At 42.7% G+C, this 288,358-nt stretch overlaps 1 long non-coding RNA gene across 3 annotated transcripts; it reads right to left on the minus strand.

Moving 5' to 3' along the window:
* Positions 1-19,354: 19,354 nt before the first annotated feature.
* On the minus strand, positions 19,355-224,826 carry LOC142827298 (uncharacterized). 3 transcript variants are annotated; one of them, XR_012901952.1, is made up of 3 exons: positions 224,627-224,826; positions 107,039-107,164; positions 19,355-21,447 (listed from the first exon to the last, which is right to left on the minus strand). It is a non-coding gene; the product is annotated as an uncharacterized LOC142827298 (long non-coding RNA). The 3 variants fall into 3 exon arrangements; XR_012901953.1 differs by lacking the exon at positions 224,627-224,826 and adding an exon at positions 152,370-152,843; XR_012901954.1 differs by lacking the exon at positions 224,627-224,826 and adding an exon at positions 148,879-149,269.
* Between the last annotated feature and the right edge of the window lie 63,532 nt (positions 224,827-288,358).

Here is a 288,358-nt window from a genome sequence, read left to right on the forward strand (position 1 = left end):
GCTCCTATCTCGCCCTCCCCTTTCAGCTCTTCCTCCCCGCCCCAGGGACCGAGGTCTTCTCCTTCGGATGGCGTGGCGATCATCAGGGCCTCGCGGGGGACCCACTTTTTCAACAGGTTCACGTGGAAGACCTGGGTGCCCCGCCGGCTCCCCGCCAGCCTGATCTCGTAGTCCACTTCTCCCACTCTCCTAACCACCTCAAAGGGTCCCTGCCACTGGGCCAGCAGTTTGGACTCCTTTGTCGGGAGTAGGAGCATCACCCGATCCCCTGGTTGGAACTCCCTTAGACGAGCCTTGGCATCATAATACCAGGCCTGACGCCTCTGGGTGTCCTCCAGGTTTAATCGGGCGTATTCTCCGAGTCGGCTTAGTCTTTCACGCAGCTCTGCGATGTATTGGACGGTCCCCCTTCCCGAGGTGGCCTGGCTCTCCCATCCCTCACGCAGCAAGTCTAGAATCCCCCTGGGGTGGCGCCCGTAGAGGAGCTCGAAGGGCGAAAAGCCCGTTGATGACTGGGGGACTTCCCGGACCGCGAATAGGAGGCCGGGGAGCAGCTGGTCCCATCCCCAGGGTTCGTCCTGCACGAATCGTCTCAGTATGCCTTTTAACGTCTAATTAAATCTTTCGACCAGCCCGTGCGTCTGGGGGTGATAGACGGAAGTCTGGAGCCGCCGAATCTTCAACAGGCGGCACAGTTCCCGGATGACCCGGGAAGTGACGTTCGGGCCTTGGTCCGTGAGGATCGCCTGGGGGAGGCCCACCCTCGAGAAAATCTTCAGCAATTCTCGGGCCAGGGTAAGGGCCTTGGTGTTCCTGAGCGGGACTGCCTCAGGGTAGCGGGTCGCGTAGTCTATTACGACCATAATATACCGGTGTCCCCTCCCTGAAGGTTCGAGGGGCCCCACCAAATCCATCGCTATGCGTTCAAACGGCACCGTAACTATGGGGAGGGGTACCAATGGCGCCTTCGGCACCCGGGCCGGGGCCGTGCGCTGGCACTCGGGGCAGGACTCGCAGAAGTCGCTTACGGCTCGGAATACCCCGGGCCAATAAAACCTCTGGAGTACCCGCACGAGGGTCTTTTCCCGCCCGAGATGGCCCGACCACGGATTGGCGTGCCCTAATTCTAGGACCTCCCATCAGAACCGCGCCGGGACTACCAGCTGTTTGAGTTCCCTCCCCTCTCTCTTTGGTCACCCGATAAAGGCGGTCGTTCAGTACCTGGAAGTTCAGTCCCTGGGCTGGGGGGTCCGGGTCCCCGTCCATCTCCCTTGGGCCGTCGGCCTGCTCCCAGGCATGCTGGAGCAACGGGTCTTGTCTTTGTTCTACTACAAAATCGGGGGCCTCCTCCACCTGCAGGCACGCGTCTCTGCCGGTGTTTTCCCGGGGTTGTTGTTCGTCGCTCCGAGCCCCTTGGTCCTGCAGCAATCGCCCAAATTCGGGCCAGTCTCGTCCGATTAGTACGGGGTAGGGTAGGTGCGGGGCCTTCCCCACTCTCCAGGTCCGTTCTTGTCCGCCCCCGGCTAGGTGTACCCAGACAGTGGGGTACGCCTTCACGTCACCGTGGACACATTTCATCCATACGGGCTCCCCGACGGGCCGTCCCGGGGGGATCAGGTCCGCCCGCACCAGGGTTATCGTCGTGCCTGAGTCCACCAGGGCCTTCACGCACCGGCCTCCAACCCTCACGTCCGCGAGGACTCTCTGCTGCCCGCGTTCCCCCCCTCCGGTGGCTTCTGCTCGCTCTTCTTGGGCCAGGGTACAGTCCATGAGCGGGCAGTCACATTTAAAGTGCCCCTCTTGCCCGCACTGGAAGCAGGGCCCCCTCGGGCCGGGCCGGGGGTCTTTGGGGGGCCTCTCGGGGTTGTCTTCCCCCTCTGGTCTCTCCGGGGCTTTGGTTGGCCACACGGGGGCCAGCCGGGGGATATTGTCCCTCCCTCGCCGGTTCCCCGGGGCCTGGGCCCTCTCGGAGGGCTTACCTTGAGGTCGCGCGCCCCCAGTCCTCGGGCCCAGCAGCGTCTCCCGACGGTTGCTACCTTCTTCCGTCTCCGCCAAGAGGTGGGCCTCCATCAGGCCCACCGCCTCGTTCACGGTCGTGGGTCGGTTCCGCCGCACCCACCGTTGTCCGTCCCGGGGCAAGATGTGGACGAATTGCTCCAGGACAATCAGCTCCAGGACCTGAGTATCCGTTTTGTGTTCTGGCTCCAACCACTGGGTCGCCCACTCTCGGAGGCGCTGGGCCACCGCCCTCGGTCGATCCCCCGCCTTAAAGGACTCCTATCGGAACTTCTGGCGACAAGTTTCGGGAGAGTGTCCTATTTGGTCCAAGATTGCCTCTTGGACCTTGTGATAATTTAGGGCGTCGTTGACGGATAGGCTCCGGTAGGCCAGTTGGGCGGGCCCTGTAAGGTACGGGGCCAGCAGGGCCGCGGTAGCCACCCGCTCAAAGGTTGTCAGGAAAGCCTCAGGGTCGTCCTGAGGCCCCAACTTCGTGAGCCGGAGGGGCAACCCGGGTCCCTCCATGGGTCCCGTAGAGTTTGTTGCTGGCGCGCCGACTCTTTTTTCTACGGTCTGGCGCCATTGCTCCTGCTGCGCCGACAGTTCCCGTACCAGCTGTCGCTGGTGCTCCTGGAACTGAGTGGTGAGTTGCTGGATTAACTGTGTCTGTTGCTCCTGCTGGGCCTGTTGCTGTCTCTGCTGTGTCTCCCTGAGCCAATCCAATAGCTGGCGTGGCTCCATCGTGAGGGCTGCATCGTCGTCGTCGTTGGTGGCCCTCCGTGGGCGCCAACTGCCCGGGCGTCTAGAGTCTGTGTGACAAGGGGGGCACAACCGCTAGCACCCACATTCTCCACCACTGTGACGGCCTGCGTGGGTGCGAACGCCCCCTCCCGGCGGGGCAAGGGGGTTCAGCGGACCCGCCGTCTAGCCGTTCGAGTGCGATCACCCGGCCGCGAGTCCGGGCCGGGGATCAGCGAACTCGTAGTTCCGTTTCCTCGGGGCGATCCCGGGTTACCAGTCTGCCCGGGTGCCAGGGTGAGGAGACAGGGTCGCCCTCGTTGGCTTGTCTGTAAGTCAGGCTCCCGTCGGGGCAGCCGAAGTGTAAGGGTCTTCGCCCCCTTGGTTAGTCACCCCCTGCGGGGTTTCGGGATTTGGGGTTTCGAGCTAGGGAGGGGGCTGTGGGGGACCCGGGCCCGCCCTCTCCACCGGGTCCCAGCCCGGGGCCCTAAGTGGGGGGAGAACGCAGTAGACGCTCCTCCCACGACAGGTGGGGTTTATTCCCGTAACGCACCTGTCCACGGGCGCCAAAAGGCCCCCGCCCCGGGCTGCTTCCACTCTCCGCTACCCTTCGCCCTGCCGGAGGGGATCCCGCAGTCACTTACCCCGCCCGAGGCGTTGGTCTCGTCCCGCGGCCGTCGTGGGGGCTTGGGGTCGTTCCCTCGTCTCCTCCACTGTGGGGGGCGGTTCCCCTTGGCAGCTGGGGTGGCGGTCGTGGCGGCAGCTCCCCTGGGTGCCGCCTAGTCTTGCTCCCCCGGGCCGCTTTTCAAACGGCCCAGGTGATGACGTCGGGGATGCCCGTTCCGCCCCCCCGGGCGTCCCGACCTGACGTTAGCTCCGCGCAGCCCTGGCCAAGCGGTGCGCCGTCCGGGCTCCTCACCCCTCGGATGGGGCCGTTCCCGGCCCCTCCTGCCCCGCCGGGAAGTTAGCCGCCCCTCCCCCGGCAGGGCTTCCCCCCTGGCCCGTTCTCCCCTGCTCCTGGGGCTGTCTGCCGGCCCGTCCGGCGGCCTCCAGGGTGCGCCGGCGGCCCCCGTTCTAGTGCGGACCTGCGGGGGTCCGTCACACACCCTATTGTGGGACTCTTGTTATTGTTAATTGTGTTCTTTATTGTATTTTTATGTCTATGTTGTTATACTCGTAGATTGGTAAATAGAGTAGTACGCCTTCAACAGGTAACCTTTGCCCTCCAACGACATCACCTAATGGGATGATCAATAGATCAAGGGGCGGGGTGTTGGAGGCAAAGGAGAAGTAAGGGAACAGTTAAAATGGTGGTTGTTCTTTCTCACCTGTTAATGTTATTTGGTTCCTTAAACTGTTGGAGTGTTGTCTGTTAACCCCCTACCCCTTCCCTGAGTGAGTGCAGAAGAATGTCTGAGGTAAACAGCAGGAGTAAACAACAATACACACAGCCCCCAGCAGGGTGTGCACACGGCCCCAAGAGGCCTAGACTCAGAGGCTGCATGTGGCTGATCCTGGAAGGAGAGAGGGACAGAGAGGGACAGAGACACAGTGGGTTGACCATCAAGTGGAGCCTCCCAGAACGCCCTCTGCTCGGATCGCCTGGTCAGCGGACCAGCTTAGGAGTCAACTTGGGAAGATCAAAGAATATGAACTGCCTTCTGCTCACCTTATCATCCTGCCTGGGACTGTAAGTGTGATTGAGTGTATGAATGAGATTCCCCTCCCTTCCCAGTTTTAGTTGAATAAAAAATCCTTTACACTCCCATGTGGTGATCCCCTCTCCTTAGTGTTTAAAGCAGTTGCAATCCACATCCCCTTGCAACACTAACATGCCCTTGTCCTCTTGTTAAAAACAGGCCTGGGCCAATGGGACCCTGCCTCACCACCCCTAGCAGAACCTGCTTTACTTGGAGGAGGAGTTTTAAAGGGAGCCTGTAATGGGATGTACATGCCCACTCACTAGCTCAGAAACCAAAGGGTTCTTCCAGGTTAGCAGCAGCTGGGAAGCAGAGTGGCAGGGCTGCTAAAGAGGAGTGAGCAGACAGGAGTAAGGTACTCCTGTCAGCAGACTGCTAGAGAGCCATCCCAAGACAGTTCCTCAGCAAGGGGCAAAGAGGCCAACACACCAAACCCCTGATGGGCCTGAGGACAGAGTGAATTTCCAGATTCCTGGACTTGAAGCGTGGAGTAACAACTACTCTGAGCTGAGTGAGCCAGAACCACATCCTCCCCATTTGGCCAGGGGATGCACCTTTGCACTGACGCATCACCTCCCAGAGCCAGACAGCTCTGAACGGGGAGAGACAACAGAGAACAATCAAAATGTATGGAGACCCTACTAGTGATCCTCCTGCACTTGCCTGGCCACTCCCTTTTCAGGTGGGACACCCAGTGTGAGAAATGCTGCATTAGGGGATTCCGCTACAATTCTGAAATCCAATATGGCCAGTAGTTCTAGGCAGGCCCTTTCCCACAATTTCCATGGAAGTGCTTGAATATTCGCAGGAAAGTTTTTTATATTTCAAATAACTGGATGGAGACTGGAGAACCAGTGCTCAGGCTTGGGGCGAGACTGCTCTAATTGTGAACGTAGGAGCTGAGTCACACCAGGGGTTTCTGTTCAGTGTATAGAATGCTCTACAATATGCTGTGCGAGATACAATTTTATATAGTAGTAATTTAATTTCTATGCCCTAAAACACTGTATTCACTGACAACTGGTATAACTTATGAAAAAGTCATAAAGGCAAAAAGTTGATCTTGAGAGCTGAACTCTTGCACAGGAGGTACTTGTCGATGTGACAGCAATTAAGTTTCCACTGGCTGTATCTTTGTAAATGGAGGGAAAGAGGCTCTTGTGGTTAAGGCATTGGACTGTGACTTAGGAAACCTGCTTTCAGTTTTCAAGTCTGGTCACAGACTTACTGTGTATCCAAACACAACTCACTTAGGGTCTGACTACAGTGCAGTGAGCCTCTCAGTCCCAGGTCTCCTGACTCGGTGAGTCTCAAAGCCCCAGGTCTCCTGACCCAGGCTCACACTACAGGGCTAAAAATAACAACGTGGATATTCCCACTAGAGCTAAAGCCTGGGTTTCGAGACCAACCCCCCCTTATTGGGTTTTAATTAATGACGGCAATTAATGGAAGAAAATCCTTTCATCTGCTTGAATTTTAAAAATGCTTTTATAATGTCAAAGGTTTGTGAGCCTTTAGAGCCATCTGATTGTTTCATCTGCAAACACCTGGAAGATAATAAGGTAATAGGTAACAGTCAGCATGGATTTGTAAAGAACAAATCATGTCAAACCAATCTGATAGCTTTCTTTGATAGGATAATGAGTCTTGTAGATAAGGGAGAAGTGGTGGACACGGTATACCTAGACTTTAATAAGGCATTTGATACAGTCTCGCATGACCTTCTTATCAATAAACTAGGCAAATACAACTTGGATGGGGTTACTATGAGATGGGTACACAACTGGCTGGATAACCATTCTCAGGGTATGTCTACACTACAAAGTTAATTCGAACTAACGGATGTTAGTTCGAATTAACTTTGATAGGCGCTACACTAGCGCTCCTCTAGTTCGAACTTAATTCGAACTAGCGGAGTGCTTAGTTCGAACTAGGTAAACCTCATTGTACGAGGACTAAGCCTAGTTTGAATTTACTAGTTCAAATTAAGGGGTGTGTAGCCCCTTAATTCAAACTAGTGGGAGGCTAGCCCTCCCCAGCTTTCCCTGGTGGCCACTCTAGCCAGTACCAGGGAAACTCTATTGCCCCCCTCCTGGCCCTGGAGCCCTTAAAGGGGCACGGGCTGGCTACGATGCCCGTGCCAGGTGCAAGCCTGCCAGCACCCAGCTAGCAGACCCTGCACCTGGCACAGCTCGAGCCAGCCACCCGATGCCCCCCAGCCCGCCCCCTCTTCCCGGGACCAGGCTGGCGGCTTCCGGGAGCTTGCCAGGGACCGCAAGAGGCGGGCACCCGCCTGGGCTAGTGCGGACATCGTGGACCTCGTCCACGACCTCCGCACTAGACACAGGAAAGTGGCTGTCTAGGGCAGGAGAGCTGCCAGCCTGGCTACCCAGGAGCAGGTGTGCATGAAAATCAAGGTGGTCCACTGAGACCCCCGACCCTGAGGCCTGAGCTTACAATGGCCGTACTGGGTCAGACCAAAGGTCCATCTAGCCCAGTAGCCTGTCTGCCGACAGCAGCCAACCCTAGGGACCCTGGAGGGGATGGACCGAAGACAGTGACCAAGCCATTTGTCTCGTGCCATCCCTCTCCAGCCTTCCACAAACTTTGGGCGGGGACACCACTCCTACCCCCTGGCTAATACCACTCCATGGACCCAACCTCCATGACTTTATCTAAGTTCTCTTTAAACTCTGTTCTACTTCTAGCCTTCACAGCCTCCTGCAGCAAGGAGTTCCACAGGTTGACTCTTTGCTTTGTGAAGAACAACTTTCTGTTACTAGTTTGAAGCCTGCTACCCATTCCTTTCCTTTGGTGTCTTCTAGTCCTCCGATTATGGGAACTAATGAAGAACTTTTCTTGATGCACCCTCTCCACCCCACTCATGCTTTTATAGACCTCTATCCTATCCCCCCTCAGTCTCCTCTTTTCTAAACTGAAAAGTCCCAGTCTCTTTAGCCTCTCTTCATTTTCCAAACCTCTGATCATTGTAGTTGCCCTCCCCTCTCCCAGCCTCTCTCTTCCCCTCTCCCACCTCCTTTTCCCAGTCTCCCCAAGTTTTGGTCAATAAAGAGAGATTCTATTTTTGACCACATGTTTTCTTTATTTTGTACATCAGGAAGGGGGGCTAGGGAAGGGTAAGTGGAAGGAGGTGAGGGAGGAATGGGGTACGAGCCCCCGATGGGGAGGACTGGGCTGGCTCTGCGGGCTTCTGGGGGTGGAAGTTCTCCTGCAGTCCCCCAATTACCCCCTCTCCCCAGATGGCAGCCTGCGGCAAGTGCAGCCGGTCTGATGGCCGAGTGCTGTGATGTGCCCAGTGTGGGCACTCAGGGCACTCCAAGCCAGGACTGCTTTGCAAGCGGGGCACCCCTGAGAACTGTCTGTCCGGGGTGGGGGTCGGGTCCCTTTAAGCACAGCCCTCGGCTAGCCTGAGGCAGCAGCTCCATGCTCTAAGTCCTCATCTGATGCCCTGCTGGCACTGCTTCCGGCCATCCTTAACCCCGGTTCATGGTCCACTTAATGTGGACATGCTAGTTCGAATTAGCAAAACGCTAATTCGAACTAGTTTTTTAGTCTGGATCCATTAGTTTGAATTAGCTTAGTTCGAATTAACTAATTCGAACTAAGTTAGTTCGAATTAGCGCTGTAGTGTAGGCATACCCTCAGGGAGTTGTTATTAATGGTTCACAAACATGCTGGAAGGACATAAGAAGTGAGGTTCCGCAGGGGTCTGTTTTGGGACCGGTTCTGTTCAATATGTTCATCAATGATTTAGATATTGGTATAGAGAGTATGCTTATTACGTTTGCAGATGATATGAAGCTAGGAAGGGTTGCAAGTTCTTTGGAGGATAGGGTCAAAATTCAAAATGATCTGGACAAACTGGAGAAATGGCCTGAAGTAAATAGGATGAAGTTTAATAAAGACAAATGCAAAGTACTCCACTTAGGAAGGAACAATCAGTTTCACACATACAGAATGGGAAGTGACTGTCTAGGAAGCAGTATGGCAGAGAGGGATCTAGGGGTCATAGAGGACCACAAACTAAATATGAACCAACAGTGTGATGCTGTTGCAAAAAAAGCAGATGTGATTCTGGGATGCATTAACAGGAGTGTTGTGAGCAAGACACGAGAAGTCATTCTTCTGCTCTACTTTGCACTGATTAGGCCTCAGTTGGAGTATTGTGTCTAGTTCTGGGCATCACATTTCAAGAAAGCTGTGGAGAAATTGGAGAAGGTCCAGAGAAGAGCAACAAGAATGATTAACGATCTAGAGAACATGACCTATGAAGAAAGACTGAAAGAATTGGAAAGGAGAAGACTGAAAGGGGACATGGTAGTGGTCTTCAGGTATTTAAAATGGTGTTACAAAGAGGAGGGAGAAAATTTCTTCTCTTTGGACTCTGAGGATAGGGCAAGAAGCAATGGGCTTAAATTGCAGCAAGGGAGGTTTAGGTTGGACATTAGGAAAAACTTCCTGTCAGGGTAGTTAAACACTGGGGGTATGTCTACACTACCCCGCTAGTTCAAACTAGCGGGGTAATGTAGGCATACCGCACTTGCAAATGAAGCCCGGGATTTGAATTTCCCGGGCTTCATTTGCATAAGCCGGGCGCCGCCATTTTTAAATCCCGGCTGGTTCGAACCCCGTGCCGCACGGCTACACGTGGCACGAAGTAGGTAGTTCGGACTAGGCTTCCTAGTTCGAACTACCGTTACTCCTCATTCCATGAGGAGTAACGGTAGTTCGAACTAGGAAGCCTAGTCCGAACTACCTAGTTCGTGCCGCGTGTAGCCGCGCGGCACGGGGTTCGAACCAGCCGGGATTTAAAAATGGCGGCGCCCGGCTTATGCAAATGAAGCCCGGGAAATTCAAATCCCGGGCTTCATTTGCAAGTGCGGTATGCCTACATTACCCCGCTAGTTCGAACTAGCGGGGTAGTGTAGACATACCCTGGGATAAATTTCCCAGGGAGGTTGTGGAATCCCCATCTCTGGAGTTATTTAAGAGCAGGTTAGATAGACATCTATCAGGGATGGTATAGATGGTGCTTGGTCCTGCCGTGAGGCCAGGGGACTGGACATGATGACCTCTTGAGGTCCCTTCTAGTTCTAGTGTTCTATGATTCTATGATATTTGGAGATTGTTTTCCTCTCACCAATCACTTTGTTGCATTTCACATTTAACTTATTCTCTTTCCATTGTCAAAATGTTCTTTGAAACTCTTGCTACATATTTTTTTTACTTGAGACAGTGACTGAGAGAAAACAATATACAAAAGAAATTGTTTTCAGAAGTAAGGAGATTGGTGAAGAGACCTCCAAAAAACTGGAAAAAATCATCTTTCAACATGCAATGATGTTTTATAGAGTTACATAATGATATTTCATAGTGTATTGTTTTGTCACCATTTAATATTTTGTTTAATTGCAGGAGAGGGGCAAAACCCCGAAGACATACCTAAATATGCTGCTTAGCAAGTTTAAAGCAGGGAGAATAATTTTACTAGTGATAAACTAAAAAGAAATGCCCTACAGCTTGTCTTTAAGCATGAACAACATACTTCTGATCAGTAGAACTAGTTAACAAGTCGATAATTGCACCATCTGGTAAATCCCAATATTATGACACAACCCTTCTTACCAGAGTTTAGTGTAACCATAAACTCAAGATTTGCTCAAAGCAACATTTCAGAAATCCATTGATTAAATTTATGAATATTTATTGTGAAATTTGTATTTAAACTCTCGGGATTTTATAGTATGACTAGCAGATATAAATATTACATTCCTTGGTTTCTCTGTCAACTCTGCCAATAAATGTATAAGTACGTTCAAAAATATTTTAGTTCTCGTGTTGAACAAAACTTGGTATGTGGCCAGAAATGGAATTTTTTGTCACAATCAAGAGCAACTCGCTTAATTTTGTGTGACTTAAACCCCCTAGTTTATGTCCCAATTGTCTTGCACTCACTGATTACAAGAAATAGGAACACTTGGGCTACATCTACACTGGCAGCTTCTTGCGCAAGAACTGTTTTGTGGAAGAGTTCTTGCACAAAAAGTCTTCCACAAGAGCGCGTCTAAACTGGCATGTGCTTGTGAAGAGTGGCATGTGAAATGAGGAGTAACGGTAGTTCGAACTAGGAAGCCTAGTTCGAACTACCTAGTTCGTTCCCCGTGTAGCCGCGCTGCACAGGGTTCGAACGAGCGGGGTTTTAAAAATGGCGGCGCCCCGCTTATGCAAATGAAGCCCGGGAAATTCAAATCCCGGGCTTCATTTACAAGTGCGGTATGCCTACATTACCCTCCTAGTTCGAACTAGCGGGGTAGTGTAGACATACTCTTTGACTCTCTATATATTTTAGAGTGCATCTGTCTGTCTATGCATGTGTGAGTCCATTTGGCCAAGACTTCCTTTTAAACTGTTAGAGGTAGGACCACCAAATTTGGCATGCAGCTTCCTCTTACCATGACTTAAAATAAGGACAGGGTTCGGTTGTGCCTAGAAAATGGAAAGTGCCAGGAATGGGACTATTTTTCATAACATGGAAAGGGAGGGGGCAGAAAGGGGAAAGATATGAAAGGGAGGGGACAGAGAGGAGGGATGCAACACCAAGGGAGTGGCCAACAGGGCTGGGGGTCCACCATGTTTCCTGCCACCAGACTGGGTAAGGAGCCTCCCTTCCCCAAACCCAGAGCCTGGCCCTCCATGTGGGGAGCCTTCAAGCCACATAGGGGGTATCGGAGGGGCAGCTGGAGGGGGGAAGACCCTGGAGCATGTCCTCCCCAGATAGCCTGGAGGCTGTGGGAAGCCACTGGAGGGCAGCAGCTGGAGGGGGAGTTGCCCCCTGAAGCCTGACCCCTCCCTGTAGTCCCCTGCAGGCTGTGGAGGGCCCCTGTAGGTGGCAGCCCCCAGAGCCTCCCTCCTCCCCTCCCCCACAGCCTGCAGGGGACTACTGGAGCTCAGGGGCAGCCCACAGATCCTAGCCCCCTCCAGACAGCTTTCCAGCTGCAGGAGGACGCTGAAGGCCACAGGCATCCCACGGATCCTGGCCAGCCTCCAAACTGACTGCAGGATGGAGGAGGCCACTGGAGGCTGGGGGTAGCCCCCAAAGTGCTGCCCCTGCTGGAGGCCAGAGCCAGCCCACAGAGTGCAGCACCCCACAACAGGTTCAGGATGGGGGGGGGGCTCTGCCCCAAGCAAGGCCCCCCTTGGAGCAACTGCAGGCTTGGGGGCAGCCGCAGGCCGGGGGCTGCTCCCCCAACAGGCTGCAGGCTGGGGGATGGGAGCAACTGGAGGCTTAGGCCATTCTGTAGAGCTTTAACCCCTACCTGACAAGCACACAGACCCGGATCCCCACCCTCCAGGGAGAACAGCCCTGGTTCCACTGGCCGTGGAACACTGCCACAGCCCTCTGGGAGGAGCCTCTATCAGAGCAGCACCACCCTCACCTCTTTCCCCACCTCCCAGCCCCTGGGCCTGAGCCCCCTGCCCTAAATCCTGCATCTCCCATCTTCCTTGACTTCTACACCCCCACCCCGTCCCTCTGAGTCCCCCCCACCTCCTTCCCTCTGCCCTGAGGCCCCCACACCTCACCTTGAGCCTCCCCAAACTTCCCCATCCTCTTCCTTAAGCCATCCACCACCTACCTCTCCTCACCTCCAAACCCTCACTCCAGCCTTCATTTTAAAAAAACAGTCGTTGAACTAAATCATGTGCATTTTTCATTTATTTTTAAAAAATACTTCAGTTAAAGACCTGAGCAAGGCTGGGTACATCTGCTAGTATGGCATAATACATGCCTCTTATTTTGGAACACAATGGTCACAGACCATAATGTTGGAACTGAAAGTTTTATTCTTTTTATATTTGTATTTTATGTTTAGTAATGTAGTAATGTAAGGTAATATGTATAATTATATTTAACATTATAGTAAGTTAAATTCTTTAGTTAAGTATATATCTCCTATATTTCCTTGTTCTAAAGTTTAGTAAGCTTAGTAAGTAAAGAGACAGGATCTCATATTGTGTCTATGTTAATGAGATTAGAAATATTAAAGATCCGGGCCTTCTATGTGAATTGTTTTGATTTTGATTTTGATTAAAATAAAACACTGCTGTTTACTTTTGAAGGATTCTGTGAGAAAGACTGTATGAATGAGATACGGTGTGAAGGTCATCGTTAGAGCCAGATGGTCAAGAGAGAAGGAGGAGAATGTGGGGTGAAGACAAACTGTAAAAGACAGACTGCGAAGAAATATATCGGCGTCAGAAAAACTGTAAGTGCATACCCACGGTCGAGAATTGATCAGATTGGCAGAATTGACGGCTCTAAAGGTGAAAGGCAGGCACCCCTGAAAACAACTGATTAAATCCAGGACAGGATGAGCCTTTCGAGATGTTTTGGGAATGAATGTCAACATCAAAAGATAACTAACCGGTCACAGGCTGACAGAGCAGAATCCATTGATTTCAACAAAGAAAAGGATTATAAAAGCAGGGTGCTTTGTTATGGAACTTTGAGTTCTTCTTGCCACCAACTCCAGAAGAACATCAGATCAATCAACCGACAGAGCCCAGCTCCCCCTCTGTGATCAATCTGGCTGGCCACTAGACTGATACAGAATCTGGACTGGTAACTATAACATCATCTGGCGGGATTGTATATACATGGTGTTTGTGTGTGTGAGTGATTGAAAAGCATATGCAACTGTTGTATTCTCAATAAATGCAGCGTACTGCCTTTTCCCCTATACAAAATCTCTTGTGCTTCATTTAAGCACAACAATAATGGTGATGCCACGAGTCTATTCCTTATTTCACTTCAGAATAACTCAGCTTTCCCAAAGGAACCCTATCCTACACTTGTTTTCAATGGAGCTTACTCAAAATTAAGTGCACTTTAAGCACAATCAGTCTTAGTTTTTTTGGTTACTTGGAATCAGATCTGCATCAAAATGACAGTGGAAGTGGGGAAGATGAGAGCTGAGGGTGTGTCTAGACTACATGCCTCCGTCGATAGAGGCATGTAGATTAGCCAGATCGGCAGAGGGAAATGAAGCCGCGATTAAAATAATCGTGGCTTCATTTAAATTTAAATGGCTGCCCCGCTCTGCCGATCAGCTGTTTGTCGGCAGATCGGGGCAGTCTGGACGCGACACGCCGACAAAGAAGCCTTTCTTGATCGGCACAGGTAAACCTGGTTTCACGAGGCATACCTGTGCTGATCAAGAAAGGCTTCTTTGTCGGCGCGTCGCGTCCAGACTGCCCTGATCTGCCGACAAACAGCTGATCGGCAGAGCGGGGCAGCCATTTAAATTTAAATGAAGCCGCGATTATTTTAATCGCGGCTTCATTTCCCTCTGCCGATCTGGCTAAGCTACATGCCTCCGTCGACGGAGGCATGTAGTCTAGACACACCCTAGTTGTAGAAGTTTTAAGGGCATATTTAGTGGTCTGAGGACTTGTCAATTAGAGTTAATAAAATTTGAAAATAAAAACAAAACAGATTTTAAGGACAGCCATAAGCCAGCAACTCAGGGGACTGCTAAAATCGCAAATGTGAAACATATTTCATTAAACTAAATCTTAATTGTTACATAAATAAGTGCTATCATGTTTGTGTGCATGATTTAGTTCCAATTTCTTACCAATTTCTAATGTACTGCTGCTACATCTGCACTTGACACAGGTAATGAGTATTTAGGGTTGCCAGACGGTTTAACAAAAAATACCAAAGGCCCCCCTTGCTCCCTCAAAAAAAACACAGTGAAAAAATTCTGTTGAGAAAAAAGGGGGAGGGGCAAAGTTGTTAAGCAAAAAATAAAAGGGGCGGGGGGCGCTGTGTCTTTAAATGGCCCTGCGCGCCTCACTCCCCTGCCAGGTGTGGCAAGGAAAAATTGTTCCAGCCGGGCTTCCATCTGAGGGAAACACTGGACATTTCACATGTCCTGTATTTTCTGGGTTTTTTACTGGACGGGGGACCCAAATAACAGGCAGTCCGGGTAAAAACTGGACACCTGGCAACCCTATGAGTATTATGTACCATTTCATAAATTTATAAAAATCAAGTTATCTAAAAAAGTCACACAAAGTATACTCTTTTAGATGTTGCAAAATGCTGAACTGAGCTGTAAATTAACGTGTTTTAGTGTTCAGATTTGCACCATTGGTTGAAGAAATATGTGAAGAAGTATCAGTGAGAAGCTTCATTTAAATTCATGATTTTTTGGGGGTGATTTCAATCATGATTTAAATCACCTTGATTTAAATAAATCCACCCTGATTGCTTTAAGAACACAACCTGCCCACGGTTCAATGATTCTACATGATGGTAGATCTTCCATTAACATAGCTGTGTCTACATCAGATGTTAGCATAGCTATGGATTTTTTACACCCTGGAGCACTGTACCTATGTCAACCTAAATTTTAAGTATAGATTAGGCCTTAGTAGTACTTGCAGTATATGGAATTTTAAGAACTAGAGTGACTTTATGTGATTTACTGTACCTCTATAAAGCGTTTTGTATGGTAGAGTTCAAAAGACTTGTCAATTAGTAGTTGTAAGTGGAATTAAGGTTGGAGACATAATTAGAGAATGAAGTGAGGCTACATAAAGTTGTAAATAATAGACCCTCTTGCCAGGCTAACTTTATTGCTTTGCTATCCATTTACTTTTCTGGTTGATGTTGTTCAGATCCAATTAAAGTAACTATATTCTATTTTAAAGGGCATGGTTAGCGGATTGGATTCAGGGAAACAAACACAGCACTGGAACTGGGATGTTTCCCATTGTCATTAGCAATGTGATCCATTTAAGATTCATGCTCTGAGAGCAAACACTAGATTCTTTGCTTATAATGTAGACTTTTTTTTAAACAATTGTTATTACTTATCTTATAGTAGAATACAGGCAGCCAAACTGAGCTCAGGCCCATTGTGCTAGGTACTGTACAGACACAAACAGGCAATTCCTGCACTGAAAAAGATTACAAGCTAAAAGACTGGATAAAGGGTGAGGGGGAAACAGAGGCAAGGAGAGGTGGAGTGATTCCCCTGTGCTGACACATCAGGTATTATTATTAGTTGTTATTTATGCTTCAGTCAAACACAAGGGATTGGGCTCAGATCAGTGCAATGGTAACTGGGTGAAATTCCTGGCACGAAAAAGACAAGAAATCAGACTAGATCAGTGGTTCTCAGCCGGGGGGTGGCGGTCCAAAGCTCCCTGGGAGCTGCAAACAGGTTTCTGAGGGGTTGCCAAGCAGAGAGGACCATAGTCGTGCACAGTACATTTCATGAGGGTGTGCATTCAAATAATGTTTTTTAAATGTGCTTTGACCCCCCCATTGGCCACACCCCCTGACTCCCATTGGCCACACCTCTGGAGGTAACACTCTGGGGCAAGATGGGCACATAACCAGAAGTAAAAGGTGTCATGTGACCCCCCTCTAAGGACTTTTCCCACCATCCTCCTACCAACAGGGATTAATTTGGCCCCCCACCAAACCCCCCTCATGCAACTATCCTGTAATTGCATTAACCCAATGTGTATGACATTAACTTGGGGGCAGAGAGGCTGGGGGGAGTGTTCCCTCAGTTTCCTCCCATGAGCAGAATGAATTTTGTGTTGTGCACCAGTACTGAGTTCATGCTTGTTTGGATGTGCCACTGTGGCACCCAAGTTATTAATAAATATCTCATAAACCTTTACCTTTTCCCTCTGCTGCCATGTCTCCTCGCCTTGCTCCATCAGCTCCCCTGGTGCCTGCTGCCCCCCCCAACCCCTCACCCATCTCTGCTGTCCTGACTCCTGCCCTTCTCACTGCCCTCAGCCCTCCTGAGACCTGCCCCCCTCCGCCAGCCCTTCTCTCCCCCCTGTGCCCATTCCTCCAGTAGCCCCACTCTGATCATGTGAGCTACCCCTCCTCATCCCTTCATCTAACACCTCCCTCTACACACCTGCTCTGCCTCTCTCCTCTGGTGCTGGTCCCTCCCCTGCAGGTGTCTGCCCTTCTGCTTCACCCTCAGAATCCCCTGGCACCTGCACCTTCCCTTATCCCTGCACCCCCTTGGTGCTTCCCCCTTCCCTCACTGCCCCTGCCCTTTTTTTCCCTCACCACCCTCTGCTCCCATTCCCCTCATGCCTGTGCCCTCACACATGCTTTGCTCCATCCCTGCCTTCCTCATGCCCACCCCTTCTTTCAAGCCTTCTCCCAGCACCTCTCCCTTCCCCCTCTAATCCCCAATGCCTTTATCCTCTCCTCTCCCAGCATCACCCTGTCCCCCCTCCCACTGACACCTCCCCTCCTGCCCTTTTCCTCATTGTCTGCACTTGGCCCCCCGGCATTTGTCTCTCCAGCACCCTGTCCCTTGGTGTTTTCCCCTTTCTTCTCCTGACTTGCCCCCTCCCCTCAGCATAAGCCCTTTCCTCTCCCACCCCTTCCTCTTTTTTTTCTCCTTCCCCTGCTATCCCCTCCCTTACCTTACCTTCGGCTTCTGCCTTCCTATTTGCGGGGCTGGAGTCAGAGCCGGCCCAAGCTACAGGCTGGCTGGGCCTTAGCCCGGTGTGCCTCAGGGGCACTGCGCCGTGCTGCCAGGCTGGGAGGGGGCGCTCCCGGGCGCCTCAGGGGCGCCATGCTGTGCTGCCGTGCCAGGCGGGGATGCTCCCAGGCACCTCGGGGGAGCTCCCAGGCACCTCAGGGGTGCTGCGCAGTACTGCCGTGCTGGGCAGGGGCACTCCTGGGTGCCTCAGGGCTGCCACGCCGTGCTGCTGGGCTGTGCGGTGCTGCCGGGCCGGGTGGGGCCCAGCACACAAAAATGGCTCGGGCTAGCCAGCCCGAGACATTAGGGCACACCCTGTGCACACGCCAATGGAAAGGACATTAGACTTGCTGGGGCTCAGAGCGGAAAGCTAAACCCCTACCATGTGAGGCTGACTCCTGGGGCCCCGAGCCCTGTCACGAGGGATTGAATCAAATCCTGAGCAACTTAGCTTGGTGCACTGCTCCCTCCCTACCGCCGTGACCTGGGGCACTGAGCAATTGCCGTGCTTGCTGGCCCAGGCTTTTGTATGCAGAAAAACAGTTGTTGTGGCACAGTGGGGCCTTGGAGTTTTCATAGCGTGCTGGCTGGGAAAGAGGTTGAGAATCCCTGAACTAGATGATCTTCTGTTCTTAAACTTTGTGACCCTATTAAAGTAGGTGAGAGGAGCAGCAGAGTTAAACTAACAGTTATGGTCATAAATAATAGTTGAAATGTCAGGCTTTTGTTATTTCTTTTATTATTATTATGTAGTTGTATTACTGTAATACCCAGGAGCCCTGGCCATGGGCCAGGGCCACATTGTGCTGGATGCTAGATAAGCAAGTATCCTTCATTTACTGGATTTTTCGTGGTGGAATATTCTTTCCTCATTTGATCATGTCTGCTGGAAATGAGAGGTTCCTTTGGCCATTCCTCTTGGCTTATTTCCCCCCTTTTCTTAGCCAGACCCCTTCACTGTCTTCCTAAGCTCTCTCATTTACACACATTTTGCCCTTTCACTCCAGCTGAAGCCAAGAAAAATTGACAGGGTTACAACTTAGTAGAATTAAGCTCCGTTAGGTGAGGACGGTCTTATTGTTCTCTGCTTGCATACTGCCTACACCAGTAGGGTCCTGGTGCATACTGAAGATTCCTATGTGCCATGGAAATACACATCTACTATATGTTTGAGAGAGTCTTCCTGTCTTTCTGTCTGTTCAAGAACTCCTCCGACATGGTAAGAGCTAGGACCACCAAATTGGGCATACTGCTTCCTCTTATCCTAACTTGAAGCAAAGTAAGGGTTTGGTTGTGCCAGGAAAATGGGATGTGTCTGGAATGGGATTGCTTGTCATAAAACCATATGGAAAAGAGAGACACTCACCAGGCAGGTGAAAGGAGCTGGCTGGGGGTGCTCCCTCACCACCCTACCCAGGACTGCTGCTGCCCCAAACCTCTCACCCCTCAGGTGCCCTTTAGAGAGTGCAGGGTGTGGGGAGGGCTGATGCTTCCACCCCACCCCATCCCAATTTGTATAGGGATATTGCTGGCTGTCCCTCTTCATCAGGAGTAAGGGAAAAGAGTACAGTTTGCTGCATTCCTCATTCTAGCTGAGGAGCGCAGGGGGCAGATGAGCTGTGCACTTTGCTCTCACTCCCTGATAGGGACAGGAGGGGGAAGAACAAGCAGCCTTGGTCTGAATCTTGCCCCTGCCCTCCCCACTATCTGCGCACACACATGTACACACACACCTTGGCTACGTCTAGACTGGCATGATTTTCCACAAATGCTTTTAACTGAAAAGTTTTCCGTTAAAAGCATTTGCAGAAAAGAGCACCTAGATTGGCACGGATGCTTTTCCGCAAAAGCACTTTTTGCGGAAAAGCATTCGTGCAAATCTAGACATGGTGTTGCGCAAGAAAGCCCCGATCGCCATTTTCGCGATCGGGGCTTTTTTTGCGCAAAACAATACTGCGTTGTCTACACTGGCCCTCTTGCACAAAAGCATTTGCGCAAGAGGGCTTTTGCCCAAACGGGAGCAGCATAGCATTTCCACAAGAAGCACTGATTTCAGACAGTAGGAAGTCAGTGTTCTTGCGGAAATTCAAGCGGCCAGTGTAGACAGCTGGCAAGTTTTTCCGCAAAAGCAGCTGCTTTTTTGGAAAAACTTGCCAGTCTAGACGCAGCCATAAAGTCCCCAGGCTAGAGCTCCCCTCTTTCCCCCAATCTTGACTTCTACACCCCACACATCTCCTGTCCTGAGCCTCTCCTTAAGGATCTGAGCAATGCTAGGTAAATGTGCTATTAGTAAATAATACTAATACTTACTCAGGAGGTGCATGGACTGGGTAGAATCCCGTGGCTTACTGTCATTTCTGTGTGGTGAGTATGAAGAATTTTGAAGTTATACAATTTTATAAACCAGTAATTTACATTGACTAGAATCCCACTCCCCTAAATGACCATTCCCTTCAACTGTAACTCCTGTGAACAGCTGGTCATATTGCTGAACTCTAAACTGTTCTCCCCATGTGTTACTTCATACAGGATATAGAGGTAAGGCCCAATGCAATGAGAATATGAATACCTTCCATTCCCATTGGCCTCCTTGGAGTCTACTGGACACACATTATGTTGTTTTTCCAAAACGAAGGTGCACTTTTGAAGTTATATCCCTGTATTTCAAGGTTTTTAAAACGTATTATTTGCTACCCCCATATGAACACCCCTTTTCTACAGTGGTTTGATCAATGCTCTTTTGGATTTAGTTCCTTGTAAAAATAACTTAGTAAACTTCCAACATTTTAATATGCAAGATGAAAGGAAAGGGAGACATGAGAGATGCAGAATAAGGACAATGGACTTCCAAACAGCAAACTTTGACAAACTCATTGAAGTGGTAGGTAAGATCCCACAGAAAGAAAATCAAGTGATAAAGGAAATCAGGAGAGAATTTCTCAAGGAGAAAGTATTCCAAGCACAACTGTAAATTATCCAAGTGTAAAGGAGAGAAAGTGAGACAAGTAGGAGGCCAATATGGCTCCTTAAAGAGCTCTTTAATGATATGAACATTAAAAGTGAATCCTACAGTAATTGAAAACGTACTCATCCTTGTCAAATTGTCCACAAAAGGCTAGGATGTAGGAACAAAATCAGAAAGACTAAGGCACAAAATAAGTTACAATTGGCAAGGGACATGAAGCAAGAGAAAGATGAAGGAATGTGTAGTTCCTTTCTTGTCAGGAAAGTAGAACTAATAAGTATGACATCAAATAGACTGAGATATTTAATAACTATTTTGCATCAGTGTTGGCTAAAATGGTTAACGGTGACTCCACACAACATAATTAATATTAACATCAAGAGAGAAGAGACACAAGGTAAAACAAGGAAAGAAGAGGTTAAAGAATATATAGATAAGTTAGATAGATCCAGTTGGCAGTGCCTGATAATATTCATCCTACGTTACTTGCAGAACCAGCTGAACCAATCTTGGAATCATTAGCATTATCTTCCAGAAGTCATGGAGGACAGGTGAAGTCCCAGAAGACTGAAGGGTGAACAGAGTACCTATTTTTAAATGGGGGAACAAAGAGGACCTGGGGAATTATAGGTCAAATTTCCTTCTTTGATAAGGTTGCTGGTGCAGTGGATATGCGTCAACAGCAGACATGATGCATCTTGATTTTAATAAGGCTTCTCATGCAGTTTCACATGGCATTCTCATAACCGCAATAGGGAAACCAGAGTCTAGCCGAAATTATGATCAGGTGGGTGCACAAAGACCATACTCAAAGAGTAGTTATTAATGGATCTCTGTCAAATTGGGAGGGCATATCTAGTGTTGAAAAAGCATGATAAAGAAGGAGAATCAAATGCAATATATTTCATCTTATTCTTGGTGTCCTGGTTAGTGCACATGCCTAATTTCAATCTTGCTGCCCACTGAGACAAAGGAGGACCACGTATACAACCCACTCACTAGCCATGGTTGCCCACCAATGCCCTGAAGTCATTTGTGTTCTTAATGGGCAATTTAGCTCCTAAACCAGAGCTGGAAAATATAAACATGAAAAAACCCTTCAGTCTTCTAAATGTTGGGAAACTTATACTGGACACTAGAGATACGTAGTCTCTATACATTTTTAATATTTCAAATTACTCAGGCAGGAGAGACAGAAAGGACAGAGGAAGGAGAACTGAAAATACTTTTATTACATTTCCAAAATTCCTTTCTCAGTAATTCTTTGAAATTGCCCAGCTGTTACCCTTTCTGTTTTAGGACTCCTTCTCCAGTTGTGTGAAATGCTGCAAACCACATTGTGACCTGACGTTTAAACCGTTTTCAATCAATGGTCAGCATGGCCTGGATTTTATTTTACCGCGGGATATTACCAGATTTTTAGCTGGTACAGATGAAGAGACGTTGTTGATTCTTAATCATTGTCAGTGGAACAGAGGTACATGGGATACCAGTTCTAAAAAAAAAAAAGAGAGAGAGAGAGAGAAAATTGTCTTATAGTTTATCTCATAAAGGAATTTTGGCAGTTCAGAAGCTAGTTTAAAAACTTTCTATAGCAATCAAAGCAATAGTGAGAATTTTCTCTCCTATGGTCGTTTCAGAATTTTCAATACAATATTGCTTTCTTGTCTCAACAGTCTTTTTATGATCCATAGTGATTTGTTGTAGGAGGTTCAAAGAAAATTCTTTCAACCTCTTCATATTTGCCTTTAACTAGAAGACAACATACCAAGGAATAAGGAGTCTAGCACCCAGCTTGAACCAAATATAGATTACTGGCCTTTAAAATGCCTGAAGAATGATAAGATGCTTTCCTCAACAAATCCCTCCCTCCCCAGAAAGAAGCCGTATTTCATGTCCTGGTGGGAGAGCTTTTGCTTTTTAATCTCTCATAACACCCCAACAAGAGGTCAAACGATGAAACAAAGAACATAAAATGCTTCTTTACGGCGGCCATGTTCTCAGACTGTTAAATTCATTCATTTCTACAGGAGGCCTTTGCATTAAATACTGTGGCTAGATTTTTCAATAGAGCTGGATAATTTAATTACCTAAAATAACGTTAGTTATGCATGCTAAAATATCAAATCATATGCTTCAGTGTGAAAGACGATCTCTGTGGGGATCAGGAAGGAATTCTCTCTCCCACAGAACACATGCTCATTTGGCTAAGTGCATTCTGAAGGATTTTGCCTTCATTTACAGGGAGCATCAACAATTGGCCAAGGTAGAATGCTAGGCTAAAATGGGTAGATACCCGTTAAAAATTTGGCAATACTGCTGTTGCTGCTAGCAAACACCCACAGATTTCCAGGCTGACTGTAAAACAATGTTGAAAAAGGGCAGAAAACTTGGCAAGACAAACTATTGCTTAATAAATTCCTTTCCATTTTAATTGTCTCTTTCTTTAAACAGCACTGTTCACCACATTTACAGAAATTGTTATGCATGTCAGAGTTTTACTTCCCATAAGGAAAGGTCACCAAGCATCTGTTATTTTAAGGGGAAAACTTATTATTCCCAGACATACTCTCCATTTCAAAAAAACTCAGTACTCCATTAAAACTCTGAAAGGCATGGCCTTTAGAGATATTTAATTCACATTCCAATATTTGACACTGTATTATAAATTACAATAGGATTCCGTGAATGAACAGTCACAGTACAGCAATCCTGTGACAGAAATAACAGAATATTACTGGTACACTATATCCTTGTTATCCCTCACAAGCATCTCCACTTGGCACACTTGGTTACTAACACAGGCGTGACTGGAGCTTTAAAAAACAAGCCCCATTTATTCTCATTAATACCAGAGGCTACTCAAGGCAATCTGCTGCTGAAGGTAACACTTCAGTAGGCGTCCTCTCATCTCACTTCAGTTTGGCCCAGCCTCCCCTCTGTTGTGATGGATGGACAGTGAAGCCAAACTCCAGTGCCATGGCACAAGGCTTCACAATGCCACTCAGGTTTAGCCCAGTCTACAGGCTAATTTGCCATTCTAGCAGCTGCCTAGCTTGCCTATAGGTGGATTAACACTCTTGTTTCTTCTGTTCCACTTACTCTGTCAGCTTTTCTAGCCAACTACTGCAGATTGTTCATGGCAAAATTCTTCTAGAAAATCAGACCTGGAAATAAAGCCAGGTAGTCTGCGAAATAAAACAGGCTTCAGCTGCTCAACTGCCCCCCAACACAGCACAGTCAGAGAGGCATAATGAAACAGGGACTGTAGCAACCCACATGGGGAACTGTGAACTTTCTCAAACCTGCCAGATTTGAAAACCCTCGACTGACTGGATTTGAAATCCCTACTTATAACTGAGTAATAAGTATAGTGACGAGGATGGATATACAATGGAATCTTCTTATGCCTTTCCCCCTTGCCTTCTCACAAAAGTTGTCACTGGAGATAAAATGAGCTGCTGTGCAGAGAGCCAGAACAAGTCTTACGCATTACATCAGGCCTCAGGGATAAGCTTTATCACAGGCCTGAATTTCACCCAGAGGTGACAAAGTAACAGCAGAGGGCCTGTGTAGCAAAGGAACGCCATCACTCACCTCAGCAGTTGGCATCTCCAGTACAGCCTCTGGGAAGCCCAGCTTCCACCTCTGAGGTAAAATGGGAGTAGCAAGATTGGCTGGACACCTCTATTATCTTTGCTGGGATCATCTACCACAAAAATCACAATACAAGGACTGCTCCTTGATCTTCTTCTCCAAGGACAGAATTTTCTTCTCCAGGAAATTCAAATCCCGGGCTTCATTTGCAAGTGCGGTATGCCTACATTACCCCACTAGTTCGAACTAGCGGGGTAGTGTAGACATACCCTGACAGACTAGGAGTATCCATGAATTTGAGATAGGCATTGTAAGGGTCTTGATTAGAGTTAATTTGATTTCTCTCTGATACAGGGAGAGAGGTCTGGAAAACTTTTAACCCTTACAGCAGTTTTCTTTTAGACAGTTTTGATTTCCTGCACAGTCTCCCCTTTAGACATAATTGGAGTTATTTGGTTTTTCTCCCACATAACATAGTCCTCCATTTTAAAAATTGTCAAGAGACTTGAGAAGCCATGGACTTCTTCATAACCTCCACACCATAGTTATTCCTGGAGAACAAAATGAAAATGACACAGGACAGTGTAGACATGTCCTTTATGAGAAAGGAAGAAACACAAAGATAGAGTCACACCCCTGAATTTCTGCATTTTTTTCTCCAAACAGATCAATACGCCAAACTGTGACATGAGAAACCTCCATGAAAAGACTACTGTTACAATGGGTTCAATGCAGGACACCCTGGGGCCTGTTGTCTCTAATCTCTTGTTGGCTTCTACTATTTATAAGCCTTTTTTGCAGTGTTTTGTTATTGTATCGATTCCAGAGTATGAAACCAGGTGGATAGACCATCTTCCACTTGCACACAGAGCTTCACAGAGCTGACAGACTTGCACAAGAACTCTGTGAAGCCTTAATGCTTCTACTTGCTATCAACGGAAGCTGGTCCCATAAAGTTATTACCTCACCTACCTTGTCTCTCTCATTTATAAACCTTTTTATTCTTGTTTTAAAGCTTACCGGAACAAGCCTACTCAGCTGTGAGGCTGTCTTGGTGATGTGTACAAGGAAATACCAACATTTGAACTGGTTCAAGCCAAGAATGTCATTTGTCTTTATCTCATTGATATGTAAGGGTACGTCTAGACTACATGCCTCCGTCGACAGAGGCATGTAGATTAGACAGATCGGCAGAGGGAAATGAAGCCGCGATTAAATTTAAATGGCTGCCCCACTCTGCCGATCAGCTGTTTGTTGGCAGATCGGGGCAGTCTGGACGCGCTGTGTCGACAAAGAAGCCTTTCTTGATCGGCACAGGTAAACCTGGTTTCACGAGGCATACCTGTGCCGATCAAGAAAGGCTTTTTGTCAACGCGGCGCGTCCAGACTGCCCCGATCTGCCGACAAACAGCTGATCGGCAGAACGGGGCAGCCATTTAAATTTAAATGAAGCCACGATTATTTTAATCGCGGCTTCATTTCCCTCTGCCGATCTGTCTAATCTACATGCCTCCGTCGACGGAGGCATGTAGTCTAGACGTACCCTAAGTGTGTATGCAGGATAAACAAAAAATGCAAACAAACAATCCGTTCCCCCCCAACATATATCACACACTTTAAGGAGACTAACACTTGATAACTACAGACATCACTCATAATCAGGGGTTAATTCTCATATAGCACAATATATATGGGTTTTTATAGACTGAATAAAAGTAGGATTAAGATTTCAACCCTATATTAAGGAAGTTGGCATATTTCCAGCATGGAAGAGTGAAAAAAACAGGGCCTAATGGGAAAATGAAATTTATGATGCAAGATAATTATATCTGGACAGTGGATCCAGCATGGCATTTTGCCAAGAACCATATAGAACTGTAACTCCAATATTCCTGGTGGTACTATTATTCAGACAAAATTTTTAATATGTATTACATGTTTCTTATGTGCAGGCTAGAAAAAGACAGGCAGCCAATCTACTCTTTACTTATCTCTTATGTTGTCTTTTCTGTTGTTTATACGCTGATCGGGTATTTAAAATCTTCATTAAAGGCAAATCTTTTTGCTTCCTGGGCTGGAAGTTATACAAAAAAGGCTGTATTTGTTAAAAAATATTTTTAAAAGGAACTGACCAAGCAAATATGTCTGGACAAATGTATGCCAGCATACACACCTGTGAAATGCATGGAAAGGATGCAAGTCTCATTTCATAATGCCAGCCTAGTCTGTGGGCCTGCCTCTGTGCTCTCTTTCTCTTTACTTGGACGTGTCCACTGTCATAGCATCTAGACACCTTACTACAGTACTCTCAAAACCACCAGACATTTCTGAGTCTGCCCAGTGGTTAACTTAATAACATTGTTGCCCGCAGCTAGTACAGGCCACTAGTGTATATGTGCTTGTCATACTTCAGTTAATCACATTGGTTCAATCAGGGTTTCCTTCATCATTCCCCTACATAAATCCATGCTAGGCCCACCCCTTGAAGACTGAGTGCAGTTCAGGTTACCCCATCTCAAAAAAGATATATTACAGCTGGGAAAAGTACAGAGAAGGGCAGCAAAAAGAATGACAGGTAAGCAATAGCTTTCGCATGAGGAAAGATTAAGACTAGGACTGTTCAGTTTAGAGAAGAGTAAGGAGGAATATGACAGATGTCTATAAAATCGTGAATGATGTGGAGAAAAAAGTTATATACCCTAATAATTCTAGAACCAGAGATCATCCAATGAAATTAATAGGCAGTAGGTTTAAAACAAACATAAGGAAGTACTTCTTCACACAATACGCACTGTGGAACTCCTGGCCAGGGCATGTTGTGAAGACTGACTGGGTTCAAAACAGAATTAAATCATTTCATGGATGATAGGTACATCATCAGCTATTAGCCAATAAAACTTAAAACTTGTCCTTAAAACTCTGACTGCCAGAAGCTGGGCCTGGATGACAGGGGATGAATCACTTGATAAACTGTGCTATTCTGCTAATTCCTTCTGAAGCATCTGGCACTGGCCACTGTCTAAAGAATGGACATTGGGCTAGAGGGATCACTGCTCTGACACAGCATGGCCGTCCTTATGTTAGTTTTCATAAAAGCAAGGTGGCTTGTGCCTGTTGTGAGACCGTAATATTATTGGCTCACCTATTCGGTTGACTCAGCTGCTGCTTCTGGGTCATAAGGCACCCTTAGCAACCCAACCCCCATGCCCCATGTGCAGGGCCTGGGGTAATCCCCCCCACCACTGCAGCCTTGGTTCCTGCTTTACCCCTTACCCAAATCCCATCCCTGCTCTGTCCCCTTCCCTGAGCAATGTGGCCCAGGAAATGATGGAGGTTCTGGCGAGGCGGCAGTCATGCTCCCCAACTCATCACATAGGTGGCAGGATCGGGAGCAGCCCAGCAGCCTGCGCCACTCCACTTTGCCCTGCTGTGCTACCCTTCCAGCCAGCTCCACCCCACTCCTCCATGGTGGTAGGAAGCAAAGTGTCTGGGGCCGGGGCACTTCATTTCCCGCCACCATTGAGAAGCTGAATGTAGCCAACTGGAAGAGGGCAGCAGGGTGGAACAGAACAGGCTGTCAGACCACTCTGGATCCCACCACCATGGTGAGTTTGGGGTGGGAGGACGGCTGACCCTTGTTGCCATGCCAGACCCCCTAACCCCTCCAGGTCCCTCATATCCTGTCCATAGGATGGTTGGAGTGGCCGCTGTAGGGCCCCCAAAGTGCAGCACCGGGAGTGGCTTCCCTGAACCATCAGATGACTCTGGTACCAGGCACAAAGGGTGTAGAAAGATAGAGTACTCCTCAAATAGATGGCTAGAGCCACTTCTAGTCTGCTTTGTATTATTCAGGGCCAGGGAAAAGGCTACAATGTCCTACCACTGTACTTTGGTCTCTAAATTTGTGCATACAATTACATGTGTGTACAAATTGGGTTCTAGAGTCTTATCTACTTACATGTTCATTTCTAGGCATGGGAGAGTTATAACTGTGGCCTACATTTTGGAATTTATTTTTATGCTAGCTAGTCATGAAAGCCCACAGGGAGCAAAAGAACACCAAGAGAGTAACTGTTTTGTTTCTCAGTCACATAAAAAACCCATATCAGACACACATTTCTGCCCCTAACAGCAAAAAGGTTGCGAATGTGTGAGAGCAAAAATGGAGCAACAGAATTCAGAACAGGGATGTTTACAGAAAATGTTATGGCTTTTTTCATGGCACTATGGCTTTTGTTTCCCTGGCCAACTTGTGGTCCTTTTGTTCCAACAACCACGTGCAACCAAAATAATCTAATATATAGCTAGCGGGTTAGGTGAGTGGCCAAAGATGTGGAATGTGGGTGGCCATGCAATAGCTTCTTCAACTTCCAGATCCTGGCATCATTTCAAAAGTGTAATTAGGACCAGCTGCTGCTGCTCCCAGTTCTATAGCACCTTTAAGCCTGGACAATTTGGCCCAAAGTAATTTAGAGGTAGCTTGAAAAGAGAAGTGAGTGAGGACAAATTGCAAGGGATACTATACCGAGTAAGCAAGCCGCATCTGCCCTTGGTGCATAGGTGGAGATAAAAATAAAGAAAATAATGGATTTTAAGTATTGGGTAGTGTGGCATTGTGGGGCTTGTGACTTTAAGGGCTGTGCTTCCCAGAGAGAGAATCTGATTGGGGTGCTGTGCAGTTCTTATTGTTATGCACAGGCAGGAATAGGACTCAGAGTAAAGCAGGACTCCTTCAAACACTTTAAGCTCTGTGGGAGCAATGAATGTCACAGGGAATCTTGCAGCCAAACCCACATAAGTGAATCCTAGGGAATCATTCAGTGGGGTTTCACATGCAGTGGGGCTTCACTTTAATGGAACCTTTTGCAGGTTCATGGCCTGAGTCATGTCCTCTTCCACATCCAGAATGCAGCTATGCTTTATGTATCTGTGGCTGTGTCTAGGCTACATCCCTCTTTCAACAGAGGGATATAAATTAGACACTTTGAAATTGCAAATGAAACAGGGATTTAAATATCCCATGCTTCATTTGCATAATCATGTCATGGCACTCTTTTGAAAAAGCCTGCCATTTTTGACAGAACCACGTCTAGTTAAGATACACAACTTCAGCTACGTTAATTGCATTGAAATCGCTTAATTTGACTTTTGGCATGGTCTACACAAAAGGAAGACGAAGGAAGAACACTCTTCCTTCGACTTCCTTTACTCCTTGTGAAATGAGGGTTACAGAAATCAGAATAAAAAGCTGGGTAGCCCACACTCTGTTATTTCGAAATAACATGAGTTATTTCAAAATAAGCGTGCAGTGTAGACATAGCCTGAGATAGCTACACTATGGGAAACCAATACTACTTGTTTTTTTTATTTGAGATACCCTATACGCATGCCTCATCCATTAGAAAGGCAGCGTCACAGATGTACCCAAAAAATATGCTTGATGCAGCAGAAGAAATCTGCCATTCACATGAAGTCATTTGTTCAGTGTTTTGCATGGTATTTTCTGCATGTTTTCTCTATGAGATCAGCAGTCATGCCCTCCTGTTCCACATTATCATTCCTTTTTCAACCCGTGTTCCATATTAATAACTCAGCCAGCTCAGAGATCTTTATGTTACAGTTTTGTACTTTTATTTTTTAAATTAATAGGAAGTGGCTCTCCCATATGCATTGTTGCTGATAAACAGTTTCCTTTCTGCCTTTGTACACCACCTAGCAATAAGCCCATTGTTTCTTCAGTTGCTATATTCAAAACCTGTTGGGAGGAAGGCAGCTGTGATTAACAGAGGATGAACACTACCTTGATGGAACAACCATTCTGGTTTTGCCAGCTAGGGAGGTTTAGCACTGTCCTTATGATGAGCTTTTTGCTGTAACTTTCTCTATGTTTAAAGCTATTTCATTCTGTGGCCTCATTTGAATCTTGTTCTTTGCATGCAATTTTCCTTTGCATTTAAGCATACAACTGACATCAAGTCCCTCATACTTCTCCATTTTGCTGTTACAACGAGCATCCTTTTCCTGCCTCCCTATAAAGAGTAGCGCTGGGTAAATCCTTTGCGGCAAATCATTTATTCGATTAAGTGTGCTTTTTATCTTTCTATTCATGAATTATCTATGAAAAGATTTTCTCTAATTTAAACATTTTTCAAAATTATTAGGCACCGTGTGAACAATGAATGTCACAGGTAAGTCTAAATCTTGCAGTCCAACTCCTGAATAAACAGAAAATAATTCTCAGTGTATAGATCAGTTTCAGGCAGCTGGGTGAGAACATTCAATATTCATAATTCAGGAAGTGTGGGTTGGCTTTGACTGGACTCATATTGGACATATGGTACTGTCCCCCCTGTTCCTTAACTGTATAAGTACATTTTTATAACACGTTACCATGAGTTCACAATTTGCTTTCTGCAGATATTCACTTAAAATTCACCAGTTCTGAGAACATCCTTGATAGTGAATGTAATTGCTAAGATATGTTTGCAATAGAAACCTGAACAAGGCCACAAACACAGTAGAAGCACATTCAAAATTTGGGAGAGGAGAGCAGAGAGATTTGTTCAGCTCTAATAACACATTTTACAAAAACACTTGCAAGATTTGCCTCTTCCTTGCTTTAAAGTGTCTAATTTCTCATCAGGAAAAATACAGAAAATGACTTGGCTCCCATTGGTATCTCAGAGTGTACATGACCTTGGACATTTAACCTGATTCTTGTTCACACATACAAGGCTGAACAGAGCTCCAGATTTGGGCACAGAGAAGCAAATTCCTCACAATGACATGTTGTCAAGAACCTTTTGGCAGCAGCTTTAAGACCTAGCCTTAGGGGTCTGGCATTCAAGCCCCTGGCTTAAAGAGGTCCTTCCAGTTGAGGCTGATCCTCTCATTTGGAAAGGTTAGGCACAGTTCTGCTCTCTTTTATTCATACGATAAAGGCAACCATGTCGATGACATTTCACTACCCCTGCATTCAGAACTAAAGTGATTTGAAACCCAACAGCAGCTAAAGTCACTTTGAGCAACACCGCTGTGTCTGCTGGATATCTAGGTAGGGTAGGTGTGTCCAGGTAATGCAGTTTACTCCTGAAGTCTTTCCCCCACCCTGCTAGCTGTCCAGGGTGAACTCATTCAAACCTTGTTTATATGTGCTTACCCCACTTTTTACTTGCTTACCGGGTGACTTGTATCCCTGTGCAGAGAACCAGCACAACAACAAATTTCACCTTCTGTAAGTATAGGCATGAAATTTTGATGAGAAGGATGATCTAGTAGTTAAAACACTGGACCAGGAGTTTCCATAGACCATAGATTCGATTTCTATTCTGGAATCAGCCACTGACTTCCTCTGTGACCTTGGGCATGTCCCTTAATCTCATTGTGTTCCCCATATTACAAGTGGGGATAATAATGTTAAACTCTATGTTGGGAGTTACATTTTTCAGTTACACTGAACATGTATTAAGACCACACCTATAAGCAAGGTAACTGGCCAAACTGAGTCTCTTAACTATGAAGAGTCCTGCAGAGTTGGGATTGTTGCCCAAGGACAATCACAAAGCTGCTTCCATAGCATACTTTACCGCAATGCCTCCAAAATGTTTGGCAAGATTTAGGCTATGGGTGTGCTGAAATCACTGTCTATCATGCTGACCAATATTGTCTCATTATTTTACTTGCACAACCGTTTCTTTCTATACATATCTATTGTCTCTGATCTTATATTTAGGTTGTAAGTTTTTGGGGGCAAGTACCATATTTCCCCCTTTTTCTTTACTGCACTGTTAAACAAGCACTGGATAGTTTAATACCAGGAGCCCTCATAATATCAATTCTACAGGCTTGTTGACACAGAATATGCTCCTTGCTACAGGACTGCACTGCAGAATCTAAGCTTTCATTGAAAAATTATGTGTCTAAGACCTGGTTATGAAGAAAAACATTTAAAGCTAGTGTAGATCAATGCTGTTTTATTGACTCAGTTTTATTAGCAGACTAGCTGATATACAATAACTCTCAGAGAAGGGAACAGCTCCATTTGACTGAGTGAAATCCCCCTCGACTTTCCCTTACACATCAACTAGAGTCAGGTTGTTGTGCAAGCAGCTGCTATCTTTATCAGTCGGAGGCAGCCCTAAGACCCACCTGCTGCCTATCTTGTTGGGTGCACTCCAGCTAACAGTGTTGACATTTAATTTTCACAGAAATGAAATTACTGTGTCTGTTGCCCACTCCCAGACTATGTTCCTCACCTTCTCAGTCTTGATCTACGCCAGAAAGTTTTCACAGCCCCAACTGGCATAGCTAGGCTGGCAAAAACTGTTGTAGACAAAATTATACTGGCAGAAAAATTCCTTGAGACAGGATAGCTTGTTCCATTCTGGTAACTGGTTTTAAACTGCATGGTGTGTGCCCACTGAGGGGTTTGCTGCTATAGATCTACTTTTGTGTCTGCACTGGTAAACCTTTTCAAGCATGAACATGTGCTGCCACTCTGGTCTCAAAATATCCTGCAATACAATGAAATATTTAATATTTAAATGCTAAAATTGCATATCCTTCAGTTATCATTTCCCTCCACCTTTGATCTTTGTTTATTGTTCCAGGTATCGTTTCTATTTTGGGGTCAGAGAGCGAGCCTGAATGCATCTAACAGTTCCTGATAATGCAGAAAGAATTGCGGTGCTAGAGCATACCATCCAGCAATGAAAAGCAGGGGACGGAATGCCAGAAGGGTTATAAAACTGGTCATGTGTTTTGTTTTGTTTTGTTTTTTTAAATCTGCAGGACAGGTTTCAATTAAGGCAAACTGAGTTCAACAATAACAGAAATCAAAGTCAGGAAGTCAGGGCCTCCCAGCCCACCTCCCCCTGTCTGTTTTATGTTTTGGCCAGATATAAAAACAGTATTTAATAATGAATTTTGGAAAACTTTACGGCCCAGGTAAAGAAGAACTACCCTTAAAAGAATTAAAACTCACACATGGCCACCTATGAACATGAACATACTGCTGGCTCATTGTCAAGAGAATCTACTCATATTCTGAAACTCACCAGTGGTATATAGACAGAAACTGTTACCCTACAATGGTAAAATAGAGCATCTTCCTAAGTAAAAATGAGCTTCTGAAATGAATACACAGTTTAGCATCTAAAACACTGCACTGTCCCAACTGTGGTAAAGGAAAACACTTTTTTCCTGTTGCTATGTACATTGGCACATATCCTATCCAAAGAATTGTGCTCAAAGTTCTCTGGAAACACCTGCCAACAGACTACTTGGGAACGTTATTTAAACAAGCATACCTGCCAACTTTCCAGCACTGTTGACTTTGCAGTACTAAAAACCATGTACTATTTTAAAATATACTTGATGGATGACAGGAATTGGGCCATAGGAATGAGGCACAGAATGTGCTCAAACTGCTGTTAATAATTTTCAGAGATGCTCGAAGTATGTCAGGGTATGTCTCCACTACCAAGTTTTGTCGACAAAAACTGCTTTTTTAGAGATACAGTGCAAGCCTACACACTGTAATGCCACTTCTGTTGGGGGAAATGCCCTGTTTCGGCAACAAAAAACTTCCATCCTTAGAGTTTTTTCCATCCAAGAGAGTTTTTTCCTCTCTCCTCCCTTTATTGTTGACAAAGAGCCAGCGTAGACTCTGCTGTTTGTTTTATCGACAGAACTGGCTTCTGCTAGCATCCCACATTGCCTGTTCTGTTGGCTCTGCCCAGTGTTTGATCTTTGTTGCCCTGCAGTCATAGGCCCCTTCCCTTTCAAAGCTCCAGGAAGTATCTGACACCTGAATGAGCTGCTTCATTTGGGGAACAAACCAAGAGCAAAATCATTGGACTGCTCTTGTTCTGCCCTGCATTAGGAACACAAAGGCAGGCAGGCAGACTGCTATTACCTGGAAAGGGGACAGGCTGCTTTGCTGCTTGGACATTCCTTAGCATGAAGACCTTACAAAGCTACTCATGGTGCTGCTCCCAGGCTGTGGGAGAACTAAGACCAGAACTAAGGCTGTGGGAGAACTAGTGGCCAGAGTTAATATGACCATCCTCCATTGCAGGGCTGTGTGGCCTAATAGCCCAAGTCAATATGCCTCCCCTCTCCTGCAGGGCTATGAAGTCAAGCAGCTGGAGTCAATATAGATGCCCTTTCCCTCAGGAATGTGTGACCTAATGGCCAGAGCCAGTATAGGTGTGGCTTAATTACTGTAAGCTGCATGGGCTACCATCTGGAAGGGTGTTGGTGATGGACAGGATTTGGGCAGGAGTCCTAGCCTAGAGCCCTGTCAGTAGCAAGTATACTTGTGTCTGAGTCAGTGAAGATCTTACCAAATCATGCTGGCTTATTGCTCGGTTCTACAACAGGATCAATGTACATTCCTCTGGGCTACTTCCTATCCTGTCACTTGATGATGCAGCAGTCCAGGCATCTCTGGGGTCTATATAGCTCTCTATGACTCCACTCTGCTTTGGGCATCCTCAGGTAGCTGGGTTTCAGCCTGGGTCTCATGGGTCTGGCCGCCATAGTCTTGGGCTTGGAGCCAACAACAGGAATCCTGCCTCTTTGAAGGTCAGCCCTGACTGTGTTGAGCTGCTCCCGTCTATGTTGGTGCTTCAATTGAGCATGCCTATCATGGGCAAGAAAAGGCATGGCTTCCTTCCCTGTGTGTCACTTCACTATATTTTCTTTATAGTTTTTCCCATTATAATGTAATTGCAACATGATTATGATGCATTTTGTATAAGATGGATCACGTGAGGTTGAATATGATTATCCTGTTTGTATGCATGTATCACTTGTATATCTGAAGTTATGAATATTGACTGGGTATATGTATTTCAAATAGGCTTGCTCTGCGCCATGCCCACAGCTAGCCTTTCAGGTCAACAATGAAGAAGTTAGACAGTGTTGATGGCTCATCAGCAAAAACAATGGCCTATGGATGAATTTAGTCTTCCTGTAAATGTTCAGCCAGCTTATAAGTCATGGCTGTTATGACCTAGCAAGGGCATGTGACCAGACCACATGACACTGAACTTCATTCTTGAATACCTGCATTTTCCACAAACTGGGCTGGGAACTGTTTTTGGAACAAAAGGTTCCCTTCATACATTAATGCTATATAAAGCTGTATCGATAGATAGATCGATAAGGACATCATCTAGTTTCCTCACTCTGCACATAAGGACACTCTCGGAAACACCTGAAGAACAAAGATTGAACTGGGAAAAGTGCTGGTCCGAGGCTAAAAGCCTGTGTATGGAAACCTGGTGGATTGCTTGTATCATCAGTCAGAATGAAAACTTGCTAATTGTTATCCAATCTATGTAGTAGGAAAGGCCTAGTTTGCATTTTTGTTTATTTACTAGGTAACCTGCTTTGATCTGTTTGCTATTACTAATAAATCACTATCGCTATCATTTAAAATCTATCTTTCTATATCCATAAACTGGGAGGGGGTGGGGAGAGGTTGCTTTAACTAAATCAGTGTGTCTTTGAATGAAGTGACTAGGGACAAATCGCAGTGTTGTGAGCAAAGGCTGTTGTATATGTTTCTCCACATTGACAGAGGATGAACTGAGTAATAAATTCATACTGGTCAGGGTTTTGATCAGGGCAGGATGGTGCATCTCTGAGGTCTTAAGATGGAGAGATGCGGGTTGTTTTAGCTGTAGCCTCTCTATTGTTGATTCCTGCAATGACTGGTCAGAGCCTGTATGCAACTGCAGCTGTGTGTGTCCCTGCCTGTGTGAATGCTGGTGGGAGTGTAGGAATGGGAGTTGTCTTGCAACACAGTGTGAATCAGAGGGCTGGTGAGTCAGAGGGCTGAGTGATACCCCAGTTCCAGGTCGCACCATGGGGGAACCAGTTACACCCTGTTCAGTGTGCGATGAGTACACCCAATCACATATACATCTAGGCTGTGTCTAGACTGGCAAGTATTTCTGCAAAATCATCTGATTTTGCGGAAAAACTTGCCAGCTGTCTACACTGGCCGCTTGAATTTCTGCAAGAACACTGACGATCTCATGTAAGATCGTCAGTGTTCTTGCGGAAATACTGTGCTGCTCCTGTTCGGGCAAAAGCCCTCTTGTGCAAATGATTTGCGCAAGAGGGCCAGTGTAAACAGCATAGTACTGTTTTCCGCAAAAAAGCCCCGATCGCGAAAATGGCGATCGGGGCTTTTTTTGCGGAAAACCGCATCTAGATTGGCCACGGACGCTTTTCCGCAAAAAGTGCTTTTGCGGAAAAGCATTCTGCCAATCTAGACGTGCTTTTCCGAAAATGCTTTTAACGGAAAACTTGGATTGAGGAGTACAGCTAGTTCGGATTAGGAAGCCTAATCCGAACTAGCTACTCCGTGCCACGTGTAGCCGCGCGGCACGGGGTTCGAACTGCCGGCATTTAAAAATGGCGCCGGCCGGCTTTATGCAAATGAAGCCTGGGAAATTCAAATCCCGGGCTTCATTTGCAATTGCGGTATGCCTACATTACCCTCCTATTTCGAATTAGGAGGGTAGTGTAGACATACCCTTAATGGGCTGCAGGAAGAATACTAAGATTTCCATCATGCTGAGAAAAACTCAACAAATCCAGATGCAAGCAGGGGTTGAACTGCTGCTTGCTATCAGCCAGCTAAAAGGAGGGGTGGGTGTGCCCACTACAATTGTTTAGCTCTGCAAACAATTGCAAACTGTTAGCTGTTGATATGTAAATACAACTCAGGAGAGAATCCAAAGTGAGGCTATGTAAATGCCATTCAGCCAAGGGCTGATGGAGGGTCAGTGTTGGAATGGAATGTGGAGAATTGTAAATAATTTGGGACTGTTGTGGGGGTCACTAATCATGTTACCCCTAAATGTGGGAACTGTTAAACATGCCACCAGTGCTTGCAAGAGAGACACCACCATCATGGTAAGAGGTCTTGGAGGAACAAGCCTCCCCCCTTCCAGATTTGAGTGAACTGAGCTGGGGGGAAGGGTTAAAGGGCTTGGGTCTGCCTGCTTCACACCTGCCAGGTGTGAGCTGGCAGAGTGGCCCAACCTGCCCCTTTCCCCCTTTGTTTTAAGGACAGACCTAAAGCAGACTACCTGAGGAGTCTTCTTTTGTTAGTCTAGTGGAAGCTGGATTCCTTTGCCAGTCCAGCTGGTGGCTAAAGAGTTGAAATCACTGAGAGCTGAAATCACTGGTTTGGCGGAGAGCCAGACCCATTGCAGCCAGTATAGTGGCTGATGGTGTAATGTGGCTGTTAGGAGTGGCGGCAGCTGAGGAGCGGCGACCAGCAGCGTGGCATGGAGCGGCGGCAGGCGAGGAGCGGCGACCAGCAGCGTGGCATGGAGCGGCGGCAGGCGAGGAGCGGCGACCAGCAGCGTGGCATGGAGCGGCGGCAGGCGAGGAGCGGCGACCAGCAGCGTGGCATGGAGCGGCGGCAGGCGAGGAGCGGCGACCAGCAGAGCGTCTGGTGGCGTGGGATGAGACAGCTGGTGGAGCGTGGAAGAGTGTCGTAAGGTGCCCCCTATCTATCTCCCCACCCCCATTTCTACCCAGGTTGGGAGGTGAAACCCTGCGGGTGAACTTTGGGACTCTGGGTGGCACGGACCAGGGACAGAGACTTTTGGGGTGTTGGACTCTTTGGACTTCAGGTGATTCTTGGCTGGGGGTGGGCTTAGCTCATGTTTGGGTTATGAGCTCTGTTTGTGGTGTTTTCCCCCAAGTTAATGCCGTATGACTTCTCTCTGTTTCATTAAATGTTTCTTTCCTACACTCAGACTCAGTGCTTGCAAGTGGGGAAGCATTGCCTCTCAGAGGCACCTAGGGCTGTGTGAATTTCCCAGATTACTGGGTGGAGGCTCGAGCTGGTTCTGTGTAAGATGGATCCCAAGATATTGAACCCAGCCCTGGTTCTGCCAGGCCTACCTGGCAGAAGGGTTTCACAGCTTTAAAACTGAAAAGGTACCAGGAAAAGTGGGACTGACCTTTTTGCTGACAAATAGATGGAGCCAAAATATTGACATCCAATGACATGTTTTCATGGAGCATTCACCAAGCTTAGAATTGGGCACAATTTGAGGGGTTTTAATTTTCCGATGAATGTTTCACATTATCTCACAGTAGTTGTGAATCCATCTTCTACCTGTAATTTGGTATTTCGTGAGTTTTAAAAATGTGTCCCCTCCCCGCCTCCAGTACAGAACTAGGCTCAGCTCTGCTCTATAAACAAATTCTGTGGGTTATCACAAGAACATAATTTCATCTTGAAATATTTACAACTCTGCAGGCCTTTTTCTGTCCAAAGAAAGTCAATGGAACTTTGCCCAATGACAGCGATGGGAGCAAGGATGGGCTCTTAGGGCTTCATCCAATGTCTGGTGAAGTTAATGGAAATACTTCCATGGAATTCAGTGGGAGCTGGATCAGTCACAAATCATGAGGCAAAAGGCTCAGATGATTTAGCCACAGCAATTCCATGTCTCAACTCTAATATTTAATACTATTTTAATATAATCCATCTTGCACCTAAAAAAATACATAATAATAGTGTCTTTAACATTTTTAAACTCTTTTAAAAAGACTTAGAGCTGGTATTTAGTGATTTTGAAAAGACTGCCTAAAAGAACACGGACCTAACACCCCCCCGTATGGGTGCATACATACATTATACAGTACTGGATTTACAACAGTACCAAGGGTGCCATAGCACTGAGGCTACATCTACACAGCTTCCCTCTTCCTCAAAAGCATACGCAAATGAAGTGCAGATTAGCATATCAACATGCTTCATTTGCATAATTAATTAGGAGCTGTATTTGCACAAGAGGGTTTTGCGCAAAAAGGCACCGTCTACACAGTGCCTTTTTGTGCAAAACCCCCCTCTTGTGCAAGAGTCGTTCTTCCTCATTTTTTCCGTGAGCGTGGTGCCTTGGGGCAGAGCCCTGGCTGGTGGCATGATCCAAGCGTGAGAGCCGCAAAGGAATCATCCTGCCCTGACATTATACACATGCAATGGGTATGGGACAACATCGTGAGCTCCGTGGCATACTATGGGTGGCATGAGGGCAGTCTGTGGCTGTTCGCTTAAATGTGGCCAAATTCACATCAATCGCTCATACACTGTACATTTTCAAGGGAGGAGGCTTTGCATCCGTAAAGACTCTCCTTGAATGCCACGTGTCCAATACCATGTATTCAATACTATGTATTCAAAATGGATGCAAGAGGCCTTGGGAAGCTGTTTGTAATAGGAAATGGAATTTTAAATGGCAAAAATGTGTCCTTCTTACTCTCATTCACATTGTACCCATTCAGAGTACTCTCTGTCGGATAGAAAGCTGGTGCACCAAAGGCTGCTCAGCCTCCACTCTGTACTTTCTGGGCGCTGTTTGGTGGGAAGTGAGCCAGCTTTAAGCTGATCTTCTCTGTTTTCAAATAATATACATGATTCCCCTCTGTTTGTTATGATAGCCCTATGCAGTGTAGCTTAGTAATGTCCTGCCCTTGGCTTTCATTCTCTTTGCATGACATCTACAGAGAAATGTGCTGTCAAGTTTTTGGAGTTTTGGCTTCTACTTCATCTGATTGTTCAAAAGGAGAAAAACAACACAGAAACCAATCACATCATTTTGTTGCACAAAAATATTGTTGGACGAACTATGGCTTTAACAAGACATTTTAAAAAAGCCTCCATGGTATTTTAGAGTAGTTAGTTGACTGTACAGAATACGTATGCAGCACTGTGAGATTCTACAACCTTCATCTCTCTGATTCCATGGGATGAAATCTTGTTTATATGCTATAAGCTCTTCAGTTCATTACCTAGAACTTGTTTTCTGTATTTTTATATAGGAGATTCAATAATAGAATGAAGTAAAGTGGGAAGTGTATTTTGATAAAATCATGTTTTCACTATGTAATTTTTGTGAATTATTCAGTATTTGACATTTGCAGTCTGTGGTTTTTGAGGCTAAAATGGTTGATATTGGAGAATATAATTGTTTTGTTGAAACCATAGTTTCTAAATCTAAGTTGAGATGTTTGTCTAGGATGCTGTGAGGGGGTCACTCACCACCGTAGCGGGGGTCCATCGTCTGTCCCCAGAATCAGTCCATTCCGCCCGCACGGGCCTCCTCTCACGTGGGGTTCCGCCTCTGGAATCCTCTGGTCACGTCGTTCTCTTCACCACACTGCCCTCCGGCAGTGCCCAAGTCACTCGCTCTGAGCCCCCCTTCCAGGGGATTGGTGTCTCTCCGGCAGGCCTTACTTCAGGCCTAGCAGGTTGGCCATTTGTCTGTCTGAGCGCCCCTGGCCCAGCCTTGACTCTCTAGCCCTGCCCTAACTCCAGGGAGCGTCCTGCTCCCCCGGCAGCCAGGCTCACACTCCCTTCTCTGAAGCAGCCCTTCCCTTTTATGGCTCCCAGCTGGGCCTTAATTGGCCAACGCCGCCCAGCTGGGCTGAACTCCCCGGCCCTGCTCCAGGCTGGGGTTTGACTCTTAAAGGGCCAGTACAGGGCAGCTGCCCTGTTACAGATGCATTATTGGTATCTTTTGTGTATGGAAAAGTGAGGGGGCAACTGCCCCTGTCAGAAAAAGGATTAAAACAGCCATAGGCAACCAATCAGAAAAGGGCTGAAAAGAGTAGTCAATCAAAGCCAGGCAGGCCCATATAAAAAGGGATCTGTAAGGCAGAAGGAGGCAGTTCTTTGCTGGAAGCCCAGGAAGGAAGGACTTTCTGTGGAGGGCTGAGAGAACTGCTAGCACCCTAGACTGAACAGTGCTGCAAGCAGCAACTGAGGGAATCAGATAGTTCCTGGTTGGCTATGGGGGTTTGCAGATTGAGGCATTGGCAGAAAGGCAAAGAGGGTGCGGAAGCCATGTGGGAGGTGATTGTGAAACAATAGACTATAGTTGGCCACTGAAGAAAATGTCTAGACAGTGGACTGCAGGCCCTCTAGAAGAGGGGAGCACAGCATGTAGCATGGCCAAAGAGCTGTTCTGCTGATGACAATTCCGTGGTTCTTGGAAGAAATGTGAGTCCAAAGCAGCAGTGGTAGTGGTGAGGCATGACTTGAGGAGGGCACACTACCACGCTGTGCTTATTCCCAAGACAACCAGCAAGCGGTGCCAGAGTGGTGAGCAAACCCCTTTATAGCAAATCATCAGGGAAACCACCCAACAGATTTTATCTGAACAAATGCTCTTGAGTTCTGCATGCCGTATTTAGTGCTGTGAAGTTAGTCAATCAAATTGTATCAGTTAGAAACTCTAATAGATATTACAATTTGAGTGCGCATTTACCAATAAAATTCTCTAGCTGGAACTTCAGAGGTACCATGTTGGGCTCTATAAGATAGAACCTCACAGCAACACCAGCTCCACAGTTGTAGAAGTTCATTCAAGATTATTCTTGGTCTCACACTATCACTTCAGTCTGTCTATTGTGTTAGTATGTACCCAGTTTTTTCTCTTCATATCCTCTCCTGTCCCAATGGTTCAGGCAGAGCTACAAGAGATGAAAAGCTCTTGCTGGGCTCTTCTTATTGCTCAAAATTAGCTGCCAGCCTATTCATTTCCATGCCCCACCCAAATGGAAACTTTTCACCCTTTGTCTCACAGATATTTTGGAGCACCCAGTAGGCAGCAATAACAATGATTTTGCTTTCACTGAGGTCTAACCTCGTAAGCAAACTGTGCCAATACCCCTTTAAACATCCAAAGGCACATTCTGCACTTGCTTAGCCTATTGTTGAAGTGCTTCTTCCTGATGTCAGGGAACCAGTGTATGATTTCATGAGCCATGGGAGCAAGAGGTATGCTGGGTCTCTGGTATTTCAATATCATCAGTAGTTATTCTATGTTCTGGAAAGAAGATCCATGATTGCAGCTTTCTGAACATACCTATCTTCTGAAGATGCATGTGTCATGTACCTTTTCTGGGCATCCCACAGTAATGTAAATGAAATGCCCCCTGTGATCCACCAGCATTTGCCACACCATTGAAAAGTATTGCTAGAAATTTATTGTGGCAAAACCATGTACTAAGTCTTGCACATTTCCCAGAGTCACTGCCCTTCTTATCAGAAGTTGATTAATGACTCTGAAAATTTGGATTATAAAAGTTCCTATAGTGGATCTACCAGTTTCAAATTGATTCCCCACTGACCGGTAGCAGTGTAGTGTTTCCAAGCTTCCACAGAGCGATTGCCACTTTCTTCTTCCTTGTTGCAGCAAGTTTTATTTTAGTGTTGTTGTACTTCAGGGCGGGGGGAAGCTCTGCACAAAGTTCCTGGAAAGTGGCCTTCTACATTTGAAAGTTCTGCCCCTGCTGTCCGTCATCTTATAACTCTAAAACAACTTGCTCCTACCAGTTAGTGCTAGTTTTCCAAGACCAGAAATAGCAATACACCATGTTTAGTTGCTACACGACTCTCATCAGTAACTGGCAATTGTTACATTATATGGCTTGTAGCAGGCCTACTTGAAGGACATCACAATATTCCATGTAATGGCTCCTGACTTGTCTCTGGAAATGCTGCAGGATAAGGCGTAAGGTATTTGTTTTGTTTACACAAGAGTGCACAGCTGAGTGGAGTCCATAATTTTTGGGCTATGGTACACACGTGATTAAGCCAAGCCTTTTTAAAAAGGCATGAAAAAGTATGGGTTGTTTGACTTTGATATCTGCAGAAGTAAGGAGAGAGGAAACTTCATCATGGTAGGTGGAAGTCATGTTCCCACTTCCCTGGACAACAATGTTTTCATCTAGGAGGCATTGCAAGCCCTTCCCAACTCCCCTGTGGCTAAGTTGCACTGTGGGATAGCTACACATAGTGCATTGCTCTCTGCATCAATGCAAGCTCTGCTCTACTGAGACACAGCATGGTGTGGACATGGTCAACCGACTTAATTACTGTGGCGGCTAGATGTTGTCTTTAAGTTGACTTAATTGTTGTGTAAATGTGCTCTTAAGTCAATTCATTGAAACCAAATCTCCTATTCAAGCATCTCACTTAGGACAAATGTGTGAATGGAAGCCCCTGAAAGTCAGGCATACACATATTAGCTAGAGACCTTGGTTCATAAAAATCTGGCCTAGTTTGACAGCCTCATTGGTGCAGATGGAATCAGTCTGAAATAACACCAGCTGCTAGGAAATATGAAGCAGATTGCTGAAACTTAACCAGTAAAATAGTGGATTTGTTTGGGCATGATTGCATTTACTTCCAATATAGCAGTACATAAAGTTGAACATGTACAAGGCAACTAGTAGTGGAAAAAAACTACAACCAAAAAACATGACAGTAAAGAACCCTTCAGGGCAGTTAGGTCAGATCAGAGGAAGCTGATATCAATTGCTTGATTATTTGCTTAGCATGGTTGTGGTGGGATGGGTGATGTAAGGAAGTGTAAAGTGACTGATTCTCCATCTTTTCCAGTACTGGCATAAGTTAAAATAGTGTAGGAAATGCTCTAACTTTACCCACTTGACTATAGTTATCAATGGCCTTGATGTCTTAAGGAACTATGAAAAAATGTAATGCAATTCTTAAAGAGCTTTAGGCAATGTAATCAGACAGAATTTTTGGGGGGGATTAAAGACTCTGGTTCATAAGATCATAAGAACGGCCATACTGGGTCAGACCAAAGGTCCACCTTCCCAGTATCCTGTCTGCCAACAGTGACCAATGCCAGCTGCTTCGGGCTATGTCTAGACTACGAGGTTATCCAGGGTTAGCTGGAAAAACTCTGCCACGTCCAGGGAACACGTTTGCTCTTCCACTTTTTTTTTTATGGAGGAGCAGACGTGCTCTTTTGGAAGCTCTGTCTTCTTCTTCCCACAAGGAAGAAGGACTCTTCCCGAAAGAGGGGATTGCAGAGCTCAATTGCATACCTTTTTCCGATAAAGCCCTAGGCTATGTCTACACTGGCATGAATTTCTGGAACTGCTTAAAACGGAATACTATTCCGTTTTCAGTTTTTCCGGAAAAGGAGCGTCTACATTGGCAGGCTGCTTTTCCGAAAAAGCCCTTTTTCCGGAAAAGCGTCTGTGGCCAATGTAGACGCGCTTTTCCGGAAAAGAGCCCCGAGCGACATTTTCGCGATTGGGGCTTTTTACCGGAAAAGACTACTGGGCTGTCTACACTGGCCCTTTTCCGGAACAGTGTTCTGGAATAAGGACTTATGCCCGAGCGGGAGCAGAATAGTTTTTCCAGAATAGCGGCTGATTTTGTACAGTAGAGCGTCGTTGCTTTTCCAGAAATTCAAGGGCCAGTGTAGACAGCTCGCAGCTTATTCCGGAAAAGCGGCTGATTTTCCGGAATAAGTGGCCCAGTGTAGACACAGCCCTATAGTGTAGTCATAGCCTTAGAGCGAATGATCAGAGCAGGTAATCATCAGGTGATCCACTCCCCATTGCACATTTCCAACTTCTGGCAAAACCAAGGCTAAGGACACCATCTGTGCTCTCTTGGCTAGTAGCCATTGATAGACCTGTCCTCCATGAATGTATCTTGTTCTTTTTGAACCCTGTTATAGTCTTGGCCTTCACAGCATCCTCTTGCAAGGAGTTCCAAAGTTGACTGTCAGGTTTGTTTGTTTTTTTGACAGTGCATACTTCTTTTTTTGTTTTAAACCTGCTTCCTATTGATTTCATTTGGTGACCCCTAGTTATTGTGTTATGAGAGCAAAGAATTTGAACACACTTGACTACATTTTAGCATATGAGTTACTTCCACTGACTTCACTGTCACTATTTACATGTTTAATGTTAAGCATGTGCCTGAGTGCCCAGTTTGTTCAAACTTTATAAGTTATTTTGACTAATTAAACAGTGGTAACCTAGTCCTTTTTAGCAACCAACACAAGGAATATTAGTAATCACAACTTCAGTCATTGCAATTGATCCTCCCTCTCAAAGAAGATACCAGCTAGCAATTTCATGCTTCTGAAATAGTCTCCATTCTTTGAAAAATATAGATATATCTCTTGTGCAGGCAGGAGATGTAATCCTTTGTTTATTTGTAAGATTCATAGCTTTAGCACTTCCACTATTTACTGTGTATTCTGACAGGCAGCATATGAACATAATTTACAAGGCATACAATACCAGGGCCTTTAAAATTATCATGTTTTTTAAGGAGATATTAATCAATGTGAAAATTGGCTCAAGGTAATTGATTCTTTTGACAAGGATTGAAATGGTAATAGGAAATGACAGAGGAAATAGGTATAAAAATAAACCATTCTTGTGCTCTTGAATTCCCAATCTCTTGGACCTTTTCTGAAGTGAAGGAAAAACCTCGCAGCTGCTTCATGCACATTTATGCATGTTAGATGAATAGGAATATTTATGTTTTCAGAAACAGACATTATTTCTTACCACTATTTTCTAATCTCAGCCAATATACACTTTATGTATTTCTTGGCTTCTTTATTTGGGCGAGATACAGGGATCTAAGAGAGCTAAGGACTGCATTTTTAAAAAGCATGTACTGCTATATATTGAGGGGTTACCAAACCCAGGAGAAATCAGGGAAATAGGTAGGCCAGCTCTCCTGTGTATCACCTCCATAAAATCAGAAACATTTGTCTAAGATAGGACCACTTTATTAAGGAAAGCCTTGTGTGTCTAGGTAGCAAAGAACATTATGTGCTTAAGCACAGCCAATACCCCAAACTCATTTTTCCATAAACAAGACTCAGCTATGGAGACATAACTCTGTTTAATGCTGTCTGGATGACTTCATTTGCAAAGTATTTCAAAGCTTACCATAGATCATGTGATTTGCCCAACTTCATTCACTAGGGAAACTGATCTGTCCCTTTGCTTTTGTAGCAGCAGAGAGGTCATTTATCAAAGCCTTAAGGGGGGTTGTGTCTATTGGATTTCTTAGGTCCCAGAAGGTGTATTTCTTCTTCCTAAGAATTCCTTCTAAACCATTTACTTTTACTCTTTTTTTTTTAACAGCCTCAAGCATTTGCCACAAAAGTTAGCAGACGTCTAATAGCTACAGCTATTGGATAGAGTATTGGAGAGTTTGACTCTGGGAACCCAGTATTAGAAACATTTTTTATTTCTTCCACCTACTAGGTTATAGGTACATGCTAATTACCTGCTTCAGATAATTTTCATTAATCTCATAGGGTATGTCTACACTACCCCGCTAGTTCGAACTAGCGGGGTAATGTAGGCATACCGCAATTGCAAATGAAGCCCGGGATTTGAATTTCCTGGGCTTCATTTGCATAAGCGGGGCACCGCCATTTTTAAATCCCCGCTTTTTTGAACCCGATGCCGCGTGGTGCTTATAAATAGCGCTGGATTGAGATGAGCTATAGATGGAGGTCCTTTCCTAAAGACCAGGTAGAATTCTAGAAGCAGTCATGCAAGCTTTTTCACCATTGCCTCTCATGCTTGATCTGGATTGAAGGGATCAGAACGTAGTTTCAGAGGACTATGCAGATTTCCTGGGTAAGTGTATGCTGCAGCTGGGGATTCCCATCCAGGGTAGATAAACTCATGATACAGGTTGAACTTCTCTAGTCTGACACTTTCTGATCCAACAACATCTGTGATCCAGCATGATTTTAGTTAGCTGGATGTCCACTTATCATGGGTATGGCCAAGTTTTCCGCAGTCCCATAAAGTTTGTTTACAGCCACCAGTCCTGGCTCTCAATGTTCTGTGTTGTTATTTAGCTCTAATTTGCCCCTAAATGTTTTCTAAGAGCCCAGTAAGCGGTGGAAGTGTTGGTAATGCTGCTTGACAATATTGACCTCCCAAGGTCTGGCAAATTCTCTGGTTTGGCACCAGTCAGGTCCCAAGGGTGCTGGATTAGAGAGATTCAACCTCTAGCACCATTTGAGCTAGGAGATTAAAAATTGCAGTGTAGATCTTGCAGCACAGATTCTGGCTTAGGCTAGCCACTCAAGTCCAAGACTGCCTGACCCTTTAGGAAAAAGTTGTCTCTCCCCAGAATGACAAGGGCAAATTTGCTTGTTCAGCATCTCTAAGGGCAGAAGCCATGTCTTATGAAAATCTGGGGAAAAGACAAATGCATGGTTTACTGACTAGAAAAAAAAGAAGGCTGGGAAGAGCGTAACACTCCAACTTGCACTGAATTTCAATGGGCAGGTGGACTGTTAGAAAAGAAACAGGTGACCCAGGAGTTCTTAAAAAGTCTTTGAAATTCCCAGCTAAAATACATAAAAAGCTTATTGCATAACCAAATGTACTCATACACATGCCATTAAAAAGGAGGGCAAAATTATTTTCCTTCACTACTGCAATTGAATTATTGTAGCCATATTAGACATCACTTCTCTTTGGGTATTCAGAGAGCACTCTCTCTAGATTGAAGCATCGTTGAGTGTGAGATAAGCTGGGTGTCAGCTTATCCCACCAATTTAAATTGGCAGAGTTACTGGATTTGAACTGGAAGAAATTTCAAGTGAAATAACTCTACAAGATGTTCAGTTTACCCTCTTTCAAAATTTTGGTTAGAGCACAGTTTTAGGACTTTGACCTCAAGGGAGCCATTTATTGGGGGAGGGGTTGGGGAGAGTAGCCCCCCTCCTGAGGTTGGAACCCCTAGATTTCATACTTGACGTCTGCTTAAAGCTACATACTCTGACTCCAGAGGCAGGTCTTCAATGCAACAGAGTTTGAGCTGCTTGCCTGTGGGGCAGGGAGTTTGTTATAAAATGAGGAAGGCAGGGTGATTCAGAATAACAAAAGGCTGGACATTGCAGTAACTGAAGGATCATCAGATCATCATGGCTATGTCTACACTGGCATGATTTTCTGGAAATGCTTTTAATGGAAAAGTTTTCCGTTAAAAGCATTTTCGGAAAAGCGCGTCTAGATTGGCAGGACGCTTTTCCACAAAAGCACTTTTTGCGGAAAAGCGTCCGTGGCCAATCTAGATGCGCTTTTCCGCAAAAAAGCCCCAATCGCCATTTTCGCGATCGGGGCTTTTTTGCAGAAAAGAAATCTCTGATGTCTACACTGGCCCTTTTGCGCAAAAGTTTTTCAGAAAAATACTTTTGCCTGAACAGGAGCAGCATAGTATTTTGGCAAAAGCACTGACAATCTTACATGAGTTCGTCAGTGCTTTTGCAGAAATTCAAGCGGCCAGTGTAGAGAGCTGGCAAGTTTTTCAGCAAAAGCAGATGATTTTGCGGAAAAACTTGCCAGTCTAGACACAGCCCATGAGAACATTGCCGGGTATTCCACTTAAAAGATAGGAGGAAAAAGGAGTCAGAATGAGTGTTGTGCTGAAGAGATCTGCATTTGGATTACTGTGTTAAACTTATAAATGCTCTTGAAAAAGAGGTGAACCGGCACTAATCCAAAGCTGATTGCAAAGAGTTATAAAGGGATTTTGCAAAATTGGGGGATTCAGCAACACAAAGGCAGATGAAATTTAGGGTTGATAAGTGCAAAGTAATGCCCGTGGAAAAATACAGTCATAACTATAGATATAAAATATCTTGGAATCATTGTGATAGTTCCTTGAAAACATTTGTTTAATGTGCTGTGGCAGTCTAAAAAGTAAAAAGATAACAGAATATTAGGAATCATTAGGAAAGGAATAGATAATGAGACAAAATACCATATTGCCTCTAAATAGTCATTGTATGCCCACATTTTGAGTACTGAATGCAGATCTGGTCGTCCCATCTAAAAAAGATATATTGTATTTGGAAAAAGTACAGAAAGGGCAACAGAAATTATTAGGGGGTAAGGAACAGCTTCCATATGAGGAGAGATTAATGAGACTGGGACTTTTCAACTTGGAAAAGAAATGACAAAAGGGTGGGAGGATATGTTAGATGTCTAGAAAATCATGAATGGTGTGGGAAAATAAAATAAGAAAATGTTATTTATTCCTTCTCTAACGTAACATAAGAAGCTGACCAAATTATATTTATAAGCAGCAGATATAAAACAAACAAAAATATATTTTTTCACAATAAACTTGTGGAACTCTTTGCGAGGAGATGGTGGAACAGCCTAATCTATATCAGGGTTCCAATAAGAACAAAATAAGTTTAAGGAGGATAGATCCATCAATGGGTACTAGCTAGAATGGGTAAGGATGGTGTCCCTAGCTTCTGTTTGCTAGAAGCCAGGAATGGGCAACGGTATTGATAATGATGATTACCTCTTCTGTTTATTCCTTCTGAAGCACGTGGTATTGGCCACTGTTGGAAAACAGGATACTGGGATAGAAGGACCTTTGGTCTGACCCAGTATGACTGTTCTGATGTTCTTATATAGGGTTGAAATGTATTTGCCCCCTTACTGTAACCCACTAGATCCCACTCCCCTTCCAAAGCTGAGATAGAGCCCATGAGTCCTGATGGGATCTATCTCTCCACAGAGCTAGTAACAAAGTAAGAACATATATTAAAATTTAATGCTAAATTAAGTGACTTTGACACAAGATGTCAGAATATATTAGTGTTAGAGCTGAGTGGATCTAATATTTAATTGTCTTTCTTTTATATAGGAATTAGATACAGTGCTCCCGTCAGCTAACTGCTAAGTTGTCTGCTAAAAAAGTGGAGTTTTCCAGTGCCTTCATAGCCGTTGGATAGAGATGATGCATGTGTGAAGGAGGGAGGTACGGCAGATGGGGTTGGTTCCACCTGCCCCATTTGGTGCTTGGCTTATACTGAGCATGCTCAGTAACACTGCTGCAGCTTCTGTCCTCAGTTAGCCCCTCCATGTTTTCACTCTCTCCCCCACCACAGGATGCACAGGTCATATCCTCCCCCCACCAAAATCTTAAATGGCTCCCCTGTTGGGCTTACTTTCCAGTTTGACCCTTTATCTCTGCCCACCTTCTCATGCTCTCAAAATGTAAACATAATGGCTGTGTCTAGCCTGGCCAGTTTTTCCGGAAAATCAGCCGCTTTTCCGGAAAAATTTGCCAGCTGTCTACACTGGCCACTTGAATTGCCGCAAAATCACTGACTTCCTACTGTAAGAAATCAGTGCTTCTTGCGGAAATACTATTCTGCTCCCGTTCAGGCAAAAGTCCCTTTTGCTCAAAGCTTTTGCGCAAAAGGGCCAGTGTAGACAGCAGAGATTTGTTTTCCGCATAAAAGCCCCGATCGCGAAAATGGCGATCGGGCTTTTTTGCGGAAAAGAGTGTCTAGATTGGCACGCAAAGTGCTTTTGCGGAAAAGCGTCCGTGCCAATCTAGACACTCTGTTCCGAAAATGCTTTTAACGGAAAACTTTTCTGTTAAAAGCATTTCCAGAAAATCATGCCAATCTAGACGCATCTCATGTCTTTAAGCTAGAGAGAGAGAGAGAGAGATCTGTGTTGGGTAGGGCTTATTTTCCATGTGGCCTGTCCCTGTATGTTCTGAGCCTATTGACAGCAGGCTAGTAGAAGTACCATGCCATCCATCTCACTCTGCCTGCTGTCATTTTGTTCTGATCTTAGCAAGGGATGGCAATGCCAAACTGAGGCTGCAGGTTTTGATCAATAACTTCTTTATTTTATGTCTTCCCCAGTGTCTGAGCTGTGTCTTGCTGCTGGAAACCATTACATTTTGACCTTTTCCCTAATGAATTTTCATTTCCTGTGGGTTTTTTTTATTAACCCTACCCCCAACATTTATCCCTCTATATTATACAAGACAAGGACAGACAGTAAATACAACATTTAAGTTAAAATGTTGATGTCCCTGGGAAGAGCTGAAATAAGATGGTGAAAGCAAAGTGAAACCCACCCAGTTCCACAGCTGAGATGAATGATGATGAGACACAAAATTGCTAGCAGCTGCTGGGGTACCATGGGGCAGCAGTGCAATCACTTGAACATTTCCTCGGAGGACTGTGCATTGCAGTTCAGTTAGTTAAACAAAACTGTCTCCTCAAATAAACCCTTGAAACTAAATTGTAGTGCCTCCTATGTTTTAATTTTTATATAAAATATTGATCAAAATTATCCCTACTGAAGGAGGGCATGGTTTAAAAGCAGAGATGGGTTTATACTATGGAAGGTTGAAGGAGGTTTTGTCTCGCTGAAGAGAGTCATCCCCACATCATACTGATGGGAAAAGAACATTAATCTTTGGAGCATGTTCTCTTCCCAGCCCAAACACTGTACATCCAGATAAGGATAAGTGTCATCATTCGTAGTCTCTAAAATATGATTTCAAGTAAATGTTACCAGTGAAATGAATAATTCCTTCATCTACTCCCACTTCTAGTTTACTGTAAACCTCTGACACTCTAATTTACTATAAACCCACAACATTATAGACAATCCAAAGAAATGATCCAAAAGGCTGACCACAAATTTTGGAAATCCAGATCCTTCAAACGAATTTATTGTAATGCAGATTTGAAAACAGGTTCCTGGGATATGAAACAAGAGAAGCTTCGTTAGGCCCTAATAAATATCATAGGCCACTACTTAAAAAAACAAACCTAAGCACATCAGAAAATCCAAGTTTAGACTAGCACTGAACAAGGAACTTTATTAGAATTCAGGGCAATAGTATTATCCTTAGAGCTATTCTGCTCCCTCTGCTTCATTGTAACACTTCTCAGAACTTTACCTAGCTCCATCACCTGCCCGGCTTCCTGAGATAGATTTAAAGAAACAACACACATATCCTAACATGGGATCCAGAGACAAAGCTTAAAACAGGAAGTAACACTGCAGCTTTGTTTCATCACGGAGGAGGGGAGATACTTAGGGAACAAGCTTTGCTTTCCCTTCTTTTCCTGTAAAAATGGACCATTTTGACCAAAACTCCTTTTTTCTGTGAAATTTTTCTTTTAGTCCAAAAGCCATTTTTCACTGAATTTTTTTACAAATAACTTCTGTACAAATCTAGTCAGGAGTTCCCAACTTCTACTTTTGTGCTTATGCTGCTGCACCATTCCTGCTTTATATTTTATTCATTAATGAAATATTCTCATTTTCATAGGGGTTAGTCTGTATCTGCAAAAACAACAAGAAGTTCTGTGGCACTTTAGACACTAAGGCTACGTCTACACTGGCATGATTTTCCACAAATGCTTTTAACGGAAAAGTTTTCCGTTAAAAGCATTTTCGGAAAAGTGCGTGTAGATTGGCAGGACGCTTTTCCACAAAAGCACTTTTTGTGGAAAAGCATCCGTGGCCAATCTAGACGCGCTTTTGCACAAAAAAGCCCCGATCGCCATTTTAGCCATTGGGGCTTTTATGCACAAAACAGTACTGTGCTGTTTACACTGGCCCTCTTGCGCAAATCATTTGCGCAAGAGGGCTTTTGCCCGAACGGGAGCAGCACAGTATTTCCGCAAGAACACTGACAATCTTACATGAGATCGTCAGTGTTCTTGCAGAAATTCAAGCGGCCAGTGTAGACAGCTGGCAAGTTTTTCAGCAAAAGCAGATGATTTTGCAGAAAAACTTGCCAGTCTAGACACAGCCTAACAGATTTATTAGGGTGTACATCTGTTAGTCTCTAAAGTGCCACAGGACTCCTCTGGTTTTTTCATTTTCATCATCACTCTCATGGTCATCACTGTCATTATTAATATAAAAATGTTTTTACATCCCTTAAGAACACTGGGAGATATGTTCCCTACTCACAGACCTGAAAGAGATGAAACCTAACAAAGGTACGGTAGAATGGAACAATGTTCCGTTTGAGGCTGTGGAGAAAGTGTTGTTGACGAGAACAAGGCAGAGAGGCAATACTGAGGTAGTAACCAGATGGAAGGGCGGCTGCATTTTAGCAGCAAGGAAGTGGTAGAATGTTTTCAAAAGTGGGAGAAACATTAATGAAGGTGCAAAGCCAAAAAGGGAGGTAAGGCAATGAAGAGAGCAGTGCTTTTACTGTATTTTGAGCCCCTGGAAAGGAGTCTTATCAATTCTGTGACGTCAAGCCTATATTTGAAGGTGTTAGCACAAACCAGCAACATTTAAGTATGTGGTATTTACTAGTAACTGTCAACTCTCTCTCTTCATAGCCACTTTACTTCCTCACGCACACAGATTAAGAACATGCATCTTTTAAATGATTGTTAAGACTCCCCTGTCTTTCATGTAAACATCTCATTGCTATAATTTATAACACTTCTTATTTATCCATCAGCCCGTGTAACTGTTCCAAGCATGCAATGTAAATCCATCTTCAGACTCTTTTGAAGACATGTGTCAGAGCAACACTTACATTCAATAGTGACTTACATTGGAGGATCTCAGAGCACTTTTCAAACATCAATGAATTTAGCCTTAATATAGCCCCAAGTGGCAGATTTAGGGGTGAGCAAATAATGCTGAGCAAGGCCCTGATTCAGCAAGATACTTAAGGTGATGCACTAACTTCAATAGGACTACTCATATGCTCAGCCTGAAGTCCATTACTGAATAGGACCCAAAAGATTTATTCACTGAATTTGGCCTCTTTTCCTATGGACAGCTTACCATTTTCTTATAATATGGGAGGCCGCTCTTCAAAATCAGCCCCCTTAGATATAGAAGGCATTTGTTCTATATATCTATAACAGGAAACATTCATCTATGTTTCTCTTGTGTTTTTCTTTGAGGACTTAAGTGATTTGTGCATGCATCAGAGAGGAATGATTGCTGAGTAGTTAAGGCACATGACTACTTCTGCAGAAGCTTGTGGATTCGTGTTTTGCTTGAGCTCACAATGAGAGATCACCTGCAGTTCCACTAGCTGCAAAATGGATACCTGATTCACTAGATGAAGGCAGTCAAAGGTGGACAGAGCTGATGCTGCCATATCACTCACATGTGTATCGTGCACTATGAAACTGAAGTACTTTAATTACATCAGCACAATGAGCCATCGGCTCAGGGAGACTGTGAGGCACAACCTTGGTGTGTTACACCTCTCCCACCTGATCTGAGTCAATCTTCTTAGGTTAAAATGAAGAAAAGTTCCTCAGAGTAGGGTGCTTCTGCTCCATTTGTACAGTTCCTAGTTCGCCAGGGCCTTTAGGCACTATTGCAATAAACATAACAACAACATATATTTTGGTGGCCCTTTGCCAAAGAGTAAATTTCACTGACAACTATTACCTAGCTTGACCGTGCATGTGTGTAAAGTGAACAGGATTTTGATCCATGAATCAATAGCAAGAGCAGAGCTCTCTGACTGGAAGTGTCTTGCTGTTCTGTCTGTTTTGGCTCTGTGACACAAGGAGCATAGGTGCAGGAGGTCACCAGGAAAAGCAGAGATTACTTTGAATTTTGCTAAAAACAAACAAACAAAAAACAAAACAAAACAACCCCCCCAAACACTCCACAGTTTCCTCAACAGAACATGTACAAACAATCAAACAATACTGGTGCAGTGCCATCATTCAAATTAGTGACACAATGTGCTAAAAAACTACATTCCATTGGTAGGACTTCCTTTTTTATTAAAATATTAATAATAATCCAAGCTGGCCAGTCTCTCAGATGGATTTGGCTAATAAAGCCATCTACAAACCTATCATCCCTTTGAACTTGTTTTCTCATTTCAATCCTTCTGGTAAAAATAGAGGGTTTTTTCCTCACTGAGGGAAAGAGAAATGCAATTTATATTTATTTCCCTATTTTAGTCAAATTTTTATAGTTACAGTGGTATTAAAGTCCTTAAATCTGTAGCGTTGCACTGATGTAAATGAGTGGAAAATCTGACCCTTTTATGTTACTTCTTAAAATTACATTTGAAGAGAATAATCTAACTAAGATGCAAAACTCTCAGGACAAATTCAGGAGAAAATTTTATAAAAAGACTTCTTCTGAGTATGCAAATTACAGATGTTTATAACTGCAGTTGGCAATTGCACATGCATGCAGAAAGAGAAAGTTGATTTGACCTTTTAACTTCAGTTTTCTGGTTTGCTGGTGACAGATTACATTGGACTCTACTGATGCACTTTAGCTACATTAGGGTATTATTTTTATATAATTTTTAGGTTACCTCAAGGGCATCCTGAGCACATGGATTATATACATCCAAAACAAAACCAACCAACCAACCATTTGTGCATATACTTTAATTAGTTTATTTCCTAAAAGTGCCACAATGTTAGAATTTGAACCCACGTCTGGATAGCCTCAATACATTTTACAGTAACAAATTCTAATATATGTGTGCACAGAAATTCGATAATTTACAGTATGTCCATAGTTGGTAGACTATTTAAAGTCAATCTACATGCATTTGCATCTGCAACACTTGAGGTTAATGCTTGTGCATGCATGTGCATGTGTATGGTTTTGCACATGCAGCTACAGAAGCCAAGGTGTGAAAATTTACCCTTCAGAGGGGTGCAAGCAACAGTATCTCCACTGCTACTATGACGAACATTCCCCACAAGACATCTTTCAAGATCCATGGATCCTACACATACCTATCATAACATGTAGTGTATGTCACTCATTTCACCCTAAATGCCAACAATTATGTAGTGAAACCAGACAGACAATCACCACACTCTCATATGGACTTATGCAGAAAAATGATAAAAGTAAAAAACAAACACTCAATATCCGACCATTAAGTTCTCCTCCTTACAAGAAATCTTCACAATACTTCAAAAGATAAGCCTGGGAGCTTAAACTCATAACTCTGCTGAAGTTATGAAACCATGAAACTAAAACCCTTGAATTTATCAGAAAGATTGGTTTTATGGTTCACTATAACAATTGATAAACACATCCTAATGTCTACTAACCCTTGCCTGTCCACTTAATTTTGTGCATCTTCTACAATAGGTGGTATCCTTATGTTTAACAATTTGCTCCACCTTGTAGTTTGCTCAGACACTTTGGCTACATTCTCCAAACTTGGGCTATGTCTAGACTGCAGGCTTCTTTCGAAAGAAGCTCTTTCGAAAGCATCTTTCGAAAGAGCCTCTTTCGAAAGAGAGAGTCTAGACTGCACGGAGAAATTTCGAAAAAGCGGCTTGCTTTTTCGAAAGAAAGCATCCAGTGAGTCTGGATGCTCTCTTTCGAAGAAGCCCTATTTACATTGAAGAACACCTTCTTTCGAAAGAGGAACTTTCGAAAGAAGGCGTTCTTCCTCGTAAATTGAGGTTTACCGCCATCGAAAGAAAAGCCGCGTTCTTTCGAATTAATTTCGAAAGAATGCGGCTTGAGTCTGGACGCAGGGGAAGTTTTTTCGAAAAAAGGCTACTTTTTTCAAAAAAAACCCTGAGTCTGGACACGGCCTTGTAGAAAAGTTGTGGGTAACTTAAAATCTTGGCCCTTCTACCAGCAAAAGTTGGTCCACTGCAGGAGTTTAACACAACTACCTTGTCTTTAACCATAATTCAGCATTCAGTGAATGAACAAACTAAGTTCAACACTCAGAGGGTATGTCTACACTACAGTGTTATTTCAAAATACCTTATTTCGAAATAACGTGTCTACACACAAAATGCATTTCGAAATAGTATTTTGCTATTTCGAAATAGCGCGTCCACACTAAGTGGATGCTGAATCGCATTTAAGGCCGGCTAAAACAAGTTCCAGCAGGGCACCAGGTCAGGACTTACTGTGTGGGGATGCTGCCTGAGGCTATCTGAGGTCTGTGCTTAACACCCCCCCCCCCCCCCCCGGACAGCCAGTTCTCAGGTTTCTCAGGTTTCCCTGCTTGCTTGTCTACCTCGATGAGGGACAGCAAAGCATTTTGTCTCGGTGTGCTCTGATTGCCCTCACTCAGGACACCACAGCACTCTGCAACATGGAGCCAGAGCTGCCCCTGGGCACTCTGGTGCTTCTCTTGGACACGTTGCTGCAAAACTGGCTGCACTTTCTGCAGGATGCCATCTGGGAGGTCCATTGAGGGGCTATCAGTATCCAGGAGGCTCTGTGGGAGAGCTTCCACACTGAGGAGCACTAAGAGTCTCTCTGGTCTGCCCCACTGGGGGCTTGTGCCTCATTCCTCCTTCATGTCCTTTTTCTTACCCCTCCCTAACCCCCCTTCCTGATGTAAAATAAAATACATGTATTTTCATGACACAAACTCTCTTTATTTAACAAAACTGGGGGGGAGGGAGGGAATGAAACTCCACTGAGTCTGGGAAAGGAGGCGGGAGAGGGGAGAAGAGAGGGTGAGAGAGGGGAGGGGGAAACCTGGGAGGAGGGAGCTGGAAGAGAGAAGTAAGGGGAAGAAAGGGGAGGGGAGGAGAGGAGAAGCTCAGGGCTCAGGGTTGGAGGTCTCGCTGGACCAACTTGATTGTCATGCAAACCTGCTCCTGGATTCACATGTGGCCTTTGGTGTCCAGGCTGGCAAGTATCCTGCCATAGATGGCCACATTCCTCCATCTAGTGCGGAGATCACGGATGTTGGGGGCATCCTCCCCAAACCTAAATAAGGTCCATGATCTCTGTCCTGGACCAGGAAAGTGCCCACCTTCTCCGGGCTCTGTCAGGCTCCTGGGAACTGGCAGACTGCTCCTGGGGAGCAGTGGAGGGCTGGCTGCCAGTGGTTTGCTGGCTCATGTTTTGGGTCCACTGGGTCAGGGCAGTGACTGCTGGCTCTGGGCTGGCAGGCTTGGAGCTGGCACAGTCACTGTGGCCAGAGTCTATCCCTTTAAGGACTCTGGGGAGGGAAGGGAGGCAGAGGAGTGTTCTTGATTGAGGCTGGAGTGGCCACCAGGGCACCCTGGGAAGGCTGGAGGCCCCTTATTTCGAAATAAGTGTCTACACAGCACTTATTTCGAAATAGCTATTTCGAATTTGGCATTATTCCTCATAGAATGAGGTTTACCAAATTCAAAATAAGTGTTCTGCTATTTTGAATAATTTCAAAATAGCGGGTTGGCTGTGTAGACGCTAGTGAAGTTATTTCAAAATAAGGGCTGTTATTTCAAATTAACTTTGCTGTGTAGACATACCCAGAGAGTAAAGGGAAATCCAGAGCAGGAAAAGCCACTGTAGGATAGGAGCAGGCCCCTGCTCCCATGTTATCGCCTCAAATTATTAGTTATTTTCCCTTGATATATTTTGCACATTCATTTGGAATATTTAGGCCTTGTCTACCCTATGCAGTGGATCGATATTGCAGCGATTGAGCCACCGGCCATTGATTTATTGCGTCTGTTTATTGATTTATCTCTGAGAGCACTCCCGTCGATGCTGGTACTCCATCAAGATGAGAAGAGTAACTGGTGTCCATGGGAGAGCAGGCACTGCCGATCTTACCGCACACAAGACACTGCGGTGAGTATGTCGACTTCAGCTAGGCTAATTTGCCTAGCTGAAGTAGATTGACGGGGCAGGTGAGTGTAGACATTGCCACAGTGACTACAAAAGTGGTGGAAGCTGCATTCCTTTAGCACTTAGGCTGTGTCTAGACTACATGCCTCTGTCGGCAGAGGCATGTAGATTAGACACATAGGCAAAGGCAAATGAAGCTGCGATTTAAATGATCGCGGCTTCATTTACATTTACATGGATGCTGCGCTGAGCCGACAAACAGCTGATCAGCTGTTTGTCCGCTCAGCGCGCTAGTCTGGATGCTCCCCTGCCATGGGATGAGGTTTACCGGGGCTGCCGACAAAGGGCTTTGATGTCGACAGGGGAGCGTCCAGACTAGCGCGCTGAGCGGACAAACAGCTGATCAGCTGTTTGTCGGCTCAGCGCAGCAGCCATGTAAATTTAAATGAAGCCGCGATCATTTAAATCGCGGCTTCATTTGACTTTGCCAAACAAACAAATCTACATGGCTCCGTCGACGGAGCTACGTAGTTTAGACGTGCCCCTAGTGAGCCTAATTCTCCTCTCATAGTAGATCTATGCTATTGTTCCTCCATTTAAACCAATGGAATTTGTTTATATGGGTATTTATTTATATGGATAATTATGCAGGTATAACTGAAAGAAGAATTCAACCCACAGCCTCTTACTTACAACATTTAACCGAAAGCACTCCATTTCACCAGAGACGTTCATACACGTACTTTTTTACAGCCAAAATCTTGGCTAGCAATGTTTTAAAGGACCAGGATTTGGCTATCTTGTTTGAACTGAATAGGTTTTGGACAGCTATGCAATTGGGAATGGACAAGGTTAGTGCATATCACAGTAAGTTAAAAAAAATCACTGAAATGAAGATGGACACCACATAAAATAGAGAACTATGACTTCTCCCTTTTCTAGATTTAAGTTAGAGCCTTCAATATTCAATGGATGTGGTTTATATGAAAGAATCTGAGAACAGTCGCTAAGCAGTGAATTGAACACTCTATCATGCCAAAATGTGATATGAAAATGAGCTAATACAAGATATGAAAGGACAAAAAATTAATATTCATGCTCTCATAGCTTCTAATGATAAATGATGTCCCACATGTACACTGAAAAATTGCCTTCCTTTTGCTTATGGGGTTTTTTATATTTAAGGTTATTGAAATAGAAAGAAAGGTCTTCAAATATCTATAATTATGGGGTATACTGTAATTAGAAAATATATCTTATTTCTTTATATGCCTCTTACTGGCTTTCTGAATGACACTGAAAGAGCAGATTTGAAGTCCAATAGGTGCTGATGGATTCTCATTTACTCCCAGGCAGAAATACACCCAGTAATTCCATCTAACTTATTAACCTCTCCTCTCCCACTATTTTACAAAAGTTTATAAGCCACAATCTGCAGCTTTGTCATCGGCGTTACAATATTGCTGCAATAATTCAGAAGTCAGTTTGCCTAGCACATTGATGGGAAACCTCCAAAGAAAATTAAAGGTATTGCAGGAAGTATCCATGATTCAAAAGAGAACAGTGCTCTTCTCTGACAGCATCGGTGGGACCAATGTTCCCGCAAAGTTTTAAGATAAATTTTTTGGATAACATATTTTGCAGGGATGGGACTCCTATTTTCTCTCTCATTTCCTGGCCAAATCCCAAGTTGGGTAACGACCTGGGTTATCCAGCAGTTCCAAGGGGATAAAATGTGTGTTCCGCCTGGCATCTCCTGCAGTCAGTGTTTTTCAAAATGCTGCTGCTTTCCATCCAATGGGAAATGCACGTCAACCCTGGGGAAAGGTATATTTGTGCATAGGAATAGGGTAGTATCTCTTTAAATAGTTTATGATCCTCTTGTGGTTCTCAACCTGATGTATGATTGAGAGGATGCCAGAAGTCAGACACAGCAGCCATATATATGCAGCTAAGCCTTGCATATTTATATACATTTACTAAGTATGGTTATTTGAACCCAACTGTTCTCATGTGGTTTTCTCATAGAATTACTGTAATGTAAAAAGCAAAGCACACAGCAAGGATTTAAAGGGAGATATTCAGCAAGAAAGATTCTTGCTGATTCTCTTTTGTGCTGTGTAGCAGTGTAGAGTAGCCTTAAAAAAGAGGGTGTGTGTAGAAATGGCTGCTTGAGAATATCCTTTGTGTAAGGGAGTTTTCTCCCCCATCTTAAGGCTCTGAAAATGACTCTACACCAGCTCTACTCTCAGTGTAGGATACATAATGGGGTGTGTGTGTGAGAGGCAGAGAGCAGAGACAGAGCCATAGTGGAGTATGCTGCAAGTATTTTCTGTTTCCAAAAGGTCCATGAATGCAGGCAGAAGTGGTATAGAATAACCTTTGCCTGTTCTCTCCATTTCTGGACTGAGTGCATAAAGGATATGGCTTATATAAATCCCTGAATTACCAATTATTCCATTTCTCTTAGTTATGACAGATGCTATTAAATACATTGTTCCATTAAACACATTATCCCCAAATACTGGAACATTTCTAGTGCCAGAAGGAAAGGTGTATCCAAGTTATAGATCTCTTTTCCGTACTTGGGTGTAAATCTCCATGTTTGTTTTGATACAGACACTGCTTCCAAAATGAAGAAGTCTGTTATATAGTCCTAGAATAGATAGGTCTGATTCTCCTTGCTTCTCTGGTATAAAGCAGCTGTAACCGCACAAACCCAGAAGAGAATCAAGCCTTATCAGTTACTTAGAGCTTTTAATTCATCTAATGTTTAGGACACTAACAGGGTGCATTTTAGGGAGCAAAGAAGTTCAGTTCAAATGATAGGGCACGGACCAGAATGACCTTAGTCGTTAAGGTGCTGCAAGACTATTTGATGTGTTTTAAAATTCTAACAAAACATGTAAATGGTATCATGAGCTTTCGTGGGTACAACCCACTTCCTTTGAAGCTTAGGATTTTTGTCATTTTAGTCACACACAAGTTTTTCCCAATAGAGAGAGATTTCAGAGTGTGAATTCTGCTTTTTGGAATCCTGAATCATCAAAGTCACTGTGGTCAGGTTTTCAAAGTGCCAATCAAACATTCAGGGCCCACAGATCAAATAAGATGAACTGTGGCATTTCTGAATAGTACATCTCCACTTCATTCCTCAGCAACCTTCAGTTCTGTTTCTTTTTGCCACAGGGTTCCTCATTCTTCAACCTCAGCATCAGACTTATTTTTTAAGATACAATTTGTGTCTCTAGGGCTATATCAACACTGCAACGCTAGTTCAGGATACGGAAATATCCTGAAATAGCTATCTCGCATCTTCACAGCCCGTTATTTTGGGCTCTCTATTCTGACATCCCTGTGAACTCATTCCACGAGGAGTAAGTATGTTTTGGAATAGTGGGTTATTTCAAAAGTTGGCGCTGTGTAGGCAGTGCCACATTATGAAATAAACTATTTTAAAATAAGATTGAAATAAGATATGCAATTTGCATAGATCAAATTGCATATCTTATTTCGAACTATGGTGCAGTATAGATGTAGCCTAGATGAGAGCCTTCGGTGGGGGAAGAGAGGTTCACATAAGCAACTGATATCCAGCTGTGACTTTTACTCTTGTCTCATCGAGTTGGTCAGATTTATTATTTTGTGCTGGTGAGGGCAGCACATTTGTTATTGTCATTTGTGTGGTGGCCTGCTCAGTGCCTGGTGAAAGCAGGGAGGGCAGTGAGGGTTCTTGGTGAGAGAAGGTTCCCCTACCTGCCTGTACTGGAGGTCAAGGAAGGGGTATGTGTGTTGTGGACTTCTTCCCTCTTGTTATGTGTTGCAGCCTGGGCAGGTTGGCTAAGAAGGAGGGTTCAGATGGCATAGTGGGAGTTGTGATGGGCAGGGGGAGATATGACAGTAAGATCAGGATGGGCCAGCTTAGGGGAATGGGCTATTCCTTGTTCCGGTCCTGTACCCCACTTCAGTGACCTTGGGAATCTTAACAGCAAGACATCAGGCCTGATGGTGCTGTTGTTGAATGACAGGCTGGTGTCCCACAAGACAGTTTTCATCCAGGATTTAATCCTGGGTGAAGAGGCTGACCAGGCCTGTACCACTGAGACCTGGCTGGGAGTGGAGGGAGGCACTGACCTTTCCAAATTGTGCCCAGTTGGGTTCTGGTTTCAGCACCAGCCTAGACTTGACGGGCAGAGTGAGGGGATGGTGATTGTCTATCCAGATACTGTCTCACTGGTCAGGGACCTGATCCAACAAAGCACGAGATTTGAGTGTTTGTACCTGGTGTTGGGCAGCTGGGATAAGCTGGGTGTTCTGCTTGTGTACTGTCTCTCTCGCAGCACTGCGGATGCTCTGCTAGAGCTGGCTGAAGTGGTCTAGGATGTGGCATATAGGACCCTGAGGCTTTTAGTCTTGGGGGACTTTAATGTTCATGCCAAGGCTGGTCTAGCTTGAGACTTTATGGCCACCATGACGACTTTAGGACAATCTAAAGAAATAACTGCCCCCACACATGTGGCAGGTCATACACTCAATCTAATCTTTTGGACTAAGGGTTATAGAGACTTTGGGATAAGGGATGTGGCTACACTCCCTTTGTCATGGACCGATAACTACCTGTTCAAGTTTAGACTATTTGCTGACCTTCCCCACTGCAGACGTGGGGAAGGACCGATTAAGATGGTTCTTCCTCAGAGGATGATGCATCCAAAGGATTTCCTGAGATCTCTGAGGGATTGTTTGGCCATTATGCCTAGTGGTCCTGTCAATGCCCTGGTTGATATATGGAACATCAAGGTAGTCTGGGCAGTGGACATGATTGCTCCTCAGTGCCCTTTTTTGGGCCAGTCAACCCAAGTTTGCTCCCTGGTTTTCTGGGGAGTTGCAGGTGGCAAAATGGTCCGTGTGACAGCTAGCGTGTCTCTGGAGGAGAACTCAATCTGAGTCTGATTGATTGCAGGTTACAGCTGAATTGCAAACCTACTCTGTGGTGGTGCTGATGGAGAAGAAAAGTTACTTCTCCGCCCGCATTTCATCTGCACAGTGCTGTCTGGTGGAATTGTTTTGAGTGGTGTGGGGCCTCTTACAGCCTGGTCCTCATGACAAAATGGAGGAGTCCTCAGCAATCCACTGTGACTTGTTTGAGAAACACTTTGCAGATAAGATTATTTGCACCCGGTCTGATTTGGACTCTGGCTATCATGGAAATGGGGTAAGGAATGTGTTGAGTGCACCACCTATACATTTTTCTTTGGATCAGGTTCAGCTATTGCGAGGATGTGGACAAGGTGCTTGGAGGAATGCGACCGACTACATGCTCGCTTGATCCCTGCCCTTCATGGCTTATTAAATCAATTTGAGAAGGGATGGCTGGTTTGGTCCAGGAGATTTTTAATGCATCTTTTAGATCTGGGATGGTTCTGGTCACTTTGAAAGAGGCGGTAATTAAACCGTTCCTTAAGAAGCCTTCCCTGTACCCACATGACGTGAATAACTATCGCCCAGTTGCTAATATTCCCTTCTTGGGCAAGGTACTCGAGTGGGGAGTGGCATTGCAACTCCAAGCTTTCTTGGAAGAAATGGATTATCTAGATCCATTTCAGACTAGCTTCAGGCCTGGTTTTGGAACAGAAACTGCCTTGATTGCCCTGGTAAACAATCTACGGGGCGTGTCCATGTTGATTCTCTTGAACCTCTCAGTGGCTTTCAGTATCATCAATCATGATATCCTTCTGGAGCACCTGGTGGAGCTGGGTATCAGAGGCAATGTTTTGCAGTGGTTCCGGTCTTTCTTGTTGGGACATTTTCAGAAGGTGGGGCTAAGGGACTGCTGCTCAACCCAATGGCAATTGTGCTATAGGGTTCCGCAGGTTCCATCTTGTCCCCTAAGCTGTTTAACATCTACATGAAACCACTGGGAGAGGCTGGGAGGAGATTTAGAGGATGGTGCCATCACTATTTAGATAACACCCAACTCTATTTCTCTGTGATCGCTGATCCAGGGATGGCGTCAATCAATCTGAACCAGTGTCTGGATGAGATGATGAACTGAATGAGGACAAAAAGGATGAATCTGAATCATGATAAGACCAAGGGTCTATGGATTAGGAAGCCATCTGTCCAGGAACGTGGTCTGTTATCTGTTCTGGATGGGGTCATACTCCCCCTGAAAGAACAGGTATGCAGCTTGGGAGTCCTCCTGGATCCTTTTTTAACATTTGAAAATCAGATTTCCTCAGCGGCCAGGAGTACCTTTGGGCAGTTTTGGCTGATCCGCCAGTGGCGTCCCTTCCTGAATAAGAACGACTTGGCTACAGTGATTCATGCTCTTGTCACATCCTGATTGGATGATTGTAATGCGCTGTATGTGGGGCTGCCTTTGAAAGTATTCAGAAGATTCACCTGGTCCAGAATGCAGTTGCTCGAGTTATAACTAATACTTGTGATGCGGAAAACATTATGCAGGTGCTCTGGCAGCTGCACTGGCTTCCAGTATGTTTCCAGGCACAATTCAATGTCTTGGTTATGACTTATAAAGTCCTAAATGGGTTGGGACCAGGGTATTTGAAGCACCATCTCCTCCCATAAGAACCCACCCGGGGATTGAGGTCAACTGGGGAGGCTCTATTCCCTGTTCCTCAACTAATGGAAATAAGGTTGATATCTATGAAGAGCAGGGCCTTCTCATCCTTTGCCCCTAGGCTACGGAATTCTCTCCCCTGGAACATTCGCCTGGCACCAATGTTGGCATTGTTTCGGTGCCAGGACAAAGCTGCCCTTTTTCCCCATGCTTTTATTGGTGTTTAGTTATGCGTAGGTAGGTGTGTGTGTGTCCCTCCTCTTGAGGTGTTTTAGCAGGTTTTATGTTCCCCTTTTTGGGTCTGATATTTTACCTTTATTATATGTGTGTGTGTATATCTATAGAAAGGTGGAGTAAAAAGATTTTAAAAAAATAATAAATATTTGCTTCTTGATGGCTTGAGATTGGCTCAGGTATAAATGAGAACAGACCAAGATGCTATTTGATAGAGCTGGTTGTTAGTTAGAGGACATGATCTCTGCAATGGAGTTTTTTCCTAGAATAGATTTCAAGTGGACTTCTCATTAGCTTTAACGTAAGCATGGGTTTAAGTGTTTTGTTAGACTATTGCTTAGATGAACATGAACAGGGAAACATTTGAGCAATTCAGGGGGATGAAATCCACATTCCACGACTATTGTAACACAATTGTTGGGTGTGGTGAGCAATGCTTTTGCTAATTTATCATACTCATTTCTCTGACGTGCAACGATCATGATTCATGCTTTTGTGATCAGATTGTACTTGGGCTAACTTACTAGACTGTTCAGCTGCTTAGAGATAGTACTGGATTTTGCCTTGCTTTTATCAGAGCACATTAAATTAATTTAAGATGCACTATACTAGCTGTCTGTTTTCTTGGCTTGAATATTCAGGTTTTGACATTCAAAGGCTCAAAGGTCTTGGTTACATCTCTGCTCCTCTTTTCATATCAAGCCCATTAAATTCTGTAGGATTGTGTAGGGTACTAAAAACTGAAGATAAGATTGGAGGCATAAAATGCTAATCTTTGTGATCACCTGGTGTCTTATGTGCCCTCCACTTTTATGTGTTGTTTAGATCCAGAAAGAAAGAGAAGGGTGTGGTCAGAACCCTAAGTTAAAATTTGCATTTGCAGTTATGGTTCTGTACCATTAGAACTTCTATCTGGCCCTAGGTTAATTTAGGACTAAAATTTAACAGAATTCTTGCAATTACATACTCTCCTAGGTGGCAGGAAATACTGAGCAAGGGTAACATGGGAAACAGCAACCTTTTATTATCATCATCACCAACAGCAACCACCGTGAGGTTACGGTTAAGAGAAATTATGGTTTGCCTCAGATGAGTTTTTGGGATTCATAGAAAGTGTCTGGGGCATCTTACGATATGAGAGAGCTCTAGTATCAGTGTGGAAATGATTCATTCTTTCAGTCAAGTGGAGGAAATAGATCAGTCTTTCCACAGCCTCAGTAGGATCATTTTATCTGGTAAAGGCTGTTAGTATACAGCCTTTACCACAGCTTTGTATAAAGTAATGCCCAATCCTGTAATAAGGGGGAAAGACCTCTGTGATCATTAGGAGCCCCATGTGGTTGGCCACTGCATGGACACAGCAGTACACCTTTTAGGGCTCATAGAAAGATTGGGGCCTTACTTTGCTAACTCACTCTGGGTACGTCTACACAGCAGCGTTATTTCAGAACAACAAAGAGCGTGCGTACACTGCAAGCCATTATTTCAAAATAATGTTGAGCAGGAGGACTTCTTGCTCTGACTCCTGTAACCCTCAATTCACAAGGAGCAAGGGAAGTTGAAGGAAGAATGCTTTTCCTTGACTTCCTGCTTTGTAGACAGCGCCAAAAGCTGAATTAAGCTATTCTGACTTAAGCTTCGCAATTGATGTAGCTCAAGTTATGTAGCTTAATTTGACTTTTGCCCTGCTGCGTAGACATGTGCTCTGGGACCGTAACAGCACTCCCAGTTAGGATAATCAGCAACCCCAACTCACTTATATGCATCTCTATTCATGAAAGGGATGTTTGTACTGTATCAGCTCTTTTTTAGGCCCCATCCAGTTAGATATAAAGTGCCTTTCATGCCAGTTGATTTTAGTCAGAATTGAGAGTGCTCAGTACATTGTAGGAACAAACCATCTATGATGTTTAAATTTATTTTTCCCCCTTCTTTCCATTATCCTATAAAGCTGGGATACTGAAGGGAAACTATCTTGACTCTCCTGGGAGCAATGACTACATCCAGGGCATGTCTATACTGGGGGGTTATTTCGAAAGAGCGAGGTGAGAGTCCATACCACCAAGCCTGTTATTTCAAAACAGTAATTCCTGCTTGTGAAAAGGAATAAGTTTATTCCTTTATAAAATAGTTATTTCAGGAGCTAATATTTTGAAATAACTTGGTTGTATAGACATGGCCCCGGTTACCTTTCCCCATCAAGGCTGACACCTACATACCCATTGGCCTGATTCCACTTCATGCTGTGGCCTACATAAGCGGTCACATAAGTGGTCTTCCTCCATCTCAGTGAGCAACAAATGTATTGCACCCAAGACAGTCTCCTGGGATAGGGTACTTTTGCTAACTGTGCTTGAATTCTTAGAATTTGCGAGGTGGGCAGATTGAACTGCCAAGTGCTCTGCACAAGCTGACTCCAGCACCAGTGCAGGCCTAGTGCCTTCAATGGGGTGTTGTGCAGATTTGGGGGTCAGCCTGTGCAGAACAGCTTGCCAAATCAGGGTGAAATCTTGGCCTTTTTGAAGTGAGTGGACATTCCACCATTGATTTTAATGGAACCAGGATTTCATAATGTAATTTTTTCTTGTGGATAGACGTAGATTATAATGAGCAATGTTAAGGTTTCATTATCCAGGACAAAATATCCAGCAGCTTCCCCAGCTCCCCTTGTTTCTAAGGGGTGTGTGTATTTAGTGTTTTGTTTTTGTTTCCCCAATAAATGTCCTTTTATCTTTGAATTAAATCTGCGGTGTTTTGTTTTTATTTAGTGTAACTGTAAAGGCTCTAATATGGGTGTGAAAAGAAACCAGGGAACCAGAAGACACCATGGAAAGGAAGAGGAGATCTCTAGGCCTCTGGGAAAGGGCACAGGCCACTGGAACAGAGAAGGAAGGGGAAGCAGGCCATCTTTAAGATGGCTGCTGACAAACAGTAGCAGCCATTTTAAGTAACCATATTCATTTCTGGAGCCTGATCTGTAGAGTCTCGTATCAGGATAACTGCCTGACTCATGTACAGTGACTCCAGTTTAGAGAATGGTCCTTTATGCAGAATGCTGTAGGATTTTAAAAAATAAAAATCTCACCAATGCTACTATAGCATAGTCTCAGAATGCATTAAACATAATGTGTTGACACTTCATTTCAGCATCACAGATCACAGTGGGAACTGAACAAAGCACATAAATCCCTTGTTATGGGAAAGGATTAAAGAAGAATGGAATGAATGTTATCCTACCTCTAGAGTTTCTATCTAGCAATCTAACAAGAGGGGAGGGGAAAGACCAGTGTCAAATAAAGAATTCAAAACAAGATTTGGAGAATAGCACCCTACACCTGCAGCCTCACAGATGGGCAGATTTTTAAGGTCTCTGCAAAAATGTCCCCTGTTAATTTAGAAGTGTAGAAGGACAGTTTTGGCAGCACAGTGAAAGAGAGGCTGGCCTTGTTTGGTAGAACCCTGCTTCCGTTCTTCAATAGAGTGCATATTCAGTAGCATAGGGATCAGGTTCCATGACTACACAAGTGACTCATGTTAATTTAGAAGTGTGGAAGGAAAGCTTTGGCAGCACAGTGAAAGGCAGGCTGGTCTTCTTCCGTAGAGCCTGGCTTCAGTTCTTCAATAATGTGCGTATACAATAGCACAGGGATGGGCTCTCAGGCTGAGGATGGCAAGAAACTGCTGGGGATCTGCTAATGTACTTCATATTAATAAGCACTGTGGAAGAGTGGTAGATTTAATTCACTGATAGGTACACAAGTTACCATTTCTCATAAAGGTCTTGTTTTGTATAAAACATCACTTATATGGGAGATTCCCAAAATCTGCCCTCTTCAAAGCCCTTTTCTGTGGGAGTGGAGCTGGTGGTTTATTATTAAAAAATAGCATTTTAAAAATCCTGCTATAGGCAAGGTTTGGCTGCTTCCAAAACTCACACCTTCTATTATTTTCAGGCAGCTTTCCATCTCTTCATATATTACGGTTGAACTTATTGTAGATCTGTTATTAAGGCATTAGTTGCCATTCGTTTTCCCCTGCTCCAGAATGAAAATGAAATAACATCACATCATAGAGAATTGACACATTAGCATCCCTCTCACTTTTCTACACGAGTCCCCCAGCTAAGGCTAGAATATGGATTCTGGGGCCTCTCAAAAGATGATTCTTTGAGGAGAATGGAGCGAAGGAATTTTTGAAGGCCCCATTTTCCTCTACTTAAGGCAAGCTAAAACTACAGTTTAACAGAGCACAGTTCAAAGCTCATAGCCTGATCAGATCTCCTGGGTTTCTAACTTCAACAGATGTCATTCATTTTAGTCCAAGAGTACTATAAAGCTTCCATTCGCACTCGCTTATTGCTGAAAAGTATTACCCTTAAACATAGAGACTCATGCAAATGAGATTACAGAAAGAATAATTTATGCAAAGGGAATTACACAACAGAATTTTAAGTTTCCTTCCATAATTAAATTTTTTGGTGTCCATCATTTTGGGTTTCTATGCATTTAGACCTTGGCAGATTGAGTTGTAAGTTTCAGTCCTATGTTCCGTTTGGGACTGTCCCAAAATGTGGGAGTTCCCTGGGTTTACATAAATCTGTGATCAAGGGGACTTCTGATTTTCAGAGAATCTCCAAATTGTTTTCCAGTCTCTTTACATGTTGTTAAGTACTGTGTTCTTAGAAAGACAGACCAAGAAAGAGGGTAGTGGTAGCAGGTGAATCCGTCAGTGCTGAAAAACAAATGTTCTTCTTTGTATTGGACAAAAATCTGTATTTTTAACATTAGCATGCCAATCTCACATACTTGCATTTCTTGTAAAAAAGTGTTACTATAATGGGGGAAATTAACTATTTATGGAAAGAATCACAGACACTCAAATACTCAGTATAGCATCCTTACACATACAAACACATATCGATGAAAGCTTTATGCAAACAATGTATAGCAGAACCATATTTTTTGTTTGTGAATGTCGAGAAGCAGCCATCTCCGGGGGGTAACCCTTGAGCTTAGTCCTCCTTGCATCCTACCCATTAGAGTCCCTACACACATCCCTTCTGATGGGCATAATATGGCCCAGAGGCCAAAGTTCACACATGGGCACGTATGGCAGGGTTATTATGGCCTGGTGGTCAGAGTCCATTCCTCAATCCCCTCTTACTAGAGGTAATACAACCTAGAGGTCAAAGTCCACCCCCGGATCCTTACAACAGGGTTAATATGGCCTGTCAGCCAGAGTCCATTCCCCTATTCCCTTGTACTAGGGGTAATAGGCCCTGACGTCTCACAAGTCCCCTCTAGTGATAGAAATGTAGCCGTGTTAGTCTGGGGTAACTGAAGCAAAATGCAGGACAATGTAGCACTTTAAAGACTAACAAGATGGTTTATTAGATGATGAGCTTTCGTGGGCCAGACCCACTTCCTCAGATCAATTAAAGTGCTACATTGTCCTGCATTTTGCTTCAAGTCCCCTCTAGTATGAGTAATACAGCATAGCGGCCAAAGTCCCCACACAGTTCCTCTCTACAAAGGGTAATATGACCTAGCGGCCTGAGTTCATATGCAAGACTCCTCTAATAGGAGTAATATGGCCCAGAGGCCTAGACCAGAGGCCTGTAAGAAAACTTCACCCCCACAAGAGCATGCCCAGCAGGGTGTGGGGGAGGGGCTGTCTCAGCTTGCTGGGCCCTGCTCACTCCTTGCTCTTCAGTGCAGCATTGATGTACCCCATCATAGTGAACAACAAAGACAGGCTGTTGGGTGGCTTTGGTTTTGGATACAATAGAAACACAGCCTACAGAAAATGTACATAATTTGTGTTCATTTTTAAAAAAAATATATTGAATTGATCAAAAATACTCTCTGCACTTTTAAACAGAAAGTAGAAAAGGGGAAAAATTAAAGTTTCCATTTGTGTGCAGAGGCTCTGGAGAAGACATTTAAATGATCCTTAATAGCTTAAATCATTTTAATGACTCTGGGGAGCAGAATGTTTGAATTTCTAAATGTTAAGAGAGGCGAGCAAAGCATTCCAGGGTCTTTGTGAGTGAATTCCTGACAAGTAATGTACAATCTGAGAGGACTCGGCTGCAATGTACATTTGCATTTCCACCATTATCCCTGCTGAGATGATCTAAGATGAAACAGTAGGGTCACATGTATAATTTACTGCAGGAGCTATTCAGGATTTGCTCTAGTGAAGTGCACAGTATTTGCAATTATTTTTATGAATACTTCTTTGCCCTACATCGATGTTCTTTTTTAGGAGAAAAAATTAACTAATTTAACTTAACTTTTAATCAGCATATTAAATGTAAAATGACAACAAGAGCTTTTAACTTTATTGTTTTGATGTGTATAGCAGATCGAGGCAGTACACCAAGTACTATTTTTCACTGAGTAAGCCAAAGCAAGATTAAAGGAAAGGAACAAAATGAAGGTCCTGATGCCACAAAGCATATAAATATCCAGTTAATTCCAAACTAATTCATCAAAGCACCTGAGCTCATACATAAGCATCTTGGTGAATCAAGGTCTGGCTCTGTCTTGCTAAAGGTACTGATAAATTTCTAATTTCCACAGTGTCCCACAACACCCCTGTGAGTTAGAGAAATGTTCTAAACCCCATTATACAGATGGGGAATAGAGACCAGCTAACTTGTCCAAGGTCACATGGGAAGGCTATGGCAGAGCAGGGAACTGAACGTGAATGTCCATAATGATTGGACCATCTTTTTCGCTAATGAGGAGGAATGGTGCCCAAAGTAAGTAGGAGACTTTTCACCTACATACTCTTAAATAAAGACCATTCCCACACTAAGAAAAAACTATATATATTTTTCAAAATAAAATGTATATAAATTATGAAAGTGACATAGTCCCATACACACATATACGACTCTTTAGCAAGATTATTTCCCTGGCCCTAACCTGAACAAAACAAGGCAAAACTCAACTGCATTTCAGAGAGTGGAAGCTGTGGTAGGATTAGGCGAAGGAGAAGAAGGTGGGAGGAATTCTAGAAAAGATGGTGATTGAAAAAGGATGGGAGCCAAAGAAACCTGTTCTAGTTGTAGGGGAAAGTAACACTGTGACCAGAAAAAGAGCCATGAGTATGGAAAATCATGAGAAACAGTCATCATAAAGAAGAAAGAAATCTAGCACATTAGACAGTGGCTGGGGAAAATGCACCTGAATACTTCTGAAGACCCTTGTAAATTTGAGGAACACTTGGAAGTATGGAAGAAGGGCTGAGTGGACCATACTGGTTGTGCACAGGAGGATCGTTCATGAGTTTTGGGTTGGTCCCACAGGGAATCTGTGGTATAACAGAGAATCAAACCCAGGTCTCCTGCTAGTGCTCTAACCACTGGTCAATCCTTCCACCTGCATAGGGAATAGACACTTGAAGCTATCTATGTGAATATGTGGGCAGCAAGTGGAACAACTGCGTTATTTTAGATAGAGTAAAGTTAGAAAGTTGGTTAGCAATGATATATTAAAAACCTTCTTGTGGAATGATCTGTTACTAAATCTCCTTTTTCCTTTACATATATCTGAAAAGGTATGGGTAAAATGTCATTTTTAATCGTATCTTCTCTTCCAAAGGTAAACTCTAGCCCTTTTATTCTAAAAGAAAAAAAACTTTAATACGTCATGTATATGGCATAAACTAAAGTGCTTACAGTGCCAGAAAAAAAAGTACTGTTTATCAAGTGAATAAAAGTAGGGAGTCTGAATTTCTGTTTCTATTTTTGTAAGTGTTCAATAGCTAATTTTTTAGAAAAATCAGGTGCTTTACATGCTTATTTAAATTGTAGCCATATACATCAGAACAGGAATCCTTTTCATTAGTACTGAAGCAAACAACAAATAACATAATTATTCATAAAACTTTTAAAAACGGTTTCACTTAGTGTTTGCTTCCTGTGTTCCCACAATGTGTATAACCACACAAATTAAAAACCACGTAACATGCCGCTGTTACTGGTAGACAATCAAAAAAATGAACCATGGAGCACAAGAACAGGAAATGCTCTACGTACTTTACAGCAGATAGTGTGAATAAGAGGTGAATTCCAGTGGAAGGTCTTTCAAAGGGAAACTTGTCACTTTCTGCATTTTATTGTGTTTATTTTTACTCTAGAAAATTTACCAATCGCACTTTTATCTGCAGTCTTTTGACTCAACTGAAAAACAGAATCCCTATATACATAGTGGTTCCTATATACATAGTGATTCACTGTAATTGAACAGAAGCATAAACAGAAACAGACTTAATTGTAACTTTTAAGCTAAGGACAGAACCTGCAGCCCTTTCAGAGGGACTTCAGCACTCACAGCTTCCACTGTCTGCAAGACCGAGAACTCAAAAATGGTGGTGGCTTGCACTGGTTTCATTCCTACACGAGAAAGTGTTTTTAACATTGAATACTAAAAGTAGAAGGATAGAAGTAAGAAGGGAAAATCCTGACCATATTGAAGTCAAAGGCAAAACTCCCATAATTGATCCTAATTTAGATCTGTTTGTAAACAAAATGTGTCAGGACTGTCTATAGCACTGAACTATACACAAGGATTACATTCAGGATTTGTTTTCCTGTATATTTTAGGCACTTTTAAAAATCTCCACTAGAATACTTTATACAAATAACATAAAGTGAATATGTACAAAATAGTCTAATCACTAGCCTTTGCACTGTGGCAGCAAGTCATCTATTTTCTTTATTGGTGTGATGTAAAGTTGAGACATGGTATGTAGAAAAATGCATATCTAATGCTTTCTTTGCCAAATAAACATTTAATATTATTGCCAATTAGTAATGAAGTTTTAGGGCACCCTGAGTAAGGGGCACAGTTATAGAGTTTAAGACCAGAAAGCACCACAAAATCATTTAGTCTGGCCTCCTGTGTATCATAGGTCACCAGCATTACCCAGCACACTGATCTCTGTCACCTAAATGGTGTAAATTTGCTGCTCCAGGAATTGCTGAGCAAGGGAATTAATTTTTCATTAAGGGTTTACCTTATTCATAGAAAATCACTTCAGTTCTTTTTTAACATCTTAGCAAACTATCGTGTTACAATAAGCATGCCAGAAGCAAATAATAAATAAACATAAGTAAAGTATCAATCACGCTATTGGCCAGATTTCTGACTGTAATTACTTTGATACCACACATACAAATATCTTCAGTAACACCAGCTTCTGCAAAGTTATTTGGTCAGAATTTGGCCCAGTGAATTTATGACAGAGTTGGAACTGCTCTATAATAAAGTATGAATACAGTAGGTTGACCCGGTTATTGGGGGGCTTCATATATAAATACTTTGGTTTACTTTAAGCCAGGAGCTGTCAGGACAAACAATGGCTCAAGACAAGATGCCCTTGGTAAACACTTATGGATTATTAAAAGACAATGCTTGAACTGTTATCTTGCAAATTCAACATCCTGGTCCCAGCCAACCTACAAAACTGTTTTTTTTATGAGCCGGGCCAAGGCCTGGGAACCAGAAAATCATAAACACTACAGCAGTTTAAAAAGGGTCTCTCTCTCTCTCTCTCTCTCTCAAGGAAGGAGATATTTTGGCAGGGGGGCAGAATGGGTGTTTGAAAAAGCCTGTGTAACCATTACAAGATGACAGAACTCCGGGTAAGAAATGTGAAGACTGATCATTGTTTAAATCACATCTTTCTAAATGCGTTGTTCCCACTTATAAAATAAACAATACTTTGGTTTAAGAAGATGCAGACCAGGCCCTGGTCTACACTAGGGAGCAATTTTAAAATAATTCCACACTACCAATCCCATTATTTTGAATGAGGTTTCCAACTTCTGCAAACCTCATTCCACAAGGAATAATGCCTATTCCGAAGTAAAAGACAGAACTATGTAGCTCTTTAAAGACTAACAAGATGGTTTATTAGGTGATGAGCTTTCGTGGGCCAGACCCACTTCCTCAGATCCGAAGTAGTTATTTTGGAATAGTAGTTGTGTGGATGCTCCACTGCTTTTTCTAAATAGCTGCTCCCCAGGCCATTCAAAATAGTTACTCCCCAGTGCCTCCTGGGGCTCTAAATCAAGGTAAAACATCCACATTAGGGAAGCCTGCCTTGGTCTAATTTTGAGGCTTCCTTGTAGTATAGATTTGCTATTTTTACATAAGCTATTTTGGAGTATTTCTTTTGGAATTGCTTATTTTGAAATAAGCGTACAGTGTAGATGTACCCTCCATGACCAGGCAGGGGATGGAGGTGCAGACAGTCCTGAAACCATGACAGCCATCAAGTTTTATGTCCCCCCTCCTCCCACCACAGCGCCTGCCCTGGCAGAAGCCTCACTATTGTGTGCCATAAGAAAAAAACAGCTTAAAGGAAAGGTGTTTGATAATAAGCTGCATGTTAAATGGCTTTATATGGAATCTTGCATTATGCTTGTTAGAATTGTCTGCCATATAAAGCTGTTCATGCAGAAGCCCACATTGTTTTAGTTGGACATGATAGAAAAAGTATCCGATTGAAAAGTTGCCCAGTGTACCAAGTTACTGACATACAGTTCTTTCCTTCGTCAGTGGCAGGAAGTCAGTGGCAATGATCTATTTCAAAGTTCACATATTCAGGTGCTATGAACTACAAATATGTCAAAGTACATGAAAGCAAACAGGTTAGATAACATCAAGCAAGCCATGTGTGTGGTCTTTTGTGATGGAGTACATACGCAATTCCTACTGTATGCTTAGCAGTTAACCATTTCAAGGCACACATGCTATTTACATGACGGTTTTCATTTTACATTATATTAGATGCCTCATGAAGTTCAGTAAAGCAAAAACAACTTGAAACACTAATATTGTGGGAAACGAGAAGAATCAGCAATCTTACAATTAGTGGATATGTCTCCATGGGTATGTCTAGACTACATGGCTCCGTTGATGGAGCCATATAGATTAGTGTACTCGAAAAAGGGAAATGAAGCAGCAATTTAAATAATCGCCGCTTCATTTACATAAAAATGGCTGCTGCGCTGTGCTGATCAGCTGTTTGGTGGCACAGCGCGGTAGTCTGGATGCTCCGTGGTCGACAAAGGAAGCCCTTGTCGACCACTCCGGTAAACCTCATTCCACGAGGCTTCATTTCCCTATGTCTAGAAACATAACCTACATTGCTTCGTTGATGCAGCCATGTAGTCTAGACATACTCCATATGTCTGAGAGTCATGAATTTTGCTTTCCAGTCCATAGGCCACAGAGATAGGAAGTTTTTCTATTAGCTCCTATAAGGCCAGGATTTCAACCATAATATTACTACTTTGAGTTATTTTAGATGGGAAGGTTCTTGATACCTCTGCTAATTGAATTCTGTCTTTTTCCTCAAGCCCAGATATTATTGGCAGTGTTCTTTATGGCAGTCTTGCAATGAAAAGCATTACTAGGAGCTGAATTGCTACATTAGCATCAAGGGTTTTTTACTGTCAGCATGAACAAAATAAAATAATAAAGGCAGTATCAGCTCACATGATACTTCTGCAAGGGTAGGCCTACATAGCAGGGCTAAAGCTACTCAGCTGGAACTACGTCAATTGCATTGCTGAAGTCAAAATAGCTTAATTTGGCTGTTGGCACTGTCTACACAGCAGGAAGTCGAAGGAAGAACACTCTTCTTTTGACTTCCCTTAGTCCTTGTAAAATGAGGGTTACCATGAGTTCTCCAGCTCACCATTATTTCAAAATAATTGCTTGCTGTGTAGACGTGCTTTTTGTTATTTTGGAATGATGTCAGTTATTTTGAAATAATGCTGCTGTGTAGACATAGCCTAATAGACCTCTGAAACCTGGCCTTCTGGAAATCTGGACAGACCAGGACAGCTCTACTCAATTCTACCCTCCCAGGCAATGCTTTACATCTTCAAAGTTCTGTATGACAATTAAGGACATGATTCAGATTTCATGTACCCTAGTTTTATATGGGCCAAAATATAATTCAGAGTTGCTTCTGATTAACGCTAGTGTGAGATCAGAATCAGCCCTTGATTAACCCACACAGCACCTATATGAGATGGAAAAATATTTATGGACTTCCTCATCCAGAAATGGTAATGAGTCACAGATATTAGGTGACTTTACTTTCCAAAGGTAGGCTTAGAACTTGGAAGTTGTCTCTTGCTTCCCTGGTCACTATACCAGATCACACATTGTACTAGCAGAGATCTGGTCCAAATTGCCATATCGCCAGTAATTTACATCAGATTTGGAGGTGGCTCATTATGACATTGGGTCAATTTTTGTCTTCTTCTTTTATGAGCCATTAATTTCCATTTTTTGATAATGTTACTATATGGAATGGCTTTTTAAATAAGGAAGACTAAGCAACAAGGTACTAAATACTAAGATTGCTGCAAAAGTTGACATGAATCAGGGAGAACACAAATTAAATATGTTCAAGGCACTGATTAAGAGCATTTTCCCGCCTCTTTCACCTTCAGAATTGTATTAACCTCTTATTTGGCCATTTGTTCCCATTTCCTTCCTACTTCATTTTCTACTTACCCTTTCAGTTTCTTGGGTACTGCAAAAGGTGGGGGAAGGGAGAGGTAGATGAAACAAGAATGGATAATGCTGATGCACTGACTGGTCCATGTCAACTCCTTTCCCCTTTTCTTCACTAGAAAATTATATGGTTAGAATGCAATCTTGAGTATAGGCATTTGTATTAACTAAACTTAATCAGTGGAGACTGGGGAATGTGCTTTGCAGCACTGCATCAGCTGCAGTTTACCTGTGATCAGCTGATGTCACGGAGTATGGGGAAGTGAACAGGCCCTGAAGCCACAACCAGATGTGACTCTTAGCCAGCAGGTTGAACAGAAGGCTTATTTGTTGACAGGGACAGAGTAGCATAGACTTGTTAACACAGGAATCAGAAACAGCCAGTACCATCCAACTTGGGGAGAGGGCGGCCCAGAGCCAACACCCTGGGTCCCCTTCCTGTATCCTCTGCTAGCCAAGAGAACTCACACACCCAGCAACTCATCCCCCAGCTTGCACGTCCCACCCCCTCCTTTGTTCAGCTTCCCCCGGAAGGTATCACCTGGTTGTTCCCCCCTTCCAGGCTCAGATTACAAGACAGCCTGAGCTATTGTTGTGTACGTGCTAAGATGAGGCAGCCTGGGGCAGCCGTCCCTTCAGTGAGAGCCACACCCAACGTTCCATCCCTAGCTGGACACCAGTGCAGTGCCCAGGGAAACTGAGGGGGACACACACACACAGTTACAACAGAAAAGCACAAGACAGTAGGAATCACCCACATCATCACAAAACAGAATGAACACAATCCCCACTATGTCACGGCTGACACATAGCTGAGCACAAGTTATCCCAGTTTATATTGACTACAAAGCTGTAGAAACTTCATGAGTTAATGTCTCAAAGCTGTGTTCTAAATGGATGGAATTTTCTAATAATGTGCTCTTTGAGTCCTTCCACTGCTCCTCAAACCCATTTTGTACAGTATCAGGCACAATTTTCTGATTTATAGGCCAGATTAATTGGTATGCTTGTGGTGTCCTGTATCACTTAATATTTTAAGAAGCCAGTTGAATCAGGTTTGCAAATGCTTTGCATTGCTGAATTCGCCCCCTTAAAGGCCCCTCAGAAACTAGCCCCTCCCTATTTTTTTTTAACTCTTGCATCTGCTCTAATGATGCCATCCTCCATCACTATGTATTCACTTCACCCACAAGGACCTTTGCATCCTGTTCTGAATTCTCTGTATGTTCCGCAATGCCTGCATTTTGTCAGACACGTGCCTCTGATTTTGGAATGCATTAATAGAGAAAGTGTCTCAAACAAACAAACTGTGCCTGGGATATTCTATTACTGTGTGTAATATTTGTGAAGTTATTCCCCAAGAAGCCAGGGATGTGGGGAGAAAGGTTTGCAAAAACATTGTTACTACTACAAGTGTAGTTTACTGAGTGCCATGAGAGAGAGAATCTTTTGCAGAAGTGTAATTTACCAGTCAGCGCACCACTTTGTGTGGCTTAACAGGCTCTCCTCTTTTCATAGCCCTGTAGTGATCTGCTCATTCTTTTGACTTTTAGTCAGCTAATATTTCCCCCTTTTCTTCCTGGGTAACAGTCCCGACAAACAGTAGCCCAAGTAACCTTGTGCTAAGTACTTAATTCAGTTACCCAACTCCTTCCCCAGCTGGTCCTAATCCTAATTTAGCTCTGTCCACTCTTCATCATAGAATCATAGAATAATAGGACTGGAAGGGACCTCGAGAAGTCATCGAGTCCAGCCCCCCGCCCTCAAGGCAGGATCAAGCTCCGTCTACACCATCCCTGACAGATGTCTATCTAACCTGTTCTTAAATATCTCCAGAGAGGGAGATTCCACCACCTCCCTTGGCAATTTATTCCAATATTTGACCACCCTGACAGTTAGGAATTTTTTCCTAATGTCCAATCTAAACCTCCCCTGCTGTACTTTAAGCCCATTACTCCTTGTCCTGTCCTCAGAAACCAAGAGGAACAAATTTTCGCCTTCCTCCTTGTGACACCCTTTTAGATATTTGAAAACCGCTATCATGTCCCCCCTTAATCTTCTTTTTTCCAAACTAAACAAGCCCAGTTCATGAAGCCCGGCTTCATAGGTCATGTTCTCTAAACCTTTAATCATTCTTGTCGCTCTTCTCTGTACCCTTTCCAATTTCTCCACATCTTTCTTGAAATGTGGTGCCCAGAACTGGACACAGTACTCCAGCTGAGGCCTAACTAGTGCAGAGTAGAGCGGCAGAATGACTTCACGAGTTTTGCTTACAACACACCTGTTGATACAACCTAGAATCATATTTGCTTTTTTTGCAACAGCATCACACTGTTGGGGCACAAAGATATCTGTCTGTGGTAGCAAAGGGTATACGTCTCCTCACACCTTCATTTGTAGAACTTAAAACTGGATTGATCTACTAAACTCAGAATAATTTTTTTCCTCTTCCTCTCTTTTACTCAAATTGCTTTCAAACATTAGAAGCCAGAGTTTGGCCCATATATAACAGTGTAGCAATGCATAGGAGTCATAAAAGAGCCTCAGGGAGAAGGTCTCTGACGCAGAAGCAAGGTTGGCATGCTTCTTTGCAGCCATTAACACAAGGGTGAGGCAGGCATGGAAAGGGGATATAGTCATATTGCCTTATTGCAGCAACAGAATGGTCTCTAGGCAGCTGTTGTGAGACTACCACTTGCTAGGGCCCCCATAGAATCATAGAATACCAGGACTGCAAGGGACCTCGAGAGGTCAGCAGGTCTAGTCCCCTGCCCTCATGGCAGGACCCAGTACTGTCTAGACCATTCCTGATAGACATTTATCTAACCTACTCTTAAATATCTTCAGAAATGGAGATTCCACAACCTCCCTAGGTAATTTATTCCAGTGTTTAACCACCTTGACAGTTAGGAACTTTTTCCTAATGTCCAACCTAAACCTCCCTTGCTGCAGTTTAAGCCCGTTGCTTCTTGTTCTATCCTCAGAGGCCAGGAAGAACAATTTTTCTCTCTCCTCCTTATGACACCCTTTTAGATACCTGAAAACCACTCGCATGTCCCCTCTCAATCTTCTCTTTTCCAAACTAAACAAGCCCAGTTCTTTCAGTCTTCCTTCATAGGTCATGTTCTCTGGACCTTGAATCATTTTTGTTGCTCTTCTCTGGAGCTTCTCCAATTTCTCTACATCTTTCTTGAAATGTGGTGCCCAGAATTGGACACAATACTCCAACTGAGGCCTAATCAGCACAGAGTAGAGCGGAAGAATGGCTTTTCATGTCTTGCTCAGAACACTCCTGTTAATGCATCCCAAAATCATGTTTGCTTTTTTTTGCAACTGCGTCACACTATTGACTCATATTTAGCTTGTGATCCACTATAACCCCTAGATCCCTTAGAATAGCTCTAATTCATACTGTTTGCTGTGACAGGCCCAGGATAGCAAAAAAACCCCACCAAACCCCCCCCCCCCCAAAAAAACCCAACCAATCAACCAACCAACCAACTAAGCAAAAAATAAGAAAGAAAAAAACCCACATGAGGGACAATTTCACCTTTTAGCATGTCTCTAAAGTTCTTTCCCTGCTACCCACCATTTGCTGGCTATCTGGATCTATGTGCTCTCTACAAAAAGGCTCGATCCTGAGGCGTACTGAGAACTCCCTATTCTCTGGAAGTCAGTGAATGTGGTGGGCATCCAGCATACCATCACACCAGGCCCTAAGTTTGGGTGCTGTTTCAAACTATACTTTCCTCAATGGGATACTGTTTCCATTCTGTTCAGGGATCTGGCCAGAACAGAACACTGGCATCAGTTTTATCTTGACACCAACGATTATTTACATCTCTTTGCTATTCCATTTTTACCAACTGGCTTGTTACAGTGCCACATGACACTGTATCAGTTACATCAAGTTGTTACATCTGTGAACAGAATATAAAATGAGGGACAAGCGGGGGAAAGGTTTCCCTACAAGAACACACATAAGCAAAACCACAGCTTTGAAATTAAAGAGTAACTTAAAGAGATGTTTAGATTTGGAAATATGTTGACACTGAATATAGCCCACCAGGCACACAAATTTATGTTGCCTGTACAAAATTACAAAGCTAGGTTACTTAGCATGGGAAGAAACAGGAATGACCAAGTGTGAAATAAAATGCCTCCAAACCACGATGGAGCATATTGTAAGGACAGACTTCCATAGAGCTGTGGTGATTAACAATAGCTGAGGATTTGCCCTACATGTCTATTCTCCTTCTACTTTAAGTCACGTGGTTTTAGTTACCTTTTTAATGTATTTGAGGACAGCAGTATTTTCCCACATAGAACTGTTATTTGGCTCTATGCTTTTTCAATTTAAGAACCAGTATGGGAAAATACCCTTTGGCTATGTCTACACTCGCAGCTTCTTGTGCGAGAAATATGCAAATGAGGCTAAGTGTGGAATATTGCTGATCCTCATTTGCATGCCTAATGAGCCGCCATTTCTGCAGAAGAGGCTCTTGCGCCAGAAGGAGCTGTCTACACTACCCCTTCTTGCACAAGAAAAACCATCTTGCACAATGCCGTTACTCCTGAAAATAATCGGTGTAGCAGCATTGCGAAAGAGGGTTTTTCTTGTGCAAGAAGGGGCACTGTAGACAGCTCTTTTTGGTGCAAGAGCCTCTTCTGCAAAAATGGTGGCTCATTAAGTATGCAAATGAGGCTCAGTGATATTCCATGCTTAGCCTCATTTGCATATTTCTTGCGCAAGAAGCCGCGAGTGTAGACATAGCCTTTTTGTTTCTATACACAGGTGTCTTAGCTCAGAGGCAAAACTTGGTGAATGCTACAAAGTACAGGATTTTTCTGTGGCTTTAAGGCAGCCGCATTCAACTCCCCTTGTAAAGAGCTCTTCTGCTACATTAAAACAATAATGTTATTATTTTTCATCAAACAATATGGTTCAAAGAATCAGTGCTATATATAAACTCATAAGAATGTATTCATTAGGTTTGGAAGCCAAGTCTTTGTAAGGCTGAAAAGAAGACATTTTATAATTGAACAAATGCCCTTTCTGCAGCATAGGCTCAAGGGGTTAGAAAAATGGCAGAAGGCTAAAGAGTTTATGGCATATCAGCATTTTTTGCATATGCAGCACTGGAGAAATGAAAATATCTTTGTTTCATGTAGGGTCTTTAGCCCTCAGACTACTGAGCTATTCTTCAGATGCCTTTTGCCAACAAAGATTTAACATTTACCGGAGGATCGGGCAAATTCCTCAGGCATTAGAACTATGGTTGATTAGAAAAGCCTGCATTTAGTAGTTAGAACAGTGCAACTAATCTACAACTTGAAATATTTTGGAAGCATATCAGAGAGCACACAAAACAGCTGTCAAGTAAAGAAGAGCTTTTTCTTGTAAAGGAGCCCTTCAGAAAATGAACTTCTCGATCTTCCATCCAGCTATAAACACACTCCTGCATAGTTGGAGATTTTTAATACTTCTTAATAGCCAACATAAATCACAAATATTTCATAAGAGGAAAAGCCATAACAGGTCTGGCTCAACATGTACAGAGCAGCAGTTTTCTGTGCAACCTATCTAGTTTCGATGCTTAAATTATTCTGATCAGATTATGCAGCATAATGATGGGGCTTTGTAAATTGCTTGCTCTTCCATTTTTCAGCAAAGATTTACCTTCCATGTTCTGAGGGGCTTGAAACCTCCCAATTAGTAAGATAATTTCCCCTCAAAGATTCAAGATGCCAGAAAGGAGGTTCTGTGGGATATGGAACCCCAGATTTATATTTCTACTAATTTAAATTTTGGGGATCCAATTCCCAGCAATTAAAAGGTAACAAGAATGCTTTAGCTTTTCTATCAACATTCAGAAGGGTAAGGTTTGCATTTCTAGTGGGTTTTATTAGAGTTGTAATAGTGTCAGCATAACATTCTGTGCTAGGAGACAGCTTTGTTGTTGGTACTGTGTGGTAAATGAAGCAAAGTTACTGCTATTCTCTTGGCTACAGCAGTCCAGGAGAGTGTGACAGTGAGAATCCCTTTGATTCTGTTGTCCTTCCTCTCCCCACCAGAAATGTAGCTCAGATTAAATAGGGGGAAGGGATTAAGAAAAGCAGAAGGCCTCGTATTTTCTTACCTGATCTAGAATGTGGATTTATAATCAAGAAAGGGATGGGGATTAATACTTATTTACAACAGATTTTTCCACCAATCCAAACAGATGTCCAAGTCTCCTGTGCAGGGGAAACGGGTCCTTTTTATAACACACAGAAAGAATGGGGGTTTAGTGCATTTGGATGTAGGAGGGCTACTAATGTGCTCAATCCCTTTTCCCCATTCATACACACCTGCCCAAATCTGCCCTGCGCTCCCACTCATTCACTGTCCCCACATACAGTCAAACTTATTCCAAGCCACTGGCACAAGCAGTTGGGAAGCCCACTAAGCAGTTAGTCCACTGACCCAGGAGGGATAACTGGCTACCCAAAGAGCATGGGAAAGGCAATGCTCTGGAGGTAGCTGAGATGTCATCTTGAGCTTTATTGTCCTACATCAGGACCCCTCTGGGTCACCTTCAGGTGCTGCCACCTCCCAATTGCTGTAGTCTTCACAGGTGTGAGGAAGCATTGCTATATAATGGAGTATTATGTCCAGTTCTGGGCACCGCCTTTCAAGAAAGATGTGGAGAAATTGGAGAGGGTCCAGAGAAGAGCAACGAGAATGATTAAAGGTCTAGAGAACATGACCTATGAGGGAAGGCTGAAGGAACTGGGTTTGTTTAGTTTAGAAAAGAGAAGATTGACATGATAGCAGTTTTCAGGTATCTAAAAGGGTGTCATAAGGAGGAGGGAGAAAACGTGTTCATCTTGGCCTCTGAGGATAGAACAAGAAGCAATGGGCTTAAACTGCAGCAAGGGAGGTTTAGGTTGGACATTAGGAAAAAGTTCCTAACTGTCAGGGTAGTCAAACACTGGAATAAATTGTCCAGGGAGGTTATGGAATCCCCATCTCTGGAGACATTTAAGAGTAGGTTAGATAAATGTCTATCAGGGATGGTCTAGACAGTATTTGGTCCTGCCATGAGGGCAGGGGACTAGACTCGATGACCTCTCAAGGTTCCTTCCAGTCCTAGTATTCTATGATTCTATAACTAACAACCTATTCTTGGCCCTTTATAGTGAACAGGGTAGCTAATGGTTCGTGTAATGGAGAAGACTTGTTATATACTTTCTGTTTGTTAATTTTCAAACCCATAGGCAAATAGAAAAGGAAGAAGACTTAGGGGGCAGGGTTAGTGGCTATTCAACAATGTACTATGTATATTTAATCACTATATACACATGATGGGTGATGTGTACGAGTACCTCTCCTGCTTAAAATCCTTATGCTGCTGCTGCTGCATTACTGTAAGTTATATGGCTTTATTTTCCAAGACTGCTTCACACCTTATCTTGATTCCCTGCAGAAAGAACATTTTTGATGTTTTCAGCTACCACAGGGAGGAAAATGTCATTGGATCATACCAGAGGAGTGTTTTCTGATTGTGAGTAAATTAAAAGCAACTGCTAAATCTCTCCAAAATGTCTATAATACTCAGAAGAGGATGAGAAAATTTCTCAGGGATCTTCTCCCTACCGCCTACTGATGTTGTTGAGACATACTACTACTAAGAGAGAAAGAGCTGGTGAAATGAGAAACCAATAGTAATTTTTTTTTTCAAAATGAGGAATATGGATCACTAAACTTTGAAATGCTATAAATCATAAGAAAGTTTTAAGGTCAAGAAAAAAAAATCTAGTCTATTAGCTTTTGACCAATCTAGGAAATCCTCCTGCTTCCCAGTTTATGACAGACACATGAGAGAGCAATGAATTAGTACATGACATGAGCAGAAAAGTACATTGGGCAGGTTCTCGCTAATGCCAGTGAAGAAGAAGATATTAACGGTATTTAAAGCAATAGAATTGTGACAGCCATTCCCTAACCTTCATCGATTCTACTCTTGACCCCCGCAAAAGAGATCTGGTCACCTAGCACTTTTTTTTGCCTTTTTATTGTAAAAACAGGACACAAAGAAGTGACAAATCATGATTCACTAGATCCATCTAACTGAGCTCCAGTGCTCAGAACCAGAGATTATTAGGTGATTAGAGTCTAATTTTAAAAGTTATTAACATTTTAAATAGTAAAGTCAGAATGGGCTTCTGGGAGCTAATTTTAATCTAATTTTAGCTCACTGGCAGCTCTAGGGACAGGCTTGGAAGAAAAAAAGATCCAGCTAGGGAGACAGCAGTCGTTCCCTCCCTGGATTTTCTGCACAAGCACAAATACAGTGACTGTTCAACATGTAAGCCATAGGCTGCTGACTTCCTAAAATCCTTGATCCAAAAATAGCCCATTTTACAATGTAGTGATCAAAGGAATAAGGCAGAGCCCCATAGTTCAGGTACTTTAACAGGGAATTTTCAAATGTTCAAATGTGTAGATTTCTAGTGAATTTAATCTTGATCCTGAACCCCTGCTATTTTTATATAGTTCTGCTAGCTACAATGTTCTCATAAGAATTTGTATCCTGTACCTCATAACAAGGTTTACTTGTCAGGGAATATATATTATTTGTGGCATATTTTACTGGCCCCAGAGTTTCCCTTTAAGCACCCTGAAGAGTCATGTACAAAAGTGACTGTGGTGTCATAAGAACGGCCATACTGGGACAGACCAAAGGTCCATCTAGCCCAGTATCCTGTCTACCGACGGTGGCCAGTGCCAGATGCCCCAGAGGGAGTGAACAGAAACAGGTAATCATCAAGTGATCCCTCTCCTGTCATCCATTTCCAGCCTCTGACAAACAGAGGCTAGGGACACCATTCCTACCCCTCCAGGCTAAAAAATATTGTCAATACCTTCCATCTCAGCTGTTGCATTGGCCTGGATAATGAACTGCTTTCTCCACCCTAAAAAGGACTCCTTCCAGATCAAGGTTTGGATATTCAGGTGGGAAGAAGGAACCTACCTTGGTGGCCCTAACTGTTCCATGAATTAAGCAGAAGATTTCAGTTACCAGTGCTGTCAGTCTGGTACTTTTCACAAGCACTAAGATCTTAAAAATAATACTTAAATAAATCCCCTTTGTAATGTCAACTATTACATGAAGTAGTGTAAGTGTTAACAGAGTAGCAAATTATTGTTCTACCACTGAAAGAAAATTGGCTTGCAGCTGAGCATTCTGAGTGATGAAACTCAGGGAAATCAATTGATTTTTCTGTTCTAGCCACTTCTTACATTTTGATTGACATAAACACATGAAGAAATTTAGCAAAGCCATTCTCTGTAGGAAAGACTGACCATGCTAATCAATGTTTAAGGCCAGTCTGTACATGTCAATAAAAGCAAGCAGGTTATGTTCCATTTGTTAATTACCTCAAAGTTAATTTTGCAGCAGGAGTTACCATTATAACCCTTTTGTCACTGTGGGCAATAAAGAAAAAACCACATCCCTTCAGGACATGCACAGGAAATTACTTTTTAATGTCTACCAGAGTTGTGAAATAAGGGATGAACATTTTGTTTTGAAGAGATAATTCTATATTTGCTACTTTAGGGAGATGACTGAAACAAAAACCAATGTCACATTTTTTAAAGAGTATTCCTCAAAATATATGAAGGTTCATCCTTCTGTTACACAGGAAGATTTCTATGCTGGCTTGCCATTTGACTGAGCAATTTCTCACTTCCTAGAGGAACATTTCCTCACACAGCCCTTTCACATTTTTCGCTTCAGATTGAGCTCCCTTTTGTATATTGCAGACAGTGTAACAATTCAAATCTTTCTTTCTATTTCAGTATCTCTATATGAACAGATTCTGCCTTTGGAAAGATTATCCGGTAACCCCAGTGTAAACCAGTGTGCCTGGGGCAGTCCTATGTGAAATCATTGTCAAGGTCAAAGCAGGCTGCAAAAGAGAGAGCTAACACTTCCAATACCAGTGGTTAACATGGGAGTTAAACTTTCCAACCAATCACAAACTCTGCTCCTGATCCCTCTTTCTGGTTATCAAAAAATTAAAAAAGAAATCACAGTCTCTCTTTTTTGCATCCCAGTTCTTTGGCTCCAAATCAGCACTTAGGTCAGTACAATGAAAAGTTATTTAAAAAGTCAATATTAGTTTGGATCTTACCCAAAATACTAAACTGCCAGCTAATACTTTTGTGTCAAAAACTAAATGTTGATTATAAAGAAAAAAGAAAGGCTAGGAAAAGAACTATTAAATGACAAAGCACTTTGATAGAGACTTCAAAGTACATATATCAGGTTCTTAGCAGTACTGGCGAGTTTGTGGGCTTGAAAGTCCCTTTGGAATACATTCACTCTTGGATGGAGATAATGCAGCTGCCTTTTATATTCTTTCTATCATGTGGCTTATACTTCCTGTGTCTCAAACACAAGCTTCATAGCACAGGGCATGGAAAAGCCTTGAAGTTCTGTCCATGGGTATGCTGCATGCCTGGCTGATTCATAAGGTGCATCCTTGGCTTTTTCAATGGATTCATTGTACAGCGGATGGCCCTTGATGGTGATCAGACAGCATAGATAGTGCTTGGGGATGACACCCAGAAACAGAGGACACATTTGGATATCCAGATATGCCCTATATATCTATAACCCATAATACAAAGATGATACAAACAAGATTATCATACTTGACAAACTAATATTTTCGCAGATATCTCACACAGTGTATTTGGTCCCTTGCAATTTTATAATTTTGGTATTACACACCTAAATTTTTAACGTTTAGGCTTTTACAGGCAGGTCTGAATATCTATGGGTATGTCTACACTACAAAGTTAATTCGAACTAACGGACGTTAGTTCGAATTAACTTTCATAGGCGCTACACTAGCGCTTAGCTAGTTCGAACTTAATTTGAACTAGCGGAGCGCTTCGTTCGAACTAGGTAAACCTCATTGCACGAGGACTAAGCCTAGTTCGAATTAACTAGTTCGAATTAAGGGCTGTGTAACCTCTTAATTTGAACTAGTGGGAGGCTAGCCCTCCCCAGCTTTCTCTGGTGGCCACTCTGGGCACCACCAGGGAAACTCGTATGCCCCCCTCCCAGCCCCGGAGCCCTTAAAGGGGCACGGGCTGGCTACGGTGCCCGTGCCAGGTGCAAGCCTGTCAGCACCCAGCCAGCAGACCCTACACCTGGCACGCCATGAGCCAGCCATCCGATGCCCCCCAGCCCTCCACCTCTTCCCGGGACCAGGCTGGCGGCTCTCGGGAGCCTGGCCAGGACCGCAAGAGGCGGGCACCCACCTGGGCTAGTGCGGACATTGTGGACCTCATCCAGGTACTCCACACTAGGCACAGGAAAGTGGCCATCTAGGGCAGGAGAGCTGCCAGCCTGGCCACCCAGGAGCAGGTTTGCATGAAAATCAGGGTGGTCCACTGAGACCCCTGACCCTGAGCCCTGTGCTTAGAATGGCCGTACTGGGTCAGACCAAAGGTCCATCTAGTCCAGTAGCCTGTCTGCCGACAGCAGCCAACCCTAGGTACCCTGGAGGGGATGGACCAAAGACAGTGACCAAGCCATTTGTCTCGTGCCATCCATCTCCAGCCTTCCACAAACTTTGGGCAGGGACACCATTTCTACCCCCTGGCTAATACCACTCCATGGACCCAACCTCCATGACTTCATCTAACTTCTCTTTAAACTCTGTTCTAGTTCTAGCCTTCACAGCCTCCTGCAGCAAGGAGTTCCACAGGTTGACAGTTTGCTTTGTGAAGAAGAACTTTCTGTTACTAGTTTGAAGCCTGCTACCCATTCCTTTCCTTTGGTGTCCTCTAGTCCTTCTATTATGGGAACTAATAGAGAACTTTTCTTTATGCACCCTCTCCACACCACTCTTGCTTTTATAGACCTCTATCATATCCCCCCTCCGTCTCCTCTTCTCTAAGCTGAAAAGTCCCAGTCTGTTTAGCCTCTCTTCATATGGGACCTGTTCCAAACCCCTGATCATTTTAGTTGCCCTCCCCTCTCGAAGCCTCTCTCTTCCCCTCTCCCACCTCTTTTCCCCAGTCTCCCCCAGTTTTGTTCAATAAAGAGAGATTCTATTTTTGAACACATGTTTTCTTTATTTTGTACATCAGGAAGGGGGGCTAGGGAAAGGTAAGTGGAAGGAGGTGAGGGAGGAATGGGGTACGCGCTCCCGATGGGGAGGACTGGGCTGGCTCTGCGGGCTTCTCGGGGTGGAAGCTCTCCTGCAGCCCCCCGATTGGCCCCTCCCCCCGGATGGCAGCCTGTGGCAAGAGCAGCCGGGCTGATGGCCGAGTGCTGTGATGTTCCGCGTGTGGGCACTCAGGGCACTCCAAGCCAGGACTGCTTTGCAAGCGGGGCACCCCTGAGAACTGTCTGTCCAGGGTGGGGGTCGGGTCCCTTTAAGCACAGCCCTCGGCTAGCCTGAGACAGCAGCTCCACGCTCTAAGTCCTCATCTGATGCCCTGCCGGCACTGCTTCCGGCCATCCTTAACCTCTGTTCAGGGTCCACTCTGTGTGGACATGCTAGTTTGAATTACCAAAACGCTAATTCAAACTAGTTTTTAAGTCTAGCTGCGCTAATTTGAATTAGCTTAGTTCGAATTAGTGCTGTAGTGTAGACATACCCTATGTAACACAGGCTTGCAGAACTCGGAAAGCAACAAGGGCCATATTACTCCAAAGAAAACAGTTGCGGGCCGCAAGTAGGGATGCTCTCCCCGAAAATACCAGACACAACCAATTTTTGTTGAGCCAAAACAAAAAACAAAAAAACCCCACCCCACACCGCGTGTCTCCACTTGGCCCCCTGGCATTTGTCTCTTCTTCACCTGTCCCTTGGTGTCTTCCCCTTTCTCCTGACCTGTCCCCCTTCCCTCAGCACAAACTCCTTCCCCTTCCCTACCTGGCCTCTGACTTTTTTAATCCAGCAGTTGCTGGCCGTGACGTCAAGAGAATCGCCGCACTTCCCCCTCCCCGGCGGTGCTCCGCTCCTCTGCCCAGCCAGTGGATCGGATGCGGCCGCGCCACCCATAGTTGTCACGGGCCACACAGTGAGCCTCTGTGGGCTGCATGCAGCCTTCAGGCTGTAAGTTTTGCAGGCCTGATGTAACAGGTGGGAAGAGGGATAAGAACCAATACAGATCCTTCTGTGCTGGGGTTATCTTTCAATGACCAGTTGAGCCAGGTTTAGGACTTCTTTGTGTCACTGGAGCAAAGCCAAAAGGCCCCAGGGAAGTGGTATTCTCTGCAGTGGAGTCTCACATTGAAATGTCTCAGCGAGGGCAAGAGAAAAGAATATCTAGAAGCAGAAGGAAGCCTCCCTGCTACCATATACAAAACCAGATTGGTATTTGGTAAGCTAAAGAAAATCAACCACCTTTAGAGGGGGAGTCCTAGGATGGAACATCCCTAGCACAATATAACAGCATTTTCATTTCTTTTGTAACCCTGACAACTCAACCAAGTTCAGTTGCTACAGCCCCCTGCTGACTCTAGGCAGTGGTAGGGAAGCAAGTGAGGCTCTTATCCAGTGCAGTGGATGCTAGAAGAAGATGAGTAGGACTTAAAGACAACAACTCTTGCCCAGCTCCCCAGTAACACCACTCTCTCTGGATCAACAGCCTGAGGGAAGGGAAGCAGCAGGGCCAGCCCACAACATTTGGCCCTGAGGCTGGGAGCTCAAATGATGCCCCCATGCCACCTTTTCTCCTGCATGCCTGTTATGTTTCTTGTGCCCTCCTTCCTCCACCATCTCTGTGCATCTAGAGCAGAGAGAATACATATGCACCAGCAGCAGACATAATTTTCTGTACTCTGGGTCCTAGTGGCCCCCCCCCCCCCCACAGTCTGGCATCTGAGGTGGCCGCCTCAGTTCGCCTTGTGGTAAGGCCAGCTCTGGGAAGCAGCAAGTGCCAAGAACAGAAGGCATACCTGGCAAAGGAGGAACCGGTCTTGGGACCTAGAACTCTTTGCATTTCACCCCAATGATGTCATTTCCCAAGCGTGATAAAGAGAGGCAGAGGCACAGCCAGAGCTGGGGAGACTGGAGCTCTTAGACAGCTCCGCTAGTGTCATCACTGCCTGGTAGTTGGGCTGATGGCCAGGCCAGTTGGAAACTGGCAGCAGTACTGGCTAAAAGGGAGTGGGAGACATTAAAAAGAAGCATTTTTATGGGGAGGAGATGGTTTTAGCCTATATATTTGCAGTTAATGTTCCATCCTGGAAAATCACTGGCAGTCCTATTGCTCTAATTAGCTACTAAGTATAACAGAGTGGAGAATAACCTTGCTCTGCTTTGAGCCAATAAGCAAATCCTCCCTAGGTTGTGAAATAGGGAATTACTGTGCAGCAAAGACAGGAGTCTGGGCTCTGGTGTTATGAAACTCTAGGGCTTCCACGGAGCTAACATGGAATATGTAAACCCTGCATTTGGGCAACTGTGGAAAATCTGGAATCCCGACTTCAAAACGTGCCTGGTTATATGAGCACTGAGCTCATAGCTGGCAACCATGTTCACATGCTGCCAACTACTTTAAATTGGTATTAAAAGCAAAGCATATGCTGTTTTAACATTTGACCTTGGAAACAGTTTTGAGAGGTGGGAGTAAATATCCATTACATCTGAAATGTTGAGATAAACTCATTTTGTATAGCTTATTTTTTTTCCTTGCCTAATATAGGAAAGGCCAGCTGGACAATACAAACACCTACTAACCCTACGCCACAAACACCGGAAGCCAGATCTATTTTTAAATGCTATTCAGAGTAGTCCTGCATTCCTCCTTCAACCACTCCTTGAGTAGATAATGTCTCAAATTAGCTACATAGGCTTTAATGGAGATTTCTAGGATCTATAAGTGATTGAAATAGAGGCTCCGAAAGAAATGCATATAAATTAATTTGGGCTTTCTGAACTGCGACAATTGGTTTCAAGTGCTTCCTGTGGCCAAGCATCATTCTCTAGTTTAAATGTAAGCTCCAATTCAGTGAACTCAGTTTGAGTCTACAGGTTTGGTTTTGCTGACCATCTTCTTTTTCATGTTACTGGACAATCACTGCCATGAAACTTTCCCTTATCATCAGAAACAATTTGCTTTCTCTTCAGCCAGCAACGTAAGACCAGGATGAGTGACAACAATTACATCCCTTCACTCTCAACAACTTGCTATGCACCCTGCAATGGTGATTTAAATTAATGATGGCAGATAAAAATGCACTCAGTGGCAAACCCAAGTGTTTATTTTTAATGTTTCACTGTCAAGCAGCCTTACTCTCAAGTTGGCCAGGGGCACTTGGTGAGGGCAGAGCAAAATGGCAGGTAGGGGTCAAAGTGCTGACATTATTTAGGCTGTGTACCAGCTCATTTTGATCCCTGTATACCAAAACAGATCATGAGATTAACAAGTCACTTATGGGTCACAACTATGGGTCTGTGAAAAACCCTCAGCAGCAAAGAGTTGTGGTTAATTGTGAAGTGGAAAAACAGATCACACAAGGGGGAAAAACTGCAAAACAAGCCCAACAGGAACCAAAAGCCATCACCATATACAAAACCATCCTTTGTGGTTGAGTAACTATCTTTCCTCAACCCTCCGCCCCCAAAAACCGCCCAAACAAACAAACAAAAACCCAAAACAAATAAACAAACAAAAATACACTACAGTGCTTTTTCAAGCCAGTAATCCAATGTTGGAAAAGCAAACACCTGTGGGAAATAAGAACATTTTAGGGGTTGGAGGGGATTATTTGCAAAATGAAAGCTGAGAATTGTATATAGCCTTAGAACCAACCTGATCCAAAGCTCATTGAAGGGATTTTCCATTGACTTCGATAAGCTTTGGATCAATCACCATTGTTCGCTCTTAACCTGCCTTGACTCCAAGCATCCCAAAGCTATTCCTAATCTACCTTCCCAGCCATTACACTGTGGGGCACTTCTAAAGTGCCTCTGACCTAAAAGGAGATTTTTAAAAGTCCCCCCCTGAGTTTAGGCTCCTGTGTTTACCACCTACTCCCACATTTGAGTAATGCTGTGGAATAGGTAAATTACCTTTGTGCAGAGGACCAGCAAAAGTTTTCAATGCTATCCATGCTTTTCGCTGGCCCTCTGCATAGGGAAGACCTTCAACCCCCCTTCCCCTCCCTGAGCATTGCTATTGAAATTAATGCCATGCAGGTTCAATGCCACCTGACATTTCTGTTGAAATTTTTTAGCTAGATTTCCAAGTTAACCTGGCAGTTGATTTGTGCTGGCAGACTGGTCTCAAGCAACCAGCGCAGAGAATAGGATCTGGCTCAATGTGTCTTCCATGAGTTTTGATTCTTTATTTAATATAATATTATCTTCAGGTTTTTTACTGACTAAAAGAAAAACATCCTTTACTAAACTGCTTCCTGCTTACCATAAGAAAATTCAGCTGCCTCTCCTGATGTCTATTCATATAAAACCAGATGAGATGTTTAAAGTTACCCAAGGGATTTGGATGCTCTATTCCATTAAAATGAATGGGAATTGGATGCCCCAAACATCTTGACCCATATGTCCAGTGCAACCCTCCTATAATGAAACCTTTCTTTCAGGGACCTTCATGAGAAGCAGAAATTCAATATAGGCTGCCTTGCAACTTGTACATTATGATACTCTGAAAGTTTGGAAAAAGTTACTCCATTATACTACAATAGAAACAGAGTTTCACTGTATACAAGCACAATAAAAGCAGGTTTCACTATACATAATTATTTATGACTCTTGCCTCCATATCTGAGATCAGTCCATTCTTCTGTTGCTGAATCTGTGCTTTGTCTCTGTGTTGAAGAAAGTGTCAATTGTATGGAATGTGTTTGATTTGGTGGATAGTTGGCCAGTTATTCAGTCTGACATTAATTGCTTCTCAGAGATCTCATTCAGAGAACTGAGCATAAAATGGAGTGTTTTATTACATTAAAAAAAATCACATCTGAATTTCTTTGACATGGCATTCATCTGTTTTGCAGACAATCATCTTTTATCTCCGAGATGTAAAAACTGGCCATGGAATCCCATGATATAAGGATATCATTGTTTCCTTGCAGCCGGCAACCAAAACTGGACATGGTTTCATTTGAAAAAAAGATTTTACAACTCATGTTTGAACAATACATAACTTTGAAAAGAACATTCTATTTTTAATGGAGGCTGGTCATTTAGGTTTTTTTATTTTTTTTAAATAATTCTTTTGTACCAATCAGAGCAAGTGCATGTGCACATCAGATAAGATTCATCCAGGTTAGCACAAGGCAGTGTAATTCCCTGTAGGGGGATTTGTCCTAAAAAAGTCAGGCAGGGTTGCTGTCTTTTGCCTTCCATCAGTTACTGATAGGAGTGGAGTAAAACAGCTGTAACATTCTACTTTTACTAGATTAAATTCTGTCCAATGGCTTTCACTGAAGACAATGGTAACTGGGTATATGCAATCAAGAGCAGCCAAGATTCAAGGGATCAAGGATGAAGATCTTGAATATAACTCTAACCTTTAAGGTTCTCAGTGGCCTGGATCCACGGTATCTAAAAGATTGCTTGAATCTCTGAGCTGATGATTCTAGTCAGTAGATCTACTCTTAATGACCTGTGGAGCTGTCCACCACAAGTCCCACAGGAATAACTAACCATTGTGAAACTCACCACCTTCTGGTACAAGTACAAAGGACCCTTTCAAGCATATCTCTCCTTCACACCAAAAACAATTCTTTTTTTTAGCACATTAAGGGTATGTCTAGTCTGCATCCCTCTGTCAGCAGAGGGATGCAGATTAGGCAGGTCGACATTGCAAATTAGGCAGGGATTTAAATATCTTGCACCTAATTTGCATAAAAATGGCCACCGTGTTTTGCCAACTCAGCACTTGGTCGGCAAAAAAGCAGCAGTGTAGAGGGGGAATCTGTTGAGAAAGAAAGCCTTTTTCCACAGATCCTGTAAACCTCCTTGCAGAAGGACTCATCTGCAATGTTGACCTGCCTAATCTGCATCCCTCTGCCAACAAAGGGATGTAGTCTAGACATACCATAATAGCTGTCCTGTGTCTGACCAGACAGAAATATTAACTATAAAGTCATGAATCAGACATTACTACACAGCTGTGTGGAGTATGTGTAAAATAATTAATCCTTAAAATGTTAAAATTCAGAAAATTTCCCTAACTTGTACTAAATGTGCAGCACCCTGGTGGTATGATAATCACACACTACTATTTCAAGAAGGCAACATCCTAATCTCTCATAGGAGGTTCCAGTGAGAGCTGTTTCTAGCTGATAAATGGTGTCTTGTGTGGCATTCAAGAAAATAAGTACACTTGCTTATAAATGTCATACTTTTTTTTCTACTACATAGCACTGATGGGAAGTTTAAGTTGGGGGACATGTGCTTCTGTCATTGTAATATAATACCAGTTTATGAGTTAGTACATTATGTCCTCAGCTACTTCCTCATGTCTTTTGTGCCACTCTTGTGTTCTTTCCTTATGCAGTTTCCTTCACTCTTTTGTACAGTCATTTCTCCTTTCCAAAAAAAACCCAAAAAAACAAAAAAAACTGAGCTTTTCCCATAAGTGGACACACAGATCAGTAGCACATTTGATCCTCTCTGAGTAGTTCCTCTCAGTACTGGGGTGTTCTATACATCACTTCCTTTCCCAGCACTCACACATTTCAAAGCAGCAGTATATATTTTAGCCCCTGGGATGCTATGGTATATTTACAAATGATAGGTAGGTAGAATACTAACCACTAAGCTTTTCTAAGATGAGTAGCATCTAAGGCTCACTCTTTGGGCCAGATACTCAGCCGGGATACAGCACCTTCCCTTTATTGAATATCAGTTTACACAGTTGAGCAACTGAACTTTGGGGTTTGGACAAGTCACAAGGCTTCTTGCTGCTTGTCTGGAAAAATGAACAAACTAAGGGCCAACACTAAAAGACCAGGCCTTGAATCTGGGTTGAGCTTTTTTAGATGAAAATAAAAAGCTCATTGGTAGATCTGCTATATTTTGTTTTACAACTATGTGAGGAATAACCATTAAGCAGATGTTATTGATATTGAGTAAGACTATTCACTGAAATTAGATACTCAGGCCATATGGACAAACCGTTAGCACAGTGAAGACGGTCATGCAAGTACTGTGGGCTTGAAGTTTTTGGCACATATGATTGGACTGGAAATGTGCCAAACAGATTCAGACCAAAGCAGGGATCCAGAATACCTGAGTTTTGTGCTTAAACTCATGCTTGCTTCCATCATCAGTGTGACACTGCACCCCATATTCATCATAGTAATATTATGATGATAGGATTATGGCGTAATTATGATGGACTTTGCACAAGGCATGCAAGGTATCATTGGAAAAGTTATGATTTCACTAATATGATTATCCAATGTGTATGTATATCATTTTTAACCGAACCTATGAATATTGACTATGTATCTGTATGTCAAAAGTAGCTACACCTAGAGAATCCTCACTAGACAAGATGCTTTCAGTCTAGATAGCTGGTTGGGAACGGCCTATCCAGAGTAATGCTCCATTAATGAAAACAATAGGCCTTAGGAGAAGCTTATGTTCCACCTGGTGAGACTTCCTGAGAACATCGCAGACAGCCTGTAAGCCAATAGCTACTATGGCTCTACAAGGACATGTGAGCAGGGCACATGATTCTCGACTCCATCTCAGGCTGTCAGTATTTTCCCATAAACTGGTCTGGAAACTAAGTTTTGAAACAAAGGGCTCCTACCATATGCTAAAGCTGCATATGGCAGGAAGTGACATCATTTGGGGTTCTTCACTCTCTACACAGACACTCCCAGAAACACTGAAGAACAAAGACTAAACTGGGAGAAATACTGGATTCGGGCCAAAGGGATTTCTGTCCTGTGTGTGAAAGACCTAGAGCTTCCAAGCTGTGAAGCAAATACTGCTTGCTCATTAAGAATCTGCAGCCTGCTTGAATCATCTTTCAGGGTGAGAATCTGATAATTCATATCCAATCTCTCACTATATTAAGTTTAGTTTGCATTTGGTTTATTTATCAGGTAATCTGCGTTGATCCATTTGCTATCATTTATAATCACCTAACTCTATCTTTTGTAGTTGTTAAAAGTTTGTGCTTTATCTAAACCGGTGAGTTGGATTGAAGTGTGTGGGGATCATAGATCAAGGAGAAAAGGCTGTTGCATTTTCCTCTCCTCACTTTGGGGGGGGGGGGGGGGGCAGGTGAACTCTATGGGCTTATGCCACACAGTGGTCTGTGCCACACAAGAAGGCATCATTTTGGGCTTACACTCCAGAGGGGAGGATGCATACCACGGAGCTGGCAGTTGGCTTTGCTGTAGCTTTTCTAGTGTTGGCTCAGGCAGAGAACCTGCATGTAACTGCAGTTGAGTGAGAGAGGGATTGAGGGTCTGAGGGCTCAGTGGTACCCCAGTCTCAGATCTTAGGTCAGCTGCCTCAAGCTCTCAGTCTGTGGGACTAAACATAGCAGTGTAGATGCTCAGATTCAAGATGGAATCTGGGCTCTGAGATCTACCCCCATCGCAAGGTCCCAAAGCCCAAACATCTACATTGCAATTGTATAGCTCCTCAGCTCAAGCCCTGAGACTCTTAGGCAGCTTACCAGGGTCATCCACCAGCATCTTTTACTGCAGTATAGACATACCACCCACTATGACACTGAACATCAGTAAAAAAGTTGTGGTAACTTTAACTTGAAGGGTTGCTGTATTGTCTCAAGGCACTTTGCAAAAGATGTGAGACAGTCCCCCACTGCTTATGTCATAAGCCCTGCATCTGATGTATTGGGCATATTAGACAGCAGTGAATTGGTTACCAAACAGACTTCGATTCCAAACAAGTGACTGCAAGCAAAAGAAAAACAACCTAGTCTTTTAGATTCATTTAAATGGATTTGATACCTCCACATATGAAGCTTAAGATACAATTAGCAATAGCAACCCACACTCAGTGTGGCACAGGAAGTTAATGATAGAAATGTAGCCGTGTTAGTCTGGGGTAGTTGAAGCAAAATGCAGGACAATGTAGCACTTTAAAGACTAACAAGATGGTTTATTAGATGATGAGCTTTCGTGGGCCAGACCCACTTGATGATATGTCAAATGAGCACTAGAGACTTGGTTTGCAGTTCCCTCCTAAAGCTGTCAAGGTTCTCAGTTCACAGAATGTTCATTCTCTTCTAACAGAGAACAGCAACAAGTAGAACAGTCAACACCTTCTATTCCAAGAGACACAGAATGTTGCTCCATCTACAAAGTATTAACTGTGCATATACAGGAGAAAGACCATTAAAATGATACAGAGGACTTGAAAGAGATGGAACTCTAAAAAGAGCTTGCCCTTCCTACCCTATCTGAAAAATGAAGCCAACATATGGTGATAAAGGGTAGGAATATTTCTAGAACATGAGAAAAGCCACAGCAGAGACACGCGACTCAAATGTTAAACCAGAGTTCAACACAGTTTGGTTTAAAGCTTGTAATCGCTGATGGAAATTGAATGTGAGCACCGCCCAAATTCAGAGTCAAAACTGTGCAGCCATATTTATAGTTATATATAAAAAGCCAGAGAATTTCTGGCTCACTCTCTTTTGTGCTTTGAATATGAAATTTCTGGCATTTTGCCTGAAAATTTTGTAGTAGCAGAAACAAGGTTTTGCATTTGAAGCCTTTTATTTTCAACCACAAATCCTCATTATCCCTCAATCTACCCAAAAACATGAGACCTTGCTATAAATATGGGCCTAAAGATTAATAAAAAAAATCTGACATGGGCAGAATTATATTTCACAGATTGGTGCTCTGTCATGTAAATAGATTATTTTTCCCATATTGTTAAGTCCCCAATTAACAATTTTGGGGACTTAACAATATTGTTCTCTATTTTTGCATACGGTTTGTTCCATAGAGTTGTCTTTTCTTAGGTGACCAGAGAGCAAAGTCTGAAAAACTGGGACAGGGGCTGGTGGTTAATAGGAGCCTATGTAAGAAAAAGCCCCAACAAATGGGACTGTCCCTATACAGACTGTCCCTATCTGGTCACTGTATCCTTTTCCCACCTCACTGACATTCATCTCTTTTAAATGAAAAAAAAATCTTAAATGTCAGTGTTTGCACACAGTAAAAATAGAGCTTGCTCAAATATACTATGAAGTTCAGATTTATCAGTCACATTTGCCTCAAATAGTCTCACCTACGTCACCCAGCAGCAACTTTCTGTACACATGCACATCACTTAGTTCAGTGGCCTTTTTTAGTCTTACAGCACAACCAGAAAGCCACTCAATTCCTCCCACAAACATATCAGACTCTATTCAATACAAAGCTTCACATTTTGTAACCAGATATCTATGCTCCATTCTCCAGACTCCTCAGTAGAATGAGTGATTAGGCATGTAAGAGCATAAAAAATATGTGCCACAGATGGGTAGGAAAGGGGTCCCTTTATTTCCAACTCTTTTTGGCAGGGGCCTTGGATAGCCCTGTGTCACCATGCCTCAGTTGCTCAAAGCTGAGACTACCAGATGTAGGACAAACTGCTGAAATATAGGGAAGATTCATCCCTAAACTGATGGCTAGTCTTCCATAAAATATGCCAAGCCAGTAACAAAAAATAAATGTCTGTCTTATCACATTGGCTAACAAGTAGTCAGAAATGCAGCCTTTGGGTATTTCAGTCTGAGATTCAACTCCCAGGCACTAGACTTAATGAGGCATAATTATTTAAAACCATTTTCATCAACACAAAAATGTTCTTCTGGTTCCAGAGGACCAGATACCTACTCAGACCAATATATGGTTCAGAATTTACCCAGTAATCATCCTGTGGCCAATCGTTTTGTAGCTAATATCTAAAGGTTTACTTATAAGAGAAAGGGAAAAGGAGAGAGTTAAATGGTCAAAGAAAACAAATATTTACACTCATTGTAAAGTTCTTGTATCAGGTTTTGAAGCAGTGATGGAATAAACTGTTGGCTCATCATCTCTCTGGTAACAACCAAAAGATTGGAAGGTTCTCAGACCATTAATTGCTAGATTGAATGCTCCTTTTAGTGTAAATCTAGAGATCAGAGGAAAAAAAGGGGCAAAAAAAAATAGATGCCTCCAAGGTCTTTTATACTTTCTCCCATGTGGAGGAAAAAATGCTCAGTCTTAGTTTGTGGAAAAGTACAGGCATATGATAGAGTTCAGGGTCATGAGCAAGTCACATGTCCTTGCATGTTTTGCTGGCTCAGGAACAGCCATTATCCGTAATGTGGCTGAAGCATCCTTAGGGTTCATGGCGCAGAGATAAGCTTCTTCCATCCTCTGTTGTGCGTGCTAAATGTTCTCTAAGGGCGTGTCTATGCAGCACCCTTACCTTGAAATAAGCTACGTCATTTGCACTATGCAAATTTTGAGGTTATTTCAAAATAAAGTGATATTTTGAAATGTGCCTTAACCCTTGTGGAAAAAGGGTTACAGGGATGCTGGAATAGTGTGCCTGTTATTTTGAAATATATTTTGAAATAATGGGCACATTTAAAGATGCCGAATTGCTATTTTGGAATACTTCCGGTATCCCAAAATAGCCCCACAGTCTAGATGTAGCCTAATGGGCCATCAACTTGAATAGTCTGTTCACAATGTGCTGGTACCAATGGATGTAAAATACATACCTTGTGGCATATAGTCAATATTCATAACTTCAGACACAATTAGATACACATACAAAGAGGATAATCATGTTCAGCAAATCATAACTTTTCCATTGACATCTTGCATGACATTTGTTGTAAAAGATTTGTTACAGTTGTATAACATTCGTAGCAACAGTGATATACATGGTCATATTTTAATCATATAACATCACACCCTAACAAGACAAGGCTCAAAATTCTGGATTAAATTAAAAGAGGTGGAAACTGGAGCTGCATTTACATGTTACCACCTGAAATAAGAAAGCTGTTTCCTTATGTAGTTTTATGCAGATCAGGGCTCTTGAAGAAATACCATAGCCTATAAATTGAAACAATGCTCATTAAATTATCTAGGATGAATTAGGATAGGAAAATAGCCCAGATGTAAAATAATCTGGAAAAATTGGTGAACTAAACAGTTTTTATTTGATTTCTTAGTTAACATACCAACCCATTTCAGGGCTGTGGTTCAAATTTATCCCTGCTATAAGTGAATACACTTTTCCTGAAGTTAATGGAGATGCATCAGAGATGAACTTGGCCCTTTTTGTTTTGAGTATTAAAAAGGTCAATTTTTAGTGTAGGCAGGTGCAAGTTTTGGTAGCCACCAAAATCCGTTTCCATTTGCATGTTGTTGTTTTCACACATAGCAACATGTATTAGTATCCTATATGGCCAAATTGTGACATTTAGCCATAGTGAAGGGGTTGCACTGCACAAAGAACCCCCGGGGGAATTCTGGATGACTCCGTCAGAAATTTCTCCCAGGGAATATATGCTTGTGTGCTAGCTCTCCTGCTTCTGCACTGTGAGTGGCTGCATGCCACATCCCCTTTGGCACCCAGACAGCTAGGCTGGTAGGTACAGTCAGGTGGGAAGAAGATATCAGACCCACTTGCCCCTCATCCCTACCTTTCAGTTAGGTAGGGCCAGTCTGGGCGTTAGCAGTAGTAGCACCTGTCTTTGCCCACCCTTTGCACATGGGCTCAAGGCAAGAAGAAGGTACCAGACACTTTTTTCTATCATCTTGTGTGTTGACACAGGGCAGCCAACAACTGAGCCTATAGTATGCAGTATGGAAAATATAAAATATTACCCTTGTATTTGTCTACTTTCTTCCTCTCTCCTGGTCTTAAATGTGTCCTCCTCATTCTTTTCCTCTTTATTGACTGGTAGAGCAACATAAGGATTTGTCACAAAAGATCAAACATTCTGGCTATGTCTACACTACAGAGCTTTTTCGGAAAAATGACCGTTTTTCCAAAAAAACTTCACTTACATCCACACTGCAAATGCGTTCTTTCAAAAAAAAAAAATCAAAAGAACAGAGGGGTTTTTCCGACATTGGTAAACCTCTTTCTATGAGGAAGGAGACTTTTTCCCAAAAGAGCTCTTTCAGGAAAAGGCATGTGTGGACAGGGAAGAGGGAGTTCTTTTGAAAGAAGAGGAAGGAGGAAAAAGCACAGGTCCTCTGGTGGCCACCCCGTCCATAGTCAACACAGCTTAAATGCGAGATAACCTCCATTCAGTGTGGACACAATCTTTTGAAAAAGCAGATCGCTTTTTTCGATGTGCTTTGGCAGCGTAGATGCTCTCTTTCAGAAGAAGTTTTTTTGGAAGATCTCTTCCAGAAAATCTCTTTCTGAAAGAAGCCTGCAGTCTAGACGTAGTCTCAGTCTTGACCAGGTTGTTATTATCCACGCAGCAATAGCCATAGAAAATCACCAAGTAGGGCCAAAGTTAAGTTAAATGGGTGCGCAAGTATTTGTACAATTAGGTTCAATGGGAGTACGTCAAGTTACTGAGATACAGAAGCTTCAGAAGGGTAGCCATGTTAGTCTAACTGGAAAAGCTTAAAAAACAATGAATAGTTAAAGGAGAAGGAAACGGAAGGGGGAAAAAGGGAAAATAATAGTCAATTAGAGTGTCCATGCTACATGAAGCTGATAGAGAACGTACTAAGTGTTCTTAAGCACCCGTTGTTTGTTTTTTTATGTCATTAGGATGTGGAATATAGAGAGCAATCCACCCAATGTCTTTGTTCATATCTCTGTTGAAGGAATCAGACTTGTAAATGAAGCTGAGCTCTGAGGCCTCTGTGGAGTAGGCCTGTGAAATTGGCCTGAAACAATATGGTGACTTTGAGACCCATTAATGAGTGCCTGGGCAACTTAAACTATTCCCCAACAGCTTCCTGTGTGTTGCCTTTTCAGATATGTGATTTGTGTCCATTAATTCTTTCCCATAGAGACTGTCTAGTTTGCACATAAACATGGCAGAGGGGCATTGCTGGCATAGATCGCATTAGTGGATATACATTAAATGAGCTTCTGATGAGGTAGTTTATGTGGGTAAGTCCTGTGATGATATCGCTGGTATAGATGTGTGGACAGAGTTGGCACCGGGATTGATTGCAGGGGTGAGTTCCTGGATGAGTATGATGGTGTGCTGTGTGGTTACTGGAAAGTATTTGTTGGAGGTTCAGGGACTGTCTGGAGGCTACTTCAAGACAGGCCCAGAAAAGAAAACAACAGAACACCACTTGTCATCATCTACAGCCCCCAACTTAACCCCTTCCAATGCATTATCAACAATCTACAACCTATCCTGAAACATGATCCCTCACTCTCACAGGCTTTGGGGGACAGGCCTAACCTTGCCTACAGACCCATGAGGAGTCTTTACTTATATGTATCTCATGCCCGAAATCAGACTACTTGTGAGATTAAGGACTATTTGGCTGAGCAAAGCTTTCTGGACAGGGAGGGGGCATAGCTAAAAACATATTTTCCTTCTTATATAGGACCTGCTCCTGCTCCACTGAAAGCACTGACAGCTTTGTCTTTGATTTCATTGGGAATAAGAGCAGACTCATAATGAACGGTATGTTTTTCAACAATAGGTTTACCAGCACAGTGACACACTCCATCCAGTCTACTAAAATGGATCCTGCATCTTAGTTCCCTACTATACACCAAGCTTCATAGGGGTGATACCTGCACCCACACGGAGCGCTATGCAGGGTGTGATTTTAGGTATGATGAGCTGCCTACATAACCACGGCAGCATGTAGCTGCTCCTTGGTGCTGTTCGCTTCTGACTCTGCCTAGGCTCACAAAACTTTGCCAAGACTTAATTAGACAGGATGGGTTTCTTCAAATTTCAGAGGAAAAAGGAACATGCTACAAAGTTGCTTCTCCTCTTCCCGGATGTGTCCAGTCTAGGTACAGTAGCTGAGGAGCAATCATGGTAGAAGTTAAGGACCAGATCGTCAGCTGGTGAAAATCAGCACATTTCCACTAAGGTCAATAAAGCAATGATTTACACCAGCGTAGGATCTGATCTTAATAATTTAATATTTGCACCCTGTGGAAATAACCAGAAGGAGAACACTGTCCGATGATCATAGCGCACATAATAGAAGAGTTGACAAAGAGAATCAGAGTGAACCAACAAAAGGAAGAACACATGGCTTGCCATTTTATCAGTGTTTATAAATTAACATGTAATAAAGAAGCATAGAGCATGACATGTAGGCAGTACATGGCAAGTGGCCTTAATGTAGCTAATGCTGTTTAGTGCACTTTTGCCAAAATACGAATGCAAAAATGTAGCTGGAATAATCAAGTTCAGAGCACTTTGTTGTTGCTGTTGTTTCTAAACCCTGTTGGAATTTGCCATTTTATGGCATTACAAAGTTTTTTTCAGGTCAACAAAATATGCAAAATCTGTGGCCATGAATATTTAACTAAGACAGACAAATGGGAAGCACAATCATTTTATTAATTAGAGGAAGTGCATCGCCTTTGCCCACTAAACTCCAGACCTGTCTGGTTACCAAGGGGCTTTTGTTTCTTGGGAACTACATTTGTTTCCCACTGGCAATCCTGCAATCAGGGCTGCCTAAGGGTTGCATTGAATCACATGGCAGCCCTGTACTTTTCCTGTCCCAGCCAGTGCAATTCACTTTGGCTACATCTACACTGCAAAGTTATATTGGAATAAGCTATTCTAGAATAATTATTCCATACTAGCTTATTTCAAAATAGCATGTCTACACTGCAGGAAAGCCTCAAAATTAGTCCAAGGCAGGCTTCCCTAATGTAGATGTGCTATCTTGATTTCGAGCCCCAAGAGGAATAACTTAGAATGGCCCTAGTGAGGGGCTATTTCGAAATAGCAGAGGTGGAGCATCTATACACGCCTTATTTCAAAATAGCTATTTTGGAATAGGTGTTATTCTTTGTAGAATGAGATTTACACAAGTCGGAATAAGCTGTCCGTTGTTTTGAAATAATAGAATTGCTGTGTAGACGCTCACATAGTTATTTTGGAATAATGGCTGTTATTCCAAAATAACTTTGCTGTGTAGATACACCCTTTGAGAGCAATACAAAGTCCACGTAGACCCTGTAGTGTGGAGACTGTTCTGGGGATCTTTCACGACTGCAGCCGCCCTATGGTGGATTGCTGTGGGGGCTCTCTAACCATGGCTATGAGTGAGATATGTGACTCTCCTGCTTGAGTACCCACACCCTTGTGCTAGCGCGCATCTAGCTAGCATGAGTATAAATAGTAGAATAGCCACGGTAGCACAGTTAGGGGCATTGTAAGCACAGTTGAGCCATAGCAAGTTCATACCCACCAGTTTCAGTCTCTGTAGGTCTACGCTGAAGTTAAAAACACTTGGCTGGCTTATGCCAGCTGACCTGGGCTCAGGCTAAGGGTCTGTTTAACGGCAATGCGGACATTCTGGCTTGAGCTGGAGCCTGGGCCCTGGAACCCCATGAGAAAGGAAAGTCCTGGATCTTGACCACTAGCCTGAGCCCAAATGTCCACACCACAATTAAACAGACACTGGTGTCTGTCTGAAGTACAGTCACACTCTCTGAGAGCTAGCAAAAATTTTCGTACCCACATAGAGACATGGGGGGTGCTGCAGCATCTCCTCGCTTGAAGTGATTGTCATTATATACAGGATTTATAGTTTGATTCCATGGTTCACAGCACCCCCACTATAAAAATTGTTCCATCGCCTTCTGTGTACACAAGCAGGAGAAAATCACACCCCTGTCTCATACAGTAGATATAGCCTTCATGTGCCAGAAAACCTGGCGCAGATCCCACGGTGGAGCTAACTCAAGAGATTTAATAGACAATTACTCTAAAAGCACCTGCTTGGTAATATTATATTCACCTGAAGGGGCCAATATATATATAAAACAAACATTTATCTTTTTATTGCTTGGGAATCAGGGATCTTCAATAAAATGAGCCATGACAAAGCCGTTCAGAATTTACAGGAACTGGTAAGAGGCGGGCTGAAGCATGTAATGTGGTAGATATTTTCCCATCCCCATTTCTGAATCTGTACATGCAAGAACAACATAACTCCTACAACAGCTGAACCAAAAAGAAGTCTTCTTTATTGTGTACCTCGAAACCTGCAGACCACGTAATCCCCTCTATTTGCCAGCTCCACTCTCGGTTGTGAAGTGTGTTTAGGACACACAATAAATCCAGCCTTGAACGGAAGACTCTGAGTCAGCTCAGAGGGTACGTCTAAACTACATGCCTCCGTCAACGGAGGCATGTAGATTAGCCAGATCGGCAGAGGGAAATGAAGCCACGATTAAAATAATCGCGGCTTCATTTAAATTTAAATGGCTGCCCCGCTCTGCCGATCAGCTGTTTGTCGGCAGATCGGGGCAGTCTGGACACGACGCGCCGACAAAGAAGCCTTTCTTGATCGGCACAGGTAAACCTGGTTTCACGAGGCATACCTGTGCCGATCAAGAAAGGCTTCTTTGTCGACGCGGCGCGTCCAGACTGCCCCGATATGCTGACAAACAGCTGATCGGCAGAGCGGGGCAGCCATTTAAATTTAAACGAAGCCGCGATTATTTTAATCGCGGCTTCATTTCCCTCTGCCGATCTGGCTAATCTACATGCCTCCGTCGACGGAGGCATGTAGTCTAGACACACCCAGAGTGCCTGGTAACTGGGATAAGAAAATGCAATAGACACATTGAATCCAAGCCTATTTCCTTGTAATTTGATTCACCAGTGAGAACTAGATAGATTTTACAGATTGGTAAGCAGAAATGATCATTTGCTCCACTGTGGAAAAAGCTGAAAGCTAAAATCTGCTCACCAGTGTAATCATAATGGGGGCCACTGTGGACAGTGCTGGGTGTGCCAGAGCAGGAAACAGCAGTTATCTTGTGGCATGGCACACTGAGGTCCTCTCAGAGCCAGGAAATGCCGTCACAACCTGTAGCTGATAAAATAAACAAGCCCAGAGGGGGTTATGAAAATACACGGAGAGCATTTGTTAGCACAGCACAAAAGAGCTGAAAACAGCATAAAGTGTATTTTGTTTAAGTCCTTAGCCCTTCCCTTCCTGCATTCATCCATGTTAGTGACACTTCTGGCAGATTCTCACACTCTCAATCCAAGTAATTCTTTTTCTTTTCTTTATGAATTGTAAAAGAAACTTGCAAGTATAAAAAATCCATAACATGAAAAAAAGAAGAGAAAAAAGGGTCCTTCCTTCTGTTCATGTTCTTTAGATTTGCTTAAATGTATGGCAGATGAAAGAGTTAAAACACAATGAAATACTGCTTGACATTAAGAGGCCAAATCCGTAAGCTTTTACTCAAACAAAATCACTGCAGCCAACTGAAATGTTGCCTCAAAAAATACAGACTGAAAATTAAGGAAGGGCTTTGAGGTCGAGTTCTTTTTGAGTCAGATACCTTCTGAGTAATTTGAAGTTTCTAAGAGCTCACAAAGAGGAAATGGATTCTAAACATTTCCCATTGCTAACTCAGGCATGAGGACTTCAGTTCTTTTCTTATAAATACTTTCTTATCGGGGAATTCTGCAACAAAAGTGTTGTAACAATCACAGTAATAAGAACTTGAGGTAACTGCAGCAACATGGCTGAGAAAATTAAAAATAATGTGCCTGGAATGGATGCTTCCTCTTACAAAAGACAGGACTATGCAGCACTTTAAAGACTAACAAGATGGTTTATTAGGTGATGAGCTTTCATGGGCCAGACCCACTTCCTCAGATCAAATTGTGGAAGAAAATTGGCATGACCATATATACCATAGGGATACAATCAAAGAAAGTGAACACCATATAAAATTGACAAATCAGATTTTAGAACAGAGGATGATTCTTACCAACAACCACAGGACATACCACACTAATACCAACCCTGGAACTTTCCTTTGCAACAAACCCCGTTGCCAGCTTTGTCCACATATTTACTCTGCTGACACCATCATTGGACCTAACCACGTCAGTTACAAAATCAAGAACACATATTCCTGTTCATCCAGAAATATAATTTATGCCATCATGTGCCAACAGTGTCCGTCTGCTATTTATATTGGACAAACTTCTCAGACACTTCGCCAAGGAATTAATGCCCACAAATCAGACATCAGACAGACAGTTTACAAAGAAAAAACAGTTTCTTGTCATTTCAACCAGACTGGGCATTGTCTCAACGACCTCACTATATGTATATTACTCCAAAGAGACTTTAACACCAGACTGCAAAGGGAAACCTCAGAACTGTCATTCTTGCTTAAATTTGTCACTTTACGAATGGGCCTTAACAGAGATGCTAACTACCTTACCCGTTACAAAGATAGCTTCCCCAATTATCACCCCAATATCATTATCTCATAGACACTAACCTCCCTCCTTTCCCCCGTCTCTGTTCTAAAATCTGATTTGTCAATTTTATATGGTGTTCACTTTTTTTGATTGTATCCCTCTGGTATATATGGTCATGCCAATTTTCTTCCACAATTTGATCTGAGGAAGTGGGTCTGGCCCACAAAATCTCATCACCTAATAAACCATCTTATTAGTCTTTAAAGTGCTACATAGTCCTGTTTTTTGTTTCATGCCTGAGAGGGACATCTGGCACCCTGAAGGCCACAAAGTATTCCTCTGTCATCAGTAGTAGGGAGAGTGAGAAGAGGGGCACCCCCCCCCAAAAGACAGTAAAAACAAGTGGAGTGGAGTGTGTTTCGGGGAAGGAGGCTGACAGGAGGTTAGGGCAAAGGATGTCAGTGTGAGGAACATTACTGTGGGTTTTCTCAGATGTATTGGTTTTCTAGAACCTTACCTCTAAGCCATAGGATTGTTGAGGTTAAATGTGATTAAATAGAACTTACCTACTTCTCATACAGGGACTATGGATTTAAGGTTAAATTAGTGTTACCCGCCATTTTCTTTACTGCTACAAATGGTCTTAAAAGTAACCAATTGGGTTGGACTAGTGGCAACTCATGTAGGTAAGCACAGTCCTCACAAATCTAACTTGGCAAGCTTTCCCATCCTTCATTGAAACTATAATACAATTTGCAGAGTATGAAGATACATGAAAGCAAACCACAATTAAGGCCGTTCTCCAATACTTTCACAAAACCCAAGTGAAGTGAGGTGCCATGTGTTCCCTCTGCATCCAATCAATCAGCACACCCTAGAAATTCTAGATGTACAAGCCCAGTCAGCAAAACTATCCTATTCCAGAAGACCATCTAGGTTACAACAATCTTGTGGTCGACTGAGAGGAAGAAGAGCCACTCATGCGGCCCACTCACTAGCTAAGGTTACCCATCGCTGCTATATGCTCTTTACCTACACCCAAATATTGTGGGCCAAATTTTACATTGATTTACATTCCATATGATTTTATGGACTCCAATGAGATCTCATGGGGTATATCTCAGCACACAATTTACCTCTATATCCCTTTATCAATGCATTCAATTCCTTCCCTTCCAGAATTTTTCCTCCCTCTCCCCCCACCTCTTCCATGTGATCAGAGCCAATTCAATGGAATAAGAACATTTACAACATCATAGAACTGGCCAGCTTTTGGTTCATAGTCATAGGAGACACAGTCAATCTGCTATCTTGGATTCAAGTACTGATTAGACAGCACAGAAAGCAAAACGTAAGTCCATCATTTTTCAGCCTGCAGCAGCAGTTCAGAATGGAAAGGTACTAATAATTCCCTCTGTGTTGCTATCACTCCAAAGAAGAATTTTCAGTGGATTACCCAGGATGTAAATGTCATATTTGGAAGCTTTGTTGAGGCTCCTGAGTTGGGGACTGCAAAATAAACTACTAGCAGTATTAGCTATGTGGCCACAAGTGTCTAGGATTTCACTTCTGCTTCAGAAGGTGTGATTAAAGGCTCGGATTAAAGTATCAGTGAATAGATTTATATTCATACTATCAGGCTGAATGGAAACTAATAAGATCGTTAGAAACAAGAAAAATGTAAGATGATTAAATCAGCTAGACTTTCTTTATGCTTTTGTCTTCTTCCAGCATGAGTTTCTTTGTGTGTTTGTTGCTGTTTTGAGGTTTTTTCTGAAGAGAGAAAAGTTTTGTTGTTTAGCAGTAAACCCCGACAAAATAATGCAAATGTAGGAGTTTGTAGGTATGCCTGGCTCAAACTCGGAACAGAGGGCAGGAATACAAATTAAAGAGCATCTCTGGGAAGTTACACACTTTACTATCTCACAGAGTTAGAGACTGAATGTCTCTGTCACTTTTCTGCTCACACCTGGCGGAAACTCTGAGTCAAGAGGTATCTGCTGCCTTTGCATGGCATTAACAGACACAGGTGAGCAAGTTCTCAGCCAAATGGGTCTTATCTGGGAGTACAGCCAGGTGGAAGAAATAAGCAGCAGGATCAAAAAAAAAATCTATTTCTGTGCCAGCTAATACTGAGGCGGCATCTCTCACAGGGCTTGAAATGATACTCATGGTTGGCACTGCTACAGAAGCCTCTATGGAAAGAGATGAGAATTTACCCTGTCTGATCTAAAAATACCCTGTGTTCCACAGCCATGTAATTTGTCACTGTTGGAGTTTCAATGAGCAAACAATAGAGCTCAGCAAACTCCCCCAAAAACGAGAGTCTGGCAACATCTGTCTTTTTGCTCAGAGAAAAACTACCTACCAGTTCTCTCCCAACCATGTTCCAGGCAGTTTCATTAATCATTTTCTCAATAACCATTTGTTTCTAATGTTCATGGCATATCCCAAGGCTAGAAAATAATGTACAGCTGGAACGCATGGTCCCAGCAAAACTGGCATGGTTTGAGGACCTGTGTTATACAGGTTCTTCGATGCTATTTGTGATGGTCACAAAAGTAGTTCATAAAGAGCAGAGCAGAGAAAATCACTTGTAACCCAGTGGTTATCTGCTGTGTGTGTTATCTGTGGACAGATTTCAATTTTCATGAATTTATTCACCAAATAATTTCCCTGAATCAATCCTGGACTATAGATTATTTATGAGCAGTTCAATGGGAATATTCAGTGTTGAAAATCAAGCTGTGATCTCACTGGACACACAGTTTAATGATTCCTAATTAGAAGTGAAGTTCCACATTATATCCAGAATCATCGCAGGTTTATGAAATACCCGAATGCCACTAACCATCCATAATGCATAGCCCTTGTGCAAGCTTCGTGGCACAGGGATGAATTTCACCCTGCACTATAGTACAAGTTGAACCTTTCCAGTCCAACACCTTCAGGACCTGACTGATGCCGAACCAGAGAATCTGCCAAACCGTAAGAGGCCAATATTGTAGTGAATGGGGCTCTTTATTTTTATTTTACTGAGGTAAATAAACAGAATGCTTGCAATGCTGCTTAATAATTTATGACTGTACTGATACACCCCAGATAAGCCTATGCCTAGCCAAGGCTTATCAGTTCTCTTTATAACAAAGCGTCAGTGTTGTTACACAATTTTACTGTATTGGCACAAGGAAATAAGTAGATAAAGCATAGAAATCATGTTTACTCTTAGCAGTGTTAACAGCACTTCCACTGCTTGCTGGTCTCTTTAGGGGTGATTTAGAGCTAATTAACAGCACAGAACACTTAGAGCCAAGGCTAGTGGCTGTAAACACACTTTATGTGGACTGAAGGAAACTTGGCCACACCTACGATAAGCGGACATCTGGCTAACTAAAATCATCCTGGACTATGGATGTTGCTGGACCAGAGAGTGCCTGACTAAAGAGGTTCAATCTGCAATCCTTCAGATCACTTTCTGATGCAAAATACTCATGTTTACAAATTCAGAACTCACCTTCTGTGAATATTCTCTGTTATGTGCTGTTCTCACAAACATTCCTGCCAGCAAACACATTAACAAAAATATCAGATGAAAGCAAAAAGGTAAGAAGTGCTAGCACAGTGAAAGTAAAGGCACAAACTAGAAGTTGGAATAAGTATTTGTGGGATTTGGTTTTTGTGATGTTTACTTGCACTAACAATTCCCGTGTAAGCAGGGTCTGAATCAATGCTTCCACTACAGCCAGCTGGAATGGGAAAGAAATCCTGAGTGTATTTCTGTAAATACAGTTTGCCCCTGCTTCATTTAGATGTTAGATATTTAGCTGTTACAATGGTGTTTTGCTCATTGTAATCAACGTGGCTGGCATTGGGTCACAAATTATGTTAATACTAATTTCAATTTCTGTAATTATTGGGGAATACAAAAGAAGAAAGTCTATACTCAACCTGGAACAAATTCTGAGTTTTAAAGAATGAGATTCTGGGCACGTGCATGTAAATATAGTTCACTCAGTTTGCTTAGGCTTACTAGATATTCAACCATTACAATGGTGTTTTGTGTATTGTAACCAATTTGGCTGTTGTGGGGTCACAAACTGTGTTAACACTAAATGCAAGAATTGTGAGATATGATCACCAATGCTTGCAGTTATTGTGGGGAGGCAGAAAAGTCAGACTGTGTTTAACTCAGCTCAGAAGGAGCAATCCTGTCAGTGTAAATACACTTTATGGACCAAGACTCAAACTTCCAGAGCCCTATGAGATTAAGCTGAGGAAGGAAGACTCTGAGGCTATGTCTACACTGCAGTGCTATTTTGGGATACCTCCAGTATCCTGAAATAGCTATTCCTCATCTTTTGAGTAAGCCCATTATTTTGAAATATAACGGGTTTGCTATTCCAATGTCCCAGTAAACCTCATTCCATTTCAGAATAGTGATTTATTTTTAAATAAGTGCTGTGTAGACAGCACCAAATTTCGAAAGAAGCTATTTCAAAATAACATTGAAATAAGCTATGTAATCTGCGTAGCTCAAATTGCGTATCTTATTTCAACCTACAGTGCAGTCTAGATGCACCCTGAGACAGCAGGCTGCATGCCCTCCAAGAGTGAGCTGTAAGACTGGTTCAACCTGTTTCTCCCCACTGTTTCAATTATTTAAATTTACTGTAGCGGATGCGGGAATGTTTTGTGGTCGGACTGTGCTTTGGGCTAAAAGCTGAAATCACTAGGTTCAGCCCAGAGCCAAATCCAGAACAAGTCTGTGAAAGATGTGATGAGCAGCATGATGAGTAGCCAGCAGGACAGTGATGGAGCAGCCAGCAGAGTGGTGGCAGCAAGGGGTGATGAATGGCCAGTAGGGCGGTGCCAGACAGCAAGCAAGCGACAAGTGGACAGAATAAGATGCCTCCTTATCTCGCCACCACACTCAGGATAGGTGGTGAACTCTGCAGATGTACCCGTTAACTCTGGGCCTGCCCTGAGCAAGGGCAGCAACTGTGAGTGGGGTGTTGAGAAGGGTTGGGCATGTCAAGGGGATATTTACATTGCTGGACGTAAGAACCAGAGAGAACATAAGAACGGCCATACTGGGTCAGACCAATGGTCCATCCAGCCCAGTATCCTATTTGTCGTCAATGGCCAATACCAGATGCCCTGGAAGAAGAGATCCCTCCCTGTCACCCACCTCTAGAAAAACAGAGGCTAGGGACACCATTCCTACCCATCCTGGCTAATAGCCATTGATGGGACCTAATCTCCGTGAATCTATCTAGCTTTTTTTTTTTAACCCTGCTTAAGTTCTAGCCTTCACCGCATCCTCTGGCAAGGAGTGCGCTGAGTGAAGAAAAACTTCCTTTTTTTTTGTTTTAAAACTGCTGCACATTAATTTCATTTGGTGACCCCTAGTTCTTATATTGTGGGAATAAGCAAATAACTTTTCCTTATTCACTTTTTCCACACTAGTCCTGATTTTATAGACATCTATCATATCCCCCCTTAGTCTCCTCTTTTCTAAGATGAAAAGTCCCAGTCTTTTTAATCTCTCTTCATGGGACCCATTCCAAACCCCTAATAGTTTTTGTTGCCTTTTCTGAACCTTTTCCAATGCCAATATATCTTTTTTGAGATGAGGCGACCACATCTGTATACAGTATTCAAGATGTAGGTGTACCGTGATTTTATATAGAGGCAATAAGATATTTTCTGTCTTATTCTCTATCCTTTTTTAAATCACTTCTAACATTCTATTTGCTTTTTTGACTGCTGCTGCACATTGAGTGGATGTTTTCAGAGAACTATCCACAATGACTCCACGATCTCTCTCTTGAGTAGTTGTAGCTAAATTAGTCCCCATCATACTGTATATATAGTTGGAATTATTTTTTTCCAATGTGCATTACTTTACATGTATCAGCATTACATTTCATTTGCCATTTTGTTGCCCAATCACTTAGTTTGGGGAGATCTTTTTGAAGCTCTTCACAGTCTGCTTTGGTCTTAACTATCTTGAGCAGTTTGGTATCATCTGCAAATTTTGCCATCTCACTGTTTACCCCTTTATCTAGATCATTTATAAATAAGTTGAATAGGATTGGTCCAAGGACAGACACTTGGGGGACTCTACTAGAGGAAAAGGACATTGCCCAACCTGCTTGGGCTGGGATGTTTATTTGTGATTTTGGCTATGAACTCTGTTTGTGGTGTTTTCCCAAATTACTGCCAAGTTACTTCCCTCTCCTTTCATTAAAGGTTTATTTTCTACACTCAGACTCTGTGCTTGTGAGTGGGGAAGCATTGCTTCTCAGGGGTGCCCAGGAGTGTTGTGTAAATTTCTCAGGTTACTTGGGGGAAGCTCGAGCCAGTTCTGTGTTGGATGGATGGAGAGGAACCTCTAGATATTGGATCCAGCCCTGACTGCTGCAGGTGCACTACCTGGCAGAAGGGTTACACACAGTTCAGCCCATAAAATGGATGATAAAAGCAGAGAACGCTACTGAAAACCTGTTGTGTCATCTGATAATGTTTGCATACAAGTAAACTGAAAAAAGTTTAGTAAAAGTCACTACGTATATGGCTAAAGATTAGACTAAGCATATACTATTGTTGGTTCTCTGTTTCCAAATCAAAATCTTACATTTGCAGCCTATCTAAAACAATGTGGGCGTTCTTTATGTCCAGTTGGAATGTTGCATCACATTGGGTTTTTGCTCATGTTATTTTTCCCTAATAAATGCAACTTTTAAGCCAGAATAAATGCTACTGATGCCACTGAAGGCCTGTTTGCAGCACCCATATTTCAAGCCCACTCATAGCAAATGGAAGCGAAGTAGCCTGAAGTCAATGGGACAGCCAGAACACTCTTAGTTTGATGCCACTTAAAAACAAAGTTTTGAGATGCTAGCTAGGAGATAAACTTTCCCTTGTTTGAATTACTGGAGAAAACAGGATTTAAAGGTGACTGTTGGCCAGCTCACAAGTGGCCAGAGCCACAGAAGTAGGATCCAGAGTCCATATTCATGAGGCATGAATCTAGCATTAACTGGGTCAGGATACCAGAGATGGGAAAGACAGGAGACTAATTGGAGATCAGAACCAGCAGTTGAGAACAAGGGTCAGGTTGGGTTATGATCACAGAGTATCAGAGATAGGAGACAAACTGGAGGCCAGGAACCACAAGCCAGATGCCAGGCATCAGGCTGGTTTGGAATGCCAGAAGTTCAAGCCAGGGAAGAAGCAGCAGATAATAGGAAACACAAGGCACACTGTTCAGAATGAGGTGGAACCCAGCTGTTCAGATGGCTTCCTGTTCCTGCTGCTGGCTTAAGCAGGACAAGTGGGCCTATTAACTATTCTGTGACTCCACTAATCAGCCCTGCCAGGTGGATGGTTGGCATATGGACGCTCCCGTGAATACTGCAGGCCAGACCTCCTGTTCAGGACAATCTACCAAGAGAAAATTGGGCTTGTGCCTCTTTTGTTCCCTTATGAAGAAGGCCTGCATGTTCCTTTTTGTTTAAAGAAGTGAGAGCTGTTTTCTGAAGCTTTTTTTCCACTAGAAATTCTAGTGTTAGTCACTATAGAACTCTCAGGAGGATGGGGTAGCAAGTGGAACTGAGCTACCACATGACACAAGAGACTGTGTGTTAATTGTCTAGGGGTGTTTGTGGTGGTGCAAAGCCAGGTTAGATAGAGGGGGATTCTTTGCCTGCACGGGAATCTCTGGGTGCTAGAAAGATGTCGTAGGCGCTCTTGCACATGCAGTATCACCACAGGGTGCTTGTCTGTGTCTCCTTACTGAACCCTCAATCCCTGGATGGTAGATGCTGACAGCCTGCCCAGCTCATAGTGCTCCTTGGCTCAGAATCCAGTTGAGCATCTGAGAAGGGAACGGATTTTTAGATTAATAAATGCTAAGAGCAGAAGGGACCATTCTGATCGTCTCTGACTTCCTGGATCATATAAGTCACAGAACTTGACCCAATACCTCCTGCCCCAGACTCATAATTTTTCCTTCAACTAGAGTACATCATTAGAAAGAACCAACTGTGTATTTAAAGGCAACTGATCATCAACACCAAGGAAAAATCACAAATTTTCTTACCTTGTAGAATGGGACAGTGGCATGTAAGTCAACTTCCCCACATCAACTGATCAATGGCTCATCCTACTCCCTTTCCAAGTTGCTCATGAGTGGCACAAGATTCGGGGGTGGGGGTGGGAGAAGGGGAGGGAGGCTAGTCTTTTACCTCACTGCATTATTTAGTAGCTTGATAATATACATTTATCACCACAAAAATCATTTTCCACACACAACTTTGATACAGGTCTTTGCTGGTGCTATACTTTAGCATTCCTTTGTTGTTTAAACCAGCAGTGGGCAATATCAGCCCACGAGCCAGATGCAATTAATCAGGTTAGTCCCTGGCAGGCCACTTCCCCTGTATTTACCTACACCAATGCAGGTATGGGCAATTGCAGCTCTAGGTGGCTGCAGATCGCTGGTGCTGGCCAATGAGAGTTATTGGAAGTGGTGTCCCAGTCTGTGCCACTTCCCGCAGCTCCCATTGGCTGGGAACAGCTATCTGCAGCTAATAGGAACTGCAAGCTGTCATGCCTGCAGAAGCACAGTAAATAAAGTGGTGGCAGCCTGCTATGGGCTCACCCTAGCAAACTGCCACCAACTTATTGCCCACCCCGGGTTTCAAGCCAGTGATGGGATCACTCTGGAGTACAAGTTTTCTGGGGAATAAGTATTTTAGGAGATCACACTGGTACTAGGCTCCCCTCTACAAGTTAATTTGCCTGTGGCTTTACTTATGGTCAGTAATGCCCAGCTGTCAAAAAAACAACAAAAACCCTGATCTTCTGTCAGCCCTTTTACCAGTTTCTTCCATGCTTGTCATTCCAGTGCTGTGACCTAGCCCATCTGTCCCCTTTGTGGATCATTAGCACAGCAGGGCTATACTGGTCATGATAAATCTCACGTGCATGAACCATAAAAAAGAGGACCCAATTACTTTGCAATCTGTCTCTCTCTTCTCACCTATGCTTATTTGAATACCTAGCCAAATCTATTTTACTGCTCTTTGTTAATTATTGATCCCTTTATTAAATTGAAATGTATACTAACTGTCCTGAGCAAGCTACCTTCCCAGAACATTCATTCCATTGTTCTGTCTTTGGAAATTGTTTTTACACTGCATTATTAAAACTATTTATCTTGTCTCTTTTTCTTCCATCCCAGATATTAACTATAGAAAAATAAGCAAGAGAAATGTCTTAGAGAAGGGTTGGGCTTGTTAAAGCAAAAATATATTTGGCCTTATCACAGGATCTGCCTAGAAATACCTTGGGCTCAGTAGCCATTCAGTGAAATAGTTTCCCAAATATACGGAAAATGGAAATGCCAGAGCAAGATTGGAGGTTTATGGGAGTGATTTATTTTGCATTCATATACATGATAGGTATCTAGCTCTGGTTAATTTTTCTTCTGGTATTAAAACACAAATATATGCTCAAAATATAGTTATAAAGTTTAGCCATTAGTGGATGGAAAGCACCTAAATGCAAAGCTGGCATCAAAATGGTATCACAATGCTTAGTTTGAATTTGTTTTACTGTATGATTTCCAAAAGAGCCCTATTTACTATGTGCACGGTAACTGAACGTTAAAAATAAAATGATGACAAATAAAATCCTTATTAAACCTACTAGCATTATGATTAACGCAAGGCTGAAAGTTGGAAATCTGAAAGTTTCTGCAATCCAATATCTTCTCTGTTTTTAGCTTTCTATCGTAAAAGCAGTAAAATAGTACTTTCAAACATTTTTTCTCATGACTTATTTGAAGAAAATTGTTGATGCCTTTGACTCAACATAATTTGACTAGAGTGTGGGCTCTAGGGTGGGGCTGAGGATAAGAGCTTTGGGCGTAGGAGTGGGCTCCAGTCTGGGGGAAGGGAGTCAGGGCTGGGACAGGAGGAGCTTACCCTGAGGGGTGATGAGGCAGACCTCCTGCCTCTCCTGGCACTGCAAACCATGCAGTGTCCCAAAAGCAGCATGCAGGTGGCTGCCAGTCAATGGAAGGGCAAAGCTGGTGTTCTGGGTAGGGGCAGTGCATGGAGCTCTGTATGCTCTCTCCCCCCACCTATTGGCCAGGCCTGCTACTAGCTGTTTCTGGGGCCCACAGCAGTCTGCAATGCCAAGACAGGCAGGTAACTTGCCTTATCACCCCTACTGGTCACCTGATCCCCCAGCAGCAATGAGACCCAATACCTGACATTCCACAACCCAGTCATGACCAGTAGTTTGAAAACCACTGCCTTAAAACAAATCATTGCTGGACCAATTTTGTGTCCACAATTTTGTTCAGCCTCAAATTATATACTCTAGATGCCTAACCACATGGTATGCAGATGCAATCTGACATCAGCCTCGCCCCTCTGCTGAACAGTGATATATGTCTGATCAGTAACATGGAGTGCAGTAGCTTCTAAGTGTAATTTGTTTTCTTTACACCAGCACACCAGTTGTGTAACAGAAGTGGACAAATAGTAGGCAGGGAAATCCCTTCTTTCAGGAATTTGGGCCCAAACAGCAATGCTGGTTCGCATGGAACAACTCTACCTCAAGAACTGACTTTAATCAAGGACCAAGGCAGAAGGCAAACACTCCTGCTGTTCATATAGCTCCCTTTCTGCTGACCACCCTCTTGCATAACAAAAATGAGCAACAACTCAGCATTACCCTTCATCACTCAACATTTGCTTGTTTGCTAAGAAAAAGATTTTGGAAGACTGTGTCATGGTTCTGTCTTGAGACACCTACTATCATAATAACGTAAGCACAAAATTGTGTTTGCAGAAATGTAGGGAGGAAAATGGCTCCTGGGTGAGGTTATCATGGCTTTTCCGGACAGCTTCTTCAAAACTTTAAAAACGGACTTCAGCATGCAACTGCAGAGCTGTGATTCTTATGTAAACTTGACAGTATCAGACTGAGTCTATATGTAGACTGGGAGTGGCTAGCTCATTACAAAAGTTATTTCCCCTTTTGATATTCACACCTTCTCATTAACTGTTGGGAATGGGTTACATTTCACCCTGATTGAATTAGCCTTGTTAGCACTAGTCCTCACATAGTAATGTAACACTCCCATCTTTGCATGTATATACCTGCCAAACTGAAGTTTCCACTTCATGCATCTGAGGAAGTGGGTTCCAGCCCACAAAAGCTTATGCCTAAATAATTTTCTTAGTCTTTGAGGTGCCACAGGATTCCTCAAGATTTTTTCATCTTCTGAAGCATGTAATGTCAGAAAAACTGTATGGTCTGAACTAAATTGTAAATTCATTGTTAGATCAACCTCTTCGTATAAACTCATTCAGGTAAATTAAGTGTGCAATAAAGTACTAAAAGAATAATTCATGATGTGTAGGCATGATGTTCCAAAGGAAGAATTTACTAAATCTACCTGATATCTGCTATATACTACTGAATTATTATTTTTTCTTGAGCACCAATAACATGCACAAAACTGCCTCATTTTAGATCTCAGCACTCAACAACTTTCACATAAAACGATCATACATATAGATAAGGATCTTGATCCAGGGAAGCTAACTAAAGTAATTCTGGTTCAGGAGAATGACTCATCTTTGTCATATGGCAAAGTCATTAGTGAACTGAGAACACTCCATAAACTCTTTGGGCAGACTTTAGCTTAGTTTTGGATAGGAAACAGTTGGTAATGCAGAAGGAATTCAGTCAAGTTAAACAACTACTCTAATGGGAGCAGCAAAAGGTTTAATATTAAGTACATTGACTGCACAATCTTTATTAAGTTTTACAAGACTGCACCGTCCATACTCCCATCTACTGAGCTGCAATTACTACAATTCTGGATCAAATTGGGAAAATCCAGGATTTAGTGAGGGAAAAAAAAATCATATGAGCCTTGAATAAAATAATTCCAGTCCAACTGGTGGGCCAACCATATAAGGAATGTTGCTAAACCAGAGTGTGGTGGAATGATATTTCCCTGATTTCATATAAGTTAAATTAAAGAAACAATTTGTTTGTATTATGTTGAGGGTCAGTAAAATGACCCTCAATTTACCATACTGTGACACCAAAGTGTTATGATTATAAGCAGGGGCAGATGATCATTTTGCGGGGCCAGGGCAGCACAATTTCACGGGGCCCCTCTTTGCCACTGCGCATGCGCGGGGCTTCTTGAAGCCTGGGGCGGCCGCCCTGCTCACCCTGCCCTATATCCACCCCTGATTATAAGAAGCACACAGGATCTTTTTTAAGGGGAAAAGGCAATATGCCATGTTCATTGAAAATACAACATGAAAAGCCACATATGCATTCACACACACACACTGCTGATGGACTTACCGTCTGTCATAGCAGCCAGTTAGGATAAGGTCCCTCCAGGGGATAGTTTCTGGAAAAGGTTGAGGTCTGGCAGCTCTGATCTTTGGGAACCAACTCCAGCTGTGTCCTGGAGTTGGTTCCCAAAGAGCTTCCTTTTGGGCCTCAGTTTAAATAGTGAAACTTGAATCTTGCTTAGCTATACCTTAATCAATTATTTTACTAAAAAAGTTTACTAACCACGTCTAACATACTGTAGCAGAATTATCTGACCAATTATATCCCACCACCTTAACTGATTTACACCTGGCAAAATTAATTATACAGCGGACAGAAACAACTAAAACCAGACAGAGATCCTATAGACAAACTCTAGGAAAATGAGAATCTTAATCATAGAATGAGGATTTCACAACCCCAACTATGGATAAGGAGTTTCCTGCCAGACAAAATGCTATCGAACTAAGTTTTCTTTAACTATCATGAGATATTTCTGTATCTGGTGATAGTGGGTACCACTAGGACAGGGTCTCCTCCTTAACAGCTTGGTATTACACTATAGTAATGCAATTTAGCTGGAATGTGAGTATAGGATTCCCTGTTTTTCAGCTAATGGCTGCTGCTCTTTCAATCTGGCTGAAGATGAAGGCCTTAGGCCAGTGTTTCACAAAGTGGTCTGCAGATCCACCCTGAGAAAGCTGCTACCAGGCTGCTTTGGTTTGTTTATTTGCTGGCTCCACAGCCATGGAGCCTCGCAGCGCCCATTGGCTGCATTTAACCATTTAAAGCGAAGGGGAGCAGCGGGAAGCGGCTCCCTTTGGCTGTAAATGGTGAACTTCAGCCAGAGGGAGCCACAAGTCTCCATGGCTGCAGAGTTGGTACGTAAACAGACTTGAGCGGCCCGGTAGCAGCTTGCTCAGAGTGGATCTGTGGACCACTTTGAGAAACACTGCCTTAGGCTTTAGGCCTTCCAATACGGCTACAGAGAAAGGCCTTATCCTTACAAATGTAATGGTTATGACTGGCCTGTTGTCAGCTCATATCTATTAATAAAAGAAGTGCAGTTACTTAATCCCAGTTCTGCAAGCAGGTCCATATGGATCCACATGACTATGCAAGGCTCCACTGAAATTAATCCATGGTGCTTGAAGGATTGGGGTCTATAATCAGTACTCCATAAGACTCACACATGCCAAATCAAAGGAACTAGGAAAACTTCTTGTACACTTACATATTTAATTAAGCCCTCATTATCTTCAATGGTGACTCTTCTTCCTTTGGTCTTTTACGGATAAAGGACCTGATTCTTCTTCCATGTACAGAGGTGAAAATCAGAAGTAACTGCACTGAATTCAGGAGCACTAAGCAGTATTAGTGGAAGGAGAATAAAAACCTAAATGTTAAAACAGTCCCTGTGGAATTTTACAGCACTGTTCATCTGAGGCACTCAAAGCCAAATTGGATGCGGCAGAGCTTCAGTATCCCGGAAGAACTCTGAAATCTAGATGTACCTTAAGTGGAGTATTTTGCATTTGTCCTTATTAAACTTCATCCCATTTACCTCAGACCATTTCTCCAGTTCATCCAGATCATTTTGAATGATGACCCTATCCTCCAAAGCACTTGCAACCTCTCCCAGCTTTGGTATAATCTGAAAACTTAATAAGCGTACTCTCTATGACAATATCTAAATCATTGATAAAGATATTGAACAGAACCGGTCCCAACACAGACCCCTGAGGACCCTCACTTTTTGTGCCCTTCCAGCAGGATAGTGAACCGTTAATAACTACTCTCTGAGAATGGTTATCCAACCAGTTATGCTCCCCCCTTATTTGCCTAGTTCATTGATAAGAAGGTCATGCGAGACCGTATCAAATGCCTTACTAAAGTCTAAGTATACCACATCCACCACTTCTCCCTCATCCATAAGATTTGTTATCTTATCAAAGAAAGCCATCAGATTGATTTGACATGATTTTTTCTTTACAAATCCATGCTGGGTGTTACCTTATTTTCTTCCAGATATTTGCAGATGAATTCCTTAATTACCTGCTCCATTATCTTTCCTGGCACAGAAGTTAAACTGATTAGTCTGTAATTTCCTGGGTTGTTCTTATTTTACTTTTTCTAGATGGGCATTATCATTAGCCTTTTCCAGTCTTCTGGAATCTCTCCCATCTTCATTAATTTTTCAAATCTGATAGCTAAAGGCTTAGATACCTCAGTTCCTTGAGCATTCTAGGATGCATTTCATCAGGCCCTGCTGACTTGCAGATGTCTAACTTTTCTAAGTAATTTTTAACTTGCTATTTTTTTTATTTTATCTTCTAAACCTACCCCCTTTCCACAAGCATTCACTATGTTAGGCATCCCTTCATCATCATACTTCTTGGTGAAACAAACAAGTCATTAAGCACCTCTGTCATTTCCAAGTTTCCTGTTGTTGTTTCTCCTCCTTCACTGGACCTCCAGTCCTGGCCAGAGGAGCAGCCACCCGTGACATGGCTCTGGTCCCAGAGAAGCAGCCACCCGCAACACAGCTCCGGCTGGGCTGCTAGAGAAGCTGCCGCCTGCCACGTGGCCTGCAGCTCCAGCCCTGGGGAAGGGCTGAAGCTAGGACCAGGGCTGCGAGGTGGCTGCCTGGCTGCTCCTCAGGTGGGGCACCCTCCTGCCATGTCACCCTGCCCCAGAGCAGCCGAGCAGCCACTGCGAGGCTCTTCTGAGGAGATTAGTGGGAAGCAAATATTTTTCCTTAGAGGGAACACTGGTCCTGAACCCCAGACAAATCCATCTTATTCTGTCTGAAGTTTAGTACAGGGAAATCTCATGTTGTTTGCCCCCTTTCTTATGTAAAGAGAGAAATGCACAGCTGTTTCCCCTCTTCCCAGATAACAATTATTTACACTGGGTTTATTAATAAACAAAAGTGATTTTACTAAGTATAAAAAAGTAGGATTTACATGGTTATATGTAACAGCAACCAGAAGAAAATAAGTTACGAAGCAAATAAAAACAGACCACAGAAGCTTGGCTTAGTCCATGTAACCAGTGTATTATTCCACCCTCAGTTACCCGGATAAGCTTCTTTCATAGACTGGAGAATCTTCCAGTCTTGGCTTGATTCTTCCCCCTGTTCAATCTTAGATGTTTCCAACAGTCATCTTGGGGGTAATCAGGGGTATTCTGACATCTGGCAGCAGCCCCTATAGTTTGGTTTCCCATCTTCATATAGATTTTACCAAAGGTGGGAATCCTTTGTGTTCAGTTTTTTCACTTTCAGTGGAAAGTGCAGCATCCAAAATGGGTCCCGGTATCAGATGACATGGCCACTTGTCTTGGTAGGACCACCATAGCCCATCTCTCCCAGACTCATAGAAAATACAAGTTCATTTACACATCATTGTCCTTATCAATGAGCCATTAAGTTTCTGAAATACTACTGATGGCCCTCAATTAGCATGTCTACATTAGTAACCCATGTTGATTCTTCATATTTCTAACTTCAAATACAGGAATTATACATACCCACAAATAGAATGCAACACATTCAGCAGATTATAACTCTTTCAATGATACCTTACAAGTAGTATTTTGCATAAAACATTTTCCAGTTATGCATATTCATAAGCATATTTCCATAAAGAATATGAAATGCCACATCACCCACTCCATTTGTGCATACCTCTGCCAGCCAGAATCAGAAGCAAGATTACAAACATTTATTCTCGTAAATTTTACAGCCTAATGCTGCAGACCCAAGAAAGTCTCATAGTTTGCATACTCATTTGGGATCAAATGACTCGCTCATTTATCGCTATGCTGCTCCATTGATGTTAATCAGGTTTTAGCGGCATAAAACAGAATTGAATTTGACCCTTGAATTTTTGGGTGCTTATTTCAACTAAACCTGAATTCTATGCCCCAATCAATACACTTGAAACCAAAAATGTGACCTTGTTAGACTTGGCACTTGCCAAGCTAGAGAAAACAGCCTCTTCTCCAGCCCTGACATGTTTCTTATGGTGATTACTTGGAAAAAATTATACTTATTGCAGTCTAATGACTAGTGGGCTTATGGAATCATCAGTAATTACTTACACATACACACAAGTTTGGATTTTGTGCATGTGAAGCAGGGGTCCCCAAGCCACAGCCCACAGGCCACATCTGACATATTTTGATTATCCTGCTGAGTCCAGCTGCATTACAATTATAGGTTGCATCTCCCTGGTCCAGCACCACTGGGACCTGACTGGTCTCAAACAAGAGAATTTGCCAGACCAGGAGAGGTGTCCCTTGCCACCGGCCCCTAGCTAACTGGCCCCCTGCCTCCACCCCTTCTTCCTCCTCCCCAGCCAGGCTGTGTGCCCTGCAGCTGCCAGCCCTCCAGCTCTGGGCTGCCAGGGGTGGCCAGGGTTCTCCGGCCTCCAACCCTGGCCCTGTGTTGCCACAAGTGGTCAACGTTCTCCGGTCACATGCTGCTGCAGGTGGCCAAGTTTCCCTGGTCCCACGCTGCCATGGGTAGCTGGGCTTCTCAAGCCCTGTGTTGCCATGTGCTGCCATGGTTCTCCGGCCCTCTGCCCCATGCTGCCATGGGCAGTCAGACTTCTCATGCTCCATGCTGCTGTGTGCTGTCTTTGGCTCCTGGCCCCATGCTCCTGCGGGTGGCCAAAGTTTCCTGGCCCTACACTGCCATGGGTTGCCAGAGTTCTCCAGCCCTGGACCCAGAACTTCTACGAGGCTATGGCCCCACTGCCCTTGGCCCAAGTGCTGGCCCTCCTGCCTTTAGGCTCCTGGGCTCTCTGGTCCAGGAGCATCTGTGATCTGGCACGACCACAGATTTTGCCGGACCAGAAAGTGCCGGTTTTCAGAGATGCAACCTGTGCATGAGGACTATCTGTTGGTGGGCCACCAGGGTTTGTTTACATCGAGCATCCACAGTTTGCCACTCCCAGCCAATGGGAGTTGAGGGAAGCTGTGTGGGCCACAGGGATGTGAAGGCCACCACTTCCTGCAGCTCCTATTGGTCTGGAACAGCAAAGCTTGGTCACTGGGAGCTGTAGGTTACTATGCCTGTGAATGCACAAGGACACTGTGCTGGTGAGTAGGAGGTCTCAGGAGTGTGGGACTTGGTGTGTTCCAGAAAGACTCAGAACTGGGGCTTGCGCAGGCCATTTTTGCTTTTAGGGTACTAAGCTCAACAGAACTCAAATATGCCTGAGTGTTTTAAAATTGAATATATCTTAACCACTGGGCTACTTGCATTTCAGGATATAGTGCTCCTGGTGCAAACACAGTTTTCCTGTGGAACTGCAGTTTTAGAACATGAGAGTCCCACAAGGAACTTAATCAAAAGATGTCTACAGAAAAGCACGCTCCAGGATTTGATGCAGCAAAGACAAAACTAAACCTGTAAGGGGGACTCTTCTCCATCCTCTTTCCCCTGGCTCCATGCTACTCCTCACCTCATCTTCCCTCCCCATTGACCTTTCCCCTTACTTTTCCATCCCACTATGTCTTCTGCCATCTTGCTTTTTCTCTGAGCTCCTATCATGCACAGTCCTAAGACAAAACGGACAACCCATACTTACCAACTTTCTCTCACCCGCTGCTGTCTTATCTGTGTTAACTGTGGCTCTTCAGGGTAGGAATAGTCTCTTACACTGTTTACGGGGATTGCCTGCCATAAGGTGCTGATGGCAGTTTGGGGCTTCTTGAAAGAAGTTACTGAAATCTCAGATAAGATCAAGAATCACTGATGAACATTTGCAGCACTCATTGAGACTGTGTGTCCACCATGGAGATGGACACTGAATTTCTTGCCAGCCAGAAACAATCCCCACAGTTAACACTAATGAAGAAGGTGTTTCTCAACATTCAAAGGCAAGTCAATTGTTCCTGTCCAAACTGTAATAAAAATATTATTATAATTCAAATTAATAACACACTTAAATATTTTCTCATAGTGTGAAAATTCTTAGTTATGTACAAAATGTATATTGTTATTTTCTATAATTGACCTGCCCTGGCCCACTATGGGAACAAAACTGAGTGATATGGTCCTGGCAGCTGTAAGTTTGGGGACCCCTGATATAAAGTAAACCAAATGAATCAAGGCCAGACTGTATTTATCTTCCATTGTGTGAGACTGAATGCATAGTTAAATTAAGAACAATAGGTATTCATAAATCAGTACAAGTGCCCATGAGAAAGTGGTCTTCCAATTAAATAAGAAGAGAATGAGCATTCCTTGTTCCAGGAATTGTTATTTGGTTCTGAGGCAGACAATGCTGATAGTGAGCAGGAAGACATTTTCTAGATGTAAGAATCATTCTTTTAAATTTATAATTATTTTATAAAAACTTACTGCCCCGTACATTATTATTACTAAAGCAAATTAAGAAACTCTAATTTAATGTTTTTTTCCTAAATAAGCATTACAAAGTTTTAAATCTTTCTTATTGGAAAAAAAAAAATCCTGAGATCAACGCAATGCACAAAAGCAGAAACAAATCTGCTCATTTGAATGGTAACTATTGTGTCACTTGCTTTTGTTTTGTCCTTAAGCTAAACAATGTAAAGAAATTAACATCACTGGCACAAGTGGAAATTCTCATGCAGAAAACATATACAGTTTTAAAAGAAAGAATAGGTTAATTTCTTCTCTCGGGTACACTACTGTAAATCTAGGATGACTCAGTTGAAATCATTGCAGTTACTCGAATATAAACCTGTAATAAATGACAGAAGAATTTGGTCCAAAATACAGGGTTTGACCCACATCTGCAGCCACACAATGCTCAATGTAGCCTTACTATTACAGATAGTAATGTATATATCTCTTGGGCTTCCTGTGACCAACCCAGCAACAGAGGATAAATAGCCCCCTTTTCCCTAGTCATGCCCACACAGTCAAGCTCTTAAAATATTCATTATGGAGCATCAGCCACTCTTCAAGTGCCAAAAAAAAGTATGCAGGCTATACTGGGCAACAAAAAGCCAAGAGATTATGCACTTCAAATCATACATCTTTTAAAACACAGACTTTTTCTTAAAATGTACCTCAAAATAAGAAAAAAAATGGAGAATCTCATAACTCGTTGCCTATAGTCCACTGGAAAGAGCACAGAACAATGAGCTTTAGAGATTAGAAAAAGAACAATTTACCACAGCCTGTATCCACTACAGTATTTGGCTGGCGGAAGTACAAATAATCAAAGGCTGGACTAAGTAAATATATTTTATATATAGTTTGAAAATGCCAAGGCATTACTCAGATCAGCTGTTTAGGCATCTGAGTCTGAGCTCACAGTAGTACAAATCAGGAGTTAGCCCACAGAAGTCCAAATGAGGTGGAGAGAATCAGGCCTGAGCTTTCATTGATTTGATGTTCATTAATGATTGTTCATGGAAGAAAATCAAGTTATTCAAATGTCCAAATACAGAACTTAATTACATGATACATTTGTGGCTCACTATCTCCATTCAGGGAGATTTAAAAATTCTGTCATGCATAATAGCTTCGAGCCAGAGCCAATACTCATTGAAAGCAATGGGAGCCTTTTTATCGGGCTGTGGGATGCTGAGAGCCATTGAGTCAAACTGAAAACTCAGATATGTAATGGGAACCACGTCAAGCTAGAGGGTGTGGTTCCCCCTCCCCACTCCCTGCACATTTAGTTCCAGCACTATGATTTTGATGGACTTGAATGGCTTTTGGATCAGGGCTTTATTGCACACAATGCGCAGTTAGCTTCTGGCCATCCATTCTGGTGCAATGGTTACAGCCCCGGCCTCACTGGCTACAATCCATACAAAATAGGATGCTGTATTAAAGTAGATGGAATAAAGGGGCCCAAACAGTCCAAGTTGTTAACACAACCCTGCTACCATCTGCATCCAGTGTTAAACATGGTTCAGGGTTTGACATAAAGAAACCTCAGCCTATCCCAGCAAAGACACTGTAAAAAAAAAAATCTTTTCAGCCTTTTATTGAAGATACAGAAAGGAGGGTAAACAGTTAAAGCATTTGAAATGTAAAGTATTAAGGCTCTAATTGTAACAACATCCCTGGTTCGTTTAGCTGCAGAATCTATTAATCTAGTTGCTTCTCTTTGATCACAGGCTTACAGAAATGTGCAAAACATTCAGTTTTGGATGACTAAGCCAGACTCTTAGTAGACAGGAGTAAAAATGAGAGATAGGAAAAAGAAGAAATAAGGAAAGGAAGGAAAAAAGACTTATGGGGAGAGGAGACTAAAGGTATGTCTACACTGCAACACTATTTCAAAATAACTAGGACTATTCCAAAATAACTTAGTCTGTGTCTATACAGAAACCAGTTATTTCAAAATGGTGTCAAAATACTGTCAAGCTGGAGGACTTCTTACTCTGACTCCTGTAACCCTCACTATATGAGGAATAAGGGAAGTTGGAGGAAGAGTGCTCTACTTTGAAATAAGCGCTGTGTAGATGCTCCCTATTTCAAAATAAGATACACAATTGACATAGCTCAATTTGTGTAGCTTAATTCAAGTTAAGCCCTGAAGTGTAAGCACCCAAAGTCTCAAATCCTAGCTTGTCTTTGGGATTTAACTGAAGCTGGTGATATCTGGGTCACTATCTCCAGCCCTGTCTGGTCAGGGCTTGTCTCAGGATTAGGACAAAGAAGATCCAGGGTTCCAAGATAAGGTGGGATGGCCGCCATGATGGTGATTTTGCTCCTTCTCTGAGCTTTCACTCTGCCAACATTATTGTAATAAGTTCCCTACTGCACCCCCACCGCTACCTTCACTCTCTTTCTAAAGGTGCCAAAAAGGGGACTGATTGGTAGAACAGTCTGTCTTCTCATTGCTGTGTCCACCAATTTTGGTATACTGATTTCCTAGTCCATTTTTTTTAAACTAAGAATAATCTTAACACAGTACTTGAATTATATCAGCTGGCTTTTTGCTTGGACTAGTTCAGTCTGTTGGAATTTTGCACATTTTCCTATCAACATTCATTGTTCTAGAAAATTATGACAGTATATGAACTTTCACTCACTTTTTACAGTTGAGTTCATGATTAGGGTGAATCTGTAGGTCCAACGATCATAACAGGAATGGAACATCTCATCTATTTCTCAAGACACCTCAATTGTATCTTCTGAAAGATCATTTCTTGAAGAGATCTGATCTTGAGAATAGTTGATTTACTGCTGGGGATTACAGCCTTGTCTACCTTATACATTATACCAAAAATTCCCCCGGTTAGTTTCCAATATTGGTTCAGTTTCAGTGATTCTAGCAACTGTGGAGCACTCAAGCAGATGGGCTGTGGTTGGCATTTTACTCACTGTGTCCTCTAACTCTGTTTAAGATGGACTTTGGGTGGGATTTTTAAAAATTCCCAGAGGGTCAAGGTACTTATTTCCCACTGAAAGTCAATGGGAAGTAGAACTTGCGAAAATCCCACCCCTAAATCAACCGGGTGTTTAATATGCCTTGCACTTGGGCTCTAAACATTGCTAACTCCATTGAGGCTGCAACAGTATTCCAGCAATGGGCTGTTTTTGCAAACTATTCTGTGTGTGAAGCTAAGGCTCTAGTAATGCAGAACATGGCCTTGACATCAGTTCAGTAGCACATTTCAGTAGCAGCTTGTCATAAAGTTTTTAGTCCTTGCAGTGATTAATTGCTACTTCTGTTTTGCAGACTATAAAAGCTCTCAGTGTCTGTACCACATCCAAACATTAGCATTCTTTAAGGAATAATTACTACTGAATTCCCTTCTTAAATATAAGATGGGCGTTAGTCCTCAGAGCTCTGCTGGAGTGACCAGTGTATGAAATTACCTCCCCCCCCCCACTCCCAGAGTCTGCAAATCACATTCCATTGTGGGTCACTATATGGTGCTAAGGTTGCTAATTTTGGTTAGATATATTCCTGGAAGCTTTGCCACATGACAATCTTTTATTAAAGACTGATCTTTAATTCCTAGAGACTCCAAGACAATCCTAGGAGGGTTCATAATTCATGCACGCTTTATTCCACAAAAGTACAATTTGGAAAGTTTCCTTGACACTTTGCTTTTGCTGGATTTTTTGCATTAAATTGGTGAAACACCAAAACTAGATCCCAGAAACATGCAGAGATAAAATCCCATTGTGCTGAGTCCTATTTAATGGTATTGAAGATGCTAGTCTGGAAGATAACCAGTGAAAATCCTTCCCCAGCACTCTCACTTTGAACGTAATGCTATGCAAAGTAGCTATCCCAATTTTGCCCTAGGCCTTAATACCCAATCCCATAATATTTTCCCAGCCAGTGTGATGGGAGATGCAAGTTGTGTCTTCACATCTCTGTTTGAGTGACCAGTGTATGAAACTACCCCACACTCCAAGTGTCTGCAAATCACATTCCATTGTGGGTCACTGTATGGTACTAGGTTGCCAATTTTGGTTGGATGTATTCCTGAAGCTTTTGTCACATGATGATCTTTTATTAAAGATTTATTCCTGCCCACACTAAATGTCAGCTCCTGTTTAAAACGGGTTCTAAACCTTTTTCTGTCCAAATTCCTCCAGCCTCCACAGCATGCTACACTGTCTCTCTGTGCCACAACTGTTTTCCTGCACATAAAAGCCAGGGCTTGCACTAGGGGGTAGCAAACAGGTCAATTGCCCTGGTCCTCAGGCTAAAGAAGACACCACAAAACTAAGCTGCTTAGGCTTCAGCTTCAGTCCCAGGGAGCCTTGCTTGGCATACCTCCCAATACCTACTGGTGGCCCCAAACCTCTGGTTGAGAACTTCTCATTTAAAAACAAAAAACAAAAAACGATCAGCCCTGAGTGGGAATATAGCTCCTGAATTATTTTGCCATAAAGTCATGGAGAACACACACATCATCACTACCATCGTGCTAAGCTCAAAACACAGGCTGTTAGCCCTTTTAACATGTGGGCAAAATAAACAAACTAAGAAAGAAAGACAGACAGACAAGTAGATTCCAAAAGGAATTGGTTTAAAAATGCAGATAAAAGTGTACAATGCAGTATCAGCCCAAACTGCTAAATTTAAATCTCATAAAGAAAAACATGAAGGCAATGTTATTCCTCCCTCCCTCCCCCACCCCATTTTTAAATGTTGGCTAAACTAATAGTCAAATTCAAGGAGGGCTGGGGAAGGAGATTGCAGATGACAGCTGCATTCTTTATGACAGTCCCTCCCCATGCTCCATCCTGTAGAGCTGGAACATCAATATAGTTCACATGCCAGCTCCCAAGCAAATAACACGTATTTCCTTGTTATCAATCATCTGGGTAGCAATGTATGTGTACAGGGAGACTGGCGAGTGAGCTGCAGTTCTGACCAGGCATCCTGTTTGGATGAGAGTGTTTGTTCTTCACACAAGATCTTGGGGAAGTTGTTCTAAGACAAGAAAGCCCCCAAATCACTGATAAATGTGGCTTGTCAAATAACAAGGGAGATGTGACAAGTAGTAAAATATCAGAGAAACATTAACTAGTGCGAAATGCTAGATGCCAACAGAAGGGGTTGCATCCCACCCGACGAGGAAGGTTTCTCAACCCTAGTTGGACTCAAGCAGACATAAAAGGGACAAAAGACTTTATTGTTTCCTCTCCACGCTTCACTCTCCAGTGTCCCATCAACATGAGATTTGCAAGTGAATTCATCCCATCAGATGAATATGCAATTTGAAGCAGAAGTGGGAAGGGAAGAAAAACCCCTAATAACGAGGGACTGTATTTTTATGTTGCTTGGACTCGGAGTAAGGATTATTACTCATAAGCAAAAGAGCCCTAGCAATTAGCCTGGGTTAGCCCTAAAGGACATAGAGAGCTTGCTTGTCACAGAAGCACAGATTCCTTTTTGAAATGCAAGATTGGGACTCATTTGTGTGTATAAGTGTATATGGCCCATTCGTCTTGAGAGACGGTGGTGAGCAGCGGCAGTGACAATCTATATGTTGTGCCTGGATCTGCAACTTCTTTCATGGCTTATGCGTCCAATATTGGATTTGCATAGTCAATTACAATAGCTACATGCTAGTCTACTTCTGTTTTCATGAGTCTGAGAATTTTTGCTTCTGAGGCAGAGTTCTTTTACATGACTTGCACAGGTCCTATCGAAAAATGACGTGCCCTGATGTAATAATTGTCTCCAGGTGTAGTGATCTGATGATGTAGATTCCCAAGAGCTTCAATTGATGTTAAACCTTTTCATAGTGTTTTTACATATATCCTTGAATCTTAACTTTGGCCTTCTTCTTGCCCTTGCTCCACTTGTTAATTCACCAAAGAGGTTCTTTTATTTGGGAAGGCGTTTATCACTCATTCTCCTCACATGGCCAAGCCACCGGTGTTGTCTGTTGTTAAGGATCGCTATGAGACTGGATATGCCAGCTCTTGATAGGACATCTACATTTGAAACTTTGTCTTGCCACTTAATATTCATGATTCTGAGAAGGCAGCGAAAGTGGAAACTGCTCAATTTTTTCTCTTGGCACGAGTAGGTAGTTCAGCTCTCAGATCCATAAAGTAAGACACTTAATACGCACGCTTGGTATATCAATATCTTTTTTTTCAGTATCAGTTTGGGATTGTTCCCTGCTTGTTTTGCAAGTCTGCCAAAATTGTGGCTGCCTTCCCAATTCTGATGTTCAGTTCTTCATCCATGGAGAGATTTGTGGTGACAGTAGACCCAAGGTAACAGAATTGTTGAACCACCTCTAATGGACTGTCATTCAGAATGACCTTGGGGGGTTGAGATACACCTTTAGCAAATAGAACAGTTTTCTTCACACTTATGTCAAGAGAGAACAGTTTACTTACTCTGGACAGAGTATCCATCAGTGCCTCTAGCATGTCTTCATTGTGTGCAACAAGCGCTGCATCATCTGCGAATAGGAGTTCTCTAATGAGAGCTTTCTTGACCTTAGTTTTAGCCTTGAGTCTTGTTAGGTTGTAAAGAGAACCATCTAACTTTGTGTGGAGAAATACATCACTGTGTGAGTTCAGAAATGCACAATTAAATAGGACTGAGAAGAATATACCAAAGAGGGTAGGAGCAAGAACACCTCCTTGTTTGACTCCACTCTTCACCACAAAGGGTTCAGATGTAGATTCATCATAGTACACTGTTGCTTTCATATCTTCATGAAAAGATATTATGAGCTCGAGTAGAGCTGGTGGACAGTCAATCTTAGTTAACACTTTGTATAGTCCTGATCTACTGACTGTATCAAACACCTTTGCTAAGTCCACAAATGCTATAAACAGAGGCTTTCCTTGCTCTCTGCATTTTTCTTGTAGTTGTCAAAGAGAAAAAAATCATGTCCATTTTTGACCTGCAAGCCCTGAAGCCACATTGTGTTTCTGGATAGACTCGATCTTCAAGTTTTTGAAGGTGATTAAAAATGACATGGGCAAATGCTTTACCTGTAATGCTTAGCAAAGAGATGCCTCTGTAGTTGTTACAGTCCCTCTTATTGCCTTTGTTTTTATAGAGAGTAATGATGTTTGTGTCCCTCATGATACCTCTCCCACTCGTCAACATTTTATAAGTAAGTCATAGAGGAAGGGGATGAGGACAGTCTTCAGGACTTCAGCTGGAATCCCATCGTTACCTGGTGCTTTTCCACCGGAGAGAGCATCCAGTCCTTGGGAAGCTCTTCCACCGGAGACTCTACATCTAGATCTAACATTTCTGGAAGAGTTGGAATGAGGTTATCAAGTTTAGGATGTATTATATGTTCATGGGAGTAAAGACTTGAGTAGTGTTCTACTCATCGGGACATCTGTTGGTTTTTATCTGTGATCACCTGTCCATTTAGATGTTTCAATGGAGCAACCTTGGTAATGTTAGGTCCAAGTGCTTTCTTCAGTCCATCATACATGGTTTTCAGGTCGCCCATATAGAATGCTTTTTGAATTCCAGAAAATAGATTGGCCTAACACTTGTTTGTACACTGCCTGGATTCTCTCATGCATCTCTGGATTCGTCATGCATCTGACGAAGTGGGTCTTTGCCCATGAAAGCTTATGCTCCTACACTTCAGTTAGTCTATAAGGTGCCACAGGACTCCTCGTTGCTTTTGCAGATTCAGACTAACACAGCTACTCCTCTGATACTGGATTCTCTCTGAAGAACAGATCTTGTCTGGTGAAGCTGATCTCTTGAATTTTGCGATGGATTCTTTATGTTATTCAGAAAAACCTTGTTTTTTTCTTCAAGAAGAGGCCTGAGAATGTCAACGTTTTCATCAATCCAGTCTTTGTTGGAAAATGTCTGTGTTCCAAAGGCAGATGTGGCACATTCATATATTGTAGCACTCAGCATGGACCATGTCTCATCAACAGACTGCTGGACATGTTTGTCTTCCATTTTGAATTCTTCCGCAAAGGCAGGGCATTTCAGTGCATCTCTAGTACTGAGGGTATTAATCTTTGGTTTTCTGCAATCCTTTGACGTATGGAGTTTCTTTGGAGCAATTTTCACTCTACTGATAATCAATTAGTGATCCGTGTCACAATCTGCATTGTGATATGCACATGTAAATTTAACAGAGTTGACAAGTTTTTTGCGGACAAGTACAAGATCGAGTTGATGCCAGTGACTGGATCTGGGGTAGCGCCATGAGACCTTGTGGAAGTCTTTTAATTTGAAAAAAGTATTAGTGATGGAGAGATGATTCTGAGAACTGAATTCAAGAAGCCTTTGACCATTTTTATTCATTTTCCCAATGCTCTGATGACCTAGGCAAATGGGCCAGGACTGGTGATTGAGTCCCACTCTTGCATTAAAATCACCAAGAATGTACAGTTGTTTACTGGATGAACAGGAATCAACAACTTTCTGAAGATTACCATAGAATTGGTCCTTGTCTTCAGTGCACAACATTAGTGTGGGTGAATAAGTACTTATGATGTTAGCATATCCTGACTTGGTGCAGAGCTTTAGGGATATAATGCATTCTGATTCAGCAATGGGTGAATTGATAAAGTTCATCAGATTGTTTCGAACAGCAAAGTCAAGTCCATAAAGACGTCTTTTCTCTGAACTCAAACCCTTCCAGAAGAAGGTGTAGCTGGTTTCTTTTACTAATCCAGCATCTGCCAATCTGGTCTCCTGGACAGCAGCAATGTCAACATTCAATTTATGTAACTGTTGGTATAGGACTACTGTTTAACATATTGAATCCGTGTTTGTAAGATCATGATCAGGTTCAAGTTCAGGACACATTGTCTGCATATTCCAGCTACCAAGCTGGAGGTAAGTTGGTTTATTGTATCGACTATAGTAGCTGTGTATAGCTGTGTGTGGGTAAGTGTCTCCTCCTGCGAGCTGCATTGCCTGGGCTAGTGTTTAAGGAAAGTGTGTTGCTCAACCGGCACTGTCCCCCTCTTGGTCACCCCAGTTAGATCCAAAGGAAAGACAAGAGCCAGTAACTGAGGTGACTGCAGGAGATGCCAGAAAAGCAGATTGGATGAAACCTCACTGTTAACCACCTTAGGGTCTCCACTCCGGATTATCTGTCTGGGTTTACTCCCATAGCCTTTGGATTTCCCTAACCTACCCACAAGGCAGTGGGGAATTTCTGTCAGGATTCTCTTCCCTGTGGTGATGTAAGGAGTCACTATCCAATCATGGTTCATATGCCAATCGGATTATCCAAAGTAATCCAGGGACCCAAGTATCCCAGACCCTCAACAAGCAGAGTGAGGGGGTAGGGCAGCCTTATTTGATGGCAAGCTGCACTCTCCATGTCACAACATCGTCATCGGGCACTTGTGACTTTTAGTCAGAGCACTGGATACCACCCAATGTCCCATCACACCCTGGTAATGTTGCCGCTGCTGGGCTGCGGCTGCATATTCACACGACAAAGCACACTTATTTTATGGCAAACCTCTGAAAAGAGGCCCCTCCTATCCGCCACCTGGAGACGTGACGGGTAGCATGCAGCTCTGCCAACCAGATGTGTACCTTTGTGTATAAGTGTGTACCTGCTTTAACTCTGTAAATAACCCCCCAATTCCTTTTCCTATACAATAAATCCTTTAATAGTTCATCACAGAATTGGCCACAGGCCTTTTTTGGGGGTGAGATCCAATGTGTAATGGCTATGGGCTAAGTGACCGGACTTTTGGGACTGGGAGTAACAAGAATATTGGCTTGATACTTTAGAGTATAGGACCATCTATCACAAAGGTAAACGTACCCAGGCCAGAGTACCCAAAGACATAGGACAGTTAAGGGCAACTGCCCTGGCCCCATTCTTTGGAGGAACGTGGAAGGGATTAGCAATAGGGACATCTAGCACCAGCGACAGGGGTTGGGCCTGCCCATGCACTCACCAGTGGTAGTGACCTAGCCCCAGCCTGCTCCATTCTGCCATCTCCCAGTATTGCTTGAGGAGGGGGTTTGGTGGGAGGGATGGAATGTGTCCGAGACAGAACATCAGGAATGGCTGCCCGTCGCAGGGAGCCATAGCCTGTAATACCTCTAAGGCTGGTATAGGGGGCTCTGTCTGTGAGGTGGAGTGTTTTCCATATAAGGGCATGTAAATTAATAATCTTCCCCTGCTCGCTCCACCCATTGCAGTGAAAGATCAGCCAATGGGCTGACTTGTGCTCAGGCCTGCTACTCCACCCACTGCAGCAAAAACCAACGTATGGGGTGATAAGTTCTCAGGCAATAAAACAGGCAGGCAGCCCCTCTCTCACTGGGGATTCGTATCGAGTGAATGCCTGGCCTGATCACCCAGACGCCTTGCACCCCCCGCTCTCGAGTCTTACCGAGTGGAGAGAGTTTATGAGCATGTGACCGGTACTTGTGTTCCTGCTGTCTCCAGAACTGGTATAAGCCCCCTCCCCCCCCCCCCGCGCCATCATCCCTATCCTAATTGATTTCTTAGTTGTCCTTATTGCTTGTCAAGTGACAGTGGTTAAAAAGTTACTAAGTTAGTTTATAAATAGTTGTGGTTTAGGGTTTTTACTGTTTCCTTGTATAAAGTTGTGTAAATAATCAGCCCTATGGACAATACCAGCGTTAATTCAACTGTTCCTAACCCCTGGGCAGTTATTGGGAATTACTGTGATTTAGAAAAGCCTCAGGGAATTGTTTTGTGTTGTCTGGCAATCTGTTCAATTTTTGTTCTGATGATTGTCTGGCGCCATTAAAATAAAATCAGTTTGTGCTTTTTAAAACCCCCAGTTGTGGTCTCATCCTTTCCGGCATCCCTTCGAACCTCGTGTATTACGGGGACTGACAGAATGGAAGGAGGAAAGGGGCAGAGAAGGGGCAGAAAGAAGCAGAGTGGGGAAGGAGCAAGGACAGGAGCAGGAAAAGATGCAGGCGGGACCTGGAGTGGAGGTTGGGGGTGTCCTAGGCCCTGCACTCCTCTAGGGATAGCCCTGCCCAAAGGGACTGTTTGCAACTCCGTGTTTGGGCAATTAACACGCATGAAAAAGCTTCCCTTTGCCAATTTGTAGATGAAATCTAAGTCTAGAATACACACAGCCGATCTGTAGGTTGAGCCCTGGTTCTTATCATTCTGCCTTGAGGTTTGTATTCACTCCCTTGAGTCACCACAGGGTAGCTTGACAGTAACTAGCAACACAGTAGAACAAAGCAAGGAGAGAAAGAGAAAAGTAAATGACTTGTCTCAAAGGCACTGTTGACATATTACTGGGAATCAGGAAACTGGTGTTCTAACACAGATTTGCTGTGGATCTTGGGTGCAAATCACTTAATCCTTCTAAACCTTTCTCCATTTACCAACTTTTTTTAATGACAAAACCATTAACCAAAAAAAAAAAAAATCCAAGTATTTTGGCTAGCCATAGAGCTGGTCAATATTTTTCAATACACAACAACAACCACCAAGTAAATGAAAGACTGAGAACAAACAACAAAAATTTCTAAAAAGTTCAAGTGACATTTCTTACTCCCCCGGTCCACCCGGTGAACTCTGCTTGCATCCTTCTCGTGGAGGAATTTGATGCTGCTTTAGCATGGCTAAGCTTGCCTACTACATTTGAAGAGGCGAGCCTCACTCATCCAACCCCACTCAATTCAGTATCATTGCATGCATGCACACGTGAGATGAATGTGGCATGATCATTTTAGTACTTTCTCCCATTCTTCATGTTTCAGAGGGGCCTGATCCAGCATTTCCATGCACTCGAAACTCTCACGGAAGCCAGAGCAGCAGGCAAACTTTGGGTGTGCAAAGGACGCTGGATTCTTTCTCCTCTTTGCTTTCATGAAAAATTAAACACTTTTGTATTATACTCTGTGAATCTATTTCCTAGTATGCTGCATACTTGATAGTTTGGAGTTCCAGGCTTTTTTCACTGTAAGCAGGCATTTTCCCAATATAATGGACAGTACCGAGGGTGGTTATTCTGCACTTAGTTACACTGAAACCTCAGGTGAAATCAATGAACTTACAAATAACGTAGGGCAACAATCAGGCATCTCCTTAAATATCTTTAAAAACAGACAATTCTCATTTCCTGAAATGTCCACTCTATAGGAATTCTGTGAGCTATGTGGAGAAGAATGCCCAGATGAACACCCCTGGAGGGAACTAGTTAACAGGATTCACTTTGAACTTTTCCGGTATGGATTGCATAAATTAGAAATAATGAATCATTACAAGCTGATGCCTTAGAATGCTAAATCCTCATTTAGTTGAAGTATACTGGAGCTGCACAGGCACGATCTTGGAGGGTAATGAAAAGCAAAATAATGACAGATTACCCAGTTCACTAACTTCGCTGATTAAAATCTTTCTCCATAATTAGCTAGCCAAATGAAACAGAGGCATGATATAAAAATTTTAAACACTTTTTGTTAAAGTTTTAAGTAGTTCACTGCATTATTTGGGACAAATCTGAGGCCTAGGTTACAAGGGCCAGAAATATAGGCACCAAATCATTCTGACATTCTCATTCCTAATTTTATTCAGGCTACAATGACATTCCAAGAATTGATTTTAAAGCAAAATGGGGGAGAAGAATCCCAAAATATCAAGTTTCTCAAGCTGCGAGTGAATAGATGTAAAGCTGGTAAGGATCCCAATTCATTAAATTTGCAAGCTGGTAATATGGAGTATTCTTGGAGGTGGAACTTTGCATTGTCTGGCTACACCAAAAGGAGACAGACATTGTTATTAGAAGTCCAGGACTACCCAACAGATAAAAGCGTGGAGGACAAGTAACGCCATGATCATTTCAATTACAATGCAGGTGCTTCCACTAGCCCCCCGCTCATCCATTCTGGTCCCCTGACAAATCATGGTTGGGACCTTGCTATCCGAACCCCCCCTCAAATGAAGGCTAAGGTGGGATATAAAGGAGAGGGAGGTTGGCTCCCTACTATGCCAGTCACAGAAGCCTTGATCACTCCATTCTCCCATTCCACCTTTTTACCGAACACCCTGCTTGAGTCTTTTACCAAGCCATTTATCTGGTCAGCATATCCTTTCTCTGTGAGGGACTTGCATTGGACAGCCGCTCCACTCTTAGCAAATGAGTTGTGACAGCATTGCCTAACTCCCTTCAGAGATACTCCTGATTCACACCAGTGTGAATCTGGCCATAGGTGTTTAAGGTTACAGGATAAATAAGGTACAAATCAGAGATAGAAAATGGGTTTCAGTATCAATCATAGTAGTGAAATGCTCATCCTCAGAAAATGGAAGTGTGAATCCCATCTGATTTATGCAGAGCAGCCAAAGAGGATCTCTAATATTCCACTAATGGAAAATGAATGTCAGATGGTAGGCATAATTGGAACACTCCAACCACCCATTGGAATGATTTATGGATAGCAGCCCTTTAACTATGGTTAACTCTTATTTCCCTTTACATTGATTTCTTTCTTTTTAGAGGGGAAATATTATAGTCACGGTCTCCAAGGGCCTGCCAGGCTTTTATATATATGCTGACATTTGTTTACATTGCCTTGTTTGAATTTTGTTTGATCACAGTGTTTTGTTAAGTGTTTATCAGTCAATAAAGATGACATGCATCCACAACCTTTTCTTAGAATTGTCTTACAGCATAATATGTTGTTTACAGTACTGTTGTAGCTGTAAAAACTTAAAAACAATCAATGGTCCTGCAGCACCTTAGAGACTAAAAAAAAAATGTAAATAGTATCACGAGTTTTCGTGGATACAACCGATTTCTTCAGATCAAGTGGGTTGAGCCCATGAAAGTTCATGTTATTATCTACTTCTTTTGTTAGTCCCTAAGGTGCTGCAGGACCATTTGTTGTTTTTTAAGGGGTTTGGTTTTTTGGGGGGTTACAGACTAACACAGCTATCCCTCTGAGACTTTTCAACATGTTGTAATTGTGTTGGTCTCAGTATACTATTCACTTGCTCGCTGTCTCTTACATAATAACAATCTTTTTTCTTTTGCCTTATTAAAATAATTGGATATTCAGCTATTTAAGAATGGGCGAAAGCCTACTCTTTCAAACCAGTGGCAGAAGCTGGTCTTTTACTAGTAGAACAGAAATCTACCTACTTCTACTAGCTATCCATTGGACTAGAGCCAATAAATAGCTGCTGGTTATTAGAAGTACACCAACTTGCACAGAATTGCAAGAGGGGCATGTCTGGACCTCTCCAACATTTTATTTGTTTTTGAGGGATTAAAAATAAGTTCACAATAACATTGCTCTGGGCCAAATACCTGATAATACAGGTTCTCAGTCTAGGATTTTATCAGAATGAATTGATTTTGGTTAAATTATCACATGGATTATATAAACCTGCACAAAGGAGTAAGGGGAAGCAAGAATTCCCTCATGTTCCTTCATGGCTTTGGGCACAGCTACTTTGCACAATCAGAGCAAGTGCTGCTGATATAGGTCCCCTTGGGCAAGCATGAAGCAGGGGAGGAAATATAATTTAGACAGAGCAGATACTTCTGAAGCCCAAGGATACCTCTGGATTGCCACCCCCTTCTTGTTCAGAGCTAGCCATTTATTCAGTTTTTGAAAGAATCCATTTAGTTACACAAGTTACATAAAATAGAAAGAAAAGAGATATGGCTTCATTGAGATGTTTTTCTGAGTCCCTCCCATACAAAGTTAGATTTAAAAAAAAGCAAAACTTTGGTAAAGGAAAAAAAAAATCTTATATTTGAAAGAACAATAATATGGACTAAGCATTCTGATATGGAGTCACTAGCTAAAAGACATTGCAAACAGCAATTCTTCTATGGAACTATGAAAAGGTAATGAGTTGCAAATTAATTTTAAATAATGTTAAAGATTTGATTAACATTTTCTCACTATATCTTGTTCAAAAATAAATCAAAGCTTACTCAAAACCAATAATTCTTCCATAATCAACTAACTGATAGTGGAACATTGCTTAGCATAATACTGGGGAGAAAATACAAGAGGAATTTTACAATCTTCTAGTTTGGTAGCAGGTTATAAATCCTTGTGTGCCTGTGAAACAAAGCAAAGTCTGTCCCTTTCCCTTTACAACCACAGATTAATCTGTCTTGCAGCATTAAAATGAAAATTTAGCTCAGAGAATTACGTTTTGCTAGGAAATGAATGCTGTCAGACTGTTTATTTTCATATTTCTGTTTTTTTGTCCTCTCCACTTTTTTTCTTTTATTCTGTATCTAACCCTTGCTTTTCCCCAATCCTTTTTCAGTATAGATTCCTTTTTCTATAACTTCGTACATAATAATAGGATACATTTGTGTTTCTTTCTCTATGCTCCCATAATGCCTGCCACTGACTTCTGCTGGTCTGTTCTGGGGCTGCTATGGCATTGCCCTCTCGTGGCAGAAGACAACAGTGCATTTAAGCCCTTATGCTTTTACACAAACATCTTGAAAAAGTAAATGATGATGTGACGCAGTACATATATTTGTTACAGTCTACAGGGCCAGATTCTTAGCTGGTGGAAAGCAGCATGGTTCCATTGACTGGCTCCCAGTAATTAATAAGAACGATCTCTGTGGTGGAAAACAAAACCTATGAATATTCATTTGAATTTTTTTTAATGAATTCACTTCAGCTATGTTCATTGCTCCTTTTAAGCAAACGTTGGCAGAAAGTAAATTTAGGGTTTATATTTATGCCTTCTCACAGCAGAAGTCTGTAAAAATTATGCTCATCCAATTAAAACAACTTACATTTTGAACCACTGACATTTTCCACCTGATTGCAAACAAGTCAAAGGACAACTAAGATACACAGCCACAATAAGAGAACAAAATTATATCTGGCAAATAATTTCAAACAACACATAACCTTTGAGAAAACTGATCTGTTCCCAGATGATTCACAACTTGAAAAGCAAGAAAAAATCCATCAACTAAATTAATGAGTGAAAGTTATTTGCCCAGCTGTAGTTCTAAATCTACTGTAAAAGTATAACTGATCTATGACTTACTGCTATTGTTAGTAAATGCTAAATGGTTAGCATTTAACATAGCAAATGTTACTAAATGCTGTTAGTTTCCCCCTCATTTTTCCTTGAAAGCCACCAATCTTGCAACTCTTCCATCTCAAGTTATTTTTCTCTTTTTAAAAAAATTCTTCTTTTCTCCATCTTATTTGCCTCTCATTGATTTCCCCCTGAAGCAGTATTTGTAATCTTATATTTTAGGAGTTTGTGTCTTTCCTTTCTCAAACATCCTTACTCACCCTTCTCATCTTTTGTAAATGTAGAAGGTAGTTTTATATCACTGACCCTTTACAGAGCAATAATTCCTGACACCAAATAACAGACATCATAGAGACTGAGAATGCAGTCCTTAAAAACAGACACAACTCCCAATGACAGCAGTCAGTTTTCTTTCATGAGGATGGTAAAATTAGCCTTTAAGTAGGATTTTCTGTTGTTGCAACAGTATTTAAAGTTTGCCTCAGGAAGTCCTTCTTTAAGATTTCTCCCAGCATCTTGAAGGTCCAATACACACACACAAGAAAAATCTCTTTTCAAAACTACCAATTTCTCTTAAACAGCAGGACAAACTTCCCTACCAGCATCTACCTGCTAAAATTAAGGGCTTCTCATCAGTAAAGAGGAGGTCTTCAACACTCCATTTTAGTCTCTGCAGTAGGAACATAGCCCTAGCAATTTGAAAATAATTAGCTCATGGCAGCAACAGTAATTTCCTCATTGCCAACAGAACTCTGCAAGGTAATATTTTCTCCCTTCAGGAGCATCACACTCTTCAACTGAATAATGATGGACTTGAACAAATATCAGTCTAGCTCGCAGCAGCAAAAAATCCAATGTATGAAACCTGTAATCCAGATTTCTATGTCATAATCCAGTGTTTTTAGAACTACAATCAAGCCCTCCACAACAGAAATGTAGCTGTGTCTAACTAAAATCAATGCTGCTGAAATTCAATGCTGCTGAAATTTCTGAACCAGTATTTTCTGTCTACACAAACTTTAAATCTGTCAACACTACTGAGGACCCAAACCATCACCAAGTACTTATAGATAAACTAAGGAAATACAACCTACATAGGTCTACTATAAAATGGGTGTATAACAAGTTGGATAGCCATTCTCAGACAGTTATCAATGGTTTAAAGTCCCGCTGGAAGGGATTACAAACTGGGTTCTTCAGGGATAGTCTTCAAGAACATAAAGTTTATAAAGAGAAGTTTGATAAATTGTTCTTGTACACTCAGGGCAGGAGAAGCAGCAATGAATGGGCTTAAATTGCAAGGGAGAGTTAGGTTAGACATTAGAAAAAACTTCCTGTCAGGATAGTTAAACACTAGACAAATTGCCTAGGAAGGCTTGGAAAATTCATTTCTGGAGGTTTTAAAGAACAAGTTAGACAAACATTTGTCAGTGATTGTCTAGATAATACTTAGTCCTATCTCAGAGCAGGGGACTGGATTAGATTATTTAGCGAGATCCTTTCCAGTTTGAATTTCCATTATTCTATTCTATGATAAACATTCAGAAGCCAGTATGACACCACTTACACTCTAGCAAAGGAAGAGTGCTGAAAATCCTGATCCTCTTCAAACTAAAATTAATGAGAAAGTTCCTTCTGACTTCAGGAGCAGGCCACATGAGTGCAGTGAGGGGGAGCCCCACTCTGCATGTGGGTCAGCCTTTGAAGAATTGGGGTCTGTGAAGTGATAGTGAACTGTAATGGATGAGGAGCTTGGAGACAAAGGAGAGACACGTAATAGACAATCCATGAAAATGTAGCCTTTCATGAATTCTGGAAAGTGCATTGATGTTTCTTAGGCTCAGCCTACATTTAAAGCACTGCAGTGGCACAGCTGCAGTTCTTCCGTGTAGCACCTCACAACAGTGACAGGAGGGACTGTCCTGTCACTGCAGCTAATTCACCTCCCCGAGGGGTTGCTGGATTGACACAAGAATTCTTTCATAAACCTCTCACTGGCTATACCACAGGTTAGGACAATTTAACAACATCACTAAGAAGTATGGATTTTTCATACCTCCAAGTGACAGAGCAGGGTAAATTTAATTTTTTAAGTGTAGACCAGGGCCAAAACAAGGGCGAGGAGAGTGAGGCACTTGCCTCGGGCACATAGCTGAGGGGGCACCGAAAAATAATATAGAAAACTAATTATTTTAAGACAGCTACTTATTTTAAGACAGCGCCACTTCCCTCCCCCGCCCATGAGCATCGCCTGGCCCACAGTTTACATGTCAGGCTGCATGTTGCCACTCCACAATCCAATAGTCACCAGCCCTGGTGGCAGCCCAGCGCGTCAGCTGCTTCTGAGCAGCATGGGAGGGTGGGCACTGGCTCAGCAGCGCCAAGCGCCACCTTGAGGTGCCCTAGTGCAGTTCCCAGGCACAGGGCCAGGGGAGAAGGGGCTCAGATTGCCCTGCACAGGGGTAGAGGAGCAGGGGGTGAGGTGGGGGTGTCAGGCTGGGAGCCAGGACTCCTGGGTCTTGTCTCACCTCTGCCAGGGGAGTGGCTCTAGACTTTAGGAGTAGATGATTAGAGCTGGGTGTCTGGGAACTATGATCCCTGGGTTCTATGGGTTGGGGGTTCAGCTCCTTAGCTTGTTGTAGTCCTGGTTTCCCCTCCAAAAACTGGAGCCCATGCTGCTGAGCCACCTGTGCCAAGTGCTTTGAATGTGCTACACAAACCAAGGGGACAAGGCAGTGACTGTGGCTTCTTGCTAAAGATGTTTTAGTAAACTAAAATGAATTCAAAACTACCTTCGAGCATCCATGGGTCAGGAGAGATCATCAAATATGTCCATCTTATCAATAGAACACGAGGTAGCAAATAATATTAATTTCAATGCAATTATTGATGAGTTTGCCTCATTAAAAGTGTGCAAAGTATAATTATAAACAAATACCTAATAGTACCTGACATGGTGATATTTTATAATTATATGTATACATTTATTAATTGATTGTTTATGCAGATCTCATAACTATAATAAATAAACGTTGTGTTATTATTATTATTTATTTATTTTCCCTTTTTCTACTAAATAACTACTATGAATATATGCATACGAGGGGGTGCAATTTTATATTCTTGCCTCTGGTGCAAAATTAGCTAGTTACGGCACTGGGGTAGACCTTGATGTGTACACAGCAATCAGAGGTGTGACTGCAGCACTTGTAAGTACCTCAGGACTAGCTCTGAGCTGGCTAGTTCCAGCAGCAATGCAACTCTGGCAGCACAAACTAACTGCTCAAGCACATACCCAGAATCCTGGATGGGCTTCTGCTGATTCAATTTCACTGCTAATGTTACTTAAATAAAGCTATCTCGGGCATGCCTAGAGTTGGAGTCACTCCTCAGATCACAGTGTAGACATAGTTTAAGAGTACTGTTATGGGTCAAGTTCTTTTACACTTAACTGAGCCAAGATCACCTTCTGTTGTTTAAGGCTGGCAGGTTGTTGTTATTTTGTTTTAGGAAGGGAGTAAACAAACCAACCCAATCAACGTGGCTCTCTGTATTCCAGACATTTTCTAGTTTTATTTGTAAAACACCTATGGCTCTGTGTGTCTGTGATTCACACACACCTGTTTGAAATAATCTGATATACATTAACACTTGATTTGAAAATTCAACTAGCTGGTTCAAGTAGTAGCAACTGAGCAAGCAATGGCTATTTTATTACAGAGAAGCCTTCTTCTTCCCCAAACCAAGCAACATTGTCTTTGCAACAGTAGCAATAATGAAATTGGGATTTGTTTTGCTACAAAGTCTGTCTCAATTGGTAAATTAAACTCTCCCCTTCCTTTCTGGAAAACAAACAAACAAAACAAAACAAACCTGCCTTTGAATGATATGGCATTAGCCAAAAAGTCCAGCTCCCTAGACATCACAGATCTCTGATCAGAACACTAGCAGAAAACACATTTAATGGGGTCCAGTCTGAGGTATGCCCCGCAATACACTTCTTATGCAAATTATTACAGGTGTGACTGACATCAGATAGACCCATCCATCTCCAATCTGACAGGCAACTCAGTATCATTGCTCTGCTCAGCTTCCTTCTTTTCAGCTCCCATAGACTGATTAGTTCATCTAGTTAAATACTGGAATAAATTGCCTAGGGATCTCTATCACTAGAGATATTTAAGAGCAGGTTAGTCAGACGTCTATCAGGGATGATCTAGATGATGCTTGGTGCTGCCATGTGAGCAGGGGACTGGACTTGATGATCTCTCAAGGTCCCTTCCAGTTCTAGTGTTCTATGATTCTGTGATCTCTGACTGGCAGCTGAAGACTGCTCAGTAGCTTTGACTTCAAAATTCCAAGAAATATACTGAAAAATGTCAGGTTAAATTTTCCATGACATTTTCCTCCATGTTTGACCACTTAAGTCATGTCTTCTATGCTGATATGCAGAGAAGCTTGCACACAGAAGGGATCTACCAGACCCCATGCATGCTTCCCCCTGTGTCCATTCTGCTGCCTGACAAGCAGAACTGGTCAGAGTACTTTCTGACAAGCAGAATTTCATCCCCTGTACAAGAATGCTCAGGGTAGTGGGGAAATGATTTTTTGACAAAGTCTACCAGTGAGTCTCTGCTGTGGCAGATAAGGGAGCTGTATTAGCCTTTGGTTGCAGAACATATAATCTCTTATAGGCACTGTTGTCTTTAAGAGTGCGATTCTCCCCATACAGAGAGACAGTGAGCAAAAGGCCTCTGGCACCATTTTAAGGCCTATTTTGGGAGCCTTAAATAGCTCTAGTACATAGATCTTGTACTGGCCCAAAGCACAAGAGTAAATTTCACCTTTTTAAGGCAGTGAAATGATTCCTCAGAGTGAAACCATCATGAAACCATAAAATTGGTCCATTTGTCAAGAAGTCAGCATTCAATTCATTTAGTAGGCAAAAAGCCAATGCATAATTAAAAACAAAGGCATTTTAAAAATATGAAAAAAATTGTTAATCCAGACAAACTCAGCATCTCATCAGAAGTTTTTAAAACAATGTGTAATATTTTTGTAAGCAAAACAACAAAGCAGACTAAAATGTAATGGAGACTGAACAGAAAAAATGTCAAGACATGACCTTATTTATCATCACAATCAAAATATTTAAGTGGAATGGCAGACTACTGCAACTCAGTAAAACTATCAAATAAATAGCAATGTGGTTGATTCTACTAGCCAGAAACAATTTGATAGTTCAGAAATAAGTGGAGAAAGAGGAGGAGTTAATTAATGAACTGCACATTCATTTCTTAACAGCTCTGACTAATGACAGGTAGGTGGGTGAAGATCCAGAAACATATTAACAGAAAGTATAAACAAACAGAGAAATAAACCTACATAGGAGCTTATTATTTAATGGTGAATCACAAGTAAACTTGTTGCCAATTATCAGCATATGTACAAGAATGGTTTAAAGAAAGGAATAAATGAATGCAAAGGCCACAGAACATTCAGAACCAAACTTTTTCATTTGCTCAATCGTTCAAGAATTACCTTATTCTTGAGCCCTTGTTGTTTAGTCCCTAATATTTCCTTTCTCCAGATAACATTTTATTACAGATGTAGTCGCTTCAGCTCAAAAAAGATATATTGGCATTGGAAAAGGTTTAGAAAAGGGCAACAAAAATGATTAGGGGTCTGGAATGTCTGCCATATGAACAGAGATTAAAAAGATCGGGACTTTTCAGTTTAGAAAACAGGAGACTGGGGGGAGGGGTTATGAGAGAGATCTATAAAAACACGACCATGTGAAGAACGTGAATAAGGAAAAAGTTATTTACTGGCTCCCATAACATAAGAACTAGAGATCATCAAATTAATAGTTAGCAGGTTTAAAACAAACAAAAGGAAGTATTTCTTCATGCAGTGCACAGTCAACAGGTGGAACGCCTTGCCAGAGGATGTTGTAAAGACCAGGACTTTACAGGGTTCAAAAAACTAGACAACTAGACAAATTCATGAAGGTTAGGTCCATCAATACTTATTAGCTGGAATGGTGTCCCTAGCCTCTGTTTGTGAGACTGGAAATGAGTGACAAGAGAGGAATCACATGATGACTACTTGTTCTGTTCACTCCTTCTGGGGCATCTGGCATTGGCCACTGTGGGATGACAGGATACTGGGTTACATGGACTTCTGGCCTGATCCAGTATGGCTGATCTTATGTTCTTATTTCTAAAATAAACTCGTCTCAGTTCATCTGCAGAGTTCTTCCTGCTTTGCCTATAAACTCACAGCATAATGCACAGATAGTATTAATTATTGTGAGTTCTAATATTTACTGTTATACAAATCTTTGCTTATAAGAAGCTTCTGCAACCATTTGACATTGATTATTTCATTAAATAATATAACTATAATGGGGAATTTAAAACTACTAGCAAGCACACTTTGTTGAGTAGTGTTTATGATCATTGTTGCTCAAGCAGTTTAGACATACCTCCTTGTTTCCCTTTGAAGCCATGACAGGTTTAGGTCTCAACAGTTTTTAATTATTTAACTTCTTAAGTATTTATTGAATACAATATTTTATCTTTCTTTATATTGATATAGTTTACAGAGTCCTTATGTCTTGCACTTTCTACACCATTTAAGAATATGTTTTACGATCAGGAATACTTTTAAAAAGAAAGCTACAGTTCTGTGATGCCAAAGTAAAACCACAGCAGGTGTACAATTTTTAGATAGTGGGCGAATGTACGCACGAAGCACAAACTATGTGGGTTGGTGGTTTTGTTGATGTAAATAGCATAAATGTTGAGAGCTATAGTGTGAAATTAAGAGGAGCTGAAAATTCCCTCCCTCTGATGTATATTGATACTGAGAACATGACAGGATTGCTTCAAAAATTAGATACAAATGAGGGCTTTGAGCCCTCTGTCTCCACAGAAGTAAAACTCCCATTAAAATCCCCAGGAGTTTTGCCTGTGTAAGAACAATCATACTCAAGTTTTGCTGTCTGAGATTATGTGGAATAGAATTTTACAAACTACAGGCAATTACCGATAGCAGATAATATTTCAGTAACGGCTACACAGTCCTTATAGAAATTAGGAAAGCAGCAGAAACAAGTTCAGCATATTAATTTATAAAATTTTAAGAAGAGCTTTCTAGGCAAAAACAGGGTCCTTGACAAGTACAAAGTATCAGAGGGGTAGCCATGTTAGTCTGGATCTGCAAAAGCGACAAGGAGTCCTGTTGCACCTTATTGACTAACAGATGTATTGGAGCATAAGCTTTCGTGGGCAAAGACCCACTTCGTCAGATGCATGTCATCTGACGAAGTGGGTCTTTGCCCATGAAAGCTTATGCTCCAATACATCTGTTAGTCTATAAGGTGCTACAGGACAAGTACAAAGTTACTCTTTTTGCAGAGCTATCGGGAATGCAGCAAGTGAACCTAACAGAGCTACAGTCAGATCTCTAGGCCAAGGAAGGTGTGGCGCATAAGTCCTTATTATCTGCCTCCTTTCAACTATTTCCTAGCAAGGAAAAATAAAAGGACCAATTACTTGGCACGTGAGAAATACAGTGAGACTATTATAGCTAATGTTACTGCTGGATTTCAGATAGCCTTTATACAACACAGAATGTGAGAATGCAAGATTTTCAAGAGGAATTCAATACATTTTCATGTTCATCACCTTCAAAATCACACAAAATTATGCCATTTCATATGATCATTTGCACAGATACAAATCAAAGCCAAGCTCTTCTGAAAAGAAGACAAAAAAGAGCGATTGGTTCCCCCATTTAACAATTGGAGAGCATATTGCAGTCATACATTTCTGACTCATGAGGTAGAGGGCCCAAGAGCAGTTATTAAACAATTTTTTAATGGGAAATGACTCAAGGGCTTGTAATTGGAAATCCTCATGCTAATCAGTAGTATAAACATAGAGGTTTTTCCCCCAAAAGCCCTCAAGTCATACGTAGAAGGCGAAAACAAAAACTTCCGCATGCAGCATTCCAAAGGAAGGTTACAGAGGCACTCTTCTCTGGCAACTGGTCTCCAGGCCTCCAAAAGGTCTATGGGAGGGAAAGTGCCACAGCCAGAATGACTTGCTATGAAAACTAAGTAGTAATCACAGAGAGAAACTGAAATACAGCACTGTGCGACGCTGCATTTGCACGATGAAATCAGCAGCAAAATCAGAAGTATTAAATAAAAAAATAGAGCTTCCGGTAGGCCCTTCATGAACCAAAGCACAATCCTGCAGAATTCTGAGTGCCCTTAGTCCAAATCAAAGTCCATGGGAGCATTTTTCAAGATAAACCTGCTCTGGCGTAAGCTCCTCCTATTAAAGTCCTTAGGAGTTTTGCAACTGACTTCAGCTATCCAGTTTATAGATGAGTAGCATTATTGTTATTGCCATTTGCTATTGTGCTAGCTTCTACAAGTCAGGGGCCCATTGTGCTTGGCACTGCGCAAACATACATGCGGTGCCCTAAAGAGTTTACAATCTAAGTCAGGGGAGGGAAACCTTTTTTGGGATGAGAGTTACTGACCCACAGAAATATCAGAGGGGGCCACTAACAAGTGGAAAACAAAACAACAACAACCCCTCCCCAAAAAACCACAAACAAAAACCTCTCATTGACCTGGCCCCCACCTCAGAGGCAGAAAAAAGGAGGGAGGGACACCCAAGGCTCAAAGCTTACCCCTGGGGTTGCATTAATTCTTCTGGGGAGTCTGGGGCTAGCAGACTTAGTGGGGCCCCCTACTTTCTGGCATGGGGCAAAAAATGAGGGGTTCAGTGGAAGGATCTGCCAGGGAGCAGGCTGGGGTGAGGATGAAGGGCCGGGCAGGAGTGGGCTGAAGGTGCAGAGGCTAGGTGGGAGGGAGGGTACAGGAGCAGGGTCTGAGTGAATGAGGGTGTGAGAGGGGGGCTAGGGGTGAGGGGTTTGGGGCAGAAGGTGGGGTGCAGGAGAAGAATGGGAGTGCTGGGTATGGGCAGCAGGAAGCTGGGTATGGGGGCACCTACCTGGTGCAGTTTCTGGTGGGGAGGTACAGGTGGCTCTGCATGGCCTTACATTTGCAGGCATCACCCCCCTCACTGCTCCCAGTGGCCATAATTCCTGGCCAGTAGAAGTTATGGGGATGGAGACTACAAGCGAGTGAAAGGACAGAGCTTCCCTGCACTGCTGTGCCAAGTCACTTCTTCCCGCCCCCAGGCAGAGCCTGTAGGGGCCAGATGCAGACTGCTGCTTGCTAGGATCTGGCCCGCAAAACTCATGCTCCACACACCCTTCACCGGGGCAAGCTCTGAGCCTTGCAGACCTTAGATTTCCCATCTCTGATCTGAGTAAAAGAGAAGATACAATAGGCAGATATGAAAGATGGTGAGGTGCACACGGAGACAGTGAGGAGATAAACTGAGATACTGGAGAAAATGAGATTAAATGTGTTTCCAAAGGTCAGACATTAAGCCAGTGATAGAAGCCAAAGCTCCTGGCACGCTGCTCTAAACGCTTGCACCACCGTGTCTTTGTGTAGCATTTACTGTTTTCTCCTTTTTCAGAGAGAGGAGGAGGGAGGCTGGAACAATTGTTTAGAAGAGGGGCTCAGAGCCACTGAACCAAACTGTCAACCCTGCATATAACGGAAACCACTTCAAACCAGGGGATGTGGCAGCACCCATGGAGACAAGGAGCACTTTGTTCTGTTAAGGTACAATGGAAAGTTCTATAGAGACACTCCAGATATTACTGCTAACAACATATAGTTTGTACTGAGTTGCCTATATAGGCTAAGAACATAAAATGTGGCTGGAGTTGTCTATCTTGGGTTGGTGGCCCTACACTAATATTTTCACGACAGAGTTGATTCTGTGAGCATCCCTGATTCTGCGAGGCTGAAGGGGCCTCTGAGCTTTATAGCAGCGCTCAGCAACTTGCAGAATGAAACCCATCATGCTAACTTGTTAACGTGACCAATGTAAACTCATCGAGAAGGCAAATGCTGCTATGTCTTTATGACTTGAACTATTGGCTGTTTTCCATTATTTTTTTCTGCTGCAGCATGCTGTGGCAATGCCTCATAAGAATGGAAGACTGACCATATCAAGTCCAACCAATGATCCAGCTAGCCCAGTGTCTTGCCTTGTGAGGTTCTCATTTCAAAAGTAATAATTCGTTCCTCAACTATATCATGGTGAAATGTATGTATCAACATTACATGTCAAATTATGAATTTCCTCTGTATGATGTTGGTAACATATGTCCCAACTCCACCCAGCTCCGTTTGGAGAGGAGGGGCCAAGCAAGCCTATTTTAAACAAACAAATGTGTGTTTACCTCAATTGACATACCGTATATACTCGAGTATAAGCCGAGTTTTTCAGCACAGTTTTTGTGCTGAAAAATGCCCCCCCCTCGGCTTATACTCGAGTCAGCATCTCGAGAACTGAGGCGGGCAAAGCCTCAGAGGCGCGGGGAACCGCCGCTGCTGCCGCTTCAATCTGGGAGCCTGTGGTCTGCTGGGGACCGTCCCCAGCAGACCACAGGCTCCCGGACTGAAGCCGCAGCCGCGGGGGGGTCCCGCGCCTCTGGCAAAGCCTCAGAGGCGCGGGGAACCGCTGCTGCTGCCACTTCAATCTGGGTGCCTGTGGTCTGCTGGGGACCGTCCCCAGCAGACCACAGGCTCCCGGACTGAAGCCGCAGCCGCGGGGGGTCCCGCGCCTCTGAGGCTTTGCTCTGGCAAAGCCTCAGAAGCGCGGGAACCCTCCCTGTGCCCCTGGTCTGCTGGAGACGGTCTCCAGCAGACCAGGGGCACAGGAGCAGCTTTCGCCCCGACTTCCGGGGCTAGACCCGGTATCTATCTTCATTTTTTACATATACCAGTAGCTGCCTCATTTCCTACCCTAGGCTTATACTCGAGTCAATACTTTTCCCCAGTTTTTTGGGGTAAAATTAGGTGCCTTGGCTTATATTCGGATCGACTTATACTCGAGTATATACGGTATAAAAGGTCCTTGAGACAGCAAAAGGGAGACAAGGCAAAGCTGCATTTCAGCATAGACGATGGAGATGAAAGAACATGGGGGCACCTTTACCCCCAGGCCCCATGTCACCTTTGAATAAACTTTGCTTTGAGGGGCACTCCTAAGATGAATGCACTTCAAGGAGGACGAGACTATAAAACTGAGGAGCAAACACATCAAAGTATTTTCTCTCTCTCATTCACCTTTTCACTTGAGAGGACAAAGGAACCAACCTTTAGACTTTGGTAGGGGATCAGACAGGAGAATCTGGTCAGCACTGTTGCTGGGAACATGCGGCAAGAGTCTTACCTTGAACCAGATTTAGATTCTTTTAAACATTTTATCTGTAGTTCTCTTATAACGCTTTCTGACTTTAATACCTTATACCTGAACTCAGTTAAAATCCATCTCCTTGTAGTTAAATGAACTTGTTATATTCTTTAATCAAAACTAATGCATTGCTGTGATTCAAGTGAATGGTGTGTGTAACTCCATTTAAAGTAGCAAACTCTCAGACATTGACCCTTACAGAGGCAACAGACCTCCAATATCTATACTATCCAGAAGAGGGCTGCACAGTGCAGAACACACATTCCGGAGAAGCATGAGGGATGGGGAGCGCATGTGTGAGTCCCCCTCTAGTGACTAAGGCTGGTGGAAGCCAGGGTGTGCTATCAGGCTGCAGCTATGCACAGACACCCAAGGAGCTAACTGCATGCTATTTGACAGTTTGTGAAGGGCTCAGGTTGCATCTGCCATTTTGTTGCTCAGTCACCCTCTTTGTGAAATCTCCTTATAATTCTTCACAGTCATCTTTGGCCTTAATTATCTTGAGTTTATCAAACTTTATCAACTAAGCCCTTATCCCCTTTGGATTGCAGTGATGGCCTTTATTGTTGTGAACTGACTGCGGGAATTAAGTCATCCCAAGTGGAGAAGGAAGGAAGGCCACCACAGAGAGAGGTCTGGCCACAAGGAACCACTCTGAAAACAGAAGCGTGGTTACAGCTTATCCCATTGAAGACAATAGCAACATTCTCCTTGAGATCAGTGAAAGCAGGAACTGGCCCCAGATTGCTTGAGAAACAGGATAATAAAGCAGAAGAAGATGTTTAAGACTAAATAAATTTTAATGCTTAGACACTGCAATGTTATTTTGTGGCTCTGTATTTTAACACTCCTTTTCATTTTGTAGCCTACATACTTGGGAGGAGAGTGCATGCAATAACTGCCTATGGGTATGTCTACACTACCACCCTAGTTCGAACGAGGGTGGTAATGTAGGCAACCGGAGTTGCAAATGAAGCCCGGGATTTGAATTTCCTGGGCTTCATTTGCATAAAGCTGGGCGCCGCCATTTTTAAATGTCCGCTAGTGCGGACTCCGTTACCCATTCACCGTTACCCGTGAAACCGAGGAGTAACGGTAGTTCGGACTAGGAAGCCTAGTCCGAACTACCTAGTCCGTGTCGCGTGTAGCCGCACGGCACAGAGTCCGCACTAGCGGACATTTAAAAACGGCGGGGCCCGGCTTTATGCAAATGAAGCCCTGGAAATTCAAATCCTGGGCTTCATTTGCAACTCCGGTTGCCTATATTACCACCCTAGTTCAAACTAGGGTGGTAGCGTAGACATACCCTAAGGCAGGGGCTCATCCAGTTATTTGCAAACCTTTCTGACTCATGGTACCAGGTAAGTGAATTAACCTTGGAAGATAGTGCAATGGCTTGAAATCTTGACATTACAGGAGAGAGTGAGGCAGACTTGTCTCCGTTTCATCCACTTAAACACAGCAGTGAAGCAGCAGGTCTTTTAAAAGAGAGGAAAGTGACTCGTTTATTACATATGCTGGTCTCTTTGAGGGACATGCGCTTACATCCATTCTTTCATAAAATCCCTAACACAAACAGGGGGATTGAAACGGAAACTATAATAAATGGGCCATACTTGTCAATCTGCAAACCTCTGTTCGCCTGTTCCAAGGACACCGTTTGACTTCATTACAGTGAAATATGTCCAAAGCATCTTGGGTGTTGCGTTTCTTTAGAACAATTACAACAGGCCATTTGAGCATCCGTTTACAAACTGAACAAGAAACAGACACAATGAGCCATGGCTACTGTCAAAATGGGGCGAATAAAGACAGCTCAAAAAAAGAAACAAACAAATCCTCTCCTACTGGGAAATCTACAACAACAAATGATATTGCCAAAGTGATGATAAACGAATTAGTTTGAATAGCGTGAAATGGAAAGAGACAATGATACAGACTGTAATGTAATAGGAATACAGTCATGCACATGGATTATAATGTTCTACTATTCCTATGAAAAACTGGAATATATATTACAAAATCAAAGAATTTCTGATGGCTTTATACATCTGAATGTGTCAAAAAATTCCTTTAAAGGAATCAATAACCTAACAGCCAAAATATTTTATGTATTAAGAAATCTGCTATATATTTGAGAGAGTTTGTATGTGTGTGTGTGTGTGTCCGTCTATGTTCAAAATCTCCTCCTAAATGTAAGAGCTAGAACCATCAAACTTGGTATGCAGCTTCCTCTTCTCTGAACTTAAAGCAAGGTCAGGGTTTGCTTATGCCAGTACAATGAGATATGCATCAAATGCGACTGTTTCTCATCAAACAGAAAGGGAACGGGAGTGATAGCAAGGATATCTGTACAAATGAATGACCACAGGAGGGCAACAAATACTGGGGAACAGTTCTACCCCAGAATGATCACAGGGGAGCAGCTACCAGCTGGCCAGTGTGGCCCAATCCCACACTGGCCATAGGAGCCAGCCGCTGGCCAGGCCAACCCTGTTCCCTGAGCTCCCCAACATCTCAACACCCTTCCCTGATTCCTGCACCCTCCACTCTCCTGCCCTGAGCCCTTCCTCACTACCCATCCTTGACTCCCGCACCCCCACACAATGCACCCAGCATCCTGACCTTAGCTCTTCCTCACCCCCAAGCCTGACTCCTGTACCTCCAGACCCCCAGCTCTCCTGCCTTGAGTCCTTCCTCATTCCCCCAACCCTGACTTTTCCATCCCCCCCCCAAATCCTCAGCACCCTGCCCTGAAGCACCCAAGCAAAGCCAGGTAAGCCTTCTAGATAAAAATAAAATTCCACAGTAAAGTAATAACCATGCACATAACCTACAACAAGCTAGCCTGGTATTATAATTAATTAATACTACTCCAGGAGAGGAAGGGAAAATATTCAGAGCAGAAATGAGACTACAACATTGCAGAGGGAAAAGGAAGCAATGAAGTGAAACGAGCATGGGTTAAAAGTTCAGCTGACTTAAGATGCAAATTTCTGTAACAAATGCATGTACCAAGAAGCCCAAGAAGACTTTTCAAAACTAATTCAGTTTCGAACAAACTCCATCCTCCAACCAGGATGAATGTGCGCAGATAATAAATCACTGGTATCAAATGAACCTTTTAGACCTAGCAAATAAATTTAGAGATCAGCAGCAAGGTAATGAAAGTCCAGGGCTAAGAACTATTAAGTTAAATTTCTACACGGGTGTGCATTTTAGATGGATTAACTATAAATCCCTGAAAACAGGATTTATAATGAAAATGCAACCAGAACCAGAACTAGCGAGTAGATGCTACTATAAAAATATTCAGTAATAATGGGATTCGTTGCAGTTGAAAAGGACCTCCACAAAGCTCTGCCCATCACTTAAATGATAGCTTACAAATTTAAGTGATGCAGAGAGCTTTGCATAGGCCTCCTACACAAGTATCTCATCACAAAAGAGGTGGCAGCTACATTTTAACAAGGCTTGGCTAGAGGACTTAAGATGTGTGAATACAGGCCATGTAGAAGAAGATGTAAGCAGATTATTAAAAGTTGGAGGGAAGGGTTCATTTACTATTCCCCTCTCCAAACTCTGTGCCACTGACAAAACAAAGCAGCACTAGCTATTTTTTTCATATTTAATAAGCATTTTTTCAGTTAAAAATCTCCCATTCAGAAGTTCGGAACATGAGCATGTAAATGCTGATAGGAGAAAATAAACGCAAAACAGTACTAGAACGAGTAGTTTCGGTGTTGGAAAAGTTAGCTTGGGGATTACTTTATTTTAATTAAAGATGGGTAGAAATGTTATTTCCCAAGGGTTTAAACTTCTCTTTCACCTATATCTACCTCTTCCTTTAATTAAGTTGCAGGTCTCTTTTAATAAGTGAAGTCGTTTGTTAGGAACATAATTTTGTCCACTCAGCAAAGTACCAAGAAGAATTATTGGTTCATCACTTTCTCCTAATTTTCAATAGATTAGTGTTATAATTCATTGTCCAGGTTTTGTCCCTTAGTTTGTATTGCACTCCATGGGCCCAGTTCATTGTAGGCCTCTGTGGGTGCAGGGCACAGCAGTACAAGGTAGATGCAACTCCCACTGCTCTGAAGGACCCATGCTGCAGGCCAAAAAACGGGCAGTGTATTCTGGGAAGACAATAGAGCAGGGGTGGACAATAATTTTTGACGTGGGGCCACTCCAAGATTCTGGAAAGTGGTCAAGGGCTGCACTCTTCCATGGTATTAATGGAGATGCGGGGTCTGGAATGGAGGTTGGGTGCAGAAGGGAGCTTGGGGTAAGGGATTAGGGTGCAGGAGGGAGACTGAAGTCTGGGAGGGAGTTGGGATGAAGCAAGTGATTGTGACCTAGGGCAGGGGACTGGAGTGCAGAAGTTTGGGATGTGACTTAGGGTAGAAGGGGACTGATCTGGGGCAGGAGATTGGGGTGCCAGGTCTGGGAGGGGGTATGGGTATAAGAGGGGAACAGAGGGTTTGGGTATGTTGAGTGTGGGTGGGCACAGAGTTGGGGCAGGAAAGAGCTGGGGTTCCAGAAGAAGGCTGTGACCAAGAGACTTATTTGTCAGCTGCCAAGTTAGCCTGCCTGCCTGCAGAGTTTAAAATGTTTCCCAGACAACCAGCCTGCTTGCCTGGCCATCTGCTTCAGGAATAACTGAGCCCAGGAGAGAGGGCGTTATTCTTCTTAGCTGCCTGTTATGCTAACAAGCAGCTTGCATTGGCTGGTTTCTGCCAGAAACTGACCAATGGGAATGTGCTAGGGAAGGGGCAGCTCCTAAAACATCCCCCCTCCTCTCCAGTTTCAAAACAAACGGAGCCCTGCAGCCGCTTTTCTGCACAGCTCATGGGGCTAGCAGGGGCGCCTGCCTCGGACTCCCCGCTGCCTCCACGGGCCAGATCCAGGGTCTTGGTGGGGCGCATCCAGCCGGTGGGCCATATTTTGCCCAGGCCTACAATAGACTAGGGTACCTGGGATTGATTCAGCTCACCCCCTCTGTAGCCTAAGCCTGTGGATCTCCTTCAGAGTCTTGGCTGCAGATCAAAGCTTCCTCCACTTTTGAGGAAGACTCCTGAAACTCTTGAAAGAAAGCAGTGGCAATGCTGCTTGCTCATGCCAGCAGGAAGATCCTCCTGTGGCACAGCTACTGCAATTCACACAGTGATAGTGCTGTCTGGGACTGATCTGGATGGCTTAATTGTTAAATGGATGGGCATAAGAAATTCAGGGTACGTCTACACTACATGCCTCTGTCGCCAGAGGCATGTAGATTAGGCTACCCGACATAGTAAAATGAAGCGGCGATTTAAATAATCGCTGCTTCATTTAAATGTACATGGCTGCCGCGCTGAGCCGACAAACAGCTAATCAGCTGTTTGTCGGCTCAGCGCTGTAGTCTGGACGCACGGGTGTCGACATCAAAGGTATTTGTCGACCACCCAGGTAAACCTCATCCCAGGAGGCATACCTGGGTGGTCGACAAATACCTTTGATGTCGACACCTGCGCGTCCAGACTATCGCGCTGAGCCGACAAACAGCTGATCAGCTGTTTGTCGGCTCAGCGCAGCAGCCATGTAAATTTAAATGAAGCGGCGATTATTTAAATCGCCGCTTCATTTTCCTATGCCGGGTAGCCTAATCTACATGCCTCTGGCGACAGAGGCATGTAGTCTAGACGTACCCTCAATGTGTGAGGAATACAGCTTATGTAGAGCCTGAAAAATCTTACAGAACGTTGCTGGTAACTCTCTAGGTTCCCCATGCGTTATTAAAGCCCATCATTTATGGAATATTCAGAGTTTCTTCTCTGAAACAACAGTGCTAATTCTCTTAGATCACCATGCAATTGCCTTTCACAGCTAAAACACAGTCAATGCCTTAGGCAGAGTCAATTTCCTCCCTTTCCTGAGATGTGGATTTATTAACATACAAATCTGTAATAAGATGACATTGGGATCAAGCCTTCTCCTCAAGCTTGGCATCTCTTAAATTTATGTCCAGGCTTCTCAGTCTGCAGCCTAGATCCTTCCTCTTTTTGTGCATGTTTCAAAGACCCATCATCTGTCTCTCAGGGGAACAACTCCCTAAGGGTATGTCTACACTACAAAGTGAATTCGAACTAACAGACGTTAGTTCGAATTAACTTTGATAGGCGCTACACATACAAACCGCTAGTTCGAACTTAATTCAAACTAGCGGAGCGCTTAATTCAAACTAAGTAAACCTCATTCTATGAGGACTAACACCTAGTTCGAATTAAGGGCTGTGTAGCCACTTACTTCGAACTAGTGGGAGGCTAGCCCTCCCCAGCTTTCCCTGGTGGCCACTCTGGGCACCACCAGGGAAACTCTTCTGCCCCCCTCCTGGCCCCAGAGCCCTTAAAGGGGCACAGTCTGGCTACGGTGCCCATGCCAGGTGCAAGCCTGCCAGCACCCAGCCAGCAGACCCTGCACCTGGCACGGCACGAACCAGCCACCCGCTGCCACCCTGCCCTCCGCCTCTTCCCGGGACCAGGCTGGTGGCTCCCAGGAGCCTACCTGGGGCCGCAAGAGGCAGGCGCCCGCCTGGTCTAGTGCGGACATCGTGGACCTCATCCACGACCTCTGCACTAGGCACAGGAAAGTGGCCATCTAGGGCAGGATAGCTGCCAGCCTGGCCACCCAGGAGCAGGTTTGCATGAAAATCAAGGTGGTCCAGTGAGACCCCCGACCCTGAGCCCTGAGCTTAGAACGGCCGTACTGGGTCAGACCAAAGGTCCATCTAGCCCAGTAGCCTGTCTGCCGACAGCGGCCAACACCAGCTACCCCGGAGGGGATGGACCGAAGACAATGACCAAGCCATACGTCTCATGCCATCCATATCCAGCCTTCCAAAACAGAGGCCAGGGACACCATTTCTATCCCCTGGCTAATACCACTCCATGAACCCAGCCTCCATGACTTTATCTAAGTTCTCTTTAAACTCTGTTCTAGTTCTAGCCTTCACAGCCTCCTGCAGCAAGGAGTTCCACAGGTTTACTATTTGCTTTGTGAAGAAGAACTTTCTGTTATTAGTTTGAAGCCTGCTACCCATTCATTTCATTTGGTGTCCTTTAGTCCTTCTATTATGGGAACTAATGAAGAACTTTTCTTTATGCACCCTCTCCACACCACTCGTGCTTTTATAGACCTCTATCATATCCCCCCCTCAGTCTCCTCTTTTCTAAGCTGAGAAGTCCCAGTCTCTTTAGCCTCTCTTCATATGGGACCTGTTCCAAACCCCTGATCATTTTAGTTGCCCTCCCCTCTCCCACCCACTCTCTTCCCCTCTCCCACCTCCTTTTCCCAGTCTCCCTGAGTTTTGTTCAATAAAGAGAGTTTCTATTTTTGAACACACGTGTCCTTTATTTTGTACATCAGGAAGGGGGGATAGGGAGGGGTAAGTGGAAGGAGGTGAGAGAGGAATGGGGTACGAGCCCCCGATGGGGAGGACTGGGGTGGCTCTGCGGGCTCCTCGGGGTGGAAGCTCTCCTGCAGCCCCCCGATTGACCCCCTCCGGATGGCAGCCTGAGGCAAGTGCAGCCGGGCTGATGGCCGAGTGCTGTGATGTGCCGACTGTGGGCATTCAGGGCACTCCAAGCCAGGACTGCTTTGCTGTCCCTCATCGAGTTAGACAAGCGAGCGGGGAACCCCTGAGACCTGTCTGTCCGTGGTGGGGGTCGGGTCCCTTTAAGCACAGCCCTCGGCTAGCCTGAGACAGCAGCTTCATGCTCTAAGTCCTAATCTGATGCCCTGCCAGCACTGCTTCCGGCCATCCTTAACCTCGGTTCAGGGTCCACTCAATGTGGACATGCTAGTTCGAATTAGCAAAATGCTAATTCGAACTAGTTTTTAGGTCTAGATGCACTAGTTGGAAATAGCTTAGTTCGAATTAACAAATTCGAATTAAGTTAGTTCGAATTAGTGCTGTAGTGTAGACATACCCTAAGAGATAAGCTTCTCTCTCTCTCTATCCTCTCCAGTTGAAGGGCCTTTCCTCCAAAAGGGACAGGTGTTGCAGATCACGGCTGATTTCAGCCTTGGTTGCCAGGGCATACTACTAACCCTTTTCTGTTGTTACCAGCATGGGGTTTATTTACACCATAGAAGTGAATTACCAGGGGTAAGGACCTGATTGACATACTGAATGGAAACAGCAAAAAAAAAAAAAAAAAAAAAAAAAAAAAAAAATCACCTCTTGTATTTCACCTTGTTAAACTCCAACCAAGGTCAGTTTAGTTAACTGAAGTTTTTACCATCTCAGCCTTCAGCTTTTAATATGACCTCAACATTGTACATGTTCTAATGGATGTGGATACCCTAGAAATAGGTAAAAATGATCACACAACAAAGACTCCTTGAGTGTTTGCTTAGGTTTTTAAATCAAAACCAGCATTTTTGCTCACATGAGAGTTTCTTCACTTCTAGCCAAAGTCAAGTACTGGAAAGGCTAACAACTATTAGATTAGGGGGTAGCTGAGTTAGTCTGTACAGGATAAACTTAAAAAAAACAACAGTCTGGTAGCACTTTAAAGACTAACAAAACATGTAGATGGTATTGAAGTGGGCTGTGCCCACGAAAGCTCATCATACCATCTACATGTTTAACTACTACATAGTTCTTCCTCAATTTCTACTGATATTTCTGTCAGCATGCTAAGTGGAAGTGCTGGGAAGCCTGTTTTGACCATTTCCAGGCCAGCTGATCAGACTCAAGCAATTTGGACAGCTCAGATAAGACCTGGAAAACTATCCACATGAGTGCTTACCTAAAGTATATCTGAAGTAGCCCTCACCCCTTGTGTTCACATCATCTCTAATTTACATTTAGCGACAATATTTACATCAGCAGCAGCAATAGGCATCATCGCCAACCACAACTAGTTTCAACAGAGAGATTAAAGGTTCCCTTCTCTGTGATTCACCCAGCTGTAATACCAACTTGGCTGAGTTACACATACTTCACATTTGTCACCCTACAAAATGGGAATCCCTTGTTTAATTCAAATGTTTGTAGAGTCACCAACTCTGTGAAAGTTGAGACACACTATTATTTACAATAGCTCTTAATAACATGCTACTCACTGTACAGAAAGAGAGCAAGAGAAAGTCCAAAACTGCTTATATGGCTCTTTTCATTCCCTGGCCTCAAAGCCAATTACAAATGTATCACTACCCCAGTTACACATATAGGGGAAACTGAGGCATGTTGAAGGGAAGTGACTTGTCTAACATCACACAGGAAAGCTACAAAGTAACAAAGCTAACAATAGAATCCAAATCTCCTATGCCCCCCCCCTCCCGCCTGCCCCCACCAGTACTAATGGCCTATTTATTGGGCCACTCTGCTCCAAAGCATTCAAACAGTTTAAGGGGAGTGTTAAGGGTGCAGTATGTCTGTATTAAAGTTACATAGACAGTTATAATTTTAAAGGTCAAGCATGCGGTGTCCTGATTCATGATACTTTCAGCAACAAGTGTCCTAAACTCTCACTGTATCTAGCCATTAACAACTGATTTACTTCTTAAACAATGAGAAGTCCTGTGGCACCTTATAGACTAACAGATTTATTGGAGCATAAGCTTTTGTGGGCAAAGACCCACTTCGTCAACTTTGTTACACTATCTAAGATAACTTTTCTATTACCCCCACCTTCCAGCCCCGCCCCCCAATCCGTGATGTAAATTCCCTCAATATACTTGCTACAACCTAATATTTTTTCCAAGCTTCTTATTTGACCTCAGGTGACAAACATGCTGGTCTCTACAGCCATATAACCTGCTCTTATTCAGAGTACAAATTCCTCCTCTGTCAGCAAAGATTTACTAAGTTGGTTTTTGTATGTGGGGTTCGTACAACCTCCTTTTGAAGTTACATAAGCCATTTTTCAGTTTGTTTCTTCTGTGCGTCTTTAGAAACTTAACCACCACATTTTCACTTACGCAACACAGTTTAGAATGGTTCCTGCCAAGAACGACGTCAGACATCATCAGGATGCAAAGAACCAGCCAGCATCAGAACCCAGCGAATCTAAGAGTGTACTCACAATAGAGAGAACTTGAGGCACTCCTTAAAAAATAACCCCTGAACATGTGGTGCATTTTAATAAAACCCCTTCTTTGTAGAAGATGTGATAGTTGATCAATGTATTCCATCAACCAAATAAATATATTTCAAAACCCAACAAATTGAAAAAACAATTTGGGCTGTGAAATGAAAATCAGGAAAGAGGAACACTAATTTTTCTGTGCAACCTTGCTCTATTCAAAAAGGCACAGACCTCACTTTTGACCCTGCTCACTGATGTGCTTCCAAATTAGTAAAACAAGTCGGCACATGCCTAAGTCCCACTGCCCTAGGCTTTATAATGGATGTTCTCCCACAAAGGAGAAACCACTTAGCTTTCAAACAGCCAACGTTCTCTCTTAGCATACCCAATGTGGTATGTCACATTGAAAAGTAACAGAAAGGTAGCCGTGTTAGTCTGATCGTGATAAAACAAAAAAAGCAGTCATGTAGCACTTTAAAGATTAACAAGATGGTATATTAGGTGATGAGCTTTCGTGGGGCAGAAGAAGTGGGTCTGGCCCACGAAAGTTCATCACCTAATAAACCATCTTGTTAGTCTTTCAAGTGCTACATGACAGCTTTTTTTGTGTGTCACACTGTCACCTACATGATCCATGGAAAGAAAATAAATATATAGAGGGTGAGATCATGTCATTTTCCTATGTAAGGAGCAGTGCAGAGGCAAACAATTCCAAGAGCGCTAAAGACTGAAGCGTGCTTTGCTGAAGTAGGGTCTTATAGGGGGGGAATTAGGCTGGGGGGGAGGGACGGGGGGAGAGAGCTGGCAACTTCTGCAGACCCCTGGGCAAGCGGGGCAGGGGACAGGGCCTTGAAGGGGCAGGGCCTTGGGTAGAAGGGGCTGGGCCAGGCAGCCAGCCCTCCATGCCACCCATAGCACAGTGCTGCCCCTCTCCTCCCCACTCCCCAAAGTCATGTGGAATGTGTGGAGCAGCACTCTGGTAGTGATTTAAAGTGCCCGGGCCTCCAGCCACCACCACCACCGCCATAGTAGCAGCAACACCCAGGAACCCCAGCTCATTTGAATCACCAGGCTCTGGGGCAACTGCCCCCCCTGCTTGCCTTGTAGTCAGGCCTGGAACCAGGCATCCCAGTAACAGAGGGCACATCTACAGAGCAGAGCTAAACTCAAAATAAGCTACGCAACGTGAGCCACACTAATTGCGTAGTTTAGGTTGAAATAGCTTATTTTGACTGTTAGCGTTGTCTACACAGCAGTTATTTAGAGGAAGATCACTCTTCCTCTGACTTCCCTTACTCCTCATAAAATGAGCATCACAGGACTTGGAGGAAGAAGTTCTCTGGCTGGACATTCTTTTGACATTAAGTTGAAATAACTGCTTGTTGTGTAGATGTGGACTATGTTATTTCGGAATAACGTCAGTTATTCTGAAAGAAAACTGTTGCACAGACATAGACAGAGCAACCCTATGAAAAACTGTGTCTGCCTCTGACAGTTTTCCTGGGTGTGCCTAAAGTTGTGTAGCTCTGTACTGCTCCCTATACCGTGGCGTAAACAGGGGCGTCCCATGAGTTTAGGCCGACTCGGCCATCACCAAGGGCACCGCCTTCAATGGGGCGCCTGGGGCGCCCGGGGCGCCCGATGATGATGTCATGCCATTGACAGCAATGCAGGCGGGGGTGCCGATCGCGTGTTCCGCCTGGGCCACCAGCTGCCGCAGCCCAACTCAGGCTGCCCCTGGACATAAATGCCGCGAGCCATGTTACACTGACCTCACTCAAGAGGTCACTACAAACATCTTTATGACTAACATCATAGCACAAGCAAAAAATCTGTATAGTGGCTTTTTTTAGAAATTTCCCTGCAGCAGCACATTCTTCGCCTTGCTGTCCTCATCATGGCCAAAACTATCACTCGCTTCATCCAGTGCATGAAACTATTTAATAACAAGTTTGCACTTCTGGTTGCTTGCTTTAAAAATATGTAATTCATTTTTAAAAACTGCACAATAAATGATCAGCTTCCAGACGGGTTCGTGTAGAGCATTACCATGCTGGAAACATAATGTTCCTGAAACAGCCATTTCAATTTCACTCTTTCTGGGCTATGTAGTAATTTTCCACATTTGGTTTTATCACCCATGTCTTATTGTACTGCCAACATCTGTACAAAGAATTCTCTATACCTGCCAACTTAAAAAAAAAAACCCACACGCAGTAAATTCAAAGTATGCTTGTTCTGAGAATTCTATCACTCTACTACCAGCTTATGGATGTGGGAAGCCAAATGTCAAGTTGAAACATATGATACAGAACAAGACAGAGACTTTTGTTTTTAGAGTGAAAGGCCTGTATTAAATATATGAGTAACTGTTGTCAAAATCTCATCAGCTACTGCTACACTTCAAGATGTAGATTTGTAGCTGTCACTCTATCCTTTTCTCCTTCTGTACAGTCATACTTAAAATATTCATTCTTCAAAGGGTGTGTCTTCAGAAAGACTTGACTCAGCTCTTCTTCCCTAGATCCATTTATCACTCCCATTATACAGCTGTATAAAGGGTGAAACAGATCTCTTTTATATTTAAGGAAGCCACGAGAAAAAATAGATGCTGTTGCTGTTGCTGATGCATGTAGAACCAAATTCTGGCATTCTTCTGGATTTGGCAAAAGAATAGATGCATATTAATACTGCAAAATCAGTGAGGAAATGAGCCTATGTATAAAAATACACACAAAGTTGTCGACCTCTCTTTCTGCCTCCTCATGCCCATGCAGATTACTGCTGCCAGAAATCTATGCTCAATTGTGCATGCCAACTCCTGCCCCAGAAGGCTCTTTCTTGCCCCCACATATGGAGAATATGAGCTACAGGGGTCTCACTGTTTTGACTTGCAATATATAAAAAGGCACTTATGCCAAAGCAATTGCTTTGTATGATGACAGTGCTCTGGCATGGTTTGATGGATAAGATTTTAAATGTTTATTAAATCAATTACACTAAACATTATCTTAAAGAAGTCTATTATGAGACATCAGACTGTTAGTCGGGGCAAATTAATCAGTCTTGCATTGGCCAGGAGAAGAAGCTTAGCACCGAAAAGCTTCCCTGTGGGGGGTTCAAAGAAATAAACACGGAAATATAGGAGCACAAAAGATTTTAAAATATAATGAATTAATGTCAGAGATAAACAATGTATTGATCATGAAAAACACTCAGAGGACTAAAGAAGGCTATTACAAGGAAAGGAACAAAGATAAAGCACCTAGCACAGAAGAGAATGAAATATTGTTCCCCCAAGTCAGATAATACATGGAACTTGAAAGTTGACCCACATAACACTTGGGAAAACATCACAAACTTTTATGAAAAGTATTAGGAGGAGCCAATGACATTTATTTAAGAGACCAGCTAATGAGTGTTAAATTACCAAAACCAACTACTGTCCAACAAAAACAACGATTTACCTGTTTTTACAAATAAAGCACAAGTTACTTGTAAACGTCTTTAAAATGTGAAAGAAGAGAGTTTTCTTCTCTTATGACTTGGTGTAGAGAAAAACTTCAACAGATTTGGATGGAATTTCATTCTAGCCAAGCTACAGGAACTTAAGATAGGAGGTAGCATGCAGAGATGTAGCCCCACACTTTATGCGACCCTCTGAACAATAATCAGATTCCATAGGCAATATCCAAACAAATGCAAGTGAGTTGGCGCCCTTCATTTTCTTCGAATCTGTGCACTGTTTATGATGCCCTTAGAAACAGCTCTAATGTATATGGAATTAAAATAGCAGGACAATAAAACAAAGTGCAAATGCCTAATGCTAATCTTATGGTTAAAATATAGTATTTCCTCTCCCAAACAGAATGAAATAAGGAGAAGTGGCATCCTCTGTCAATCCCAGGTAAATTATAGACACAGAGGTACTTCCAATAGGACTCAAAATATAAAGAGCAGAGAAGCCTGGAATTTTTAATTATAAAGAGAGTAATACTTGTACCAGATATTTGAGAGTTACTATCAAATGTGACAGGAGGAAAAAATTGCATGAAATGAATCAGATCCCTCTATTAAATGAAATAACATCAGTTGTAGAGAAGTGGTGATATCTCACGTGGCTACATTGAAAAGAGGAGCAGTTATTATTGCTGACTACTGGGGACACGTGGTTAGAGCATATGGGTAGGCAATAATTTTAGGCAGGGGGGTCACTTCACTAATTTTTGAAGTGGCCCTAGGCCACCCTGAATGAGGTGGGGCCTCGGGCAGAAGGGGCAAGGCCAGGACACTTCCTGCCCATAGATTCTGATTGGCTTGGGGGTGGGGAAGCTCTTGAAGTCTTTGCCCCCACCCTCTCCTCCTAGAGAGAACTGCCAACTGTTTTGAACAGCTGGCAGTTCCCTCTAGGTGCCCATGTCCCAGGTGCTGGGAGGAGACTTTGCACACTTCCTCCACCCCCAGGTCAATCAGGGCCTGGAGGCAGGAGGAGCTCGCAAAGTCTCTCTCTCCCTGCCCCCGTCCTGCAAGTGGACCAGTCCACGGTAAGTGACATGCACCTTTTGCAGGGCTGGGGCAGGGAACGAGAGACTTAACGCACACCTCCCGCCCCCAGACCCTGATTGGCCTGGAGGTGGGAGAGTGGCAGGGCGCCTACGGGCTGGATACACCCACTTGGCAGGCCATATCTGGCCCACAGAGGCCCCTTTGCCCATTTCTGGGTTAGAGGATGGTATGGCTGGGAGGAGTGTCACTGCTGCATTAAAAGAGCATAGCAAGAGTGCTTCCCAGCACAATCCCTACAGTACTCAATAGATATTACAGAAAGTTAGACTACCTCCTAGGGTGTGTCTAGACTACATGCCTCCTTCGACGGAGGCATGTAGATTAGCCAGATCGGAAGAGGGAAATGAAGCCGCGATTAAAATAATCGCGGCTTCATTTAAATTTAAATGGCTGCCCCGATCTGCCGATCAGCTGTTTGTCGGCAGATCGGGGCAGTCTGGACGCGATGCGCCGACAAAGAAGCCTTTCTTCATCGGCACAGGTAAACCTGGTCGAAACCAGGTTTACCTGTGTCGATGAAGAAAGGCTTCTTTGTCGGCGCATCGCGTCCAGACTGCCCCGATCTGCCGACAAACAGCTGATCGGCAGATCGGGGCAGCCATTTAAATTTAAATGAAGCCGCGATTATTTTAATCGCGGCTTCATTTCCCTCTTCCGATCTGGCTAATCTACATGCCTCCGTCGAAGGAGGCATGTAGTCTAGACACACCCCTAGAGATGATTTGGCTGTATCTGCTCCCCCTCTCCCATTTGGCTCAACTAAGTCAGGAGCAGAAAGCAAAGAAACCCATGATATCCTGAGCTGGGAAATTGAACCCATTAATATTAGATGTGATCCTTGACTAATACTAAGCAGTAGACAAGGGATGGAGGGAGGAGTCTGAACTTATGCCAGAGATGAATTTGACCAATTGTGGTCAGAATGGTGAAGGAAACGGGTACTGACCAGGGGCGGCCCGTGACTATCGGCTGACTCGGCCGTCGCCTAGGGCGCCGCCTTCAACGGGGCTCCTGGGTTGCCCGATGATGACATCACAGGGCACCCGATGATGACGTCACTTCATTGACGGCCGTGCAGGCAGGGGTGCTGATCGCACGTTCCGCCCGGGGCACCAGCTGCTGCAGCCCTCCTCGGGCTGCTCCTGGGACTGACCAATCACAAATCCAGAAATATTTTTGGCCAACACAGCTAATGAGACCATTTAGGTTACCAGGCAAAGGAACAATGATCAGTGTGCACATGCAAGGACAGAAGTTTTCCCCTGTGCCTATTAGGTAAACCACCTGGTAACCTGAAATGCAACCTCAATGCTTAACACATGGCTGAAAATTCTCAGAACACAGCCCGCACAAGTGTAGTTGTGTAAAAAGCTCTCATGAGTTCATTGTTACTGGGAACATTTCCAGTGCAAAATACCTTTACTAGAATAAATGGTATTTTCCCAACCTATGTCAAACAGCAAGGAAAAAGTAACAAGAAAGTTGCTGAACCTCCAACCCCAGGTCACACTCAAAGGAGGAAAATACATACCATGAAACCAGAGGACATTTTCAGTCTCCCAGATTTTTGGCGGGAGGGGGAAGTGGAGTGTGTGTGTGTGTGTGTGTGTGTGTGTGTGTGTGTGTGTGTACTAGGCATGTTTGTACAATATAGGAAAGAAATAACTACAAGCAAAGGTAAGTGGAGACTCAAGGGAAAAGGCTATTTTAAAAAAAGATCTATCTTTCTGTTTGCCCGACTCCAATGAGGAACACTGTGCTTTAAATGACCCTTTATACAGTATTGCAGCAGCACTGCACCTCACAGAATAAACCTCCCATGTCCAGTGCATTCTAAAATGTCATTGGACACTTTTCTGCATACTAATCAAGTCCAGTTTATAGCTCAGAATTTAAGAAACTTTAGGATCTCATCGCAGCACATTGCACTGAAGAACAGTAAACACAAGTGATGTTTTAATTGGCATGTGCAAGTGACCTGTGCTGGGACAGTACAGGATACAGCACTACGTGTCCTGAATGCAGAGCAAATGCAACACATGTGCCATTGTGCAGACATTGAATCTCCAAACCTAGAAATTTAAAATAACCTCTGGATACTTTGGAAATAGTTAGGACCCCATCCTGTCCTCTAAAAGTAAACTGAGCTGCGTGAAGGGAGTTCAAGGTGCCTTTTCCTCTCCACACCCGCCCCCATGACTCATGCTGTGAGTAGGCATGATTCTAACTGGAGTTTCTCTGAATGCTAGCATATTCCTAGTTCACACACAAGAGGTCCCATTCTCCATGGTCCAAAGGAAGTATGATGAGTTAGCTTTGGATGACTGGTCATTACTTAGAAGGCTAAATGAAAAGAGAAAATTAACATTTACTTGATAAAACTCATATTGTGCTACCCAGACCTAATTCCACTCGTGGAAAATGGAATATACACCAGCATTTAAAAAAAAAAATCCTGCTATTGAAGGACACTAAGGCTATGTCTACACTGCCCCTGTTTTGTGCAAAAATATGCAAATGAGGCAAAGTCTGGAATATCGCCATGCCTCGTGCATAATCAATGAGGCTCTGTTTTTGTACAAGATGCTTTTGCACAAAAAGAAGCTGTCTACACGGCTCCTTTTTGCGCAAAACCCCCCTTTGCAAGAGCCATTCTTCCGGAGCCTCATTTATTATGCAAATGAGGCACGGCGATATTCCACACTTCGCCTCATTTGCATAATTTTTGCACAAAATGGGGGCAATGTAGACATAGTTGAAGGCTTTTACTATATTTCAGATGGCTCCATTTTTATAATGGCTAGGCAGGCTTTAATGGTAATAGCAAAGAAAAGATTTTTATGCTTTGGCATGTTTATTAATTTGTGTCTTCTGGATGATGTACAAAGATGACCTGACTTGTGTTTTTAAAAAAGGGTCTTTTTCCATGTGTTTGTGCATTAGAGATACCAGAATATATTCCCCTCCCTTTTTTGTGTTTTTTGGTTTTGCTCGAAGATTGGAAAAAAAGGGCAGAAGAAAGAATAAATTATAACCCAAGCAATTTTTATTTATATTTTTAATTAGTGTTTCAAAATGCAAAATTAATTTGTACTTGGAATAGTTTTGTCACTTTTCCAAAACATTTCCATTAAAATTGCTCATGTTTGACAAAAACTGAAAAAATTCACTGAAAACCAAACTATTTTTCCAGAGAATTTGAAACAAAAATAATATTTTCATTTAAAACTAGTCTATCGGCCATTTAAAAGAGGGAATTTTCAGCCAACTCTTCTAGTTAATGAAAAACTAACACCATTTACCTATTTTTTTAAAACATTCACTTAATAGATACATTAGGCCTGCTTGTAATCTCAGTTCAAAAATATACTCACAAATAATAACCTACTTGTGGCACCATGAATGCTTAATCATCAGTCCTCCAAATAAAACCTCCTCATCAGATACTCTCACCTATAAAGGTGTGAAAGAAGATGGCTTTGCAAAACATCCATAATGTTAGTAGTTCTGGGCTATGCCAGACAGAAATGAGTTCTACAGACAAGCAACTTTCATGGACAATGCTTTGCTAGCATCTCCCTCCTAGACATTACTGAACTCCTCCTACTGATTGCAAACATACCATTATATCTTAAGGAGGGCTGCTTCTTTTCAATTAATTAGGTCCCAGACCATTTTGGGTTAAAGGCACACCTTCAATTCTGTTCTGTCATTTTCTGATTCCTGTATGATTTTCTGATTCCCAGCTACTGCATCGTGATATAGAATGGACTCTTTGGGTGACGATCCAGTCAAACACTCCTGAAAACACTTACACATGCCCTTAATAGTACTTCCCAGACTATGACTATTCATTATTAACTTAAAAACATAAAGTGTGGAGAGACAAGTTTTAAAAATGGTATAACTCAGCGCTTGTCTACACAGTGGATAATGAGTTCCAAAGTGAATTAATGTGTTGTAGATCCTGCTGGTGCACGCTAAAAGGCCTGTTAAAAGCACACCAAGTCACTTAGTGCACACTAACAGGGTTAGCACAAACCATTCAGTGTGCAATGTTCTTAAAAAAAAATCACTCCATTAGTGTGCATTACCCTGCTGGGTAGTCAAGTCTTATAAATGCCTACCACTTCGAATTTACTTCTGTGGCATACTATCTACATACTGAACCTTGAGCCTACTCAGACACTGAAGCTAATAATGAATGCAGAAGCTAACTTAGGCCCAAAACCTGCAAACACTTATACATACACATAATTTCACTAACCTGAAATTACTCTCATTTAAAACTTACCTTCTTTCCTGACCCCTTTCAATTTTAAGTTAACACTAACTTAATTCAAACCCTGGAGAAGCCCAAGAAAGGCTCTTTTTGCAAAATAGTCCCTTCAGCTACATTCTGAAAAATTAGATACAACCATTTCCCAGTTCTTTATCAAAATAATTTATAAATACCAATAGAATATCAGTTATTTTTATAAGGTGAAAACATTTAGACTTTTCAACATTCCATTCTCAATAGAAAACAGGCTCTTCTTCCCAGCAGTGAACTCTATAAGCTGTAGAAATCACTAGCATCCTAAAATTGGCAATATGTAAATAATCCTTAAGTTTAATAAATCAGTAAATTTGTAAGTAATAAATTGTTTGATTTTGCTTTTACTGGATACAATGGACATGTGCCAGTGTACTTATTTTATTTTACTGACACAGCTGTTTGCAATGATTCATTTCCCATGATTTCCCAGTGGACCCATATAGAAAGAGAGCAGCCAACTTTAAAAGTTGCTAATATCAGTACAGAAATCATTTCTCATCCCAAACTTATTGGACTACATGTTCAGTGAAATGTAGTCCATGAAGGAGCAACCATACAGAAATATTTTTGTAAAACAAATATTAAGCGCTAAATGCCACTGAAAGTAGGGAACTTTTCATTCAGATTTCTTGGCAGTGTTAGTGGAGCAAGCATAGTGGAGGATGAGGTCTTCACAGTCACAGTCAGTGGAGCCGTGAGCGTCCCTGCACTACCTGGCCCCCTGTACCACAGCCTTGATCCAGGGACACCTCTGATAAGGGTGAGAGTTTTAATTCAGTCCCTTTGCCAGGTCAGTCCTTGCCTTTTGCTGAATGTAAATTTGAGTACCAGTTAGAGCCAATTGCAGTGGTAGTTTTGTCATGTGGCTATTAGTCCATTAGGAACTGAATTAAGACAAGCAAATAATCTACTATGTATTTGAGAGGGTCTGTCTGTCCATCTGTCTAGTCAAAAACTTATCCTAAACAGTAAGAGTTAGGACCACTAAATTTAGTATACAGCTTCCTCATTTCAAAACTTAAAGCAAGATAAGGGTTTAGTTGTGCCAGGAAAATGGGATATGCTTGGAATAGGATTGCTTCACATAAAACCATACATAAAAGAGTCTGAATCAGCAGACAGGTGAAAAGAAGCAGGACTTGGGGTCTGGAGCTGTCCTCTCTCCCCAAGGCAGCCTGGAAACTGAACTCCTCATCCCCAGCCCCATTCCAGAGCAATAATTTAAATGAACTATGCACTTCTTCATTTCATTTCCTAGTTTCATATAAACATATATCATTTTACTAAACAACTACTAGATAGTAATATTTTTGATCACTTTTGACTTAGGGAGGATTTAGTGGATGTTATTTACATAGGCTATGTCTACACTAGGCTATTATTCTACACTATGCTATTATTTCTAATTTACTAAGTTCAACTTCTGGGCATCCAATTTTACAAATTCAAAGTTCTGTGTCCTCACGACAGGGAAGAATCAAATGTAATCTGAGGTAACACTAACAGAGCCTGCCTTGGACTTAGAGTCCCAGGAAGCACTCTGAGGAGCTGCAGGAGACCTCCTGAAGGCCAATTAGTTTGAATTAGTGGCACTGGAGCATCCACACTAGCATTATTTCAGGCTTACATGTTCGGGAATAGCGTCCTTTCTCGTGAGAAGCAGGAATACAGAGTTTGAATTTCATGGCCCCTTATTCTGGAATAACGGGCTTGTAATGTGGACACATGGCTTAGAAAATTGATCATGGGGGGTTAATTGCGGACTAAGGTTCCAAGTGTAGACCAGGCCATGGGGATAAACCAGGAGTAAATCTGCTGGCACCAAAAGAGGTACAAGAGTGTAAAACTGAGGTGTGCAGCAACATGAATGGAACTTGGAATAAGGTTACAAAATCGGCAACATATTCACTGAAGCATTTCAGATCATTGAACTGGTATTTTCTGATAAAATGGAAGAGCTCTGTACATGGAGGGATAATGTGTAATACAAGGAGTGATTTCTAAAGTGCACCAATAGGTTGTGTATGAATTGATCAGTGTCCTTTAGAAATTATACCTGTGCACAGGTGCTCTATGTAGACAAGTCCTAAGTTTGCCTGGAAAATGTCTGATCAGGTATCCTCTGGATCTCACTTTCTGCATTGGTTTGACATAGCCCACTATCGTTCTCCAGGGCTTTTCTTCAAGAAGGTGAAGACGTGATTGTTTAGGTAATGTTTTTCAGGGGCTGAGTCTACTTCATTGAGTTTAAAACAATGTAAAAGTCATTAGAATGTTAAGATTTTTCCTGCACCATGAATCAGCTAAGGTGAGTGCATTTTTACAGTTGAAAATATAACTACTTTAAGGCTATGGATTAAATAAGAATAAGTACACAGATCAAAATAGACACTATATTCTACTTGCAGACTCAAGATGAACAAATGAGTGATATGGCAAATGTATATTGTGCTTTCCCTCTCTCAAAACTGGAACATTGACAGACTAGTTATCCATTATTTCTCTAATGCTTTGCATATTTGTCTTTGGTTTTCTTTGGATGACAGGTGACCGATCATATTGCAAGAAGAACTATACAGCATGACAAAAAAAATTGATAGTACCCAAGAGTTAAGTCCACTACATGCTGTAAGTAATATAAATGTTAATGTAAGCACTCTAGGCACAGAAATTTATTGATAGGAATAAGGGTGCTATAAACAGGAGTGAAATTATTAGGGTATGAATCTATTGGGCTAATAAGCACTTTATATAGCACATATTTCTTTAATTGGGTGGGAATCTGGCAATGCATTTTCCGGTGGAGGCTGATACACCTCAAGTAGGAAGAAGTACATAATTAAAAGAATTAATTGACTAACGCATTTTGTTTCAGCCTGCATGATTTGGATATAACACCAAAATGGGGATGTGACTACAACTGAAAAGAAACCCCACAGTTAGTTCCTGGCTTTCTTATGAAAAAGCAAGAACATGGAGATCGTAGAAGCTTAAAAAAAAATCGCACTACATATAAAAATCAAACTATGCTTCAGTTGGAATTCCTGCATGGAAACAAGGCTTGTACCACACACACTCATATAAACATGAATTTGGCAGGGCCTTTTTGGGAAGGCACAGACTTGTTTTTTGAAACCCTTGTGACTACTACATCTTGCCCAGCACACTGAGATTCAACTATAGGCCTCCAAAGGTAAAAAAGATGAGCTACTCCAGCCTCATATTCTCTGTGTAACCCTCTGATGAGAGTGTAATGCCCTTAACCAGCAGACCAGTTGTGGCCTAAAACAAAGCCCGCTGAAGAATGCCACAGAGGCAGGTTTTGGGTGGAGCCTGTAAGCATGTGCTAAACTCTTCCACATGACATTATTTGCTGTGCTGAAACAGAAAGCAAGAGATGATAGCAGCTTCTTTCACCAAGATCCATTCAGACAAAACTTTTAACATATAAGATAATTTAGTCAGGGGGCACATTAACAGGGAACTCTGTCCATGCATTGGGGAGGGGGCAGGTGATCCTAGAATGTATATAAAAAGAAAGCATCATATTCCATTCCAGAGGTTTCCATTTTTTTATATTCTAATCCACATGATCCATGAAAAACTTTTCCCAACCTTATTTATTTTCCACAGGGCCAAGGAAGTGAAAAGTGGCTTAGAGCAAAAAACTAGTTTCCTGGTTTCTAATAGATAATAATATTTCATTACCTCAGTGCTACAATAATATACTGTGTCACATACACTCAATTTCCTCATGGCAAAACAGGCCCTTACCCACAATATTCATTTTAGGAAAAAAAATCATTTTTAGGTAGTGGGGAACAAGAGGGGCAGTTTCATAAAATAAAGTTAATAAATTGGTTTTTCTCTGCAATTATTTTCAAAACTACTTCTTTCTCTTATAATATATTTTTGTATATCACGTCAGAGTTGAGGAGTGGGAATAGAAGGAAAACAAGACCGCTGCAAAGTGCATCACAAACTGAGATTTCACTAGCATCCGGCCACAGTGGTAGTCAGTGTTACTCCTTTGTCCTGAAGAGGAATCTACAAAGCTAGCAAAGGGAACAGCAAAGAAAGAAACAACCCCAAAATACACAAAAGAAATCATTGCCTGTTGCTCATACAGTTTGCTGGTTCGGTAAATGTCATTTTAGCCGCACTGTTGCACATGCTTTATGTCAGCATAGTCAGCTTTAATAAAAACTAATAAAGAACGAAGCAGCAATTTCTCAGGGTTGTGTTGCAAGGGGAGAGTTTATATGATGTGAGAAAGACTAATACTTAATTCCAAGCTATGCCCAGAGGAACATATGGTACAAGGGACTCAATGGGACACAAAGCTTTCACACTATCAGGGGTGGTCAAAGTGGTTATAGCTATTTATGGCCTGTCTGAATTCAATCCCAGTGGCCAGATATCCCCTTTCTTGTTCACCATTCCAGTCCGAGGCTGATGAAGATGTGTAAAAAGCCACAAGGCAGACTTACCCTGTCATGACACCCAAATTGACATTTAGAACCAGGGTTTTTATTTAAAAAAAAAAAAAAAAAAGCATTTAGGTGTCTAAAGTCCCAGAGAAATCAATGGGAGTTAGGTGCCTAAATATCTTTATAAGTGTGTATGCTGGTTTACAATTAGCAGAAGCCAATAACAAAGTGGCAATGAGGGAAGCACAGTCTCGCCAAGGGTTGCTCAGTGTACCTTACTTGCAGGGCCACCGACTAGAAGGGGTAGAACTTAGGGGCAGTTGCCCCAGGGCCCAGCAATTGAAAGGGGCCCAGGAATCCAGGCCACTACTGCTGTTACCATGGCAGCAACTGTGGCTTGAGTCCCAGGCCCTTTAAATTGCTGCAGGAGCTGCATGCAGTGTTGTCCGGGTGGCACTGAGGGCTGGTAGGGGAAGGCAAGGCCCAGTCCAGGTAGCTTTGAGGATTAGCTGTCCCCAACCTCACCCTTCCCACCTGAAGCACACAGCCAAGGCCCCCCACCTCCCACCGCATTGCCCAGAGCCAGGGGCGGCCCGTCCATATAGGCGAACTAGGTGGTTGCCTAGGGCGCCAAGTTAAATGGGGTGCCAAATGGCGGTGCAATATCATTGAGGGGGTTGGAGATGGGGGCTCCGATTGCATGGTTTGCCTAGGGTGCCAGTTGCTGGCAGCTAGTCTAGGGCCGCTGCTGCCCAGAGCCCAGCAAAGTTTTTCACCAGCACTGCTTGCTTCTGCTCTCAGTGCCATGCATTCAGGAGGTGCAGACTGGCTAAGTGACATAGCTGGTTTTGAGATTTTTACCCAGATCCAATGTACTGAGAGAGCAAAGACTTGACAGTGTTATTTTAACTTGACAGTGGTGACTTGACAGTGCTAACTTCTGCTCCATGGGCTAGTACTGGAGTGTGATGGAGCATGTAGAAATTACCCAGACCCAGGAGACTGTGAGTCCCAGTGATCTATTTCCCGTCTTACCAGACACTTGCCTCTTTGCTCTATGGCCCCATAGAAATCACCCTGAATAGTGATCACAATGAACACAGCAGGAGATTTCACAAGTTAAAGATGTGGTCCCTGCTTCTGCTAAGGGAGGGTGCGGAGAAGGGAGGGTCAGGTAAAGCCACAATCCAGCCATAATTCCCTGAAACTTGGTCACCACACAAATATCCATTTAAAGTTAAGGGCACAATGTCAGGTCTGGTTTTCCTCTCATGCTGGCTTTACACTGATGTAACTCTGTGCTGGAAATGCTGCAGTAACTTAAGATTGATTAAAATAACAGTGAACCAAATCGTGCAATGAGATGTATATTTGAAACTATCCCGTAATAATACCCTCTCAGTGCAGTTTTAAATTACTTGCATTTTCTTCCCAGGGCCAGTAAATTTCACTCGGGCTGTGTCTAGACTGCAGGGTTTTTTTCGAAAAAAGTAGCCTTTTTTTGAAAAAACTTCACCTGCGTCTAGACTACAGCCATGTTCTTTCGAAATTAAATCAAAAGAATGCGGCTTTTCTTTCGACAGCGGTACTCCTCATTTCACGAGAAATAACGCCTTTTTTCGAAAGTGCTCTTTCGAAAAAAGGCTCTATGTAATGCAAACTGTGCTTTTTCGAAAGAGAGCATCCACACTACTTGGGTGCTCTCTTTCGAAAAAGCAAGCTGCTTCTTCAAAAGTACTGATTGTAGTCTAGATGCTCTTTTTCGAAAGTATCTTTCGAAAAAGCCTCTTTTGAAAGAGGCTTGCAGTCTAGACGTAGCCTCAGAGATGCTAGCTGTCATACTCTGCAATAAAGTAATAGTGCTTCGGGTCAACAAAAGGTGTGACTATATAGGGGTCAGACCTGCAGAATGTTAGTAGGGGGCAACATTTAAAGCAGCACTATATTGTGTGTCAGTGTGTGTGATTTGTGAGACAAAGTGACATATTAAAATGGCAGCAACAAATACATTTCCACACCTAGGGTTAATTTAAACCATATAGCCAAATGTTCCAGTCCTTTTGATCTAGCACTGTCAAACATTCCTGAGCCATGCTGTAAAAAACCCAAGGACCCTGAAGGTAATCACGTTGCAAGCTTTATTTGTTTTGTTATAGTCAGGACGTTGGAAAGTGTTCAAAACAATGCTTATTTTTGAACAAATGCCATTACAAACTTCACAAACATATAGGACACACAGACCAGTTTTGGAAGGGGAAATGGAAATCATACAGCTGAACAAACTCCTTTGGCCCACTCATACCCCTAGTTACAAACAAAAACTGAAGAGCAAAGGCTGACTTCCTTTCTGTAAACAGCGGTTGCCTTGTCAAAACCTCCCTCTGTCACTAGGTGCATCACAGATTGGTTTTTTGGAGCTTTTTCAAATCACACTTCCTGCCAGGACATCTGAATGTTTTATCTATGAGACTTGAATCCCACCTGGCTGTGACGTTATTCAAACATTACTGGTATAATGGCCTCGGTGTACAACTGCTTCTGCTATCACATGCCAGAAAGAGTTTCATACTGACAGCTTATGAAGAAATTTACGTACTCAAAGGAAATTTGGTAACACTTAAAAAATAAAGTGTCCAGTAAGCAATGCTCCAGCGCGGTACAACACCTTGGGGAAGGACATATGCAATGCACGTCATCACTAAATTAATCCATTAGGATTAGTTTATCAAAATAAGTACCAGATGAATTAACAAGAGATTGTGTGAAACAAAATACTGTATAAATGCTTGCATTCCAATGCCAGTCCTCAAATAGCCTCCACACATTACCCTAAAATCATTGCTTTGCTATTCTAGTCCCTTTCCTGTAGAGCTCTGAGAGTTAGTTTTGCCCTACAGTGAATCCATACTGTATCTGGCACAGGATTCTTGGCATTTGGGTTCACTTACATGTTGTCAAATGTGTACGCTAGCTGTTCCTGGATTCTCAGAGTACTTCCGAAAACAGTTTTCAGTGCTTGATTGGGAAAGAGGGAAACTGAGCCAAGCTAATTTTTTTTCTCCCCCTTTCTTTTGATGACAATGTTTTGTTGGCTTCGGACATCCTTGTTTGGCAGCTACTTCGACGGTTTTACTGACATTGGCTGCCATTTTGTCAGGTCTGCCTGCTCCCAACAAGAGAAGATTAGTTGTTTGCAGTAGCCATTTGCCACAGCGAGGCAGAGTTCGCCATTTGAGCGGTGATGTGGGGATTCACAGGCCAGGACACAAAGACCCAAGCCATGTACCTTCAGTCAATATAAAAACTGATTGCCCTGGAAGCTGAACTTGCAACTTTGTGTGCATGACTCCCTTCAGCCACTTTGAAGGGCTGATGACAGTCTGGTCCTTTTTTCTCTCCTGCTCCCACTGCTATTGCCTTCTGAACCACTAGGGTTTGTCAATAGTTTGTATTCAAAGAATCACTTGCTTCTCGCTAACTACTATTTAGTGTCCCCATTCCACACCCAGCCTTCGCTGCCACTTTCCAGCCTCCAGAAGATAGAACTATATAACACACCGGCTCCTCAGGCAGAAGGGGGGGAAGAAGTGAAGAGAACAAATTGGACTCTAGTCATACCAAGTTCTAAAATAGAACTGAATAAATGAGACAGATAAAAAACACAATCGCTTGATACCACTGAAAGAAATACAACCTTAAGGGAGAGCTCGGAAGGGCACTATTATGCAACCCCTGGAATCTTCTAGAGGAACTTATTTATATGCATACCACAGTGGAAAAATGCTCAACGGAATACAAAGGTGCCACCACCATAAACAGTCTGAAGAAGACAACTGATTATATTAGAAAGCATTTTTAACTATGAGGCTAGTGTTAAAATCCCACAATTTAGAGCAAAACATGACAAAGGGCAAAGAAACTACAGCAATATTAAATGCTGTGTCCCTGAAGTTAAAAACAAGGGGAAAATGTCCAAACCCCAGATTCTGCATTGAGTCTATTAACTTCAGTGCCAATACGAGTTCAAACTTCAGTTGCTATGTTTGTCTACTTTGGACACATTTCAGGATACCTTTGCAGAACATGCTCCAAAAGGGAGGCCTGAGAAACAGAGATGCTAAACTTTATTCTCTCCCTGACCCACACAAAATGTAAAATATTATCAATTCTTCTAAATTACTCTCTTAATTTTTATGCCATATTTCAAGCATGAAAAACCCCTTTATTTTTTAAAGGGTTGAAATAAACATCTCTCTCTCTAGAAAAACTGGGTAATTTTCAAGGAATTAGATTTTTGTTGAGCACTTAAAAATGCCTGCAAGATTAATGCAGTTGGGATGAATTTGACACACTTTTTATGTTAGTGCATGTACATATTACAGGTTGAATCTCTCTACTCCAGCACACTCTAATCTGGCAATATCCATGGGCTGGCATGATTTTAATTAGTTGAATGTCCACTTACCATGGATGTGGCCAAGTTTCCTGCTGTCCCATGAAGTTTGTTTACAGCCACCAGTCCTGGCTCTCAGTGTTCTGTGTTGTTATTTACCTCTAATTTAACCCTAAATGTCTTCTAAGAGCCCAGAAAGCAGTGGGAGTGTTATTGTCTAGCAGCATTACTATTGATCTCCCAAGGTCTGGCAAATTCTCTGGTTCAGCACCAGTCAGGTCCCAGGGGTTGTCACATTACCGAATTGGAGGGAAGCAGCCAGATCATGGCTGCATCCATAGGTGGGGGTGCTGGCCCCAACAATGGTATAAAAGGGAGCCGTGTGGGGTGCTGAATAGAAGCTTATTATCTGATAAGCCTATGTAAGCTATTTATGTGGTTGTATAATGTCTGTGTGTGTAGTTAGGAATCTGTAGTCTGTGTGGATACTGAATACTTCTCTGCATGTGGCTGAGCATTGGGCAGAGCCCGGGCCTGTGGACATGCTAATTAGCGAGGCCCTGTGGGACAATGGCACTCAATGGGCTAACGACACACCTAAAGCATGAGGGCGGACACCTAAGAGCTGCAGCAGAGAGAGGCTGAGGACCAGGAGACCTGCTGCATACCAGAAGAGGCCAGGAAGGGGGTATAAAGAGGCCATGTGGTCGATGCCATTTTGTTCTCAGCTCAGCACTTCATCCCAGAGGCAGCACTGCAGGGATCGAAGAGCCCGGAAGACCTGTGAACCCATCCTGACCCTAGGATGTGCAACAAGAACTTTTAAACCAGCAGCTGTAACATCTCTGCTAAAGCCTGCATCGAGGACTGGGAGATTCGGTGCATGTAACGTACTCTTCTTTAACAACCTTACTCTCATGCTTTTCTTTATTGTAATAATAAACCTTTAGATATAGATCCTAAAGGATTGGCCCAGCGTGATTTGTGGGTAAGGTACAGAGGGTAAATTGACCAAGGATCTGTGGCTGGTTTCTTGGAACCGGACAGAACTTGTTCGGGGTAGGTGGGATTGGGTGCTAGGACCCCCCACCTGTGCATAGGCCCGGGGCCATCTGGGGCACGGATATTGCTGGGGTGTCGGAGGGGTTTTGCTCATGAGGCTTCAGGCACGCTGCTGAAGCGCTCTGTGGGACTGGTTTGTGGCCTGTTTGGAGAGGTCACCATCTGGGGGCTGTAAGGAGCCCCGGATTTGAGCAATCCGCCCTGAGCGGACGCCCTCAGCTGTGCCCAGACACGGCCCGGTCCGTCACAGGGGTGCTGAACTAAAGAGATTAATCCTGCACACAGATGCATTCCTATCTAAAAAATGCCAAGGCTTGGGGAGGAGGGTTTGTTTAAGATCAATGAAAAGATGTCCTTGTAGCACTGCAAGAATATTTTTCATAATGTTTATTATCTTGTGGCTTTGTGTATTCTCTAATTACATGGATTTGAGCCTGCATTCAGCAAACAAAATCCTAAATTTGATCAAAATGCAGATTAAATAAAGAGCTTGTATAGCTCAAATTGGATTAATTCAGAGTCCAAGAAAATTACAGTTTCAAGGAAATGTGACACAGGTAACTTTTGTTTATGGCTATGGCAATAGATTAATTGTAAATAACAGCTGACTCTTTTAACCGTGAAAAGTCTATCCATTTGAATTACACACTAAAAGTAGTCATATCATGCCTAGTTTGCTTCTGGAAATGAGAGTGGGCAGTCCACGTGAATTCAAATGCAAGTGTGCATTCATCCAAGAAGAGATTTATAAGAAAAAATTCTTCACTTAACTGGAGGATAGTAATCATGGCACTTTTTTTTTTTTAAAGACACCAGAGGTGATCCCAGCAATTTCAGGACAGTAAGCCTGACTTCGGTACCAGGATCATTGGTCAAACCATAGTAAAGAACAGAATTATCAGACACACAAATAAACACAATTTGTGGGATAAAGGTCAACATGACTTTTGTAAAGGGAAATCATGCCTCACCAGTCTACTAGCATTCTTTGAAGGGGATCAACAAACAGAATATTTGGAACCATTAGGAAAGAGAGAAAACAGAAGCTGTAATGCCACTCTATAAATCAATGGTGTGATGACAACTTGAATATTACATGCAGTTCTGATCACCCCATCTCCAAAAACAGATACATTGAAATTGGAAAAAAAAAGTACAGAGAAGGGTAACAAGAACGATTAAGGGTATAGAACTGTTTCTCTAGGAGGATAAATTAAAAAGACTGGACTTTCCAGCTTGGAAAAGAGATGACGAAGAGAGGGTATGAAAGAAATCTATAAAATCATGACTGGTGAGGAGAAAGTAACTGTTAGCACCCCCACATAACAAAAGACCCAAGGGTTCTCCCAATGAAACCGATAGCACATTTAAAACAGAAGGAAGTAGTTTCACACAATGCCTAGGCAACTTGTGGAACTCATTACTAGGGGAAGTTGTGAGGGCCAAAACTATAGTGGGATTCATGTAGGATAAGTTCATCAATTGCTATTAGCAGGCGTAGTGAGAGTCACAACCCTATGGTATGGATGTCTGTCCTTTGAGTGAGCAACACAGGATGGATCACCAGATGGCTGCCTATTCTGTTCATTCCCTCTGAAACAGCTGGCTTTGGCCACTGCTGGAAAACCAGATACTGGATTAGATGGACACTTGAACAGATGTAGTATGATTGTTTTTATGTTCTTTGGAGCCACAATCCCTTCATTGTACCACTTGTCCAGGATCTGAAACTTGAATTTCAAGCTGAATATTTCACATAGGTCTACTGTGTTTCCTGTTTCTTTCTTTGTGCAAAACAGCAGATAAAGAATAATTCATCTTGGTGACATCATAGAGTGATTTCTGCAATTGCTACAAAATCAGCATTCTTAAAGACCTAAAATAAACTGTGGATTTTAGTGGGAAAAGATGCTGATGCTGAAGGTGCATTAAGTGAGTACAAACTAATCAGATAAAGTTTTCTACTCCAGTGCCTAAACCAGACATTAATGAGTCCCTGAATATCTGATTTTTTTTAATACGGGGTAATTATGGTTTGGCTTCTCCCAAGTGGAAACTACTTTAGTAATTTACCCTGCCTTAGGGAGCTTCCTATAGCGGATGGCAATGCCATTGCCTTGTGTACTCTTCCATGGAGTCTTACAAAAAGAGATTAAAGTAATAACCCCCAATAGTAAGAATTATCACACTGGTTCCTAAAGTTGGCCACTGTGTTATTTTTAAGCCTTTATTATACTAGATACCATTATTATTGTTTCCATTTGTGAAGGGACATGGTTGCTTATGTAGGCTATAATGGAACATTGAATGATTTGGGATTTCAGAAACATTATACCAATACATAACTTTAGCCCAACTATCAGGTATTTCTATGCATACATTAGTCTTGTGTCAATGTTAATACACAATTGCATATGCTAGTTGAAAAGATGGCTCCTTCTGCACATGTTTTTGATGTTCTTTCAGCTTCTCCTATTGCTGTTTGTGAAGAAAAAGAACATAAGAACAGCCATACTGGGTCAGACCAAAAGTCCATCTAGCCCAATATCCTGTCTGCCAACAGTGGTCAATGCCAGATGCCCTGGAGGGAGTGAACACAACAGGTAATCATCACATGATCCTTCTCCTATCATCCATTTCCAGAAAAACAGAGGCTTAGAACACTATTTCTTATCTCCATGAATTTGTCTAGCTCTTTTTTGAACTCTGTTAAAGTCCTAGTCTTCACTACATCCTCTGGCAAGGAGTTCCACTGGTTGACTGTGTGCTATATAAAGAAAAACTTCCCTTTGTTTGTTTTAAACCTGCTATCTATTAATTTCATTTTGTGTCTCATAGTTCTTATATTATGGGAACAAGTAAATAACTTTTCCTTATTCACTTTTTCCACATCAGTCATGATTTTATAGACTTCTATCATATCCCCCCCTTAGTCTCTTCTTTTCTAAGATGAAATGTCCAAGTCTCTTTAATCTCTCTTCATATGGGACCCATTCCAAACCCCCTAATCTGAGTCCCTTTTTACAATTACATTTTGAGACCTATCAGTTTTTTCCCTTTTAATGCAGTTCACCTGTACCATGTTATTCTGTAACTTTCTAATTTTTAATCAAAATGTCATATAGGCCCAAATCAAACTACCGAAAACTAAGCATTCCACACCAATCAAACTTGTAATGCACTTCAAACAAGATATCAAGTTAGTGTGAGAGAATCTGTTTTTCATAAACATATATTGATTGACATTAATAGTCACCCTCCTTTAATTCTTTATTAAGTTCCAGTGTGTTCTCTTTTCCAGGAGTAATGTCAGACCAAAAGACCTATAATTATTTGGGTCATCCACCTTACCCTTTTAAAATTTTGACACTATCATTGCTTGTTTTCAGTTTTCTGGAACTTCTCCAGCGTGCTAACTTATTGAAAATCAATGTGAACATTCTAGTGAGATCCTCAGCCAGCTCTTTTAAAATTCTTAGATGTAGGTTATTTGGAGCTGCTGATATATAAAAAAGCCTAACTTTAAAAACTTCTGTTTACCATCATTAAAACTCCTTATTGCCCCCTAATTCTGTTCTCTGTAGACTTTTCTGGATATATCTTTGCTTCCTTTATCAATTTTCTACAATTCCTAGCTTCTGATTTATGTTCATTACTATTGGCTTCCTCCTTTGATTTCTATCCTTAGAAGAAATGACTTTATGAAAGATATGGGGATCATAGTGGGATAATCAGCTGGACTTGAACTCCCAGTGGGAAGCTGTGGCCAAAAAGTCTAATGTAATCCTGGGATGCATAAACAGAGGGGATTTGGATTAGGATTTGGGGCTGGTGCAACTGCTACTGGAATATTGCTCCTAGAAAACCAATGAAAATGTTGAAAAGGTTAGAAAACATGCCGTATAGAGACCACAGAGGGGTAGCCACGTTAGTCTGAATCTGCATAAACTGTGAGAATTACTGTGGCACCATATAGACTAACAGATTTATTGGAGCATAAGCTTTTGTGGGCAAAGACCCACTTCGCCAGATGTATCTGATGAAGTGAGTCTTTGCCCACGAAAGCTTATGGTCCAATAAATCTGTTAGTCTATATGGTGCCACAGGAATCTGTCTTTGGAATCTTCTGATTGTTTATTGTGACTTCCTTGAGTGCATCTCTTAACAAAGAGAAGGTTAAGAGGTGACTTGACCACAGTTTATAAGTACTGTACCTCCCTAAATGGGTAACTAATGTTTAATAATAGGCTCTTCCATCTAACAAATAAAGTTATAACATGATCCAGCAGCTGGAAGTCGAGCAAGGCAAGTTCATACTGAAAATAAGGCATTCATTTTTAGCAGGATAATTAGTCATTGATGGAGGCTTTACTCTTGATAAATTGTTCCACTGACAGTTTTAAATCAAGATTGGATTTTTTTCCCTAAAAGTTATGCTCTGTCCAGGAAATATTTTGGGGAAAGCCTTATGGCCTGTGTTATACAAGACACTGGATATCATGATGATCCCTTCTGTCTTTGGAATCTTTGTAAACAAGAATAATATTCATATCCTAGATGCCTGCTTGAAACAAATGTTAAACTAACCATTTAATTTACAGAGAAAATTATAATGGGATCTATAGTTCCACCCAAGAACAAAAGGAAAAAGTAAAGGAAAAAGAAAAAAAGAGTTGTTCATTGTGGCACCTGTCTAGCACATTAGCGCTGCCACGCTGAGAAATAAGCAAGGTTGTGGGGACTTGAGAACTTGACGCAGAAAGGGAAAAGAGTGGGATAGAAGTGCACCAGCTTGTGAGACTGTGAGGAGACAACTGAATTTGTGTGATGCTAGGAACATGGTCAATTGGACCTTTCAGCACAACTAGAGAATTCTTTCCCTTTATTGGATACACTAATGGATCTCAAGGATCTCATCTCAAGGAAATCCAAGGTTTGGAAAGATCTCTACAGAAAGGAGAGGCGTGTCAAGAAGATGTTACTATAAGTGACTGTTTCAGGCTTATTTTAACAAGGCTCAGTTCAGCTTCATAAGTGACCATTTCTGTGTTTGATTATTCCTCCCAAGCTATTCTTCCATTAAGAGGAACACTTGGGTGGGTGAGGGTACAAGGACCCACAAATATGCCAGGAGAAAAGAGGCACATAAAAGGCAGAGCCATGACTCCTCACCTGTTCTACATATAACCTACACATGCTCTCTGAACACCTAGGAATCCAGGTGGGGTTTCTGGGACAGATTCTCAGTGCAAAGCCAGAAAGTAAGAGTAGTCAAGGTAGGGTTGGGGCATTGCCAGGACTGTCTCTTCCTCCCAACGTGTAGCCAGCTCAGTACAAGTTTGGCCTTCCAGCGCAGATTACAGCAGTTGCCCTACTATGTGATGGCTGACAATGACCCCGCTAGGGGGCATTCCAGCATCTAGGAACCAGTAACCTGGTTATGCCATCCAGATACCAGCTGCTTCAATGTCCCTACAGCATTGTTTACATTTCCTTGGTTTCCCCATTTCATTCAACAGGTCAGCAACTACAAGAGAGAACAAATAAATGGGATCATGCACAATTAAGGAAGAGTATGATGCCCCATCTGAAGTTTTGCTCTAGAGCTGTTACTGGTCTCAGTGCTGGCAATATATAGAATTTACTCTATGTAGATATTTTGTATTCAACCATTTCTCTTACTGATGTGTTTTCCCTTTATTCACCCTCCTTAAGCTCAACCGGTCACTGTATTTTACTATTCAAGGAATGCTGCTTTCTGACACAGTAAGAGTGGTCTGCACACAACACTAATTCTGAAACACTAAGATGAAAGATGCCAGAAAACATCGAGTTCCCATCTGTGTTCTCTACAGCGTTCAGGAGAAAGCCTGAGAATATTGTTTCTCTTTCAATCCCTCCCAATCCCAACGGAGCATCTATTTCTTTCCCACCAATAATTGTGTTTTCATGCCAGAATGATTACAACTGAAAGTCTTGTATAATCTCTCAAGTTATAAGGCTGTTAGCATGACAACCTGTGGATGCAAGGACAGAAAGCAACCGATAAGGGCTCATATAAGACTCAAATGTATATGCTAAAAGAGTTAGGGCTATTGCCAGGCATCTATGGGTATCTTCAGTTGACCTATTTTCTAAGTGATCATTTTCATTCTCAGTATGTTATCTTACTCCTTTGTTCAACACTGTTTCCAACATCTACCATCCAAAGAGACTTCAACCTGGGGGTAGAGAGGAGGAGGATAGGGTAGTAGTTATAGTTATTATGAGATATCCCTGTAGTCACCAATTAGCCACCATGACCAAGCATTTCAGAGGTGATTTTGAGGGCCCAACACCTTCTTATTTTTCTTTATATTATGCTGCTTTCCCTGGTGAAGGTTGCAGGGCAACATGGAGAAGAGGGAGGACCAGGCCTCCTTTTCCTCTTCAACAGGTTTCAGCTCCTCCCGGAGGCCAGCCAAGAGAGAGAATCCCTCCAGCATTTCCTGGGTCAGCCTCTGGGCCTCTGCTCAGGAGGACACGTCTGGTATAGTTCCAGTAGAAGGCAACCTTATCAGGCACCCGAACCACCCTCATCTTTCTCCTCTCAATCCAGAGGAGTAGCGGCTCTCCTCCAAGGTTCTCCCAAATAGCGAAGCTCTTCACCCTGTCTCAGAGAATAACAGCAGCCAGCCCTCAGTGCCCCCCGGAGTGTGCCACATCAGCCCCTCCCCAGCCCTTACAGCTGCCAGGAGCATGTCACATGGAACTCCGGCAGCAATTTAAAAAGCCCCAGGCCCTTTAAAATCACTGGGCCCCAGGGAGTTGCCTCGTTTGTGTCCTGTCCCCTTCCACAGACCTGGAATTGCCTATTTCATGGTTTCAACCGGAGCCTGAAGAAAGAGTGTTGAAATACTGCAAGGAAGGCTGTTTATGTAATTTCTGTCCTGGGAAATAGGACATAAGCTGGAGTTGTTCTTCTTTTAAAAAAAATTGAGATTTCTAACCCTAATCTGCAGACCAAAGAATTTCACAGTTTGTTTAAAGATGTGGGTGGTGTTCAGAGGTTCACTTCAGAACTTTTAAAGAAATGAGGTTTATTTATCACTAAACCACAACTGTCTGTTCATGTGCACCTAGTGAATTATTTCTCCAGTGTACCCTTATCCCAAAGGTTTCTACATCACTGAGAAAGGATTTAAATTGCTTTCATTCTTTTCATTTTTACTTCATTTTTGAAAGGATAAAAAGACTTCCTCCCTTGTCAAACATTTTTTATCTTAAGCACACATTTGCGAGGAGTAAATAGTCCTTTGGAGATTTTCTATGCAGTGGTGTAGGCTCCAAATCTTGTCTCTCTTACCAACAGAAGTTGGGCCAATGAAAGATATTACCTCACCCGTCTTGAGTCTTGTGAGGGTCTCTCTTTTATTATTTTTGTTCGTGCCTCAGTGTGAACATGGCTTACTTTGTTTCAACAGAATACACTACCTTTACACTCTGTTCCACCGATTCATGATGCATATACATTTTTCATTGTAATAGTCAGAGATCTTGGCTCAGATTTAATATCTCTATATTTATATATGGCCTGCATGGCTCTATAATCCCCTTTAGTGAGAGATGAGACATCACTGAATAGGGAAGAACATAAAGAGCAGTGTAAACAATAATTAACTATATGTTAATTAATCAAAACCAGGCAAGAGAGGGCAGAGTGTGGGTTAATGATGAGAGGAACCTCTCTGGTTTCCCAGAAAGACAAAATTAGTTTGAAATGTCCTTTTGTTCAAAGTGGCCCCTTATAGGAGATGTTGTTATGAACTCATTGTAAGAGGAGTTGTGTTTATAAAAAGAAAGATTAATTGTATTGAAGTCAATGACTGGTGTAAGTGAAATCAGAAACTTTAAAGTTGATCCCACAATCTTTAGCTTTCTTTCCTTTGAATACAAAACATTTAGATATTAGAAATAGAACTCTTCTCAACTTCCTGGCTGCTGGATGATACCCCCAAATTATCACTCTTCCCTGCAGCACCCTCAGACACTGGGGCTACGTCTACACTGGCCCCTTTTCCGGAAGGGGCATGTTAATTTCAGCTATCGTAGTAGGGAAATCCGCGGGGGATTTAAATATCCCCCGCGGCATTTAAATAAAAATGTCCGCCGCTTTTTTCCGGCTTTTAGAAAAGCCGGAAAAGAGCGTCTACACTGGCCCCGATCCTCCAGAAAAAGCGCCCTTTTCCGGAGGCTCTTATTCCTACTTTGAAGTAGGAATAAGAGCCTCCAGAAAAGGGCGCTTTTTCCGGAGGATCGGGGCCAGTGTAGACGCTCTTTTCCGGCTTTTCTAAAAGCCGGAAAAAAGCGGCGGACATTTTTATTTAAATGCCGCGGGGGATATTTAAATCCCCCGCGGATTTCCCTACTACGATAGCTGAAATTAACATGCCCCTTCCGGAAAAGGGGCCAGTGTAGACGAGCCCTGGAGGTGAGAAAGGGGAGAGAAATGGTTTTATACCACTTCTATAAGCAGTGTTTGTTTTACTGCCAAAAGGCAACAGTTAACTTTCAGTTGATCAGACTTGAAAATACACTGAGCTGACACTGTAGGGTTAGAATAATAAAACCAGATGATAATGGCTACAAAATACTCAAGCTTTCCATAGACTCCCAAACCAAGCACCCATTTTCTGGGTCTTTGTACTCAAACTTTCCTGAATCAGTTCCTCCAGTCTCTAATTTTTTTCTATTTATCAGATAAAGAGTCATCATGCAAATAGTTCTCAGGAGAATCTCCCCCGAGCAAGTACTGAGAGGATGAGATAATGCTTTCTTAAGTGAATTCCCATGCTAGAACAACAGATGCACACATTTATTGAAAGTCATGAAATTAGTTGCATGCACAAAATTAGGCCCAATTAGCACATTCTCTGCTCATGGCTCAAAGCTATCAAAAGCAGCCACCGTTCCTTAGCTGGTTCCTATGCCCAGGCATCCTGGCACTATAGGGCCTTTCAGGGTTAATAAGAAGGTGTGGACATGGAACTCTTGCATACCAGCTATTCCCATCTAGCAGCTGAGCCCTTGGGAGCCATAGCCAGTTGGGGATAGTCCCGAGTCAGCTCTATGCTTCACCAAGGGCCAAAATTGCAACTGCCTTAAATGCAGCCCGTAGGAGACAGATTTACCAGGCACAGTTTGGAGAGACAATGGCAAGGGAGCTGGTCAGGGCTCCTGGATTCTGGTGCCCGCTCTGTGCTCACATTTCAGCTAAGGCTGGAGCCCAAATTCCAAATGTCTGCTATTTTTAGCCCCAGAGCATGAGCCCAAGTTAGCTGACCCCTGAGACTTGCTGCTGTGAGTCTGGTTTTGCTGTGTAGACATGCTGTGTGCATGGACATTGAAAGTCTAGCAAGCTTGAGATGGATATTCCTTTCACTCTAGCAAAATCAATTAACACGAGTAAGAAAAATCTCACTTTCTTTTTTTACACAAAATGAAGGCCCCAAATTTCTAAGGTGCTAAAGCTTATGAATCAGTCAAGGAGACCCTCTGAGAATCTGCTTCAGATGATTGCTTTGTTCTGTTAATCAACTGCCATGTTCCTCCCCAGAGGTAGCTTCATGCCATAGGAGTCCTCCCTGTGAAAGTCTTTAAACAAAATGAAGCAATAGAAGGATCAACATACTGAGAAGTACACTGTATTACATTCTCCTAGAAATAGGCATTACACAGGCAAGTGGAGAAAATAGATCCCTTAAAAATTATGTGCCATAAACCTCAGATAAGGTGGCAGATAGCCTAACATTGTTAATTCCTAATTTTCAAGAAATGTGCTTAGAAAAGAGAGACATAGATGATTTGCAATAGGAAGGCTAAATTTGGAGCTAAATCTAAGGAAGTTATAAGAAGTCCAAGTTGTTGTAACTTCATCTGATCCGCCTGCTTGGATTGTATGGTGCGTCCATTTAGGGTCCTTTAAAACGCCATAGACAATATCCTTTTTACCAAAATGTAACCTAGACCTCAGCCTCACAGATCATCTTAGAATTACATCGACTGAGTGTAAGATCAATGCAACTATTATTTTGGGATAATTCCAACACAAAAGAAGCATGCATGAAGCAAAACAGTTACCAAGACAGTGAAAGAAGGTGCAAATTAAATTAGCACATACCTATTTTAATTTATACCTGTTAGTTACTTGGTGTGCAAGTTACATCTACTTAGAATCCTTTCAACATCAATGAAGTGCACATTAGTAGATCAAAGGATGATTAAGTACATTAGCATAAACAGCTAGAAATAACAGATCAACTCTGAATTTGGCCCCTTGTGTCCATTTTGAGTGGAACCTTTTTTTATATATAAAACCAAAAAGCGGGTGTTTGTTTCAGATTTAGAACTTGATTATCTGAAGTGTCTTATCACATATTTGATGCCTCACATTTCACCACCAAATTCATGACTCATTATATTCAACATTCCCTCATCATAAAAGACACACCACGAGAGGGATAGTGGAACCTGATGCCTCCTCGCTCCACCCTCCAAGAGAAACAATGCAACACAGGACATGATATTTTCATTGGTAATGTCAACAGCAAGAGTCTGCTGAGATAAAGCTGGCAGATGGAAATCAGGCAGATCAGAAACTGGAAAATACCACAGTTGGCTGCCTATGTGAATTACTTTCAGGTGGTCAGGTTCATCTCTAATTAAGATAGCACTCTTAGCAGGAGGTCCTAATGAGTCCACAGAAAAGGCATAATGATTCTCCATTCCCATCCTGCATAGTGGCACTTATCAGGCTGTACAGGTTACTAAGCAAAAAGTAAAGTACAACAAGCGTCTTGCATTTTCTGAACGGGATAGGAGTCAGGTTAGATTGAAGGTTCGATTTGTTCATTTTTGTATTTTGTGTGTGTGGTTCTTGCTTTTTGAGAGAATCCTGGATGGAAGCCTTAAAAACTGTGGGGGATAAACACTGGGGCCTGCTTGAAATCCACTCTGACAGCAAATTTTAATGTGGGATAGAATACAAGAAAAATTATATCTATTTTAATTACATTAATATGACAGAACACATGTGACACTTTGCACCTGCTCTGAGCTTCAGTTTCATGCAAAAGCAAAATCTGGACAAAACCGGAGTTTTATTAGTGTTGACTTGCAGCTGACAAGATTAGTGAGCCTTCTAGTGGAACTTTAATGATGAATGTTGGTAAGTCTGAAGTGGACTTTTTGCCAACTTCTTTTGTGCAGGCAGAGTGGCCTAGGTATTACAGGACCAGCAATCTGCAGATCCAGATTCTATTCCTGGTTAGGTCACAGAATTGCTGTTACTGCCTTTGGAAAGTCACTTTGCTATGGTGATAAGGGCCCTACTATTCACTTCCCCATACATAACATGAAGATAATTTCCTACTTCACAAGCAAACTGTGACACACAGGGAAGGACTGGAACATTTACAGGTTTGATACTCATGCTAATGGTTTAAATAAAGATACCGGATGGCTGGGACATTATTAACCTACCAAACAATGAAGGTGCCAATAGTTCTTTGTCTGTATAGTATCTGGTGTAGTACTCTTCTTCTCTAATTGCCTACTCATGGTTCTTATCTGTCCCTTTCGACTATTCAGTGCTTATAGACTATTTTTCCTGTTACATTCCAGCTCCACTTTCCCCTGGATATTTTTATACCCAATCCTCGTCTTGTTTCCCCCTTTCCATTTTTTTCTTCCTGTTCCCTCTTCTCCCCTATTTATTTTAGTTCTGGACATCCAACACTCTGATCATCTGAAGAAGTGGGCTATGCCCATGAAACCTCATGATACCAACTACATGTTTTGTTAGTCTTTAAAGTGCTACCAGACTATTTGTTGTTTTTTAAATTTAGCTCTTTAAAGGCAGAGACTGTCATTTTCATAGGCTTGAGTGGATTAAGTCTTAGTTAACAAAGTGGATTATCCAAAATCCTAGTTTAGACAAGATCCAAGCATTTGTACAGGAGCTAGCACAATGGGGCCATAACCTAATCGAGGTCCATTGGTGCAATACCAATACAAATAATAATAATAATTAACATTATAAAGGTCTTTGGCTAGGAAGCATAATAGAAATGCAAAGTATGATTCATCGAAATCATCTTGTTTTACAATATCTGGTTTCAAGAGGTGGCAAAAGATTCACATGATCTTCACTCAATTTTGCTGGTGAACCCAGACAAGTTTTCTTGCATTTGGTTTAGATTTGCTAAAGAAAAGTTTTGCCCAGCTCAGCCTAGCACATTTCCCAAGTACGAATGCTTTGAGCACTTGGAAATGGAAGATTCTGGTGCGTGAAAAATGCCCAAGGCCAAATCTTCAGCTGGTATACATTAGTGTAGCTTCATTGACTTCAATGAACTCTTTAAAGAAGGAATGAGTATATATATATATATATATATATATATATATATATATATGTGTGTGTGTGTGTGTGTGTGTGTGTGTGTGTGTGTGTGTGTGTGTGTGTGTGTGTGTATGAGGCAGAGAGAGAGAGAGAGGGGGGGAAAACTTTCACACCTGCTTTGGGTGAGGGGAAATGCCTGTCCCTTGCAGATTACATCTATTTTGGCAGACTGAACAGAGGAGACCTCTTTGTCCAAAGGCAGGAAAGGCACTGCAGTAATGGACTGTGGAATACTCATGTCTTGACAAGGCAAAAGGAATTCTTTGGCTATTCACTGCAGCTAATGAATTTTCCAGTCATTGTGTCCTTTTGTGCTATTGGTCTTCAACTTCAGCCGCTGAGAAAGGAAGACTGTCCCCATGTAACAATCTTCTTTTTTAAGAAATTTGGCACACAGTATTCACACATCATTAAGAAAATGTCCTGCAGCAATGGGTTAGTGGTGACGTGACAGCTGTAGATGAACACTAAGAGTCAGTCACAAACCTGCATGAAGGTAACCTCAGATACTTGCTACACAGCCATAAATTCTGGGCGGCAATGGTGTTAAGCAATATCCCTTTTCAGGGCTGCACAATAGTCAAGGAAAGGGCTATAAAAGGCACCCTAAACTTTAATCTGGCCAGAAGGACTGCTGGATCATCTATAGTGGTTGTTCTACAAAAACAACAACAACAAAAACAAACAAAAGCAAAAACACCTCCTCTTCCCCCCAAAAAGAACCACACACACAACACAAAACAGGGTTTCTCATTGTGATGACAAGGAACACATGGATCCTAAAAGGCAGAAATAATACATCAAGACGTGAAAAATGTACAGCATTAAGTACAAGAGAACTTGCTAAATACAGCCTTGACATAGCTTCCTCATTGAAACCAGATTTGCAGACAAAGGCTCCATAAGGAAACTAGGAAGTGGATACACATTTTTTTGTACAGAAAATCAACACAGGAAGACAGAATTTATGGCATTGTTTGTGTCATTAAAAACAAGGTCCTGAAATCACCAAAAGGCTTATCTGTCAGCAAAAATATACACTTAGGGCCTATATAACTTCTCAGTGGGGAAATAAAACAAAATACCACAATTTGCAACTGTTATCAGTGCTTGTGTTCCATTCATGAACTATATAGATAAAACAAAAAATTATTTTATTCAGATTTAGATAATCAAATCTATGCCTAGTAGAGAAAAACTCACTTCCGGGAGACTTTAGTGCCTGAAGTGGGAATGAGAGTGTCACATGGGATAGCATAAGAAACAACGGAGTCAGAAAAAATGAACTGCAATGGTCCCTTCTTAATCAGCATGCGGGCTGAGCACAAGCTCAATGTTGCCAAAGCAATCATCAGTCAAATTAAAAACTACACAGCTTCAAAGCCCTGACACCTATTGACTGACATGAGAGACATTAAGATCACTAGAGCAATGCAAGGAGCAAACTGATAAGACTGGTAATGACTGATAAGAGCCATTTTCAATTCATACACTGTTGTCTGTCAATGAAACAATGAAGAAATAAAATCAAAACTGAACATACCAAACTTCAGCTATCCATTTCATCATGAAAAACTGAGGGAAAACATAGTAGAAAATTCAACACTACATCATTATGCAATCACACACCAGAAAAGGAAAATGTACTTAAAATCAGCCATCTTTAAGACTCAGAAGAAATGATTTTGAAATAAAAAGGATCCTTGAGGAGAAGAAAGATGAATTTATGCTTTGGAAAACAATGTTGAATCAACATCAAAGAAAGACAAAAGCAAGTACCTGCAAGTCAAGACTTCACATTCTGCAGGACAACTTATGGGAAAAGAAAAGAGAAGAAATACAGTATCATGTGGATACTAATAACGAAGTTCTTTTATGGCTCCCTGAAGGCCATGAAATCAAGAGTAATTCCAGTAGAAGAGTTAAGGCAGATCCCACTGAGTAAAGGACAAGAGTATCTCTGAAAAATGGGTGTAGCTCTTCTGGGAACTACTCAGCCATCCCTCTACTTTTAATCTCTAGGTACTAAGAAAACTAACCTAGCACACCATACATGAAGAAATCTCTCCTTTCTCAATCAGCTAGCTCCTGGGTAGGCTCATACACATACTTTTTGCCTAATATGGGGTTTATGTTTACATTTATGTTAATAGAAGGATGCAGTCACACCTATTAACCCCAAAGAATCCCATTGTTTCACCAGCTCACAACAGTTGATATACAATCCATCAGCGATACCATCTCTTTTATCCAGGTGTGAAACATGGACAATTTACCACAGATCCACTAAGCAAGTTAAAATATGTCATATACTCTGTCTCTGCTCTACTCTGAAAGTCTGCTGGCAAGACAAAAATGCCAAAAATTAACATTCTTGAAAAGCAAAACCAACCATAATCAAGGCACTGATTATCAAAACTCAGTTCGGATGGACAGGTCCCAATATCAAAATGGGTGACTTCCAGAAAAGTTCTCAAGGGTGAACTGAAACTCCAAAAATACAGGTAGGGGTCAACATAAATGCTTCAAAGGCACCAGCAAGCTGAATCTTAACTCATACAGCACAATATTGATAATTTCAAAGACATCCAAGGAAAGATCAGTGTGGAGAGCAACTATCAATAAAGGCTGTAAGTACTTTGAGAAAGACAGACACAAAAATGAATGAACAAGCAGCCAAGAAGTATAGCAAGTCTTCAATGGGAACCTACATATACCTATCTGAAAACTGTTCAGAGCCTTGCTCCTTGCATATTGAACTATACAGCCACAAGAGAACAAATGAGATGCTATGACATTGTCATTGAATACAACAGACAGCCATAGATATGAATGTGAGTCTCTATATCTGTGTACTTATAGTACCTAGCATAATGGGGCCTCAATCCCTGATTTAGACCTCTAGACCCAAATGTAGAGTAAAAGCTGATTTATGTGAGAGAAAGATCTGGCATTTATTTTAAAGTGTATTCCATAGCATTGTTTGTATGCTTATGAACCTGTATTTTAACTCGCTAGAGGAATTCCTGGTTCATGCTACTGGTTGAACCTCTCTAGTCTGGTACTCTTTGATCCAGCAACATCAGTGGTTTGGCATGATTTTAGTTAGCTGGATGTCCACTTAACATGGGTGCAGTCAAGTTTCCCGAATCCCCATGAAGTTTGTTTACAGTCACCAGCCCTGGTTCTTAGTATTCTGTGCTGTTCTCTAGCTCTAATTTACCCCTAAATGCCTTCTATAAGCATTTTACCTTCTAAAAGCCCAGTAAGCATTGAAAGTGTTGATAATTCTGCTAGAGTATCCTCCTGTGGTCCAGCAAATTCTTTGGTTTGACACCAGTTAGATCACCAGGATGCCAGACTACAGAGGTTCAACCTTTACTGTAATATAATTTACTTATGCTGAGAGCAGATTTTTGAGAAGCACTCTAAAGTTGCCTAGTGAGTTATTTCTCTTTATAAAACAGGCTGTAAACTGACAACTTTTCTTGCAATTTAGCCTTATCTCTCAGAGACAAAACTAAGTTTTCCCTTCCTTTCCCCTGTGTTAAGCCTTGTATGGTTTTAGCACAGAGCCTGCTCTTTCAATACTGTGTAGAAGGGGCAGGCTGTGTGCTACATTCTGGTCAAGAATTTTCTGATTTAACATTTTTTTCCACTAAAAATGCCAATTAATTTGAAAACAAAATAGTTGACAGAAAAGGGCCAATTTCAACAAATCTCTCAAACAGCCTTAGAACAGAGATTTACAATTTTCAAAAAAAAAAAGCCTTTTCTGATTCAAACCAACTTTATTTTTAAAAAGTTCATTTATACTAAAGAGGTTATCAAATAAAAATGTCAAAGGCAATATTGGCTACCATACTTTACATGTGTTTCTATAAAGGTGAAACGTGTAATAGTATACTACTTTGTCCAAGCAAATAAATTAATGATTCCTGGGGTCCACAGTAGTAAATCCTGTGAATAGATTTAAGTGAATTGGAAATAATAACTAATGATAGAAATTATATGGAATATACATATGTACGTTTCAATTCTTAAGATATTAATTCCAACATAACATTCTTTTTCAATGATGGATCTTACCTCTGTTAAAAATCATGGTAAATTATGCAGAACATAAAAACGACCATACTGGGTCAGATTAAAGTCCATCAGGCCCCATTTCTTGTCTTCTGTCCATGGCCAATATCAGGTGCCACTGAGGAAATTAACGGAACTGGTAATCATCAAGTCATCCCTGTCACCACCTTCTGGCAATCAGAGAAGAGGGACTTATCTAATTCTTTTTTGAATCCTATTATAGGTTTGGCCTTCACAACATAAAATCATAGAATACTAGGACTGGAAGGGACCTCGAGAGGTCATCGAGTCCAGTCCCCTGCCCTCATGGCAGGACCAAATACTGTCTAGACCATCTCTGATAGACATTTATCTAACCTACTCTTAAATATCTCCAGAGATGGGGATTCCACAACCTCCCTGGGCAAATTATTCCAGTGTTTGACTACCCTGACAGTTAGGAACTTTTTCCTTAATGTCCATCCTAAACCTCCCTTGCTGCAGTTTAAGCCCATTGCTTCTTGTTCTAGCCTCAGAGGCCAAGATGAAAAAGTTTTCTCCCTCCTCCTCCTGACACCCTTTTAGATACCTGAAAACAGCTATCATGTCCCCCCTCAATCTTCTCTTTTCTAAACTAAACAAACCCAATTCCTTCAGCCTTTCTTCATAGGTCATGTTCTCTAGACCTTTAATCATTCTTGTTGCTCTTCTCTGGACCCTCTCCAATTTCTCCACATCTTTCTTGAAATGTGGTGCCCAGAACTGGACACAATACTACAACTGAGGCCTAACCAGCGCAGAGTAGAGCGGAAGAATGACTTCTTGTGTCTTGCTCACAACACACCTATGAATGCATCCTCTGGCACGGACTTCCACAGGTTGCCTGTGGATGTTGTGAAAAAATACTTCCTGCTGCCAATTCATTTTATTTTGTGGAATAAGAAGTACAGAACACCTCCTAATTTACTTTCTCCACACCAGTCATGATTTTGTAGATCTCTATCATATCCCCCTTAGTCGTCTCTTTCCAAGATCAAAAGTCCCAGTTTTAAAAGTCCCAGATCAAAAGTCCCAGTTCTTCTTTCCTCATACAGAAGTAATTCCATAACCCTTAATCATTTTTGTTGCCCTTTTCTGAATCTTTTCCAATTCCAACATATCTTAAGAACATCAGAATGGCCATACTAGGTTAAACCAAAGGTCCATCTGCCAACAGTGGCCAATACCAGATGCCCCAGAGGGAGGGAACACAACAGGTAATCCTCATGTGATCCCTCCCCTGGGAGAAACAGAGGCTAGAGATACTATTCCTACTCATCCTGGCTAATAGATTCATAGAAGTTAGGTCCATCAATGGCTATCTAGCTCTTTTTTGAACCCTGTTAAAGTTCTAGCCTTCACTGCATCCTCTGGCAAGGAGTTCCATAGGTTGACTGTGAGCTGAGTGAAGAAAAACATCCTTTAGTTTGTTTTAAACCTACTGCCTATTAATTTCATTTGGTGACCCCTACTTCTTATATTGTGGGAATAAGTAAATAGCTTTTCCTTATTCACTTTTTCCATACCAATCATAATTGTATAGATCTCTATCTTATCCCCTCTAAGTCTCTTCTTTTCTAAGCTGAAAAGTCCAAGTCTTTTTAATCTCTCTGCATATGGGACCCATTCCAAACCCCTAATAATTGTGTTGCCCTTTTCTGAGCCTTTTCTAATGCCAATGTATCCTTTTTTTTGATGAGGTAACCATATCTGTACCTAGTATTCAATATGTGGGTGTATCATAGTTTTATAAAGGTAATAAAATATTTTTTGTCTTATTTTCTATCCCTTTTTTAATGGCCCCTAACATTCTCTTTGCTTTTTTCACTGCCGCTGCACACTGAGTGGATGTTTTCAGAGAATGATTTTTCTCTTGAGTAGTTGTAGTCAAATTAGTCCCCATCATATTGAATATATAGTTGGGATTATTTTTTCCAATGTGCATTACTTTACATGTATCAGCATTAAATTTCATTTGCCATTTTGTTGCCCAATCACTTAGTTTGGTGAGATCTTTTTGAAGCTCTTCACAGTCTGCTTTGGTCTTAACTATCTTGAGCAGTTTGGTATTATATGCAAATTTTGCCACTTCACTGTTTACTGCTTTCTCTAGATCATTTAAAAATAAGTTGAATAGGATGGGTCCCAAGACAGACCCTTGGGGGACCCCACTAGTTAACTCTCCCCACTAAGAAAACTTACCATTTACTTCTACCCTTTGTTTCCTGTCTTTTAAACAGTTATCAGTCCATGAAAGGACCTTCCCTCTTATCCCATAACAACTCACTTTACTTAAGAGCCTTTCATGAGGGACCTTGTCAAAGGCTTTCTGGAAATCTATGTATACTATATCCACGTGTTTGACGACCCTCTCTGACTAGCAGATTAGTAAGGCGTGATTTCCCTTTACAGAAACTATGCTGACTTTTCCCCCAACAAATTATATTAATCCATGTGTCTGACAATTTTATTCTTCACTATAGTTTCAACTAATTTGCCTGGTACTGACGTTAGACTTACCAGTGTGTAATTGCCAGGATTACCTCTAGAGCCCTTTTAAAATATTGGTGTCCCATTATCTATCTTCCAGTCATTAGGTATGCAAGCCAATATAAAGGATAGGTTACAAACTACAGTTAATAGTTCCACAATTTCCCATTTGAGTTCTTTCAGAACTCTTGGGTGAATGCCATCTGGTCCCGGTGACTTGTTACTGTTAAGTTTATCAATTTCCAAAACCTCCTCTAATAACACCTCAATCTTGGACAATTCCTCTGATTTGTCACTTAAAAAGAATGGCTCAGATTTGGGAATCTCTCCAATATCCTCAGCCATGAAGACTGAAGCAAAGAATTCAGTTAGCTTCTCTGCTATGACTTTATCATCTTTGAGTGCTCCTTTAGCATCTCGATCGTCCAAGGGCTCCACTGATTGTTTAGCCAGCTTCCTGCTTCTGATGTATTTAAACAACATTTTACTATTACTTTTTGAGTTTTTGACTAGCTGTTCTTCAAACTCCTTTTTTGCTTTTCTTATTATATTTTTACACTTAATTTGACAAATTTTATGGCCCTTTCTATTTTCCTCACTAGGATTTGACTTCCACTTTTTAAAAGGTATCTTTTTATCTGTCACTGATTCTTTTACCTGGTTGTTAAGCCAGGGTGGCACTTTTTTGTTCTCTTACTGTGTTTTTTAATTTGGGGTATACGTTTAAATTGAGCCTCTATTATGGTGTCTTTGAAAAGTTTCCATGCAGCTTGCAGAGATTTTACTTTTGTCACTGTAGCTTTTAATTTCTATTTAACTAACTTCCTCATTTTTGTGTAGTTCCCCTTTCTGAAATTAGATGCCACAGTGTTGGGCTGCTGAGGTGTTTTTCCCACCACAGGGATGTTAAATTTTATTATATTATGGTCACTATTGCCACGCGGTCCAGTTATATTTACCTCTTGAACCAGATCCTGCACTCCACTTAGGACTAAATCAAGAAGTGCCTCTCCCCTTGTGGATTCCAGTACCAGCTGCTCCAAGAAGCACCAAAGCAGTCATTTAAGGTATCAAGAAATTTTATCTCTGCATCCAGTCCTGAGGTGACATGTACCCAGTCAATATGGGGATAGTTGAAATCCCCCGCTATTACTGACTTTTTTATTTTGATAGCCTCTCTGATCTCCCTTAGCATTTCATAGTAATTATCAATGTCCTGATTAGGTGGTCGATAATATATCCCTACTGCTATATTCTTAGTATTGGAGCATGGAATTTCTATCCATAGAGATTCTGTGGAACATTTTGGCTCATTTAAGATTTTTACTTCATTTGATTCTACATTTTCTTTCACATATAGTGTCACTCCCCCACCAGAACGACCACGTTCTGTCCTTCTGATATATTTTGAACCCTGGTATGACAGTGTCCCATTGATTGTCCTCATTCCACCAAGGTTTTTTTGTGATGGGGTGATACCACCTCCACGCAGTATTCAAGATGTGGACATATCATGGATTCATATAGAGGCAATATAATATTTTCTGTCTTATCTATCCCTTTCTTAATGATTTCCAACATTGTTTTTTTGACTGCCACTACATGCTGAGTGGATGCTTTCAGAATCATCCCCAATGACTCCAAGTTCTTTTCCTTGATTTGTAACAGCTAATTTTGACCTCATCATTTCATATGTATAGTTGTGATTCTATTTTCCGACTGTATTACTTAGCATTTATTAACATTGAATTTCACCTGCCATTTTGTGGTCCAATCACCCAGCTTTGTGCGATCCTTTTACAGCTCCCCACAGTCTGCTTGGGATTTAACTATCTTGAATAGAAATGCAGATTTTTTTTTCTATGGTATGTAGTGCAGTGAAGTTTACAGTAGACCACTGTACTATTATTTTAAAAACACACACACTTTTTGACCACTATGGGTCAGGAGATACGAGTCACATAACTGCAGTTCCACTTATTCACAAAAATCAAGGATTTTGTTTTTCTAAAGCTTATTGAACATTATGAATAAGATGGTTATTAATCACTTGAGGGGTTTTTTTAATTTTTTTTTTTTTAAGTTTGCAGATACAAGTAGTCAGGAGCAAAACTACTGGGAATTTTGGTTCTGGAAAACTATCCAGGGGCTGTTATCTTGGTTTTTGCCACTGTAAATGCAAAACCAATCCAGCAATGGATTCATTGCTTATAATGTAGAATGACTGACGTTTCCAAATTTCTCTTGCTCACCTCTGACTCTTTTTTCATCTTAAAAGATTTCTTGGCCTATTTGTAGGATTATAATGAGAAATAAAGCTCAAACTCCAGCACTATCATTATAACTATTCAAAGAAAAGAACTCATTAGAGCAGTCCCAATGTTGCAGAAATATGTGTACGAGAACAGATAAACCAGCCTCAACAATACATGATAAATGTGCAAATTCCATCATCAATATTGCATTAGTTCCAGACTGAAAAAGACCAAGCAGTATTAAGTACATGTTAAGATTATTAATAAAAGAAAGATGCCATGAGGCATCAAACTAATCAAACCAGATTTACATCAGCTAAGGCTCTGGAGGTGTAAAGCAGCCCTAACAGCATGCCAATTGGCCAAGTGGGATTCCTCCAGTGTAGGGGGATCACCAGCTACATTTATGCTCATTTTCCTTAAAGCCACAATGTAGCAGGTAGTTGAGAGACAGCGTTCAGGGAAGAGCACTGCACTTTGTCTGACCTCAAGGTAGCATACCACCCTTTGAAGGCTTTTACCAACTTGCTTAATATAGGAGCAGCCCCAAGACAGCTCGAAGCCATGACAAGCTGGTCCTCTAAGGTAGAGGTACAAAAAGAGTCAAAGCTACCTTGAGTCTCCGGACCCTCAGTCCTGTGCTGAATATAGCATGGCTGTGCCCCAAGATCAAAGTTAGTACCATCTTAAAAGGAGATGCTAAAGGCCGAATACATTGATCTCTCCAATCGAAGTGGAAGAATTTTAGAAGCAAAATATTTTGGATTGTGCATTGAAGCCAAAAACACAACAAAGTCAAATGGGTAACATCTGCATTCTATTTTATTATAGGAAACAGTATGCCCAAGGAGATTCGCTGACCATGCACAAATGTCAGCTACAGCAAGTTCAGAACCAGCGTGGATGCATCTGTATAAGAGACCTATCTATAAATAGTGCCACTATGCCAACAGTTGCCTGTCTGACAGACGCAGATAGGGTTGGACAATATCAAGTTTCCTGCACTGAACAAACTTTCAAAAGATCAAAAGATGTTATTGTGCTGCAAAGATCAAAGGCCCCACAGCAGGTGTCTCACTCACTGTTCCTGTCTAATTGCTGCCCAGACAATTTACAGATGGCTGTGAAAGTGGGTATAGAAGTAGAGCCCAAGAGAGACTCAGAACCAAAGGAAGAGATTGTTCTAGTCTGTTGTGGAGGTAAATTATTAAACAGGTTTTTCTATGGAACAGCAACTCTGAGAATGTCTTCTCTTTTTCTTCCCCCAACCCCAATTAAAAACATCTAGCATTTAATTATTGTGAAAGTAGAAAGAATTATATTGTAAGAGAAAGATGAATTATACTGTAATAATTAAATAAGTTGAAGGAATATTGTTTGTCTCTGAACAGGAAAGAGATGATTATGTTTGTAAGTATGTAGATCTGAATGAAGCCAGGTGAGCCTGGGATAACAGGAAAAGGAACATTAGGTGTTAGGTAGAAAGTAACTGAGGTAACCAGAGAGATATGGACAGGAGATTGCTCTGTGCTTGATGTGGAAATGAAGATACTTGACTAGTCTCATATTAATCATGTGAAGTTTTGCCACCTTTTAATCTTAAATTGGCTTTCTTTTGACTGTATAAATCAAAGGGGTTTGAGCCTTATATGGTACTCACATTTTCTGGGTTTATTAGCAGAGCGGCTTTGCTAATAAACAGAGTGGTCTGACTCACAGACTTTAAGGTCAGAAGGGACCATTATGATCATCTAGTCTGACCCCCTGCACAGTGCAGGCCACAGAAACTCACCCACCCCTGACAAGTCTGACAAATCTGTGAGTCCAGTGTGTCTGACTTTGACATTATGAAGTCTGCCTATGATGAAGAACTGAGCGAGCAGTTCACATAGCTTTGGGAGGTAACATTTTGAATGGACAAACAAATAGGCCCGGTCTCCACTACATGGAAAAGTCAAAGTAAGATACGCAACTCCACCTATATAAATTAAGTAGCTAGAGTCAATTTATCTTACATTGTGTTTCCTCACCGTCCACACAGCAGGAGACTGGTGGGAGCAAATGCTCCCATCAGTTTGCCTTATTTCTTGTGAGGAGCAGGAGTACCAGTGCTGATGGGGATTCCCTTTGACTTTGATATAGCGGGTCTATACTACACCCCTCAAATCAAACTCTGGAAGATCAACTGTGTCAGCGTCAATCTTCAGTGCAGTGTAAACGCGCCCATACTTAGTTTTCTTTACTGACACAGTGGTGGGGACTCATAAATAAGGGGCCAGATACTCAGATGTTGCAAATCAATGAGTCAATGTGTACATATCGATTTATAAACAGCCAAGGAACTGGCTTATAGTTCATGTCACAAACAGGAAATGTTTTACCACAACATGGGGTTATTGAAATGGATTGTTATCACACAGATTACACAAATAGGGTATGTCTACACTACCACCCACTAGGCTTCCTATTCCGAACTACCTTGTCCGTGCCGCGTGTAGCCGCGCGGCACGGAGTCCGCACTAGCGGACATTTAAAAATAGCGGCACCTGGCAATATGCAAATGAAGCCCGGGAAATTCAAATCCCGGGCTTCATTTGCAACTCCGGTTGCCTACATTACCACCGTAGTTCGAACTAGGGTGATAGTGTAGACATACTTATATATAGTACTAAACTTTGCACGCTACTTGTCCATGGGGATTAACAAATTAGAAAAGGTTCCAAAAATAGACAAAAGAATTATTTGTGGCCTGAAAAATGCACCTTAGAGTTAGAGACTTACGCTCAATCAGGTTTCTTAAATAAAAAATTAAGGGTTGACTTGACCATGGTTTTTAACAACATGTGAAGAAGATTCTTGATAGTAGAGGGCTCTTTAATCTAACAGACAAAATCCAAGTGGTAGAAGTTGAAGCCAGACAACTGAAACTGGAAATGAAATGCACATTTTTAACAGTGAAGACAATCACTGGGAAAAAAACGTATTTAGGGATATGGTTGATTCTCTATGATTTGAAGTAATTAAATAAAGATAGGATGTATTTCTTAAAGACACACTGTAGCACAACCAAAAATTACACACTTGATGGAATAACTGGAAGAACTTCTATAGACTGTATTATACAGGTCAAACTAGATAATTACAATGGTCACTTCTACCCCCCCCCCCCCAAAAAATAATCCATGAAAAAATGTGTGTTTCGTCAGCCATAATATCATCACTTCAGTGCAGGGGAAGTCCTCCAGCAACACACTGAGGCTTCCATTACTGCTCCTAACCAACCCTCCTCCCTGTAGCTGGCATAATGGTGTGGTCCCTTGCATTAGTAGGATGCAGGTCCAGTGCACAAACAACTTAGTCACCCAAAATTTCCATTCTATGACAAGTTTCACAATTTAATTTTTTTTCCTAGCATGGAAGTATTGAACAAAAAATCCATTTAGGGTTGATTGAAATGTTATTTGATAAATATCAAAACATGTCATTCTGAATTTGACTTTCTGTAATAAAATTAAAATTTTCAAAAATGAAATGCAGTTTTGAAATAAAGAAAATCAAATGATTCAGTTCTGATAGTGTCAAAATAATCACACACTTCATTTTGATTTTTAAAAAGCCCCACAATTTCACTGAAAGCTTTGATGAAAACTTTCCATTTCAACAAAATGTCATTTTCCAATTAAAAAAATGTTATCAAGTTTTTCAACCAGCTCTATTTTTCACTTAGATTAGTGTTTTGTTGAGTGCACTTTGGCTACAACCAAGGATCTGAGCCTCAAAATCCACTGTATTTGAAAAGACCATCATTGGTAAAAATCATGACATTCAAAGATGTGTTTCATATGAATTTCCTAGACAGAACTTATAATAGTCCTGCCTGACAGCGGTTTCCCTCCTATTTGTTCCGTAAGTGAATGTAGGAAACCTGAAATGTTCTAAGAGTATAGTCCTGGAAACTGACTTCCTTCCTCTGGGAATGCAAAGCAGCAGCCGTGTTTGCTGTCCTGCCAGCGTGCATTTGCAGGAGACTTAGATTCTATTCTGAGCTATACCATTTCCTGTGTTACCTTGGCAAACCACTTGAGGTGTATATTAATTTTATTTATGCACACTTGTAAGTTTGAGGTCCATAGATTAAAAAGAGCTAAGTATTAATATAATATATACTGGCCCCAGGTTTTGCATTGCCCTTATTATAGGGCTCTCTGAAAAGGAATGCAGCATATACACACACTTTACAACCTATTAACAAACTTTCCTCAAGCAATTTAGAAGACAGAAAAACAGTCTTAGTCAAAATATTTAACATGGCCTCCCTTTGATGTATTAAAAGGAGACAGAGCTGCTGCACATAAAGGAACCAAGATTCTATGCATTGTGCAAATAGATACAATACTACAAAATACCAGTTGAATTTGTGCCATGCCTTCAAAGCATCTTTAAAAGGGTAGTAAAAATTCCTGGCATATGTAAAAGAACTGGAAAGTTTTTGTAGCTGCAGTCCAGTGATATATATACAGTACAGACCACTTGAGGGATAGTTTGTGTTTTGCAAACAAGTAAATAACATGAAGCAATGTAGATTCCAACTGCTCCAAAATCTAAAATACAGTGCAGTGAGACAACATATGAAGGAGGGGCTAGCATGTGCATGCAGACATAAGGCAATATCTGCTTCTCCCCTTTTAAGGGAACAAAATACATGTATGTGATTGAGGGGCTGACAGGTTGCCCCCTTCCCGGGGGCAACGTGTGTGTGTGGGGGGGGGGGGGGCTGGTTCTGTGCCCCTGGGCAAGGTGTGTGTGTGGGGAGAAGGCTGGCTCTGTATCCCTGGAAGGGGCAGGGCCTTGGGCAGAAGGGAAGGGGGGGCAGCCAGCCCTTAGCGCTATGCAGAATGAGGTGCTCCCCACACTCCCAGCTCTAAGAGCCATGCTGAGCATACAGCAGGGAGAGTATGGCATGGGGCGCCAGTGGTGATTTAAAGAGCCCTGCCAGGCCCCTCTGAATCACTGCATCCCAGGACAACTGCCCCTTTGGTCCCCACCCTGGTCAGCTTGCCTGTATGTGACTGAAATGAGTCTGTATTCATAACCTTACACTTACCTTCTAAGGGCAAACTAGAAAGAGGACGAGTCAATTAAATTTTGGGCATGCAGTTCAGATGAAGCGTTACACTGTAACGCCACCATAGGGGTATGGCTGGTGCATGTTCCTACCACACATTAACGTAGTGCTGTTTGAAGAGCACCTGTTGTCCAAATTGCAGGGCAGTGTAGGCATGCTCTTAAACTCCGCCCTCTAGCACCTAGTGAGGATAGCTCCACCACTCTTGCTGCTTGCCCAGCACATGCTGTATGCCCTATAGGCTACATCTACACTGGCATGTATTTCCGAAAATGCTTTTAACAGAAAAGTTTTCCGTTAAAAGCATTTTTGGAAAAGCGCGTCTAGATTGGCAGGATGCTTTTCCACAAAAGCACTTTTTGCGGAAAAGCGTCCATGGCCAATCTAGATGCGGTTTTCCGCAAAAAAGCCCCGATTGCCTTTTTCACGATCAGGGCTTTTTTGCGGAAAACAGTACTGTGCTGTCTACACTGGCCCTTTTGCGCAAAAGTCTTTCGGAAAAAGACTTTTGCCCGAACGGGAGCAGCATAGTTTTTCCAGAAAAGCACTGATGATTTTACATGAGATCGTCAGTGCTTTTCCGGAAATTCAAGCGGCCAGTGTAGACAGCTGGCAAGTTTTTCCGGAAAAGCAGATGATTTTCCGGAAAAACTTGCCAGTCTAGACACAGCCATAGAGTAAACACTTCAAAATCCTTCCTTCCCGTCCTCACAGATCAGTTCAGCCTATGTTCAAAATAGCTTCACAGGTGAATATTAATTACATTCATTCCATAGGTATATTGGCTCTGGCCTCTGGATCTACTCTGAGATCCTCTAGGGGCTATTGTAAGGGACTCATAGGCAAGACTGTGCAGAACACCACTGCCCTACTTCTCAGGGTTGCAGGGTTTAATTGCTATTTGTAAAGGCCTTTGACATCCTCAGAGGAAGATGCTATAGAAGTGAAAATTGTTATTATTAGACGCTTATCCACTTGAGTGATGCTCTTGTTCCACCATGGGACTGAAGAGGTAGAAATCCCTTCCTGCCACCTACATGGTGATTATTTTTTCACCCGAGGCAGGAGGATGTTACCCAATGACCTAATTCCAAAGAGTTCCAAAAAGAGCTGGACAGCTACATTTCCCACACAAGTCAGTTAAAAACATAAGAACAACCATACTGGGTCAGACCAAAGGTCCATCTAGCCCAGTAATCTGTCTTTTGACAGTGACCAATGCTAGAGGCCCCAGAGGGAGTGAACAGAACAGGTAATTATAAAGCAATCCCTCTCCTGTCATCCATTTCCAGCTTCTGACAAACAGAGGCTAGGGATACCATTTCTAACCATTCTGAATAATAAGTATTGATGTACCTATCCTCCATGAATGTTTCTAGTTCTATTTTGAACCTGATTAAAGTCCTGGTCTTTACAACATCCTCTGGCAAGGAGTTCCACAGGTTGACCATGAGCTGCATGAAGAAAAACTTCCTTTTGTCTGTTTAAACTTCCTTTTGTCTGCTACCTATTAATTTCATTTGGTGACCCTTAGATCTTATGTTATTTTCCCAGCACCTCTCAAGATTCAGCCTTCTACAACTACAGATGCCATCTACAGTTTAGTGTGTTAGTTAGCACTGTTAGTTAGTGAAGTGATCCAGTATTTTTTTTGTACACAATCTATGAAAATGAAGTGCAGGGCTTTATGAAATGCAGTTATTTCACATTCACTTTGCTAAATGCAAAATCTAAGCCTAGAAAAACCGGCACTACTCCATGTAGGCCTTGCTCCTGCATTCAGCTCTGTATAGCCGTAAGAGTCTACAGAAAAGGTTTGGTTACAGGATCAGGAATTTACATTTAAAGAAGAAAAAGTTTCAATATTATAAAATTTAATCTAGTATCAAAACCTGTTCTCCTTGTGCCTGCAAGAGCTCACTCCATTGAAGGGAATGAAATTACTTGTATGATCTATTTAATTTTTAACCTTCTTAATTTTAACCTTAGTTTTATTTTCTGGGAATTGTTCATTGTTAGTGCCATGGTATCTGAAGGGAAGTCTCCCAATGAGTTAAAACAACTAAATCCTAACAGAAATCATGGCAGTAACAAGCGAGGGAGAAGGGGACATACGTCTCAGAGAGCATAAAGCTTATTCCTTTGCCAACACCAGGCCCAGTTTAGGGAAGATTGGAAGGCTGCTCTAATGTATGCTGGAGGTAGGAGGAGGAGGATGGTTGGAACTGCACGGGACAGAGAATCAGGGAGAGATCATGACCTTTGTTATGGCCCATCTTGCTTTCCTATGCTGAACATACCTTGGCACAGGAGAAAAATCTCCTGTTTCTTTACTACCTGTTGGTGCTCCATAGATCAGAAAGATAATAAAATATTCATTCATCTCCATATCTTAGCTTCTGTAACGCACATTGTTTCCCAGGATAGCAACACTAAACCTTCCCAGCTTTATAGAGTGAAATGGAGCAATGGCATGACCACTGTGCAAGTACTTCTTGGTTTTACTTAATACAGTATACTTTGCTTTGACCCTATCCTTGATGCCTTAGAGTGGAAGAATTATGTCTTTGTTTCTATGAGTTGTGAGAACTCACATGGCTACCTGCAAAATCGTAAGAGAATTAATACACTACTGTGCATCAGTGTGCCTGCAGAAATGCCTGTTCCCTTAGGATAATGGCCAGTACTGCCCTTCTCCTAATCTCAGTCATCATCACCTACTCCTCACAAGTGAATCTTCCTTCATCATCACTTACTCTTCACAAGTGAATCTTCCTTTCTAGTCCATTCCTGCCCCAGTCATGACACCTAAAGTCATCCTGTCATAACTACAGTTGCTGTGACTGCAGGAAATGTGACAGCAAAGGGGCTACATAATGAGCATCAACCTCAGTCTGGATTTTAAAATACCACGTACAACTACTAATTGCTTTTCTTGGCCATTTCCCTCCATTTATTTCACTCTCACAAGCAGGCCTTGAACATCTGGGGCTAGTAACCGCATCAGCAACAAATGGCCAATGATTTATTAAGTCAAGCTGCAGGCAAAATAATGCTCACCACGTGACTCACAAACAGGCTCTGTGAAAGAAAGCTGGAAAAATCAGGGTCTTTTCTTGGGATAGTTTCAAGGAGCTTTAAATATGGCTTGACATGTGTCTAGAATGTTAAGCAGACAGCCCTGGCATTTTCAAAGTCAGTATAATTGCACAGTGAAAGGAGGGAAACATATTAATAAATATCAGCCTCCGCTACTGTGGGGGTGGGGGAATTTTAGTCTTATAATAGACAGGTCTCATTTAATTGAATTGTAAGTAGAATCTATGGGCCCAAAAGGCTTTGACAGCACTTCACAGCACAATTTCCAGACTGTGGTGACAGGGAGTAACTGTACTTTTATACAATGCTAGAAACATGCTGCAGTTAATACATTTTATACTGGCGGAAGCGAAAAAAAAATACGCTATTATTTTCAAGGTCAAAACAATTCTAAAAATAAATGAAACTATAAGAAAATGTTTGACTTAGATTGTAAGCTCTTTGAGGCAGGACCTGTCTCTTACTATTGGTGTGTACAGTATAGTATGATATGTATATACTAAGGGTATGTTCAGTGCCTAGCACAATGCGGCCCTTATCTCTTCCTATTAATAAGACATGATGCATTTTTTTTTCAAATTCCAGAAAACAAGAAAATTAAACATTTTTTTAACCAGTTCCAATAATAATGCAAAGAATGCACAGAAAAATTAGAGAATATCATAGTCAGAAGGAATAACAAGGCATCTGCTTTTCATTCCTTTTCCCACAGTTGAGACATGTTCCTGCTGTTTCTCTCCCTCTTTTCTCCCTCCAGCATCACACATGCTTAATGTTTCAACCAAAGCTGTTTTCAAAGGGCCATTTCAGAACACACAGCACCATCTTTGGATGATCTCTAGTTTAATCCTTGTTTTACAGCTCTATCTTTGGCCACAGCCCAGGTTTTTTTCAACAGAAAACAAAGCCCAGGAGATCGTGCGGATAAATAACAGGAAGGGAGACCATTTGAATATACCCAGCCAAAGCATATTTTTATTGCCAACTTTCTATCCACTTGCTAATCAGCAGTGAGGGGAAACAATGAATATCCTGTGATCACCTATGCAGTGTACATTAAAACAATCTGTATGAGGCACTTTCCCACAGATCCAGATCTTGCAGCATCACAGTATTTGAAAGTAATGTGTAGACTATAGTTAGATAAGGGGCTTTTCCTGAGTCCATAAATAGGTTACCTATTGAAAGTCTGTATAGAGACACTGGAGCTGTGTAAAGCCACACACACAGCGATACTCCCAAATGTGTAATTACTTATGGAAAGCTATTCTGATCTCACTCTACTGATGTAACTGCACAGAATGCAGCAGACTTCCTCTGGATTTTTACTGGCATAACTAAGAGCAGAGCATAGAATCAAGTATAAACGAGGCCCATTCTCCAAGGAGCTTACAAGCCAAGATCCTGATTTTGGAAAGGACTGAAGAATATGCTTTTAGCAACTATTCAGGAAAGTACTTGAGCACACATTTAAGCCTCAGTGAGCTTTAAACATGCTTAAGAACTCTTCCTAATGGAGACCAGAGGCTCTGATACTACAGATTGCACCTCTATAATCTCTGTTCCAGCAACATATGTCTGCAGTATGGCAGGACAACAGATGTTCTAGGATCAGAGCGTTCTGGTGTGCTGTGAGTGTGGGGCAGGAACCCAGTGCATGGCTCAGCTGGGCTATGGGTGGAGGAGGGAAGCCCGGTGAGGTGGCAAGGCAAGGTGTGGGACCAGCAGCAGGAGATCCAGAAATGACTGCCTCTGGTCCTGCAAAATCTTTCATCCAGAACCACTTAGGTCCTGAGGGTTGCTGTACAACGAACTCCACAACGAACTTCACCTATACCAGAGGTGGGGAACCTTTTTTGGGCTGGGGGCTGCTGATGCACAGAAAAATGAGTTGGGGGCTGGGAGCTGTGGGAAGGTGATGGGGGGAGAGCTGGAGGGCCAGAGTGGGCTTCCCAATGCTGGGGAAGGCCCTAACCCTCAGGGGCCAGATCCAGGCAACACACAGGCTGCATCCATTTAGGTTCCCCACCCCTGATCCATACAGAGCCCTGGGGTGCTTGTGGTAGTCCATGCACATTTAGGGAGCTGCCTTCATAGAGTTCCTTACAGCTCTAAACCTAAAGCTAAATATGGCAAGGCAGCCTCCCTAATTTCTCATCACACTCACTTCTGCACATGGCAGGATATATGTAATCACTAGTGCTGCTACTTTCAGATATGCAAATATAATCCTGGTGTAAATTTCTTGTAGGCTTCGAGGAATAAAGCAGGTCTTCAGAAGGGATTAACAAGAGGAGAAAGTAATGGATATGCAGAGCTGCTAAGCAGCAAGTTTCCAACAAAATTGACCTTCAACAGTATGATATAGGTATAAATGAAAGATAAGCAAGGCCCTCTATGACAGCTTTGCCTGGACTCCAACCTCACTTGGCAGTGGAATGTCAAGCTCTGAAAAACATTTCATATAAAGAATACTAGCAAGTAACTTGCTTTCCTTTTCCATATTTATCATCTGCAGTTAAGCGGTACTGCCTCCTGCCCCTACTAGTTGAATTTCACAGAGATGGGTTGTCACAGCTGACAAAATTCTTTCTGAGAAATGGCCTCTCATTTCTATCAAAACACCCACATTACTAGTCTCTGTGGGAACCATAGTGCCACCCTGGAGTCGCAAGACCATCAGGATAAATAACCAGACAGAAAGGACACTTATCTTCATTCCCAGTAGGTGCTCTGTCATCTTCTCAGACTTGTTAATCCTGGGAGATTTAAAGTACTAACTATATAAACCATAAAGGATGGCAAGAAATGATCTACAGTGACTTGTGCATCTTTCTCTCACCATAAATAACATTATATTTCATTTCTGGCAGCATGACAAAGCAAGGAGGTAATGAGCCATTATGAAAAACCCATCTGTTGCTTGTAAGGGGAAAGGCTTTGTGCTGGTAGATTTATTTAGGAAAATTTTCAGTGCAAGTCCCATTATTGTTAATGAGAATTGCACATCTAATTGCCCAGGCTGAAAACGTACCCCATTATGTTTCTTCACTGTCTAGATAAGCACTGCAGCAACAAGGGGATAATGCTATCCAAAGGAAATCCAGAGCAGAATGACAATGACATCTCCTGGTGAGGAGAAGAGAGATGAGCTATTGGGGTGTGTGGAAAGGGAGAGAACTATTAAGAATTTTTGTCAGCAGAACATAATAACTAAAAGATTCCTTTCAAAGTACAAGTACAGGAGGTATTTTTGAAAGATTCACACAGATCTGTATGTCTGTGTCTCTAGTCAAAAGTCTATAACCTTCTTCTGCTCACATGAAGCCTTAGCTATTAATCCTCACGTTCCCTGGTCAATTTTTTTCCACTGAACCTAACAATACAGGTGGCTAAATCTAAATAATTCTGACAAATGACATGGTGAATAAATAAGCTAAGGTTTTGCTCCTCTATACCTCCTTTCTTGTGACACCGCAAACAGCCTACAGATACTAAATAAGCCTCACAACCCCACTGTGAGGTAGAGAATACCATATGTAGCATAGTGATAAATTTACCTGCCTCTGAAATGTAACCATCTCTTTAGTGGAGCACAACACACTGTTTAGGTGGGAATCTGAGGAAGACTGTTGTATCTGACTGACCCTATGGTGTATTGTAGGTAGACAAAACATAGATCTGAGAGTTAGTCCAGGACACCTCGTCTCATGCAGTGTTGCACATTATTAATGACCAAAATGACCTGGGTTTCAAGTTTCATTCAAACAGACCTTCTCAAGAGCAGGGCTCCCTATAACACTGTGGCTACATCTAGACAGTGGCGCTATTTCTGGATACTAGAAGTATCACAAAATAGTTATTCTGTGTCTTTAAACATGCCTGTTATTTTGAAATCGATTTTGAAGTAACGGGCACACTATTCTGGCATCCCTGTAATGCTCATTCCAAGAGAGTTAAGGGACATTTCTGAATAGCACTTCATTTTGAAATTAGATTGAAAGAAGATACACAATTTGGTTTTCTCAAATGACCTACGGGTGCAGTGTCGATGCATCCTCAGAGACATTGATTCATACGAACAGCCATACTTGATCATGCCAATGGCCTGTCTTGCACAGCATCCTATCTTCTGATAACGGATAGTGCCAGATGCTTCAAAGGGAATGAACAGAATAGGGCAATTGAGACTGATCCCTCCCCTATCATCTAGTCCTAGCTGCTGGCAGCTGGAAGTTTAGGGACAGCTGGAAGTTTAGGGAGCATCAGAATTGTGTCCCTGACCAACCTGACTAATAGCCATTGATGGCTTATCCTTTAAGAACTTATCTAATTCTATTTGGAACCTATTTATACTTTTGGTTTCACCACATCACTTGTCCTCAAGTTCCACAGACTGACTGTACACTGTGTGAAGTACTTCCTTTTGGTTGTTTTAAATCATCTTCCTATTTTAACTAGTGACCTCTGGTTCTTTAAGTTACATAAGGGGCTAATGAACACTTCCCTTTTTACTTTTTCCATACGATTCATGATTTTATAGACACTTCATCCTATCTCCCCTCAGATGAACAGTCACAATCTTTTAAATCTCTCCTCCTCTGGCAGCTGTTCCATACCCCTGATAATTGGTTGCCCTTCTCTGCATCTTTGCCAATGATATCTTTTTGAGATAGGGCAATCTGAACCGGATGCAGTGCCCACGGTATAGACATAGAATATATCTATATAGTGGCATTGTATTTTCTGTCTTTATTTGCTATCCCTTTCTTTACTATTTACCTTTCTCTACTATGAAAACCGACCATTTGTACCTACCCTTTGTGTCCTGTCATTTAACAAGCTATTATCCATGAGAGGACCTTCCCTCTTATCCCATGACTACTTACTTTGCTTGAGCCTTTGTTGAAGGACTTGTCATAGACTTTCTGAAAATCCAAACACTTTGTATAGACTGGATCAGACTTATCCACAGCCATTTCAAGAGCAAGAGTGCTACCCTAGAATATCTACATATTTCTTGAAGATCTCCCATTCAAACTGAGCCAACTTAGCTTGTCTGAGTGACAGAACAACAACATTGTTTGTTATGGCAACTTTACAAGCACCCCGCGTAACTTATCTTACTGGGCAGTAATTATATATTCTGAAACAACTTAGTCTGCATCTACACAGCAGGAACATAACATAAGAACCATAAGAATGGCCGTACTGGGTCAGACCAAAGGTCCATCTAGCCCAGTATCCTGTCTGCTGACAGTGGCCAGCATCAGGTGCCCCAGAGAGGATGGACTGAAGACAACGATCAAGCGATTTGTCTCCTGCCATCTCTCTCCAGCCTCTGACAAACAGAGGCCAAGGACACCATTTTATCCCCTGGCTAATAGCCTTTTATGGACATAACCTCCATGAAAGTATCTAGCTTCTCTTTAGACTCTATTATAGTCCTAGCCTTCACAGCCTCCTCTGGCAAGGAGTTCCACAGGTTGACTACACGCTGTGTGAAGAAGAACGTTCTTTTATTAGTTCTAAACCCGCTACCCATTAATTTCATTTGGTGTCCTCTAGTTCTTCTATTTAGGGAACTAATAAATAACTTTTCTTTATCAGCCCTCTCCACACCACTCATGATTTTATATACCTCTATCATATCCCCCCTCAGTCTCCTCTTTTCTAAACTGAAAAGTCCCAGTCTCTTTAACCTTTCCTCATATGGGACCCGTTCCAAACCCCTAATCATTTATTTGCCCTTTTCTGAACACTTTCCAAGGCCAAAATATCTTTTTTGAGGTGAGGAGACCACATCTGTACACAGTGTTCAAGATGTGGGCGTACCGTAGTTTTATACAGGGGCAGTAAGATATTTCTGGGTCTTATTTTCTATCCCTTTCCTAATGATTCCTAACATCCTATTTGTCTTTTTGACTGCCGCTGCACACTGTGTGGAAGTTTTCAGAGAACTGTTCACGATAACTCCAAGATCTCTTTCCTGATTTGTCGTAACCAAATTAGCCTCCATCATACTGTACGTATAGTTGGGGTTATTTTTCCCGATGTGCATTACTTTACACTTATCCACATTAAATTTCATTTGCCATTTTGTTGCCCAATCATTCAGTTTGGTGAGATCTTCTTGGAGTCTCTCACAGTCTGCTTCTGTCTTGACTATCCTAAACAGTTTGGTATCATCTGCAAACTTTACTACCTCACTGCTTACCCCTTTCTCCAGATCATTTATGAATAAGTTGAAAAGGATTGGTCCCAGGACTGATCCTTGGGGGACACCACTAGTTACCCCTCTCCAATCTGAAAATTTACCATTTATTCCTACCCTTTGTTTCCTGTCTTTTAACCAGGCAGTTATTTTGAAATAGTGTCAAAATACTGTCAAGCTGGAGGACTTCTTACTCCAACCCCTGTAACCCTCATTGTATGAGGAGTAAGGGAAGTCAGAGGAAGAGTGCTCTGTTTCAAAGTAAGTGCTGTGTAGATGCTCCCTATTTCAAAATAAGCTATTTTGAAATAAGAAACCCAATTGACGTAGCTCAATTTGCGTAGCTTATTTTTAATTAAGCCTTGCTGTATAGATACACCCTAAATATTTTTCTGTCAAAAAAACCCTGTCAATTTCTAAAAATTTCTGTCAGAAAACAGGTACATTTCCTGCCAGCTCACCCATTTCCCTGGCCACCCACCTGGCAGGCTGCCACGGAGCAAGGGTATCCAGGCTTCCAAGATCCCAAGCCAGCTGGCTCCTCAAGCTCCCTGACTCCTGTCAGGCACCCTGGAAAGCTCAGTCAGATCTTTCAGCTTCCTAGCCAGGCTCACAGGGAGTCTGGAATCCTGTGGACCCTCCTCCTCTCTGCCAGCTCCCACACTCTAAGGCTCCCAGGGATTCTATGCTTTTGAAATTTTTCTGGAATTTCCTTTCCACAGGAAATTTTTACTTTTCATTCCAAAAAAAGAGCAAAATAATGGCAATACTTCAGAATTTCCCACACAAAAGGCAAACCATAGCACTAAGTAGAAACTTAAGAGAAACTCTTAGAATGATTTAAAGTACTTCCAATTTAGAAAGACAGTCATTCTAATCCTGTGACGAGCTCATCTTTCAGAGCTGCAGTTTCATGGCATGGCATCAAGGGAAACATTACAAAGAATAAAGGTGAGGGTTTTTTTTTTCCCATTACTTGCTAGCATGTGTGTAGATTATAAAGCAACAGAAGGAGGAAAATAGCCAGAGCCCAAAAAGAACCATCTTACATGCATAAATTCAACATGAAGTGATTAAAGAGCTGGAGAAACAGAGTTGGGATAGACAAGATAAAGGGACCAGAGTGTGTGTGTGTGAGAGAGAGACTGCAGGACAAATAAAGTAAAATTGAAGAGACGTATAGGGTCAATCATACCCTGATATGCATAGAAGGTGAGAGGAAAGAAGGGGAAGAGACTTTCAGAGCTCCTAGGCCAGGAAGGTGGCCACAGTGCCATGCTCACAGAAGGGCCAGGGCCTCAGGCAGAAGGTGTGGGTCCCTCAGCACCATCCAGACTGTGCCACGCCCAACTCACCCCATAGCCATCCCCTGTGCCTCCTGGAGCACACTCTGCTGTGCTCCCCTGGCCCTCCACCAGCCCTGAGAGCTGCCCAGAGTGTGTGGTGTGGCACTCCAGCGGTGATTAAAAAAGGCAGCAGCGGTGGCAACCAGAGCCCTAGGCCTTTTTGAATTGCCAGACCCTGGAGCAACTGCCCTGCTCTTCAGTGAGCCTGGATAGGCACTGAGCTTGAGCCAGACCAACATTGCCCCAGGTGGAGATATAATGCCCTTTACATACTGTGCTTCACAGAGCCACCATGCATTGAGTAGAAGCAGTCCTGCTGCTCTACATCTAAAAAGGGGTGCAGCAGGAGAAGGTGGTGGTGGTGAGGGAATGGTTACACAATGGTCTGTTGCATAGAGATACTAACAGAGAGAAGTCTAGAATCAAGGGACTGTGCCTGGCCAATCCATGGTGGCATGTGAGCAAGGACACATCTTGCACCCACCCCTCAATTGCTCATGTGTCATGGCCGAGCAAAAACCTCTTTTGCTGGTATAGCTTACTACATTTGGGGAAGTGATATAAACTGGCAAACACAGTGTAAGCTGCACCCCACTCCCCCTTATAGAATTGCTCTAATGGCATATCTAAATCTTAGGCCTGGTCTACACTGGGAGTTTAGGTTGAACTTAGTCACATTAGGTTGAATTTATAAACAATGAGTCCACACCATCAAGCCCTCTCCATCGACTTTAAGGGCCATTAAAAAGTTGCTTTCAGTACTCCTGCCTTTCACAAGGAGTAATACTAAATTTGGCCGTCCATGGTTGAATTTATACTAGTCCAAATGCAGCAAAGTGAAAGTCAAAGTTCTTGGCCTCTGGGAGGTGTCTCTCAGTGTTTTGCTGTGATCACTCAGGTCAGGACTTTCAACTCTACTGCTCTACAGGTCAACAGGAAATGCCACAGGAACATTTGAATTCCACGTCCTCTGTGGCCAGCATGGCAAGTAAACCTCTGACTGGGCAGCATACCTGAGCAGCACAACTGACCATGAATGCTCAGGTCACAGACAAGCACTAGCATGGAGCATGCAGGAGGTCCCGGACCTCATTGCTGTGCGGGGAGAGGAATCTGTTCAGGCAGAACTAGGAACCAGCAAAAGGAACACAGATATGCGTGCCAAGATTGCAAAGGGCAGGGAGGAGAACGGATACACCAGGGATGCCCAGCAGCGCTGTGTGAAAATAAAGGAACTGAGGCAGTCATACCAGAACACAAAGGAGGCAAACGGACAGTCTGAATCATTGCCATAAACATGCGGCTTCTATGTGCAGTTGCATGTAATCCAGGGGTAGAGGTAGGGGGCGGCAGCCAGCTTCCCTAGCCAGTCCATGGATTCCTCCCAGCATACTTCTCTGGCAGCTCGGGGCAGCAGTGTGGAGGACAGTGTGGTGGAAAAGGAGGAGGAGAATGGTCAGCAGGCAAGCAGGGAGACCAAGGTCACTGGCAACCAGGATAGATAGATATAGATATAGATATAGATATAGATATAGATATAGATATAGATATAGATATAGATATAGATATAGATATTAAAACTTTGGAGATGATTCCCTCCTCCCAGGAAGTTTCACCACCATGTCCCGATGGCGGGGAGATCACTTCTGGTAAGTTCACATTTTTCATCATGCTACAGCTGGGTTAACGCAATCGGGTGTGACCTGTAGTGGCCACTGTTCCTACACAGCAGGGGAGCCCCAGAACAGCTTGTTAATGTGTCTGAAGATGGAGCAGGACTCCTCCCTTTGATCCATCTCACAAGGTTTCTGAGGAGACCAGCTTTATTCCATCCTCCATGGTCGGGCACGTTTCCAAACCAAGCCGGCAGTACGTGGTCTGGCATTGTTGCAGCACAAAGCATTGCAGCATAAGGCCCAGGTTTCTGGCCACTTTCAGTCAGCATCTGCTCCCTATCACTCTGTGAGATTGGGAGAAGACTGATATCAAGCATGGCAACCTGGATGAAGCAGGGGAAGCTGCAGTAAAACTCTGTTTGCTCATTCCCAATGAAGCATGGCTTGAGCCCCTGCCCTGATTTTCAAAGCATCTCTGATTTGTAGTGCTCCTAGCTGTGCTCTCCCTATTGCCCTGGCTGCTCGTAATTACTGGCTAAGCACTGTTCCTCAACCCCTCCCCCCGCCCGCAACCTTGTCATAAAACTTTCCTCCTTACTCTCACAAATACTATGAAGCTCACAGCAGGCTGCCACAAAAACAGGAATGTTGCTTTCTCTGAGGTCTAACCTAGATAGTAGATGGTGAAACCTTCCCTTTAAATATCCAAAAGCACATTCTACCAAGATTTCTGTAGTTGAACTGCTCCTTCCGGCAGTCCAGACTGCTTCTGTACAGCTTCATGAGCCATGGGAGCAAGAGGTAGGCTGGATTGCCAAGGATCACTATTGGCATTTCAACATCTACAATGTTAATTTTCCATTCTGGGAAGAAAGTTCCAATTTGCAACTTTCTAAAGAAACAGGAGCTCCTAAAGATGTACGCCTCATGTACCTTTCCCGACCATCCCATGTTGATGTCAGTGAAACAGCCTTTGTGATCCACCAGCACCATCGAGAAGTACTTGTTTGGCAAGGTGGTTGGGTGCCAAGATGGGGATATGTGTTCCATCTACAACCCCATCACAGTTAGGGAACCCCAGCACGGCAAAGTCCTCCACTATGTCCTGCACGTTTCCCAGAGTTACTACTCTCCATAGCAGAAGGGTACTGATTGCCTTGGCTACTTGGATCACAACAGTCTCCACTGTAGATTTCTCCACTTTGAATTGATTCCTAACTGACTAGTAGCTGTCTGGCCTTGAAAGCTTCCATGGAGCTATTACCACTTGCTTCTCCACTGTCAGAACAGGTCGGCTACGTCTACACTGGCCCCTTTTCCGGAAGGGGCATGTTAATTTCAGCTATCGTAATAGGGAAATCCGCGGGGGATTTAAATATCCCCCGCGGCATTTAAATAAAAATGTCCGCCACTTTTTTCCGGCTTTTAGAAAAGCCCTTTTCCGGAGGATCTTATTCCTACTTTGAATAAGATCCTCCAGAAAAGGGCTTTTTTTCCGGAGGATCGAGGCCAGTGTAGACGCTCTTTTCCGGCTTTTCTAAAAGCCGGAAAAAAGCGGTGGACATTTTTATTTAAATGCCGCGGAGGATATTTAAATCCCCCGCGCATTTCCCTATTGCGATTTCAAAAATTACCATGCCCCTTCCGGAAAAGGGGCCAGTGTAGACGTAGCCGTCTGGTATTTCTTGCACTTCAAGGAGGGGGAAAATAATTTACAAACATCCATGAAAGTGGCCTTATGCATGTGAAAGTTTTGCAGCCACTGCTGATGGTCCTGTGGTTGCATCACTATGCAGTCCCAGCAGTCTGTGCTTTTCTCGTGGCAACAAAATTGGTATTCCACTATGTCAAGAGGATCAAATGCTGGCAACATTTACCAGTCACCCAACTCAAGTGCTCCACAGAAGAGTACATTCATGGCCTTTCAATATTTTTCCTCATTCTGGTAGACCCAGGATATGATCTGGATATACTCCAGCATAAGGCATAGCACGGTTAATGTGATTGCCATAATATGTTGCTGCAGAATGGGTTCCATGATACGTTCCTTGCTTATACTACATGGATAACCAGGGGGGAAAAGGGCACAAAAAGACTATTCATTGTTGCTTTAAAGCAGCTGGGGACTGAAGAGACAAATGTACCATGGGACGCTGATGACATGTACCCAGAACCACTTGCTGCACAGAACAACCTGCCAGTCCCAACATGCCCTGGGAGCATAATCAATGCAGAATGCAAAGGGGCAGCAGGAACTTTGGGATAGCTACCCACAGTGCGTCACTCTCAAAATCAACGGTAGCCACCCAACTGGGGACACGTACTTCAAACTACATTGAATTCTTGTGCACTGTAGGGACATGCACCTTTAACTTAACAAAATTGTTTGGTAAAGAAATGACCTTAATAAGTTTGATCTTATCTTGTAATGTAGACGTAGCCTTAGAGTACCAATTGAAAGGTTACTGCTGTTTTCTCAGAAGACAGCTATCTCCTTTCTTCCCCTGTGTGTATCTCTGATTAGGTTCAATCACGGCTTACTGCAGGACTCCCATGCCAACACAGGAGTGTTTAATCTCCACAGACCTTGAAAGTAATGTGATCAAATGGACGACTGAGGGAAGCTGACAGGTGTACAGCTGTGCACTGCACCTCTGCTGCCCCCTGACTTCTGAGCTCATCTGTCTCTGCTGTCTCACAGCGTACAAGCACTCAGCCAAAGGAGATTTAAAGCAACATTACAAGTTACTGCAGTTAGCCAAGAGGAAAGAGAAATCAGCTGAGGGTAGAGATGAAACTCTAAGTGGACAGCAAAATCTGTTAGTCCCTTTCCTTTAATTCTGTTGTGCAGGAATCCCACTTGTTGCAAAAGGCGGGTTCCGTATTTCATTCTGCTCTGAGTCTCAGTGTGGCTCTTGTCCCATTTTTGTTTGTCAGGCACATCAGGGCCAAACAGATTGTTGATTTTAAATGGATAACAACAACAACATGGTTCTCCAATTACAAAAGCCTATTTCCTCAGAGACAGTGACCCTCCCAATATGGGTCTCTCATAACTGCCAACTTATCAAAAAGTTCTCCTGGAACAATTCTGAGAAGATGTGGATCTCGAGGCTGCCTTGGGAAAGGATGGGGTAGAGTGCAGCTCTGTGTGCTCCCTCAGGGTATGTCTACACTACCCTGCTAGTGCGAACTAGCGGGGTAATGTATGCATACCAAACGTGCAAATGAAGCCCGGGATTTGAATTTCCCGGGCTTTATTTGCATAAGCCGGCCGGCGCCATTTTTAAATGCCGGCTTGTTGGAACCCCGTGCCGCGCGGCTACACGCGGCACGGGCTAGATAGTTCGGACTAGCAAGCCATTCCGAACTATCTGTACACCTCGTTCCACTCCTGTGTTGGCATGGGAGTCCTGCAGTAAGCCGTGATTGAACCTAATCAGAGATACACACAGGGGAAGAAAGGAGATAGCTGTCTTCTGAGAAAACAGCAGTAACCTTTCAATTGGTACTCTAAGGCTACGTCTACATTACAAGATAAGATCAAACTTATTAAGGTCAGTTCTTTACCAAACAATTTTGTTAAGTTAAAGGTGCATGTCCCTACAGTGCACAAGAATTCAATGTAGTTTGAAGTACGTCCCCCCAGTTGGGTGGCTACCGTTGATTTTGAGAGTTCGCACTAGCGGGGTAGTGTAGACATACCCTCAGGAACTTTAGGTTATATAATATGTGTGATAGTTTGGGCATTATTACAGCCACTGCAGTGCTGTACATCCTAAAAAGAGAATCAGGGAAAGGTGTTACATACCATCTTTAAAATGGGACAGGGTTTATAGGAGGTGGGACATAGATTCCTGGAGGAGGCTAGGCTGCTAGGTCCCTTCAGGAACCTATCTCCTCCAAGAAATATTAGGAGTGGGCAGCCTGAGTCAGCAGAGTAAGGGCAGGACATGGTGCACAGCTCTCTGCTTCCTTCCATATTCTATTGTTCAAAATGGCAGCACACCAGGAAGTATAGGGGGAGACCACTGAGCCACTGTTAGGCCCCATCTATCTCTGGGCCTTCCCCCACAGAGCCATGGTTGGGTCCCACCTCACTCCACGATACAGGCCTGAGGAAAAAGTTTGGGTCTCCTCAGTCCTTGCTCTACTCCTATAGGTAGTACCTCCCTCCTGCCCTAGGATACAGACTCATCAGGAGATCAAACCAAGGCTGTGTCTACACTGGCCACTTATTCCGGAAAATCAGCCGCTTTTCCGGAATAACTTGCCAGCTGTCTACACTGGCCCCTTGAATTTCCGGAAAAGCACTGATGATCTACTGTAAAATCATCAGTGCTTTTCCAGAAAAACTATGCTGCTCCCGTTCGGGCAAAAGTCCTTTTGCGGAAAACTGTTCCGGAAAAGGGCCAGTGTAGACAGCACAGATTTCTTTTCCGCGAAAAAGCCCCGATCGCGAAAATGACGATCGGGGCTTTTTTGCAGAAAAGCGCGTCTACATTGGAACGGACGCTTTTCCGGAAAAAGTGCTTTTCCGGAAAAGCATCCTGCCAATGTAGACGTGCTTTTTCCGGAAATACTTATAACGGAAAACTGTTCCGTTTTAAGCATTTCCGGAAAAGGGTGCCAGTGTAGACGAAGCCCAAGGGTTTCTCTGCACTGAGAAAAAGCAGATCCTCACCTGAAACTTGGCCAGCAATGCTACTGAAAATGTGAGAAGAATTTCACCTTGAATCTCAACCAGTTTCTTTAAGTTTAGTACTAGAAAGCGTTCTGTCTCAGTTTTTCTTGCAATCATTTCTGAGTCATTCCATAATACTCATATCCTCTTAAATCCTCTCTTCATAGTTAAATACACTTTTTAGTTTTTAATCAAAATTAATCCAATGCTGCAAACTGTGTGGGTAGGTGAAGGGGACAACTGCTGTGTCCTGATTGCCGTAGAGGGGCAATGGATCTAATATATCCAGAACACACATTTTTGGGGAAAAATTCATGGCTGGGGGTATGTTGAGTTTGCCTTGAATGTAGTAACTGGGACTGGTGGTAGCCAGCATGTGACTGGTGTTGACAGACTGCTGGGACCAGCATTGCTGAACCAGGGTTGTAGCTAGCACAAATACTCATGCAGTTTGTGAGAGACCCAGGCTCAGACCCTCAACAGCAAAGCATTGGGAGGTACCTCAAGTTGTGATACACCCCCCCTCACTGGTCTGAAGTTACCAATCCCTGTGAAGTCATCCCTCTTGCCAACTTACCTCAGCCTCCCTACCCTTTGCCTAAACTCACCGCTTATTTGGTGCAATAATTGGTCTGTGACAGACAAAAATCCTGAGCGGCAGTGGAGCTATTGCCTTGCAGACAAATCCCCCACCCCACTGATAGGCAGTATCGAGCTTCCATTCCAGTGCCTGAGTAACTGCCCCGCTCCACCCTAGGACCCTCAAAAACAAATTCTGGCAAGCAAATAACTCTTTCTGCCTCTCCTCCCCCCATTTCTGTGCATTTCTTCCACTAAAAAAAACCAAAAAACTAGTAGACACCTCTGAGTACACACTGGCAAGAGCTCTATGAAGAAAGAAACAATTCTCTCATTTTGCAGTCTCTCTCTCTCTGTTTTGTAACACACACATACACTTTACCACCGTGTGTAATATGTATATATTGCGTACACTCTTATATCCCCACTCATCAAGACATCAGGTCACTATAATTACTCTTAAAAATCTTGAGGAAACAGCTGCTAATGACCCCGCCATGTGACAGGAATATCACCTTTTGTAACTCTACCTACACTGTTTGACACAAGGAGATAAAGACCACCTGAGGCACCTATGCTTCTTGGTATCACACATACACTCTCTTGCTGGATATAAAATATGTATCACACCCAGGATTCATCACATTGAAGGAGGAATGCCAGTAACTATGTGTTCCATTTTGAAAAGTGACTATATCAAAATTGCACCTTCGCACAAATGGATCTGGTCCAGGTGCATATTCTAAATCGGATGGTTGCTTGCTGCTTTTTTTTCTTCATAGCACTCTAGAGTCCAGATTGTTAGAGAAAACACAGGCAAGATTTATTCTTCTTGGGAATTAGCAAAAGTGTTGTAACATAACTGTTACGTTCCAGTCAGTTACATTTGGCAAATCTGTTAAAACAATGGGCAAGCTCAGAGGTCACAGAGGGCATAGTTTCCCCTGCAGTATTTCTGTCAATGGGGTTGATATGTGAGGGAAAAGATCTAATTACAAATCTCTCATATCCCTATTTGAGTTTAAAAATCTTTTCAATTTATAAACTGACCACATCTGATGTGAAAGTCACTGAAAAAACAAAGGCAGAGGGGCATGCTGTTATTTTTACAGTCACTTTTTGGAATGACACTTACCCATACTCAGTCAGAAATGTAGAAATTCTGCCTTAATCCATCATGTTAGACAAATGCAAATAAAATGGATACATAAAAACCAGAAGGCATCCTTTGCTTAAGATTCCCCTGCAAACTATTTAGTCATAACAACATATAATAAAAGCTAATTACTCCCAGCAGATACACTTTTGGGTGGATTGCAGAGGAGCATGGAACTGATTGGCTACATTGACTGCAGTGAAAAAAATATTGTTCCTCCAAATGTTTGCCTGTTCCAAAACATTTACATGAACTGCAACTCTGCTACATTAGAATAAAAGATATCTAAAGAGGGGCAGTGATTTGGCAAAAAGAGACAGTAATTAAGACTGTGCCAATGAGTGTTGGCTTGCACATGTCATTGAACTTTAAAAGCAGGTTTGAGTTACAAATGTTATGACCCCTGAATTTCATGTTAAGTTTCAGAGCCAAATAACCCTACATTCTACACTAGTGTGAAGCCCAGACACAAATGTAGTAAACCCAGAAGAATTTTGATGAAATTGACATTAGAAATGGGCCTTCACTCTTTCATATAGCATATCATTTTTTGCATTTAGGGAGAGAGTCCTGCTGGCTTTGAAATCTTTTCCAACTTTCCTCAGCTCTTTGCAAAACCAGCTAGCTGGTTCCTTCTACACCCTAGGTCTTGCAGACAGTCATCTGAAACATTGCTGCTTCTGGACCAACTAGTAAGGCCTACTATACAAATACTGTCATACAATCTCCAATTTGGTCCTTTTCCAAACTCCTGTGTGGAAACGACTCCCACTCTAACTTTACCTGATAAGCAGCAGGGCCATAACCCACTACTAAAACTTTGGTATGCAAGCAACTGGGGCTGGGAATGAAGCAAACCAAACATTTCTGAACTGAGGCAAATCATTCAAAATAACTGGCTAATAAGGTACTTTATATTCCTTAATCCAATTAGCAGGAAAAAATACCTCTGTAAAACCGTATACATTCAAATTAATCTTTTCACTGAAACCCTCTCTCTTAAGCACAACCCACCAGAAAATATCTTATAACACAGTTAGTCTTATTTGATTGCATGAAGCCCTTTTAAACTTGAATACTTCAGAGAATAAAAATATAATCAGGCAGGACACAAAATAATTTGGAAATGAGCACAAAGGTCTAGTTCAATTTTTGTATAGTCCAGCACCAATTAATGCACATAGCTGTAGATAATGCACTGTACATGCCAAACTTATCAGGTTGAAAGACATTTGTTCATTAGAGCTCTTCACTTTGGATACCAAGAGATTTCAATTAAGCAATGTCACATGGCACGTGCATTAAGTGCATTGTGAGGCACTGGACCAGAGACTAATTACCTTCTACCACCTAAGCAGCACACCAGAAGCCTATAATGTTCACCCTGTGGCTTGTTTCTATGTATATTTGTAAAACTGCAAAACCGAGGCAATGTTGAACCACTGAGAGAGCCAGATGGGTCCTATCAGAGCTCTTCTAGATTTCACTGATCAGTACTCAAATGTTTGCAAAACAAAACAAAACACCCACAACCTGTTGGCCTTTCTCCTTCTGCACATATTTTACAATGTCTAGCAAGAAACAAGGCCATTAACTGTAGCAGAGGTTAAAATAGCAATGATTTTTGTCAACACATGCAGTGCCTTAGGAGGAAGTGCCTCTGTCAGCAGTTTTCCAGGCTTAGTTTTCCCAAGGGGTTCTCAGTTTCAAGACTCTTGCAGAGATGACAGCCAGTAGTAATAGGCTTTGTTCACCCCTCAGTGGATTCTTCTCCCTATGGGAGAAGGCTATTTGTTACAACTAAGAGGGCCATATTTGTAGCCACTTTAATATTAGAAAATAGTTTGTGAACTAAAACTGATTTTCATCACCTGGCATAAACATGGTATAAATGACATTTGGCTCAGGCAAATATTAGAAGCCTGAAAACTGACTTCTACTGTGCATCTGTTTTTCATCCCACTGTTTATCTGTCTCGTCTGTTTAGATCATAAGCTATTCCGAGTAAGGATTGTCTCTCAATATGTGTTTGCAGAGTCCCAAACACAAAGTCTCAATTGTAGTAGGGCCTCTGCACGCTATTGTAATACTGCAGATACACCTCGGTAGCAGACAGGAAGAATTCAATGCTACTTTGAGATCAAATACCCCCTCCCAGTGATATACACACCTTGTAATATATGTCCAAAAACTGCACATTCTTGGGCATTCTGCCTCCCTTCATGTCATGCAACAGAATACGGCAGCGAAAAGACAGGTACAATTTTGGCTGAAAAGAACACAAAGCAGACGTCTAATGGCTCAAATAGATCCATTTTGAGATTTTAGGCATTGTGATGCAGAGTGTAATGAAATCTAGAAAACCACAGTCTAACCCCTAGCTATGGAATAGTCTGAGGTAGGCCTCTTTCATTCTCTCCTATTGAAGTGGATCCACTTCAATTAAACACTTAAATAACTGAATATTAATTGGGACAGTGAAACAGTTAGTATGACTCTGTAGCCCAGTAGTTCAGGCACTTACCCAATAGATAGGAGGCCCCTATTCAAATGTTTTATTCTTATGGGGGGAGGGAGTGGATATGAAGTGGGAAATAAACACTAAACTAGAAGTTATGCTGTAGCTCCCTTCCCCAGAGCTGTTTTGCATGAACTCACCAGAAGGGCCTGAGCCAGCAGGTGATTTTTGACTATATCTACAGATCACACAGCTGAATGCCTATTTTCCTCAGTTTGTGAATCACCCTGGGGCTTAAGAAGGAATAAGCACCTAGGAGACTAGAGTGAGGCCGCAATACATACACGCAAAGACAAAAACTTAGGCACCTTCAGGTTGAAGCAGCAGCCAAACAAGACTTTTGTGAATTACAGTGAGCCAAAAAATTGGACTTAGGCACATAAGAGCTTTCCTGAATCACACCTACATTCCCCATCTATATGCCTGGTCCAAAGCCAATTGAAGTTTAGTCTAATGAGCTTTGAGTCAGTTCATATATGATTATAGTGAAACTTCTCCTGGGCTATTGGGCCAGATATTCAAGCTCTAGCCACACCCCAATTTTTTCCTCTAAGCACAGCTACGGGTAGGCTGCATGGGTGGAGGACATGATAAGAGTCTACAAATATTTGGCAGCTACAAATGTCAAGGAGGGAGAGGAGTTATTTAGGTCGCTATCAGGTTAATATCTAGGAATGAAGCTGAGTGAGAGAAAATTCTAGCGGACTAGGAGGGAAGGAGATGAGAGATATACTGGGGCTGTGAACTCTAGAGAAGTCTCCCAAGAGAAAGGGTGGAAGCCCCATCATTTGGAGCTTGAAATTGGACAAGATCTAAATCAAATTTCTGTACGGAGCAGGGAGCAAGCTGGCATTGGCAGGCAGATGAACTGGATGATGTGAGGATTCTTTTCCTATTTTGGTTTCTATGACTCATCTTAGATTAATACTGAACACAAGTCATATAAATTAGCTACTTTTTCTGAGTCCCAAAGGAAAAGCTGGATAAATCTACCTACAGCCAGTTAGCTATACAGAAGACCATATTGCCTCTGGGTATTTTAACTGCAATGTTATGTGTAGCATTTGGAATTGGTCCCTGCAGCCGGTGCATTTCAGGTTCCATCTGAGTATACCCCAAAATGAGACAAGGGCAATACATAGAGGGAACATTCGCAAGACTATTGTCCTCTTTCTGGGGGGTCTATGCACCAGACAGGTATAGGTATGTAAGCAACTAATCAACTAGTCAACTTTTGCTTTTGCTTATTGGATAGACAACACAATAGTTGACTAGTTGTTCCCCGCCTCCCCCCCCCCTTGATGCCTTAATCACAAAGAGGCAGCAAGGGGGGGGGAAGAGAGGTGCTAGAGGGAGCCGGCTTAAAAGCTGGCTCCCCCCTGCTCCAGCTCCATGGGAGGGGGCAAGGGCACAGCGGCAGCCAACTTTGAAATGTACAAGAGTCCCCGCTGGGGCTCTTGTGCATTTCAAAGCAGAAGCACTCACGTGGAGTCCAGGGTCCGCTGGCCCTGGGCTCCATGCCGCATTCCAAGACCCCCGCTGGGGTTCTTGTACATTTCAAAGGCGGAACACAGAAGACCTTATCAACTAATTGAACAGTCAATGGAAATCCTATCGACTATCTGATTAACATTCCTAGACATGTATAGTGCATGTAAAAAGGGATGTCATCGCAGGCCAAAAATGATTATTTTTGGTTTTGCGGTAATCATGGATTTCCAAAGCATTTGATGAGTCACTTTATTACTGCTACTGTCCCATTTAAGATAGCATGGTACCTTTTTATATCTTTTCAGTAAAACAACTTTTTCATGTGTCAAAATTTGCCATTTGCAACAATTGTTCTCAGTTGAACTCTATAACCAAGACTTTGTAAGTGGTTAACATAAAATCCTGAAACCTCTTACATAGACACTTACCGGGTATATCTAAACTACATGGCTCCGTCGACGGAGCCATGTAGATTTGTTTGTTCGGCAAAGGGAAATGAAGCCGCGATTTAAATAATCGCGGCTTCATTTAAATTTAAATGGCTGCCGCGCTGAGCCGGCAAACAGCTAATCAGCTGTTTGTCAGCTCAGCACGTTAGTCTGGACGCTCCCCTGCCGACATGAAAGCCCTTTATCGACCTCCCCAGTAAACCTCATCCTACGAGGCATCTCATCCTGATCAGCTGTTTGTTGGCTCAGCGCGGCAGCCATTTAAATTTAAATGAAGCCGTGATTATTTAAATCACGGCTTCATTTCCCTTTGCTGATCAGCCTAATCTACATGGCTCCATCGATGGAGCCATGTAGTTTAGACACATCCCTAGAAACTAAAGTGATAGTTTAAATACTGAGTTCAAGAAACATCGACATAGAAGTCAGGATGGGACCAAGTACCAGCCTAACCTGTGTACATCAGTCCAGGTCCATAGAAGTTAGGTGGAACAGGCACAGGGAAAGGCTAATGGAATGATCCAAGGAATGGAAAACATACAGTATGAGAAGAAACTCAAAGAGCTTGGCTTTGTTTAGCCGAGCCAAAGAACGCTGAGGGGAGATATGCCTGCTCTCTAGAAATACATTAGAAGGAGAAATACCAGAAGAATTATTTAAGTGAGAATGCAATGCACAAGAACAAATGGATATAACTGGCCATCAATATGTTGAGACTTGAACTTAAGCTCCAAGAGTGAAGGTCTTCAACAGTCTACCAAGGGAATCAGTGGGGGAAAAATATGTAACTGGCTTCAAGACTGAGCTTGACAAGTTTATGGAGGGGATGGCATGACAGACTGCCTACAATGGCCCATAGCTGATCTGTGACTAGGGAGGGTTCCGCATTACTACAGAGAATTCTGTTCCCAAGGGTCTAGCCTGTAGGTCTTCCCCACATGCTCAGGGTCTAACTGATTGCTATTTTTGGAGAGGGAAGGAATTTTCTGCCAGGCCAGATTGGCAGAGGCCCTTGCGGGGGAGATGGTTTGCCTTCCTCAGCAGCATGGGGACAGATCACTTGTAGTTTTTAAACTAGCATAAACCATGGATTATCTGTAATGTAACGTCATGAGTTGAGGACTTCAGTAATTCAGGCAGAGGTTCTGGGTCTATTACAGGAGTGAGTAGGTGAGGTTCTATGCCCTGCAATGTCTAGGATGTCAGACTAGATGATCGTGGATTATCCCTTCTAACCTTAAAATCTATGAGGTACCTGGGACAATAGCATTCACCTTCCTCCTCAAGCTAGACCCTCCTGCTATCTCCTCCCCTGAGCCACAAAGCCTGCATAAACCTTCAGCATAAACTCTCCCACTCCATGGCTACGTCTACACTTGTGCGTTCTCACGCAAAAACTCTTTTGCGGAAGAGTTCTTCTGCAAAAACTCTTCTGGAAGAGAGCGTCTACACTGGCATGTGCTTTTGCGCAAGAGCATCCATACCAGTGTAAACGCTCTCTTGTGAAAGAAATTCATGTTGCCTGTCTACACTGGCCTCTTCTGGAAGAGCTCTTGCGCAAAAGGGTTTATTCCTGAGCGGGAAAGTCAGAGTTCTCACGCAAGAAGCCCTGATTTTATACATTAGAACGTCAGTTTACTTGCGCAAGAACACGCAGCCAGTGTAGACAGGCAGCGAGTTTTTGCGCAAGAGTAGCCACTTTTGTGCGAGATCGCGCCAGTGTAGACACAGCCCATATGTAGCCCTCTATCTGTTACATCTGAACTTCACAGACTGATGATTTGCCCCATAGTTTCCTTCTAAGGCATCAACTTTCCTCCCAATCCACAGAATATTCAGGTAGTGTGATGCGGGATCAGGAAGCAGTTAGACCAACCACCTTATTAGCAAGAGGGGGGTTTGTCCTGCACCTCACAAACCTCCAGGGATGGCCTGAGGGAGGCAGGATTAGGCCCACAATAAGAAAAGCTGATTGAACACTGCAAGTGTAACTTTCTATGAATATTGCAAGAAATTGATTTCAGTAATATCCCTGTTGTGTCTGCATTTCACAAAGTTTCTGTATGAAGTTTTGCTACTTTAATACACATGACAAACAAAATGTGAAATATTATCCGAAAAATAAATGTGCATTCTCTGAGCATTTGCACTAAAACTTTAAAGATATAATATAGAAATTTGGGTCAGCATGTCATACTGGTGTTTCAAGTATAATTGTTCAAAGATTTTATTATAGAGATAGGAGGAAACATTTGAGTAATTCCATGTTTAACAGTCCCATGAAAACCTCTCAAATGAGTTTATAGAAACAAGTAACAAATTGGCTCTCTTTTTGGCATTTTCTAGTACAACATAGGTCCAATCTTGGATGAACATCTCTCCCAACAAGAGCCAACTGTTAACTCAAATTACCAGGTGTTAATCTTCTTTGCTGATTATCTTTTTAGGGGAAACAAACTAACAACTATGACTACTTACAGAGTACAAGACAAACATTTCAGTTATGTCTTCATAGTTCTAAGGGTGCATGGGTAAAGCTAATACAGTTTTTCACATTCAAATATTACATTGTTAAAACTGTATATAAACTATTAGGGAATATAAAATTTCCCCAGATATTTTCTGTGTTCTTTGATTGACTGGCATCACTGTTACAATCAAAAAAAGTGTGTGTGGTTTACCAAGCCCTCACATGCTTAGTAAACACAATTGTTTCATTTTGAGTTTATGATTCACTCTTTTTTCTATCCTCTTGTAAAAGATCAGGAACACAATTCTAGATGTTTTTTGGTAGTCTATAACTTTTAAAACAACAAGTAGTCCTGTGACACCTTAGCCTTGGTCTACACTAGCGAGTTATTTCAAAATAACAAGCGGTGCATCCATACTACCAAGCCTGTTATTTCTAAATAAGGGGTTGATTATTTTGAAATAATAATTTCTGCTTTCCTTGGGGAAATAAGCTTATTTTAAAATAGTTATTTTGGGAGGTATTATTTAGAATGTAGTTATTTCAAAATAATTTCCTAGTGTAGACATGTCCTTAGACTGACTTACATGGCTACCTCTCTGAGACTTTTTACCATGCCAGGTATTCATTTAGCCGTATGAAGTGGGATTCGTCATTTCCACTCCAGCTCATCTGATGAAGTGGGTTTTACCCACAAATGCTCATGATACTGTATGTGTGTGTGTGTATATATATATATATATATATGTTAGTCTCTAAGGTGCCACAGGACTACTTGTTGTTTTTTAAATTCTCATGTGTGTCTGTAAACAGCAGCTCACTGAGCTGAGCACTAGTTGGGTTGATTTATGTTTTAATTTTATGGATGATATCACACAATTATCTCCAGATGGAATAATCAGGATGAAGCATTGCCAAACAACATTAGATACTAAAAAAGTTCAACCAATGCAATCCATTTAGTACTGAAATTATTTTATGTTTTGGCTACATATAGTTGTATAGAGACCCAAAGCCATTTCCTTACAGCATGATTCAACACCCGCTGATGTCCATTGAAAGTCTCCCACTGATCTCATAGGGCATTGTCTCAAGCAGAATCCCACACCCATCCACTCACTTTCCCCATTACAGTAGGAATATCTCAAAGACCTCTCCCTTATACTCCCTTTATTTGCGCTCAATCGTCCTCCTTTTTTCCTCCTATCACTTTGCTGCCCATTTGGGCTCATCAGCTGTAGGCTTTTTAGCACAATACATGCAAAAACCACATTTGTTCAGCACCTGGAGGATTGGAAAAAAAATCTTTGAATTATGAGCTCATCAGTTTTGATTAGGGTGAGGGGGTGGTTTTTGTTTGCTTTTATTTTTGGTTGAGTGAATGATAGTAAATGATCATCCCAAGGTTTTCTTAGTGCTAAACTCACCCAGACAAGATTTTCTAGATTTAAGTGGAAATTTAAAGGCAGATTGGGTTAAGCTAGAGGTATTGTTGTGTGCTTCAATTTATTTTAGATCCACGGGAAACCAGGACACTCAAGGGAGACTTAACCACTTTCTTATTTATTGCAAGCTTTAAGCACTTAACATAGTTGTTTAAGTTTCACGAGCCTTAAAAACAATTACTATACAATTTAAACCTTGAATACTATAAATTCTAAAGCAATTAATTCAGTGCAAAGCAATGCAAAAGCAATTAATAGAAGATATACTATAATACAATAATAAAGCCTAGTTCACTTATACTTCACCCATATGCTACCTACAGTACCAGGCCGGAGGTCGTGGTTCCTTCGATTCCCACCCGTCGGAACACCATGCACTGCTGCAGCCAGTGTGAAGGGTCTATTACTTCAAGTTACAATGAGCAGGACCTGTGAGTCAATCCGCTCCAATCGATTCTTCTTACTAAGCCCATTTTATAGCAAAGCGAGACTTGGTTGTTCTAATAATATTTACCAATTGATTACATATTGTGTAAGATACCTAAAATGCCCAATTCCCCATTTGGGGTACATTCTGCTACTCAGGATGCTGCAAAAACTATGTGCATAGTTGACATTTTATGGCTGCATCTATAATTTTTGCTGATCAGAAACAGAAGTACAAGGTTGCTTGTCGTGTGATTTTGACTTGATCTCGCTGTACTGCTTAATTTACATTGTTATGCAAAACATTCCTGCCTCTCAAAGCTTCTCCCGCCCAAACCTTGCCTGTGTGATTATGTGCACCAGGCTTGAGACAGGCCCGGGTTTTGCCCTATGTTACTGGCAAAGATAACTTCATAGAATATTTAAAAATGAGGTCAACATGTTAAGGCCTAAAGTTTGTACGATCAGATTTTTAAAAGTGCCCAATTGACTTAGGAGCACAAGATCCTTTGAATGTCCTCAAGTCATATTTAGGTACCTAAAAGCTAAATGTGTTTTTGGAAGTATAATGATATAATTTCTGTCTTCCCAGTTCCACTTATCCGCACCTCATGTCAGCTCAGTCCCACCCCATCCACTTACCTGTGCTTCTCCTGGGGTTCTCCCTCCTCCTGTCCCTGATGAGCTGCAGCAGGTCTTTGCAGGCAGGAAGGGGGCAGCTACTGGGGGTTTTCCCTGTGCCTCTTCCTCTGGCGAGGAACTGCTGGGGGAAGGGTCAAATGATCTGGCCCACTACTGGGAAGAGGAGAGAGATTGAGCTCTAACTGGTTGCTCTGCCCCTGGAGGAGGCGAGGCAGATGGCCCACCAGAAGGCGGCTTCCCCTGCTTTCTCTCCCTTCCCCAGGCAGGGCCAGAATAAGGTTGTGTCCCCCCTACGGCTAATGGGAGAGAAGGGCCTAAGTATGAATTACATATTGCAAAACAATTTTGAAGTCAACAAATATTTACCTCTATACATATTTGCATATTATTTATGTAAAATAAATAAGTTTGTTCCACTCTCACTATACTCAATTCCTCAAACAAATTTTCCCTCTAGCTTTAGCTGTGGCAAAGTCATCAATGATGGCGACTACGCTGTCCTTCTCCTAGGCTTCCTTCCTCCTATTCTGGACCCTGCTCACCTTTCAACATTGTGCTTCTATCCTCAGCTCTCCACATAGCTCACAGTGCAAAGCTAAGCGCTGCTGCAGGTGTTTCCCCCAACCTATAGACTCTATAAACACATACCCTATCTCACTCTGACTGCAGTCTGGGAGGTAGCTTGCTATTATGATGTAAAAGAAAACTACTCAAATGTAAAATCCACAGAAGGAGAGGAGGTAATAGTGAGAAAATTACATCAGGTGACATTATATCTTAGATTGTCTTGTTCTGAAAGCTAAATCCCTGCGCTGCACTGGCTGAGGACAATGAATTATTGTTTTCATATTGATCCCAAATATTACTTTCAGAAGACATCCAGTTTGTGTAGTTAATCTCCAGTGATTCACCATATGAGGTCATTCTGTCACCAAGCTCTTGCAAAATTCAGATCATGGAATAGAATCATAGGACTGGAAGGGACCTTGAGAGGTCAGGTAGTCCAGGTCCTCCACTCATGGCAGAACTATCTATTTTAGATTGTATGATCAGCAGCTCTGACATGACGTAAGGTTTAAGCATGAGTTCTGTGTCCGATGCACCAGCTGCGGTTTGCATTTGTTTGTTTTAAGCTTTGTATAAGAGAAAGGTAACTGCTAGAAGTGACACAGATCTTTAGATGGCTGCCCAGGTCATAACATTTAGCATTTTTGTACTATGTTAGCTCTTAGTGTACGAACATTAAATAACCTTCATCTAAACTTCTAAAGCCTTTCAGCTTTTGAATGATGAGGAGCTGACAAAACAGAGCTACTCCCTATAGTGTCCTCAGCCCTCCTGAAAAAAAAGTAATTGAAAATCAGCCTCTTAAAAGCACCTTGAAAAACTTGCTACATTGCCTTACTATTTTGGGTGAAAATGAGCCCATTATTAAGAGACAAACTGACACAGAACTGAGAATTTTCACACTGCAATAGAACAACATGAAAATTGTCATTTTCCCCCAAAATTATACAAAAGCAAGATTTTGGCAGCAGGGGGTAGTGGTGGGAAGGGAATAGCCTGAAATTAAGTAGCAAAAATATCCAATGTGAATCATTTTGAAAATACATATTTGGTGGATTTGCCCAGTTCTTGTTACAACAGCTTTCATTGTATTGTTTAACTTAATTAGTGAGTGGCGAACAAGACAATCACCTTTGCTCCCTTCGAATTATTATCTATTTGAAAATGTCCAGTGTTGGCTTATGAATTTATTATTGCAACAACAAAATACTATGTTGACTGAGATAATGAAGGTAAAGGAAATGTAAAAAACATCTAGCATGCAAAGATAGCAGGCTAGAAAATAAAAAAAGTAGTGCCAGAGGCAATGGAAACATACATTGTGCTGCATGACCTCTGAGTGAAGGTCACTGTCATTTTACCCTTCATTCCTGGATAAAAATATGGCAATTATTTCAGAGGAACACAACTTTTGATGAAATGATTACAAGTTCCATCAGTCCCTTTTCAATTCTCGAAGGAGTGCAGGTCTCTCTCTAAATAGATTCATTCCATCCTGTGCTGCAGTAATAGTTGCTTGAAGACCAAGCACAATCTCAAACAGAGAAAATGATAAGTACGTGTTATTAAACCCAGTGGGTTCTACGAAATGGAGGGTCAACAGACTTGTGCACCACTTTGGTGCCTATTGTCAAAGGTAGTAATTTCTTCATTAGCATTGACTTGTTGCATTATCCAATGCAACATGAAATTCTATGTTGTGACATGCATGTTATAAACAATGGAATATATCCAGTGAACTCCAGATTGGTAGAGTAGTTCATGGGTTAAGCTATCAACAATCTTTCTCCCCTGCCCTCCCCTCCCCTCCCCTCCCCTCCACCCCCCTTCTCCTCCACCCCCCCCCCCCGGCATTGTTTCATTTGCTGTCTAATCAATAAGTTCAATACTAGCTTCTTAATTCAATATGACTGAAAACAAATTGAGTTTGTAGCATTGCCTTGATATGTTACTCATTCACACAGCTGCATGAGACCCAGGAGTGGTACCAAACATCTATTTTTTAGCACTGGATAATAATAAAAGATAGTTTGCATATTTAGATGTTTCCACCTAATCTACTGAAGTCAATGGCACTAGACACATTTGTCTTAATACTTTGCTTAAATGACTTAGTACATTTTGTAGAAATAAAAAAGTGTAGAGAACTTAAATCTAGGTATGAAGAGTAGTGCATTAGCAGCAAACTATGCAGTATTTCTATTTTTCACATGTACTGCAATTTTTAAAATACTTTCGGGTGTGTCTAACTCCGACATGGAACCTGGACATTTATCCGAACACTTAATTAAAAGAACCACAAAGAAAAAGCTTTTCATTGATTCAATCAAGGAAGATTCCAAGAGTTATAGAACACAATAACATTATCTTATAGACTGGCATTCCAGCACAGCTCGGAGTAATATCCATTTTGTCACCATTCTCTGAAGTTCTAGCCTCCATTTGTATTTTATGAAAGGTTGAGCTGGAACCTGAAATCTATAAATCCCATCGGCCCACAGGTTATATTTTATCTAGGACAAGCATGTGTACAATTATTTCTAACCTGTTAGCCATAATTTCCATGGTGACTCTGCATAACTGATTATATGAAAAAATGTATCAGTTTTGTTTTCAGTAGCGCTGGTTGAGTTGTTCCTTGTGAATAGTTTAGCCAATGATTTGATTTTGATCTTCCAATATTTAAGTACAGTATAGTTTTTTCATGAATTAGCCAACTGTATCAATAGTCTAATAATTTTCTGGGAATAATTTAACACATTTTTCCCCCCATCAGTCATTGAATACCTTGTGACAGTTTTGGAAATTCTCTGCAGTATACTTGACACACCTTACTGAATTAAGTTAAGCCTCACTGAATTAAAATTTAAGCATGTTATGCAGGTCATTGTATTAAAATGCAAATGTTCACATATTATTGAGGGACTGTACGGTTCTATTTTAGGAGGAAGACAGATTTAATGCAAACTCTGGAAGGTACTGAGCACTTTAAAAGACTCTCTTGGATAAATCTCAGAGGCATAGCTGTGTTAGTCTGAAGAAGTGGGCTGTGCCCATGAAAACTCATGATACCATCTACATTTTTTGTTAGTCTCTAAGGTGCTGCAAGACTATTTGTTGTTGTTTAAGTTTTTCCAATTACAGACTAACATGGCTACCCCTCTGAAACTACTGAAACAATGAGGAGTCCTATAGCACCTTAAAGACTAACAAAGTTATTAGAGCAAAAGCTTTCATGGGCAAGGCAGCCCTCAGCAGCACTCTGGTTTAAAGGGGCCAGGTTTCTGGCTGGTGCCACAGTAGTCTGACCCCAGGGCAATTGTCCCCGTTAAATACCCACCCCCCACCTCGTCAGTGGACCTGAGTAAGAATGAACAAATTACCAGAACTTTCATACTGGCCTCTGGTGTTTGCACAGGAAATAGCAAGGAACTTTCAATTGCAAAATTTGTCAGTTAAGAAAAAGAATGTTAGAATGTAAAATATCGCAATTTGAGTTGTGGGCAGTGTACATGGTTTCATGCTTCTATTCCATTTCCTAAATTTATATTAAGCAATTACATCCACTAACATCAGGTTTTAGAACGTGGACCGAGAGTCAGATATTTCATGGTGTTCAAGACAGATATAGGTGCTCCCAAAACTCATAACTAAGATGTTCTCTAAATTTGTGAAGAAGAATTGTGTAGCTCGAAAGCTTCTCTTCCCCCAACAGAATTTGGCCCAATAGGAGAGCCATCGTCTTCTTTATATTTGTGGGTCAGCTATGAATGGAACAATGAATGTATTGATAAGCCTGCTGCTAGCAATGGAAAGGAAGGGACACTGAAGAGATATCTCCTCATGCCTCCCTTGCTCCCTAAGAACAGCCTCAAATGAAATCAAGTTGCCAGAGTTGTCACAGTGGGGCCAGAGTATCACCCTAGTTGTGAGAAGCAAAAGTCATAAAGCCCAGTTCTGCTTTGTATTGCACTGGCATTATCAGGACTACTCACAAGAAGCCTTTCAGGGGTAACTAATCTGTCTGGCACGTGTGGTGTTCTTTTGAGACTTGGGAATGCTTTGCCATTGCTCCAGCTAGAGGAGAAGTATGCTTCAGTTATCTAATTGAAATGGGTTTCAGTGCAGAGACTTCCATTCCTAAATCGTTCCACTGGGATGTGTTGGATTCAGGTGACCACACTGCTGCCAGTATGGAAGTACCTTTCTGAGCAAGCTTCCGTAACATTGCTCTGCTGGGAAAGACTCCCTGAAAAGTAGCTGCTCGGAACAGAAACAGTAAGCATGTTTCAAAATCTAAATTGTCATTGCCTGCTGCCAGCCAAGCTGAAACATTGCCTGATTGTCCAAATAGCATAGAATCGTGGGGGGATACAAAGCCACACTTGTAACCTAGACAAGTGAATTGGCTGCTATTCCCAGCACAATGATATGGATTTAGCAGGAGCACTATCCATGGCAAACACAGCCAGTATGGAAGCCTTTAGTGCTCCCTTTGACTGTACCATTACTCAAGCAATGTGATTCCCTCCCCCCCCCTATTTTATACAGACAATTGTCTAAAGCTAGATCTGCAAATTAAAGTATGTGAAATGCTGCACATGTGTTTCCATGCACCTCTTTGTTGCCTTTACATATTGAAAATGTGTGAGTGTATTTGCACTAGCCTACTATTGAAAAACTGCTCTATAATAACAATAACTTCAAGTTCTTCAAACAATCAATTCCTGTAACAATGCCGGGGTTCATTAGGAAACAAACCAAATGAATGAAAAAGGAATACAATTTCTGATAAAACAAATTGGAGAGTTTCCATTGTGAACTGTGGCATAAAGTCATGTAGTGTTCTCAAACCCCTGCCTCTAGGGCTCATCTCTAAATTCTTATGTCCATAATAGAGTCCCTTATGAGAAGTGTCTCTATAATCTTCCAAAAGCATATCTCTATATCTTTCTTCTTAAAGAAAAACAAATGATCTTTTATACATATAAACAGCTAATAACTCTCTAAGATCACATGCATTCAATTCTTAATAAATTATACATTTTTATAAACCTAATGTGTCAAGTACCTAGAGAGGAGAGGTTACCAGCACTTTGCTCTCGAGTGCATCTTTATCACTCACTTTCCTCCAATATCCCTTCTGCAGGCAGGTTTGCAAGTCTGAGAGACTCTTGCTCTGATCTTCTCAATACCAGTCTTTCATTAGAGTCTGAATTGTTCCTTGACAGTTTCTTCTTTGCAACTTGATGATAAAGGATCAGTCAGATGAGAAATGACAGCCCATGTCGACGCTCTTTGTGTTGGGACTTTCTGGGATTACTCGCAGGACATGTCTACACATCAGCATTATTTCAAAATAACTACACAGCAAGCCTGTTATTTTGAATGGATGGGTGGCTTATTTCAGAATCTGTAACCCTCATCCTACAAGGAATAAAGCCAATTCTGAAATAGCCGTTTCGGAATAGGGCATGTGTAGACAGGGCAGCTAGAGTTGTTCTGAAATAAGGGGCCTCCAGCCCTACTCACAGGAGCCCTGCTGGCCCCTCTGTCCACACTCAGCACAACTCTGTGGTACTCCTTCCCCTGCAGGCTTAAAGGTGCAGCCTCAAGGGAAAGGGCTTGTGGCACAAGGCAGGCCCTGACATCCCTGAGCCACATTGCAGCAGCCTGCACAGCTGTCCCTGTAGCCATGAGCCATCCCGCGTTCCATCCGAGCCCTTCACAGCTGCAGCCAAGCAAGCAGCCAGCTCCCAGGGCCCTGCCAGGGGACGAAAGAGATGTGCACCTTCCTGGTCTGGTGCAGAGATCCTGGGCCTCACTGAGGTCTGGGGCGAAGAAGCAAACCTCTAGGACAGTGGTCCCCAACCTTTTGAGGTTGTCGGGCGCCAGGGGGCATGGCCGTTCGCCCGCCGGGCGCCCGGGGGCGCCCCCCCCCATAGCCGCACGCCCGGGGGCGGGGCCCCCCCCATAGCCGCACGCCCGCTGGCACCGTGTTGGGGACCACGGCTCTAGGATCTCCGCACCAGACACAGAAATGTGGACATCTATGTCCGAGAGCCTGGGCCTCAAGAGCCACCAATGCACCCAGGAGCAGGTGAAGGAGCACAGGCAGCCCTATGCCAAGGCTGGGGAGCACAGCTCCCACTCAGGAGTAGCACTTCAGACCTGCCCTTACTATAATGAGCTCAACTGCATCCTAGGGGATGGGTCAGTTCTCCCTGCCCTTCCCCCTCTCCCCTCCCCCCAAGTAGTGGACTCAGAGCTGGAGATGCCCGTTGTCACCCTCCCGGGGGGGAAGGAGGGCAAGCCAGAGGAGAGGAGGAGCTGGATGAGGCCAGCATTGTAACAAAGCCCCCCAGCCAGGAGGCCTTGCTCTCCCTGGAGCCGATCGCCCCCAACCTGAATGTCGCCCAGGCATCGTCTGACACTGGGGAAGGCCCATCAGGTGAGTGCCATTAGGTTACATAGTCACACTAGGGGCTGCTGCTTGCGCCTCGCTCGGCCGGGGGTTCACGCAGCAGCCTGTGCACATGGGTGCATGCAGAGCACCAGTTTGGGGGGTACAGCCCCAGGAAGCAACAACAGATGACCCTTGTGACCTGGCTCACAGGATGTCTGGAGAGGCCTGCCTTACCCCAGACACCAGGGTGGGACACCCTCCAACCACAAGCCAGCACTAGGAGGCGGCTGGGGACACACACACACACACACACACACACACACACACACACACGAATGCCGTACAAAGGACATGGCCATGCCTGTACTCTGAGGGCAGCATCTTCTCTCAGGGACAGTGTGGTGAGGCAGAAGAGCATCTGCTGCTCACACACACTTACCCCCAACACCCTTACCCCCCTCTCCTCCAGAGGCCAGGGATACAAGTCCTCTCCCTGTGGGATGCCGCCACTGCTGGACATGGCTTGTGCACGGCCCAGAGGGAAGTCCAGCTGCCCCATGGTCCCCCTCCCGCCCGCAGGCTCCCTATCTGGCTGGCACCTTCCCATGCCTGCTTGTCCCCGGAACATGGGGGGTAATGAGGCTCCCCGCTTGGACCTCTGTGCCCCTGCAGGACAGGCCTCAGGTGGCCTTGCTTGAAGCACATCCACTTTTTCTGACAGGCGGCCTTTTGGTCTTGGCTCAGGGATCAGGACTAGCCTTCACGCACGGTGTCTCCAGGGATGACTGCCCTTCTCTTCGTTCTCCACAGCTGGACCAGCTGCAAGAGGGGAGTGGTTGACTCCTCTTGTTACATCGTCCTGATTCCACATGATCCGCCGGTGCCAGAGAGAACACAAGGACCTCCAGAGGAAGCATATCTCTGCCCTGCAAGCCCTGCAGTGCTCCATGGACTGGCAGGACCAGAGGAGGACCTGCAGCTGTCCTGCAACACCTGGAAGGAGCTGCTGCAGTAAGGCCAAATCATCTTCCATATGGCCAACCACCTCGTGGCTGCTCCAGTTCTGGGGCCTGCCCCTCCAGTTTCTCCCCCAATCTCCCCATGCCACAGAAGGCCCTGCACATAAGATGGTGGCACTACCCAACACAGATGCCACTCCCCAGCCCTGAGGTTCTCCTCCTCCCTCTTCTCAGGTTCTTCCCCCAATGCCTCCCCAGTTACATTGGGGGAAATAAAAATAAAAGAATTGATTGTTTCCAAACAAAAAGTGTAGTTTATTATCTCTGCAGGTGAAAGTGTGTGGGGGGGGGGGGAGGGAGGGGGGGGAGAGGGCGGAAAGGCAAAGAGAGGCAGCACACAGGCCCCTTCTGAGGAAGGCCTATGGGAGAGTGCCACTGGGATCCTTGTGAGAAACTCTCCCTCAGGACCTCACAGATTTGCACAACCCCCTGATGGGCCTGCCAGATAGCAGCTGTATGCGGCTGCTCAAGGGCCCTGCCGATCAGGTCAGCCTCTGTCCCCCACCCTGGCAGGAACATCTCCCCTTTCCTTCCACAAAGGTTGTTGAGAACAAAGCATGCCGCGACCACCTGGGGGACATTCTGGCCACTGAGGTCCAGCTGGGTGAGAGAAGACAAGACAACAGAACGTCCCCTTGAGATGCCCAAAGGTGCCCTCCACCACAATATAGGCCCTGCTGAGCCTGGCATTAAAACGTTCCTTAGTGGGTTCAAGGTGTGCGGTTTAGGGTTTCATGAGCCAAGGGAGCAAAGGGTAGGTGGTGTCCTCTACCACACAGATTGGCATGTCCATGTTCCCAACCCTGATGGTGTGATTGGGGAAAAAGGTGCTGGCGTGCAGGTTCTGGAACAGGCTGAAGTTTCAGAAGACATGTGTGTCGTGTACTGTCCCCGACCACCCAGCGTAGATGTAAATGAACTGGCTGCGGTGGTCAATGAGGGCCGGCAGGATCATTGAAAAGTACCCCTTCTGGTTGATATACTTAGATGCTCAGAGGTCGGGGCCCAGATGGGGATGTGGGTGCCATCTATAGCCTCCCCGTAGATGGGGATGCCCATGGCTAGCGATGATGGGGTCCACGTTGCCCAGATTGATAACTCCGTGCAGCAGGACTGCATTGATGGCCCTCACCACCTGCCTTGCCTGAAGTGCTTCCGAGGGGCCTTAAATGAGATTCAGTGTTCAATGAGTGTGGATGTTCTATTCTGAAATAGTTGAGTACTATTTCAATGGGCACTTGCTGTGTAGACGTGCTATTTCGAAATAAGCTATTTTGAAATAGCCTGTTCCAGAATACGCATGCAGTATAGATGTGCCCATAGATCCCTTCAATTATTTCCAAAAGTGGGCTCCCTAATTCGATTGGACACATAAGATTTTGGATGCAGCTGTCCCTTTTGCCCGTAGTGTTCAAGGTCTGATTATTTGGCACGCTATCACCTCAGGTAAGAGATGGGAGGCCATGGGCCAAAATAATATTTCTGCCTCCACTTCAGATTTTCTCTTTCTCCTTCCCTATGGTTTCATTGTTATGAAATTTCAGCAGGTTATCAGTGATTCAGAAATTAAATTCAATCCTCCCTCCCATTAACAGCTGAGCTGGAGAAAAGTCATTACATCAGCAAACCAATAATGCTTTCTTCAAAATACCCCCCCCCCCCCGCCACTGTCAAAATCTTTCATAAAGTACTTTACTGTCCATACTGTCCATATAGCCCTTTCCACGAGTCCTTTTGATTGGGGATAATTCAGACTTGATATTTTGTGATGAAAACCCCAATCTATGGCAAATTGCCTAAAGTCTTTAGCAATTATGGGCCAGTAAACGATTTTTCCAGTAAACACTTCATCTGAAATTCCCTGCCTGGAAAAGATTCCCTTCATGCCAGCTATCACTGACATACCAATAGTGTTGTTCAGTGTGCGAATTTCTGGATACAGAAAATAACAATCTAACTATTAAATAACCCTTTGATTGACAGGTAAATAAGTCATTGCCTACCTTCACATAAGGAGGTACTTATGGAGTTGGATGAGGTCTCAGGGGCCTTTCCTATTGATGTGGCTTGTATTTCACGCATGAATAGCTGTTTCCTTATGAAAAGCTGTTTCCTATCACTGTAGTAGTGACCATAAGATGGTCGATTTCAGGATCCTGACAAAAGGAAGAAAAGAGAGCAGCAGAATACAGACTCTAGACTTCAGAAAAACCAACTTTGACTCTCTCAGGGAACTGATGGGAACCCTGGGAGACTAATATGAGTGGGAAAGTAGTCTAGGAGAGCTGGCTGTATTTTAAAGAACTCTTAATGAGAGCACAGGTACAGATCATCCCAGTGTCAGAAAGAACAGCAAATAAAACAGGAGACCTGCTTGGCTTAACAGAGAAATTTTTAATGAGCTTAAACATAAAAAAGAAAGCTTACAATAAGTGGAAACTTGGACAGATGATTACAGAGGAATATAAAAACATCGCTCAAGTATGCCCTATGCATTAAGTCAAGTCAAAGTGCAACTGCACTTGCAGCTAGCAAGGAATGACAAGAAGGGTTGCTACGGCTATGTTAGCAACCAGAAGGTGGTCAGGGAAGGTGTGGGACCATTACCGAATGGGGAAGACAACCTAGAGACAGATGATGTAGAAAAAGCTGAAGTGCACAGCGCTGGTTTTGCCTGTCTTCACAGACAAGATCAGTTCCGAGACTGCTGCACTGGCCAGCACAATATGGGGAGGAGGTGAGCAGCCCTCAGTGGTGAAAGAACAGGTTACAGATTTAGAAGAGCTGGACATACACAAGTTCATGGGGCCAGATCAAATGCATCCGAGGGTGCTGAGAGAGTTGGCTGATGTGATTGCAGAGCCACTGGCTATCATCTCTGAAAAGTCACAGGGATCAGGGCAGCTCCTGAATGATTGGAAAAAGGCAAATGTAGTACCCACCTTTAAAAAATGAAGGAGGATGATATGGGGCTCTACAGACAAGTCAGCCTCACCTCAGTCTCTGAAAAAAAAAAAAATCATGGAGCAGAGCCTCAGGGAGTCCATTTTGAAACAGCAAGGTGATCAAGAATAGTCAACATGGATTCACTAAAAGCAAGCTATGCCTGACCAACCTAGCTGCCTTCTATGAAGAGGTAACCGACTCTGTGAACATGATATACCTTGAATTTAACAAAGCTTATGATACAGTCTCCCACAGTATTCTTGCCAGAAGTATGGCTTGGATGGATGAACTATAAGTTGGATAGAAAGCTGGTTAGATCATCAGATTCAATGGGTAGTGATCAATGGTTCAAAGTCTAGTTGGTAGCCAGTATCAAGTGGCATGCCCAGGAGTTAGTCCTGGAGGTAGTTTTGTTCAATATCTTCATTAATGACCTGGATGAGCGGATTTATTGCACCCTCAGCAAATTCACAGATGACACTAAACTGGAGGCAGAAATAGAGATGCTGGAGGGTAGGGATAGACTTCAAAGTGATCTAGACAAATTGGAAGAATGGACCAAAACAAATCTGATGAGGTTCAACTAGGACAGGTGCAGAGTCTTGCACTTAGGACAGAAGAATCCCAAGCACTGTTACAGGCTGGGGAGCAATTGGCTAAGTGGCAGATCTGCAGGAAAGGACCTGGGGATTACAGTAGATGAGAAGCTGGATATGAGTCAACAGAGTGCCCTGGTAGCCAAGAAGTCTAATGACACATTAGGCTGCATTAGTAAGAGCACTGCCAGCAGGCGAGGGAAGTGATTATTCCCTTATATTTGGCACTGGTAACGCCACATTTGGAGTATTGTGTCCATATTTCCCCCCCACATATTTAGTTTGCAGAAGAGAAGAATGAGCAAGAAGGTTACTAACCAAATTCAACTACGAAAAGGGGGGTCCCAAAGAGGATGGAGCTAGGCTAGTCTCGGTGGTGGCAGATGACAGAAGAAGCAGCAATGGTCTCAAGTTGCAATGTGGGAGGTCTAGGTTGGATATTAGGAAAAACTATTTCGCTAGGAGGGTGGTGAAGCACTGGAATGGGTTGCCCATGGAGGTGGTGGAATCTCCATTCTTAGAGGTTTTTAAGACCAGGCTTCTCCAAGCCCTGGCTGGAATGATTTAGTTGGGGTTGGTTCTGCTTTGAGTTCACCTGCAAGTCTCTTCCAAATGTAAGCTTCTATTATTCTTCTGGGTTCTTGAAAAGTGGTATGGTGCAGAGTGGTGTCTTAAAGCAGCAGTTCCCAACCACTGGTCCACGGATGGGTGCAGGGCCATGAACCGCTGGCTGCAGCTGGAGCTGGAGCCAGCTTTTTACAACAGCTCTGGTGGCCAGGGCTTTTGGCGGACCAGTAACAGTTTATTTGCCTATTCATTATTTGCATAATGAATACTCAAATATGCTCCTAAAACGTTGCTGGTCCTCCAAAAGTTTGTGAATAGGTTTGCCGATCTGTGGTATAAAGAGTTGGGAACCTCTGTCTTAAAGTGGAAGATGGTGAGGGTAGGCTCCTTCATTGATTTCCTTTGGGAGAATCTCTGGACCAGCTGTTGAAAAGGCCCTACTTGTCTACTTTCCTGAATCTGTATCTGGATTGCAGTAAGGGTAGGAGTGCTCAGTGATCTTAAGCGCTGTTGAAGATTTCTGGAGAAACAGATGTTTGTAAGAGAATATTGGTTTATCCCACCCAAGGCTTTATACACAAGTATCAGAACCATGAACTGAGTCTGGTTACAGGTCTTTAGCCTACCCTATTCCCAACTGAGACCTTTTTTTTCCAGTCACTTCTGCAGCACTTATGAATGGCATTGCAATCAATATTATTGCCTACATCAGTGGCTCTCAAACTTTCCAGATTACTGTGCCCCTTTCAGAAGTCTGATTTATCTTCCATGCCTGCAACTTTCATCTCACTTAAAATCTACATGCTTAGACATCACTTAAAAAAATCAGACAAATTTAAAAAAAGGGAGCATAGCACACTATTAAAAACTCCTGATTCTCATTTTTATCATGTAATTATAAGTTAACTTGATTACAATACAAATACTGTATTTATATTTCAGTGTACAGTATATGGAACAGTATAAACAAGTCATTATTTTATAAAATTTGAGTTTGTACTCACTTGCCTACAGCTTTTTATGTAACCTGTTGTTGTTAAGTTAGGCAAATATCTAAATCAGGAGAAGACCACTGTGTAACCACAGGGATATGTGTAGCCCTGGTTGAGAACCACTGACTTACAAACAGGATTTCTGAACTTACCTCAATTCAAATGTACAAAATCACCTTAATGAATTAGCCAGTTTTACACGCGCTTTTATTATTTTTCACTGTAGTCGTTCTTGGATAAGTACATGTGTCTATCTGAACCTGTTAGTAAGATAAGACGTTTGGGATTCTTTCCATTGCTTCCAGTGAGAGTTAGATTAGGCCCCATAACAGAATGCATAAGTAGGAGGATCATTCACATTAGGTATTTGCAAAGATTTAACACACACAAGAAACCTTTTTGATCTTTTTAAGATCACGTATTCTGTGGCTACTTTTCAAACTGAGGTAGCATGATGAGGACAGAGCAGCAGTTGTGACCCCGAATTTCCTTGGATTGGCTGTTTAAGGCACACTTTAATATTTCCTTTTTCTTGTAAAAAGCAGGCAATATACACTGTCGTTTTTCCATCAGTGAGATTCAGAAGCATGACGCCAACCTACAAATCAAACTTCTCCTGGGATATGGTCAGCAGTCAGCTCAGCCAGGCATGTGCAAAGCCTGTATTTAAAAGGAATTATGGTTTGCACCATCCATGCATTTTCTGAACCATGAAGTAAAGTAATTTACTCATTAAAGTACTCATCTATCAATGAGGTTTAAAAAAGCAGCACTAAAACATAGATGGCTAAAAATTAAATCCAGTTAGGTTTTTTTTCCTTTCAAGAGTTTGAAATGAGTGACATTCCAGAGGTTTCTGGGTTTTTTTTTTTCTGTGCTTCATACTAAATTGTATGAAAGTCAGAAAGACCACCAAGGATCAGACATTGGGCAGGATCTTGAAAAAGAAAAGCTGGGCTTAGTTTAACCTTTCATATATACATGAAATCAAAGACATCATTTTAACTGGCTAGAGACCAACAAAAAAATGTAACATGAAATCCCCAAATACCAAACTAAATGAGAGAGTCATTTGAAAGGGATTATGAATTAAAGTTAAGGATAAGTATTTTACAGACATAGTTTGATGGGCTAAATCCATGAATGTATTATTCTTTGATCTTTGTATGTACTTCTTAAATGTTTTTTAACAGACTTTGGCATGCAAGTATTTAATTGGGATACAAACTACTAAATCATTGCAATAATTGGTGAAATTGGCAACCCGTTAAAATGATTTTTCTTAGTTTGAGGCATTTATAGTCATAGCACTGCTTTTGCTTTGTTAGTTTCCCCACTTTAAATTTCCTCTTCTTTCACCTGCAGATTGCATACTGTGAAGCAACGAAGCTGAGGTATTTCTCATGCTATGGAATAGATGACACTTGGGAGTAAGTAACATCTTATCCCAAGACCAAAATAGTATGAAAAAGTGGCTTATCTGGGGAAAGTGTTAGTTCACAAGCTCAGCTACATCATTCATGCCTCCTCTTTGGGGCCCAAATCTGTATCCATTGGAACAGGATAGTCATGCACATTAGGGTTGCCAGGAGTCCGGTTTTGAACCAAACATTCCAGTATTTGAGCTTTCTGTTCGGGAAACAAATTGAGAAAATATAAATGAGAAAATATAAATGTCCGGTATTGTCTAAATAAGATGTAATGTAGATTGTGATTTAATGTCAAGTGTGTCTGGTATTTTTGTTGAAACCATCTGGCAACCCTAACACTGACCTATTGGATTGGATTTAGGGTAGATTCTGTGCAGCAGTGATCATCTGATTGAGACCTAAACCAGAGTACATGTTCTTGGTGCTATGCTCTGGCAGCTGTATAAGGAACCAAGATTGACTCCAAGATCTTAACTTTTGCTGGTAAATGCAGATTATGGTGCAGGCTTTTGATAGCAGAAAGTATACTAAAGATTGTGGAGGTACCAGGCATCTACAATTTCCCTTCTCCTAGGATGCGGACTACAATAAGCAGCCACAATGCTCCCCAAATTTGGCTTCTGGAGTGTCTCTAGAGTTGGCAGGGAATGCATAAATTTAGCATATGCCCTCAGCAGTCTTCATTGGCTGTGGCTGCATGAAACTCCCAGCATTTTCCAAAAATCAGTACCCTGAGAGCGAGCAGAGATGGACAAAACTGCTAACATCTTGGGGCAAGAGGCAGAAGTGATATGCTTGCACAGGATACTACAATTCACACCTAGTATTGGTCCAGAATGGTCTCCTCAGTTATTCTCCAATTCAAACTGTATGCAGAATACCATCCTATGTACAGAAGGAGCTCCCTGAACGGAAGACATTCTTGTTGTGTTATTAACTGTGAATTATCAGAGGAAGTGGGCTTTGCCTACGAAGGCTCGTGATACTAATATATGTGTAGAATAGTAATAGAAATGTAGCCGTGTTAGTCTGGGGTAGCTGAAGCAAAATGCAGGACTAGGTAGCACTTTAAAGACTAACAAGATGGTTTATTAGATGAGCTTTCGTGGGCCGGACCCACTTCCTCAGATAAAATAGTGGAAGAAAATAGTCACAACCATATATACCAAAGGATACAATTACAAAAAATGAACACATATGAAAAGGACAAATCACATATCAGAACAGGAGGAGGATGCGGGGGGGGGGGGGGGGGAAGAAGGAAGGAAGGTAAACGTCTGTGAATTAATGATATTAGAGGTGGGGAGAGTTAGATGTCTGTGAGCTAATGGTATTAGAGGTGATAATTGGGGAAGCTATCTTGGTAATGGGTAAGATAGTTTGAGTCTTTGTTCATTCCTTCCCGGAGAGTGTCGAATTTTAACATGAATGACAGTTCAGAGGATTCCCTTTCAAGTGCAGATGTAAAAGGTCTTTGTAGCAGAATGCAGGTGGTTAAGTCATTGAGAGAGTGTCCTTTCTGGTTGAAATGGCAAGAAACTGTTTTTTCTTTGTGATCTGGTCTGATATCTGTTTTGTGGACATTAATCCTTTGGCGAAGTGTCTGAGATGTTTGTCCAATGTACATAGCAGACGGACACTTTCGGCACATGATAGCATAGATTATATTTCTGGATGTGCAGGAAAATGTGTTCTTGATCTTATAACTCACTTGGTTAGGTCCAATAATGGTATCAGCAGAATGAATATGTGGACAAAGCTGGCAACGGGGTTTGTTGCAAGGGAAGGTACCAGGGTTGGTATTAGTGTGGTATGTCCTGTGGTTGTTGGTAAGAATCATCTTGAGGTTAGGTGGTTGTCTATAGGAGACTATGGGTCTGTCTCCCAGAGCCCCTTGGAGTATGGTATCCTGTTCCAGTATAGGCTGTAGTTTATTGATAATGTGTTGGACAGGTTTAAGTTGGGGGTTGTAGGTGATGACAAGTGGTGTTCTATTGTTGGTTTTCTTGGGTCTGTCTTGAAGTAGATGGTTTCTAGGTATTCGTCTGGCTCTTTCAATTTGTTTTTTTATTTCTCCGGGTGGGTAGTTGAGGTTTATAAATGCTTGGTAGAGATCCTGAAGCTTCTGGTCTCTTGTCAGTGGGATTAGAGCAGATGCGGTTGTATCGAAGGGCTTGGCTATAGACGATGGATTGTATGGTGTATTCTGGATGGGAGCTGGAAGCATGTAGGTAACTGTATGAGTCGGTGGGTTTTCTGTAGAGAGTGGTGTCTAATTTTCCATTGTTGATTTGTACTGTGGTGTCCAGGAAGTGGATCTCTCGTGTAGAATGGTCCAGGCTGAGGTTGATGGTGAGGTGTAGGTTGCTGAAATCTCGGTGGAATATCTCCAGTGTTTCTTGGCCATGCGTCCAGATCATAAAGATGTCATCAATGTACCATAGGTAGAGAAGGGGTGAAAAGGGCGAGAGTTGAGGAAACGTTGTTCTAGGTCAGCCATAAAGATGTTAGCATACTGTGGGGCCATGCGTGTACCCATGGCTGTGCCGCTGATCTGGAGGTATAAGTTGTTCTCAAACTGGAAATAATTGTGGGTGAGAACAAAGTTACATAGGTCTGCTATCAGGTTGGCAGTGGTGTCCTCTGGGATATTGTTTCTAATTGCTTGTAATCCGTCTTCATGTGGGATGTTGGTATATAGAGCTTCTACATCCATGGTGGCAAGGATGGTGTTATTGGGGAGGTTATTGATGTTTTGTAGTTTCCTTAGGAAGTCAGTAGTGTCTCGGAGATAGCTGGGGGTGTTGGTTGCGAAGGGTTTGAGAAGAGAGTCTACATAGCTGGATAGACCAGTAGTGAGCGTGCCAATACCAGAGATGGGACGTCCGGGGGTGCCCATTACCAAGATGGCTTCCCCAGGTTTTTTAATTGTATCCTTTGGTATATATGGTTGTGACTATTTTCTTCCACTTCCTCAGATCAAATAGTGGGTCTGGCCCACGAAAGCTCATCATCTAATAAACCATCTTGTTAGTCTTTAAAGTGCTACCTAGTCCTGCATTTTGCTTAATATATGTGTGTTAGTCTCTAAGGTCACCCAGGAATACTTGTTGTTTTTAAAGTTACAGACTGACCCAGCTACCCTTCTGAATTACATTGTCAGAGACATGCTAATGTGCGTGCTAAAGATCATAGTCATAAAAGTGAAATGCAAAAGATTTGTCTGCAGTGAATTCTCAGATAATGTTTCCCCAGCATGTGATATACTATGTGAAAGCTAACGATCATGTAACAGTAATGCTAGCATCTCCACCAAGCACCAAGGATGGGAAGAATTGTATTTTCTTGTGGCAAAATGGAGGCATGAATGTTTTTCAGCTAAAAAAAATTACTCCTGTGCTGTGCATTGCCACAAGTCAGATGAGGAATAGAACCACTTAGATGCCAGATCACATCCAGAAAGTAATTGTTTAATATCTTTAATTTCCCTGGAACACACAATATGAGCCAGAAAACTATTCAATTTCCTCTTAGAGAAACTGCTTTGGATCTGTTAAGTTCCTCCAAGAGAGGCTAGATAGAAGTTGAAATGGTCATTTTGATACACAGTTAGTGCAGTTGCATGAACTATGATGGTAAGTGATTGAGCAAATTATCTGCTGCTCCATCTTTAAAAGTCTACATCTAAACAGTAGAGAACATTCCAGCATTTTTGTAACTATTCCATCTCATAATAAAAAAAGCTCTAGCTATTTTGGTGCATAGGCTATGTCTGTTCCCACATTGTGATAAACCTTCCGTAGCCTGTGTGTAGTACTGATGATTAAGTGGCTTTACAATACAGTCATTTCACCACCAGAATCAAACTGTACAGTTCGAGAGAAAGCACTTTGAGATACCCTTGAAATGTTACAGGAAATCAGATTTTATTCTTTTGGACCATAGGACTGGGCCAACTTCTGAAGGTTTCAAATGAGAACTGAAGCCTTTGAGAGCCTTTTACAACCTCTAGAACTTTGAGGCTCTTGCACCTTCCCTGTCCATACAGTTTTGCAATATGCTGTAACCACAGGCTTGCAAATACACAGCACAACAAAACTGGCTGTGGTCTCTCTGCAGAGATGGTGCAGGACATGAGAAGAGACAGCTCTGCCAGCCCAACTCTTGGTGATGCAAGTATGGAAAGCAGTGGTGATGAGAATCAAAGCAAGGGTGGTGTACTGTGGTAGGGTTCAGAAAAGCACCTGAGACTGACAGTAGTGATTTTACATTTTAAAAAAGGCCATATTTTTACTGCATTTTATTAACATTCCTTCCAGTAAGCTTTTGACTAACTACACTGTCACTGTTTTGCCCTGTGAAGTCCTGCAGGAGAGAACTTTTTTCTCCTCCTAAAGTATCTGTGGAATTTAGGCCTAAATGTCAATTCTTCTACAAATGCTATTCAATGACAATAGAAGGCTCACTTTCTCCACCTAGTGGCTAAAAAGCAAAGCTAGTGTGCAGTGCTATAAAAGTACTAGAAAGAAGGAACAAGTAAACTCCAAATAAAAGAAAGGAAAACCACCGGATGTCCCTCACTTGCCCCCAGTATCTTGCCTTGCTTTACTTCATTTTAACAAATGACAGATTTTTTTCCCCTTCCTGGTCTTTAAGTGAACTTAGAGCTAATGAAAGCTGCTGGGCTAAGAGCCCTGGAGATTGAAGTCAGCTACTTCTTTGCAGAACAGATATAGTACACGCAAATCAGCCCAGTGTTAGTCATTTGGAGCAAGAAATCTGTCCAAATTTCAACTTAGGGAGGTGACAGCTTACCTTTGTGCTCTTCTGATCCTACTGTGTATGCAGAGCTGGTCCCCTCCCCAGTGCAAATTAGAGTAGGCTGAAGATTTATGCAAATTATGCTGGCTGTCACTAGCCTCAAAATGACAGCCAGATTGGTGAGGGATGATAGACCATTCCCTCTATGCCACATCTCTTCTGCACAGACCATTCCCTCTATGCCAACTGCAAGCAGGGGGATTGTAGTGGAGACTCTTACTGGCTGCAGGTCACCAGAGGGTTCCCCTGCGCAGGCGTGAATTGGAATAGCTCATTAAGCTGGCTTTATGGGCAGAGCAGCCACATTGTACACCAGATCCTGGCATACAAAGCCCAAATAATTTGTTCCATTAAATAGCCACGTGCTCTCTGAGTATACTCAGTTCTCAAGTCCAAATAAAAGCCATGTGAGAACCAAGACTCTCAGTGCTCATTACTTCCCCTTGCCACCCTGCCACATCCTGTAACATGAGGCAACCGTGAAAAAATAACCAGGCAGGACCTTGCTAACTCTTTCTTGCTAACCTTCTCTACAACACCTCCAAAGCGGGATTACCAAAGTCAGTTCTGGGGCAGCATCCCAGACAAAACACTGTGCTCAAAAGGACAGGGGAAACAAAGGAAAACAAAGGCAGGATGGGGGTCCATAAAATGCAGATTAGAGACCTTCAATGGCAAATGAGGAAATAACAAACCTTGTGTAATTCTTTGAATATTCCACTCATGCTTTGGGGCTAGTGAAAATATTTTAGGGGTGGTAGAATTTTTTAAAATATGTTTATCATGATGGTGGCACACCTACTTACTTGTGGTACACCTAGGTTATTAAGATTGAAAGTTTGAAACTAATGCCCTGATGGCACACTTCCATCTTGGTATCCCTTTTTTCTTTTTTTTTCCCCCCTTCTTTTCTCTTCAGCGTCTGAGGAAGAGAGTTGTAGCACATGAAAGCTTATGCTCTAATACACTAATACACTTGTTAGTCTTTAAAACTAGCCAATTAACCCGTCATAAGATGGGATTTTCAGGTCTCTCCTCCATGTCGGTCTTCTCTCCTGAGCCTCCGGTCTCTCTCTCCGTCTCTCTCTCTCTCTCCTCCTCCTACCTCCCCGCCTCTCTCTCAGCTCTCCTCTGCCTCCTGCCTCACTCTCTTTCTCTTCTCCTCCCCCTCCTGCCTCTCACTCAGGGGACCGCGGAGCCCAAATGGCCTTTTGGGCTCTGCACTCCCTGTGCTGCATGGGGAGCGCGGAGCCCGAACGGTCGCTTGCGCCACTTGCTCCCACACGGCGGCCTGGCTGAGCGGCGCAGAAGTCAGCTGAGCCCCATGGTGGGAGGTGAAGTGGAGTGGTGATGTTCACAGACAGGGGACGGGGCCTGGAGCTGCTGTCACGGCGCACATCACCGCCCCGCCCCCCCTTCCCCTCCCGCCGTGGTGCTCGTCTGACTTCTGCACCGCTCAGCCGGGCCGCCACGGGGGAGCAAGCGGGCGTTTGGGCCCCACGCTCCCCATGCAGCACGGGCTGCCCAGAGGGAACAGCCAGCATTTCAGCGTTACAGACTCTCAGACATTGGGCTACTATATATATATATATATATATATATATATATATATGATGCCACTATACTCCCCCCCCTTTTTTTTTTGCTGAAACAGTCTCACACAGCTACCCCTCTGAAACATGTTATATAATATCTTGCTTTTTTTTTTTAATCCAAAGAGCTTTATAAATACTAGTTCTCCCAAGACCACTCAGAATGAGGCAAAGAAATATTAATATTAAAAGTTTGGATAATTTGATCTGAAAAAAATTTCAATGAAAATTTAACAAGGGAAAAGAGAATTCCGGTCATTTTATCCCTGTTCAGTCAGCTCTAAATTTTAGGAACCTGAGGCCAAGAAACCATTTAATCAAATGATCACTGTAATCAACTGGAGTCTTACAGTGGGAATTGGATTGAGCCCTTAGTAACTTGCGCATGGCTATTCAAGCCCTGATGCAGCAATCATTGCCTAGGGAGTGCAACTTTATAAACACATGCACTAAGTTAGTGCATAAAACCCAGAGGACATTTTAATTTTCAATATCCAAGCTAAGTGAAAAGTGCAAAAGTTTCAAAAAAATTTTTCTTGTTATGGAGGGTATGTGGGGTAGTGAATTAACTTCAATGGGCCTTATGCACGTGGCTAAAATTAAACATTTGTTTTAAGTCCTTTGCTTAATAGGGATGGATTTAAACAGGTCTTTAAAGGTACATCTATACTGCACGGCTATTTCAGGATGCCAGCGGTATCCCAAAATAGCTACCTCACGTCTATACAAGCCTCCTCTCATTTTGAAATATTTTTCAAAATAACAGGCACGCTATTTCGCTATTGCATAGCTCAAATTGCATATCTTATTTCAAGATTACAGTGCTGTGTAGATGCACCCTAAATGCCTTGCTGATCAGTAGCCTTTGTACCTCAATGGCAGAGTTATGAATAGCACCCACTGATTAAGGACTCCTAAATCTATGCTTTCTTCCCCCCTCTCCCCCTCTCCCCCTGTCCCCCATACCCCACTGGGATTTCCAACACTTCAGGAGAATTATAAAAAAACAGTTTGAAAATGCCTCTTCTCTGGGAAACAGATATTAACTGAAATGCTCTCAAACGCAGTGAGATTTTGTAAATCCTTTTTACAAAACTTACATCTGAGGCATAAACTTTATGTGCCATTGTCCCCTTTAGGAGGTCATCAACACCTTAAAGTGTGGTAAATTGAAGTATGCCATAGATAGAGAGAGATTATAATACAGGAGATATCTGAGTCAGCTCCATCTGAGATAGACTGCTCCTTAATTGGCAATACGTCCTTCCTGAGCTAGAGCACCGAGTCCTTCTGAATGTCAGGGTAAGTTGCTGCTTTTTACACTATAGTACAGTATGATAGATTACTGACCTATATCCATCTCTCTCCTCCTCAAACACCGAAAAATATTGATACTTAAAATTCATAATGAAACACTGCAACAGTTTAACATTATTTAGGGAAGTGCACTGACCAGTGGTTATGGCGCTAAAAGACATGAAACATGACTTACCGCTGTTGCTGACTTACGATGCAACATTGGGCAAGTCACTTTCCTGACAACATCAGAGGGGCCAGGATTTTATGCTCCATGATTTATTCTTATCTGTAGAACAAGGATGATAACTTAGGGCAAGCCAGAGGGCAACGGTTCCATAGCTGTTCAACTCTAGGGGTTTCAAAGTTTGTTTTTGTTCCATTATTGTAAAGAAAACAAAACATTTGTGAACATTTTTCACAAAATGGAATGATGTCATAATGTCCATTTTCACATCAATGTTTTCCATTGGGGTGTCTTTCTCTTGCTCTCTCGACAAGTGACCAAAAAGTCCTCAATCTCAGGCACCCACCCACCAAAACATGACCAAACTCACTAATGTTGCAGTAAAACAGCATATTTTGAGGAAAATACATGTTGTAGCTAATGTTTCAACCATCTTGAACAATAATGCTTAGCAATCTATACATAAGTATTTTTTACAGCAAGTGTGATATCTAAGTTGCCATTATACTGTCTCCCACTGAAATCTACCTTAACATTGATCTTGCTAACAAAGGATAGCACCTATTAGATGACATGTAATAGGTGACATGGCTGAATTAAAGCTTCTTTTCTTTGGGGCTTTCAAGAAGCCCCACAGTAGAAGTCTTAATGCAGCTGTCTGGTAAAATCTCTTGCTGGCAATCTTCAATATACAATCCCTTTATCTTGCCAAAGGGATACAAATAGAAATCAATACTTTTAAGGATGTTCTTAGCATTGCAAGAAGATGTTTCACAGACTCTTCAAGCAGATATAGGTATACATGCACATGACTTGTGCTTTGTGAGTTTTCTAATCCTAAACACAAAATGGACTCTCTTCCCAATCCCTCAGAACACATTTGCTTTTCTAATCATGCAGCCACCTGGCTACAAAACAGGCACCCACATATAAACAGGCGCCAACAGGTGTTTGAAGTTTATACAGTGAAATTGCCCACATTTCTGGCATCTCAATATGTTGACTTGAGTCTCATGGGCAAGCTGAAAGAATGGAGATGGATGTATTTCCCACTCAGAGACATAGGCTATTTTTAGATGATATCGGCTTGCTGACCAAGCAAGTTTTACTGCTTTCCTAAAGGTGAGATGGAAGGACAATGTGACTCATCACTGGTTCAGTAAAAGTGATTATTATTGCTGCAAATATCTGTTCCCTTTTCCTTCTTTCCTCAGGTGTTACTGATTCGGCTTAAATTATTTGGGGCTTTGGGGTTTGTTTTTTTGTGAAGACTGTTTAATGTATTTTACAAATCCACATATTAATATATACCTATTTTTGCAGCTGTCAGTCGAGGGCTTTGGTGCATTAATAATATGCATTCCTACCAGCAAAGAGACTATGTTGGTGATATAAATGACAGCTGTTTGCACTGCATATTCTTCTGTACAGGCAAATGTTATTAGTTGTAGGAATATGCAGGAGGACTTTCTGATATCTGTGTTGTTCTTCTACAGCACTTAGGAGATTGTGTCTATGTTGCTCCATTTTTCCAATCTCAGATGGAGCTGACTCAGGTATATCTTTTCTGATAATCTCTTCCTATACTGTATATGGTGTACTTCAACTTGCCACACTTTCAGGTGTTGATGAACTCCTGAGGGGGGCAACATTTTTTAAAGATAATTGCAGGTAAAGAGAAGTGTGGAAAAGCAGAAATAGAAAAACCCTGGATATAATCAATGGATTGTGCTTCTGCAGTAAAGACAGGCTCCCCTCAAACTGCAGTTCTCCCCAGGCTCTCCTCCTTTCCACACTAGCCCAGTCTGTTTTACCCTCTGAAGAGGCCAGGACTTGCAGAGGCTGATTTAGGGTATTCCCACAGCAGTGCAACGGAACTGACCAAAGTTTCCATGACATTTCATTAAGATAACACTATATTGAATGTGAGCCAAGAATGTGATATAGTTAAAAAAAGGCTAATATTTTACTGTATAGTAATAGGATTATTATTTTGGTGGGTATTAATGTTATATGCAAGACATGGGAGGTAATTGTCCCTCTCTGTTTGGGACTGGTAAGGTCTCACCTCTAGTACTGTGTCCAGCTCTGGGAGCCACAGTTTTAAAAGCACATAAACAATTTAGGGACAGTCCAGAGAAGAGCACCAAAATGGAAGTCAGATCTTCTATCCCTCTCAGGAAAGGTTGAAAAATTGGACATGTTCAGAGTTGAGAAAATATGATTGGGCATTGGATCCTGATAGTCTTCAGATATGTTAAGGGCTGTTACAAAAAGGAGAGTGATCAATTATTCTCCATGCCCACTGAAAGAAGGAAAAAAGTAATGTGTTTAAGTTGCAAGAAAGGAGATTTTGGCTGGTGTGACAAAGCAAGCCAGAGGGCTGCTATAAACTGGGGAAAAGGCCTGCTCATTAGAGGTGGAGGGCTGCAAGACAATTAGGAACAGCTCTTAGGGAGCTGGCTCAGGCAGATTGGGGCCAGCTGACTCCACTTTAGGCCTGCCAGAGACCTTTAAGAGCCTCCCCAGTTAGAAGGTGGCAGTGAACACAGACAGATGGAGTCCCAGCAGTTATAGTCCCAGAATGTGTGGCTAGGATCCCTACCCCAGAAACAAGCTGCAAGCCCAACCCCTGGCAAAGGCTGCCGGCCCAAACACTAACTAGGGAAAGAGAGGCCCTTGCCACACTGGTTATTAGGAAAAAGTTTCTAGCTATAGGGATAGTTAAATGCTGGAATAGGAGACTGAAGATTCTCCATCATTGGAAGTTTTTTAAAGAACAGCTTTGATAAACTTCAGGGTGATCTAGGTAGTTAGCCTTTATCCTGTCTTGGTAGCAGGGGCTGGACTAGCTGAGGCCCCTTCCAACCTGATGTTTCTGTGATTCTCTTATTTTGATTAATGCAAACTGACAATTAAAATACAGGGGTACATTAAGCTCATTGCAAAGGAGAATCCAGAGGAACTGAGATCTGCTTCAAGTCAGGGCCTCTGCAAGACAGCACAAAGCATATGACAGCAAGAGTCTGAACCACAGCAAAGTCCCAACTCAGCAAGGTGCTTAACAATGGCTAACTTGAAGCAGGTGAATAGCTTTGTGAAAATCATTTGCTTCAGATCAGAGCCATTACTTGTGGGCTAGCTGTGCAGTGTGCATTTAAGGTTCTGATTAATCGTCATCCTTAGCATGGCCCAGAAAGCTTTTTTGTCCCATACAAACCCTTTAATTGTATTAGTGTCTGCCAAAGAAGGCACCCTGTCCATATTAAAACTTGCACAATAAATAACCCTGGTTAAAAAGCCTGATTCTCCACTACCTTATTCCAGCGGTAACTCCTGTAACTGCATTGGTTATAACAGTGTTAAATCCAAGGCATGAACAAGGAAGGCCAAGCCGCTCATGCTTCCCTCTGACCGCATCTTCATGTGGCTGCCAGCAGAGCTCCTCCTCCGCCCACTCTTATAGATCATTCTTCTCCTTCCCTGTTCCTGGAGTTCCCCCATTGTCTCTGCCCTCAGCCCATGACTCCCCTCAGCTGGCTGCTTGCAAAGCAGGAAGCACTGTAGGACTCCAGCAGTGGAGAAGGAGAGGAAGCAGCTGTAGGGAGGGATAGAAACATAATCAGCTGCTCCCTCCCTCCCTGGGCTGCAGTGACACAAGGGTGCTGCTGCCCAAGAGAGCTGCTCCCTCCTTGCTGCTAGCGGGTGAGGGGCTGTTCATGTGATTTTAATTTGAGTGTGTTTAATGTGCCCCTCCAAAAGTGATCAAGTTTAATTTCCTGAGTTTGCCCCTGATGACACTGGTGTAAAACTGGACTGATGCCGTGGTGATTCAGACCTTACACCTTCAGGCTGGGCTTTTCAAAGTCTATGGTGTGTCTATACTGCACACTCTTGTGGGCAGTGTGTAGAGTACATACACAGCACACACTGTAGCCTGGATATAAACAACAGAGTAGACCAGTGTTTCTTAAACTTAAGACAGAGGAACATCAAGGATTTTTTGTTGAGAAAAAAAATCAGGGAGAAAATTGAACAAAAGAAAAAACCTACACACACAAAAAGGTCTCCTGCCCCTTTAAAGATAGCAATTTTGAATGCTGTTGTTCTCTGCGGCACACCTCTGACTGCCTCGCAGAATACAGTTTAAGAAACACTGGTGTAGACTATTGCTATTACTAGTGCTGCTTACATGCACAGAGACACTCCTGAACCCTGTGGGGATGTAGCCAGAGATGCGTCAGACAGGGCTCTCCACTCAACCAAGCACTATAGCACCCTGCTCCCCTCTGTTTGAGTCTTTCCCTGCTGATGGGAAAAACCAGCAACCAGATGGTCTGGTAGCACTTTATAGCCTAACAAAACATGTAGATGGTATCATGAGCTTTCGTGGGCACAGCCCACTTCTTCAGATGACCGGAGTTATGACTAAGGGGATAAGAAAACTCGAAATAAATAGCAGAAGAGAAGGGGGAGGGAAAGAGAAAGATGCTCTGTCACCCACACCTCAACCTCTATACATAAAGTATCAGGAGAAAGGGTGCTAAACCTGAATCTGTCTCTGCTGCACGGAAAGGCTCTGAAAACTCTCCCCCTCCCCCCCCACACCCTTTCGCTGACACATAGCTACACCCTGCAGTGTGGACGCAGCCTGTTTGTCACTGTGATATGTAGCTACCCACATAACCTACTTTCTATCACAAGAAGTGTGCAGGATAGACATAACCTAAAGGAGTCAGGCACCCATCTTCCACTGAATTTCAATAGGACATGGCTGCAGCTTTCTCTAAGGTCCTTTGAAAATCCCAATCTTCAAACTGTAAGACAAGCATGCTTAGGAGTATATAACTCATGCGTAGCATGAGCATTCTTATATTAAAGTAGTTCAAAAATTGTTTATAGTTAGAAAAAGGACAAGAAGTGGGATTGAAAAATTGGCCTATTTTCTTGACTAGAAAGAATTGTTCACTACCTAGGTTGTTTTTGTATTTACTTCACTTTGTTCAGAATATTGAAGTATAATGCCATACAAGACAGTTTAATTCAAAACATTTCTTGGAAGTTTATTCATTATTCTATATTATTCACCAATGGGTTACTTAAAATAACCAGCATAAATTTAACAAAACACAATGAACTCAAACAAGGCCAACTTCTTTCAACATAGCAATCTTAGGGAAATGCATATTATCACAAAAAAAATTCTCCTTTTGACTTTCACTACTATATATTAGCCTGCTCTGTACATATGTCTTCAAAGACTAGTGCTCAAGTAGTCTTGAAATAGTAATATCTCAGCGCAAAACAGGATAAAGTGGGTCTTAGTGGGAAATAGACTATTTATTGGTTTAAAAGATGAACTAGCCAAAATGATCTTTCCAAAAGCATCTTTGAAGCAGGCAATTGTGCACTATCAATTTTGTATAGGAATTGTTATTATAGTGAGACTACAATTTCTTCAAAAAATATGACAGCAGTTTAGTGATTTAAAGGCAGTCATTCATCATAATTTCATCTTACAAGGCAAACCGAGCATGTTTACAATATATTTTATTTCCAAAATGTGTATTATATTGAACAAGCTTGACATTGTACACATTTGAAATAAACACAGGCCACAGCCCCCACTAATTTCAATGGCTATCAGAGAACAGAAGTGGCCCCGTATTTGAACTTTGGGCTTTAAAAATGCACAGATAGGAAATCAGAGACAACACTGTCCTTCATGAAATGCAATAGAAATGATGGGCTGTATGTCATCTGTATAAGCTGCTGTCACTTCATTTAAGAGGCAACATAAAAGTCTATGTAACTACTTTTCAGTTTCTTAGATAATTATGGGACATATTCTCAGCTATGTAACACCACTATCCTCAGTGGAGCTATGCCAATTTGGACGAGCTGAAGATGTGGCCGTATGTTCTTATATAGTTCTTTATGTCCTTACCAAATGGTTTCAATACTAATTAGTTCCAGAGTATATTACCCCATAAATTTCTATTTTCAGACCGTATACAGTAGTCTAGAAGACAGAAAAATTACCAGCCTCTTTCAGAGTAACTTTCTTGACCCCTTCCTTAGTTAAGAGGTATTGTGGGAGAACTTATGCTCTTGAAGAGTAGCATTATATGATTTGACATCAGTGATCTAACCAATCACACGCAGCTACGTTTATCTTGTCTTCTCACGTGTCCATGTTTAGTTCTCGATGGCTAAAGCAGGGGTGGGGAGCCTAAGGCCCAGGGCTGGATGTGCCCCCTGGCTTACCTGGATCCAGCCCCTGAGGCTTGGGGCTCACCCCCCACAACATTAGGGAGCACACACTAGTGCACCAGCCCTGCAACCCTGGTGGGGTTGGAGTGCACAAAAATCTACTAGCATGGGCCCTCCTAGGCTCTGTTGTACAAGGGGAATGTGGGGAGTGTCTTTGTTCTCAGTCATGGGCCATGTCAGTGAGGGTTTGGGATTTTTTTTCCCTCCTTCTCACTTGTGTGCAGCCTGCAGCTGATTTTTCTTTGGATCAGCAACCCCCAACCCAAAAAAGGTTTCCCACCCCTAAGCTAGAGCCACTATTCAGAATGGCCACTAGGGGCCTAGGGGACAGTGGTAAGAGTCTATATAAGCAAGAAATAAAGAAAGTCTTGCATTTATCCCAGCCATGACATCTTCTTAATTGCTGCAGTGTCAGCAAGGCAGCACTCCAATGTCTAGGTTAAAAGATCCTGTTTGGGAAGTAGGTGACTCAGGCTCATTCCAAGTACAATGGATATGATGGCAAATGGCAAGAGGGAATATTCTAAGAAACAAGCATGAGCTGTAACTTCACCCTCCGGTGAGGATACCTGGGTACCCATCCTCCACTTATAAAGGAAGTTGAAATCCTAGGGGCTCATTGGACTCAGGTTTGCAGAGAGAAAACAGCATTTTACCAATTTGAGCCAGTCAGGTCAGGTCGTGGATAGAGCCCTGAATGCAGCGATCTAGGTTTAGATTGCCACAAGGCTAGACCATTGCAACATATTTGCTGTGGATTACCCTGAGTGTAACCTGGAATGCACTGCTAGTTTAGAATTCCATGCCTCACTTTTTTTTTTTAAGGCAGGTTGATGTGAAAATATCACTCCAGTGCTCTGCCTTGTCAAATCAATATTAACACCAAGTGCCGTTGCTAACAAGGCTAGATCCCAGCTTTCAGAGCAGGGCAGATTAAAAAAAAAAATCAGTCTTTTTGTATTGTCACGTGGTGCTCCACTCACCATCAGTCTGGGGCCTCCGCCTGATCATTCTGGAGATTAGCTCAAGGCTGACACAGTTATCACACTGTCGTTCTGGTCTGAGTTCCTCTCACTCCAGGACTGCTGGTATTCTCTTCAAGACTTCACCCTCTGGCTACCTGTCTTCCTTCATTCTTTCCCAACAGCCCAGTCTGTAGCCCACTAACTGACTTTATAGGCCCAACTATTCCTGCACAGGTAAGTGTCTCTCTCATTAGCTGCCTCCTGCCTAAAGCTCCCCTTGTCTGCAGACTAATTAGCTGATTGGGCCCATCTGTCCCGCCTCTGCTCTTTCAGGGCTCGTGTGGGCAGCTCCCCCTCACATTGTTTAAAACAGACTTTTGTTTAAATTGTATTATTTAAATTATAAGTATCCCTGTTTAGATTACCTCAAGGCTAGACCATTGCAAGATACGTGGTGTGGATTTACTCTGACTATGACCTAGAATCAATTGATAGTTTAGATTTCCATGCCCTAACATGGGATTTTGATTTTTTTAATTGAACTTATAAAGTTTTTCTTTAAAAAGAAGAACCGTTCACAATGAAATTTGAATATAATATGAAACACATTAAAGCCCAAACTTATTACAAATCACTTAAAACATTTAAATACAAAATATTTTGCTGAATCCATGATGTTCTATCTTTGAGATAAAGGCTGCTTTTCCATAGAAGTAAAGAATCTGGGGAAAAACATCTAACTTTTGAGGGCAAGCTTTATAAATAAGGCAAAATAGATTATGCACTGTATTAATGCAGAGGTGGTCAACCTGCAGCCTGGGGGCCACATATAGCCCACTGAGGTTCCACCTGCGGCCTGCAGGTCCCCTGTCTGCCTCCCTCCCCCACATGCCTCTCATGCACTGGAGCCATGCACTTCCTCCTCCTGCCTCCCAGCACCTTGGTTGATTTGCACTCCGTCCCCTCCACAAGCTTGAACAGCTATTGAACAGCTGCTTTGTGGCATTCAAGCTGTGGGAGGGAAGGGGAGAAGCAGGGATGGAGCATGCATCAGTCATTCCTGGGTCTTTGAAAGGTGCTGGGAAGGAGTGGGAGGAGTAGGAAGTGCATGGCTCCAATGCCCCAGTGTGCGAGAGGTGCATGAGGGAGTGGGGCTCACAGGAGGTCCTTGGGCCACAGGTTGGCCACCTGCAGCCCCCTTAGATAAAGGAGGGCCAGGCTGCCCACTGATGCATTAAAAGCTTGGTTGCTGGCAGTCATCACAGGCATTGAGGCTCATTCTCTGACTTCAAGGGTCATCTTCATGCATCTCCTCAGAATTATCCATTGGGTTTATAGCTTTTGCCCTGCCTAAGCTCTGATTTGCCCAGTTTTCAAATTATGAATATTTCTGACTCCTCCCACAATGTAAATTTACTCTCCAGATCATGGGAAAACATTGATGATTCTCAACACTTCAGATGAACGGCCTTGCTCTCTCCTTGCATCTCCACACAGAGAGGCAGACATACAAACAAACAGAAATGCATTAATTTCTCAACTGCTTCACTCTCTGCTTCTGAACAAATTAAATACTGCGTGTGGGTTACTGGAGCACAGATCTTGGACTGGTCAGTGCTTTTGTTTTCCTGGAAGTGGGAGTCCAGTGGGGGTCAGGCAGGGGACTTCTGTAACAAGAGAGAAGGAGCAGAGTGTACAACCAGAAAGAAGCAACACTGATGTCAAAGCAAGACACTGTGGGTGTGTCTAGACTACATGGCTCCATCAACGGAGCCATGTAGATGAGTTTACTCGGCAAAGGGCAATGAAGCGGCGATTTAAATAATTGCCACATCATTTACATCAAAATGGCCACCACGCTGTACCGATCAGCTGATCGTCGACACAGTGCGGTAGTCTAGACGGGGATCTGCCGACCCCAGAACCCTTTGTAATCAGATCCTTTATGCCTCGTGAAACATCGGCCACATCAGCCAATTTGATGTAAATGAAGCAGCAACTGTTTAAATCGCCGCTTCATTTTCCTTTGCCGAGTAAACTCATCTACATGGCTCTGTTGACGGAGCCATGTAGTCTAGACACACCTTGTGGGTGCATCTACACTGCTGGGCTTAATTTGAAATAAGCTACGCAAACTGAGCTATGTCAATTACACATCTTATTTCAAAATAGCTTATTTCGAAATTGGATGTGTCCACACAGCACTTATTTCAAAATAGAGCACTCTTCCTCTGACTTTCCTTATTCCTTGTACAATGAGGGTTACAGGAGTCGGAGTAAGAAGTCCTTCAGCTTGACAGTATTTTGACACTATTTTGAAATAATTGCCAGCTGTGGACTAAGTTATTTTGGAATAGTGTTGCAGTGTAGACGTGCCCATATGGGAAGAAGTGGCAGCATTCTTCAAGGCACAGCCTCTCCTGTTGTTTTTAACACCCAGGAACTGGAGGGGAGGGGCATAGAGTGGAAATCTGCCATAGCTGCGGGTTGTAAAAGAGACCCTACTTGGGAATATTTTCAAGAAATTACTGTTCCTCTGGGTCAGAAAGTAAACAGTGCAACAAAAGAGGTACCAGGCCTCATTGTCACTAGGAAACATGAAAAAATGGTCCTCAGAAAGCAGTGACTTTGAAGATGTTGATGTGGACATGTCTGAACAATCTGGATCAACTGGTTATTAAACGTATTTTTGAGCAGTTTTTATTGATGAGCTACCATGTTTTCCTATGCTTATAAATGATAACTTGTATCGATGATACTCAGACTTCAGTAGTTCAGGAATCAGTAGATCACACAGGCCTGGTTTATACTAGACCAGGGAGGTCGGCTTAAAGTACGCCATCCAGCTACGCAAAATGCATAGCTGGATTCGGCCTCCCTTAAGCCAAGCTGTTGCAATGACCACACCCTGGGAGGCCAACAGGAGCACATGCCTCTGTCATCTTCCCTTACTCCTCACAGAAAAAGGAGTACTGGATGCTAGCAGGGGCTGCCCCCAGTGTTCAATTTAGGGGTCTACATTAGATCTGCTAAGGCAAACACTAGAAGATCAGCCTCCAGAGGGTTGATCTTCCCAGTAGTGAACACAAGCCCACAGTGTTTTAATACCATGTGCTGTAAAGAGCGACAGGACACACATTAAAAAGCCACTTGCAGCTCATGAGCCTCAGTGTGAGTGTTACTGCTTTAGATTGCTGTCATACATTTGTGATGCAGGTGGTTTACGTATTTATGAAAGTCCAAATGTTTGTGTTCAAAATATAAGTGGCATATTAGTTTGCTGTGGAAGTATCTGTCAGTTACGTTTTTACTGTTAGTGCTTGACTTTAGAAATGTTTTTTTTAGTGCTCAATTTAATGCAGAATCCTAGCTAGGGTGCGTCTACACTGCACCGTTATTCTGAGATAACAATGTGAGCAGCAACACAGCCATTCCGTTATTTTAAAATAATCTCAAAATTACAGATGCCTTATTCCAAAATCTGTAAACCTTATTCTACCAGGAATAATGCCTATTTCGAAATAGCTATTTCAAAATAAGGTGTGTGTAGACACTCCACTTCCGCTGTTTTGAAATAGCCCCTCACCAGGGCCATTCTAAGTTCCAGTGCCTCCTGGGGCTCTGTATCAAAATAGTACGTCTACATTAGGGAAGCCTGCCTTGGACTAATTTTGAGGCTTTCCTGCAGTGTAGATGTTGTATTTTGAAATAAGCTCTTTCAGAATAACTATTCCAAAATAGCTTATTTCAAAATAGCTGTGCAGTGTAGACATAAGGTGAAGTTTTCTTGTTTAAAAGTGAAGTTTTACTAGGCATTTATGAAATACCTGGCATGTTGTTAAAGATAAGGGCTTAAATTATATTTAGATAATCATTGATTCAGTAATAACAGTGGTGCGAGCAGCTACTGTAGGAGGAATCTTTAGTTTACAATGTCATTTTTTAAAGCAGTGCATTGAGTAATAGTGAGCAAGAATGGCCCCTTTATCATTTGGTTCAGTGTTCAGTTTAGCCATAAAGATTTTTGAACATCCATCTTCTGCAATGTCTACAATTTCAGAATCTTCATATGGTTCCACCAACAATGCTGCAGCTAAATAAAAGTTAGACAATGAATTACCTATATCAAAAAAGAGACTTTCTTCATTATCCAGTAAAACAATACATATGTCCATAATCAGGACCAAGTAATTCCAGCACGACTCCATATATGAAAAGATTTCTTAGTTCAATTCTCCCTTTTATTGTGTTAGAACAAACATTTTTCATTGATATGATTCAACCGTTGGGACCAGGCTGCACTCCACCCATAGAGGAGACATGACAGAAGGTTTCTGGATACACTGTATGAGATGGAAATTAAACAATGTGCAAAAAAAAACCTGGATGGGAAATTCTTTACTTTGCAGCTAGATGGCTGGAGCAATGTACACAATGATCCAGTAATATGTGTTTGTGTGACAACAGAAAATGGTATTGTCTAGCTTACAGAAACACCTGTTGCATCTGGACATGTCTGCTTGAGGAATAATTAAACAAAGTAGCAGTAAGAGTTATACCAAACTGTGACCAAAGAGCAAAGTGTCAAGTGTGTGACTTTGTCAAAGACACTTCTGCAAATAGCAAAGATGAAATGAAAGAAAACTAGGAGATAGGTAAAGGAGCCTGAAACCTATAACAAACTGGTGCAGTTCTCATCCACAGCATTTTTAGCCAAAGACTTTATTACAACTCCATGAATAAAGGAAAATGTTGAAATTGCAAAATGCTTCCAAAACAGCCACTTTGCTTTATTGAAGGGAGTTGGAAGATCTAAAGCAATTCTTTCCTCACAATGTGTAATGGAATTCAGCCATTGTCCATTTTGAGCTATTTATTAAGGACTGGCCTCATCTGTTGGCAACCTGTGAAGAAAATAGATGGAACTCTCATAACCAAAGGCATCAACATTGGACTAAAGAGGAATGTAGATGATATGCTGCATATACTGAGACCTATTTCTGTAGTCTTGGACAAACTACAGAAAGATCACTGCTGCATTGCTGATGCTCTTGAAATTTGGAAAGAACTTCAAGAGACACTGAAGAAAGATATATCCAATTACAAAGTTAAATTCAGACACTAAAGAAGCAGATGGATCAAGCACTTGCTACTCTTCATTTTCTTGCCAATATCCTCAATGCAAAGCATCCGGGTAGAAGCCTACATGCTGAAAAAGATGCTGTTGCTATGACGTGGGCATCTAACAAGCACCCATCATGCCTAGCAACCCTAATGCATGAGCTGGAGGTGAATCATTCAGGTATGACTTCTGCAATGTTATGAAGAAAGTCACACTACTGAACTGGGGTGGAATTCATCAGTCTGGAACCAGAGTTTTGGTAAAGTGCTAAACCAGCTTTTGATAACAGTAGCTTCATCTGCAGGCACAGAAATAATATTTTCTTCATTTGAAATAGTTCATTCAAAGCTGTGAAATTAATTGGGAATTGAAAAAGCAGGAAAACTTGTCTCTCTTCTAGCCTATGAATAAAAATGAGGTGAAAGGGGAGGAGATCTACTAGTTTAAAAAGTCTGAAGGACAATCTGTACATCTTAGAAGATTGTTATCTGAATTTTAAAAGACTAAGATGATTACGAGCTTAAGCGTCAGTCACTTTTACTTAGGCAAACTTGGAAATTTTCCCAGGCTGACTTGAAAGAATCAGTTTAATTCACTGACTACAGTTAATCTCTCTGTTCCTTTAATAAATCATTTAGTTGTAAATGTGACACATGTTGTAATAAGTTTATGTATCCAAACTTTTAAGTTAATTTTGCTTAATAAAAATAAATTGTGTATGCTGTGTTGTGTGTTTAATTAAATTCTAGTTACCATCCTGTTACAGCTTGACACAAAACATGAGCAAAAAGTTAATTATCTGGTAAATAAGTAATATCTCATTCATCATTTTCTAATATACAAAAATATACAATTAATAAAATCTGAAAATGTTAAGCTGTATAATTCCTAAAATATATGAGTATATTAAGGAATAGAGTATCCTCCTATGGTGGAAAAAGATGTACCAAATCTAGTGTATTTATTTGTAAATCAATATCTTTAAATAAGTATCTCAACCAATGAGAATTCAGCTTTCTTTACAAATAATTGAAGCACAAGTGGAAAAAGATGGTTAAAATAGGTTGTTTAAATCAAGGCTTTTTACCTGCTGATCTAAATCACCATGATTTAAATCAATCCACCCTACTTCAGAGGCTGCCTTTGTGATTGCTTAACAATATAGGGATTCTTTAATCCTCATGTGGAGGCAGGATGGTGACACTTAGAGAGACCAACTATGATCAGGGCCCAATTGCACTGTATACTTGGTACACATGTAGTAAGAGACAATAGCCAAGGAAGTACTACTATCCTGATTTCACAGATCTAAGGTACAAAAAGATTAGGGGATATGCCCACCATTCTGAAGAAAATCAGTAGGAAAAAACAAACAAACCCTACTACTTCTCTGACACTTACAAATGTCAAGGGCTAACCTTCATCATCAGCAAAATAAATGATCTCCACCAGCCCGCTCCTGATCAGTCATCAGATCCAACAAATAAATGCTGCATCGAGAGAAAAGAACTGAAAAATGTGGGACACTGGGCCTGCCTTGGCAGTCATCTCTTGCAGAGGGCAGACATAGAGACTCAGCACAGAATCTATTTACTTTTGGTAGAATGTCTGAATGGGTGTTCCTCAACCATAGCATTGGAACACACACTAACTACTCTTTTAGTTCATAAAGCAGTGGAAATCACCAGACAGCTCTGAGGGTTGGTGAGGGCGCATTGTGTTGTCCAGGCAGTGCTGGGGGCTGTCTGTTTCAGTCCCACCTCTTCTGCCTGAGGCCCCGCCCCTTCCAGGAGCACAGAGCTCTTCCCCCCACACACACACATTGCGCAGCAATCCTGTCGGCTCCCCTGCATCAGTGTCCCCATGGAGGTCAACAGCTTTAGTGGAGGTGGAACAGGTGTTGAACATGGCTAGCAAAACAATTGCTGTATGCTGAGCTCCCCAAAGGAGAAAGGAAATGGGGAGGCCAAAAAAGAAATGCCTTCCAGACAAAATTGTTAACACTGTGCACTGAGAGTCAGTAGCTCAGGACAGTGCAAGCAGGTGAAGACTTCTCAGAGAAGAAGCAATCATTTTTTGAGGAAAATCACCTTGCCCTAGTTGCAATAAATGCCAGATAAGAAAGGCCAGACAACTGTCAAGCAATTGTGGCCTAACCCTGTTTCCCAACATGGCCTCCAATGTCTGCCAATGAGTTTCAGACTCCTCAGTCACCAAAGGATGCATAAAAAGTAAAACCCTTGGAAGATATCATCCGCAACCCCAAAGGATCACCACTGCTGTCATAGGAAAATGTGGATTTGAAATCAGGTGTCCTAAGTCCTAGTCCAGTGCATTTATCACAAGCCTATTTACCTTTATGAGGTTGCTTTCTTTCCCATCCCTTCCAGCACCAAGACAGATCCAAAGCAAGACAGCAGCCTCAAGACAGTTTGTGTTCTCACCTAGATTAATAGTAACAGGTCTGCAACCCCACTTTATTAGTTCAGGATCTCCAGAGGGTAGTGCGCTCTAGCTACACTCCTTTTCATTCCCCACAGATGTTCCCCCCAGACATCAAGACACAAATGACAGAGCTGTGCAAGGGTTTACACCACTTGGGAATGGCCCTTTAGGGCAGCTTTAAGTTCCTTTTGTGTTCTATGGGGACTTGGAAAACAGCAGAATTTGGCCTGGCGACTTGAGCTGAAATGTGTTCTAACTTCCTTTGTGGTCTATGTTAGCTGTTTTTACATAAGCATGCAATAGGTCATACTCAAGTCCATCTTGGTCTATGTTGGCTTTGCTTTGCTTTTGTATATGCCCTAAACCAGGGAATGAAGTTTACCGATAAATTAAGAGTAGAGGTTTCAGACTGTCTTGTGTATGCATTTCTGTTTCACATACTTGTTTTAATGTTTGGTTTGTTGTTGCTGGGATATGCCATACTTCTGTAGCACCATAGGAGCCATTTATGGTCCTGAGAGATGTACCTCTAATACGATTTCATTTCCTGGATGCAGAAAATACCACAAGAAATACCAGAATGTACATTATTTTAGCTCCTGACCAATTTAAATGCAAGCCCAGCAATTTTAGACTTTACTCTAGTTTAATCCAATACCTCAATTTTTTTACTTTGGTTTGAAGAAACGAAATCACTTGTTCCATCTTCCTTTCCATCATTTCCCCCCATCAACATGAGCCTGCCATTCATTAAACTCTCCCAAAAATCGGTGCATCGAAAGAACTAAAAAGGAAAGTAAATTTTGGCAGCATTGGCTCTGAACTCTGTATTGCATTTCAAGGAGAAGACGGGCTTTATTTCTATAGGTTTGTTTACTCTGGCAATTGATGTCTCTTCCTCTTGCGTTTTAAAAGCTGGCTTTAACAAAATGACATCTTAAAAACCCTTCTTATTCACAGCTTGATGTTGAGGTGGAAGCAAGCCAGAGCTGGAATGGCTTTCCAAATTAGCCAGGGAACCTGCTGCTGAAGTAGGCTATTACCCTGCATGTGTTCGTGTGTACAGCCCTGTTTCCTCTTACTCACACTGCGCTGCTATCATTTACTCTCCTCACAAAGCGGCCTTCTTCCTGTTTTTCTCCCAAAGAATTTCAGTTAAAACAAAAGAAGAGCAACATAAATCCTTTGTGCTTGAAAGTGCTTCACCACTTCAAATGACCAAGGAGTGTTGTTGTCTTGAGGAAGCAATGGAGAGTGGTTCTTGAAATATTCAAGGAAAACACAGTGGGCTATATTTTCAAAGGGCCTCTTTCATTGTGCTGCAGCCAGTGGAAGAAGATCCTCTTCCACATGCAAAACTCTGAATTTGTGTGGGCAAAGAGCCAGTGATAGAAGCATATCAAGGAATTGGATACAAATCAAATGCATTTGCTGTTTTGCTGGGATGGCCTGTATATAAAAAGCTAAAGCCAGGGTTTTATTATTGATCATAACTTAAAGGTAATAATATTTTGTAGTTCATATATAATCACTTGTCCTCCATAAATTTCAAGGAGCAGAAAAGGCTGGAGCAGATGGAGAAACTGAGGCAGGGAAGTGCAAAGTGACTTGAAGAGGGTGCCATAGGAGGTCATAGCAGAACCAGGAATAGAAACATAGGTCTGCTCACTCCAGTGTTGCAGTCCTGTACAGTCATTCTTAGATATTAAGAAGTTAACCAAAGATGACTAACTTACACCTATTAATAACCAGCAACCAGTCCAAGAGATACTGTAGATTAAGATGATGAGTAGTGAATTCCCAACTGTTGACCATTTTCCTGTTGATTTTAGTTCATGGAAGAAGGTTAAGGTCATTCTTCCCAGGCCATCTAGAAAGAAAGCCACACTCCCTTGTTAAGGTGCCTCAAGTTCAGGGGAAATAAGCACCAGAGTTTCAAGAGCTCTGGAAGGGAGGCAGCCCAGTGATGTAGCCCTGAACCCCTGTCAGGGCAGAGCAACAAAAGTGTCTCCGGCCTCCGGCAGAGTATGACACCAACTACATAAGATGTTCTGGGCTGCAGTCAAGGTGGAACAGCAAAAGAGTTTAGGGGCCCTGGCAGGGATCTGGTAGGGCAGGGCCTCAAATAGTTTGGGAGCTTTGGCCTGTACTCAGGGAAGAACAATAAAGAGTATAGCGTCCTAGCTATACTGGGCAGTAGACCTCCTGGCCTCAGGTGGTGATGCTGCCACCGCAGTGTAGGGAGACTGGGGCCCACCCAACTCCAACTCCAGGGCCTTAAAAAGTAGGAGAGCCAATCACAACACTTTGACCTAACTGTAGGCCACACTATAACTAGACTATCATCTGGTTCCCCTAAGCTACTTGCTATGCTCCCACTGTGGGGTAGTTGGATCTTGGGGCCATTGTCCCTGGGGGTAGGCAGCTAATGGCAGCCTCAACTGCTCCTCTGCATCCTTAGCTCCTAGCAGTTCCTCCAGACATCTACAGCACCAGTGATGTCCATAAGATTCGAGTTCCATCAGCAAGTAGGTGGCATCCTTCTCTGGCAGCTCTGGCCCAGCTGAGGGACTGGCCCTTTATACTTCCATTTCCTGTCCCACCCTTCTGTTTCTGGTGGGATCTGTATGGATGCCCTGGCTCTGCCCGCCAGGGGCTGAGTTAGAGAGTCTCCCCATCCATCTGGGAGAAAGCCCAACACACTACATTCACAAAAGGATAAGACCCAAACTCTCAAGTCTCTATACTACTCAAATAAACTGGCTGTTCACAGAGATAGCCTGTATGGTTCAGAGGTGATTTAATCCTTTCAGTTTATGGCACGGAACAAAATTGATGGCTACAGGGCAGTGCAGTGACATGACTAACCAAAGTGACAAAGCAGAGCAGTGACAGAGCCAGAAACGTCCCCCCTCCCAGCCCAGACCTTCAGAGAACCCACCTATTGTGCCATCTGATGAACCACACTGCCTTTGCATCCTATTCTGCACTGTTCATGGCCTTCTGTGTCAGGGAACAGGAAGGAGTCAGCATAATAGTGGGTAACGCATGCTTGGTGTGTGTTTATATATATTCATGGTGCAGATTGTAACTGTACCGGGCGGCATAGGTGGGCTGCACTGAAATATGGATTAGTACAACCAGATAAGGAAATAAGTTAAAAGGGGGGGGGGGGGATTGAAAGAAGAGTAAAAGGTAAAAACGAGAGGGTGAAAACACAATGTAGCAGGGGTAGCTAGACTGATACCATGACGCCAAGTTTATAAAAGGAACTGTCAATTATAGTGATAAATTACATTTTACAAATGTGACTCTAAGGAACAATCTTGATTCCTCCTTAAGCTGAAAAGCAAAGGGCATTACTTTCAATTTCATTCCTTAGCCGTCTGGCTCCATTTGGTGGCCATTGTGCTCGGTTCCTGTAGCACGAGGACCTGTAGCCCAGCACAGCCATGGCTTCATAGCTCATCTTCCATGGTATCGAAATGTAGCCATTAATAGAGAGATAATCAGTTTCAATATCTGTAATTAGTACTTGCCAGGGATTCAGCTCAGATGGTTTCAGACAGTATGAATAAACCCCCACATGCACAACAAAATTCATCCTAAACCAACTGGCTCCCTCCTGAAACCAGAAATTATTGGCAGTTGCCTGACACGTAGCCTCGGCTAACTGAAAGGGCCATGGATTTTTGTAAACTCTTTGGGCCAGTGAAGATCCTATGTTCCTACAGCATCTAGAACAGTTGTATAAAGATTTAATTAATCCCAGGCTAAGTTTTGGGTTGGGCTGTACTGTTCAGTTAGCATGATAATGTGGGCCATCTGGAACGAACCTCTGCCTAGCGATTGCACCTTCACTGTATCTTAACGCTAGTTTCGATAATGAAATCTAAAGTGATGTGGCTGTTGTATGGGTCTCAGAGTTTTTCACAGCTCTCTGTGCACATATTGCTTCCCCAGCCCTCCACCCCGCAGGTTATTTAAGAAGCCTGAGGAAGGCGTTGTCCTTGTATCTTGGAAATATGGCCTCCTTTTTCTCAAATTATTGCAAATAATAATAAGTCCAAAAGAAGAACGAAGAATATTTAGCTATGACTAGGGCTGCTGACATGGGGGGAGGGGGAGGGGCAAAGAGGGCAGCTCCCCCAGGGTCCTATGATATTAAAGAGTCATGGGCTCCTGGCTGCCATTTTGGTTACCTCAGCAGCAACTGGAGCCACAGGCCCTTTAGATAACCACCAGAGTCAGGGGACAGCTGCCTCCAGCCCTGCCCCTTCTGTCTGAGGCCTTGCCCCTTCTGGGGGGCCCAGGGCCAGCTTCATTCAGAACCCAGTGAAGAGCTGAGGAAAAGCTCTGTGTAAGCTCAAAAGCTTGTCTCTCTCACCAACAGAAGCTGGCCCAGTAAAGGATATTACCTCACCCGCCTTATCTCTCTAATATCCTGGGACTGGCAAAGCTACAATTGCTGACTGTTCTATTTCTTTTAGGGTGTCAGTAAGAAAAGCCACTTGGCTCCAAGCCGGGTAGCCTAGCTGAGTGTAATGGAAAAAAAGCACAGATATCAAAGTCTCTGGTTTTCCTTTCTTCTGCACAGTTGTTCAGCATCCAGAAGCAAACTGTGTTTGAACATATGGTATATCAAAGCCTAATTGGTTCAGAAAGCCTTGCCTGAAGTGGTTCTCTTCTTCACTGAAAGGCAATCCTCCTCTTTCTTCAAGTGATCTCTGCATACTATGGGACCAAAGAGGTATATGATCAAATAGGGGAGCCAATGCAGATGTATAGGCAGGAAGTATTGTTATAGCTCTGGTCTCAGCAAAATAACCTCCACATGGAGAAAAGCAAGGCACAGGTACTCGTGTATGAGGAGTGAAAAATCAGAGGCTGGTAAATAATGGGGAATTAAAGTAGACATGGATCTTCATGGGCAAATGTGAAGCATCCTAGCACAAATTGTATGATATATTGTCAGTGCTGCAGCTCTCCAGACACGCATGCACACAGACCACAGCTGTAGAGGAGCTGACAATATTGTTAGGCTGCCTATGCCTGGTTTCCAACTCAAACACAGTGCTCAGGCACACAGATCAATTATAATAACCTCAGAGTCTCCTCACCCCTTCGTCTTTCCAGCTCTTTGTTTTTCACATTCTCTACTACCAAGAGTGCTCCAGTTCTTTCCCCCTCCTTCTCTGTCACATTAAATGCTTGTTAATGACCTGGAAATTGATGTATCCCTCTGTCATTGTGGCTGACACACACAAGTTATTCGCAACTCAGAAAGAGCCATTTTTAATTGTCTAAGCTGATGGAATGTGGGGATGTGTCAGATCCATGGGATATTAAATGTTCACGGTCAAGCAGTGAAATTAGAACTTCCCAAATATTTTCCTCCTGGACTATGGGAAATGGAGAAATATGAGGCGGGTGGGAAGGGAAGTCGTACTGGATGGCTTGCTTCGCCCAAATTGATGGCCGGATGGAGTTGGAGTCACTTCTGTTCTGGAGATGGAGTCACTGTCGTACAGGCCTACTTATTATTAATTGTGCCTTGTCTACTGTTTTCAGATAGAGATAGCCTGGACTTGTAATTTCCCAAACATCCAGATACTGAAGGCAATTTCCTGCCCCGATGTAGGAAGGCTGTGCTAGTGACATTGTAATCATGAGTGCAAGCCACTGTAAACATAGATCAATTGACAGAAGAAATGATAAAGGAAACTAGATCTGAGAATAATTATTTCCTGAACACTAAGCATAAAAACAGCACTGCCCTTGTTTGCTTTAACTTCAGTATATATTGAGAACTTTATTTTGGAATCTCACAACTAACACTTGAATGGGACTTAAAGTCAAAGATGCTCAGGTTGTGATTTGACACTAGACCTGGTCAGAAACTGGAATTTCTCATCCCACAGGAAATTCTTCACTTTGGGAGAAAAATATTGTTCCAAACTGGAATGAAAGTCCCAAATATGAAATGAAAATTACCCCAAAACTTAGGGCACTACAGAGGTGTAGTTTTGATACTGCTAAAGCATATTATGGATGTGTCAGTTTGATTCATTTCAGTTAGCATTTTATATTAAAATATCAAATAGAATATATACTAAGTACTCATATCTATTAGATAGACTATCAAGTAATAGAATATAAAAAGTTAGTATTTTCCTATGACACAAATGTCCACGGGAAATCAATCAAAATGACACTATCCAAGTAAAATGTTTTCACTTTTTCCCCAAAAAATTAGTCAAAGTTGACACAACCAAAAAACGTTTCCGGTTTTGATGAAATTGTATTACTGGATGGAAAACTGTTCCATCAAAAATATTTGACTGGCTCTATCTGCACTGATTTTAATGGAACTATATGCAATGCAAGTTGCTACTCCACTGAAATAAGCACAGCAGAATCTGGCCTTTAGATTATAATTTCAGCCAGGCACTTCTTATCTGTTGTGCACAGCAACTAGCCCACATTTCTCAGTCCTTGCTCTGAGCCAGCAGCACCAAGTACTGATGGCTATTTAGATTTGCACCGGTCATTTGAATATGTGGGTTGTGCCCACTAAAGCTCATACCACCATCTACATGTTTTGTTAGTCTTTAAGGCATTGCTAGACTATTTGTTGTTTTTTAAGTTCACCTGCAACTGAACTCTGGCCTCAAAAAAAGGAATACACACCGTGCCCTCTAACGAAAGAGCTCCCTCTGAAATGTGGAGCTCTTGTTTTCTCAGCTACTTTGCCGACACAATCTCTTAAGCCTTTCTCAATTTTCCGGGTTTTGGAGACTTATTACCTCTGTTTTACAGATGGGAAAAATGAGACGGTTAGAACAACTAGCTAGATGGAGCGTAACCCTGTGCAAGTACACAAGAAGAGAAGGGGCATTCTAAAGATCGCCTCTGGGTTTAAATGCAGACATTTGCTTCATTAAACATGAAAAATCAGGGATGGTGAGAAACAACAAATAGGAAAACCTGCTGGTTTAACTGCATCACCACAGCAGCACTAGCTAACAATGTGACCCTATGGTGAAGTTACCTGTGAGACTGGGGAAAATAACATTTTTACCTGTGAACTCTGCCGGATAGCTGCGATCCAATGAAGGCCTATGAGTGGGATTTCATAATATATTACTTCTATCTCAATCAGCTACCATAAAGCAGCAACAGGACTTGTATACTTCACACCACTTTAGGTTATTGAAAGCTTGTAGTAGTCTCTAAGAGCACTTACAGCTCATCAAATTAAGCCAAAAAGTGCAAATTAAGTACAATCAAGCCTACAAGCCATTGCACTTATGGGAGTGGGGGAGAGAAACAATCAGCATGACACAAGAATGAGGCTTTCAAATGCATTTTTCAACAGCATTCATTTATGACAAATAAATGATTTGAAAACATAACACTGCACCCCTTGCAGTGAACAAAGGGCTATGTGCACATGGCTCCTAAAATAAAATCATAGCTGTTGCAGCCATTTGATTAGCAAATTATTCCCAAATACAGAGCGTTTAGCACCATTCACATGTTGTTGTGTGAAGAGTGGATCAAACTCCGCCTGGCTATAATTCAGGTTGGGTCATGCCCAAAATTTGTCAAATAATTCTCACCCTCCATATCCAGACATGGCCTCAGCAGCCCATGTCTCAGCACTACATAAAATTGAAGCCATACTATGCCCTGGGGTCAGCACAAGAGTTCCAGCATGCATAGGTGTTTTTCAGCTGCTGCTCAGTCACCGTGGTTTGTACAGTGCCAAGCACTATGGAGCTTTGGCCCATGAATAAGGCCCCCGGGAAACTACTCAGAGAAGGAGCCAGGAGAGAGCACACTTTTAAGGACTCCACCTTGGCTGATGCCAGCAAGGATTAGAGGACACCTGAGTGAACATCCCGACATCAGCCTTTGCCTGCTCATGTTGTAACAGGAAGGGAACTACCTCCCATAGCGTGTAGGGTAAGATAACAATATTTTGGGTCAGTAATGCAACAGCAGGCTGGCTGGGGCCCCAAATCAGAGGGAATTGAAGAGAAGGTTGCAGGGGAAACTGACAAAAAAAATGCAATTAGCAATTTTGTCACTTGTAACATTTCACCTGAGTGTCATCTCTTATTGTCGATCTGCTTTAGTGAATTAGGCTGCGATTCTCTAATTAGCTGTAGGTACAGTAGCATATCCATGCACTAACAAACGCAAGATTCGGACATTAGCTTGTAAACTCTTTGGAGTGGGGGCTCTCTAGCCCTATTTTTGTATGTGATCTGGCACAGAGCTTGACTGAGGTATTAGCAACATATAAATAATAGTAATTCTAGCAAACAAAACTTGACACTGCAGTACATGCCCAAATAAACGTGTGAACTGTTTGTGCCACATTGATCTGCAGGACTTAATATTATTCAGCTTTCATGAATATTCATAGGGCCCCCGCATGTGTATTCATGAAAACGTGCACAAATCCCAAAAGCTTCATGAATTTTAGGATGAATACTTGGTAGTTTGAGCATTTTTACTGAACACGTCATTGATTATTCCCAGGCCCAACTACAGAGGGAAGTGGGGTGGGGGGGAAAGAGGCATTTGATCCTGGGCCCAGAGCTCCTGACTGCTGCTACCACTCCTGCAGCAGTGGTAGCAGCTGGAGCCCCAGGCCACTTTGAATTGCTGCTGGAGTGCCAGAGCATCACTCCACTGCTCCACATGGCTCTGAGGGTCAGGGATGGCGAATGCACCATGGTCCCAGTGGCGCTAAGTACTTACTGCCCTTCCGACTGCCCCTTCTGCCCTCAGCCTTGCCCAATCCCTTCCAGGGTGTGAAGCCAGCTCCCCCCACACCTTGCTTCAGGCCCCACACTGGCTCTTGGCCCCACTAATTATTCCTCACCTGCAGTTTGGCATTTCCTTGTGTAAAAAGTTCCAGGCAATCAACTAAGAAATGGGAACAACACCACATGGTTTATGTGACCAGTGACATAACACAAATAATTAATGGCACATAGTTTATTATCAAAATTAGTATTACCAGTAAACCACGACATGGGCAGCCTATTAATTTGTTACTCTGATTCCTCCGTCCTTCCACTCTGACCTCCCTGCTTGTTCTATTGGTTTTACATTTTCTGTTTAAATAGTCAGTGTTTTGGCACAGGGACTGTCATTCATTATGTGTTTGTACAAAATCTGGACATTACAAGGCTAATACCTGGTTGTGGCTTTTAGGTGCTACTTTGAAGTAATAATAGTAGCAGTCCACAAGGTAAAATGTGATTTCACACAGTATTCGGGGAGTTTAAAACTTAGGAGTAACGAAAAAGGTGAGTAGACATTAGGCTAGGTTTATAAATGATTCATGAAGAGAAAACAAAAAAGGCTACATTGATCTGACAAATTATTCTGCAAAAATAAATTAATTAGGGTTAGGCTATGCAGAGATCTGAAGCAGTGATAGCCGTTTTCCAGCCAGAAGCATCCTATTTCAATATGGTTATCTGTCTTTCAAGGTGTTAACATGATTTCACATATAACTGTTGGCAGGGCCTTAGAAGTTACAGAATAAGTTACCTAATAGTGGAGAGAACGTAAAGGAAGGTTGGGGAACCTAAGGCCCAGGGCCCGGATGAGGCCCCTGGCTTCCCTGGATCTGGCCCCAGAGGCTCAGGGCTCCCATGCAGCATTGGGGAGCCCTCACTGGCCTTCCTGCTCCCCCCTCCCCCCGCTGCCCGAATGTGGGCTGGAGCACACACAATCTACTAGACTGCACCACCCTAAACTCTGGTGCGTGAGAAGAATGTTGGGAGTTTCTTTCTCCTCATGGTCCATGTCAGTGAAGGTTTGTTTTTCTTTTTTTGCTTCTCACTTGTTTGCAGCCCCCAACTGATTTTTCTGTAGGTCAGCGGTCCCGGATCTAAAAAAGATTTCCCATCCCTGATGTAAAAGGTTGTTTCCAAAACAGTTCCTAAGAGCTGAGAGAGCTAGCCATCAAATACAGGGAAATGAGAGGAAACACTTGCAAATTTTTCAATTCTGTCTTGCTCATAATAGGAGAAGCTGGACATTTACTAAAGGTTTCTTAGTGTTGCCATTCACCCATTTCCACCAAGAAAAAAATGAAGTTGTTTAATGTTTTGTTTGGTGTTAAGGTAATGAGCACTAGGCAATATTTGTCCAATTAATTTTTATTAATAAAGGCCACAGACACAAAAATTAAGTCACCATGAGTCCATGGGTCTTTCCAAGATTTTTCAGCTCTAACTTTACTAGGGCTTTAAAATAGAATTTTTGGGTCAGTATTCATTGGGTGGTTCATTTTGGTTCTTCCAAAAATCTATGAAATTTTGAGGAAATATGGTCAAGTTATTAGGGAGTCAAATTTAGATAATAAAACAGATCATCCCTTGTTCATCCTATGCACCTAAAAGAGGGGTCAAGTAAAGAGGCCATAGCGCAGGTATGGAAGGGAAGCAATGAGGAACACGGAAAAGTTTCTAATTGTACATATTCTGTTAAGTTCCAAAGGATGACCCTTAATCGGCAATATGGAATTGATAGTGGGCACCATGGCAGATTGTGCAGTTTAGGAAAACCTGGCTACCGTAAGTTGCAATAGTATCTAGAAGACACCAAACAATGGGTTGTCATTTTAATCATCTTTCAAAACAGAATGGAGACACTCTAGTAGAGTTTCAGAGGAGGATGTGCCATCATTTTCTGGTGCGGTCTCACTGAAAAGCTTTGGTTAGCTAAGATCTGTGTCTCTCCTCCCTCTCGTGAGGCATACAAGACAGTAAAAGTTAAGTGTCCAGGATACAGACCAACAAAGCCTATAGTTTAACACTTTTACTGAACAATAAATACAGACTTATTGAACCTTTAGAGTCTGTAGCCACATATATAGTGTGCATGCACATGCACATACATGCACATGCTGTCCATGGATTGCAGTCTGTGGTGCCATCTGGTGGAAATAAATCAATAGCAGCTCTCCTGATTTGTTAGAAATGCCAGTGCATTTTAAACTGACTCAGTAACTTTAAAATAAAAAAGAAAAGAGAAGCAATACATATAGCACAAGGAAAAAAGGCCTTTGGATCCATGTGATTCACAGAAGCAGCGGATGGTATCAAACAAACAATTCCAGTCTGCCCTAAAAAAACAAAAGAAATGAAGCATGTCACCTTCACTCTCCCACACTGTTAAATTCATTGAGAATAATCACCAAATCCAGGAAAGGCTAAAGTGACTTACAACAAAATTTAAATATTTTGTTGCATTTCTAATAGTTCTAGGTGGGAATTTCAAATTCTCACCGGCAACTATACACCACACCACAGTAACTCTAACTCAGGAATCAATCCCTGTAACAAACCTTGATGCCAACTCTGCCCACATATCTACACCAGCGACACCATCACAGGACCTAACCACATCAGCCACACCATCTCGGGCTCAGTCACCTGCACATCTACCAATGTAATATACGCCATCATGTGCCAATAGTGCCCCTCTGCCATATACATCGGCCAAACTGGACAGTCCCTACGTAAAAGAATAAACGGACACAAATCAGATATCAGGAATGGTACCATACAAAAACCTGTAGGAGAACACATCAATCTCCCTGGAAACACAGTAGCTGATCTAAAAGTAGCCATCCTGCAACAAAAAAACCTTAAAAAACAGACTTCAAGGAGAAACTGTAGAGCTACAATTCATTTGCAAATTTGACACTATTACTTTAGGATTAAACAAAGATTGTGAATGGCTAGCCAACTACAAAAGCAGTTTCTCCTCTCTTGGTGTTCACACCTCCACATCAGCTGCTAGAAATGGGACACATCCTTTCACTTGACCTCATTATCTCTGGCCTTCCTCTTGATTGGTACTCCTTTCTTTTCATGTGCCTGTATATTTATACCTGCCTCTGGAATTTCTCCTACATGCATCCGATTAAATGGGTCTTTGTCCATGAAAACTTATGCTCCAATAAATCTGTGAAAAAGTGCCACAGAACTTCTCATTGTTTATGCAGATTCAAACTAGCATGGTTACCCCTCTGATACTTGTCTCATTTAGGTGGCTTGAAATCAGTCAAATTTGCTAGGAATAACGTTGTCTTGTTTACTATTTGCATGAGACTGATTCATTGACATTCAATGAGTAATTGCATGCATCCCTGGTTATTTTTGTGGTGATTTGTCAGTCTTGCCTGGTATGAATTCCCTCTATTTCCATCAGTGATGCAGTTTTGAGATGGAAATGAGAAGCAATAGCTAGATTTTTGGAGTTTTGCCATACATGCAGAGAAAGGTAATCACCATTTTTGCTGTAAATATTATGTCTTTCCTTGTGAAAATGTCAGCTCATAAAGGAATACCCAAATAGCTAATGGCATATGCCCACCTCAGACTGGTTTGGGGACAGTGAGGAGCCAGCCAAACAGGAATACACAGAGGGCTTAATTTTGAACATAGCTATACAAATCAGGAAAATCAGGACTAACTATTATCTGCAGTACCATTATACACAGGTAAAACTGGTGTAAATGAGACTCAGGATAATTTAAGACTTGCATGGAAGTTATAAAAGCAACAAAAAGGGGAATGAGTTAATGATTTCCAAAGACTGTGGGGAATAAGAATGATCATAATTATTATTGGGGAAAAGTATGAGAGTGAAAGTTTAGTGTTGACTCCAAAGATTTCATGCTCAGTATATGCAGGGGAAAGATGCTGAATTAACACAATCAATGACCTATATAAAGCAACTAAGGATGTTTCTTGAAAGGCTTCAGAAAGGTTTTTCATTTGTTCTTGAACAACAGCAACAATAACAACAAAGACCAATGACCAATCTGAAGACCTTGTCGTAGAATCATTAACAAAAAAGTAAGGATGGAAATACTTTGAAAAGCATTCATCGATTGGGCACAAATGAACAAGCACAGCTACTTGTGCATTAAGCAATCGGTCTATAATGCAATTGCCAGAAATGGAGTCATATCTTTTTATGTGAGTCAGTTCACTAACTCCCTCCTGCGAG

Source organism: Pelodiscus sinensis, chromosome 2 (genome assembly GCF_049634645.1).
Source record: "Pelodiscus sinensis isolate JC-2024 chromosome 2, ASM4963464v1, whole genome shotgun sequence".
Taxonomy (NCBI): domain Eukaryota; kingdom Metazoa; phylum Chordata; order Testudines; family Trionychidae; genus Pelodiscus; species Pelodiscus sinensis.